Source organism: Carcharhinus amblyrhynchos, chromosome 3, assembly GCF_965287045.1.
Source record: "Carcharhinus amblyrhynchos chromosome 3, sCarAmb.v2.hapA, whole genome shotgun sequence".
In the NCBI taxonomy this organism is placed as follows: Eukaryota; Metazoa; Chordata; class Chondrichthyes; order Carcharhiniformes; family Carcharhinidae; genus Carcharhinus; species Carcharhinus amblyrhynchos.
The window spans coordinates 21,336,246-21,563,223 of NC_137326.1; the positions used below are offsets into that span (position 1 = coordinate 21,336,246).

Genomic DNA, 226,978 nt, shown 5'->3' on the forward strand with positions numbered 1-226,978 from the left:
TAAAATTAACAAAGCATTCTGACAAAAGCTCCAGAAGCAGAGGCGCAGAAGGAAAATCAGCAAGAAATCTTCCAAAGAAAGACTTGGAAGCTGAAGGCAGAAGTTTAAGATTCCTTACTGCAGCAGAATAGTCCCTTAAATCTCCTTTGGAAATTGAGCTTTGAATCCAAGAGTGCAATGACAGCAGTCCAAGGTGGGGTGAGCTCAATCTTTTAAAATTCCTCGCTACAGAATGTCCGGAGAAATCATGAAATAATTCAGAGTCATTAGTGCAGGAAACCCATCACTAAAGTCCAATCTCTGGGTCAATAGGCAAACATCCTATGCTCACTCAGCTCAAAAGAGAGAATTTCAGGAGAAGTGCAACTTCCAAACTTAGTTGTGTATAAGCAAAAGCCATGAGTCAATACATCTGAGACTTAAAGCAATATATTGAGCAATAGAGTTCTACAGGCAGCCAATCAAGGTAGTCATTGTTGAAAAAGTATTCTTCAAGCTAAGCAAGATCATTACTGTAGTGGAGCCTACCAAAACCAGCAAGCGTGGGATCGGCACAGGGAATGATTGATGGTGGGACCCAATATCGGGGGGGGGGGGGGGGGGGGGGGGGGGAGCGGAATCTTGAATACAGTCAATGTTTTGGAATCAACTACTTCCTGTGGTAATGAATTCCATAGGGTCACCACTCTTTGGGTGAAGAAATGTCCCCTCACCTCCGTCCTAAATGATCCACCCTGAATCCTCAGGCTGTGACCCCTGGTTTTGGACTCCCCCGCCATCGGGAATATCCTCTGTGTATCTTCCTTGTCTAGACCTGTTAGAATTTTATAAATCTCTGAGATTCCCCTGCTCATTCATCTGAATTCCAGCGAAAACAACCCTAACCTAGTCAATCTCTCCTCATAGATCAATCACACCACCTTCGGAATCAGTCCCCGAGTTGTCAAACTAACTAGCTTAAATTTCCCCATTTTCTGCCTCTCTTCCTGAATATAGGAGTTATATTAGCTTCTTTTTAGTTTCATGGATCTTTTCCAGAAACTAGCGAATTAACACCAACTATCTGATTACTCACCTTTTTGAAAACCCTAGGGTGAAGTTCACCAGGACTCAGATGTGTCAACCTACAGCTCCATCAGCTTGCTCAGTACCTCTTCCCTAGAGATTGTAATTTCACCAAATTTTTCTCTTCCCTCCACCTCCTGATTTACAACTGTTACTGGAATAATTCTTGTACCCTCTATAGTGAATACAAGATATCTGCACCTTTCATCTGCCTTTATGCCTCAGTGAGATCCGTCCTCATTGTCTGGACTTCAGTGAAAATAATCCTAACTAGTCAATCTCTCCTTCTACATCAGTCCTGCCATCCCCAGAATCAGCCTGGTAAACCTTCACAACACTCCCTCAAGAGCAAGAACATCCTTCTTCAGAAAAGGAGACCAAAACTGCACACAATACTCCAGGTGTGGCTTCGCCAAGACCTGTACAATTGCAAAACACATCTCTGCTCCTGTACTCAAAACTTCCCGCAATGAACCTCTCGCGTAAGCATTGTGCAAAATACCTGGAAGAGGAGAAAGAATTGGTGATGCATCAGAGCAGTTGTTTGAAAGTAGAATTAACAACCAAAATTGATGAACTTCATATGAATGTTGAGAAACGGAATATGGAAGAGGAAATCCAGAGTTTTAAAACAGACGAGAGAAATTCTGCAGAATAGATAAACCATCTAATGTGTGAATTGAAAGAATCCAAGGAGCAATGAGTGACATGGAAGAATGGGCAGGATTCTCCGGCAGCCCCTACCCCAAGACCGGAAATTTCCGCACAAGCTCAACGGACTTTAAAATGGTCCACCAAATTTTCTGTTTCTCCCACTACAACGCCCTCTGGTGGGCAAGATAAGAGAATTTCAGCCATATTTGTAAATAGTTATGAGTCAATAAAGACTTACAGATGACTACAAAGACTTCCTCAGACCTTCTGAACTATAACCAGCACCTTACATTGTTAACAGCATTGTCAATGATGATGGAATGCAATCTCTGATCAGATTTGGTTTTGATGGATGGCCCTACACATGATCAGGCTCACACAATAATAATGGCCATTCAGATAAGTACCATTGGATGCCAGACATATGTGGAACTGCAGCCCGAGTCAAAGAACTAACAGGGCTGATCTTCACAGACGATAATCAAATCAACGTTGACAGGTTTATAACAGTGTAAAAATAGGATAAATAGCTTCAAGGCTAATGATTGGTCCATTGTACTTTTCCCAAGGGCCTATTGCTAGGCAGATGAAGTGCCTGATTGGTGCAAGCTGTGGGTTTCTTACAAATGCAGATGAGGGTCCAAATGATGCGGTTAAAAAGCAATTGTGGGGGCCAATATCTATAATATGATTGATCCAGCCAGTTGATCCACTCAGAAAATGGCTAAAGAAATGTCAACCAATTCTTTGTTCATGAGACCAGGAATCAGAATACCTCCTTTATCCCTGTATGTTGTTGCTGCTCTAGGCTGCCCCATTGTTATCATAGAATCCCTACAGTGCAGAACGAGGCCATTCGGCCCATCCACAATCCCACCCAGGCCCTATTCCCGTAACCCCACACATTTTACCCAGCTAATCCACCTGGCATTAGAGTTAATGTGGCTTGACCAATCAACCTAACCCGCATATCTTTGGAGTATGAGAAGAAACTGGAGCACCCGGAGGAAACCCACGCAGGGAGAGAGTGCAAACCCCAGACAGACAGTGACCCAAGACTGGAATTGGACCTGGGTCCTTGGCACTGTGAGGCAGCGGTGCTAACCATTGTGCCGCCATGCCGCTCATGTTCCATGACATTTCTCCCTTCCCCTGCCATTGAAGTGCATTCTTGCACATTTTTATGCGTGTTTGGTATCTACAGCTTGCCTGACAAGCTCAAATGAGGATGGCGCTTTCAAACTGCAAATACCTCTTTGCCACTGGAGAAGGTCAGTCACCCAAAGGATAAATTCAACCCTCAACATCTTTCCGAGAGGAAATTATCAAAAAAAATTAAAACACCATGATATAATAATCAACGCAATGCAGTAAAATTGCCTTGCTTCACTTGATTTTGCAATGTTCTGCCACAAGAGGGTGCACTCCATTCGCCAAAAGCATCATGCAAACTCCAATACTGCATCTCTCTTTAATTTCCCAACTCTTTTAAAGCTTATTTATTAGTGTTACAAGTAGGCTTATGTTAACACTGCAATGAAGTTACTGTGAAAATCCCCCAGTTGCCACACTCTGGCACCTGTTCAGGTACACGGAGGGAGAATTTAGCACGGCCAATGCACCTAACCAGCACGTCTTTCGCACTAAGGGAGGAAACCAGAACACCTGGAGGAATCCCAAGCAGACACGGGGAGAATGTCTGTCTGTGCGGAGTTTGCACAATGACCCAAGCCGGGAATTGAACCCGGGTCCCTGGCAGTGTGAGACAGCAGTGTTAACCACTGTGCCACTGTGTTTGTGAAATTCAGTGAAAACATAGCCATCCTCGAAACGAGGTGTCTAAAAATCACCACATGGTTAGAGTGTCACTCTTTGACTGCTTTCCCGCTCTTTATTTCTCTTTCTGTGCCTCAGTTGACATTGAATCGTAATCTTCCTTCTCAATCATTGTGCTCCTCACTTCATAATCCTTCAATCTGACTGACTGAGGAGATGCGCAGTTATTTGTGCTGGTCCCAAATGTCCATTTTTCCCTGACTGCAGCAACAACATGCCACCCTGAAAAATGTAAAAGGCGAGACGTGTAAGGGCAGGTCTAACTAACGGCTGATGTTGTTAGATTGCCCTCCCTCTACCAAATATTGGCGCAACAAATATTAATGCAGGCACAAGTTACCATGGAAACAGTTTGAAGCTCAGTCATTAATGTTTGCATTATTCATTAGCAGGCAGTTCTAATTTATTTTTTTATTGCTTACACTGGGTAATCATTCAGATGATTTTCCATGGCAGCCCCCTTACAGATACTGTTCACGGCATCAATTTAAAATCTGATTAACCTTCTTCACTTCAAAATAGGCCTCCAATGTTTCACTGCAAAGGACCTAATGAGATTTCTTCCTCACACGGCATACATGGGCTATCGCTAATATTTCTCTCAAAGATACTGCTCTCTGCATTGGACAATAATTTACTGAAGCAAATTAAGGTTGCAAATATTTTTTCTTCATGGTCATATACGCATCCAGCATGGACTAGATATCAAGTTTAAATTGTGTTTTCAATAATTTGCCTCAATCTTCAGCTACAATACAAAGAGATTTAATGCATATTTATCAGTGTCACAAGTAGGCTTACATTAAGACTGCAATGAAGTTACTGTGAAAATCCCCTAGTCTCCACACTAGGGCGCCTATTCGGGTAACACTCGGGAGAATTTAGCACTTAACCAGCATGTCATTCAAACTGTGGGAGGAAACCAGCAAACCTGGAGTCAACCCACATAGATACGGGGAGAACATACAGGCTGCACACAGACCCAAGCTGGGAATCGAACCCGGGTCCCTGGTGCTATGAGGCAGCAGTGCTGGCCACTGTGCCACAGTTCAATGCCAATTAGGCAGCATTAATAACATGAGTCTGTCCCGGGTCTTTATCCTCCAAACTTAAAATGGGCAAAACAATAAACAAGAAATATATAAAAATAATTAGATTACTTGGATTAATAATCTAAAATAATTAGATTCAAGGGCCATGTTTCTAAGGGCTAGCTTCAGGAAAACCACGTGTATAAATGTCACAAAGCTTCCAGATTCTGTGGCATAAATAGGAATGTGTCTCATCAAATTCCTTTGTCCTTTTAATAGGCATTAGCAAATTCATTACAAATATCATAGAAAACAATTTCAGTTTGGAATTACATGCTAATTATCATCAGAGTACACGTGTGATAGAAAGCAGCTTCAAACAATCGTTGAAGACCTGATCATTTCCTGCCTGGACAACACTACCATCTTAAGTCTTGAGAAAAACATTTAATTCTTAATAAGCCCAATGCTCAGAATGATAAGACAGTGACATTGGTGGGTTCCAACCGCTACTGTGTGATGATACTGTGCCTTTATTGTGTCATGTTTCTGTGCTGAATGTGTTTACCATTCCTTCCATTTTATCAGAGCCATTTAGTCTGGATCCAGCATGGACATTTAGGACCAGACTCCTGGACATGCCTGCCAACTGTAATGTTGCACGCGAGCGCAGTGATGTTAGGATATGCACCCAACATCTTCTGATGCAATTTCACATGCTTGCAAGGTTTGAAGAATCTAAAGTTAATTTGTTATTGTCACAAGTAGGCTTACATTAACACTGCAATGAAGCTATTGTAAAAATCCCCTAGTCTCCACACTCCGGCGCCTGTTCAGGTACACTGGGGGAGAATTTAGCATGGCCAATGTACGTAACCAGTATGCCTTTCAGCCTGTGGGAGGAAAGCAGAAGACTTGGAGGAAACCCATGCAAAAACGGGGAGAATGTGCAAATTCTGCGCAGTGAGCCAAGCTGGGAATTGAACTTGGGTCCCTGGTGTTGTGAGGCAGCCGTGCTAACCACTGTGCCAAATTAATTTAATTAAAAAATATTTAATGGTTATTTGAAGGTAATGCTTTGAAAAATGTTCTTGCTCCAAATAATAAAGAAAGGTAGGTCAGTGAGATAGCTTTTGAAGCTAAATGACAAAGTGCCGACAGTCATTATATCCTCCTCATAAATTTCAGACACATTGGTGCTTGCTGCATGACAAGAGATTACAGGCATATTTCCTACAGGACCTGACAGCCAGGCATAATAATAATAGATGCAATTTGGTGAACTGCTACAACAAATCCATTTGGTTTCATACTATCTGAATCTGGCTTCAGAACAAAAAAATCTCCACAGATACTACATAAACTAGCACTGACTGACACACCTATGCATTGCTCAAACTAATCTTCACATGTGATTGATGAACAAAACAATGTTAACACTATTTCCAATTTTAGCACAGCCTGAAAACCACATCAATGCCACTTATTCACAACCAAGGTGTAAGTGATTAATCAAATTGTTTTTGCTTTTGCGAGTCCTATAATATTGCAGCTCAATGACTATCTGTTATACTAGCCCACTTCAGCTCCGTGAGTATTTATTTTAGTAACCTTTATTAAAGTCACATAACGGTCTATTTTGGTAACTCATTAGATTATATATCTGTTTCAGCGACCCATTATATCTGCATATATACTTGTTTTGGGAATCTCCATTTCAGCTATCTTATTTACCAACGCATTATGCCAAGTGGCTAGCTGACTCACCCCAGGGTTGTCAAAAAAATAGGTGAAGAAATTGTTGATCTTCCAAAATATTCCCAATTCAGGAATTACCCTCTTTGATTGGAATTAGCAATGTCACTGTATTATTTAGGAAATGGTGCATTTGTAAAAATTGGCAAGAGTCGTAGCAGATATGTCGAATTTCCTTAGTCTCCAGGTGAGAATTCAATACAGTCAGACAATGCCATCTTCCTCCAATGTCTCTTCTCCATGCAATCATAGCCATGATTTACTGAACCATTATTGCTTGGAAGCCACTTGAAAAGGTGATTTAATGAACATATCATTGCTTTAAAAATTACAGAAATATGGGTTGCTTTTTTTTTTCATCACTTGAGAACGACCTTTCCAAAATCATGAAATCATTTTGGCATGAGAAACTTTATGTGTGGTTCTTTGAATGATAACAATAAACTAAGTAGCTAAGTTTGATATGATGAATAAACTAGGATAGCAAAAAACATTAACCAAAACACTGAGAAGAATTTGCAATGGAAACAAAAATATTGGTATGAATAAGTTGAGGCCAAGGATACGGTGCTAGTATTCTCCAAAATAATGGTGAGAACCTGCATAATCACCAAACTCATTAAAAGATGGAGAAGTAGTAGCAATAACACAAAGAATAGAAGTATTTCAGATTTGAGAGTATTTATATAATCTTCCCCATCAACTCTTATTCATTGTGATTTCACCATGATTGTGACTTGATTTGATTTATTATTGTTACATGTATTAGTATACAGTGAAAAGTATTGTTTCTTGCACGCAATACAGACAAAGCATACCGTTCATAGAAAAGGAAAGGAGAGGGTGCCGAATATTGTTATTACTAGAACTTAGTGAAAGATCAATTTAATGTAAGGTGGGCCCATTCAGAAGTCTGATGGCAGCAGGGAAGAAGCTGTTCTAGAGTTTTGACTTTTGTATATTTTTCCTGACAGAAGAAGATGGAAGACAATATGTCTGGGGTGCGTGGGATCCTTAATTATGCTGACTGTTTTTCCGAGGCAGCGGGAACTATAGACAGAGTCAACGGGTGGGAGGCTGGTTTGAGTGATGGACTGGGCTTCATTCACGACCCTTTGTAGTTTCTGCACTGTTTTTCAATGTATTATTAAAATCACCACGGTTACAGTATGATATAATACCTCAACAAAGATGCAATGAATATTCAATTAGTCTAATCACAAAAAGATTAATTTACAGTTTAATCCAATGCTGACCTAGTTCAAATTATTTTCTGGTAAATCAATGAAGAAAAATTCATGAAGACAATTGAAATCCTTCATGAAATCAGTTGCAGGAGATTTGATTAGTTCTTATTCTGATCTTAAATAATAAAGTCATCAATTGTCTTTCTCTGCGTAAAGATTTTTAACTTTCAAAAAATATGCAAACTTTATCTAGAATTGAAACAATAGTTTATAGGTCTTTTATTGATTTCAGGACAGTTTACTTTATATCATTACTTTACCATTTCAGGGAAGTAATCAAAGTCCCTTTCTGGTCTCGGAAAACTTGCCTCATTCCAGGTCTGTGAAGCTCCAATGTTGATCCGTGGTTTGGACCACACTGCAGTACTGGTAGCAGCCTCTGCTTTTGGTGGCGCTGCTGGTAATGAGGGGTTGTCAGTCTCTGATTGGCTGGCAGCTCTCAGAGATGGACCGTTCATAGTAAAAAGGTGCTAACAAGCGTTAATGCGGGACTGGGGAAATAGTCCGCCCACATTATGATGTAGACAATAACATGATAATAGACTGGCTACACTGAGAGGGTTGGTTTATGAGGAGAGCCTGAGTAGACTGGGGTTATACTCATTGGAATTCAGAAGAATGAGGGGAGATCTGATAGAAACATATAAGATTATGAAGAAATAGATAAGATAGAAGCAGGGAAGTTGTTTCCACTGGCGGGTGAAATTCGAACTAAAGGGCATAGCCTCAAAATAAGGGGAAGCTGATTTAGGACTGAGTTGAGGAGGAACTTCTTCACTCAAAGGGTTGTGAATCTGTGGAATTCCCTACCCAGTGAAGCAGTTGAGGCTACCTCATTGAATGTTTTTAAGGCAAGGATAGGTAAATTTTTGAACAGTAAAGGAATTAAGGGTTATGGTGAGCGGGTGGGTAAGTGGAACTGAATTTACAAAGATCAGCCGCGATCTTATTGAATGGCGGAGTAGGCTCGAGGGACCAGATGGCCTACTCCTGCTCCTAGTCCTTATGTTCTTTGATGAGGCATTAAAAGCCTTTGATTAGTATTTTAAACTCCCAAGTTGTGGTGATTTCAGATCCTAAAAAAGGTGTAGAACACCCCAATAAAGCACAAAAATGGCATGGAGATCCCAGGGCAAGGGGGACAGTACCCAAGCAAACCATAACATTGGCACAATGAAGTACACAAGTTGAATAATTTATTCAAAGGAAGGAAGAGGCTGAGAAGCAGCTGAAAGGTTTTAAAATAGAGGTTTCTAAAAAATGCCAAGTGCAGACCTTTCCAGACTTGAACCACTTGGTGGCAAAATTCCAACCCAATATCTTTTAAACCAACATGCAAAAATATGGAAACTTAATTTACAGTGGAAATAATTTGCCTTTGAAATTGCTCAATTTTTTGCACCGGTTTTGCAGTCTGGGGTGAATTACATTACTCCCTCTCTGTTATTTGCTATTCCCATTAGGAATGCATCGAGCAGTTTGTGATTCCCTCACTTGCAGAATAAATTCTCAATTCTGCTAAAGTAAGTTGTTGGCAGTGATAATGATGTGGGGACGCTGGTGTTGGACGGGAGTGGGCACAATAAGAAGTCTCACAATGCCAGGTTAAAGTTCCACAGGTTTATTTGGTATCACGAGCTTTCAGAGCTCTGCTCCTTCCTCAGGTGAGTGGGTGAGTGCTGCTCCTTCCTCACTCACCTGAGGAAGGAGCAGCACTCTGAAAGCTTGTGATTCCAAATAAACCTGTTGGACTTTAACCTGATACTGTGAGATTTCTTACTTGGCAGTAACAGTTATGGCAAGGCAGTTTTTTCAAAAAGGCATGGCAGAAATTTAGAAAATATTAGCTATTATCCTTTTCTATGATTTAATTCAAGCAGTTTTTTTTTGTTGAATGAAAGGTGGCCAAATGAAATCAAACCTGGAAGGCCGTTTCCTCACAGCACCAGGGACCTGGGTTTGATTCCCAGCTTTGGTCACTGTCTGTGCAGAATCTGTACATTCTCTCCATGTCTGCATGGATTTCCTCCAACTTCCTCCCACAGTCCAAAAGACATGCATTGGCCACGCTAAATTCTCCCTGTGTCCCCAAACAGGCACTGGAGTGCGGCGACTAGGGAAGTTTCACAGTAACTTCATTGCAGTGTTAATGTAAGCCTACTTGTGACATTAATAAATAAACTTCAACTTTAAAACATTTATGCGTATGAATTTTTATGTGGTGCATAAATAATTCTAAACATCTGAAAATGCAAATTCAGAAACTGTGCTGAACTAAGTGACAAAATTGTGAAGAACTTATATAAAATAGCCTCTTGATAAAGTGGATTAAATAAATTTTTGCTGGATGCTTGGCAGAAAGTCTTAGATCAATCTTTTTAGTTTTGCTCAGTAAAATCAGACTGTGGTTTCTCTGGCTGCTCTAACCTTTTTTTACAATGCAGTGAATTAAATCTCATTCTCACATAAAACTGTAAGTGTAATTGCTTCTTGGCCTTTTGGCTAAGATCTAGTGTAGTTTTTGTTGTCCTGCGCTTGGTTGAAGTTACACTGAGGCTTCTTTTGAAGCAATTTTTTTAAAGCACCATCTTGACCTTTTGGCGAAGATGCAAATGAGATCAAGCCTTGGACAAGGCGCAGTGCCTGCTCCAATCAGCTTGGATCGTGTAAATCAAGCCCAAGACAAGGAGTGGTGAGCCTGTCTTGTCAGATTGAATCTGGAATGTCTCACTTGCTGTGACATTGAATTGAATATAAATGGGGGGAAAAAAATTATTGGACATTGCTTCTCAGCCTTTTGGCTAAGATCAAATGTAGTTTTGTCGTCCTGCACTTGATTGAAATCATGAGGTTACACTGAAGCTTCATCTGAAGCAATTTTTTAAAGCAGCATCTCAACCTTTTGGCTACGATGTAAATGAGAGCAAGCCTTGGACAAGGTGCAGTGCCTGCTCCAATCAGCTTGGATCACGTAGATCAAACCCAAGCCAGGAAGTGGCTTGTCTTGTCAGATTGGATACTTGCTGAGACTTTGAATTGAGCTTTGATTGGATTGAATTGGATATAAGTGAGGAAAAAAATTATAGGACATCACTTCTCAGCCTTTTGGCCAAGATGGGATATAAGGTCTTGTCTTGTCAGCTTGGATCTTGCTTGTCTCGCTTGTGGGGACCTGGAATTTGATTTTGAATTTGGTTTTTGGAGCAAGCCAGGGATGGATGTGGGTTTGCCCAGTCCATTCAGAGCATTGGTTTTGTAATTTTAAGAATGGAGTTAAAACTTTGAAAAAATAATTATTGGGCATATAAAATTACAAAAAATAAATAAAATACATGCATTTTTAAGCAAAATCAAAATTAGCATTGACAATTGACATTGTAAAGTTGTATCATCTGTGATGAACCATTGATACTAGAGTCACATTGTATTGATATGAACCAGAGAACAATGCTGTGGATACACTTGTTCTTGTAAAGCTAGACTGTGGTAGCTAACATAGCAAATGAATTCAAGCATTTAGAAATAATATAACAGAATTCTACCACCTTGTCCACCATGGAATCGGAGCGGGCAAGGGGCAGACAACAGAAGTGTCTGACCTCGGGTGGGAATTTCTAGTCTCACTTGAGTGAGGCTGTAAAATCCCACCCATAATACACCAAAATGAACCTCTCAATGTGTTACCCAAATAATTTCCTTCACTGCTAAAGTTATTTGGTTCTTTATTGTAGAATTCTTACTATCTAAGAAGTGCTATGAGTGATCAATTTGTGATCTGTCACAATTTCAAATTGTAAAGATGTTTGTATATTTAATATTTATTCATTAGATGTGCCTCATTACTTTTGCTCAGTGACTTGGACTCTTTAGATTAAGATACAGTCCAGTGCTGTATCTGTAGAGTTGGATTATGAAGATAAGTGAGGTCCATAGATGATTCAGTTGCACATGTTCACAGTCACACCAGTTAGTGATGATGCATTAACATCATTAACTTGAAAGTCAATGGTGTCACTCTCATCAGAAGGACTTGCTGAAATCCATCAGCATAGTTTCTATGCAGAAATCTTGCTGCTGTTTACAGTGGCGGGAACTTATGGTCTTGCTGTCGGCCCACCCCCACTACAGGATTCCTGGTGGCGAGAGGCCCGTTCAGTGGAAAACCCCATTGATAATGACGGGACCGTAAGATTCTGCTGCCAATAAGCAGCATGCCACCTCCCACCATTGAAACACACCATGGATAGGGAGGAAAATCCCACCCCTAGACTAGCAAAGCTGGGATATTTTCATCTTGACACCTTGGGTGGCTGGTTGGCATCATCTTGCTTCTTCTCTGCCTTTCTTGAGGCCTCCCTCAGTCCATGTCTCAATGTCATCCACTCATCAGATTTTTTTTCTCTCTTCTTCCTCTTTTGTTTCTGCATTCCATACCGCTATCCAGGTGAGGACAGCAGAGCACAGAGCTGTTTGGCTGCTGCAGGTAAGATTTGCATCGGCACAGTCACTGCAACCAGAAGGTGGAAGTCTGGAAGGCACCTTTCATCTAAGTACATGAATAGGATGGGAATGGAGGGATATGGTCCCCAGAAGGGTGGGACAGCTCGGAGAGCCGAAGGACTTGTTCCTGTGCTGTCATGTTCTTTGTTCTCCTTCAATTAATGCCAGGATAAGGCTGTTGTTTCTCCTTTTGCAATGTTTGCAGTTGACTATCTTTTTCTCTCCAACTGTACTTCGCAATCCTTCAGCCACAAGTTACTGGTTCTGAATTATTTATTAGTTCATCTTGTATCTTTGCATTTCAACCAGCGTGAAAGTGGAATAAAGAAATAAAGAGATTGCACAATGGTAAGAAAATAAATCCCACATAAAAGCTTTACAATGGTTAGCACTGATGCTGACAGCACCAGGGACTTGGGTTCAATTCCAGGCTTGGGTCACTGTCTGTGCAGTCTGCACATTCTCACTGTGTCTGCCATGCTTTCCTCTGGGTGCTCTGGTTCCTCTCACAGTCAGAAAGATATTCTGCATTGGCCATACAAAATTCTCCCTCAGTGTGACCCGAACAGGCACCAGAGTGTGGCGACTAGGGGATTTTCACAGTAACTTCGTTGCAGTGTTAATGTAAGCCTATTTGTGGCACTAATAAATACATTTTTAAAACTTTACAGATATTGGTCCAGATATTAAGACAGTTTGTGAAGTGCTACATGCAGCATTTGTATCTGTTATTTTTATTGTTAGGCATTTAATTTTATACATTGGAGAGGTTTTAAACTAACAATTCTATAATCAGGAGAAATGTACTATGCTGGATTTCTGCTGTTACAAATACATTCTAAATTAAGCTGATTTGCAAATTCTAACTGAAATCTTATTGCCTTATATGGGTTTATTCTGTCACAATGAAAAAATAAATCAAAGGTGAAAATACCCAACTGGAAGAGAGACAGTTTCCCTGATTTGATGGATTATAGGAAGCATTGCACAAAAAAAACAGCAAGTAAGCAATGACAAACATTCAAAGCGCAGATAATTTAGCTACACACAAAATATATTCCCATAAGGAGGAAGAATGGGACAACAAGGCTAGAGTTCCATGAACGGCAAAGAAAGCAAAGGTGAAAACAAAATGGAAAATTTTTCATAAGAATACAATACTGATGAGTGCAGTGTGTGCCAGAGGGAATGTTTAAATGATACAAAAAGGACAAAGAGAGAGGCTGAGAAAATATCAGCAGGTAGGATATCAACAACCTACATTTTTTACAAACTTGCAAAAAGTAAAAGGAAGATGGGATCACGTTAAGATAGAAAAGGAAATATGCTTTTGGAGATAAAGGGCATTTTGCAATAGGGGAGGCTGTTGTATAGTGGTATTGTTGCTGGACTTGTAATCCAGAGGCTCAGGGTAATACTCTGGTGACCTGGGTTCAAATCCCACCACAGCAGATGGTGAAATTTAAATGCATTAAAAAGTCAATTGAAATTTGATCCCAGACATTTTGAATTGAATTCAACAAAAAAATCTGGAACTAAATGTCTAATGATGATTATGGAACCATTGTCAATTGTCATACAAATCCATTCGGTTCATGATGTCCTTTAGGGAAGGAAATCTGCCATCCTTAGCCAGTCTGGCCTATATGTGGCTCCAGATCCACAGCAATGTGATTGACTCTTAAATGGGCAAGCCACACAGTTCAAGGGACAATTAGGGATGGCTCAGCCAGCAACACCTATATCCCATGAAAGAAGAAATTGTTAATTTTAATTGTTTGCAGGTTGGGGGAAGTTATTAGGGTTTCATTTGTACAGCTATAAAGAGGTACTCACCAAAACTGGGGTGTAGTTGAGTTAGGAGGTTTGTGCTTATAACATTTCACACAGTAAATAAATGCAAGACTGGGTAAAGATACTGGCTCCAGTATGATCCCTCATCAATTTTTGGCACACTTTAGGAAGGTTGTCATGATCTTGGAGATCATACAGAGGTATTTTATTGCAGCAATATCGGGAGTGAGGAACATCAGTTATATGGAAAAAAAAATATATATATTCATTCGTGGAACATGGGTATCACTGACTGGACAGCATTTATTGCCCAGCCCTAGTAGCCTCAGAGCAGTTGCGAGTCAACCACATTGTTGTGGTTCTGGAGGCCAGACCAGGTAAGGACGGCAGATTTCCTTCCCTAAAGGACATTAGTGAACCAAATGGATTTTTCTGACAATCAACATCAGCTTTATGGTCATCAGTAGATTTTTAATTCTAGATTTCTTTTATTGAATTCAAATTTCACCAGCTGCCATGGCGGGATTCGAACCTGAGTCCGCAGAACATTTAGCTGAGTTTCTGGATTAATAGTCTATTGCTGGATTTGGGATTGTTCTCTTCAGAGCAGGAAAAGTTACAGTGAGGCAAAATAGAAACATTAAAATTGAGGATTTTTGATAGATTCTCATGTTATGAACAATACAAATTTTTTGAGATGGGCCTATATATATTTGTTTTGTTGCAAAGGAGAGAATTGCTTCAGTTCAGTTTAGGCTGTTTGTGAGCTTTGATGCCAAGGAGTCTCATTAGATTCCTAGTTAAAAGTCAGGTCTTTTGAGTTTGGTTGTATGCATACATTTTTTAATGGGGTTTTACAACCCCTGAGGTTAAAGAGATGAGATTCAAAGTTTGGTGATTGCGGAGAGAAAAAGAGAGAAAAAGTTTCCTGTTGCCTAGGTCTAGGGAGACAAACACAAGAAAAAAGAGAAAAGAGAGTTTAATGTTTGTCAAAGAGAGAGGACATGAATTTTAAGCTCTCTGAAAAGTAAATTCTATAAGGCTGTTGCAACAGTAATTAACTGACTGATCAGTTATCAGACTTCATAAATTGAGCAGTGGTGTTTTAGGAAGGAGGTTTTTTTTATATTCAGTTATGGGACATGGGCGTCGCTGGCTGTCCAGCATTTTGCTCATCCCTTGCTGCCCAAGGGCAGTTGAGAGTCAACCACATTGCTGTGGCATTGGAGTCACATCTAGGCCAGGTCAGGTAAGGACGGCAGGTATAATTCCTTAAAGGATATTAGTGAACCAGATGGGTTTTTCCGACAATCAGCAATGGTTTCCTGGTCATCTGTAGATTTTTAATTACAGATTTTTTAAAATTCAGATTTCACCGTCTGTCGTGGCACGATTCAAACCCAGGTCCCCAGAACATTAGCTGAGTTTCTGGGTTAATAGTCCAGTGATAATATCACTGGGCCATTGCCTCCTCTTAGAGAACATAGTTTGCTTGATCTGTAGTTGAAGAAACAATGAGTTTAGGACATAAATTTTGTGGATCTCCTTGCGTTTGGTGAGACCCAAAAGTGAACACTTAGTAACTCACCAGAAGAAAACTACTTGCAATCATTATCCAGTCCAGAGCAAGAAGACTTTGTGTCAAGCTAATGGTAACTTTTCATTGGATTATGTGTCTGTAAAGATATTGCTGAGATAAAGAAATAATGTAAACTTGAAATCTTTTGTATTGAGAACTTTCTAACCTTTCTGTCTGGTGTAATATAGATCATTTTTTATTATTTGATAAATATTTTATTCAATGTATTAAAAGTTCAACAGTGGATTCGTGTAAATTTTTTCAGTATCTTTCCTTTACAAATTCGAAACAAACTTGGACCTATCAAGCCAGGTTTCACTCCAGGATCTGACTTGTTCTGTGGTAACATCAGCTGGGATTGTAACTTTCATTACCTCTGGAAAGTGCATATGTGACCAAAAGGTCACAAATTTAAAAGATGGGGTAAAAGAACTAGAAAGGACACGAGGAAGACTTTCCTCACAAAATTCATTGTTAAAATCTGGAATGCATTCACCAAAAAGGTGATGGATTAGATTCCATGGAGCTTTTAAAAGGCAATTGGATGTGGACTTGCAAAGGACAAGTTACAGAGTACGTGGGAAAAGTGGGGAATGTGATAGATGGTTCTTTGAAAGAACCTACACTGACATGATGGTCTGAATGGCCTCCTTCTGTGCCGAAAGAGTCACTGATGAGAGAGCTTGAGTCAATTCCAGAAAGACGTTGCAGTATTGAAGTTTTCAGATTATAGTCAATTCTACATTACCAGACATGGAATATAAAATCAGCCTCAGTTTATAGGGATTGATGGTTCACTTACAGGACAATATCTTCAGAACTGAAGCTAAAGGATGCAGCTGAGTGACTCTTAATACACAAGAACAGCGTGAAGGAGAAAACTTACAAACAAAAGTGAGAGGAGGGAGAGAAACAAATGAGATTTTTATTAGTTTCCACAAATATAATAACACCTTAAATGCAGGTTTTCAAACAACAAAGTGAATTCTCTTTTGCTGGTGAATGTATTTCATTAATTCAATTGAAATGGGATCTCTCTTGGAAAGCTAGTTCAAATCTATGTTTACCAATTTATTGAATCACTACAGCACAGAAAGAGACCACTCAGCCATCAAGCCTGCACTAAGAATCCCACCTAGGCCCCCATCCTTGCAACCCAATGTATTTGCCCTGCTAATTCCCTTGACACAATGGTCAACTTAGCACGGCCAATCAACTAACCCACATATCTTTTGAAGTGTGGGAGGAAACCCACACAGACACGGGGAGAATGTGCAAACTCCACATAGACCATGACCCCAGACCAGAATTGAACCCGGGTCCCTAGTGCTGTGAGGCAGCAATGCTAACCACTGTGCCACCACGCCACCTCAATGAATTACTGCTCATTTTGGAAATAGATCATTCTGAATAATGTACAAGTTTATGACACATGTTGCTATTCTATAAGAGTTTAATTAAGGTGTGATATTTATAAAGTTGCTGTTGTATTAGCAGATGAAAGTTAGAGGAGGGGAGGGATACACTGTGGTATTTAGATTTTATTCTCTGCTTCTTCATTCTGTAGTCATGGGCATGTATGCTGCATCAGCAAGTAACAAGTGCAGCCCAGGAAAGGTGGGTTTGAAATTGGCTCTCCTATTTTCGGGCATTTAGCTGCCAGCAAACAGGCCTTTGCTTATTGTAATAGACTTGGTCAGCTGTTGATGCCTACTGGGTCTCCAAGGACAGCGCATACATTTCCAACTGTTCACTTTGAGCCACCAGTGGTGTCCCTTAGACAAACCTCTCGATGGCAGGGAAAGGAAAATGGGAGGAATGCAATTGCTGTGTTTTATCCTTTTATGGGATGTAAGGCAGGCATTTTTTGCCTCTCTCCGATTGCCCTCGAAGGTGATGACGTGTCGCCTTGATGAGCCAAGACAATCCATGCACGCACACCAACAGTGAGGAACGGAGTCAGGGATTTAGACCCAGTTACAGCAAAGAAACAGTTCCAAGTCAGCATGGTGGTCCTTAGGAGTATAGTGGCGCCAAGAGGAACTTTCTTGTTTATCCGGCCTCCGTTCATGATTTGTTTAAAAAAAGCAAACGGCCACCAGCAGATGTTAAACTGCACTTCTACAAGGAAGGAATTCTAAAACAGGAATAGAAGTGACCTGATGTTTTGGGGATGCACCAGGGACTCCTGAAAATCATCTGCCCCTATTTGAGGATGGACGTATTTCAAGGGGATTCAGAGCAAGGAAATAAGACCCATAAAACATGTTTACCTTGACCTGAATTCCACCAGGAAATGGATGGAAGAAAATCTGATTTGTATGCTGAAACCTTGAGATTTTCATAGGTTCAGCAACTGACAACATTTACAAAAGGGGAGCCCTGTTCCCCTTTTCCTATTCCATGAGGAAATCCTGCAGTGGTGTCTTGGGGCTGTGATAATTGGCCTCCAAGTATCAAACCCTCTTCCTTAGTGCTGGGTTTGTCTCCAACCAGTAGAGATCTATCCCGCTGATTCCCATTGATTTTAACATTATTAGCTTTCCTTGATACTAGAATCAAGTGCTGTCTTGGTGTAAAGGCCAGTCACTCTAACTCTCCATAATTCTAGCATAGGTTGCTACAGGACTCTACTTTCTATCTTCTGACTCTTCCCACTCAGAAAGGATAGTAGGACTAGGGGGCACAGCCTCAAGATAAAGGGGGGGCGGTTTAGAACGGAGTTGAGGAGGAACTTCTTCACTCAAAGGGTGGTGAATCTCTGGAATTCTCTGCCCGTTGAAGTGGTGGAGGCTACCTCGCTAAATATTTTTAAGACATGGGTTGATGGGTTTTTGATAAGAGAGGGGATTAAGGGTTATGGGAAGAGGGCGGGAATGTGGAACTGAGCCACGACAGATCAGCCATGATCTTATTGAATGGCGGGGCAGGCTCGAAGGGCTAGATGGCCTACTCCTGCTCCTATTTCTTATGTTCTTATATGACAGTCCCTTCTTGTACTATTTCTTTTGTTTAGTTGTAAGCTGTCAGTCTATTCAGCTACCTCATCACTCATTGTACAGGCCCTGATCTACATTATATTCTTATGTGGAACTTTATCAAACTTTTCTGAAACTCCAACTCCATGAGTTAATTGTCCTTGTCTAGTCTTTCTGTTATTTCTTTAAATAATTCAATAAGATTGACTAAACATTATTTCATTTTAGAAATCCAGGCTGACTATTTTTAATTATATTATCCATCAATAGATGTTTTGTTATCTGATTCTTTAGTATGTTTCTAGAGTCCTTCCTGCCACTGTCAGTAAGATAACTGATATGTAGTTCCTTGTACTCATTTGATCTCCCTTTATGAAAAAAAGGAAATAAATATAGATTTCACTGGTCTTACAGAGCAATCCGTAACTTCCAAGTTTCAGAAATAAGCTAGGACTTCACCACGCCTGGGAGGTCCCCAGTTAAGGACTGTTTGCCAATTGCCCGGGTAGTTTAGACTTCCATTGGGCAATTGGCCTGCAATGGGAACCATCCAAAAGTATGATATAAATTACAAATTTTGGATGGTTCCAACTCTCTTACAGTGATAGTTGCCAAGAAAGATTTAGAACAATTAAAAACACTTCTGGGTAACTATAGTACTGACCACCCTACCCTGACCCTCCTTACGGGACTTCTACCACTCCTCCAACCCACCCCACAGGACAATCCCACTCTTGTTTCCACTCACAAAAGTTATGGGCCTATATTTTCCGCTACTAACATTTTTTCTTTGATACCGGTGTCTCTCCTATCTCATCTGAATGTTAAGAGTGTGGTCCATCAGCAGGCGAATTGCTGACCACCTCCAAGATGTTACAACATCATAGAAACCCTTCAGTGCAGAAAGAGGCCATTCTGCCCATCGAGTCTGCACCTACCACAATCCCACCTAGGCCCTACCCCTATATCCCTACATATTTTACCCACTAATCCCTCTAACCCACACATCTCAGGACACTAAGGGGCAATTTTAGCATGGCCAATCAATCTAACCAGCACATCTTTGGACTATGGGAGGAAACCAAAGAACCCAGAGGAAACCCATGCAGACATGAGGAGAATGTGCAAACTCCACACAGACAGTGACCCCAGCTGGGAATTGAACCCAGGTCCCTGGAGCTGTGAAGCAGCAGTGCTAACCACTGTCCTACCATGCCACCCCACGGCATGTTTCTATGAATATAGAAGCAAACCATTAAACCAGTGCGGATATGAAAGACCTTGGGCAATGATCTTATCTGCCATTTGTGCCACAAATGCTGCTGCAGCAAGATCGGAGAAATTGACAACCGACCAAGTCTCCATTCACTACCACTAGGATTAGAAAATCCTGCCGACGTGAACACTAATAAGATTCTGGTCCTTGTTTCTGTTCCAAAAATATTTTGTTTTGACCACAGGCAATGTTGTGTTATGATATATGGAGTATAACATCATGCTCTGGTTTATGGGAACTGTTGGTTTACTTGCTGGACTGGCCTTTGTCTCTGAGAGTGAGAGAAATATTATGAAGCCTAAAATAGTAACGATTGAGTGGAAGGTAAGTATTTTTAAACAAAACCAAAGCAATTAAAATCAGTCGCTGTGATTCTAATTGTTTTCCACCAAGCTAATCCTTCTCCTTCTGGTATCAGGCCATATGAGAGCATTGGCAACCATGGAATTCCATTGGATTCATCCATGGTTATGTTTGGCAAAGTATTGCAATGGTTTTCATAACATAAGAACATAAGAAATAGGAGCAGGAGTAGGCCATCTAGCCCTTCGAGCCTGCCCCGCCATTCAATAAGATCATGGCTGATCTGTCGTGGCTCAGTTCCACATTCCCGCCCTCTCCCCAGAACCCTTAATCCCCTCTCTTATCAAAAACCCATCAACCCGCGTCTTAAAAATATTTAGCGAGGTAGCCTCCACCACTTCAACGGGCAGAGAATTCCAGAGATTCACCACCCTTTGAGTGAAGAAGTTCCTCCTCCATTATCTTCTGCATAATTCATAAAAACCCTACAGTGCAGAAGGAGGCCATTTGGCCCATTGAGTCTGCTCTGACAACAATCTCACCCCATTGGTGCATTGACCTGAACAGGCAGTGGAGTGTGGCAACTAGGAGAATTTTACAGTAACTTCATTGCAGTGTTAATGTAAGCTTTACTTATAACTAATAAATAAACCAGGCCCAGTCCCCACAACCCCACCCTTTGACAAAGGATTATCTGGACTCAAAACATCAGTTCTTTCCCTCCTTACAGATGTTGCTAGACCTGCTCAGATTTTCCAGCATTTTCTCTTTTGGTTTCAGATTCCAGCATCCGCAATAATTTGCTTTTACCCACACATTTATCCTGCTCATCCCTCTAACCTACACATCGCAGGACACTATGGACAATTTAGCATTGTCAATCAACCTAACCTGCACATCTTTGGACACTGACCTGGAAACTCTCCCCATTTTACCACCTGCCTTTAGACATATCAGATTATTAATCTGTATATACGCCTACCATAACAATCCTGAAGTAGCACTTGAAACTGGAGCTTCTGCCTCAGAAGGAGGGTCACCACCCATGACACCACAAGAACTCCACTCCAAGTTAATACAATTCATATTTACTTTGTCTTATTTATTATCACACAGAAATAAGGCATTAGGCCCCATCAGTCCATTGTAAACTGTATTTGGCATGTACAAGGTTATGAATTATGTATTTGGAAGTTTATCAAAATGGCATATAATTGAAAGATTGTTTGGGACTCCATGTGTTATGCTCCCTGGAATGTTCAATATGTTAAGTTTCTTAGCTGCTCAGTGAATATTTCTGGTCGATTTTTTAACATCATTCCTCCACCCCTGTTTATTTTCATTCATCAATGTCAGTAGCTCTCGGTCAAGGTATCTCAAGTATTTCAAGAGTTGCCCTACATGTGGAGGCAGAAGGGAATGGTCACAGTTAATCTACTCTCTAGTCAGAATTCTACTGCCATGGAATCAGAGCAGGCGGTGACAGACAATGGAAATAATTTTTGTAGCAAGGCTGCCTCACAGTGCCAGGGACCTGGGTTCGATTCCCAGCTTGGGTGACTGTGTGGAGTTTGTACGTATCTCCGTGGGTTTCCTCCAGGTGCTTCGGTTTCTTCCCACAATCCAAGAGACGTGCTGGTTAGATGCATTGGCCATCTCCCTCAGTGTACCCAAACATGCACCAGAGTGTGGCGACTTGGGGATTTTCACAGTAACTTCATTGCAGTGTTAATGTAAACCTACTGGTGACACTAATAAATAAACTTTAAAAGTGGACATCAGTGTGCTACCTCCCCACTGGCTGCTTTGAACATCCCCCAGCCTCCCAACACACACACACACACACACACACAGACTTTAGAGATCATAGCCAGAGCAAATTTTAGGAACCCAGTGAAATATTAAAATCCATGCATTGCCGAAGAGGTTAGGACTCGTGTTATCTTCTGCTCACGTAGATTTAGTTAAAATGGGGAGAAAAGAGCGAATGCTGCAGCACATGACAGGTGTTATATCGGGTTTTCATTCGAGAACTTACGGCAAAGAGAAATACGGTACAGACTTGTTTTGCCGCCTGCCCTGAACTGACTGGAGTTGTTTTGAATGGATGGAAGGGATTTCCGCGGCGAAATCTTACAGAAAAGTGATCAGAAATCAGTGCACCTTCAGTTTAATCCGCAGGCCATTTCCGAAGTACTCGACAAACAGGTACATAATTTACAATATTTCCTAGCTATTAACAGTAAAACAAATGTGCTGGAAAGAAAATAGGCAGAATTGCTTGTAATACAGTGAACATCATTGCATGTTAATGGGCAGAACGATCACTTGCGAATCCGGTGTGTAGTGTTAAAACAGAATTTTAAATTCGTTGTGTAAGGTACCGAATTTTAAAAAAAGTTCGGTCGCAAAACAATTTTGACAGAATGAAAAAGATTGGAATGGTTTACAATGTACGAGCTAGCACACACTCCAAACTGTGAATTGTAGACTGTTTAAAACAGATTTGGATGGAGAAAGAAATCCCAAACTCTTCGTTCCGTGGAAAGGGCTGATTAAAAAGAGAATTGAAGTTATTTTTTTAAAAAAGCAGATATTATCCAGGAAATGAGATGAATCGAACGACTGCGAATCTTGAAGATGAAATGTTTTCAGGGTAACATTTAGAAAATGAACTGCAGCCAAATAAGTAATGGATGAAGTTGATGTGTCAAGAAGCAGCGATGTTGTTGGCTAAGGTTTAGGTTCTGAATGTGTCCAAATGTGACAACTCCATTTCTGCAGAGATTTCACATCTCCAACTTCCCTTTGGCATGTCAAATGTCAACTCCTTGGTAGCCAAGAGAGTGGATATCGTTTTTATGTTGTAATATGGCATTCTGTTTATTATTACTTAAAAGCTCGTTAAAATGGATTTTCTTCTACTTTTGGTCATTTTTAAAAACTAAATTGGCAATTTTTGTTTTCCATGCCAACTCACACAAGACTAGATTTCTTTCTCATATAAAGGCAAAACATTGTGGATGCTGGAATCTGAAAATAAAACAGGAAAGCCTGAGCACCTCTGATGGTCTCTGTGGAGACAGAGTAGAACAATAAGAAGTCTCACAACACCCGAGGAAGGAGCAGCACTCTGAAAGCTCGTGATACCAAATAAACCAGTTGGACATTAACCTGATGTTGTGCGACTTATCATGCCCACCCTAGTCCAACGCTGGCGTTTCCACGTCGAGAGAGGATATAGGCAATGGCCGGAATTTTACCACCTTACCAGCCCCAGAATCGGGGCGGGTGAGGCTCACAGAACGTTGGTCTGGGGTGGGATCTTACGAGTCTCGGGTGGGCAAGGCGGTAAAATCCCAGCAAATGTTTCGAGCCTGGATGACCATCAGACCTGGAATTCTTTCTGGCGGGAGTCGAGCTCAAGATGCGGAACTGGCCCAACTCCTCAGAGAAGCCAGTTAAAATTTCCTGGCAACCTTGTTAGAATACACCGAGGTGTCAGACCAGGGCAAGTCCCAAGGAGAAGGACAAGCTCATACGCTGATAGTTTCAATGAGTTCAATGTCAAGTTGTGCGTGGCAGGAACCTGCAATCATAGAATCCCACCGTGCAGAAGGCCATTGAGTCTGCATCAACCACAATCCCACCCAGGCCCCATCCCCACAAACCCTAGCTTTTACCCTAGCTAGTCCCCCTAACACTAAGGGGCAATTTAGCGTGGCCAATCCACCTAACCGCATATCTTTGGACCGTGGGAGGAAACCAGAGCACCCAGAGGAAACCCACACAGACACATGGAGAATGTGCAAACTTCACAGTGACCCCAAGGCTGGAAGTGAACCCCGGTCCCTGGCGCTGTGAGGCAGCAGTGATGACCATTGTGCCACTGTGCTGCTCCTGGGGAAAGCTTTTCCAATTTTTGATGAGATTTTTGCATTCCATAAGAATACATTTGAAGGAACAAAAAAAGAGCAGGTCTTAGTGAGGTTTCACTCAAAAGCACTCAATGTGCAGGAAAGTGCCAGGGAGATGATAAAAAAACAGAAAATTGCTGGGAAAACTCAGCAGGTCTCGCAGTATTGATGAAGAGAGAAGTGGATTTAATTTTTTTGAGTCCAGTATGACTACTTCAGAACTGGATAGGTAGGGACGTGATAGGTTTTATGCTGTTGAAAAAGGGTTTGGGGGAGGGTGTTAGGTGAAGGAAAAGAGGTCAGGGATAGATTAGAGGATGATGCCCTGGAACAAAAGGCAGTATAGGAATGATAGCTGCAGAGGAACAAAGTAATGTTTCAGAGTAGGTGTTAATAGCAGGAAAGGGATCAGAAGCACAGCCTGAAAGAAAAACAAGGACTAGATATAGACTGGCATCAAGGGAAAAAAATAAAATGGAAGAGAAAGTTCATGGTCTGAAGTTGTTATAATCAGTGTTGAATCCAGAAGCTGTAAAGTGCCCGATTGAAGATGAGGCGCTGTTCCTTAAGTTTGGGGTTGGGTGTCTTCAAACTCTGCAGCAGGCTGAGGACAGAGATGTGAGCGTGAGAGCAAGGTGGTGAAATGAAATGGCAAACAACAGGAAGGTCAGGGTCACACTGTGAACTGAATGGAGGTGTTTTGCAAAGTGGCCACCCAGTCTGTGTTTGGTCTCTGCAGTGTGGAGGAGACCGCACTGTGAACAGTAAATGTAATAGAATGAGTTGAGCAAAACTTCCCCTGGAAAGAGTGGCTGGAGCCTTGGGCAGTGAGGAGAGGGGAGGTAAAAGGACAGGGGTTGCACCTCCTATGATTGGTTTAATCGGAAGATGAGGTGCTGTTCCTCCAGAACAGTTGGGCAGGGAGGAGTCAGGCGTGGTGGGTAACGGGACTGGTAGGGTGGATCAAAAACATGATTAGGTGGTGAGTAGTTAGGGGGATGTTATTTGGCAGGGGGCTGCGATGTGGGTCAGTTGTGTAATTACCCACATTTAGATTAGATTTTTTTCTAGCACCTCCTGGGTAAGTGCCACAGAGACTTTGGAGAGATTTCCACAGAAAGTCCAGGGGAGCAAGATAATTGCCCATTGGAAGTTGAAACTTCCTGGGCAGTTCCCATGTAGATTTGCACAGGGACCCAACCTTGGTTATACGCATGGTCTCTGACAATCCAGAGACAGGAGGCTTTGCGCTGGGCTTCACTGGAATGCTGCAGCAGGCCGAGAGCAGAAACGTGCATCGCGAGAGTAAGACGGTGAATTGAAATGGCAAGCAACTGCGAGGTCAGGGTCCTACTTGTGAACTGAACAGAGGTGTTTTGCAAAATGGTCACCCAGTTTGCGTTTGGCCTCTCCAGTATAGAGGAGACTGCATTGTGAGCAACAAAGACCTGGAAGAAATGAATTTGTTTCCTGTTGCTCCCGAAAAATCTGATCATAATTTGAAGAGAAACCTCTGTGTAAATGAAATTACAGAAAGTACAGATACATGGCTCTGTCGCTTGGAGCAGGCCTTTATTATGGGGAAGATGTGTTCTGGTGGAAGGATCGATTAATGATTTTAAAGAATGAAAGAGATTTGAGACTATTGCATCTGTGTGTGTAACTCATGGAGTAAAACAGATGCCAACAACGTGGATACGAAACTGGCTAAATGATAGGAAAAAGTAACGGTTAACACTTGTTTTTGATTGGAGAAAAGGTTACAGTGGAGCACCCCAGGGGTCAGTGTTGGAACTTCCTGCTCTTCCTGATCTATATTAATGACCTAAAACTTAATTACACAATTTCAACATTTGGTGATGATACAAAACTTGGAAGCATTGTGAACTGTGAGGTGGATAGTATGGAAATTCAAAAGGAAAAGATATGTTAGTGGAATGGACAGAAGGGTAGTACAGTGGCACAGTTGTTAGCACCAGAAATCCAGGGTTGATTCCCACTTGAATCACTGTCTGTGTGGAATCTGCACATTGTCCCTATGTCTGCATGGGTTTCCTTCAAGTGCTCCAGTTTCCTCCCACAGTCCGAAAGACATGCTGGTTAGATGTACTGGCCGTGCTAAGTTCTCCCTCATTGTACCCGAACAGGCGCCGGAGTGTGGCGACTAGGGGATTTTCACAGTAACTTCATTGCAGTGTTAATGTAAGCCTACTTGTGATGATAATAAATAAACTTTTTTAAAAAAGATGAAATTTAATGTAGAGGATTGTGAAGTGTTTCATCTTGGTAGAAAGAATGTAGAAAGACATTATAAAATTAAGGATTAAAGCAGATTACTGCCTATGCTGGAACCTGAAACAAAAATGTTGTAAAGTCTCAGCAGGTCTGACAGCATTTGGGAGAGAGAATAAAGCTAATGTTTTGAGTCTAGATAGTCCTTCATCAGAGTTGCTAAAACAAAGGGTACAGTTCTGAAGGGGGTGAAGGGGCAGAGGAACATGGGTTCAAATATGCATAAATCATTGAAGATAGCAGGACAGGTAGAGAGAGCAGTTAATAAAGCAAATGCTATCCTTGGCTTTAACAATAAGGTTATGGAGGTTACAATAAACCTGTATAAAACACTAGTTTGGCCTCAATTGGAAGTATTGCGTACAGTTCTGGACACTATGCTTAAGGAAGGATGTGAAGATATTAGAGAGAGAGTGCACAAAAGATTCATGAGAATGATTGCAGTGATGAGGAATTTCAGTTTCAGAAGCGGCACAGTGATTAGCATTGCTGCCTCACAGTGCCAGGGACCTGGGTTCGGATTCCCGGCTTGGGTCACTGTCTGTGTGGAGTTTACACATTCTCCCTGTGGGCTTCCTCCAGATGCTCCAGTTTCCTCCCACAATTCAGTGATGTGTGCGTTAAGTGAATTGGCCATGCTAAATTGCCCCTTATTGTCTGGAGGACCGGCTAATGCATGGCGTTATGGGGATAGAACGTAGGGTTCGTGGTCAGTGCAGACTTAATGGGCTGAATAGCCTCCTTCTGTATGTAGGATTTTATGATTTATTATTATAGAATAGAAAGATTGGGACTATTCTACTTGGAAAAGAAAAGGCCAAGAGGAGATTTGATAGAGGCATTCAAAATCATGAAGGATTTGGACAGAGTAGATGGGGAGAAGCATTGTAGAAATGATTGAGAACCAGAAGGCACTGATTTAAGGTAGTTGGTAAAATAAACATTGGAGACATGAGGAATAAGTGGTTAGGATTCTGACTACAGAGCCTGAGTGTGTGGTAGAGGTAGGTTCCAATATGGGTTTTACGAGGGAATTGCATTATTACCTGAAAGGAAGATTTTACAGGGCTACAGGAAGAAGGCGAGGGAGTGGCACTTGGTGAATGGCTCTTTCAGCATGGACATCACTGGCCAAATGGCCTCCTTCTGTGCTTTACCCATTCTGCAGTCCTATGAACTCACTTATGCCCAAATTTCCACAAATTTTAGTTTTACGTTTGATTGATGCTGGAACAGCGAATGTCTCTGGGTACAAATATTCAGCAGGTTCCAGGCCGCTATCTCTTTATCACACTGTGAGACGCAGGTATTTTGAATGAAAAATCACCAGACTTACAAATCTTCAATAATGCTAATAGTAAACAATGATTGGATTACTTTCTGCTCATCCTTTATGTATGATGAACCATGTTGAATATGTACCCAGGGGAAATTACGGTACATTGCTGAGCAGCAGCCATGATTATCGGGCTGCCCCTTCACTCAAAGATGCCCCTGACTTTATATTGCTGCTGCACATTTCTTCGGAGACCTTCTAAACCCAGCTTTCACAGAGAATGTGCATTGCAGCATCATTGGGGGAACTCCATCAGAGCAGAGTCAGGAAGAAAGGACACGTTTGCCATATGGTAAATTTAAACATCCAGTTTGAACGTTAGTGAACAGTTGGGGTTAGGGGGCAGTAGTTGTGGTGGGTAATGGGGATGATAGGGTGGATTGAAGACATGATTGGGTGGTGGGTCGTTGGGGGGATGTTATCTGGTGGAGGTGAGTCTGTGGTGTAGGTCAGGTGCAAATGTTAGACTAGATTTTTTTGTTGTAACATCTCCTGGGTGAGTGCCACAGAGAATCTGGAGAGACTTCTAAAGAAAGTCCAGGAGAACAAGATAATTGCCCATTGGAAGTTGAAACTTTCTGGGCAGTTTCCATGTAGATTTGCACATTAGAATACCCACAGACCCAATGCTGGTTAGATGAACAGTCTCCGACAATCCAGAAACTGGAAGTTTTGGGCCCTTTATAGCAGAAAGTATAAATGTTAATTTTATTTCTTTGTTTGTGCAATGTAGGTGAGTTCAATATTTATTGGCCCTGCACACCAGGGTGTGATGAGCCATCTTCTTGGACTGTTGCAGTCCATGTGGTGTAGGTATACCCTCAGTGTTGTTAGGGAGGGACTTCCAGGATTTTGATGCTGCCACAATGAGAGAACAATGATACATTACCAAGTCAAGGTGGGGTGCGACTTGGAGGTTACTTGCGGACTATGACATTTCCCATGTGCTCTGCGCCCTTGTTCTTTGAGGTAGTAGAGGTCATCTTGGATTCCAAATTTTAACTCTGTTTCTGTAGCCACAAATGCTGTCAGACTGCCTGGGTTTTTCCAGAATTTGCTGTTTTTATTTTGGGTATCAAGAAACATGGTAAGCAGATTAGTTTGTCATGCTTTGATGGGTATGTTTGTCATGTCATCCTTTTTAGGATGGCAGAGGTGACAGATGATTGCCCCTTTAGCACTGAGTACCATTGAGGGAAGACTATCATGAGGAGATGGTGGCAGAATGGTATAATCCTTGGATTATAATCCAGAGATCCAGGATAATGCACTGGAGGCCCAGAGTTTGAATCCCACCATATTAGATGGTAAAATTTGAATTAAGTAAAAATCTGAAAGTACAAGTCTAATGTGATGACCATGAAACCATTGCCAAGATTTGTAAAAGCCCATCAGGTTAACTCGGATATGGGTTCAATTCTTGGCTTGGATCACTGTCTGTGCGGAGTCTGCACATTCTCCCCATGTCTGTGTGAGTTTCCTCCAGGTGCTCCTGTTTCCTCCCACAGTCCAAAAGACGTGCTGGTTAGGTGCATTGGCCATGCTAAATCTCCCTCAATGCGCCCGAACAGGCACCGGAGTGTGACAACTAGGGGATTTTCATAGTAACTTCCTTACATTGCTCATGTAAGCCTACTTGTGACAATTATAAACAGATCCACAGCAATGTGGTTGACTCTTAACTGTCATTCAGTTTGAGGGCAATTAGATATGGGTAACAATTGCTGATGACACCCACATCCCATGGAAGAATAAAGAGACGTAGTGTGAGGGGGCTCGGGAATAGGCCAAAGCTTTAATGATAAAATTTAACACTGATCTCCTATACCACCAATGCAATTGACTTAAAACTCTAGGTTGCTCCACAGTGACTCTCAGTGACGTGCATGTTTGACCAGTTTTTATTATTAACACTTAACAGATGACACAGCATATATATTACTACAAAATAACTAAATTATGCCCTAATTAGCATTAAAAAGCTACAATGGTGACACTTACAGATGCAACAGGTGCAGCATTTCAATGCTGCTATTTCCATTATAATAATAATTATTCTACAGCAAGAGAACTTGTTAAAGGAGATCATTGAAGAATGATTAGAGGGATGTAGACTAAGGACAGGATTTTCCAGCCGTTCCCGCTGGCGGGATCAGCTGCTCCTGCTGAAGGCGACCCCCTGTGATGGATTTTCCAGGAGCAGGAAGGTGAACCACTCAAAACATCTGAGGAACTAGAGGATCCCACCGGTTAATCCCTCTACTGCAGGAAAACATGCTGCAAGGACCCAGAAAATCCTACTCTATGAGGGAGAAAGAGAATGATGATGTTAGAGAAAATGGGAGGCTGAAACGAGCTACTGAACAGGAAAGTGCAAAACCATGAAGTGACTCATGAGTAGCAGATCAGCCCTTAGGTAGGTCATCACCGCTACTTCAATAATGCACTTGGCCATATAGTTTGATTCCAAAGACCTCACTGCATTTTCAACTCCAACTTGTGTGGGCCTCAACAAGTTTGATATATAATGGGTAATTATTTCATCCAAATCAACATGTGGATTGGTTACTAAAATGGAATGTGGACCTGAGACGCAAGTGGTTCAGAATCATTGGATGAGGAAATTAATGGGTCAATGGATTTTAGCCAGAAGCAGTTTACTGTCGAATGAGGGGGGATCTCATAGTAACTTATAAAATTCTAACAGGGTAGATGCAGAGGGGGTGTTCCCGATGGTGGGGGTGTCCAGAACCAGGGGTAGAATCTGAGGGTTCAGGGCAGACCATTTGGGACGGAGATGAGAAGACATTTCTTCACCCAAAGAGTGGTGAGCCTGTGGAATTCATTACCACAGGAAGTAGTTGATGCCAAAACATTGAATGTATTCAAGAGGTGGCTAGACACAGTACTCAGGGCGAATGGGATCAAAGGTTATGGGGAGAAAGCAGGATTAGGCTATTGAGTTGGACGATCAGCCATGATTGTGATGAACGGCAGAGTAGGCTTGAAGGGCCAAATGGCCTCCTCCTGTTCCTGACTTCTATGCTTACTATGGCCGAATAAGTGTTTCATTAAATGAGATTTCAGGATTTGTATATTGCTCCGGGTGTCACATTCCACAATTCCAACTGCTTCTTATTAGACCCACTGGTTTGTGGTGGCTATGCTACATTGCACATTAAGTATATTTGAAATGCTTAGTTTCCCAGGATTGTTCCTCATGCTCTGGTAATCATATTCCATAATTATGTCCATTTTATCACCTTGGCGACAGATAAAGCCTCCAAATAAAATGGTTACCATGCTTTTGAAGTAGTTATGTTGCAATTGCATTGAGTATTACAAATCTAAATATTTGCAGTCTTGGTTTTTTTGGTCTAAAGCTGGAAGGAACAACATGGCACAGAATCCTGTATTTATTGAAGCATTGCTGTTTACTGTTGTTTTTATACAATTCAATCTGCCTGACCAAACAGACTTGGGGAAGTGAATGTCCCAATTCTGTTCCTTGTGGCCTACATGACAGAGAAAGGCAGTATTTTTCATTATAGTGATGCCATGTTGTCTGAAACTAGGGTGCAATTGATGGAAACACAAAAAGGGATGCAGTTCAGAGATGAGTAGCAAGGAAAATGTTTTAATATTTCTATCCAGAATATGCAATACTCAGAATAAAACATTGTAGTGTAAGGATCTGGCACATGAATACATCACCACCCATACAGTAATTTAACAGATCACATGATCCACACCTAGGGTCAGTTGCGTGTTGGACAGAGCCGTGTGTGCCAGCCAGCATGGAGCTAGCAAGCTCCTAGCTTGTACCTTTTACTGTATATTTGTAAATAATTCTAAGAGTTATGAAAGACTTATAGTTAACCTGCTTGACTATGAAGCTCTGGTCAGGCTGACCAAACTATAATCAACACCCTAGAACAAAAATCACACACATTCACATGAAAATATTGCAGGAAAATAAGTATTCATCTGGGTACGTGACTTACTACACGCGAGAAAGATGGTCAAACTTGGATCAAAGGGGGAGTTATACACAAATGGAGGAATTTGATGAGAGATGAGTCTCAGATTGTAAAATGAATCACATGCAACTTGTAAATATTTTCTCCTTGTCAATTGCCTATTCCGTCTTCTTCTTAGGCAGTCCCTTGGGGTCGAGAATGATTTGCTTCCCATTCTATTCGATAGGTTCTGAGACAACCAAAAAGTCCACTGCATGACCTGTTGGCTCTGCCAGATGTGGGGCAGGTAGTGCATCAAGGGACTGGTGGATGAATTGTTCAAAGGTTGTGTGCTCGCTCCAAAATCTTGACTTCATCTCTGCATGCTCCCAATGTCAATCTCCATGTTTGCTGTCTTCCTGACCATATTTTCTCAATTTTTTTCAGTCAGAAGCCAGGGATTCGTATAGGTCAGCAAGGATCATTTGAAATACGTTGAATATTTCATAATAGGATCATGGAATCCTACAGTGCAGAAGGAGGCCATTTGGCCTATCGAGTCTGCACTGACCACAATCTCACCTAGGCCCTACCCTAATGGATTTACCCTAGCTAGACCCCCTGAAACTAAGGGACAATTTAGTATGGCCAATCCACCTAACCTGCACATCTTTAGACTGTGGGAGGAAACCAGAGCACCTGGAGGAAATCCACACAGATACAAGGAGAATGTGCAATCTCCATATAGAAGGTGAACCAAGCCAGGAATCGAACCCAGGTCTCTGGCAGTGTGAGTCACAGTGCTAACCACTATGCTACCATGCTGTCTCTTGTTTGATCTCTTCGGAGGTGCTTTGAGGACATCCTAAAGAGTTTCCACTGTCCTCCTGGAATTCTCCTGCCAGGACTTAGTTCTAAGTAGAGCAATCACTTCTGGAGTGTGGAATTGGCCATATGTGTAACACTTCCAGCCCAGCAAAGCTGGTTTTGAGCGATTAATGCCCTGATGCTGGGCATATTGGTTTGGGAGAGGACACTGCTGTTGGAGTGCCTTTCTTGCCACCAGATCTGGAGACTCTTGTGAAGGTACTGCCCTCAGTATATCTCCAGTGCTTTGAGGTGCCGACTGTAAGTTGTTCAACTGTCAACTGATAAAGTATAATCTTAGTGTCAAATTCCCAACACGATCACCTAGTAAGCTAAATGATCCATATGATCCAGCTATTTACCATTTATATAGATGATCTGGAGGAGGGAACCGAGTGCAGGGTGTCGAAATTTGCTGATGACACCAAGATTAGGGGAAAGGCAAATTGTGCGGAGGGTGTGGAGAGTCTGCAGAAGGATCTAGATAGGCTGGGCGAATGGGCCAGGAAATGGCAAATGGAATTTAATGTTGGCAAGTGTGAGGTGGTCCACTTTGGTCGGAAGAATGGTAGGAAAGACTATTACTTACGTGGCGAAAAACTGCAGCAGGCGACGGTGCAGAGGGACCTCAGGGTCCTTGTGCATGAGTCGCAAAAACCCAGCTTGCAGGTGCAGCAGGTGGTCAGGAAGGCGAATGGGATGCTGGCCTTCATAGCGAGGGGGATTGAATATAAAAGTAGGGAGGTCTTGCTGCAGCTGTATAGGGCATTGGTGAGGCCGCAGCTGGAGTACTGTGTGCAGTTTTGGGCGCCGCACCTGTGCAAGGATATTTTGGCCCTGGAGGGAGTGCAGAGGAGGTTTACTAGGCTGATACCGGAGTTGAGGGGATTGAGCTATGAGGAGAGGCTGAATAAACTAGGCTTGTACTCGTTAGAGTTTAGAAGAATGAGGGGAGATCTCATTGAGACGTATAAGATGATGAATGGGATGGATAGGATAGAGGTGGAGAGACTCTTCCCGCTCAAAAAAGACAGTAGGACTAGGGGGCACAGCCTCAAGATAAAGGGGAGGCGGTTTAGAACGGAGTTGAGGAGGAACTTCTTCACTCAAAGGGTGGTGAATCTCTGGAATTCTCTGCCCGTTGAAGTGGTGGAGGCTGCCTCGCTAAATATTTTTAAGAAGCGGGTTGATGGGTTCTTGATAAGAGAGGGGATTAAGGGTTATGGGGAGAGGGCGGGAAAGTGGAACTGAGCCACAACAGATCAGCCATGATCTTATTGAATGGCGGGGCAGGCTCGAAGGGCTGGATGGCCTACTCCTGCTCCTATTTCTTATGTTCTTATGTTCTTATAAGCAGGCTGGCACTGGTGAAGCTCTCTGACTAATAGTTTTGAAAAACTGTGGGCATCGCACCCACTGTTCCCTGATCTAACACCACCATAGTGGGTCAGATCTCAAACAATGATGAGACAGAGTACAGAAATGAGATAGAGAATCTGGTAAACTGATGCAGCAACAATAATCTCTTCTTCAATGTCAACAAAATGAAGGATATTGTCATTGACTTCAGGAAGCATAAAGGAGAACATGCCCCTGTCTACATCAATGGGGACAAAGTAGAAAGGGTTGAGAGTTTCAAGTTTTTTTGGTGTCCAGATCACCAACAACCTGTCCTGGTCCCCCCATGCTGACACTATAGTTAAGAAAGCCCACCAATCCCTCTAATTTCTCAGAAGACTAAGGAAATTTAGCATGTCAGTTACGACTCTCATCAACTTTTACAGATGCACCGTAGAAAGCATTCTTTCTGGTTGTATCACAGCTTGCAATGGCTCCTGCCCTGCCCAAGACCGCAAGGAATTACTAAAGGTCGTGAATATAGCCCAATCCATTATGCAAGCCAGCCTCCCATCCATTGACTTTGTTCACACTTCCCACTGCTCGGCAAAGCAGCCAGCATAATTAAGAACGCCACACACCATGGACGTTCTCTCTTCCACCTTCCTTCTGTCAGGAAAAAAATACAAAAGTCTGAGCTCAGGAACAGCTTGTTCCCTGCTGCTGTCAGATTTTTGAATGGACTTGCCTTGCATGAAGTTGATCTTTCTCTGCACTCTAGCTATGACTGTAACACTACATTCTACATTTCTTGTTTCCTTCTCTATGAACAGTATGCTTTGTGTAACACGCAAGAAACAATACTTTTCACTATATATTAATACATGTGACAATAATAAAGCAAAGCAAATATGCAGTGATAGATCAGATTCCACATATCCAACATTCATCAGAAAATTACCCCATTCTATGGTTTTATGCAAATAGAATGACCATCATTTTTAACCTAACCTTTAAACCTCACTTGTAAAATTTAAAAGTTTATTTATTATTGTCACAATTAGGCTTACATTAACACTGCAATGAAGTTACTGCGAAAATCCCCCAATCATCACACCCGGCACCTGTTGGGTACACTGAGGAAGAATTTAGCGTGGCCAATCCACCCAGCCTGCACATCTCAGAAGTGTGGGAGGAAACCCGAGCACCCGGAGGAAACCCATGCAGACACGGGGAGAATGTGCAAACTCCACACAGGCAGTGACCCAGCAGGGGATTGAACCTGGGTTACTGACGCTGCGAGGCAGCAGTGCTAACCACTGTGTTGCAAAGTATTATTAACTTTGCATGACTAAGCCATTGAATCCTGTTTTCTCTGGTGGGAACTCATAATAAAGTTTGGTCACAACAAATTTAAGTTCATGGGCATGTACTATCCCTTTGATACAGAAACTTTTCTGTAAAACTCTCTTGCAGTCAAACCTCTCCATTTTGCATAATTATATTGAAAAAATACTGCCATGTAAAACATAGGAACATTAGGAAGATATCCATCTCCTAAATTTAATCAAATTAATCATTCAATTAAATCATGGCTAGCCTCCATCATAATTCCATCCATGTGCCTTGGTTCATATCTCATGTGACATAAACTTTGAGATTAAAATTGATGATCATAATTGCGCAGCTTATAGTATCTGAAGATATAAACAATATTGTAAAAGCTCTAAAAGGAACCTCAGAAAGATAAATGCTAAATTGTACTGTTATTTAAAAGAAACACATTTTAAAAACCACAATGCTTTAATGTTTAATTGAGTTCAAAGAATATTTCCATAGAATATTCATATTAACACACAATGAAATCAAGAGTTATATTTTCATCTTCATCGCATAGTTTTGTCTCTGGATGGAGCTGGGAGTAAGGGGAGAGCTCGCAGAAATGAGAACAGACAAGGACAGAATACACCTGACTTTGCCTCCATTTAAATTAATGGAATGGAAATCAAGCAAGTTCTGTAACTAAATGGTAATCTTCCCCTCGCAATTCTCATGCCTCTCTTCTGGCCAGTTTGTTCTTAACTCCAAGGTAATAAAAGCAAAGAAAAATCCAAGTGTTGGTACCACCTTATAACGCAGCCACAACCTAGTCACTGTATAAAGCATTTTGTGAGAGCCATATACCTATCCAACATGTGGCTGATGTTTAAATGCTGAACTTTTAACCTCTAACATTATTCAGTGATAAACCTTAATAACTTGGTGGGAGTAACACTTTCTTAATGTGGTTTTTATGACACAAATTCAATCATGTATTTGAATGTTTTGGTTATTTCAGCTTCCCAAACGAAAACATCTCCATCTATTTAAGACTGACATTTCCTGTTTTTGTTTCCAGCCCTTCAGCATATAACATGGCTGAACGACCTCAGCATGTTTTTCGCGATATATTGCAGAAAAACATTTACTTTAAATCCCATTTGTCACCTACTTTTTTAGATCACAGGGGAACCAAGGTGATCCAAGTTATTACTGTCGCAAATATTTCTGACTATTACGAAGTTCATAGAAAGAGCACCTTTTATTCACCACACCCTAAAACATTTCATAACCCAATGAATTAGTTTAAAGTTTATTTATTAGTGTCACAAGTTGGCTTACACTGTAATTAAGTTACTGTGTAAATCCCCTAGTCGCCACACTCCAGCACCTGTTCGGGTACACAGGGGGAGAATTTAGCATGGCCAATGCACCTAACCAGCATGTCTTTCGAACTGTGAGAGGAAACTTGAGCACCCAGAGGAAACCCATGCAGACACGGAGAGAATGTGCAGACTCCATGTAGACAGTGACTCAAGTCAGGAATCGAACCCAGGTCCCTGGCACTATAAGGCAGCAATGCTAGCCACCTTGCCATTGTGCTGCCCATATTAGAATTACTTTTTTAAAGGTCAGTCAATATAGTTCCTTTGGCAAATACACCACTCATCAGATCATAAGAAATAGGAGCAGTATACCATACAGCTCCTCCAGCCTACTCTGCCACTTAGTAAGATCATGGCTAGTGTGCTACTGCCTTGCCTTGACATGTCTCCCCACTGCAGGTGCAGCAAGCCATTTAAATCTCCATTCATTTGGATGGGGACCATAATATCCCACCGGGCAGAAGGGATTGTAAAATCCTTGCCCATAGCTGATTTTCTGCATTGACTCCACTTCTTTGCCAGCTCCCCAAAATATGATCCCAGGTCAGAATTGTGCCGTCTGTGTTTCTCATTTCATGCACACATCCTGCCAACATAGATTGCACCTCCTTCTCCCGTGATCCTTGTGCACTGTCTGCCCACACCCCCATCTTGTCACAATTTGCATACAGCAAGGTGTCACAAACAAAAACTGAGAGAAGTGGCAGGAATCTTCAATTTGGTGGTGTGGGTGGAGGATAAGCACTGGCAGGACACTGAGGCACTTTGCTATACTTCAAGTAGTGCTTTGGGATCTATTGCATCCAACTTAGTCGGCAAATATTTAATGTGGTAATTCCCTCTAAAAGATGGTTTTCCTCTTCACCTTATTAAAACGCCATAGAATCATAGAATCCTACAGTGCAGAAGGAGGCCATTCAACTGCACCGACCACAATATTCCCAGGCCCTATCCCCATAACCCTATGCATTTACCCTATTTAATCCCCCTGACACTAAGGGGCAATTTAGCATGGCCAATCCACCTACTCCGCACATCTTTGGACTGTGGGAGGAAACTGGAGAACCCAGAGGAAACCCACGTAGACACAGGGAGAACATGCAAAATCCACACAGACAGTGATCAAGCCAGGAATTGAACTCAGATCCCTGTGCCGGCCATTCAAGGTTATGTTTGAAATGGAGCTTTTGGATAATGCACAGCCGCATATTGTGTTCGAGCTGACTATCCATGCTGTGTCCCGAGGTGCGTCTAATTAGAAAAGAAGTTTCCTAGCTGCTTCTTACAGCTTTTAAAGTCAGCTGGGTTGCTGTTGTCATGTTCTGCGAGAAGTAATCATAGAATCCCTATGTGGTGCAGAAGGAGGCCATTCAGCCTATCGAGCCTGCACCGCCGACAATCCCACCCAGGTCCTATACCCTTAACCCCAGTGTATTTACCCTGCTACTCGCCCTGACACTAACGGGCAATTTAACATGGCCAATCAACCTAATCCATAAAATTTTGGACTGCGGGAGGAAACTGGAGCATCCAAAGGAAACCCACACAGACACGGGCAGAATGTGCAAACTCCACACAGACAGTCACCCGAGACTGGAATTGAACCCAGGTCCCTGCATTGTGAGGCAGGAATCAATTTTCACACTTCAAATGGGTGGCTGGTGCAATATTTCATTCAATCCTTTTGTGATTATTTCTTGACTCACAAGTATTCATATTACTATTATATAAAAGTCTGGTTTCAATGCAATGGGTGGGATTTTACAGCCTCGCTTGTCAGGGAGCTGCAAAATCCTGCCATGGTCCACAGACATTCCCATTGTCCGTCTCTCACCCACTTCGATTCCCATGATGGGCGGGCTGGTAAAATTCTGGCGAATAGCTGTCCTGACCTGTTGCATTTGATAGAATTGGACTGCAGTCACGAATCAGTGTGATTTTTAACTGGTTTGTTTAATATATAGCAATTCAAATCTTGTAGCATCAGACACAAAAAAAACAACCGCCCACACACACTGTGCACTCCGCCATAAATTGAACTTTAAAATGTTATTCAACGATGGAGAAACATTGCTCCTTTATAACAACAATCCAAACAAGTTCCAAATATAATTAAACAGTCTTAATTTAACTCTTGCCCTCCAGCATAAGGACGATTTTCACTAATGGTGCTGTGATTGAGACACCTTGCGGCTGTGTGGTAGCATCCCTATCTCTGAGTCAGAAGCACCAAGTTTAAGTCCCACTTCAGGACTTGGTGGCACGGTGCCAAAATGGTTAGCTCTGCTGCCTCACAGCACCAGGGACTCGGATTTGATTCCCAGCTTGGGTCACTGTCTGTGTGGAGTCTGCACGTTCATGTGTCTGCGTGGGTTTCCTCTGGGTGATCTGGTATCCTCCCAGAGCTTAAAAGACTTGCTGGTCAGGTGCTTTGGCCATGCTAAATTCTCCCTCGGTGTACCTGAACAGGCACCGGTGTGTGGCGACCAGGGGATCGTCACAGTAATTTAGTTGCAAAGCTGATGTAAGCCGACTTGTGACAATGATAAATAAACTTTTTTTTGTTCATGAAAGGTGAATTCATAACAGGGCCAAACAGGTTGATTCTTAGTCTGTAAACCCTTCCAATATGCCTGATGCCAGGCTGTAAGAACAAGAGTTTTCTGGTCAGCTGTACTTCAGAAGGTTAATAGCAAACCACTACAGTACATTGCCAAGCACAATTATGGACCAATGCAATGGAAGTCCATGGTTACCAATGCCTTCTTAGGGCATGGTATGAGTAGGAGTGGTTGTAATTAAAATATCAACATGAGTAGATTTAAAACTGAAATGAAGTTTTTCTGAAAATCAATCCAGAGTCAGTCCGAACTGACTATAAAAGTACAAAAACTATATAAGTACAATCCATGATTTGATACGACGTTGACTCTTGCTAATATAAAGTTTATTTACTAGTGTCACAAGTAGACTTACATTAACACTGCAATGAAGTTACTGTGAAAATCCCCTACTTGTCTGCAGCACCTGTTCAGGTACACTGAGGGAGAATTTAGCATGGCCAATCCACCTAACTAGCACATCTTTCAGACTGTGGGAGGAAATCAGAGCACCCAGAGGAAACCCACATTGACACGGGGAGAATATGCAGACGGTGAACCAAACCAGGAATCGAACCTATGTCCCTGGTGCAATGAGACAGCAGTGCTAACCACTGCGCCACCATGCTGCCCTTTGGTGAAATTACTCCAGGGACTTACAGAATGACTTCACCTGTGCTGAACATTAATGATCTGTAGGCAAATGAAGGATAACAAACTAAAGCTTCAAAATGTTTTATGTTGCAGGCATCAGTTATTATCACCAAAGAGATTGCCCCAGAGCAGTTTACTCAAGGTTATTAAATGCAGTTGCAATTTTTACCTGTGAAAACTAAAGAATCCAGCAATAAATGCAGTTCTCCAGGCCTTTACACTCATGGACAAATCTTCAAACCTCATGGTCTTGGTAAGTTAACTGTGCTTTTTCTCTTGGTGTGTTTTAGGATTGAAAAATCAGGGCTAGAAATTTCCCTTTCGGGCCTGTCCCATGGCGTAATGGGGATGGGGAGCGTTTCCTGCTGCAGAAGCCAGTGGGAATTTACATCAAATCGTGTAACGCTAGTCTAATTGATTATACAGTTGGATATATTGCACAGCAGGGTGGGCTGGATGACACATACCCCATAGTCCTTCCTGCCATCACATTTATAAGATGCCTAGACTTTAACTTCTTTGTTGGAAACCTACCATGGAAGCAGGAGATGGGCCCATTGATCCCAGAAAGCACTGGCCCTCAGATTCAACAATATGCTGCCCCATGCAGTGGAGGCCAGAAGCTCTGTCCTCTAACCCTGAGGATGGTTGGAGGAGGTTAAGCCATATGATCACCCCCAAGACCTCCACTCAGGACACCCTTGAAAGTGTTTGGCCTTTTGGAGTCTTCTTTGCTTGTGACTCCTTCAGCTTTGTCCTCTGTGACTGTGAGGGGATCAGCTGCCCCACAGCAGAACAGCCAACCAAAGCTGTCTCCAGAAGATGCCCGTCAAAACCATCCAAGACAAATTGGTCATGAGGTTGCATCTACCCCGTCTGTGGATGCCGGGGGAGCACCTCAATGAAGTGGTAGGGAACAGAAGGTTAAGAAGCATGTGATTGCATGGATGCACTAAATGTTCTTACACTTTTTCAAATGGACTACCTAGAATCATAGAATCCTTACAGTGCAGAAAGAGGCTATTCGGCCCATCAAGTCTGCACCAACAACAATCTCACCCAGGCCCTAACCCCGCAACCCCACATATTTACTCTGTTAATCTCTCTAACACTAAGGGACAATTCATCATGGCAGATCAACCTAACCCGCACATCTTTGGGTTGTGGGAGGAAACCAGATCACCCGGAGGAAATCCACGCAGACACGGGGAAAACATGCAAATTCCATGCAGTCACCCGAGACTGGAATTGAACTCAGGTCCCTGACGTCATGCGATAGCAGTGTAAACCTCTGGGCCACTATGCGCTTGCACTTTAATGAAGTTTGATGTGGTTTCTGTGTGAATCATAGACCTTAAGCCTGTGTGCACCTCTCATCTTCAGGGAGACACCCCAGGTTGAGTCTATGTCCCCAGAATCATGCACGTGCAAGAGGGAGAGAAGGATTGTTGTCAGGGTTCTTGTGGTCCATGTGAAAGAGTCTTCCCACTGAGCCTTTGCCCTTGATACGCTCATCTGTTCCAAAGCATCAGCAAAGAATATTACTTCATTCACAGACATACCATTTGGACAAGCCCGGAAGACATTGCAGCCATGCTGCTGAGCGTAGTGCTCCCATGAAGAAAGTTGAGGATACTGCAACAGAATGAGGCACCTTCCAGATTCAAGCAGTGGCCAGGTATGATCTGGAAATCATCAACCAGCAGAGACATTGAATCTGACAGATAAGCGCCTTACTCAAATCAAGCAAACGATCCAGCAAGTAATGGTGAAAGGATGGCCTGAGAGCTTCATGGACATAGCTGTAGTCACAAGTGCATATTGAGCACACTGAGGTGAATTAATGCCCAAGTTGGCATCTAGTACAATGAACATGAGAGGAGTGACACTGAAGCACCTCCGGGCAAGCCATCATGGCATTGAACTGAGTCTTTGAGAAAGGCAAGAGAATTGCTTGACTGGCCAAACATGAGCAATGAAATTAAAGACCACATTGGTTCGGGCAGTGCTTGTAACAATTACTAAGCTAAACATGCTAGCAAACCAATGACCATACATGACATTCCAGGCAGAACATGGATGAAGCTGGGAGTAGACCTCTTTATTGTAGCAGGAACTGACTAAGTTGTCACAGTTAAGTTGTCACTACTGTTCTGAATATTGGGAGTTAGACCTCAACGACAATAGGAGAAATGGTAGAATGCATGAAAGCACATTTCAGTTGGTACAGCATTCCAGTGTGATGAGTGACAATGGCCCTCAGTTCATGAATGAAGAATTCAGCCACTTCAATAAGGATTGGGAAATTCAACACCATACATCATCTCCGCACTATCCCCTATTGAAAGGAAAGGCTGAGGCGACTGTGAAAATCACCAAAGGAATCATCAAGAAATCAAACAAAATTAACACAGATATACACAAGGCAATCACTGAGTAGAGAAACAACCAACTGAAGGCATGGGAAGTAGTCCAGTCCAAAGACTAAGGTACCACCACACACAAACGATTCTTCCCAAAGCAAAGAGCCACTAAATCCAGAAGGATTGAGTGTATGGAGGGAATATTACCTCCCTGCCCACCATGGGAATCGGAATGGGCGATGGACAGACCGTGGACAGAGCCATTGACCTCAGCAAGATTTTACGGTTTCAGGATGAGTGATGCCATAAATAAATCAAAAAAATCAAGGTGAAACAGCAGAAAGAACATAAGAACATAAGAAATAAGAGCAGGAGAGGGCCATCTAGCCCTTTGAGCCTGCCCCACCATTCAGTAAGATCACGGCTGATCTGAAGTGGATCAGTTCCACTTACCCGCTTTCTCCCCATAACCCTTAATTCCCTTCTCAATCAGAAATCTATCTACCAGTGACTTAAACATATTCAACGAAGTAGCCTCCACCACTTCAATGGGCAGAGAATTCCAGAGATTCACCACCCTCTGAGAGAAGTAGTTCCTCTTCAACTCTGTTGTAAACTGCGCCCCCACCGCCCCCCCCCCCCCCCCTTATTTTGAGGCTATGCCCTCTGTTTCTGGTTTCCTTTCAAAATGAAAGTCAAATTTTATTTTGATAAGACAACCAAACCATTGCCAGAACTGGAGAATCAGTCAGGATACAAACTTTCAATGCTCTCAACTGGGGTCTGGCCACATGGCAACTTTTACATAAGTCGGTGAATTGTCACCTTGATCTTATGCAGCAGAAGCGAACCACAAAATATCCAGCGCAACCAAAGGGATATCAGAGCAACTAGCAAAGCTATTCCTTTGCTTCAGTCAACTGATCATAGAGAAGGGATCCCACCAGCTGGACTGAATAAGGAAGTACCGCCAATCCCAAAAGTCCATGGTTCTCCAACAACAGCAATGGAATAGCAGTTACCACAGCAATGAGTGCCACAGGGATGACACTCTCCAGACAAAAAACATCAACCAGATGAACAGTCAATGCTTACCCCAGATTTGGATTTTGCTTCTGTGTCCCCTCCAATAACCCTCAGCATACCATCATCCATCATCACAGAATCCTCACCCTATCAGCTCTCACCACCCACTTTAACCCTCACCATTCTCCCCATCAACAATTCCTTCAGTATGTCCCCCAGGATTTATCAGTTGGCACCACTGACTCCTCATTCTGAACCACTTTCCTTTCTTCCACCCATGCCCGTTCACACCTGCACACCCCCTCCCTACACTGCTTGCATTCCAACACGTCTCTTCCTACCCCGCCACACCTCACTTATTCCATGATGCCTCCAGTAACTCACTTTTTCCTTAATCTACCCCACCCCTCACTGGGTCTCCCTTCCCATCTCATTTCTTCATTCCTTTCCACCTCTAATCGGCACCCCAGGACAGACTATCGCTGCCTGACAATACCTCATGTAAGAGCCCAGATGCAATGACAGGATACACATCCCGGAACCTCCTGCAGTGAATAGATCCACACACTGGAATCTCCTGCACTGTGACGATTCACATCCTGGAATCTCCTGCAGTGAGGGGATCCACATCCCAGAATCTCCCGCAGTGAATAGATCCACATCCCATAATCTCTTGCAGTGTGAGAATTCACATCCCGGAATCTCCTCAGTGAATAGATCCACATCCCGGAATCTCCTGCAGTGAATAGATCCACATCCCGGAATCTCCTGCGGTGAATAGATCCACATCCCGGAATCTCCTGCAGTGAATAGATCCACATCCCGGAATCTCCTGCAGTGAATAGATCCACATCCCGGAACCTCCTGCAGTGAATAGATCCACATCCTGGAACCTCCTGCTGTGTGAGGATCCACATCCTGGAATCTCCTGCAGTGTGAGGATCCATATCCCGGAATCTCCTGCAGTGTGAGTATCCACATCCTGGAATTTCCTTCAGTGTGATGCTCCACTGCTGCATAAAGTGTTCCGTAGTTCACAGTTGCTGGAAGCTCCATTTTTTTAATCTCCATGAGTTGCTCCAGAATTTCTTCCAGGTGAATCCTGGCATATCCCTGCCAGGAGTGCTCCAGACTGATCTGATACCCTGCTTGTGTGGACAATTGGACACAAGGCAACAATTCCAGTCAGGCCTTCAACTGCATCCCATTAAAAGAATGCAAAATGGCTTCATGCTGGTCCCTGGCAGGAATAGTGTCCTGCCGTGACATGTGGGAGACTACATTCCTGCCTTAACTTAAAGCAGGTGGCAAACCAATTTTTCAGCCCCTGCTGCATTGTACCCTGAACCTGCTATTAACCCTGTTATTGTTGGGACTGGGGAATGCTGACCCAATGCTGTATAAGCTGGACAATGGTAAAGCTTTCCAGTTTGTCTACAGTTTCAAGACTAAAAATTACTGGGTAACATATAGCTTGTGTTAAACATGATGATAAAATGGATCATGCTTTATCAATTCTGGAAAAGTAAGCACGTTTACTTTTAAAACTGCACAGTTTGTATAAGCACTGCTGCCTCACACTGCCAAGGACCCGAGTTTGATTCCGGGCTTGGGTCACTGTCTGTGCGGAGTCTGCACTTTCTCCTCGTGTCTGCGTGGGTTTCCTCCTACAGTCCAAAAGACATGCTGCTTAGGTGCATTGGCTATGCGAAGTTCTCCCTCACCCGAACAAGCACTGTGGTGTGATGACTAAGGGATTTTCACAGTACCTTCATTGCAATGTTAATGTAAGTCTACTTGTGACGCTAATGAATTAATAAACTAACATATAATTTTATAAAGTCGTGACTAGATTTTATGCAGAAATGCAGCTTTCACATGTGTTTGATATTTTATGATGCCAATGTGCTGCTTTTCAAATACATATGACAACCCAGCTCTCTCTCTGCAACATTCAAAAGATGGCATGGTAGCACAGTGGTTAACACTACTGCTTCACAACTCCAGGGACCTAGGTTTGATTCCTGGTTTGGGTCACTGTCTGTGTGGAGTTTACACGTTCTCCTTGTGTCTGCATGGATTTGCTCTGGTTTCCTCCCATGTCCAAAGATGAGCGGGTTAGGTTGATTGGCTATGCTAAAATTGCCCCTTAGTGTCCTGAGATGCGTAAATAAACATATTGTTGTTTTTTTCCCCTTAACTAGCGAACAAGAATTATTACGCAGGAGAACCAGCGTCACATTTTTGATCAGTTAGCACAAGAGGGCAGTGTCAGGAGACAAAATGCTTTGTGGAAGGATGGGAGGGGAAATGCCAGAGAAGTTGTAAAGAGGGAAAGGAAGGGATTTAATATGAACGTGAGAGAACTCTGATGTAGAACCAGGATAGGCATATGCACAAAGAGTCACACTTCTTCACTGTTACAATTTCTTTCCAAAATTTTAAGCTAGAAAACAGCTATTTTCATGCAACAGTTGCTGCAGAAAAAAAATAGATGAATTGACAGATGCATTTTCTGCACCAATTATATGTGTTATTCCTCCAAAATGCTTTTAATGCATGTTTTGAATATGGCCAAATGGGCAGTGTTGACATTGCTGCTAAGTGATTTCAAGTTGATTTAACATGACAGCAGAAGATAAGAAATAAGAGCAAGACTAGGTCACTTGCTTTGCCATTCGGTAACATTTTGGCTGACATTCCAGCTCAGCTGTGATGTAACTATACCTGTACAGTCATCAGTGGAAGTCTTCTGGCACAGTGGGTAACGCCCTGCCTCTGAGCCAGGACTAGTTAGCCAAGGAAGATGGGTTCATAACGTGACCAAATAGGTTGAGTGTCAACCTGCAAATCCTTCTAAACACATCAATGGCTGGCGGTAAGAGCGGCAGACACTCCTAATCAGCGGAGTGGCACCCCTCAAACTAAAATTAGGCCTCTGGCAACAGACTGGCAACTTGTTCCAGTAATAACTAGCTATGGAAACAGACAAAAGTCTGCCTTAGTGCACTACTAGGTGCAGGAATAGAACTGGAATGTGGTTAACATATGTTGTTACTTAAAACCTTCTATTGCTTGGCTCTATAAAATTCCCCACATCACTTTCTCTTGGAATTATGTCACAATTCATCCACTGTCGCTGGGAAAAGTCTTGGAACTTCTTCCCTAAAAACACTCTGGCTGTATCTACACCACACGGACTGCAGAAGTTCACGAAGACCCACTCAGCATCACTTTCTTAAGGGCAATTCAGGCTGAGCATTAAATGCTGGCCATGCATCCCAGGAATCAACTTTAATGGAAAATGCACATTTTATGAATCCACAAGTTTAACTGAAGTAGTATATCAATAGTTTCAATACTTTTAAAAGGAGTGGCCAGAATTTTCCAGTCCTTCATGCTGGTAGGATCTTCCAGTCCCGCTGATGTGAATGGCAACTGCAGAGCTCGCTGACCCCGCCACAGAGCGAGTAGGGGGAGTGGACATAGAATCCCGTCAGTGCAGAGGAAGCCATTCGGCCCATCGAGTCTGCATCGACCACCATCCCACCCAGGCCACACCACCTCAACATCACCAATTTACCCTAGCTAGTCCTCCTGACACAAAGGGGCAATCAACCTAACCCGCTCATCTTTTGAGTGTGGGAGGAAACCAGACCACCCAGAGGAAACACACACAGACACGGGGAGAACATGCAAACTCCACCCAAGGACAGAATTAAACCCAGGTCCCTTGCGTTATGAGGCAACAATGCTATCCACTATACCACCATGTTGCCCCATTGGACGGTGGTGCAGTGAGGTGGCTGGAAAATTCTGGCCAGTGTATTTACTTAGATGACTCTTAAGCTGTTTTAATTTTCACAACAGCAGGTTAAAATCCAACAGGTTTATTTGGTATCATTGTACCTGTAAAGACTTGATTACCTGTTAAGACTCGCATTCCAACCATTATCTTACAATTGAGTCTTCATCTATATATGCTGTGTTTATATTTGCCAACTCTCCACTCACCTGATGAACGGGCAATGCTCTGAAAGTTCATGCTACCAAATAAACCTGTTGGACTTTTACCTGGTGTTGTGAGATTTCTTACTGTGCCCACCCCAGTCCAGTGCCAGCATCACCACATCATGTTTTAATTTTGATTGCTGTTGCATGTGCCAAGTACTGACTCACATACTTTTATTTTTCCAGACACATACTCTAACATGCCAATCAAGGGTATCGACTCCGACAGAGTTACGTGCTCAGGCTGTGTAAACTAGTCTGCCTCATCCATGATGAATATTACTGTGACTTGTCTAATTAATGTTGCAAACTATACAGTGTTCACAACAGAAAACTACACAAAGGAAGATCTCCTCCTGCAGCCTTCTGCCAAGAAAATTTTACTTGGCCTGGCCTTAGCCTTTTTATCTTTACTCACTGTAATCATGAACATTTTGGTGCTATATGCGGTGAAAAGTGAAAGAAAACTTCACACTGTTGCAAACATGTACATCGTTAGTCTATCTGTTGCTGATCTGATAGTTGGTATGACAGTCATGCCCCTTAATATTACATACATACTAGAAAACAAATGGAAACTGGGAAGAGTGATCTGCCAGTTTTGGCTCTCTATGGATTATATGGCCAGCACGGCTTCGATTTTTAGTCTTTTTATCCTGTGTGTGGATAGATATCACTCAGTTCGTCAGCCATTGAGATATTTGAAGTATCGAACCAAAACCAGGGCTGTTGCAATGATTGCGGGAGCCTGGCTTCTTTCACTAACTTGGATCATCCCCATTCTAGGGTGGCACATCTTTGCCAATGGGGGTATCAGGACTGTGGCAAACAATACGTGTGACACTGAATTTCGTTATGTCACTTGGTTCAAGATTCTTACTGCCATGCTGAACTTTTATGTCCCCTCTATACTAATGCTGTGGTATTACACAGAAATTTACAGGGCTGTAAGAAAGCACTGCCAACAACGAGACACTATCAGGGGACATCCATGCTCGGCCACAGACAGAAATTTTTTTCAAGAGAATGTGAAACTAGCAGGGCACAGACATGAAACATGCCAGAACCGACAAGGTGAAAATGTACATCTTGAATGCCCAGATGCAGAAGTCAAAAATGCATGCAAACTTTCACAGTGCACATTTAATTGTTCTGACTTCAAACAAATCAAAAGGCCATATTCTTTCGGAGGTAAGCAGAACATCCCAACTGAAAATAACCAAAACATTGGTGCCTTTTCAATTTCAACATCAGTGCAACAAATTTCAACAGAATTTTACCGTAGGTCATTGTCTCTCAATAGGTCACAAAATCAGCATGTGGAACCAGGCTACAGATCAAATTATATTGCAAACTTGAGGGAAAATATTACCCTGGGTAGTCCTGTTGCAAAACAGAAGTGCTTTCCTATAAGTGTTCGATACAGACAAAGAGGTAGTAACATTCAACAAGCGTACATGACCATAGAAGAACATAAAACGATTGCCGAGAGTTCAGCTGATGAGAAGTGTGAATCATCAGATATATCCAATGAACAAACATTGAATAAGGTGCTGTGTCAACTTGGCTCCATGTCTTGTCCACATCCAGGAGCATCACCTTGGGTTCATGAGTCTGGAGACAGAATAGAGACCGTTAATCAGCTCAAGCAATCATGGCACAAGTTTTACTCACGGTCCGTGCAGTATGCACGACGCTTTCTCATAGTTAAAGAGAGAAAAGCTGTCAAGCAATTGGGTTTCATAATGATGGGATTCTTGGTGTGCTGGATCCCCTACATGGTGACATTCACCGTGATGGCTTTCTGTGATACGTGTGTCGATCACAATTTACATATGTTCACAATTTGGCTGGGTTACATTAATTCAACACTGAACCCATTCATCTATCCTCTCTGTAACAAGAACTTCAAGAAAACTTTTAAGGCCATTCTTCACATTCAAACTTAACATAATTTGTGGATGTGAGGCCAATGTTGCTTTGGAAGAGATCCCCTCTCTGGTTTCATTTTCGAACCATGGAAACCTGAATTGTAGAACGATCATTAAGGGGAGGCAATGGCCTATGGTATTATCATTAGTCCATTAATCCAGAAACTCAGCTAATGTTCTGGGGATCGAATCCCACTACTGCAGATGGTGCAATCTGAATTCAATAAAAAATATCTGGAATTAAGAATCTACTGATGACCATGAAACCATTGTCAATTGTCTGAAAAAACCCATCTGGTTCACTTAGGGAAAGAAATCTGCTGTCCTTACCTGGTCTGGCCTACTTGTGACTCCAGAGCCACAGCAATGTGGTTGACTCTTAACTGCCCTCCAAAATGGTCTAGCAGCCATTCAGTTCACCAGCTTCTTAAGGGCAACAGGGGATGGGCAATAAATGCTGACCAGCCAGCGATACCCATGTCCCATAAATGAATAAAAAATATTGACTTTATAAATTCTTATCAATTGATCTAGCAATTCAGGAAGATCAATAGGTTAGAAGTAAATGAAAAATATTTGTCACCATTTCAACAATCCATTAGTGTAAGATGAAGCAGGTACCTTTTGGAACTATATAGTTTGAAGAATGTCGCAGTGCCATTTAGTTAACCTACAAAATAAATCCAAGTGATGGCTGGAGCCATAAAATATAAACACTGCTGGTGGTGACTTTTCAACATCAATGTGAAAGACTGAGAGATAAATACAAGAAAAAAAAATCAAAAATTCTGTTTATATCTTACCACTGTACTGTGTGCACTTTATCACTTTTGTGAAATGATTGGTCGACATGGTACTATCTTATGTTTAAGTTCCAAAAGAAATGCTGACAAATAAGCTTGTAACTGAAGCAGGGTTATTATAAAAATGATTTTCCTATTTATTAAATGGTGTAGCTTTTAATAAAAAGCAAATAATTTTTCTTGTCAGCTATAATGGAGAGCTTTCTTTGGAATATTTAGAAATTGGTAAAAGCCCTGCGAGGACAATTTTACAAAAATAATTCTAAGTCCAGGACGGGCATGAAAACGGGAGTTTCCAGTCTGCTTTTTGCACGAGTCCAAATCTTACGTGCTTAGACAAGAGAAAACAGAATCTGTTTCTCACCTGTAAGGGGGGAGGAGGGAGGGGCAACAGAGATTAGACCACCCAGGATGCACCCCCCCCCCCCCACCATTGCTGGCTGCTGGCAGCGCTAGGACCCAAGGTCAGCGCTAAGACCCGAGGTTGGATCCTATGGAGTGACATTTTGCCCCTCCTCCACCCCCACCCTGGAACACAACATGGCTGCTTTCGATCCCTCCCTCCCTCACAATGCAGCACGGAGCCTGTAGACAGAGCCCCCTACCTCCTCGCTCACTCTCGGTGCTGCTGCACTGGAAGCAGACTTTTAGAGAGCAGGTGTTTTACTCACAGGTTTCAGCTGCCCCAAATGAGGTTGTTAAGATAAATGAGGTGGGACAGTTATGAGTGTACCGCATTAATTACATTGAAATGCATGCAGAAGCATGCAAATTGATGTCTCACCCATTTTGGGCAAGTGCCACATTGCACCTGTTCTTTTTTGCTACAATGGGAATGGGTGCAAAACTGGGCACTGTTCCTGCTCACCCACTCACTCCTGATTTTCCCACCTCACCAAAAAATGGGCATGGTGAGGTCGTAAAATCACCCCTTTGTTTCAGTAAATCTGCCCATTGGATTAATCTCAGCCCACCTCATTGCATCCCCAATTGAATTTTTTCTCCAAAAAAATACCCAGCTGTCTCTCGGATTCAGTTAGTAATCTGCCTTGTGATTTCTTCTATATTGCTGTGGTTCTCACACAATTCATGATTTGCTTTCAATACTTGATTTATATCACCTAGATTTGAATCCTTTATCAATGAATACAATGCCCGTGGATCAAATAAGCTCAGGTTATGTAACATTTCCCTATCAATTAGATTTCTGAGATTATATTTCAACTTTAGATTTTCAGCACATCGGGAGTTTAATACTGCGTACAGTATTTGGTTAAGATCCATTTTGGATATGGGCATCGCTGGCTGGGCCAGCATTTATTGCCCATCCCTGAGGGAAACCCACAGCGGGGATGCGCTGCAGGTGGGACCAGAGAATCCCACTGGTGTGAATGACTGGAGAATTCAGGCCCTTTCCTTTTTAGCTGTTATTCTCCTAAGTCAACCCGAGCCAACATTTTCAGTGTAATATGCTCCAAGCTTGACTTCATTACATTTATCCAATTTTCCATAGTTAAACATTAATTCTTAAAACTAAAGGTTATATTCTAAAATATAAAGGTATATTCCCCACCAGAAAATATTGTGTGTCACCAATGTGATGTGTTTTCATTAACTATTTAGAATACAGCAATGTGCGTGTCATGTATATTAACAATTATGCTAAGCATGCATTATACACAATTATCATCCCTACCCCACCACTAACAATTTGCCCAATGAAATTCACTAATCCATTACTCCTGTGCTGAATTCCAGGTCCAGATTAAATTATTTTAATGATCTTTGTTTGAAAGTTTTCTTCCTACAATTATACTCCAAAGATTCACCTGCAAAAGAAGATTCCTCATTGTTTTGTTTTATTTATTAGTCACAAGTAGGCTAACGTTAACACTGCAATGAAGTTACTGTGAAAGTTCCCTAGGCGCCAAACTCTGGCACCTGTTTGGGTATACTGAGGGAGAATTTAGCATGGCCAATGCACTTAACCATCATGTCTTTTAGACTGTGGGAGGAAACCCACACAAACACTGGGAGAATGTCTGTGTGGAGTTCATGCAACGATCCCAATCGGGAATCGAACTCAAGTCCTGGTACTGTGAGGCAACAGTGCTAACCACTGTGCCACCTTACCACTGCTGTCTCAGTGCTGAAAGGACTACTTAATTTAGCAATAATTGCCATTAACTCTTTAGGGTCACTCTGAGGTCTTTGTCCTTTCTGTGACAATTTTTTGTGACCTCTGTACTGTCCATTACCAGTTATTCCATCAGTATTTTTCCTTGCATCAGAATGTTACTCAACTGTATTATAGCGTAGCGAAAAGTTTGTACTCATAGGATGCATTCCCAAACTGTGACACACTGTCCCATATTGCGGAAAAACAAGTTCTCCCACTATATCATTCCCCAGTATATAATCTACACTTTGATGGGTGACTTAGAAACAATGCCAATAGCAAGCATTGCTTTTTGTAAGAACACAATTTGAATTCATTCTACACAATGGGACAAGCACATATTTCCCACCAATACGCCTCATTAATACATCTTTATGAAGCAATTTGTTTATGTAGTCTAAGAGGGGGAATTTTCCGGTGTGGTCACCCAAACCCGAAAACGCCACCCAAGGTCATGGTCCATGTCCTACCCACTATAACTCCCATGATGGATGGGATGGGAAAGTTCTGCCTTAAATCTTTGCCAGCAATAAGCTTTAAGCTGAACCAGTATCCAGTAGAATAGCGATCTTCTGAGGTCTGTCCTTGGACAAAAATTAGGTGATTTCCAATTCAAATATAAATCTCCTTAGAATTCTTCACTAGACTATCTACTCTCACCTTAAAAACATTAGGAGCAATTGATTTCTCACAATGATCTCTTTCTAATGCAGGTTACTCTGTGGAAATGTCCTCTCTTTATACTGATGCTACTGATTTAGACTGTAACCTCCAACTACTTGCCTTCAAATGTCCAATTTTATGAGAGTAAGAACATTTTATTGCTTTCACTCACCCTCATCTTCTACACTATCATCTTGACCACTATGGAGAAAATCTGCTCTTTCCATCCTGTTATCCTGTTCTCCATTATTTCACATATGGTTTATTCTCCACTCTCACCAGGTAGCTTAAGATTTTCTTTTTCCTGAGCAAACTGTCTCTCTTGCCTTTCGATTTAAAACTCTCCCATTCTCTTTCGCCCTTTACTAACTTCTCTCCCTGGAATTCTATCTCAAACTTTTTCTCAAGTTCAAGTCCTTGAATCCCTTTTCCTGTCTCAATCTGCTCCTTTAGCAATTAAATTCTAGCTGGCTTTTCTTCTTCAATTCCAAATTAGGTGTTATTACCTCAGTTACATCTGACGATTTAAACAATTAAACAACATTGCCAGATTTCACTTCTTTTTCAAATGAAACAAAGTTTGTTTTTTCCTGAGAACATAAAACAAGAACCATTAACTTAATACACCTTATAACTGTGTTCTCAGTGTAGTCAGAATTACTTCTTACTTCCCTCAATAATTCTCTTTAAGTTACATCAATCTTAAAGTTATTTACTTTTGTAAGAAGTATCCATAAGTAAATCACACTCCCCTGGAAAAGGCACCCCAGCTTCAGCAATTCTCAGAGGCAAAACTTTCATTTACTATCACTTGACTGTCTGCCTTAGTCCTTTTTTTTGGTAACTTTTCCAATACTTCCAAGCTAATTCAGCCACTACTTTATTTTGCAATTAGATACCATGAGGCTCATTGCAGAGTCTCTCATTAATGTCAAACTTGACAATCTTCCAGCCTCTGTTCCTTTATGAGATTCAAATTGAGATTAAGTCTCACCCGCTTTCAGCACAGTTAGTGATGAGGTTAGTGGTTCACTCTGCTTGCAATGCAGGCTAGAATCAGAGAATCAAAGAATCCTACAGTGCAGAAGGTGGCCATTCGGCCTGCACTGACAACAATCCCACAATGGCCCAAGCCCCTTAACCCCATGTACTCACCCTGCTAATCTCCCTGATACTAAGGGGCAATTTAACATAGCCAATCAACCTAACTTGTATATCTTTGGACTGTGGGAAGAAATCGGAGCACCCGGAGGAAATTGCACACAGACACCATACAAACTCCACACAATTACCTGAGACCAGAATTGAACCTGGATCTTTGATGCTGTGAGACAGCAGTGCTAACCACTGTACCGTTATCCAAGTATCATTTGCTTTGGGTAACGTCTCTTAGTGAGTTGCAAACCATCTCAGGCCGAAACGACAACAGGGCTGTGATTCTCCCAAAAGTGCTGAATTGGCAGGAAAACTGTTCTAAATCCTGAATGTTTTGTCAATTCATTTTCTCACTCAAATCTCCACATTCTGTGTGCTGCAGAGGTCCCAGTTGTGAATATCATTAAAAACCCAGGGGGCAGGGCCTATTCACACTGGAGTCTGACAGTTCTGGAACTCTGCGCATGCGCAGTGGCCCCAATCTGTCAGTTTCCCCATTTACCGGCCAGCTCGATCACTGGCTAGCCCAGGACTCCCACAGTGCTACCCCCCATGGCTCGATCGCAGCTCCCACAACAATTCCTGGGCCAGCCCTGAACCTCCCTGCCACCCCCATCCCAGAGCACCCCAATGCATAGCCCACCCCTCCAGCAGTGGCGATCCCTCCAACCCTCTCATCCTGTCAGACCATCCCTGGGAGACAGGCCCCCTCCCACCAGCAGGCCACCCCCCTCCTCCCCAAATCACTGTTCTCCCCTCCATCCCAGACCTATTCTGTCCGCAAAGTAGCAGCAGGTTCCCCCACCCCCACCAAGTCCCTTGGGCATGAGCACTTTGCTCCTTAGGCAGTACGAGGGGGCTCAGGCTGGTACTGCCAGGGTGCCCATGCCCAAAGGCACCACTCCCCAGCTTCCAACCCCCTGGAGTGCCCCGACTGCCCCTCCCTTCACTCTGGCAGGGTCTCCTGCTAGTTTCCCGAACATGGGGAGTTAGTGTAAACCCTGCTGGAAGGAAGTACTCCTGGCAGGGTGGGAGATTCAATCGGGGTCTGAAAGTTCCCAATAATGAACTGCTAAACGTATTTAAAATATCTTTAAAACAGATTCAAATTACTAATCTGTCTTACCACCAGTTTCCAGCGTGGTCTGACCGATGACTGTTCACCAGCTCTGGGAGATGTGCATGTGTTCCTGGCACACGCATAAATCTGGGTAAAAGGCCAGTGATGCACAACTCCCACCATGACCTGCCAGAAAAGTTGCAGGTCGCAATGGGAGAATCAAGCCTAGATGTCTAAGCATATAAATCAAAACCAGACAACCTTGAAGCTCCGGGTTATGATGACCTAGCCTTCTCTGGGTTGACCTCAAACTGACCTTTAGATTAGTTACCCCTCATTTACAATCTTTTCTATGATCTGATGAAGTAAATGGGTTTTATAACCTTTCAGGTTTTACTGAAAGCTTTTAAACTGATTTAGCTCTACCAAACTAGAGCATTCTTCTGGACTACATTAATATTGTAGTTGCATTCCTGAAACATGAAACTTCAGATGAAATGATGTTATGCGTTACAACCAAGATGAAAGCCATAAAGGTGGCTAGCTTTATTTGGACCTTTCTCATCAGAAAAAAAAGCATTGGAATATTTTATCCAGTAGGAAAATACTGCACATTCACAAATTCCTATACTAGTAAATGAAATCACTGTTAAAAGAATGCTTTCTCAATTAAAAGTATGGAATAAATATGCTAACTCTTTCTACTCATATTGCACTTGCTGATCCTCAAGTTCTTGGTGTATTCCTTGGGGGAGCGGGCGGTGGCGGGGGTGAGGGGGGGGGGGGTGGCAGTTATGTCTTCGAAGGCAGAAGTCTCTTCACCTACAAGCTTAACAGCAGTACACAGAGTGCTAGTAGTTAGCGGTCTACCTCTGAGGGTGTCAGAAGTACTGACAGTCCCAGTTAAGTACAAGGCAAAGACTCTTTGATTAGCCCATCAGTTGGATCCTTAATCAGGTGCTTCATACTCCAATAGGCCAACCTCAATGGCCTGACTGAAGTCATTACAGGGGGTGGGCAGCAAGTCGAGTGGGGGGGCGGGGGGGGCGCGGTGCGGTGGTGGTGGGGTCATGTCGAAAGTGGAAAGGTACTCGCAGTTATAAATCTTAAACAGGACTCGATGATTTTTGTATCATGTCTGGTGTTTTGTCGATCTTATGATTAGTGTGAACTGCTTCCTTCTCTGCCGTTTCTCTCTTCTCCACATCCTCCATCCATCATTGCTGTCCCTTCCCCAACACACATTGAGTGCACCTACTGATGGATTAAATAAGATCTTTCTTTCTACTCAATGTGGTGTCATGGCAGACACTCTGACCATCATACATTGTAGATATTGGCTACAACCACAACCATTAGCAGTAGGAATGGTCTTGAAAAGAACCCATTAGCAGCTGGACTCCAACAGGGCATGAGGTGTTGGAATAGAGGCAAATAAGGGGTTACTAGAGGATTTCAACAGTAATTTCATTGCAGTGTTAATGTAATGAATAAATAAGCTTAAAATTACTAATACGTGGCATTGACAAAAGAGAGAAATGGCAATGTAGAGCAAATGGATATAGATAAGAAGAGAATAAAAGGCAATAATAAAGGAAAATTGAAGTCACTGAAGGGGAATGTATCATGTATGTTTTTGACTTGATTCATTATTGTCACATGTATTGGGATGCAGTGAAAAGTATTGTTTCTTGCATGCTATATATGTAAAGGTGGGGTAAAAGGATTTTGGTGAAGCTTTCATGAAAGAGAGAAGAAAATGGATGTCTCAAAAATTTTCTGGCCGTGCTCGTTCCAGCGCTGGAAAATCCCATCTCATATCAACAAACCTTTGCCTGGTCCTCCCTATCCCTCACCCACAACAATTCCCCTGGCGGGCGGGATGGGAAAATTCCACCCAGCAGCTCTGCTGATTTTCCATTACTATATATTTCTTTCCTTCATCTCAATTCAATTTATCTTTAAGCAGAACTTTTCAAACGCCGTGAATTGGAAATAATAGCAGCAAGAAGCACTGCCCCTCAGCTGGCGACGATATGAAGATTATCTCTTTAATTATAATGACAAAAACACTCAAAAACTTACCACAGGACCAAAGTCAAACACTACTAGATTGGCAAACAAATTAATTCCCTGTGCTTGTCCTCACTCTTCACAAATTGAGGTTTAAAGATTCGCATAAGCCTGTTATTGACAAGGGAAATATTAATAATCCAGAATTCGTCTCATCACTACATTCTATTGCATGACATTATTATTATAACAGAAACATTGCATACGTATTTGGAAAATACAACATCATTTTGAGCCACTTATGTTATTTAATGAATGCTTGTATCATGTCTTTATGAGTCATGTCAATATTTCAACCAAAAGAATTGAATTAGGAAGCAGCTGTTTGGCTGGGGACTGGTAAAATTCTACAGGAGAAACCACAGACAGCACCACATCGATGGAAAAATAACGCACAAGCTCTGCATCAAACGGCAGGGTTAACTGGATTATGTCCATTTGAAACCACTGCCTGGAAAGCAGGATATCTCTCACATTTTGCAGACTAATCCAGTTCTTTTTTGTTAATTCATTTGTGGGACCTGGGCGTCGCTGGCTGGCCAGCATTTATTGTCCCTTGATGCCCTTGAAACCGAGTGGCTTGCAAGCCCATTTCAGAGGGCAGCTGAGGGTCAACCCACGTTGCTGTGGCTCTGGAGTCACTTGTCGGTCAGATTAGGTAAGGATGGCAGATTTCCTTTCCTAAAGGACATCATTGAACCAAATGGATTTTTCCAACAATTGATAATGGTTTCATGGTCATCAGTGGATTCTTAATTCCAATTTTTAAAAAATTTTATCTAATTCAAATTCCACCATCTGCGGTGGCAAGATTCGAAATCGGGTCCCCAGAGCATTTCTAGATTAATGACCGCGAAATGACCTCTGCTGATGTTTCCCTGCCCACTGTGCTGCTGGGAAAATCACCCCTGTCATATTTTTGGACCCTCCTCAAAGAAAAGCAGATCATGCAAGATCCTTCTTTTTGGACTATACTATTCATTTGAGAAAAACTGCAACCTGGCTACTTTTCAGTCTCATATATGCAACTTGGTGTCAAATTTCTGAGCTGCAGCCAGATTCATTGCTCTTATGGAAAACTACAAAGGAATAAACAAGGCAGCATGTATAACTCTTAGATACACTGTTTGTGTTTTCAGAATTATCAATCTTGTTTTAGTGACATCAGAACTGATCAAAAGCTCACACAGTGCTTGCAGTCTTCTTGAGAGTTCTACCAAATATTGAGTCCAATAAATTGTACATTGGTCCAAAATTTATTTTTAGGCCCCCCAAACCTGATGGCTAAAGTTTTCATCTTGACAACATGGTTATCTGATAGAATCAAATTACCTGGTCCAATTTCATTGACTGGTAAATACCCACCAATACAGTGAAGATAAAAATTTACCCAGATTAACCCGCTAAAGATTCTGCCATTATCGTTTTGTAATTGCTATGCGCACGAGTACAATTTCATCATTCCTGCCTTCCAATTTAATTTTGAACATCCTCTTTCACTTCTTTTTTTCTCTTCTTGTGTCTCCATAGCCTTCTGCATCTGTATTTGTTTGAAACCTGTTACATAGAATCATAAAGTCCTTACAGTGCAGAAGGAGGCCATTAGGTTGACAATCTGGTCTGACCTCTGCTGGCTCCCAGTGGCAGGAATGGGAGGGTGGGGGGGGACGGGGGGCAGGGGCTGACAAAATAGTGGGCAAACATGTCAGGACTGTTCCCTGATGCAATCTCACCACTGGGGATGTTTTCCAGTGGTGGGGCAAGAGACAGGCCAGGGGTCAGATTGGCTGCCTAGTTGAACCATGGTAATAGGCAGTTGCTTTGCCTAAGGCCCCACAAGATCCTAGTTCAGACCCCCACCGCATTGGGAGGTTATTATCACATTGTTGTTTGTGTGCTGTACACACATTTGTTCCTCTGTTCCCTACATTTCCACAATGATTGCAGTTCACAAATACTTTATTGGTTGTAAACCCTGGCATCTTCTGAGGTTGTGACAGACATAAATCCAATCCAGACATAAATCTGCCTTGTGAGTTCTTTCCTCTTTCCCCCACCCTCTCCTCCTCCCCCACATCCCCTCCTCCCCCCACCCTCTCCTCCTCTCCCACATTCCCTCTTCCCCCACCCTCTCCCTCCCCTCACCTTACCCCTCCATGCCTCCTCACCCTCCCCCTCCACGCCTCGTCCCTCTCCCCCCTCCTCGTTCCCACCTCCCCTTCCCTATTCCCCCCTCCCCGTTCCCCTCCTCCTCCCCCGTTCCCCCTCCTCCTCCCCGTTCCCCCCTCCCCTTCCCCCGTTCCCCCCTCCCTTCCCCCGTTCCCCCTCCTCCTCCCTTCCCCTCCCTGTTCATCCCTCCCCATTCCCCCCTCCTCCCTCCCCCATTCTGCCCTCCCCCTCCCAGTCCTTCCCCATCCCCCCTCTCCCTGCTACCCCCCCTCCCCATTACCCCCCGCCCTGTTCCCCCCTCTCCCCTGTCCCCACTCCTCCCGCACCCCTCCCCCCTGTCTCCCCTCCCCGTTCCCCCCTCTCCACTTTACCCCCTCTCCCCGTTAATCCCCTCCCCCCGTCCCCCCCTCCCGGTCCCCATCCCCCCCTCCCCGCCCCGGTCTCCCTCCCTCCCCTCCCCGTCCTCCTCCCTCCCTCCCTCCCTTGGTCCCCCTCCCTGTCTCCCCCCTCCCCTCCCAGTCCCCGTCCTCTCCCCCCTCCCCTCCCAGTCCCCGTCCCCCTCTCCCCGTCCCACCCCCTCTCCCTGTCCCTCTCCCTGTCCCCCCCTCCCTGCCCCCTCTCCCTGCACCCCCCTCCCCGCCCCCTCTCCCTGCCCCCGTCCCCCTCCCCAATTCCCCCCTCCCCCAGTTCCCCCTCCCCCCAATTTCCCCATCCCCAATCCCCCTATTCCCCACTGCCCCCAATTCCGCCCGCCCCCTCTCCCCAATTCCCCCCTCCCCTATTCCCCCTCTCCCCAGCTCCCCCCTCTCCTCAATTCCCCCTCTCCCCCACTCCCCAATTTCCCCCCACTCCCCAGTCCCCCCCACTCTCCCCGGCTCCCCCCCCCCCCCCCCCCCCAACTCTCCCCGGCTCCCCCCCCCCCCCCCCCCCCCAACTCTCCCCGGCTCCCCCCCCCCCCCCCCCCCAACTCTCCCCGGCTCCCCCCCCCCCCCAACTCTCCCCGGCTCCCCCCCCCCCCCCTCTCCCCGGCTCCCCCCCCCAGTTCCCGCCTCCCCTTGCGACAATGGGGGCGGGTCTTTCTGCCCGGTGACGTCCTCAGTCTGCGCCGGTCTGTCTGACGCAGTATGTGTGCGCCGTGGCGAACCCAATGCGGAAGTGGCTGGGATGGAGAGTCCTGGTCCTGGGCGGCCGCCGCCGGCGCCTCCTTCGCTGCTGCAGTTCGCCCCCTTCAGCAGCGCCCTGGACGCCGGCTTCTGGCATGAGCTCACCCAGAGGAAGCTCAATGATTACCGGCTGGACCAGAGTCCCCGCAACATACGCGGCTATTACTATAACGGTACCATCGCGGCGGGAGGGGAGGGGGGAAGGCAGTGCCCTGATTTCTTTTGCAAATACCTCTCCCTGCCTCTGCATTGTGACTGGCTTTTTACTGAAAACTTATCTTAAAACAGCAAAAATAAACTGTATTTTCTTATTCGAAAGGTGATCCTGCTGGACTGCCAACTCGACTAACTTTGGAGTTCAGTGCATTTGATGTGTGAGTAATTGTACTGTGGGATCATCAGTAAATTATTTTGTCAGCATTCAAAGGGCTGTTTAGATTCTACTCTTCGATCACCGTGGGAGAGCTTCTTAGCTGTCATCAGTTTCAAATTGAATCTTAGTAGATGTCAGTTTTAATTGTTTCTGGTGTTTTCATACCAGTAAACCACTGTGCCAGAGCTTATTTATTAGTGTCACAAGTAGGCTTACATTGACACTGCAGTGAAGTTACTGTGAAAATCCCCTAGTTGCCAGACTCCGGTGCCTGTTCAGATACACTGAGGGAGAATTTAGTATGGCCAGTGCACCTAACCAGCATGTCTTTTGCACCGTGAGAGGAAACCGGAGCACCTGGAGAAAATCCATGCAGACACAGGGAGAATGTGCCAACTCCACTCAGCTACTCAAGGCCAGAATCTGAGACAGTAGCGCTTGCCACTGTGCTGCCCATGAGTTAACCTATTTGTCTATCTGTGCATCTCCTAATGACATCACCAGTCAGTATGCTATTACAGAAGGTCCTTGACCAGACCATTTTCCCCCAAATGCCATTGTGCACATGACTTTGTGAACAGATCTGTATGTGCAGTTGCATCTTTTTTACACCATCCCACAGTGAAAACAAGGAGGTCTTGTGACACAGTGGGTAGTGTCCACTCCTCTTGAGTCAGAAGCTTGGGTTCGAGTTGCACCCCAGGATTTGATGACTAAGGAAGGTGTGTTTATAACATGGCCAAATTGTTTGGGTGACAACTTATAAATCCTTCCAACACAACAGTTGTGGGTGTTAAGAGTGGGAGCAACTCCTGGTCAGCAATGCTCGGTGAGGAGTGATGCCTCTTGAGCTGTGATAAGCTTCTGCTGACAGACTGGTGACATGTCCCAGGAATAATTAGCTATGGAAACAAATAAAGTCTGCCTTAGTGCACAATTACACCCTGGGTAAGCTAAACTACTGGGGGGCCTGCTCTCTTTTTGCTAAAGAAAATATAACTCAGTACTGATCTTAACCCATCCTGTCAGCTTGTCCATTTGCTCTGGCATTGAGTACATGCATTCAAATTTGATATACTTGTTACTCTGGTATGAAATGTACTTGAGACATTTAATGACACCTGTCAATTAGCAACAGATCATTTTCAGGAAAGCAAAATCCACCAGCAGGCCCTCATAAGCTTCATTTTATTGTCAAAAAGCCAGTCATTGGTGTATAGTTAATGATCGTGGGTTTCTGCAAACTTTCCACCAAAAGAGACTTTCGGAAGTACAGTGGGGAGAGAGATAAGAACATAAGAAATAGGAGCAGGAGTAGGCCATCTAGCCCTTCGAGCCTGCCCCGCCATTCAGTAAGATCATGGCTGATCTGAAGTGGCTTGGTTCCACTTTCCCGCTTTCTCTCCATAACCCTTAATTCCCTTGCCTACCAAAAACCTATCTACCCATGTCTTAAATATATTTAGCGAGGTAGCCTCCACCACATCGGGCAGAGAATTCCAGAGATTCACCACCCTTTGAGTGAAGAAGTTCCTCCTCAACTCCGTTCTAAACTGCGCCCCCCTTTATCTTGAGGATGTGCCCTTTAGTCCTGCTGTCCTTTCTAAGCGGGAAGAATCTCTCTACCTCCACCCCATCCATCCCCTTCATTAACTTATACGTCTCTATAAGATCCCCCCCCCATCCTTCTAAACTCCAACGAGTACAAACCCAGTCTATTCAGCCTCTTCATAGTCCAACCCCCTCATCTCCATTATCAGCCTAGTGAACCTCCTCTGCACTCCCTCCAAGGCCAAAATATCCTTGTGCAAGTGCGGCGACCAAAACTGCACACAGTACTCCAGCTGCGGCCTCACCAGTGCCCTGTACAGTTGCAGCAAGACCTCCCTGCTTTTATATTCAATCCCCCTCGCTATGAAGGCCAGCATCCCATTTGCCTTCCTGATCACCTGCTGCACCTGCAGGCTGGGTTTTTGTGACTCATGCACAAGGACCCCCAGGTCCCTCTGCACCGTAGCATGCTGCAGCTTTTTGCCCTTTAAATAGTAATTCCCTCCTACTATTATTCCTGCCAAAGTGGATAACCTCACACTTGCTAACATTGTACTCCATCTGCCAGGTCCTCGCCCACTCGCTTAGCCTATCTAGATCCCTCTGCAGACTTTCCACACCCTCCGCACAATTTGCTTTTCCACCTATCTTCATGTCATCAGCAAATTTCGACACCCTACACTCAGCCCCCTCCTCCAGATCATCTATATAAATGGTAAATAGTTGAGGCCCCAGCACCGATCCCTGGGGCACTCCACTAGTCACCAACCGCCAATCAGAATAGCACCCATTGATACCAACTCTCTGCCTCCTATTTGACAACCAATCCTCTATCCACGCTAACTCCATGTCCCCTAACCTTCTGAAGCAACCTTTTTGTGCGGCAATCCAATTCAGAGTCCCAACAAGTTGGGACATTCCCGATCCAAGCTGACAAGACAGGGCTCTCACCACCTGTCTTGAGTTTGATCTACATGATCCAAGCTGATTGGAGTAGGTGTAGCTCCTCCTCCAAGGCTTCATCTCATTTGCATCTTAGCCAAAAGGCCAAGATGCCACTTGAAAAAATTGCTTCAATTGAAGCTGAAATGTAACCTAATGACTTCAACCAAGTGCAGCATGTCGACACTACACTTGATCTTAGCCAAAAGGCCTGATATTCTTCTTACGTGATCTCTCAAGTCTACCTGAGAGGGTGGTAATGTCACTGGAATAATAATTAGATGTTGAGACTATCCCTCTGACATCATGGGTTTGACACCATGATAACTGGTGCAATTTAACTTCAAGTAATAAATCTGGGATATAAAACTAGTTTTAGTAATGGTGAACATTGATCTATTTTATAAACTAATGTTCTTTGGAAGGAAATCTGTCTTTACCTGGTCTGGTCTGCATGTAACTCCAGAGTCATTGCAGTGTGGTTGATTCTCAACTGCACTCTGAAATGGCCTTGCAAGCCACTCAGTTCAAGGGCAACTAAGGATGGGCAACAAATGAGGGTCTTGCTTGCAGTGCCCACATCCTGTGAAAGAATAAACAAATGTTGAATCCCAGCTAAATATACACCTCGAATTACTAAAGCATGAGTAGTGCTCTCCTTTCTGTTCTACTGCTCAAAGGGATTTATTTTCTTCACTTAGGAATGCTGTGACCCCACCTCGGTGTTGCCCTGCTTTTGGCACTCTGTATAATACCAATACCTTTCAATTGTTTAAGTCCACCGATAAGAAGGCTTTGTTGGAGCAAGTGGGCAAGAAGGTGAGTGGCAAAAAGGAGCACTCTTTGCTCATAGAGGGAATTGGGCATTTGTGGCTTGTACGATGTAGAAAATTAAGTAGCACGTGTCAGTGTTTAAAAAAATGGTCTGTTTACTGCAGTGTTGTTTGGGGAGAGTGTTTAAAATGGAATTTTCAATGCCTTTTTACCCCCTTTACAGTCGCTGGTTTGGATTAGCTGATTCACATGAAACTATTCTCACTTAACTCATGTGGTGAGCAGCCTGATCTGGACCACAAGAAGCGGTGATAGTTTTACCAGCACTTAGATTATATAGAAGGATGTGTTGCACATATTACAATGTGGTCTGATGGTCCAGTATGAACTCAGGATTTGCTGAATTCAGATTCTGAAATTAATTAGGAGCTAAGGTAACTCAACTGCACGTTTTGCAGAATTTCAGCTTCCTACAAATTCAGTTTTCTGATTCCACCTTTGAATCTGATGTGACCAGAGTTAGCACTTGTTTGAGGTGATTCTTTCAAAGTCGCTGTGCATATTGCAACAGAGTAACTGTAGAATTGGAGATAAACCGAGCAGTTCCTCGATTATTGGATGCAGTAAATAAAAAGTGTGCATGAGGTCTGCGTAACTTATTGCAGTGCCTTGTTCTTCTACATGTGTATATTTGAATCTTGGTACAAAAGCTGTGATGTATTTTCACCTATACAAATACAACATAGAAGCAGCCCATTTGGTTCATCAAGTATGTGTCTGCACACTTGGACATTGTAAATTCATCCAATTTGAACTCTATTCTTGGCCACCTTCGATCGATTTAAGAATCGTTTTTGACTGCTGTTTGACCTGCTCCAAGTCAAATGTAATTATCTCTCCTGTAGATTTGGGACACCATAAAATCTGGCAGAGCAATTGAAGATCCTTCTTTGTTGAACACTTTTCTTTTGCTGACTTTTGCAGTAAGTATTTAGCAAAAATACTATTGGAAATGTTATAGTTTCAAAGAGTTCTATATAGTGAGATTATCAGAAAAGTTGAATTAAACAAATTTTCAATTAGAATCATAGAATCCCTGCAGTGCAGAAAGAGAGGCCATTTGGCCCATTGAACCTGCACCAACACAATCCCACCCAGGCCATATCCCTGTAACTCCTATGTATTTACCCTGCTAATCTCCCTGACACTAAGGGACAATTTAGCATAGCCAATTAACCCAACCCAGTCTTTGGACTGAGAGAGGAAACCGGAGCACCCAGAAGAAACCTATATAGACATGGGGAGAATGTGCAAACTCAACACAGACTGTCACCCAAGGCTGGAATTGAACCTGCGTCCCTGGCACTGTGAGGCAGCAATGCTAATCACTGTGCCACCCAAAATTTATTTCAGTTATTAATGATTCATTAATTCCGATCATTCATACTGGAGAGGATCTGTGTCCTTAAAATAATGTTATAAATGCTGTTGTAACCCAGTGGAGTAGCATTTTCTAGTTGCTTCCTCGTTCTCAAACTGATTCAGGTGCACTTTATTGTTTTTGAAATGGAATGACTTTTTTGGCTAAATGTTGAAGGTCACTTTAGTAATGAGGTACGTTATCAGTTAATTTGTTTTCCAAGGTATTGGTTGAAGAAGAAATGTTTACCTGGGCACTGTTAAATATAAATAGCATTTCTGTCAAGCCTGCTTGTTCTCAGGGAATTGCACACTGGGAGCGCTTCACAGCCAGCTAATTACTTTTAACATAGTCACTATTGTCATGGGGGCAAATGCAATGGCTCAGGTCCCATAAATGTTCAATGACAAGTGTGTCTGCTTTGGGAGTTGTTGAGGGAAGAATGCTGGCTTAAACCCTGGAAGAATCCTGCTCTTCAGTTGGTGGCTTGGAATTTCTTATCCGCCTCTATAGGCAGACGAGTTTACACTCGAAAGGGCGCCCATGACAAAAAAAAAGCACCCCCTCGATATTGGGCTGAACTGTAAGCCCAGATTTTTTGCTCAAAGCTTAGGGACTGAGTTTGAACGCATGACCTTTTACCTCATAGGCAAAAGTACTGAGCCAAGCTGGTTCTTGTATGGGGTCTAAAAGCAAAATGTTGAAACATTTGCTATATTTTGCTTCTATCTTACCAGCTCTGATGAAGGGTCATTCAGACTTGAAACATTGGCCTTATTCTCTCCACAAGTGCTGTCAGACCTGCTGAGATTTTCTAGCATTTTCTGTTTTTGTCTCATCTGGTGTCTGATTATCTCAGTGATGGGGCCTGATTTTTTTTAAACTTTATTCCAATCTAATCCAATCAAATTAAATCCAATTCAGAGTCCCAACAAATCGGGACATTCCCGATCCAAGCTGACGTGACAGGGCTCTCACCACCTGTCTTGAGCTTGATCTACATGATCCAAGCTGATTGGAGTAGGTGTAGCTCCTCCTCCAAGGCTTGATCTTATTTGCATCTTAGCCAAAAGGCTGAGATGCCACTTGAAAAAATTGCTTCAAATGAAGCTGAAATGTAACCTAATGACTTCAACCAAGTGCTGTATGTCGACACTACACTTGATCTTAGCCAAAAGACCTGATATTCTTCTTACGTGATCTCTCAAGTCTACCTGAATGATTGGCACAGGGAGGTCCTCTGTTTATCTAATGGGCAGTCTCTCAGAAATGTAACACTCTTAGGGCACCACCCTGCAGTGTTGCCCTTAATTGTGCTCAAACCTGGGAGCGGACTTGATCACCACACTCTAATTGGAGCCACATCTGTGATCAAGTTGAAAACAAGAATATAGGTCTCCCCACCTATACAGTTAAAGGAATTGAATTTATTTGATGTCACACCCATTAGACTTGATTTCAACCCTGCCAGTGGCTAGGTTTGAAAGATTAACAATTTCAGCCATTGTTAGATTTTAATAATGGGCTTAAATAACCATTAACTATGTAGTTAACGGTGTTAATTTTCAGCAAACAGGTAGGAAAACTAACATTACAAATAAGAAGACTTGCACAAAACCAAACAATCAAACTGTTCAAAGCTACCTGATTTGGAGCCAGTAACTAATCAATGGTGTTTTTCCTCCCAGTGTCATGAAACATGTTGTTCATCAGTTATTAACATGGTTCTAACGAACAAAATATAAATAATTTATTTCAAAACATACTTTAACTTATATTTTGTTGCAATGCTATTCATTCAGGTTCTCCCAGGAAGTCCACCTTCGCTCAGAGGCCTGGGGTTTAAGTTTTGCTTCTTTCCTGGACTTTGCCTTGTTTAGCCAGCTTTCCCTTCCATTTTTATTTTTCAGGTCCCTCTGCACAGAGTGCAGAGTAACCTGTCCTTGGTCTCCCATCCTCCTCTTCTGGCACCCTTGAATTATCCCTCAAATATTGCCTTCCACTTTCACAGCTCAGATGTGAAACTGAGCACGAGTTAAATGTCAGGAGCATGTACTTTTTGACATGCAGCTGCTGCTGACAATTTGGGGATTATTTTGATCTTGTACGTAGCTGAGATGGCATTAGGCCCTGAATTACTTAAATCTAGCTGTTTACACGACATGCCAATGATATGTACAAGGGTTAACAAGGGACGAAGACGTAACTAAAGTCGTTTTGAAAAAAATGAGCACTTGTGGAGTGAAATGCCAAGTGTGAGGCTTCTATTCTGCCTCAGAATAATTAATTGTCTTTAGAAGAGATAAATGTCATGTTTCTGTTACAAATATTAGCAAAGGCTAGCAACTTAATGCTTTAGATTAGTCCTAAACAAATAGATGAATAATGCCCTTTCAAAAAATAACAATTTACACAAGGAGCCAACACTCTTGTTGCGCAGCTGAAAACTTTCGTAAATAGAAGGACTCATTTTCAAAACATCCAAGACTTTAACTAAGCTTTTTGACTTGTGATATTCTCCCTTTACCACCCTTAACAATGCACTATCATGGGATTGGTTGCAAATGTGAGTGTGGTATTGGCACCAGTTGTCAACTTCATGATAAACAAGACGCTGAGACTCTGAGAAAATCCCATTTGCTACAATAATAGTCCCTAACTATCCGTTTTCTTTCAAAGGGATTAATATGAGCATTGCTTACAGACTCGAGTTAACTCACTTCGTCCCTTACACCAAACTCCAGTGTTATGTGCTGGGTTATGTGAAGTTTGACTAAATATTTACACAGATGTGCTTTGGAAGCATTATTTCCTTTTGATTTTTTTTGAGGGAGTGAGCTGTGTAAACCAGAAACGTCTGAGGTTTGGCTCCTAACCTGTGCTGTTAGCTGATCTTCACTCAGGTTGTGACAAGGACTCTAAAATAGATTTCAACAACCTCTGTTATCTAGTGATTTTGCTGGAAGCATATGTGTAAGCATGTCTGGTGGTGACAGTACGTGGATCTTTCACGATGACCTTCACAGTTGAATAGTTCACCTTTCACACTCCTCTGTATTCCATGAACAAATGCCAGCTCTACTTAGAATCATAGAATCCCTAGTACAGAAGGGCACCATTTGACCCATCGAGTCTGCGCACTGACAACAATTGCACCCCAGCCCTATCCTCATAATCCCATGTAGTTACCCTGCTAATCCCACTGACACTAAGCGGGGGGTAATTTAACATGGTCAATCCACCTCACCTGCACCTCTTTGGAGGAAACTCACGCAGATACGAGAAGAATGTGCAAACTCCACACAGACAGTCACCTAAGGCTGGAATCGAAGCCGGGTCCCTGTTGCTGTGAGGCCGCAGCGCTTGTCACTGTGCCACCTCTTATAATGATTAAATGTGCAAATGTCACCTGAAATTAGAAAAGATTTCACATTTCTTTTAAATTGGTGTTGATTTCTAAAATTGTTATTCTTGAGAGCTAACTTGTTTCATCAAAATGATGTTTTGCAGGATTTAAAGAAGTATCATTTCTTCTACTGGTTTGCATTTCCAGCAATGTGCTTCAGTGAAGGAATACTCATCGTCCAGCAGCCAATTGGCTTGGCAGAAAAGTTCTCCACACGCCAGGTATTAAAGAATAGAACCCACCCACAATGTGGGTCCTTGGTTTTATAAAACACTTTCAGAGTTTTGGTAATATTTCTGTCCCCCCACCCCCAAACAAATAAAAGATACCAAATGTTAGAATGTAACTAGTGACAACTTTGTATTGGATGTAATGCGACTAATGGGAACAAGATGTAAGGATCAGCTGACCAAATTACAGAGGGATGTAATAGCTGATTCACTATAAATAAGGAACTATGTCGAATTGTGGAGAGCTTGGGATTGGCCCAGGGCGAGGCTCCCAGTTTGGAGTAATGATGTTTCTTTGTTAAACCCTCTCTTTGATTTATAAGTTGGAGTAAGTTTTGTTTTATTTTCATTAACTGCATTTTGAAGAGTTCCTTCTGAAGGAACACCGAAAACAAACAGTGGAGTTATCCCATCCTGCCTGCCACAGGAATTGTAGCGGGCAGCATACGGAAAGGTCGTTTGATCCCAGTGAGTGTGGCTGGAAAATCTCAGCCTTTGAGTCTGCCCATTCCCTTTTAATAACATTCAGCCTCCACAATGTACACCGTTTTTTGTTACCATCGTGAGAAAAGAGTTGCACCTTTTAAAAATATTCAAAACTCAAATTGAAACCAATGTTTCAAGTCCAGATGACCCTCTGATGAAGGGTCATCTAGCTTCAAAACGCTGACTCCGTTCTCTCCACAGATGCTGACAGATCTGTTGAAAATTTCCAGCATTTTCTGTTTTTGTTTCAGATTTGAGAATCTGCAGAATTTTGTGTCTATATTAAGGAAATGGGCAATTCTGGTTGGAATATTTGGAAATGAGTCTGGGCTGGTGTCAGGCCAATCAGGCGAGCGTTTTGGAGATGGTGACAACAGTTCAGTTAGATTTAAGATAATTATGCAAAAGGATAAGAATGGGCTGGGAATAAAAGTTCTTAACCAGGGAAAGGCTAATTTTACTGAGATGAGATACAATTTGGCCCAAGTGGACTGGGAGCAGCAACTCGCAAATAAAACTGTTGGAGCAGTGGCAAGCCTTCAGGGAAGAGATAAAGACGAAGTGTGGGACCAATATCACAGAATTCTGGACCTCAAGGGACATAAAGGTCAGCATTAAGAAAAATAGAGAAGCTTTTGGCAGGGCCCAATATGGCAGAAATCCTAGGGGAGTATAAAAAGTGTAAGGAAATTAGAAAAGCTATGGGAGTGCATGAAAAAGCTTTGGCGGGTAGGATAAAGGAAAACACGAGGTTTTTTTAAATATATGAAGAGAAAGAGAATAAATGGGAAAGAGTAGGGCCAGTTGCGAACCATATAGGTAATTTGTGTGGGGACCTGGAAGACATAGGTATAGCTCTCAATGAACACTTTGTGTTGATTTTGATGGTGGAAAAGGACGACGCAGCTGTGGACACCAGGGTAGAGAGCTGGGCTTTTTTTTATTCGTTCGTGGGTCATGGGCGTCTCTGGCTGGTCAGCGCTTATTGCCCATTTCAAGTTGCCTGAGGGCAGTTGAGAGTCAACCACATTGCTGTGGCTCTGGAGTCATATGTTGGCCAAACCAGGCAAGGGTGGCAGATTTCCTTCTCTAAAGGACATTAGTGTATCAGATGGGTTTTTCCAACAATCAACAATGGCTTCACGGTCATCAGTAGGTTCTTAATTCTAGATTTTTTTTATTGAATTCAAATTCCACCATCTGACATGGCAGGATTCGAACCCAGATCCCCAGAACAATCACTAGTTTCTGGATTGATAATCTAGTGATAATACCACTGGGCCATTTCCTCCCCTTTGAGGAAATTAATGTTAGAGGAAATTAACATAAGAGGGAGAGGAGGTTCTAATGGGTTTAGCAGCCTTAAAAGTGAATAAATCCTCAGGCCCTAATACCACTAGGCCATTGCCTCCTGCTTAGATCATCTCTTGCTGAAAATGGTCATTGCCTCATGCTTGTCTGATACAAATTGGGATTGCATAAGTATCTGGAGAGAGAATATTTGCAGAGCTACAGGGGTAGCAGGGGGATTAGCTGAGTTGATGATACAGAGAGATGGTGTGGACAAGACCAGAGGAATGTAAGCATTCTACAATTCTATGAAATGTTACTTTCCATTAAGCCTGGAAGTTGTCCGGTTCTTGCTGCTTTGGTAGGCACAGACTGTTTCAGTATCTGAGGAGTTGCAAATGGAACTGAACGTTCTGCAGTCATTAACAAACATCCCTACTTCAGCCCACCTGATGGAGGGAAGCTCAGTGATGGAGCAGCTGAGGGTACTGTCCTCAGGAACTCCCGCAATGATGCCATCCAAATTCCACCTGGGTAAACTTTAAAGCAAAACTGCAGGGATTGTTGCTGACCATTTTAAAACTTATTTTAAACAGATCCATACGTTACAAGACGCTTACAATGAACTTTGCCAAAAGGAGGAGGTTACAGCAGTTCCTTATTTTCTGGTCAAGTACACCGAAGATTCTGTTTCGCTGGCGTCTTTGAGAAACTGGAATGAATTTTTCAAAGGTCAGACCAAGGTACAAAATTAAACCCAAGGAATAGATTTATAACAGACAAGTGACTGGGTGAGTGATTGAAGACAATTTGAAATTAAGTTGCTTGAAATTTGATCACCAGCTGGCTCATTCATACTGGGTGTGACCCAGTCTAACTCTGTAGATGGCATTCAGTTTCATCTTGCTGAAGCCAGTGATCTGTCTGCTCTGTTTCTGCTGCTGGACAGAAATGATGCAATCACTTAATCGGAAGTAGAGCTTGGGTAAGTGCAGTTTGTCCAACCAGAAATGAAATCTCACACATTGCGCTTATATATGCCAAAATGTTATTTGTCAATTTATGGAAATCAGGATTTGATTTATTATTGTCACATACATTGGTATATACAGTGAAAAGTATTGTTTCTTGTGTGCTATACCGTTCATAGAGCACATAGGGGAGAAGGAAACGAGAGTGCAAAATGTAGCGTTACAGTCACAGCTAGGGCATAGAGAAAGGTCATCTTAATTAGAGTACAGTTTTAAAAGCATAAATGAGAATAAAAGACAGAATTTGAGAGTGCTTGGATTCAGCTTGCAAGAAGTCGCTACACTCTGGCACCACTTTGCAAAGAAGGTTTGAAGAGAAATGTATGGAAAGAGTTTTAAGGATTGAGTGCAAGTATTTTACTCCTCTTTTTATTCCAAATTTTTGGTCAGTGTTCAATCCTTTGTGAAGTTACCATTGCCATTTTACTCTCCCAAGCAAAGCTCATCAGCTCTATGCCTGGACATATAAAAGTCATCACCTGCCTGCATACTTACTGTCACCAGTCTTTACCAAAAATGTCAGAAGACTTGCCCATAGCAAGGGAGCACAATCAACCAGTAAAGAGTTAAGCTAGTAATCAACTGGTGCCTAAATTAGGGGCAGACATGTTGGCTGCTGCTGAGAATTCATTACTTTGGGAATTCTGTCAAACAATTTGAAGGTAAAATCTCCAATTATCTTCTGCTTGCAGTAGTGTAGTGAAATGTAGACATTTTACAATATGGGCCTGTAATGGAGTAAGTTACAGGTCTCAGTATCTTTTCGTAGAAGCCCTACAGTGCAGAAGGAAACCACTCAGGCCATCGAGTCAGCACTGACCACAATCCCACCCAGGCCTTATTCCTGTAACCCCACATATTTACCCTGCTACTCCTCTGACACTAAGGGGCAATTTAGCACGGCCAATCAACCTAAGCCACACATCTTTGGACTGAGAAGAAATTGGAGCACCTGGAGGAAACCCATGCAGACACAGGGAGAATGTGCAAACTCCACACAGACAGTGACCTGAGGCTGGAATTGAACTCGGGTCTCTGGTGCTGTGAGGCAGCAGTGCTAACCACTGTGCCATCATGCCGCCCCCGGGGCCAACTGCATTTTGGATTTCAGATGCAGATCATTTTTATTTTCGGATATTGCATATGAACTTATACCTGCATATAAACTAAGCCGAGGCTAGTTTTGGTCAAGTCAATAAAATGGCTCTAAAAATAAGTTGTGTCGCTGAATAATAAATGTAGAGTGCCTATAATTTTCTTTTTGATATATTCACCATAAAAATCGCATGATAAACAGTGCAGGCAAACAACTAGACTTAGCCTTGCTAAAGGTTGATGAGATTCAAAAGATGTGTGGATTTTAGATGCGTTCAGTTTTTGGATTTGTGGATGAAGGATAATCAACCTTTATGCTGTTAGCCTTGTGTTTTTGTTTTATGTCAATCCTTTGGCAGCCACTTTCTGTAAAAAAGGCAATTCTCTTCTGCAGTTTACAGTTGGCGTTTATGATCCTTGCACATTATCCCAGTATCCAGGGTGGCCTCTGCGAAACTTCCTGATCCTTATAGCATACAACTGGTAATTGTTTTCTCATTTTTATTGTCCTGATTTAATACATTTTTTGTAATTTTGTTTTAATTCAGAAAAGGGATTGCTTTATTTGTGACCCATAGATTATTTGGAGCAAAATTATGGCACATTCAGAAAGTAATTTGCAAAATAATGAAACAACAAAAGATTTAATTTGCTTTGTGATAGGGACTAATAATACTGCGGCTGCTGTAGCTTGTCTGATATATAACACTCTTTATTGGCCTGACTTTACCCGTTATCTCTGTGGAAAGTAAATCATTTAGTTTGTTTCAATGAACAGTTCTGCCCGCCCTTCTTCCCGCTCCAGACCTTCTATTGTTCTCCTCCAGTTTGTTCAGTGACAAAATGTGATATTATCGCCAGATTGTTAATCTGGAAACTCAACTCAGAGGACCTAGGTTCGAATCCCGCCGTGGCAATTGAATTGCAATTTTTAAAAAACTGACATCCAGAATCTGATGCCATCAAAACAATTGTCAATTGTCGGAAAAACCCATCTGGTTCACTGATTTCCTTTAGAGAAGGAAATCTGCCATCCTTACCTGGTCTGGCCTACATGTGACGTCAGAGCCACAGCAATGTGGTGGACTGTCCTCATGCAATCAGGGATGGGCAATAAATGCTGGCCAGTAAGTGATGCACATGTCCCATGAATGAATAAAAAAAAGCGCTGTCTACCTTGAATCTAGAGAGAAAATGATTTTACTTGGTGCTGATTAATTTTGAAAAAATGAGAGGCAGCATTTTTGGCAGTTGTGCTCATGGTGCTGATAGTAAAAAAATACCTATTTGTTCTTACTTGTCAATGAGTTACTCCCCATGTAGCAAAGAATTAGGATAGTTTGATGTTGTAAGCCTTGGTTGCTTTTTTTAATTCTAAAAAAATGTGATGGCCCTGCATTCTTGTTTAACGTCACTTTCAGTTAAATTGCCACTAATCCTGGCACTTTACATTCCGATAGATCAGCGGTCTCCAAACTCTGATCCGGATGTGGGCCGTAATTTGGAAACCCCTACTATAGATGGTATCATGAAGCTTTCCTTACTGTTTGGAGGGTTAAGTGTCAGCCCTGGCTTAGTGATCGCTCTCACCTCTGAGTCAGGATGTTGTGGGCTTAAGGCCCATCACAGAGACTTTCAAATAAGGTGTTCAACCAAGACTCCAGGTGGGGATAAAATATCCCATGGCATTATTTTGAAGAAAAGCAAAGGACGAAACTTTCCAGTCCTGCTGACCCCATCTCGAGGTCAGTGGGCTTTTTGCTGGTCTGTCTACAGTCATCCCACCCACGCTGATGCCTGCAGTAGGCGGGACTGAAAGATTTAGGCCAAAGAATTTCTCTTGTTGTCTCGGCTAATATACATAATTCATCTTTCCTACTGTGGATACACTTCAAAATTACTACATTGGGTGTAAAGTGCATTGGTACATCCTGAGATGCTATGTAAAGCAAATTCTTGTTTCTTTTTGGAAGCAATTCAGTTATCTCAATGTTTTCTCTTTGGGATGATAGGGGCAGCTTTCTGGACACACTCGAAGTTCTCTGCTTCAGAGACCGAACTATGCAAGGAGTTAGGGACACCCAGCACAGCATCATCTTTGAAATAAAGCTTCCACAGATAGCATCAGTCGCAGGTAATTAAAGAACAGTACTATCAAAGAATTTGTGAAAGGTCTCTTTCTGAACAACAGAAATACTTCTGGAATATTGCTGGGATAATGATGGCGAAACTGTCAACAATCGCCATCGTTACTGTCCTTAAACCGAGAGGAATTGAAGGAGTCTGCAAATGTGCAGAATAACACGGAAATCCAGAAGTTACAAGTCTATCATCCTCCATTGTAATGATGAATTAGTGAGATCTTCATCCTCTGCACTGGTTAAGCCTTGCTATTGAAAAGTGGCACCTTGGTGAATCAGGTGTAACTGGATTTTTAACTCCATACTAACAAGTTATTGCTAAATACATTCGCTGGTCCTGAAAAGCTAATATTTGTGGGACACGGCATATTGTTTACCTTTAATTTAGTATTTGTTTCAATCTAGTAGCAATCATTGATTTGACCATCTGAAAATTTACAGCAAAAGTGACAGATGGTACTCACCATCTGTGGTTAACTAAAAAAACTTAAAGATAATATCAAAATTGAAGAAAAAGCGTATCACTGCAAAGATGGATGGCAGGTTAGAAGATTGGATGGAATGTTAAATGCAAAAATGACTAAAAGATTAATAAAGAGGGGAAAAAATAGACTGAGAGAAAGACAATTAGAAATATAAATACAGATCAGAAAAGTTTCTATAGATATTTTTCAAAAAGTGTTAAAGTGAACGTTATGTTCTGAACCTAACTGATGTTTAATGTAAGGACATACACATCTTGGAAGGGAAACTTGGAGTGTCGGTTCTTAACTATAAATGAGGAGGTGTAACCCAAGTCTTTTTGTAAACTATTCATAAGAACATAAGAAATAGGAGCAGGAGTAAGCCATCTAGCCCTTCGAGCCTGCCCCGCCATTCAATAAGATCATGGCTGATCTGAAGTGGCTCAGTTCCACTTCCCCGCTTTCTCCCCATAACCCTTAATCCCCTTGCCTACCAAAAACCTATCTACCCGTGTCTTAAATATATTTAGCGAGGTAGCCTCCACCACTTCAGCCGGCAGAGAATTCCAGAGATTCACCACCCTTTGAGTGAAGAAGTTCCTCCTCAACTCTGTTCTAAACTGCGCCCCCCCCCCTTATCTTGAGGCTGTGCCCTCTAGTCCTGCTGTCCATTCTGAGCAGGAAGAACCTCCCCACCTCTACCCTATCCATCCCTTTCATCATCTTATACGTCTCAATGAGATCCCCCCTCATCCTTCTAAACTCTAACGAGTACAAGCCCAGTCTATTCTAATAATTCACCAGTCTATTCAAATAAAATGTTTAAACTTAAAAACCCAACATGAAAGCCAAAAGTGAAAATCAATATTTACAACTAACTACAATGATGGTTACCCTGACAATAAGCTTAAATCACCCTCCAATCCAAATCTACCTACTTTCCTAAATTCTGAGAATACACCTTCTTCAAAACAACATCCCATAGGTTTAACACTTTGAGCCAAATCAGGCAAATAATTCCCACACGGGGATCTCTAGTTCCTTTTGGGGACTTTTTTAATCGTTTAGAGTAGAACTCATGGGATTTGACACAGACAGACTTCTGTTGCTTTCATTTCTGCATAACAGCTTGATTCTGTAAGAGAATTCTGCTTTGTAACTGGGTGGGGCTATGATCTACTTCCCTAGACTGTCAGTATCTGCTTTGCTTAAAGTATCTTTTTCCTCCTATTACTAGGCTAATCTGCGTCTCACAAGTCCTCAGTGCAGCTAACAGGAGAAACAGAGTTGATATAGATGTATCTTTTTCTGGTTGATAGAATGGAATGAAAGTGTGCCATAGGATCAGTGCTGGGGCCTCAACTCTTTACATTTACGAAAATGATTTGGATGAAGGGACCAATAGTATGGTTACCAAATTTGCTGATGACACAAAGATAGGAAAGTAAGTTATGAAGAGGACATAAGTATAATGTAGGAAAATTTGAAGTTGTCCATTTTGGCAGGAGAAATTAGAAATAGGCATATTATCTAAATGGTGACAGATTGTAGCAGCACCTGCGTATCTTAGTACATGAATCACAAAAGGTTAGTATGCAGGTGTAGCAAATAACTAGCAAGGCTACTAGAATGTTATTACTTATTTTAAGAAGAATTGAATACAAGCATAAGAAGGTTATGCTTCAGTTATATATAGCTTTGGTGAGGCCACATTTGGAACATTGTGTACAGTATTGGTCTCTTTATTTAAGGGAATATGTCAATGTGTTCGAAGCAGTTCAGAGAAGGTTGACTGAATTATTACCTGGATGGAACAGGCTGGCTATCTTATGAGGAAAGGCTGAATTAGCTAATCTTGTATCCACTGAAGTTTAGAAGTGACTTAATTGAAGCATCAAATATCCTGAGGGGTATTGAGAATATGGAAGTGGAAAGAATGTTTCCCTTGTGGGGAAATCTAGAAAGGGGGGTGACTATTTTAAAAAAAAAGGGGTTGGTTGTCTATTTAAGACACAGACAAGGAAATTTCTTTTCTCTGAGAATTGTGAGACTTTGGAATTCTCTTCCGCATAAGATGTATTAATGTTATCTGCTCTTTGAATATCTTTAAGGCAGAAGTAGATAAATGAGGGGGTGAAATATTATCAGGAATGAGCAGGAGCTGAGGTTAAACTGAGATCAGCTATAACCTTACTGAATGGTGGAGCAGACTCAAAAGGTGACCTATTCATATGTTTGTCTTAATGCTGTTAACTTCCTGGTCAATGTGATTGGCTACCAACTACTTGTTGAAATCACTGCTACTGCACGTCAAGACATTGCCATGTTTAAATTGCCTTCGGGAGAAAGGATAACCGCAAGATTACTCAATCTTTATGGGTGGCTTGCTTCAAGGCAAAATCCAGACCTATTAAGTGAAAAGAATACCACGATATATAGGAGCAGAATTATGCCATTCGGCCCGTTGAGTCTGCTCCACCATTCAATCATGGCTGATCAGATTCTTATTCCCTTTCTCCTGCCTTCTCCCCATAACCCTTGATCCTCTGATTTGATCGAGAAGCTCTGTCTTAAAGACATTCAATGACCTGGTCTCCACGGCAATGAATTCCACAGAAGCACCACCCTCTGGCTGAAGGAATGCCTCCTCTTCTCAGTTTTAAAGGAGCGTCCCTTCACTCTGAGGTTATGCCCTCGAGTTCTAGTTTCTCCCACTAGTGGAAACATCCTCTCCACGTCTGCTCTATCTAGGCCTCTCAGTATTCTGTAGGTTTCAATTAGGTCCTTGCTCATTCTTCTAAATTCCATCAAGCTAGACCCAGACTTCTCAAACGCTTCTCGTATGGCAAACACTTCATTCCTGGGATCATTGTTATGAACCTCCTCTGGGCCCCCTGTAAGGCCAACACATCCTTCCCTAGATATGGGGCTCAAAACCGCTCACAGTATTCCAAATGGGGCCTGACCAGGGCCTTATACAGCCTCGGCAGTACATCCCTGCTCTTATATTCTAGCCCTCTAGAAATAAAGATTCTAGAGGGCTGGAGTAAAGATTCTACCTCTTAATAATAGACGCTTGATGCACTATTTCTGGAAATTACTATTACTGATCAGGCTTTTCTTAAATGCTTGGCACAAAGGAAGTTTCCATAAACAGACACTCCTGTGTTCTGATACCTGCACTGTTGAATATGCTGTGTATGGGATAAAAAGCTTAAGAGTTCCCTCAAATTATTGTATTCCTGGAGATAACATGAGATGTCCATCAAAATAAGAGCCAATTTTCTTGATAGGTTGAATAATACAGTGAGACACAGAAATGCATTTGCAAGTACAATACTTAAAAGACAAAATCACTTTGAGCTCGGAAAGGGTGAAACCACAAGTCTTGGAGCACGTATCCACGTTAAGCACCAGTCCGTTTGCCATTATTAAGGTTGACAGGATTCATTTTTGCCTTTGACCAAGGATATTTAGTGCACTGAAGTATTTCCAGATTCATGTAATCACAGTGAATTGTATGAGGATGAAATATAACAGTTGGAAACCTTTGAGAATCGTTAAGACAGTTGGACTGTTTCTTCACGATCAGTTTAAAAAAATAGTCATTCATTTTTTGAGGAAAAGTGGATCTGTTTTCCCAAGAAAGGAGAATGTTAGCACATTTGACATGAAAGTGGATAATGCCAGATCTGATGAGTTGGCTGAAGACGGAGTTTGCGACTCGGGTGGACCCATTTCTTTGTACTATTTAGATAATGATCCTCTCTCTCTCGCTCTCCTCCCTCCCACCCCCCGCCCCCCGACGTTAAATTTAGCTTCATTCTTACAAAGCTGATTGACTTGCTGTCCAATTTTGCCCTTGCTTTTATTTCCAATGTTTCAAAATGATGCATAGTGGGCGAGAAGCAATCCTAACTTCTTAAAATGAATTTGCAGATTGCCCAAAGTGTGTTGGCTGGGAGAAAAACCAGAAAGGAAGCCTGGGTCCAAGGATGGTCAATCTCAGTGAATGTATGGACCCTAAGAGGTAAATTAGCATCTTCCATCCAGTCTAATCCTTGATATTAGGCATGTTCAGGGCATGGACTTTAATCAGAAACCCTCATGTTAAGTACTCTAAAATGTGAGAACTGATCAGAAGAAGTAAATGCATGAGTGGCTCCTTGATCCTGCTCCCTAGTCAATAAGATCAAGGCTGATCTGATTGTGGCCTTAACTCTACTTTCGCTTCTGCCCCTTCACAATTCTGGACTCCCTTAGACCAAAAATCTGTCTAATTTTGGCTTTTTATATGTTCAATGACCCAGCTTTCACTGGTATTCAGAAAAGAGAATTCCAAAACTTAATGATCCTCTGAGAAAATAAATTTCTCATCTCCACCTGAAATGGGCGGCTCTTACTTTTTAAATCATGCCACGTCATCCAGATTCCGGCACAAGAAGAAACATCATCTCAGCATCTACCTTTGCCAGCTCCCTCAGAATTTGGTGTCCAGCCCTATCTCCATTCACTGCAGGGGGATGGGAAAATCCTGCTGGCACGATGGGTGATAAGATTCTGGCCTATGTGTTTTGTTAAGATCACCTCTCATTCTTCCAAACTCCAATGAGCATGGGCGCAGCCTGCTCAACCTTTCCTCATAAGACAACCCTTTGTCCCAAGAATCAGCCTGGCGAAGTTTTTCTGAACTGCTTCCACTGCAAGTTTATCCTTAAGTAAGTAGACAAAAATTGTATACACTACTCCGGACACAGTCTCATGACTGCCTTGTACGGTTGTAGCCAGACCGCCTTGCTTTTAGATTCCCATCAATCTTGCAATAAAGGCCAACATTTCAATTTGCCTTCCTAATTACTTTATCTGCAGGCTAACAATGACATTCATGTACAGAGACACCCAGATCACTTTGTAGTCTCACCATTTAAGTAATGTTCTGTTTTTCTATTCTTGTCCAAGTGGACAACTTTACAGTTTCCCATATTGGGGCAGTACAGTGGTTAGCACTGCTGCCTCACAATGCCAAGGACCGGGCTGGATTCCCGGCTTGGGTTACTGTCTGCGTGGAATCTGCATGTTCTCCTGGAGACTGCGTGCGTTTCCTCCGGGTGCTCCGGTTTCCTCCTATTGTCTGAAAAACATGGGTGCATTGACCATGCTAAATTGATCTCAATTCCCTATTAATGTAAGTCTACTTGTGACACTAATAAATAAGCTTTAAATTGGACTTCCATCTGCCGATTTTCTTTGCTCGTTCACGTACTCGATCCAAGTCTCTCTGCAGACCCTTTGTATCCTCTTCTCGGCTTGTTTTCCTACCTATCTTTGTATCATCAGCAAATTCAACTACAAAATACTTGGTTCCTTCATCCAAGTCACTAATGCTGATCATTAGTAGTTGCGGCCCCAACATTGATCCTTTTTGCTCTCCACATACATGTTGTGTAACCCCTTTCCAATGCACTCTTGCTAACTTGTACAAATCAGAATTTTTTGTGATTTTATTCAATTTTTGGCCACCGTTTTGCCAATGGGCAAAGTAATGAATGGCAGACTATCCATGATCAAATTAACTTAACATATTTTGACATAATTTAAATTGGAGTAAAATTAGACTTTATTTTCCTAAATGTTGTTGGAAAATTGTACACATTGTATATCTTTGAGTTTCTTACCAAAATAGGAGGTGGCATGGTGGCACAGTGGTTAACACTGTTGCCTCAGAGCCAAGGACCCATGTTCAATTCTGGCCTTGGATCATTGTCTGTGTGGACTTTGCACATTCTCCCCGTCACTGCATAGATTTCTTGCTTGTGCTCCTGTTTCCTCCCACTGTGCAGCTTAAGTGGATTGATCATGCTAAATTGCCCTTTAGTGTCAGGGGGATTAGGAGGGTAAATACATGGGATTACAGTGAATAGGGCCTGGGTGAGATTGCTGTCAGTGCAGGCACAATGGGCCGAATGGCCTCTTTCTGCACTGTGGGGATTCTATGATTCTGCAATATTGTTGGGGAAACTACCTTTGAGTTACATAATCCTGAAAATAAAAAGTTTATTAAAAATATCACATCAATGGACAAGGACAGCAGGGAGATTAATGAGTAATCTTTATCTCAGTGCACATCTGTGGGAATGGTCTTAAATGTGACATTTTGATTAATTTGCATAAGTGTGGTAAATTTAATATTGTAAATTGAGGCTTTTGAAATGGCCACATCTTTATTTTAGCTGACCGTCGCCACTTGGGGGAAAAAATTCTTTATGTGCATGTCAATATTTAAAACAAAAAAATAGGAATTATGCTTTCTGTTAAATATGTATGACTATTCATAAGAAGTAGGTTGCAATGCTTCAGTAAGATTTTTTTTCTGAATTCGGCAGATATATTATTGTTTTTCTCTTCTGTTGAAGACTGGCTGAGTCATCGGTTGATCTCAATCTTAAATTAATGCGTTGGCGTCTGGTACCAACCCTTGGCCTGGAAAATGTTGTGACTACTCGGTGCTTGCTGCTTGGAGCTGGGACACTGGGCTGCAACGTAGCGCGGACCCTAATGGTAAGGGAGTTTTCTTATCCAGTTTGAATTTTTTTAAAAGAGCACATGTTTCAGCACAAACCACATTTATTGCAATTACAAGTTGAAATTTGGGGCTAAAGAGATCAAGGGATATGGGTAGGGGGCAGGATCAGGATATTGAATTATTATTGTTATATTTATTGAGAAGCCTCTGATACGTCCATTGGGGTGTGGGGCAGTTAACCTTTTGTTCTGATGGGGGCCAATAAGTCCCCAGGGTCTGATGCTCTGCATCCCAGAGTAGGCCCCTAGAAATAGTGGATGCAATGGTAACCATTTTCCTTTTGAATGATGCCCCCATCTCCATGGGGTCAGTCTTGCTGGCTCTTTGAGGCTCCGCCTTGCCAGAGTGATAGTGCAGATCACACCCACTCATTATATTTGGACTAAAAGGCTCAAAATCTGGAGAGAAAACTGATCTGTGGAGCTGGGGAGCTTCACACTGGCTTTCTATCCGAGCCTGAAGGAGACATTTTGATAGGGTTCCCCGTGATGTCCTTATAATGGATGGACAGAAAGTAAATACATTTCATCAAAATCCGCAGTAACAATGGAGAAAACTATTTAGCCTAACCAGCTGATTTTTTTTTCCCGATCCTTTTACAAACTGGTTGAGCAGAAATAGATGTGCTCCCTTTTGAATGCTTCAGTGGAATTAGTATTTACCACATTGAATAACAACCTGTTCCAAATGTTCAATAATCTCAACACGTGGTCAACATTGCTGCCTCACAGCACCAGGGACCTGTGTTCGATTCCCAGTTTGGGTCACTATCTGAAGCCTACACGTTCTCTTGTCTGCTGGTTTCCTCCGGGTGCTCCGGTTTCCTCCTGCAGTCCAAAAGACGTGCTGGTTAGGTGCATTGGCTGTGCTAAATTCTTCCTCAGTGTACCTGAAGAGGCACTGGAGTGTGGCAACTAGGGGATTTTCACAGTAACTTCATTGCGTTCATTCATTCAGCTACTTGTGACGAATCAATAAACTTTATCAGCCATTCCTAATTGCGCTTGAGAAGTTGATGTGAACTGGCCCACTGGAGTCATTGTGAAGTTAGTACACTCAATGCTATAGTACCAACAATCGGAAACTCCAGGTGTGTGTAAAAAAAAAAATTCCAGGACTAGATTGAGTTGCTTCTGAAATAACTTGTCCTCGTTCTTCTTGTAGGGTTGGGGAGTAAGGCAGATCACCTTTGTAGACAATGCAAAGGTGTCCTATTCTAACCCCGTGCGTCAGTCATTGTACGAGTTTGAAGATTGCCTGGATGGTGGGAAACCTAAAGCACTAGCCGCTGTGGAGAAACTCCAAAAAATCTTCCCAGGCGTGGTGAGCAGTAGTTTTACATTTTTTACACGTTATTGTTATCTGTGCTGTATCAAGAGCAAGGCTGACTTTAGCTTTGGACTGTTTCAGTGCCAACTCGTCACTGTACTGCCCTGTTAAATCATAGCTGATGGAAATGTTTTTGGTAGTTTTAAATTTAAAAAAAAGTAAATGCGTTATAAAGTAAGATGGCACCGCAGTGAGATTTCAGCAATTAATGCTGTTTGTAAAAATGATTTTATGTAAGTGATTTGACAAGTTTTATTGGATAAGTAAGTATCACATTGTCATGTGACAGATCTATAATGTTATGAGGTCATGCTTGAAGTTGCTTATCCCTCTCTGGCTGCTTTGTAAATCCATCATATGCAAGTGTTTTACGTCTGTATTATTCTCCAAGTAGTCTTCAATTGGAGACTGAAACATCTCTCGCCACATCAGGTAGCAAATTTGTTGATGCAATTGCTTTGCCAGTGAGACAGGAGTATTCGTGCCAGAGGTAGTATAGGGCAGGTACAATTTTGTCTTTTAAAAAATGTTTTGACAGTTATATGGGTAAGATGGGTAGAGGGATATGGGTCAAACGTGGGCAATTGGGACTAGCTTAGTGGTTTAAAAAAAAGGACAGGATGGATAAGTTGGGTCGAAGGGCCTCTTTCCATGCTATAAACCTCCGTGACTCTCTCCACATCCATCTCTGTGTTTCACCAAACTAGTAATAGTTGGAATTAGCAGAATGTGTGTATTTTAATTTTTAAATCCTTGAGATTGCAGTTGTGACAGGAGGGGGGTGGGGGGGGAAACTGTTTTATTGAGTGTTAAAATGCTCTTGCACGCTTTTAGCCTACATGAAAAGATGACTTTTGTTCTAACATTGTTCCTAAAGCTGATGAGAAAAATATTCCATAATGGAATCCACACTTTATTTTCTATATATTTTGAGACACATTAGATTTTTGTTAGTGCAAGGATAAGCTTGGTATTGTTTTGTATCCTTTCTATCTTCTTTGTACATCTGTTCCCAGCACAAAGATATTAGATGGCAAATTCTCCTTTCTAATTTCTCTTCTGGGGTTGAACACATGTCCTATTTAGCTTGATGAGTTGAAGGTGTTGTGTTTTGAATTTCTCTGCCCTGTTTATAAGGCAATCTATTATGCATAGGAACAGGTGTAGGCCATTCAGCTCCTCCAATCTCCATTTGTTAAATCGGATCATAGCTGGTATGTACTTTATCCTTGCAGTTTGTCTCTGTTACTCTAATTTAACAAAAATCTGTGAATAAAAGTAGAATGCTGTGGATGCTGGAAATCTGAAATAAAAAGAGAAAGTGCTGGATAAACTCAGTTTTGCCCATTTAATTAATCCATCAATATCCCTTCCATTTACTGCACTACTTTAACTTAATGGTGCGAAGGGGTATGGGGAGAGCGCTGGAGTATGGTGTTGAAATAGAAGATCAGCCAAGACCATGCTGACCAAGCTCGAAGGGCCAAATGGGCTTCCCGAGTCCAAGCCATTTATAAATGTAATGAAAAGCTTTTGCCCCAGTAAAACTCCCTGGGCTCCACTACTCATTGTCAATTCTCTATTCCAGTCACCGTGGGGATAGCATGGTGGTTAGCACTGCAGCCTCACAGCGCCAGGGACCTGGGTTTGATTCTTGGTTTAGGTGACTGTCTGTGTGGAGTTTGCACATTCTCCTCATGTCTGCGTGGGTTTTCTCCAGGTGCTTCAGTTTCCTCCCACAGTTCAAAGATGTGCGGGTTAGGTTGATTGATGGTTAGGTGCTAAATTGCCCCTGTGAGGGACTAGCTAGGGTAAATATGTGTGGTTATGGGGATAGAGCCTGGGTGGGATTGTGGTTGGTGCAGATCTGAAGGGCTGAATGGCCTCCTTCTGCACTGTAGGGATTTTACGTTGGTTGCAATTCAATGCATCCTTACTTTTGTTAACAACCTCTTAAATGGAACTTTGTTGAATGCCTGCTGAGTCCTTGCTGGAATTGTGCCTACTTAAAGCCAAATATGATACCTCTGACAATGCAGCACTCCCTCACTGCTGCACTAGAATGTTAACCTAAATCTTTGTGTTCAAGTTTTTATTTGAACCAACAGATTGCAATATTCTCCTGTGTCGGTATGGGTTTCCTCTGGGCGCTCCCTTCAAAAGAAGTCCAAAGATGCGTGGGTTAGGTGGATTGGCCTTGGTAAATTACTCCTTAATATCAGGGGGATTGGCAGAGTAAATATGTGGTGTTGCGAGGATATCTCAGGCCTGCAGAGTTGTCGGTGCAGGCTCGATGGGCCAGATGGCCACCACTTGCACAGTAGGAATTCTGTGAGAGTGCAGCTAGCTGAGACAGGGCACTTTGTGGTACATGGCAGGAGGTGAGACTGTTGAAAAGGGAGGAATGAACTCAAAAGACTGACCTGGTCACTTAATTAGAAACAAATCAGTGTTTTCACAAGTTTACAACTAACTACCTAACTGTAAATGTCCAACACAGTCTTTCTGTTGGACCAGGAGTGCATTAAAGCTGCTGGAAAAAAAAATTCACACCTGGAGATTCGGGTATGATCTCATGAGCGTTTGGTTTTCCCCAGCTCCGCATATGTTGCACCCCACCTTCTGTATTTCCATTTCCAACAGTGCGAACAGAATTTGCTCTTTATTAAAAACACAAGTGGCACAGGGGTTAGCACTGCTGCTTCACAGCGCCAGGAACCCGAGTTCAAGTCCCAGCCTGGGGCCACTGTCTGCGTGGAATTTGCACGTTCTCCCCGTATCTGCATGGGTTTGCTCCAGGTGCTCCTGTTTCCTCCCACAGTCCAAAGATGTGCGGGTTAGGTGCATTGGCCATGGTAAAATGCCCCTTAGTAACGGGGTGGGGGGGTGCTAGCTAGGATAGAAGCATGGGGTTATGGGGATAGAGCCTGGGTAGGATTGTGGAGACTTGGTGAGCTAAACAACCTCCTTCTGCACTGTAGGGATTCCATTCCATCTCAAGGAACTTGTTTTAATGCAAGTTTAATTAGAGCACTTAAAATCGTATTAATTTCAACTTTTGAGAGTTTATTATTTTTCAGTGCATTTGGGGGGGAGGGGAGCAGAAAGGTTTCTTTTATCACGATTCACTGATCTTATATTATATATTCGGCATGAGAGCCTTTTTTACAATTGTGTTCACTCACGTTTGATTCATCTTCAAAGCCTTTTAGATTTGAACACTTTCATAGGGCTCTTCAAGATCTGCTAAGCCCTGTTTGTACGTTGCGTTCAACTGATGCTCAGATGTGCAGCGCTGAATGGATTGAGAAGCGGACAGACTGATTTGTTGCTTCTTCTGCTTGAAATTTAACCAAATAATTGTTAAATAAGTTGCTCATTGTTGCTTGCTGTCCTCAGTTAAAACTGAGCCAACCAGTATGAATGAATGGAACACTGGAAATCCCCTCCGAAACCTGGCTTACATATCTGCTTCTTCAGTTTTAAGTTTATTTATTAGTGTCACAAGTAGGCGTACATTAATACTGGGCGTATGGTGGCACAGTGGTTAGCACTGCTGCCTCTCAATGTCAGGGACCTGGGTTCAATTCCCAGCTTGGGTCACTGTCTGTGAGTCTGCACGTCCTCCCCCTGTCTGGGTGGGTTTCCTCCAGGTGCTCCGGTTTCCTCCCACAATTCGAATTATGTGCTGGTTAGGTGCATTGGCCATGGTAAAATGCCCGTTAATGTCGGGGGACCAGCAGAACAAACACGTGGGATTACGGTTTGTAATTAAATTCCCAGCGCTAGGGAGAACCAGAAGATATGAAATTGGTTGTGTTTAGTGATGCTTCACGTGTCAGTCTACCAGATGGACATTCAAGTGGTGCTGGATTCATAATGTTGCTGGTAGGTAGGGAAGGAAAATGTTGCCTCTTGGCCTGGTAAGCAAAGAAAACGAAAAGGGTAGTCAAAAACACTTTGGCAGCTGAAACCCTAGTGTTAGTGGAGGCGTTGGTTATAAGGGTGTATTTGTCTGACACATTAATAGAATTATTTTTTATGGGCACATCGGGTAAGGAAGTACCAATTGAGTGTTATGTGGACAATGTTCACTCAGCAAAATGCGTAGTGGAGAAAAAAAATAAAGAATTGATTTGGCTGGCATTAAGCAAATATTGGAAAACAAGGAAGTTTCCAAACTTAACTGGGTCAGTGCAAATTTACAGGTATCCGACTGCTTTACTAAAAGGGGTGCACGTACTGGAAAGTTATTAAGAATACTGGAGGACAGCTATCTTAAATTATTTTGAATTTTTTTTAAAAAAAGGCCAAAAGGAATGTAACCAGTGATAACTTTGTATTGGATGTAATGTGACCAATAAGAACAAAACGTGAGGATCAGCTGTCCCAGTAAATCATGGAACCAATTACAGAGTGATGGAATAGTCAGCTGACCAACTGATTCACTATAAGTAAAGAACTATGTAGAATTGTGACTAATGAAAATACAACAAAACTTACTCCAATTTATAAATCAAGGAAAGGGCTTAATAAAGACACGTCATTACTCCATCCCCACGGCCTTGTCCTGGGCCAATCCAAGCTCTCCACAATGCTACATAGTTCCTTATTTATAGTGAGTCAGCTGACTATGACATCACTCCAATTGGTTCCGTGGTTTACTGGGTCAACTAATCTTGCATCTTGTTCCCATTGGTCACCTAACATCCAATATAAAGTTGTCACTGGTTACATTCTAACATATGGGGATGGGGGCATGATTGGGATTGTTGTCGGTACAGGCTCGATGGGCTTAAATTCTCCCACCGTGTACCCGAATAGACGCTGAAGTGTGGCGACTAGGGGATTTTCACAGTAACTTCATTGCAGTGTTAATGTAAACCAATTTATGACTAGTAAATAAACTTCAGTCGCCACACTCCAGTGGCTAACCACTGTGCCACCGCTCCACCCTCAGTTCGATGATTCAACCTTCCTATATTTCTCCTTCATAAAAATCCAGTTCTCTTTGGTGCATCGCAAAGAAGTCCATCCCTTTGTGCTGGAAGCAGTAGATTTTGCCATCAGGCAGGCTCCTGTGTTTGATTTTAGAATGGCCTATTTCCTCCCAAAGTATGCTTTCTGTAATCTGAGAAATACAGCTGGATTGTCCCTTCCTGATTATTTGTTAAATGGGACTGTGGAAACTCTGCAGGCGGAGAATTTTATTATGTACTCGACCAGCGCTGTAGAAGCATGCATTAGACTATGGGAAATCTGTGGTTTATTCGTCATGGAAGTACAATAGCTGTGCCATCTTTGAAAAGCTGAGCAATTAGTCTCATTCTCCTGCTCTTTCCTCGTTTTCTGAGAAGTTGTCCTTTCCAAGGATACAGCAAACTTTATTTTAAAGGTTATAAAGGATTACATGAAATGTCCTGCATGGAAACAGACCGTTCAGCCCAGCCATTCTGTCACCTCACTTCAGTTATTCAGCATGCCTTTCTATTTGTTTTTCTGCCACTGTGTGTCTTTGGTGGAGGGCGTTAATGTAGGTGCAGGGGGTACCAATCAGGCAGGCTGTTTTGCCCTGGATGAAGTCTTGAGTGTTGTGGTGTGTTATGTTGACTTTGCTTTTTTTTAAAGAGTACACAGTAGTTAGCATTGATTGTTTGTTTTGTTGACTCTTGTATATCAAACGTTCTTCTACTTGTAAATTTAGTAATCTTGTGGCTTTATTCTCTTTGTAAATACGTGGGATTCAAATTTTGTCTATTTTAAATAAAATATTACTTTTCCCTAACCGGATGGTAACAAGCGTTGTCAGTACAATTTCCCTGTGCTATCTGCAGGTGCCAGTGCCAGGTTGATGATGCATCAATTTAGTTGTTCATGATTTTATCTGTTATGTCAACAATGAAAAATATTTGATTATTCATTGCTCTACTATTGCAGTACTTGGTTTCAGCCAAAAGAGGGTGTTGACATATTGTGACAAACCCTCTTTACAGCTAGTGATCAAAATATGTGGTGCTTGAAGCATTAATTGAGCATGCATTGTCCGCAAGATTTTTAAAATTTTTTTTTGTTCATTCATGGGACATGGGCGTAGCTGGCTGGCCAGTGTTTATTGCCCACCCGTAGTTGCCCTTGAACTCGGTGGCTTGCTGGGCCATTTCAGAGGGCAGTTGAGAGTCAACCACATTGCTGCGGTTCTGGAGTCACATGTACAGCAGACCAGGTAAGGATGACAAATGTCCATCACTGTCAAGGCATTTGTTGCCCATCCATAATTGCCCTATTTGAGTGACTAAGCCATTTCAGAGGGCAGTTGGTGCCAGTGATGCCCACAGTATAAATTATTTAGAATCATAGAATCCTACAGTGCAGAAGGAGGCCATTCAGCCCATTGAATCTGCACTGACCACAATCTCACTCAGGCCCTATCCCCATAACCCCATGCACTTACCCAAACTAGTTTCCCTGATACTAAGGGACAATTTAGCATGGCTGATCCACCTAACCCGCACGTCTTTGGATTGTGGGAGGAAACCGGAGCACCAGAAGAAACCCATGCAGACACAGGGAGAATATGCAAACTCCATACAGACAGTGATCCAAGCTGGGGATCGAACCTGGGTCGCTGGAGCTATGAAGCAGCAGTGCTAACCATTATGCCGCCCCAGTTTAGTTAAAGAAAACCTTATTCAGACACCATCTCCAGTACTGTGTTCAGTTTTGGTCACTGAACTGCAGGAAATATATACACGCCGTGGAAAGGGGTACGATGCAAATTCACAAGAAGAACAAAATTATGATAATGTGCCATCAAGACTGTTAAACCAATAAAGTAATTTGATAGATACGGAAATGGTCTCCTCTGACAGAACTCTCCATTCACCTGACGAAGAGGCAGTCCCCTCGAAAGCTTGTGAGTATATTATCAAATAAATAGGTTGGACTAAAACCTGGTGTTGTCAGACTTTTTACTTTAGAATGGTGGATAACAGAGGACCGTGATCTTAAAATTGAAGCTGGATCTTGTTCAGGAGTGAAGCAGGAAACTTCACGTAAAGGGTGGTGTAAATCTGGGACACTCCCAGAAGGCCACAGATATTGGGCTAATTGTAATTTTCAAGCAGATGGATTTTTGTTAGGTAAAAATATCAAGGGATAGGGATCAAAGGCAAAGAAATGCTTTCCATTGAATTCCATAAGTACAGAAGGGAGGCTATTCAGCCCACTGACTCTCCAAAAGAGCATCTTAACTAATCCCACCCCGTGCACTTCTTATGACTAATCCATCTAACCTACACACCTTTGGACACCAAGGGGCAATTGATCATTTTATGATTCACCTAACCTACACATCTTTGGATTGTGGGAGGAAACCGAGCACTCAGAGGATACCTGTGCAGACAGGGAGTAAGTGCAAACTCCGCATAGACGGCAACCCAAGGCTGTAAATAAACCTAAATCCCCTGGCATTAAGGTTCGCTGGGCTAAATTGCCTATTCTTCCCTTTTCCCATGTTACAGCTGATATTGCACCACACCCATGAGAGAGGCAGTGGCAAAGTGGTGTTGTCACAGGACTATTAATCCAGAGACCTGGGTTCGAATCACGTTGTGATAGATGGTGAAATTTGAATTCGATAAAAATCTGGAATTAAAATCTAATGACCATGAAACCATTGTCAATTGTTTGAAAAAAAAACCCATCTAATTCACTTTAGGGAAGGAAATCTACTGTCCTGACTTGATCTGGCCTACAGGGTATTCCAGACACTCAACAAAGTGGGTGATTCTCAAATACTGTCTGAAATGGAGGGCAGCTAGGGACTAACAATAAATGCTGGCCAGCCAGTGACCCCCACATCCTGTGAATGAATAAAAACACGAGGGGGGCGTCGTACCGTACGTCAGTCGTTGGCTGCAGAATCTAATCGCCCACAGTGCAAATTGCATTTAACGGTTTCCCTTCAGAGTGGCACACGCAGAATTTAAAGATGGGGAAAAGTAAATCTGAGAAACAAGTGTTCCATGTAGCTGGAGATATTTTATATTTTAAATCCATCGGCAGTGGATTATGTTTATATTACAGCCTTGTTAATGGCGTCATTGGCAGTCAGCCACAGCTGGTGTAGGCTGCCAGCTGGAACCATTGGTTGTGGATTGTTCTTGCTGAGTCTTTCTTATTAACTCCTCTTGTTCCCTGGAAGATTCTAATCATGGAGTTAAAATGGAAACTCTTAGTCACAGGGATAAGAAGAGTTAACTTAGAAAGCATCCACAAATGAAAAGAGCTTCAAGTTTCTAGGTGTTCAGGTCACCAACAACCTGTCCTGGTCCCTTCATGCGTTCACTCTAGTTAAGAAAGCCCAATAATGCCTCTGTTTTCTCAGGAGGCTAAAGAAATTTGTTTGTTTATTAGTGTCACAAATAGGCCTACATTCACGTTGCGTTGAAATTACGGTGAAAATTCCCTAGTCGCCACACTCCGGCACCAGTTCGGGGACACTAAGGGAGAATTTAGCATGGCCAATTAACCAGCACGTCTTTTGGACTGTGGGAGGAAACCAGAGCGTCTGGAGGAAACCCACGCAGACATGGGGAGATGCCAGACAAACAGGCACCCAAGGCAGGAGTTGAACCCGGGTCCCTGGTGCTGAGGCAGTAGTACTAACCACTGTGCCATCCACGTCCTTGCCAACTCTCAGCTTTCCGAATGTATCACAGCTTGCTGTGACTCCTGCTCTGACCAAGACCGCCAGAAACGACAGAGTTGTGAACGTAGCCCAGTCCATCGTGCAAACCAATTTCCCAGCTGTTGATTTTACGTACACTTCCCACTGCCAGCGTAACCAAGGACCCCACGTAACCCAGACATGTTACTCTTCCACCTTCTTCCGTCAGGAAAAAGATGCAAAGTTCTGCGATCATGTACCAACCAACTTGACAACAACTTCTTCCCTGCTGCCTTCAGACTTTTGAATGAATTTATTGTATATTAAGCTGACCTTTCTCTGCAGCCTATTTGTAACTGCAACACAATATTCTATACCCTCTCCTTTTCTTCCCTCCTGTGTGCTTTATGAATGGTATGTTTTTGTCTGAACGCATGAAACAATACTTTTCACTGGAACCCAATAAATGTGACAATAATAAATCAAATCAAGAAAAATACTTAGTTTCCTATCTAGCAGTATAAAGTTGTTAAAAGCACAAGTCTTTGCAGAGGTCCCTTTTAAATTGTAAGTACACAGCACACGTCACCTGCATAGAGTAGAAGTGGGTTCAAGGGAAATGAACAAACAATCAACTGTTGTACCAGCCAGTTAAGATCCACATTTTAAAGTAATGATTGACCCAGGAATTAGTTCTTTTGTTTTTGAACTTTTTTTATTGTGTGCATAGTACCAGTTGTGCTTTACGTAATTCCTTTTCATCTCCACCCCCATAATCATGTTACTTCCTCATCAACTAAAAGGAAAATCCATTGTTCATTTTTGCATAAAAGGCCTTGTGAATTCTCACAAATGGGGACGACTCGGTGGCACAGTGATTAGCACTGCTGCTGCTTCACAGATCCAGGGGCCCGGGTTTGGTTCTGGCCTTGGGTGGCTGTCTGTGTGGAATTTGCACATTCTCTCCACGTCTGTGTGGGTTTCCTCTGGGTGCTCAGATTTCCTCCCGTAGTCCAAAATGTGTGGAATAGGCTGACTGGCTATGCTAAATTGTCCCTTAGTGGCCCAAGGTGTGTAAGTTAGATGGATGAGCCATGGTAAATGTGTGCGGTAATAGGGTGGGGGAAAGAGGTGCAGACTTGATGGGCCAAATAGCCTCTTCTGCATTGTAGTGATTTTATGAAATGATACATTTACATCAAGGAGTAATGCTGTAAAAATCCCAGTCTGTTGGCATTATGAGATGGCACCACTCCATTGAATTCAGTAGGTCACATTATAATGATAGCATCTCTTGATCTTATTTTCCTTGGAGGCTGCAGCTTAAAGAACATCTGTTTTTCTTATTTTATCCAGTGCTGATGCAGAAACATCTCAGCCTCTTGCAGCGATCACAACTGATATAGGCCATGTACACTGAATATTAGTGAGCAAGGCCACTGGAGATTCCCATGATTATCATTAAACCTCAGATGCAGGTATTAAGGCTCCGTGAGACTTGTCACATTTGAGGATTTTCTACGTTGCAGAGAGGGGTTACAGTGTGGCTACTTTTCAAACTTGTCCAGAAAGTTTCTTTTGGGATTAATTTCCTCCGGATGACAGGAACCATAAATGCACATACAGATTTTCTTTCAAAGTCTTGGTGAATATTTGTGCAAATTATGAGGGATGCTGACACACGGGTAGGGGCAAGTTTACATTTTTAATACTCAGATTTAGTACCAAGGGCTCCAGCTTGAGGACAGAATTGGGGTAAAATGTCCACTGTTCAATCATAATATGCTTTGATCCCAACTTCAGAAAAGTGCTTGGCTGTATCAGTGTGATTTCCTCATCCTGTTTTCAGACCAGAACCTCGGGTTCATGTCCCACTACCTGTAACCCCCACAATTTGCCTGGACTCTCACAATCTCATCAACTGTCCTGGCTTGAGACAATTCACACCTTAACCTGTGCTTAACCTTCTCCCCACTCATGTTTTCTGTACCTGTAAAGACTTGATTACCTGTTAAGACTTGCATTCCAACCATTGTCTTGCAGTTGAGTCTGTGTCTATATATGCCCTGTATATGAACCCAAATATTCACTCACCTGATGGAGGAACGCTCCGAAAGCTCGTGCTACCAAAATAAACCTGTTGAATTTTAACCTGGTGTTGTGAGACGACTTACTGTGCCCACCCAAGTTCAGTGCTGGCATCTCCACATACTATTTTCATACCAGTTCTATGGGCGTTATTGAGAGTTTTCAAATGTAGCTCCAAATTCAGCATAGCCTGTAATGCGAACCTAGGGTCAAAAGTAACAGAATTGAATAATGTGGATTTTCAATTAATACATTATCATAGGTGGAAGGGAGCAGGAAAGTAAATGGAGCTGAGGCCAGAGATCAGCTGTGATCTCATTGAATGGCAGAGCGGGCTGGATAAGCCATATGATTTACTCCTCTTTCTTGTGTTCTTCGTACATAACCTTGAATGTTGGGGAATTTTCATTAGAAATTTACTGGTGATAATATTGCATCTGTTGTAATGTATCCAATGATAACAAGTTACAAGGGTCAGCTGGCCCCATAAACGATGTAGCCAGTGACAGAATGATATGATGGTCAGCTGACTCAGTATAAATAAGAACCTGTTGGGAATTGGAAGGTTATTTGGAAAGGCCCAGCGTGAGGCCTTGAGTTTGGAGTAATAAAGTTTCTTTATTAAATCTTTCCTTTGATTTATAAGTTGGAGTAAGTTTTGATTTTTTTTATTGCCTACACTGGAAGAGTTCCTTCTGGATCAACAATTTTCACATGAACTTCTTTGCAGTGCTAATGTAAGGGTTCTTGTGACACTAATAAATTAATTAAACTGTGTTTCATTAATGCATTGGAATACACACGACAATGTTGAACCTTTCCATTGACAAGCTATTAAATGAAGTTTATATTTCTAACTATATCTATTTCTGCGTGGTTATATTCCATCACGACTATTCTCACCCGACACATCCTTAACAATCAATTCTACGAAATTTAAAATGTCTGGTTTTGGGGAGAAGAGGGGCAAGGTTTCTTTTTGCCTGTCATCAAGATGGATAAAAATAGATCTTCCTCCCTTCTGAGAGATGTAATTGTGTTTAAGCAATTAGTCGTTGTGCAGATAAAATAGGAAGCCTATCACAAATTGCGGCACAGTGGTTAGCACTGCTGCCTCACAGCACCAGGGACCCTGGTTCATTTGCTGGTTTGGGTTGCTGTGCAGACTCTGCACGTCCTCCCGGTGTCTGCATGGGTTTCCTCCGAATGCTCCGGTTTTCTCCCACAATCCAAAAGACGTGCTGATTAAGTGCATTGGCCATGTTAAATTCTCCCTTGGTGTGACCCGAACAGGTGCCGGAGTGTGCGACCAGAGGATTTTCACAGTAACTTCATTGCAGTGTTAATGTAAGCCTACTTGTGATAAAGTAAATAAATAAAATTGTGTGATTATATTGTCAGTCAGATTTTCACATCCAACTTTATTGCTCACTAAGTTGATAACTAATTGGGTAACAGGTTAGTCATTGGAAAGTGACAGAGTATGTTGAACAACTTTGAGGCCTGGGAACAGATCTTATGTTGTTTTGGTTGATTGTTGTGGCATGAGAAAGGCAAGGGCTTTAAAGGAAATAAACAAAATTTTACCATTTTAAAAACATTGAGTTCAGCAGGGCGGGAGGCACTTTAACATTTGATCATTCACTAACTAGTACATAATGTTTTTATTGTGCTACTTTTAACATTTGTGATATTTGAAAGTGAGCAGAGTTAATTCTATTTAAATAAATAAAACTGGTTTACACAGTGAGATATAATAGATTTTAATCTTGGAAATAAATGCAAGCCAGCTGGCTAGACTGCATTCATTTTTAGTGGCAGCGTTTCATAATTATTTATACATACACTGAAAAATGATTGACTTTGATAAACTGCGCTTGATTTTCAATGTAGCAGATGCAGTTTACTTGTTGCAATCCTGTTTATCCTTGCTTGGATTCTGTACCTTTTTGTTTTCAATGACTTTGAAAACAGTTTCTACAAAAAAAATTGGTCACAATGAATCCTAGCTAGTGTACTGCCAAATCCTGTTTAACTTCAGTCTCACAACTATAAATTCAGCCAAGGAACAGCAGTAGGTTTGCCTTGTGGCCACATAATAATATTTAGTTTTGCTTTCTATAAGATCCTTTAGTGTCACATTGTCCAAGACTGCTGATTTTAATTTTTCCTCCATTTTAACCAACCAATCATGAATTGGAGCAATGTGGATGTTCCGCTATGTTGTTATTTTAGTTAGTCTGTGGTGCGACCTATATACATAAAAATCAGGTTGATAAATATTATTACTTTTCTTATTTCTTTGATATTTCTTGAGAAACCTCAAAGCTTTTGAGAAACTGTGGCTGAAAGTTTTGATTTGATTTATTATTGTCACATATTGGTACACAGTGAAAAGCATTGTTTCTTGTGCACTATATGGACAAAGCATACCGTTCATAGAGAAGGAAAGGAGAGGGTGCAGAATGTAATGTTACAGTCGTAGCTAGGGTGTAGAGAAAGATCAACTTAATGCGAGTAGGTCCATTCAAAAGTCTGTTGGTGGCAGGGAAGAAGCTGTTCTTGTTGGTTGGTACGTGACCTCAGACTTTTGTATCTTTTTCCCAATGGAAGAAGGTGGAAGAGAGAACGTCCGGGGCGCATGGGGTCCTTAATTATGCTGGCTGCTTTTCCGAGGCAGCAGGAAGTGTAGACAGAGTCAATGATTGGGAGGCTGGATTGTGTAATGGACTGGGCTTTTCATGACTACTTGTAGTTCTTTGTGGTCATGGACAGAGCAGCAGCCATACCAAGCTGGTGGTACAACCAGAAAGAATGCTTTCTACGATGCATCTGTGAGAGTCGTAGTGGACTCATCAAATTTAACTGAATTACCAAAGTTAACTGAGGAAAAACTCATTTACATTTCCACGCAGATTCCATTACCACAATTAAAGTATTAAGTAGTAACTTTTTATGATTATTTGGGTGCTCACATATATCTCTCAAAATGTAAGTTATATTACATAGTAAAATATCTCAAGGCACCAATCTTAGTTACAATCTTTAAATACTGGCTCTTGGCCTTTTCTCTAGGGCCTGAGGTTCTAGTCTATTTCCAGAGCTTGCACTGTTTTCCTGGACTCTTCGACTGATGTTTCCCAGACACACAGTATGCTGGAACTGTTTCCAGTCTGGTCCTTTTCAATCTGTGACAATTAACAGACTGCCATTTGACGCCTGGCAAAATTTTACAATGATGTTTTTGCTGGTGGAAAATCAGGCGATTGCACAGCTTGGTTTTTATTCTGGAAATTCCCACTGCCAAAAAAACGTTGAACCCGCACAAACTACTGGAGTATTCCTGCTTGTAGAATAACGCAAATGTGGAGGTGTTGTGGACAGGGGGACAGGGAAGTTGGGGAAGTAGGACACAAAGTCACAATATAGGCAGACCCCTCTCACCTTCTGGCTCCTGTTAGATTCCAGTCACCCTGCCCAATCCTGAACAGAGCTCTCAATTTAAACAAATTTTCAACCTCGTTGATGCTACTCGATTCAACATCACTCGCCGCTGCCCCCCATCCAGTTCTTGCAGGTGTAAGAACCCAGCTCTGGAATCCATCCTATCCCTACAGTGCAGAAGGAAGCCATTTGGCCCATCGAGTCTGCACCTACTCTCCACCAGCGTATCGTAACCCAACCCAACCAGGTCCTATCCCTGTAACCCTATGCATTTACCTCCCTAATCCACCTAACCCTGGAACATTAAGGGGCCATTTAGCGTGGCTAATCTGCACACCTTTGGACTGTGGGAGAAAACTGGAGCACACGGGGAGAATATGCAAACCCCACACAGTCACCCAAGAATTCAACCTGGGTTGCTGGAGCTTTGAGGCAGCAGTGCTAATCACTGTGCCACTGTGCCCTCCCCTCACTAAATCACAGTTAAGCTCTTCTTGAATGGAGCTGGCCTCTTCCCCATCGTAGTCATGATGTGGATATGCCGGCGTTGGACTGGCGTAAACACAGTAAAAAGTCTGACAACACCAGGTTTTAGTCCAACCTATTTATTTGATGATATACTCACAAGCTTTCGAGGGGACTGCCTCTTCGTCAGGTGAATGGAGAGTTCTGGCCTCAGACAGAGCATATAAAGCACAGACAGTTTAGAGATTACTGATTAAAATGCGAATCCTTACACCTAACCTGCTGTTCAAGACCTGAAGTGGCTGATAATGTGAGTGGAAGGAGAACTGATCACAGTTTAAAGAGATGTGTATTGTCTCCTGACAGTACAGTAAGTGAGGTTTTGCAAACCCAGGCAAGTCACGGGGGTTACAGATAGTGCGACATGAACCCAAGATCCCTGTTGAGACCGTCCTCATGTGTGCGGAACTTGGCTATCAGTCTCTGTTCAGCGACTCTGCGCTGTCGTGTGTCGTGAAGGCCGCCTTGGAGAATGCTTACCCGAAGGTCAGAGGCTGAATGCCCGTGACCACTGAAGTGTTCGCCAGCAGGAAGGGAACAGTCTTGCCTGGTGACTGTCGAGCGATGTTCATTCATCCGTTGTCATAGCGTCTGCATGGTCTCCCCAATGTACCATGCTTCGGGACATCCTTTCTTGCAACGTATCAGGTAGACAATGTTGGCCGAGTTGCAAGAGTATTTACCATGTACCTGGTGGATGGTATTCTCACGTGTGATGATGGTATCCGTGTCGATGATCCGGCATGTCTTGCAGAGGTTGCTGTGACAGGGTTGTGTGGTATTGTGGTCACTGTTCTCCTGAAGGCTGGGTAGTTTGCTGCGAACAATGGTCTGTTTGAGGTTGTGTGGTTGTCTGAAAGCAAGAAGTGGGGGTGTGGGGATAGCCCTGGCGAGATGTTCGTCTTCATCAATGATATGTTGAAGACTCCGGAGAAGATGTCGTAGCTTCTCCGCTCCGGGGAAGTACTGGACGACGAAGGGTACTCTGTCCACTGTGTCCTGTGTTTGCCTTCTGAGGAGATCGGTGCGGTTTTTCGTTGTGGCGCATCGGAACTGCCGATCTATGAGTCGAGCACCATATCCTGTTCTTACGAGGGCATCTTTCAGGGTCTGGAGGTGTCTGTCACGATCCTCCTCATCTGAGCAAATCCTGTGTATACGGAGGGCTTGTCCATAGGGAATAGCTTCTTTAACATGTTTAGGGTGGAAACTGGAGAAGTGGAGCATTGTGAGATTGTCTGTGGGCTTGCGGTACAGTGAGGTGCTGAGGTGACCGTCCTTAATGGAGATGCGTGTGTCCAAGAATGCAACTGATTCTGGGGAATAGTCCATGGTGAGTCTGATGGTGGGGTGGAATTTGTTGATATCATCATATAGTTGTTTCAGTGATTGTTCACCATGAGGCCAAAGGAAGAAAATGTCATCGATGTATCTAGTGTACAGCATCGGTTGAAGATTCTGTGCAGTGAAGAAGTCTTGTTCAAACCTGTGCATGAAGATGTTGGCATATTGAGGTGCAAATTTGGTCCCCATGGCTGTTCCATGTGTCTGGATGAAAAACTGGTTGTTGAAGGTGAAGACATTGTGGTCCAGGATAAAGCGGATGAGTTGTAAAATTGCATCTGGAAACTGGCAGTTGTCAGCATTGAGCACTGAGGCAGTCGCAGCAATGCCATCGTCGTGGGGGATGTTGGTGTAGAGCGCTGAGACATCCATTGTGACGAGGAGTGTCCCTGGTTCAACTGCTCCGTGTGTGCTGAGTTTCAGTAGGAAGTCCGTAGTGTCGCGACAAAAGCTGGGGGTTCTTTGTACAATGGGTTTCAGGATGCCCTCGACGTAGCCGGAGAGGTTCTCACACAGAGTTCCATTGCCCGATACGATGGGACGGCCAGGTGTGTTTGCCTTGTGTATCTTTGGGAGGCAGTAGAGATCTCCAATGCGGGGAGTACGTGGAATGAGAGCACGGAGGGTGCTCTGAAGGTCTTGATCAGATTGTTGAGTTGACGAGTGTGTTCTTTGGTCGGATCTGTGGGTAATTGTCTGTAGTGTTCCTCATTGTTTAGTTGTCGGTACACTTCTTTACAGTAATCCGTTCTGTTCAGTATGACGATGGCCCCTCCTTTGCTGGTTTGATGACAATGTTGCGGTTTGTCTTGAGAGCGTGGATGGCGTTGCGTTGTGCTTGGGTGATGTTCGGGGCTGTCTTGTGAGTGCGGCTGATGAATCTGGTGTTAACGCACCTCCTGATGGTTTGGGCATACAAGTCCAGTCGAGGGCAGCGGCCTTCCGGAGGAGTCCAATTGGATTCCTTCCTCTTAGGCTGTTGCACTGCGGATCTCTCTGTCGGCTGTTCTGGTTCATCGACTGTCTCATTGTGTTCGTTGCTGGCCTCTTGGGGTTTGTGGAAAAACTCCCGCAGCCTCATTCGCCTGATGAATTCCTCTGTGTCCGCTGCGAGACTGCAGACCATGCAGACGCTACAACAACGGATGAATGAACATCGCTCGACAGTCACCAGGCAAGACTGTTCCCTTCCTGTTGGCGAACACTTCAGTGGTCACGGGCATTCAGCCTCTGACCTTCGGGTAAGCATTCTCCAAGGCGGCCTTCACGACACACGACAGTGCAGAGTCGCTGAACAGAGACTGATAGCCAAGTTCCGCACACATGAGGACGGTCTCAACAGGGATCTTGGGTTCATGTCGCACTATCTGTAACCCCCGTGACTTGCCTGGGTTTGCAAAACCTCACTTACTGTACTGTCTGGAGACAATACACATCTCTTTAAACTGTGATCAGTGCTCCTTCCACTCACATTATCAGCCACTTCAGGTCTTGAACAGCAGGTTAGGTGTAAGGGTTCGCATTTTAATCAGTAATCTCTAAACTGTCTGTGCTTTATATGCTCTGTCTGAGGCCAGAACTCTCCATTCACCTGACGAAGAGGCAGTCCCCTCGAAAGCTTGTGAGTATATTATCAAATAAATAGGTTGGACTAAAACCTGGTGTTGTCAGACTTTTTACTCTTCCCCATCACCAGCTCTAGTGCTTTAAATGCCACCAATCCCTTCCCCCTCTCCAACTACCTCAAGAGCTGTCAGTCCCTAGTTCACCAGTTTTTCTCTTGCCTTTCCTTGCCCTCACTCGATTTTGGTACCCACTTTCAGCCATTCAGAGGGTAGCTGCTATTCTGCTGAACATCCTTTGTTTTAAGAGTTTGTGTGTTAAATACCAGTAAGAAGTCTCACAACACCTCACAACACTGCTTAAAGATAATCTGTACCTTTGAGACTTGATTAGCTGTAAAGACTCGCATTCCAATCATTCTGTAAATTGAGTTTGTGTCTTTATATGCCCTGTTTGTGAATAGAACTCCCACACCTGACGAAGGAGCAGCACTCTGAAAGCTTGTGGCTTGTGCTACCAAATAAACCTGTTGGATTTTAACCTGGTATTGAGAGACTTCTTACTGTGTTTACCCCAGTCCAACGCCGGCATCTCCACATCTTAAATACCATAGAATCCCAGGGAGATATACAATAGAGCAGAATGAGAAGGAAATTGTTGCAAAAAGAGTGCGAGAGAGAATGAGAAAATGAATTGGACACACGTGGAAAGTTGCTTGCATCAGATTGAAAATTGACAATCTTACAGAGGAAAAGAATGTGATTGGGTGGGAAAGAAGCAGAGACAAGAATTAAAACAATATTTGCATGGTTTAACTCTCCTGCTTATATAAGACCATTATTATTATTATTATGCGTTCTTGGATATGGTAATCTCTATTTCTACCTGCATTGCTGATCCTCAGTTGCCATTGGGTGGCCCACTACACTGGAATGTTGCTGATAATTTAAATTGTTTCCCTAAATACTTGGGAAAACATTCCCTCAGCCACTCTAATTTAAAATCTTATTCTCATGGACTTTGTGAGCTCACCTATTATTGTCTATGTATTGAAAGCAAAAGGTACGAGATAAACTTCACAGATCTGAAGAGAAAAACAGACGTTTTGAGCCCTCCTAAGCTTTCAGAGCTAAAGAGAGGGAGAAATGTGATGGATTTTATACCAGAAGAGGGAGGTGGAGCAAAAGAGATGATCAGGATAGGTGTGAACTAGGAGAGAGAGCACAAAGATGCATAGGGCATAAGACAAAGAAAGTGTTAAGGACTATATAAGGTGCTGATAGTGGCATTAGGATAAGATAACTTTGTTAACAGGAGAACAGCCAGTGCCCAGTGAAAGCAAAACTTTTGAACAAATGACAGATGCCCTGTGGATAAGGGAAGGATTACACTGGGCACAAAATGTATAAAGATGGGTTGAGATGGAGGAGAAAGTTGTTAGGCTCAATGTTGAGTCCAAAAGGCTCTAAAATGCCTAATTTGAAGATGAGGTTTTATTCCTCCCCTCGATGTAACTTCCACCAGGCACTCAAGAGAACAAGGGGCCAGCTAATTGAGTGAGTACTTATTACTGTCCACAATTCTCAGCAACAAACATGTCATGGGCAGGGTATCGCCGCAAAAATATTAACCATACAGAGAATCATAGAATTTCGCAGCACGGAAGGAGGCCATTTGGCCCATCAGGTCTGCAGCAGGTCCAGAAAGAGCTACCCAGCTAGTCTATTCGCCAGACTATCTCCATAGTTCTCTAAAGTCAGCACTTTCAAATATGTATCCAGCTTCCTTTTGAAATTCCCGATGGAATCTGCGTCCACCACAAGCAACACATTCCGAATCTCAACAAACCTGTGTAAAGAAATTACTCTTCATCTCACTCCTAGCTCTCTTGCTGACCATCCTGAAATTGTGACCGCGAGTCACTGACATACCAACTAGTGGAAATAGAGTATTCTTTACCCTGTCAGCATTGTTCATAACTTTACACTACTCAATAAGGTTGCCTCTTAATAACGTGCTGTTAATAATCCGCAAATTGGTTAGTAAACATGGAGGATTAAGAGATTCGCAATGAGTTGCACATGTGCAGAATTTACTGGTTAGTTTGTCACTCCACTATTTTCTTCATGCTTAAGGTGCCCCTCTATCTTTTAAGAACTTGTGGAATTTACCCCATAAATTGACTATTAGCCTTGCCTCAAAGTTTGGGCTGGAATTTATTAGCATTAGTGCCATATTAATGATGTGATGGCTGTTAATGTAATGGCAGTCAACTTCTCTAACCCCAAAAGGAAACTATTTAAATTCTTCAATCGTATTTCACTGTACCAGAATGGTTGCTGAAAAGTTTAAAAATATGATCTTTCAAAAATGGATTTTCTTCTATGCCTTCTTTGTTCTTTCTTTGCCAGTTTTGCCTTTCTTTCCATCTCTTTATTTCTCTTTCAATCCCTAAGTTGACTTTAACTCACCCGCCGTCTGCAACCCATCCAACTGACGTAACCACCCCCAACCCCACCGCTGATCTGACCTGATGGCTTCCCCCACCCTTGGCCGCTCTGCCCCACCCCACACCACCCTGCCAGTGTAGCTTGTCTCCCGCTCTAGCTCACCCTAGTGTCTAGTTTAGGAAGTTTTAGTGGAACATGAGTATTTGCAGACAGCAAGTTCATAATCCAGACACAGGGCTGTCAGGCCAAAGACTGGCAATGAGCAAGCCCAGTAAGAAGATCTCCCCACTCATCTGACGAAGGGACAGAGCCCCAAAAGCTAAGTGGCATTTGCTGTCAGCTAAACTTGTTGGACTTTAACCTGGCGTTGTGAGACTTCTGACTGTGTTTACCCCAGTCCAACACCTGCATCTCCACATAATGAGCAAGCCACCAAAGTATTTGCTTCCACTGAAGCAAAAGCTTAATTCCAAAGTCTCTTTCTGACACTGATTATTTCACCAATGATGAGAGTGGTTAGCACTGCTGTCTCACAGTGCCAGGGACTTGGTTTCGATTCCTGGCTTGGGTCACTGTCTGTGTGGAGTCTGCACATTCTCCCGTGTTTGTGTGGGTTTCCTCTCTGTCTGAAAGACGTGTGGGTTAGGTGCATTGGCCATGCCAAATTCTCCCTCAGTGTACCAGAACAGGCGCCACAGTGTGGCAACTTGAGGATTCTCACAGTAATTTGAGCCTACTTGTGACACTAATAAACTTTAAAGGACACTACACATAGGGTAGGAATGAGGTTGGTCGCTCTTAACATTAGTTACATAAATGGCTGTTTCCCAACAGTAAAAACAAATCGATAAAAATTTTTGAGGACAGCTAGTTTAGGATTTGTTTAAGCAATTTCTCACCCAGCTGAATAGCACCCTGTGCAGATGACCCCTTGAAGATTGGTTTCTCGTATGAGGTATTAGAGCACTGCTAGTTCCAGTGGAACTATACCAGTGTGAGTCACTGTCTTTAATTCACTCGGTTTAGGACATTTTAAACAAAAAAAAGAAAATGCTACACTGACCAAAAAAAAATGTTGGTTATTCCTGTATTCTGAAATTGGATTGTTACTAATGATCAGGATGTTTAAGATTGCAAAAGCAATCCTTATTTCATTTCATCATCTCAAGCCTGGAGCTAACAAATGAAGAGGAATAATGACTTGCGCTGATAGCTGTGTAGCTGGAGTCTGTACTGGGAGCCTTTTGTTAATAAGCATCAAGGAAGTGTATTTCACAGACTGGAATTATTAATGATAGATGAATACCAAAATACCACAGTTTCCCTTCCTTTCTCACTTAAAGCGTTGTTTTTAGCCTGCCCCCTTCATTACTTTGTCAGTTTGAAAAATCTATTGCTTCTGGCATTAAAGAACAGTGGACCGAGTCCTTTGAACACTGTCCCCGAGTGTTACATTGATAGATTGGCAATGTATAATGGCAGATTTTGAGCATACCTGAAACGTAATTCATTCTATTTCTGTCTGAATGCTGCCTGTGTTCTGCTGATTGCGATGATTACTCGCAAAACAAAAACCTAAATAATTCCACCCCCCCCCCCCCCATGTTTAATAGCACAAAGGCAGCTAGAAGTGTAAACGAATTGTGAAATGGATGGATGATTTATTCATTAGTAGCTTGCTCGGTTACCATTTGTGCTTGTAAGCGTCTGTTCCCGGTGAGGAGGAGCTTCTGCCTTGTGTATCTGTCTGGAATTTTATACACAGACCTGCAATCCTCAGCGCTGGCTGAGAGCTCTGCTTTCTCTAGAACGCATTAGCAATTTGGGAAAGTGACCAGAATGATGTTTATCCCCTGAAGGGAATTTTTAAAAAAAATGTTTTGTAATTTCTTTTAAAAGAAATTCTTGGGTGCTGCATTGAATATTGTTGCATGCTAAAACTCTCGCCCAAGCACTTGGGATTGCATGTTTTCTACCTATTTTTCATTTTGTAAATGCGTAACGTAGAGATGGAATGTAAAGGGACACTCATACTGCAGGTAGAATGGCTGAGACTGCACCAGCATATTAAGTTACTGATCTGTTGCAGGCTCCTTGTAAATGTTACGATATGAAGAAAACTGTCAGGTAATTAATGAAGTGATGAATTGACCATAAAGAATTCTTCTTCAAACTGATGCTGTATTTGAAGGGCTAAGTTTAGTTGGATATGAGAGAGCATGTCAATTATTAGAAGAAACTGCTGTTAGCAAACTGGTTTAGAATGGGGGAGGGATTGAGGATGGGATTGGCCCCGGCTCCTGTTCATTGGCAGTCAAACAAAGTAGAGGCTAAGACACAGCCTGCATTTAGGTAACAACGTTTGCATTGTCAGGATGTCCCAACGTGCTACACTGCCAATGTCAAATGCAACAGCAGTGAGATAACTACTTCTGATGTGTTGGCATGTTCTATCAGGGCTAGAAACATAGAAACATTGACACAGAAAATAGGAGTAGGCCATTTGGCTCTTTGAACCTGCTCCACCGTTCATTTTGATCATGGCTGATCATCAGATTCAATATCCTGATCTTGCCCTCCCATCCCAATATATCTCCATCCCTTTAACCCCTAGGAACACCTGTAGGAACACCTGTAGGAACACCTGTAGGAACACCTCTTTCATTTTCTTCAGATACTGCAGTACCATGGAATGTTTTGTATGTACCTGAACAGGGAATAGTGAACAGTTGCGGTTTACTGTCCCATCTGAAAGATAGCACTTATCTCAGTACTACACTGAAGCATCAATCCTTCTGTAGATCTTGAACCCTCTCTTTACGACTCCGATGCAAGGGAGTGCTACCAATGGACCAAGCTGACACCTCCGTAGTCTGCTGTTCTTAGCACCCAGTCTCACATGTTAACAATAGTCTGTTGCTTTGGAATATTGAACGGTTTCATAGAATCCTACGGGTCAGACGGAGGCCACAATCCCACCCAGGCCCCCTCCCCTGTAACCCCATGCATTTACCCTAGCTAGTCCCCCTGACACTAAGGGGCAATTTAGCATGGCCAAACCACCTAATCCGCACATCTTTGCACTGTGGGAGGAAACCGGAGCACCCAGAGTAAACCCACGCAGACATGGGGAGAATGTGCAGACTCTACACAGACAGTGACCCAAGCTGGGGATCGAACCTGGGTCCTTGGCGCTGTGTGGCAGCAGTGCTAATCATTGTGTCACCATGTCGCCTGTTTGACCAGCACTGCATCTCACCAGGTACAAGATCTTGTGATGCTATTGAAGCATGGACAAATGATTTCTCTTGATCTAAAATTATCCAACAATCAATATTTACATAAATAGATTAACTGGCCATGTATGTGATTGCTTGTTGTAAGCCCTAGATGAGTGTTAACTGGCTGCCAAGTTTGCCTGCAAAATGCTTCAAAAAGAATTAACTGATTTATCGGCTATGTTGTAATATCCTGAGGCTGTGAAAGGTGCTACATAAATGCAGGATGGTTCTTATTAAAAATCTTCCATAAACACAGACTTCAGGTTCACAAACCATCCTTCCTGATGTCATATTTTCCTTTAAACATTGTTGTATCAAGATTTAATTTTTCTATTCAATGCCTCTGTGTCAGGTGGTGATGGTTGTAGATTCCAGAGAGAAAGTAGCTTTGTGGAGTTGGTTTCTGCAGCCTTCTTCCCAACCGTCTCAACATGTTAAAAGCTGACGTTCAGCTCTTTCCCTAAGCAATACCAAGGGCACTTTGCAAATATACATTGAAATTCTGTTCAGCTCTTCTGCAAGCTGTACACCTTTTGTAAAGATGACTCACGACTGACTTTTTTTTTTCTCTCTTTACAGAAAGTGGAAGGATTTAACCTCAGCATACCGATGCCAGGTCACCCGGTGGATTTTTCCTCAGTGACTATGCAGCAGGCTCAGAAGGATGTGGAACAGCTGGAGGCGCTCATCTGCTCGCATGATGTAATCTTCCTGCTGATGGACACTCGGGAGAGTCGCTGGTTACCCACAGTCATCGCAGCCAGTCAGCGGAAGGTAACGCCTCCTGGGTACAATATTGTTTGCACCTCAATTCCTTGTCTACCAGCAATGGCTCGGAGGCAGGTTCTGCTGATGGGGGAAAAGACCAGTAATGATTGATCGGAGTTAAAACTTTTGATGTTGGGCAGATTGTTCTTTTAACTGACCAGTTTTCTGCTTTCATTTGTAAGTTTAAAAAGTAGAAAATACACAAAACTGTCACAAATATACTCCACACTTAGAACCATATTTCTCCTGTTAAATCTATCCTGAAGTTGTTGACTGATGTGGGGGCATAGTGCCCACGGTTTTGTGCTACCTCACTCAGGAGTCCATTTGTCACGCTTGAGTCAAATTAGTTAGCATTGTCAGGCTGGCTCACTGTGGGAATGAGATGAAGGCCATGCTTTTTTTTCCTCTCCTCGCAAATTTTAAACATATACTTTGGAGCAGGAGTCTCTAATATGGTGCACAACTTGGAAAAGAACTTTGAGCTATATCGGTGTTCCCATGACGTTGTTGCCCTTCTGCTTCCTGGTGGTAGAAGTCACAGAGAGGGCAGTTGCTGTTGAAGTAACCCTGATGAGTTGCTGTTGTGCGTTTTGTAGACTGTGTACGTTATTGCTGCAACAGTGGAGCGGCAAGATAATGACTCCAGCGACAGAGGTACTGACCAAGTGAACTGTTCAGTGTGTGTCAAACATCACGAGTGTTGTTGCTGCCTCCATCCAGGCATTTGCAACAATCATCAGTCAGAAGTACCCAGTGGGTGACCGTTATGGCCTCCTCAGGAGGTTCCCAGCATCTCAGATGTCTGTCTTCAGCCAATCCAACTCACTCAACGTGATATCAAGAAATGGCTGAAAGGCACTGGGAGATGTGTAAAGGCCACAGTCCTGAAGACCTGTACTCCAAAACTTGCTGAACCCCTAGACAAGCTGTTCTAATTCAACTACAACAATGGCATCTACCCAGCAATGTGGGCGATTGCCTAGATATTTCCTGTATGCTAAAAACAAGACAAATCCACCTACCAATTAACACCCCATCAATCTACTCCCAATCATCAGTAAAATGATGGAAGGGCATTTGCTTAGTAATGTATTGCTCACTGGTGCTCATTTTGGGTTGCACCAGGACTACTCAGCTCCTGACATCATTACAACCTTGGTTTGAACATGGGCAAAAGAGCTGAACACTGGAGGTGAGGAGCAAATGTAATCAGAACTTTGCTCATGTTCATCAACTTTGGCCCAGAAAGTCTATTTCTGTGTTCTCTGCGCTTCTTTGCACATTAAGTAAAAATACTGGGGCCTATCTTATACATCAGCCCTGCTGCTGCAGAAGTTCAAGTGATATATGTGTAGACTGGATGTTGGGAATAAAGAGTCAATGCACCCACCAGAATCCGCTAAAATTAAAATGTACCTCGTAAAGCATTCAAAAGTTTAGTGTTCCTGTTTTAGTGAGAATGCACACTGGACAAAGGAGTGCAAAAAAGGGGTTGAAATACTTGGGAGGAAAAGCCTTAAACATGAACATAAATGGTATTTTTCTTTGCTTGTAGTTGGTTATTAACGCTGCTTTGGGCTTTGATACCTTTGTCGTGATGAGACATGGCCTGAAAAGGCCGAAACAGGAGGCTGGAGAACCGGCTGCTGCCACCATCAATTCTACCCCGGCAGGGTCTTCGCTCTTCTCAAACATTCCTGGCCACAAACTCGGCTGCTACTTCTGTAATGATGTCGTCGCACCAGGAGATGTAAGTTGTGTTGAAAAATTATTGCAGCTATAGTAGGGCCCAAGAAGGAAGAGTGCGATTTGAAAATTGAAACTGCAACTGTTCTACTCTGAGCTCCTTGCATCTTAAAATCCTTATTTGTTCATCATCCATTATAGTTTTTTGTCACACAGTATTGATTGTTTTAGCTTTGCAATTCAATGTGTAACATTTTAATTGACACTACAGTGTTTGCATAACTTGTAATAAGATCTTGTTCTTTGAGAGCAAGTCATTGAAGGTAGATCTCCTTCACTTCGAAACTGGAACTAGTTTATGATACAGATTCTCATTTGTGCTGAGAAGAAAGTTTATGTCATGCAAAAATGCATAAGCCAAACTATGTAATGTTGAGAGGTGCCACACTGCTGCCTCATAGTGCCAGGGACCCGGGTTCAATTCCAGCCTTGGATCACTGTCAGCGTGGAGATTGCACATTCTTCCCATGTCTGAGTGGGTTTCCTCCAGTCACTCCGGTTTCCTCCCACAGTCCAAAGATACGCAACTGAGGTTGATTGGCTATGCTAAATTGACCCTCATGTCAGAGGGATTAGCAGGGTAAATACTTGGGGTTATGGGAATAGAGGCTGGGTGGGATTCTGCTGGGTGCAGTCTCGATGGGTTGAATGGCCTCCTTCTGCACTGTACTAATTCTATGATTGAGGTAACTGATGAATATGAGGATTGGAACCTTGTGCATTTTCATGGAATCACTGAATCCCTGCAGGAGGAGATCATTTGGCCTATCGGGTCTGCCTGACTCTCCAACAGCGCACCCTACCCAGGTCCAATCCCCATAACCCCACATATTTACCCCACTAATCCTCCTAAATTACACTTTCCCATGACACCAAGGGGCAATATAACATGACCAGTCAACCTAAGCTGCATATCTTTGGACTGTGGGCGTATGTGTATGTGGGTGTCCCGAGCTGCACATAGTACTCCATGCAGGTGTGTACTAACCAGGGGGTTGAATAGTTGCAGCATAACTTTTACCCTTTTTATACTAGTTCCCTAAACACAAAATGGCAATATTTCATTTTGGAACATTGTGATGAATTCTCACTGTGTATGTGCACCCGTGTGTGTATAAACACTGACAGAAACCTCCTCCCGAACGTTATGGTGTTGCTCTGGATCAAATCCTACCCCCTGCCCTGCCGCCAACCCAATCAATTCTCACCTCTAACCCACCACCAATATAATGACCCTGTTGGCTTGAGGATCAGACCCTTCCCCATTCAGATTCACATTAACAGCGACAGGCCTGTCACTTGGAGCTGCAGTCTCCTGAGAGGAAAGTAAGTCTGTCACTTCGGCTGACTTTGAGGCATGGATCCTGGCGTGCTTCATGTGGAATCAGAACACCGCAGATTGTGAGGTTTCTTGACCAAAACATTTCACTCCATTCCCCGCTCTCTCTCTTCACACACACACACACACCCCCCCCCCCTGCTTTTTACATAACAATCCTGATCTTGACAAGATTGGTTATATCCATTAAATATGAATGAACCTAAATGGTGTAGACAGCCTATGCAACAACGTGGAGTAAAATGGAGTGGTTTAATCATGGTCTGTCTTGACCTCTGCCCACTCAGTTCACAGTTTAACCAGCTGAACCACACTACCTATCGCATTTAAAGGCATCAGGTAGGAAACTACAAGCTCAGTTTCAAGAGAAATTATTCCATGACCTGTTGACCGGGTCAGGTCTTTGAAAATAAGTCGGCATTAATGGTACAGCATATTGGGAATCTGGTGTACATACCGCTGGAAAGTACTATGTTGCTTTGTGCCTATGGCCACGCAAGCAGTTTCCCATCTCGGACAGATTGCTGGAGGGAAGGCCCAGAAGGCACCAACAAACAAAAGGAGTTAGTGGTGATGCTCAGTCTCTCTGTGACACTTTCCCAGAGTCAGCAGGAGAGAAACTGGTGAACATTCTACCCCCTCGAGAACACAGGGGAGACGATGGCCTAGTGGTATTATCGCCAGACTATTAATTCAGAAACTCTCAGTTAATGTTCTAGGGACTCGGGTTTGAATCCTGCCATGGTAGATAGTGGAATTTGAATTCAATTTTTAAAGAAATTTGGAATTAAGAATCTATTGATGACCATGAAACCATTGTCAATTGTCAGAAAAACTGGTTCACTAGATTTCCTTTTAGAGAAGGAAATCTGCCGTCCTTACCGGCCTGGCCCACGTGTGACTCCAGAGCCACAGCAGTGTGGTTAACTTTCAACTCTCCTCCAAGAGAACTGGGGATGGACCAGCCAGAGACACCCACGTCCTATGAAATAATTAAAAAAAAGGACTGGAGCAAAGGGGAGTTAGTATAAAATCTTGGTGCTCTTGAGGTAAAATTGGTTATTCATAAGCAAACATTGAATTTTGACGGAGAGGAATGATTTACTATATTTTCTGTTAGTCAACCAGAGACCGTACCCTGGACCAGCAGTGCACTGTGAGTCGTCCTGGCTTGGCCATGATAGCTGGAGCGCTTGCTGTTGAGTTGATGGTTTCTATTCTGCAACATGCTGAGGGGTAAGCTGGGATATTGGCGTGTAATTCCATTGTTAACAAAGTGTGTTATAATTGATAAGCTAGGACTAACGACATGGAAGTGTGTGATTTCACGTGTTTGCTTGCAAAGAAATCTGAGAATTCCGCCACGTTACATCTGATGTTATCTGTTTCTTCTAGTATTGCTTGTTGAGCTGAGATGCAGACGATTCAGTTAAAATGTGTGACTACAGCTTCTTGCACTGGTTGAGGGGTAGCCATAGATGTTACTGAAGGCTCCACATAGTTTTCTAGTCAACTTTGTGGGTTATTTTGGTCAGTTTTTATCAATGTTGTTGCACAAACAAATGTTGCCTGCAAACTAAATCTAATGTATTTCTGCACGAGGTACCTAGCCTCACTTTTATGTGCTCTCTACAGTCTTAATTTCTCTTTTAAAACTATCCAAAAACTGCTTCAGGTGCATCTTCTGGGAAAGAACCGTTATTTTTAAATCTCTCCTTCCAATCTCCTGATTGTTATCCTAACTTTGTTCTTTTTCTCACCGATCAATGGAAACAGTCCATCACCATTTACCTTGTTATAACCCTTCATAATCTCGGAGGTCAACGCTAGGTCACTGCTCAACTCCATTCCAATGAAAACAGCTCAGCTATTCAAGTCTGTCTCCATAGTTGTAATCCCAAGTTCCTGTTAATTCCCTGAAGGATCATTGACCTCCTTCTGCATTGAAGATTCTTTCGGATAATTGGGTCTGCACCAACCACACTTCCACCCAGACCCTATCCCCAAATCCCATGCATTTACCCTAGCAAGTCCCCCTGACACTAAGGGGCAATTTAGCATGGCCAATGCACCTAACCCACACATGGATTGTGGGAGGAAATCGAAGCGCCCAGTGGAAACTCACACAGACAAGGGGAGGATGTGCAACCTCCACACAGACCGTGACCCAAGCTGGGAATCGAACCTGGGTCCCTGGCACTGAGGCAGCAGTGCTAACCCTGTGCCACCTCAGCCAGTATGTATATGCTGTGGCTTTGCCATTGCATTTATATCCTCTTGTAATGGAAGTCTCAAAACTACACAATGCTGTGACACAACAAAGAACTTTTACTGGTTCAACATTACTTCCTCTCTTTTGCATTCACTGTCTCAAGATTCCAAACTAAGAAACCTGGTTTTTTTTATGATTGTACCCACTGTTGCTGCTACATTTATGTACCTGTATATCTGGGTCTGTCTCCTACCTAGCCTTAAGGACACTTTCCTGATCCTTACTCTTGCATCATAAATTTGTTTGATTTGAATTTAATTTGATTTTATTATTGTCTCATGTATTAGTGTGCAGTGAAAAGTATTGTTTCTTGCACGCTATACCATTCATAGAGAAGGAAAGAGAGTACAGAATGTAGTGTTATAGCTAGGGTGTAGAGAAAGGTCAACCTAGTGCGAGGTAATTCCATTCAAATAGCTGATGGCAGCAGGGAAGAAGCTATTCTTGAGTTGGTTGGTATGTGACCTCAGACTTTTGTATCTTTTTCCTGGTGGAAGAGAGTATGTCGGTGCACTGGGTCCTTAATTATGCTGGCTGCTTTTCTGAGGCAGCAGGAAGTATAGACAGAATCAATGAATGGGGGTGCTGGTTTGCGTGATGGATTGGGCTACATTCACACCCTTTTGTAGTTTCTTGCGGCCTTGAGCAGAAGAGGAACCATACCAAGCTGTGATACAACCAGAAAGAATACTTTCTATGGTGAACCTGTAAAAGTTGGTGAAAGTCGTAACTAACATGCTGTCTTTTGAGAAAATAGAGGCATTGGTGGGCTTTCTTAACTATAGTGTTGGCATGGAGGGGACCAGGACAGGTTGTTGCTGATCTGGACACCTAAAATCTTGAAGCTCTGGATCATTTCTATTGCATCTCTATTGATGTGGGCAGGGGCATGTTCTCCACTACGCTTCCTAAAGTCGATGACAATCTCCTTTGTTTTGTTGACATTGAGAGAGAGATTATTGTCGTTGCACCAGTTCAGCAGATTCTCTATCTCATACCCTCTTTTTGTTCCCTTGGTTACTGTATTAATTTCCATTAGCTTCCTCCAAAATTTCCAGAGCCATGCAGTTAGATTAAATCCACAATTTTCATATTTGTTGCTTATTTTTTCCGACATGAGAGAACTTATGGTGAATAATCTTACCAGTACCATTTATTGACTTTGCAGTGGGTATGCAGTGGCCAGCAGCAGTGATGACCGGCTGAATGAACCTCCAACATCTCTTGGACTTGTCCCTCATCAGGTGAGTAATCTTGCAATCTACCGTTTTAACGCGCTCTGTTAGGGACAGGTGTCTTGTTCTATCTTTTTCAATAAAAGGGTTTTGTGGGAACTTCCAGTAGATTTTTTTTTAAAGCAGTTTCCTTTTTCGGAGCATATCTTGATGATGCAAAAGAGTTGTCAGGTGTAGCATCCGTTTTAAGTCCAATTGCTGAACCAGTGCCAACTTAAGATGGCCGTCGATGCCTGTCTGCCCACGCACACTTGTGCACACATATGGTGGAAAGCATTGATGGATTTTCCTGTTCCCACCTTGGCTTGTGTTGGGGATATTTTTATGCTATAAAAATGCCATTATAAACTGATGTGGCATGATCATCAAAATGAATGGAGAGCTGTAGTTGTATAGATAAGGAATCAGAATACAAACGGATCCCACAGGGACTAGCTGTGGTGTAGACTAATGCTATTCCAGTCTGTAAAACATCCCACAATATTGTACACCTTATGCTGTGAATTTGTCATTAGTCCAATTGCTTGAAGAAGGCATTTCAACAATGAAACAAGAAAAAGAGCAATATACAGAAAGAATAAACCATGAATGGAACAATGTTGGACAGAATGAGCAGACCCTTCTGCATTTGTGTGGAAGCCTGGGTTAACAGGTCAGAGTACTGAACCTTGTCTAGAACAGAAAGCTAAAGCCTAAATTCCTGATCGAAGAGACCATTGGAGTTAGTTTTCCTTCATTTCTGTCCTGGCTTCTACCTACTCTGTCGCCACTAATGGTATAACAGAGTAAAGAATACACTGTGTTAGCTTGCTGGATCAATCTGGATTTAGTTGAGCAAAAGAACAAAGAAAAGTACAACACAGGAACAGGCCCTTCGACCTCCAAGCCTGCGCCGATTATAATGCCTGCCTAAGCTAAAACCGTATGCACTTACAGCCTGTATCCTTCCGTTGCCATCCTTTCATGTATTCGTCTAGATACCCCTTAAATGCCGCTATTGTACCTGCTTCCACCACCTCCCTAAGCAGCACGTTCCAGACGTTTACCACCCTCTGTTTTAAAAAAAACTTGCCTTGCACATCTCCTCTAAACTTTCCTCCATGCACCTTAAAACTATGTCCCTTAGTACGTGACTTTTCTACCCTAGGAAAGAGCATCTGACAATCCACTCTGTCCATGCCACTCATAATCTTGTAAACCTCTGTCAGGGCGCCCCTCAACCTCTGTCGTTCCAGTGAGAACAAACCGAGTTTAGCTAATACCCTCAGGCCAGGCAACATCCTGGTTAATTAACAGGTTGAGGAGAGGACAATTCAGTCCCTTAAACATGTTCCATTGTTCAGTTTGGTCAGGGCTGATTTGCACCTGAACTCCATTTGTCCACTTTTGATCTATACCCCTTAATACCCTTTCTGAATAAAACTCTCAGTCTTGTAAATGTTGGCGCAAGGCTTTTCAGAGGACCAGTTCCAGATTTTCCATGAGCCTTTGTGCTTGTGAAAAAATGTGCTCCCTGATATTATTCCTGAACACCCTAGCTCTAATTGTAAGATTACACCCTCTTGTTCTCGATCCCCCCCCATCAGAGGAAATAATTTATTTAAACAGTTTTCATAATTTAACTCTTAAGCGCTGATGAGCGCACGCCGAGGCTGGACAAAGCACTCTGGATAGAGTATAACCAACGTTCTTTGCAACTGAAGCATCATTTCCTCCTGCAAGGAAGGCCTAGTAGGGTAAATACATTGGGTTATGGAGATAGGGCTGGGGGAGGTATTGTGTTCAGTGCAGAATCGATGGGCCGAATGGCCTCCTTCTGCAGTGTAGGAATCTGTGGTTCTACTCTGTGAAGCAGTTCTCAGACTTGGGGCACAGTTGGTTCTTAAAAAAACACGTTGTAAGCCAAAACCGATTTTCCCAGGGGAACAATGATGCGAACGGGAGATTGGTTTCTGAATCAAGACCAGGCGGTGTTAATGTTCTCATCTCTTTCTCTAGCAAGTCGCTGAGATGACTGTTGATGTCTTCATCTCTTGGCACAAGTTCCTTGGTTAGTGTGGAGGGGTAGAACAATATTCATCCAAGCTTTTCATACAAAGAAACTAGAAGCAAGAGTAGGCTATTTGGCCCTTCAAGCCTGCCCCGCCATTTATTTTGATTACGGCTGATCATCGAATGCAATGTCCAGATTCCCCGCCCCACCCCCATGCCCAAATCCCTTGATCCAATTAGCCCCAAGAGCTATATCTAATTTCTTCTTGAAATCGCACAATGTTTTGGCCTCAATTTCATTCAGGGTTAGTGAATTCCACACACTCATCATTCTCTAGGTGAAGAAATTTCTCCTCATCTCAGTTCGAAAAGGTTTACCCCTCATCGTCAAACTATGACCCCTGGTTTTGGACTCCCCCACCATTAGGAGCATTCTTTCTGAATCTACTCTGTCTCACCCTGTTAGAATTTTCTAAGTTTCTGTGAAATCCACTCTCTCTCTTCTAAACTTCAGTGAATATAATCCTAACCGACTTAGTCTCTCCTCATACGAACAGACCTGAGGAGACATTATAACATCAGTATTTTGCAGCCTGAGGGGCTTTACTGAGATTGGGGGGGCCCAAAATGTATAATCTGGCCTATATTCCTGGCATGGCTGCTTGACAGTCAATAATATATACTTGGAAGAATCATATGTTTAGCAGATTAAATATAGTTAAAAGCGATGGAGGTTCTGACACAAGGTCGGGGGGGGGGCGGGTTGGACGATTTCTAGGTCTCGTACAGGTTTCATACAGGTTTTATAATAGTGGGACATCACCATTAAAAAAAAGACGTCTTTTTTACAGCCTGCTTTGTGAATGATCTATTCACGCACTGAACCATGGTGGCCCAGGAACATGGATGGATGGGCAGGCTTCTGTCTATATAGCCCTGCCACCGCAAAATGCACCCTAGTGTTCAGAGGCGATTCGTCCTTTCAACCTTCTCTCGTCTGGGAAGCAGTTGTCTGCCGCTGTGTCTCTATGGCAACCTGGTTGAAATTGGAAACTCGCCATGTGTACAATTGTGGGCACGTGCCCAGCTCTCTCTGCTCTGTGGCACAGTGTGTTAGCAACAGTACTTGCTATGCCGGATAGAGGCATATCTATCTGGTCACACCTGGCGTGAAGATGTGACCAGAACTGAAAGTCAAGGAGGAAAGTAATCCCCGGATAAATCCAGCATTGTCGATGCTCTTACTATGAGGCTGCCTGACTCCCTCCCTTTGTTGTCAATTTACAACCAGATGGAAATGATCCTTGGCAGTAATAAATGTTATTTTGCCACGACGCATTTAAATTTGTTAGATCAGTATGACGCTCTTGTGTGTTTAGACAGCATTGAAGATTGTTGGGGTGGGGGGGGGGGTTGGCGGAAACGTGTGGGAAGTAGGATTGGGTCTGGTGCCTGGGATGGCAGTAATGGCTCGTGACTCTAGGTGGTGCCGTAATCAAAGAGATCTGTTTGGCGCAGACAGAATTAAAAACCAATCGGTCCCCTGAGGAACTAAAAATGCTTTCATTCAGTGCATGTATCACAATTTCTGCAAGTTTAAAAATTGATTTTTGGGCTTGAATTATTCACCATCATCATTACTGAGGTGAGTGCAAAATTAGAACTAGACTGTGGGGATATAAATCTCACGCTGCCCACCAGACTCTGAACAAACTTACTTGCAGACATCTGCACCAGCTATTCCCATATGAGCAGATAGGTGGCAGACTCGGTACAGTGTACAAAAAAAGTGCTACATTATGTTTTGGAAATAGGTACAGGGTAGGTGAAGGCACCTGAAATAGTCAGATATGAATTGGAATAGAGACCAGCAGCCTTTTGGTGCACACAGCAGTGATTAGCACTGCTGTCTCACAGCGCCAGGGACCCAGGTTCGATTCCCAGCTTGGGTCACTGTCTGAGCAGAGTCTGCACGTTCTCCCCGTGTCTGCATGGGTCGTCTTCGGGTGCTCTTGTTTCCTCCCACATTCTGAAAGACATCTGGTTAGGTGCATTGGTCTTGCTAAATTCTCCCTCGGTGTACCGGAGTGTGGTGCCTAGGGGCTTTTCACAGTAACTTCATTACAGTGCTAATGTAAGCCTACTTGCAACACTAATGAATAAACTTTAAACTTAAACACATTTCATAAAAACATTGCAGATGCCGTAATTATCGTTTTCCAAAATTGTTTCAGTTCATGAACCATTCCTTTAGATTGGAAAATTTCACAGGCTTCTCCTCCACTACTTAATGTGGGAGAACAAAACTAGAGAATTATAGTCCAGTTGACCTAAGGTAAATTTTATTTATTAGTGTCACAAGCAGGCTTAGGGGAGGAAACATACGGAGACATGGAGAGAATGTGTAATGCCCACACAGATGGTGACCCAAGCCAGGAATTGAGCCCATGTCCTTGGCGCTGTGGGGCAGCAGTGCTAACCACCGTGCGACCTGAAACAATTGGAGTCTACAATTAACGATGGGGCAACTGAAAGCCTTGAAAAGTTTCAGCTGATTGGAGACAGTCAGTATGGATTTGTAAAAGATAGTTCATGTCTGGCGCAATGATTACACTTTTTTAAAAGGGGTGACTGAAATAATGGGCACGGGAATATAAAAGTTGTCATTTATGTAGACTCCCAAAGGCCCTTGATGGAGTCCCTTGTAAGAGACTCTTAGCTTAAGTTTATAGCTCATTGAATTGAAGGCAAATTATTGACCTGGTTAGAAAATTTGTTCAGCAGCGGGAGACAGAGGAGTGACAAAGGGCAGGCAGTCTTAATTGTCAGGAAGTGACTGGAGATGGTCCACATGGATCCATGTTGGGGCCTCAACTATTAAGGATGATTGTTACTAATTGAAATGATGGAATAGATAGCTCCAAATCCAAATTTTTGCCAATGACACCAGGATAGGTGGGAATGAAGCAGTGCCAATGGGTGCATAAAATGACAGAGATATAGATAGATGAAGTGAATAGATCATTAAAATGTCATGAACAGGACAGAAATAATCAAATGCTGACCTGTATATTTAGAGAACTTGAATACAGCATGCAGAAGTCATGCTCCAGCTATTCAAAACATGGAGTACATAGAAACATAACATTTAGGAGCAGGAATAGACCATTGGTCTTTGGAACATGCTTCACCAAGGCACGGTGGTTAGCACTGTTGCCTCACAGGTTCGATTCCTGACTTGGATCACTGTGTGCGCGGAGTCTGCACATTCTCCCTGTGTCTGCATGGGTTTCCTCCGGGTTCTCCGCTCTCCTCCTCCACTCTGAAAGACATGCTGGTTAAGTACATTGGCTATGCTAAATTCTCCCTCAGTGTACCCAAACAGATGCCGGAGAGTGGTGACTGGGGGGTTTTCACAGTAACTTCATTGCAGTGTTAATGTCAGCCTACTTGTGACACTAATAAATAAACTTGAAACTAAAATTTCAAAGGGATATAGATAAATGAAGTGAATAGATCAATAAAATGTCATGAACAAGGGTAGGAAATAATCAAAATGTCTACTGGAATGCTGACCTATATATCAGCAGCAAGCTGAAATCATGCTCCACCTATTCAAGGCATGGAGTACATAGAAACATAACACTTACAACAGGAGTCAGCCAGTGGTCCTTAGAGTATGCTTAGACATTTGATAAGCTCATTGCTGATCTAGTTGTAGTCTCAACTCCATTTTCCTGTCTGTCCCTCATAATCCTTAACCCCGCAGTTCCCATAGCTGTCCTTTCGCAGCCCCTTCAGAATTCTATGTTTCAATAACATCACCTCTGTTCTTAAAGTTTATTTACTTGTTATCACAAGTAAGGCTTACTGTGAAACCCACAGTTACTGTGAAATTTGTTAGTGCCTTCTAAACGCCAATGGGTATATACCAACCTGTTCAACCTTTCTTCATAAGGCAACCCCTTCATCCCATGAGTAAGTTGAGTGATTTTCCTCTGAACTGCTTCCAAAACAATTATATCCTTTTTCAAATAAACTGTACACAGCACTCTCAGGTGTGGTCTCCTCAAGGCCCTGTACAGCTGCAGTAAAACTTCCCTCTTTTGTATTCCATTCCTTTTGCAATAAACACTAATGCTCAATTTGCCTTCCAGATCATTTGCTGTTCTTGCACATTAACTTTTTGTGATTTATTTACCAGGACACCCTGAGCCCTCTACTGTCATATTCTGCAGTCTCTCTCTGGTTAAATACAATGCTGCTTTTCTATCCTTTTTGCCAAATTGGACAAGTTCACATTTTCCCACAGCTGCTATATTATTTGTCTATTCATTTAACTTAGACACCCCTTTCTAGGTTCTCTACCCTCTCTTGATAACTTAAACCTATACCTATCTAGGTATAATTGACAAATTTAGCTATCATACAATGAAGTGCCTTCATTCTAGTTTAAGTTGATTTGTTAGTATCATGAATAGGCTTACATTAACATTGCAGTGAAGTTACTCTGCACCTGTTCAGGTACACTGAGGGAGAATTTAGCTTGGCTAATGCATCTAACCATCACGTCTTTTGGACTGTGGGAGGAAACTGGAGCACCCGGAGGAAACCCACACAGACATGGGGAGAATGTGCAGATTCTGGACAGTGATTCAAGCCAGGAATCGAACCCAGGTCCCTGGCACTGTGAGGCAACAATGCTAACCACCGTGCCACTGTGTTGTCTCATCCAAGTCACTGATGTGGATTGTAAGTAGTTGATGCCCCAGCACTAACTCCTGTGGTACTCCACTAGTAACAACATGCCAACCTGAAAAATAAGAAGTACTGTGAGCAGTTCATATTGAAGGATATGTTGAACTTGGGGCTGTAGTGTAGGCTTACCAGAATGATCTCTGGACTCTGATTATAAAGCCACAAGGAGAAAATACACAAACTATGATTGTAGTCACTGAAATTTAGATAGTTTGAAAATGTTCAGGGTAATACATAGGGTCAAGAGAGAGAAACTGTTTAATTAGTTGGGAAAACAGGGGGACTGGTCTTTTTTTTAGACTTTCAGGAGAACATGGAACATAGAACACTGTGGTACAGGAATAGGGCCTTCCGCCATGATATTGTGCCAAACATGATGTCAAATTAAACTAATTCCTTCTGCCTGTCCTTGGTCCATATCCCTCTATTCCTTGCATATTCATGTGCTTAGCTAAAAGCCCCTATCGCTCCTGTCTGCTCCCCCATCCCAGGCAGCATGTTCCAGACACCTACCACTCTCTGGGCCCGATTTTACCATCGCATTGCACCCATTTTCGGGTGTGTAAATTTGATAAAGTCGGGCATGAGGTGAGAAGCAAAATCTGTGCCTGCCTCAGTGCCGGTTCCCCCTTTACCAAGGCCTCAGAATGACCGCGATCAAGACTGCACCCGAAACGGATGCGATGGCCATTTAAATGCATTTAGCTTGATGTATTTAGCTTGCCTCATGCCCAACTTTACTGGCACCTCCCCCTTTACCACTGCGTTCACCCATCCGGAATTGGCACAAAACAGACATGCTCTGTACAGGTCCAATTCGGGTGCTCTGTCAGTGAGAGTTAATGAGGAGTTAATAAGTGCCAAGCATCCAGTGATGTTCTGCTTGAAATTGGTGGGGATGGGAGGAGATCGTGGGGGGTGGTGGAGGGCAAAAGAAGGGTCTGCTGCTTCTCTGCCTGCAGTCAGTGGGGGTGAGGGGGCTACGATCGGTCTAGTTGGCAGGGGGGTGGAGGGATAAGGGGGTCAGTAATGTTGTGAGGGTGGGGTAATGTCTGTGGGAGCTAGGGGGAGGTATTATCTGGCCCGGGAGGGATGTGGCAGAGGAGCAGCATTCTAGTAATTTTCTTCCTGCGTGTGCGCAGTTGGAGGCACCAATCGGAGCTGCAGGCTTTCAGGTATGCTTAGTCCCGCCCACGGCCGTAATTCAGAATCGCTGATGTTTTGGTAGGTAGAGTGCGTACTGCGGGGGGTGCCTCAGAATTGGTCTAAAAGTCAGATCTGAAACACTCCCAGTTTCAAGTCCACCCAGCACTTAGGCCCCATTTTACCATTTTAAATCTGTGTAAAAAAAAAATCTTGCCCTTCACATTTCCTTTAAACTTTCCCCCTTCCACCTCTCGTGCATGTCCCCTGGTGTTAGACATTTTAACTCTGGGGGAAAGATTCTGATTTCAGCCCTATCTCTGCCTCTCATTTTATAGACTTCTATCAGATCTCCCCCTCAGCCTCCACCACACCGGAGTAGAATTCAAACACTTCTGCACACGGTTTGGTAAAGTTTGAAACACCTGTCTGCAAATTGCAGTTGCTGTTGCATTAACTGTTAATTTTAAAACTGTGATGAACAAAGGTCTAAAATCTAAGTTATGAAGGAGCATGGGCCAAATATAGATGTACAGAGATACGTTGAGGATCAGCTATGATCTCACTGAATTGCAGAATAGGCTGGGGAGACTAAATGGTCTAAACTTGTTCTGATGTCCGTATGTGCAAAGATCATTACCACCATTCTTACATTTATTTTTTGAAGAAAAAGGATACAAAACCATAGAACTGATGTTGAGCTTGTTCAGCTGTGTAACTGGGGCTGTTGTTAGTTTATTGTGTGTAGTTTTGGATACTTTACGACAGGAAAATTAGAAATCGCATGGTTGTAAATTCACTAGGTTGTGTGGGAGGCATACAGTTCTGAAGAGGGAATTGAGCGTTACAATTTTTTTAAACATAAAATTGACATAATGATGAGGTCAGTGGGATCGTGGAATGGTCACAGCACAGAAGGAGGCCGTTCAGCTTGTTGTGCTTATGCTGGCCCTCTAGGTGTTGCTTAGCCAGTCCCACTCCCTTGCCTTTTTCCCCCTGCAATTCTTTTTTGGTAACTATCCAATCCCCTTCAGCAAGCTCAAATTGAGTCTCCGTCTGCCATAGTCCCGGGCAGTGCAATCCAGATCCCAACCACGCACTGCGAAAGAAAAGACACCCCTCCCCCACTGTGTCGCTTCTGACTTGAGTATCTAAAGTATTTTTTTGGCAGCCAATTGTTCCCATTTTCAATTGTCAGTAAGATAATAATGAGCAGTAACAATTTTTATATTTAAAAAAAAAACTCTTTAAAAGCACAGTAAGAAGTCTCACAGCACCAGGTTTATTTGGAATCACGAGCTTTCGGGGTGCTGCTGCTTCATCTGGTGACTGGACTTTAACTTGCCGTCGTGTGACTTCTCACTGTGCCCACCTCAGTCCGACGCCGGCATCTCCACATCATCTCTAAAAGCAGGAATGTTGGGGTATGTGGGGAGCAAGGAGAAAGGTGGGATTAAATTAGCTGGCTCATGGAGGAACCATCCCAGCACTGATCACGTTGATCTCTAATGTTTAGATCATTACCTGTGGCTAAGGACCCCACAGTTAGCTACCCGTTACAGAACTGCAATCAATTTTACATTTCCCATTCTTTTTAGATCCGTGGCTTCTTGTCGAGGTTTGACAATGTCCTTCCAGCAAGCTTGGCATTTGACAAGTGCACAGCATGCTCACCAGTGGTAAGTTTCTTCAGAGTTAGACTTGTGGGGAACAGTTTCAAAGCTGTGTTTATTTCTGCAAAGCCCCTCATGATCATCTTGAAAATAAGTGCAGCTAATTTTGAAGCCAGCTCACGTGTTTTGAAGTTCTCCTTTGATAGTGTCATTGTCATATCTTTGTTCTGGGTTGCAGGCGGACAGGATTTCACTGTTATCAAATCATAGCACCCTTCCATTAACTTAGCTCAAATATGATGCGTTGGAAGGGCCTAAGAAGCAGAGAAGAAAAATAAACAACAGGAAAGAACAATACTTCACAAAATGGTCCGCATGGTGGCTATTCTGACGCTGAGCCAACATAAGGAGGCCACTCGGCCCATTAAGCCTGCACTGACAACAATCACACCCAGACCTTATCCCTGTAACCACATACATTCACCCTGCTAATCCCCCTGACACTAATGGGCAATTTATCATGGTCAATCCACCTAACTCGCACATGTTTGGACTGTGGGAGGAAACCGGAGCACCCGGAGGAAATCCATGCAGACATGGGGAGAATGTGCAAACTCCACACATAGTGATCCAAGCTGGGAATCGAACCCGAGCCCCTGGCACTGAGAGTCAGCAGTGTTAACCATTGTGGCCACCCATTTTGTGAAAAGTATTGTTCCTTCGTGTTGTTTATTTTTGTTCTCTAATTCTCAGGCCCTCCCAAGGCATCATGTTTGAGTTGAGTGAATGCGAGGTCTTCTCCCAGGTCACTATAACCAGTCACCAAAGAACTGTGCTGCTGTAGCACTTGTATCAAGCTGTTACTTAACACCACATTATAACATGAGTCGTGTTTTATTTTTGTAGGCGACAGTCCAGAGAATAAATATTGTGCTTTAATCCAGTCTTGAGCATGGGACCCAGTTGTAAATTGGCCATTTGCACCACGTCAGCCTATTTGAGTGATTAATGCTTTGAATAATTGTAAACATTTATATTTGCTGCAGATATTTTAAAATAGATCATGTTATTGGAGAAATGGACCGCACGCTACTTATATGTTTCAGTAAAACAGTTGTTTTTATTTTGTAAGTTCAGCTTTACTAAGTTGATTATATTTTTCAGAAATCCCCTTTATCAGCAGAATGCTCCAATAAATCCCGGGGTTCCAGTTTTCTTTCTCACCACTGCCGTTCTTTGACAGATCTGGGTGGGCAGAGGTGAAAAGCTCCTCGACATTTCACTGCAATCCTACCTCTGTAGCAGTAGCAACAAACTGCCCCCGTGCCTTCAGTTATCATGCCCAGTAAATGTCCTGCTGGACCCTGATCATCTCCCCTTGAACATGAGTAGCCCTTGAATGAGTTTATTCCTCTTCCCCCTAAGCCATCAACACCAGCTTCTGCTAATCTAGAGAGGCACTGGCATAGTGGTATTGTTACTGGACTAGTAATCCAGAGACCAAAATCTTGGGGCATCGGTTCGAATCCCACCATGGTAGATGGTGATATTTGAATTCAGTAAGAATCTGGAATTGAAAGTTAAACAATGACCATTGTCAGTTGTGGTAAAAACCCATCTGGTTCACTAATATCCCTTTGGGAAGGAAATCTGCCATCCTTCCCCGGTCTGGCATATGCATGATTCCAGAGTCACAGCAATGTGGTTGACACTCGCTGTCCTCTGAAATGGAGGGCAGTTAGGGATTGAAAGCAACGCTCAGGTCCCGTAAAATGAATTTTTACAGAAGTTTTCCAAGACTTGCTACTACTCAAAGTTGCCATCTGCAGTGTTTAATGGACACTACAGAGATGATGCTTGGTACCGTAAGAATGAACCATCACGTCTTCCTCTGGGCTTTCTGTGTGGAGCTCCATTCTGAATCACTTCACAGACCTGGAGAGAGACAAGTGGGACAAGGGCTAAAATATCTTTCTGGCAGCAGTGGCATGTTGGGTCCAGTTCCCTCAAGTTGGCACCCACTTCTGTGGTCATAGGGATTAAAGCAGAAAGTGAAGGAGTGGGTTGTGAAAATCCAAGTTAGGAAAAGTTATCCTCGTACTCTCAGCTTGGGTCAGGCCCCCAGCTTTCCCACCTTCTGTTTCCTCTGTATTGTGCCTGTTGTGGATGGCTTGGGCTATCTCTCTGAAAAGGACGGAAGCATACATAGAAGGGAGGTGATGGCCTAGTGGCCATTATTATCACTAGGCTAATAATCCAGAAACTCAGTTAAAGTTCTAGTTTGAATCCTGCCACGGCAGATAGTGGAATTTGAATTCAGTAACAAGAAAAGTCTTGAATTAAGTATCTACTGATGACCATGAAACCATTGTCAATTGTTGGGAAAACCCCCTGGTTCACTAATGTCCTTTTGGGGCAGGAAATCTGCTGTCTTTAGCTGGTCTGGCCTACATGTGACTCCAGATCCACAGCAATATGGTTGACTCTCAACTGCCCTCCAGGGGCAAGTAGGGATGGGCTATAAATGCTGGCCAGCCAGTGATGCCTATGTCCCATGAATGAACAAAGGAAAAATACAGGTTTTTTTATCCTTTCAAGCATTGTGCTCCTGCTGGAAGACTAGCAAGGGTAAATAATGGACAGTGACAAATTGTGTCAGGATACTAAAGCATTCTGTTAGCTCCTCAACAGCTTGAGAGATGTGTTGAGGAGGCTCCTGAGAGAGATTTTCTCCCCATGACCTGAAAAAAAGAACTGCAGGCCTTTGAGACCTGTAGTGTTAATTGTTTATTTTTAATGGATGAGCTCCCAATCCCAGGCATTACACACACCTGCAGTTCATCATTCATGGGACATGGCGTCGCTGGCTGGCCAGTATTTATTGCCCATCCCTAGTTGCCCTTGAACTGAGTGGCTTGCTGGGCCATTTCAGAGGGTCAACCACGTTGTTGTGGCACTGGAGTCACATGTAGGCCAGAACAGGTAAGGACAGCAGATTTCCTTCCCTAGAGGGCAAAACCAGATGGGTTTTTCCGACAATGGTTCCACGGTCGTCAGTAGATTCTTAATTCCGGATTTTTTTTTATTGGATTCAAATTCCACAATCTGCTGTACTGGGATTCGAACCCGAGTCCCCAGAACATGAGCTGTGTTTCTGGATTAATAATCTAGCGATAATACCACCAGGCCTTCACTTCTCCTGAAGCTGAACCCGGAAATTCATCCTCGGCTCTCTGCTTGTTGCTTGTGCACGTTACTATTCGTGTTGCATCCGCCTGCTCCCAGTTCAGAGACAATGTACAAAAGTCACCACAACAGGCGTCCACGCTGTCTTAAACAGAGCATTCAGCAGCTGAACCAACACGGTATTTCAATTAAGTTTATTCAAATGTGGACTTTAGCAAGTGTGATTAGATTGATATTTTTCAGCTGAGACGCACAACTATCTGGTAATAATTATAATTAACATTGGCGTGCCGGATAGGTTGTAAAAGTTCCAGAAACTTGAGACCAAATAAGCTTTTGGGGGGAGTGTTAGGTTAAGTGTCAGACTGAGTCGCAGTGCTTGTGCCTCAGAATTACTAAATCCACATAATCTGTGTCAGATGCAATTTCCAGTAGGTGGGTTTGTCCGAGGTATAAGTTCAATTCCCCTGATATTGGATTGCAGGCTGTTCCCTGTCTGGGTGACTGCAGCAGAAACTCACTTCTTCAAGGTTAACAAGGCTCTGTGAAAATGAATCTTTTTTTATAAAAATCCATTGCTGAACTTATTTGCCATCTGAATGTTATGGGCTAATAAAATGTCCACATCTCTCTCTCAAATTCTACACATTAATTTTGGGCTCTTGAGCTCCCTGATTTTAATCGCACCCTCCCTTTCCTGAGCCCCAAGTTCTAGAATTCCCTCCCTTGACCTCTTTTTGCTTCTTTACCTCACTTTCTTCCTTTAACACCCTCCTTAAAATTCACCTCTTTGACCAGGTGTTTTGTTATCTAACCTTCTATCTCTTTATGTGGCTTGGTGTTTTATTCTGTCTTATAATCGCTCTGTGAAATGCCTTATGATATTTTATGGTGTTGCCACAAGTATAAGTTGTGGGGCCGCATGGTGACACAGTGGTTAGCACCGCTGCCTCACAGCGCACAGGGATCTGGTTTAATTACGGTCTTGGGAAACTGCCTTGTGGAGTTTGCACCTTCTCCCCATGTCTGCGTGGGTTTCCTCCCATACTCCAAGGGTGTGCGGGTTAGGTTGATTAGCCATGCTAAATTGACCCTAGTGTCACAGGGATTAGCAGGGTAAATGTGTGAAGTTATGGGAATTGGGCCTGGGTATGATGTGGTCAGTACAGACTTGATGGGCCAAATGGCCTCCTTCTGTAGGGTAGGGATTCTATAATGAATGAACATTTGTTACTGTAAATTTATTTATATAAAATCTGCCAACTTGCATCACTTGCTCTTCAGTAACCTGTTGTTTTTTAGTTATATTGTTGTAGTTTATAACATTAATACAGAAGATTACACAGTTTAAAAAAACTTGTTGGGCTTTTAATTGTGGGAAGCTGCAGCCTGTGTTGTGGCTGTTGACTGCAGCTGACATGCACTGACTGGATTCACTTAAACAATGGCATGTTGAATGTTTTGCTGGATTGTGCCTTTGGAACGATAACTAAACATGATTCACCACCCTCCTGACACACCATGGGGGAAAAAATGGATCAAGGGAATGGGCCCTCCTTAACCAGACTTTGCAGACTTTTCTGTTGCACATTCAGCATTTCATGTACATCGCTTTACTGGGATCACTGTTGGGTGGTGTGTAATTTGAGCAAATTGACTAATGGTTCTTGGTCGTTAGTTTTTTAAGTGTGGGATTTCATCCTCGTTCTATTATGGTCATCCTATTATAGAAAGGATATTATTAAACTAGTAAGAGTACAGAAAAGATTTACTAGGATGCTACTGGTTTGAGTTTATAAGGAGAGGCTGGGATAGACTGGGACTTTTTTCCCTGGAGCACAGGAGGCCTAACGGTCATCTTATAATGGTCTATAAAATAATGAGAGGCATAGATAAGGTAGAGTGTCAACATCTTTTCCCAAAAGTAGGGGAGTCTAAAACTAGAGGGCATAGGTATAAGGTGAGAGGGGAAAGATACAAACGAATCGAGGGGGCAATTTTTTCACAGAGGATCATGAGTGCCTGGAACGAGCTGCTAGTGTTAGTAGTAGAGGCGGGTACAATTTTGTCTTTTAAAAAAGATAGTTACATAGGTAAGATGGGTATAGAGGGATATGGGCTAAATGCGGGCAGTTGGGACTAGCTTCATGGTGAAAACTGGGCAGTACGGACAAGTTGGGCCGAAGGGCCTACTCCCATGCTGGAAGCCCGTATGATCCTTTCGTCGGGGTGTCAATAGTACCATTCCAGTCAGAGGTTAACACTCTACAACCAACTCCAATGACATCACCACATAATTGCAGCTGGCACTCTGAGCACTGAGCGAAGGTTGCACCGCACTGGTAACATTTATAACATTTCTGTGAATATTTAATTCAGGCAGGTTTTCATGTTGTGGGTTTCAGGCAGGTGCAGGCCAAGGTGGCGTCTTGAGTGCAAATCCCTCGCTGACCTAAAGTTGCAGCTGGGATATTTGAACGTAAAGGCTTCAGCTGTGTGCTGCTACTCACTGTCTTCCCATTGTGGCTGAACAAAGAGCCTGGTTGTTGGGTGGGAGAGAAAGTTTTGGATAACTGGAAATTGTTGGCCAGCACTAGGGAAGGTGTGTGTGGCTGTCTCTTTTGGAGTAAGGGTGACCATGACCTTTCTTGTGGGGCACAGAGGAACATTCATTCTGACTGTCTCTGCCTCACAAAGGAATGTTTTGAAGGAGGATCTCTTCTGTCTGTAGACTTAGTTCAGCACGGTTGGAGAGCCAAAGCAGCTTCCCCAGTCAGGTACCAGTTAAAAATGTGATTGGGGTGTCTTTGACATAATAGGACTTTGGTTTATATAAACTCATAGGAAGCCACCTCATGTTTTACGAATGTTCTTCGTCTGTCTGCACGAATCCAACAGGTTAAACTAAGAAATGACACAAAAGGGTTGAGCTTTTAGTGGCCAAGTTACCTGCCTGTTTTTAACGACTCACCAGCCTGATTTTTGCAGTGCAGCTAGTATTTAACCCTACTGGAAAAGTTAATTAAACGTATTGGCTAGACATCTAAGAATAGGAAATGGGAAAATAGACTTTTTTAAAAAATTCTTTCATGAATTGTGGGCATGTTAGCAAGGTCAGCATTTGTTACCCATTCCTTATTGCCCTTGAATGGAGTGGTTTGTTAGGCTATTTCAGAGGGCAGTTAAGAGTCAACCACATTACTGTAGGTCTGGAGTCACATGTAGGCCAGATCAGGGCAGGGTGGCAGATTTCCTTCCCCAAAGGACATTAGTGAACCAGATGTGTTTTTAACAACACTTGACAATGGTTCCATGGTCATCCTTTGGCATTTAATTCCAGATTTTTATTGAAGCCAAATCTGCTGTGGTGAGATTTGAACCCAGATCCCAGAATATTATTTTGAGTCTCCGCACTATTGTCCAGTGACAATAACATGATGCCTCATTGGGATTTTAGCCAATCAGGTCTATAAATTGTGATCAAGATGATGTAGGGAAAATAGTTTTCTCAAAATCAATGCATTGTGTAAATACCTAATTCATCTTAAAACTGTGGAACTCATTACTCTGGCTCAGCCTTTTTTTACCTAAATTCCTCAAGCATTAAAACATTACTTTGGGATCACTCAATTGCTACTTAAATCACTTTTTCTATATTCACCTAGCTGATGTTGCTACATTTTACCACCCATCTATTTGAAAATGTAATCTATTGCTGAGCAGAGCACAAGCTAATGGATGGAACTGGGACTTGTACAAATGTGTAATAAGTCCAGTGGGAACTGTTACATACATGAGATTTCTTTAAAATTTGAATGACAGAACTGGCTTTAGCTGTCAAAATAATCATAGAAATCATAGAATCCCGACAGTGCAAAAGGAGGCTGTTTGGTCCGTCAAGCCTGCACCGACAGCAATCCCACCCAGGTCCAGTCGTGTAACCCCACGTATTTACACTGCTAATCCCCCTGACACCAAGGGCAACTTATCATGGCCAATCAATCTAACCCACGCATCTTTGGACTGTGGGAGGAAACTGGAGTACCTGGAGGAAACCCATGCAGACACAGGGAATGTGCAAACTCCACGCAGTTACCCAAGGCTGGAATTGAACCACGGTGTCTGGTGTTGTGAGGCAGCAGTACTAACCATATGTGCCACCATGCCGCACATACTGGGAGGCACGGTGGCACAGTGGTTAGCACTCCTGCCTCACAGTGCCAGGGACCCAGGTTCAGTTTGGGCCTCGGGTAACTGTCTGTGTGGAGTTTGCACATTCCCTGTGTCTATGTGGGTTTCCTCTGAGTGCTCCGATTTCCTCTCTCAGACCAAAGATGTGTGGGTTAGATTGATTGGCCATGATAAATTGCCCCATAGTGTCAAGGGGCTAGCGGTAAATACATGGGGTTAAGGGGATAGGGCCTGGTGGGTTTGTGGTCAGTGTAAACTCGATGGGCTAAAGGCGGCCTCCTGCACTGTAGGGATTCTATGATTCATATGATACCACCAGATCCAACCTTCACTAAATTGTTATATTCTTTTACAATAAAACGAGACCTGATTTTTATCCAAATAAATATGTAAATGTATAAATCTGTCTTTAAAATAGTGATGTGCTTGTAGTTCAGTTTGAAGAGTTATGTTATCATTTTGAAATGGCGGATGTTATTCAGACATTTGGGTATCTAAAACAATCAAAGACCATTGTTTCCCTTGTAGATTACACCTTTGCTCACTATGCCACTCTACTGCGTATCATTCATCTTTGTCAAGTCGGTGAATTCTATAAAAGAAACATTTTTGTAAATCCACATTCCTGATATGTTAGGAATCTGGTCCTGTAGGTAGATGCCATTAATAGCCGAATGAATCACTACCAGCTTTGACACTTACATTTAGTTTATACCTCATGGATGTTGACAGAACATGCATCCAATTCAGAACAGATGGCAATTTCTTCAACCTGACGTGCTTGAAATCCTCAACTAAGATGTTGGACATGATTTGCTGCTTGCTGTAGACAGTGTTCTCATAGAATAAAATCCCTACAGTGCAGAAGGAGGCCATCTGACCCATCGAGTCTGCACCAACCACAATCCCACCCAGGCCCTATTCCTGTAACCCCACATATTTACCCTACTAATCCCCCTAACACTAGGGTCGATTTAGCATGGCCAATACACCTAACCCACACATGTTTGGACTGTGGGGGAAGGAGATGGAGCGCCCGGAAGAAACCCATGCAGACGTGGGGAGAATGTGCAAACTGCGCACAGACGAGTCCAGAATTGAACTGAGTTCCTGGCACTGAGAGGCAACAGCGCTAACCACTGTGCTATCATGCCACTCTCATGTCACACTGTGAGCATGGCCTTCTGAGGATACAGAATACAATTAGAGATCAGGGTCCATGTCTCTTTGACACTCTTAACTATGAATTTTGGGAGCCAAGTTAGAGAAATGGTTGACATTTTGGATAATCCAGCCCAAAATAAATGTTTCCCACTGCAGTGTTTCACCTGGATAACAAAAGAGTAGTTGTGTATTTGATAGTCAAACCTTGGACATTTAATATATTTGTATTGTCGAGGCTCTGTGTGTTTGAGGGAACATCGTGCGTGAGGTTTCAGAAGATTGTTAGCTGATACTTTGCAGGGAAAACAAAGAAGCAGATGGCTCGAGGTGCTGGATTGGAGAGTTTTGGAGCATTCTGCTCTCTTCTGTTGCTATAGTTTTGCTGGTTCTCCTCGACAAAGGTTTTTAATATTTATATTCCCACATTGTGCATTCTCCTATTCTGCTAATTTTCTTTTGTAACCTTTGTATTTTTGCAGGTCCTTGATCACTATGAAAAGGATGGTTTTCAATTCTTAGCTAATGTATTCAACTCCTCTCATTCTTTCCTGGAAGATCTTACAGGGCTGACTCTTCTGCATCAAGAGACGCAGGCTGCTGAGGTAATTGCTTTCACCATCATGTTCTTGATGTGCTCCTTTCTTTATGTGGAGAACCATAATTTTTCATTTTGGTATATTGCATAATTTAGAATGTGCAGCAGAAAGGTTTCAATTTGCTTTGCTGCTGTCAAGTGGCTTTTCGCTGATAGGTTTTTTGATTTTTTTTTTTCCCTTTTTTTTTCCCAATGTTGCACACTGCTCAAGAATACCTTAACTTTCAGCCAGAACAATCTATCTTTGTAGCATATTCCAAAATGACAATACCCTTAGCGTTTATGTTTAGAAAACGATGATTTGACATTTGTAAAACAGAAGTTGAACAGCAGGTCATCTTGACATCCCTTACACAAGCTGAAACTTGGCTTACTATTGCATAAATCATGGAAATCATAGAAACCCTACAGTGCAGAAAAAGGCCATTTGGCCCATCGAGTCTGCACTGACCACAATTCTACCCAAGCCCCTAACCCCATATCCCTACGTATTTCCCTGCTAATCCCACTAACCTACGCATCTCAGGACACTAAGGGGCAATTTTAACACAGCCATCAACCTAACCCGCATATCTTTGGACTGTGGGAGGAAACCGAAGCACCCAGAGGAAACCCACGCAGACACGAGGAGTATTTGCAAACTCTGCACAGACTTTATGCATATTCTTGCATAAAGACTGAGCAGGCTAGACTTTGCTCTGCCAATTAAAATGTTAATCCCAAACAAATCACTCAAAACATCTGATATTGCAATATGTCATATTAGTAAGTGTCAAGTCACAGCTCATTTACAAAATGAGTTGTCTGTAACGAACGTGTCAATCTCTGGATCTGTTTGATTTATTACTGTCACATGCTCCAGACATACATGAGATACAGTGAAGAGTATTGTTTCTTGTGGGCTATACAGACAAAACACACCATTGATAGAGTACATAGAGGGGAGGAAAGGAGAGGGTGAAGAATATAGTGTTACAGTCATAGCTAGGGTATAGAGAAGGAGCAGCTTAAGATAAGGCAGGTCCATTCAAAAGTGGATGCCAGCAGGGAAGAAGCTGTTCTTGAGTCAGTACATGATTGCAGACTTGTGAACCTTTTTCCCAACGGAAGAAGGTGGAAGAAAGTATTTTTGGGGCATGTGTGGGTCCTTGATTATGCTGACTGCTTTTCCAAGGCAGTGGGAAGTGTAGATCGAACCAATGGATGGGAGGCTGGTTTGTGCGATGGACTGGGCTACATTCACAATCCTTTGTAGTTTCTTGCATTCTTGGATACCCAGAACAGTCCTGTTAAAATAGGAAAATATTTTGATGTATCGGCAACCTGCTTTATGTCTGGTTGAGAGAGTATCTGCAACTCTGATACTGCAATACATCATATTAGTAAGTGTGCCAAGAGTGTGGGAAGGGCACAGAAATAGTCTGTTTAGATCTATCTATCTGTCTCAGTGTATTAGATGTGGTGAGGAATGTGTCTGGGGAGGGAAAGCGGAGAAATGTGAATAGAGAATGATAAACTGCAGATAGATAACCAAAACTGAGGCAAAGCATGCAACAAACATGAATTAGTAGGGGGAACAGGGTGAAGAAAGTCTTCCAAGGTTGGAGAACAAGTTGGGAATCATAGACTAGAGCAGTGGTGGGTAACCTGTGGCCAGGGGCTACATGCAACCCATCTGGGTTCTGAGTGAGGACCACGAGATATCTTGACTCATGCGCAGGGTTGCCACGTTCCACTGCTTTCCATCTGCGTAACTTTTTCCACCCGGTGTGACACAAGCGTGCAAAGCAAGGGCAAGTGAAGTGAGGATCATGCTACTGCGCACACAATTGGCTGAGAGCCGTGCGTTCCCTCTGCATCCAAATATTTCCTTTGGTTTCACCATCTTAATATACAAATGATTCAGCATTTTCTATACCTTGTCATGAAATATTTGGTGTGTATTAAGTGTACTTGATCTAATTCACTGGATCATGGTTCGTGAATAAGCCCAATTTCCATCTTGAAACAACTGAGATGAAGGTGGGCCACTCATGCAACCCACTCACTGCACGTCACTGGGCTAGAGAGACTGAGTACGGGCGGAAAGAATTAGGGGCAATGACAAAGAGTCTAATGATACAGTGGCACAGTGCAGACCACAGGTTAGATGTATTTAGAGTCAGCTTGTGTCCTATGTTACTGTTTGGCTTCATGTAATAAGTAACATCATCTTCTTTAAAAAGATTTTTTTTGCTCAAGTTATTTTGCTCACTAAGCTGGACTGACTTTACACTCTGAGCCACATCTGGTTTTAATTGACTCCGAGAGGAACAACTTATGCATTTTAGACAAATGTTAAAGGCTGGTTTACAGCTTCATCAAGTTTCAGTCGACTGATTTAACTTGATCTGTGTCATACATCACTGGGGCCAGTATAAGACTTTTGGGAAACAGCTCCTTCTATAACACAATGTCATAATAGCAATTGTACAATCCAATCCGCAAAGAAGTTGCTAAATACTTACTAATACTTTAGTAGTCATCTGTTCGTCATGCATTTCCATATACACACACAGATGCACACACCCTGCATTTCCATATCCATATGTATACACAGATGCACACACCCTGCATTTACATATCCATTTGTCTTCACAAATGTGAACACCTGCATTTCCATATCCATATGTGTACACAGACCCACACACCCTGCATTTCCATATCCATATGTGTACACAGACCCACGCACCCTGCATTTCCATATCCATATGTGTACACAGACCCACGCACCCTGCATTTCCATTCCCAAGTGTACACCCAGACCCACGCACCCTGCATTTCCATGCATGTACGTACTTGATGTGGATGCATGTAAACACAATGCCAGAAAAAGTTTCGACTTTTGTGTGCTTTTCCAACCCCGGTTTACAGCTTCAAGCAGGTGGAATCAGCAGAAACTCTAGTTTTATGGGTGGGAACAGCTTCAGGTGAAGGGACTGTAGAATAAACATTAAAAGGAGCGGGTATTTGAATGCAAAGTAGTCATGGGCATAACTCACCAGTCCTTGAAATTTAATGATTTTGTGAGCCTTTTGATTTGATTCTGCTCAGTTGAACTGATATTTTGACAGAAACAATGTGGAAATCCCAGGTCTTTCCTCAGTGCTCAGTGTGAACATTGCTATGCATCAGTTGCTTTGACTGCTGGAAACAATGGACTACATTTTGCAGGGCAGCAAACAGTTAGACTTGCCCTTTCCCCTTTAATAATAATACTTTGTGCTTTGGCTGCTGAAAGTACAAGCAAAAAATGTCACAATGAAGGGCATCTAAGGCTTGCGTTAACAGGCAGCTATTTAACTCCTCAAACAAACGTACTGAGAGATTGTAAAATTAATAGTATGAAGGCTGCAAAGGATGTGACATCAATGCCGTATAGGGTACAGAAGGAGTTTTAGAGGAACTGAAATATTGGATTAAGAGAGAGAAAAAAGTAGTCAAAGGAGGTAGTGGAAGCAGCTACGATAGTTTTAAGGGGCATCTTGACAAATACTTGAATAGGATGGGATTTGAAGGGTAAGGTCCCCGGAAGGGCAGGGGACTTTAGTTCAGTCCGGCAGCTTGGTTGGTGCAGGCTTGGAGGGCCGAAGGGCCTGTTCCTGCGCTATAATTTTCTTCTTTGAAAAACTTTTTAAAAAATGAACATTTGTGAAATCTCTGGCAACAATTAAAACCTGAGGAAATGAGAATCCACACTTGGAATAGTCAACTTACAAAACCAGAAAAGTTATTTTGCAGTAATTAAGGCACATCATATCATCGAAAGGGCAGGACAGAAGCTTCCTGCAGTAAGTTCAGTTCAGCTCAACTGTAGGAAATGCCCACCGTTCAATGTCTTCTGGACAACAAGATGCACTTTTACAACATCACCTGCAGAACAGTGCAAATCTGATTGAAACCTTTGGAATGCTGCGTTCAACAGCACATCTGCTTTCATCTGAACTTTCTTGCAGCATTGGCACTTAAGGGCAATGAGCACAGTTCCCTAGTTTTTGGTTGCATGTGGTGGTCTAATATGTTTTTTCTTTGTATCCACTTCCAGGTCAAATAGGAGCCCAAGGCTTCTGTAGTTTTACATTGATACAACTTAATTATTGATCCCAAAGAATCCACTTCTTGCAGAGTATGACTCAATTGTTGAGTGTAATTAGGAATAAGTTTGAGTTATTCCTTTGTTTGTTCTGAATTCTGGAGCAGTTGAGATTTACCTACAGATTTTAGTTTCTGCTTAAGGCATCTTACAGAGCTACCTTGTACTTTTTATTACATTGCACAATATGCATGTTTGGACATCATTTGGCAAGCTGTATTCCATTGCTCAAAGGGGTTTCATTTTAATAATGGAGACATGAAACAGTACAATACGTGCTTGATTAATAATGAGTATTTGTAGTGTAAATGGGGCCCTGTAGGTTTTCTGTTGTCTAGAAACAAGTTGTTCATTGCTGTTAAATTATATCCAGATGTAAGTTTCCAGTAAGTTTAGCAATTTGTCTTTTTTCGTACTTAAGGTGCCATTTGTATATTTAAGGTAATTGTAACACACTCAAATGGCTGATCATATGATTCATGGAAACTATTAGAGTGACCCTTTCATATTATGGATGTAATTTCCCGACCAATGGATGCGTAGATGATTGAAACTGTGCACACCCAACGAAAGCTCTGATGTCAAGCAGAGTCATAGAATCCCTACAGTGCAGAAAGAGGCCATTTGGCCCATCGAGCCTGTACCGACAACGATCCCACCCCAGGCTCTATCCCTGTAACCCCATATATTTACCCTGCTAATCTCCATGAGACTAACGCTCAATGTAGCATGGCCAATCAACCTTATGTACGCATCTTTGGGCTGTGGGATGCAACCGGAGGAAACCCATGGAGATAGAAGGAGAATGTGCAAACTCCACAGTGACCCAAGGCCGGAATTGAACCCGGATGCCTGGCGCTGTGAGGTAGCAGTGCCACCGTGCTGCCCAATTTATAAGTACTTTGGTTCTTTATTCTCTTTCACTGGTTTCACTCTTCAAAATGTATAATGAAAAAAACCTAGTACTACTTTTAGTTTAATGTACCAAAGACTACATTGAATTTTAGTTGTTTGAATAAGCATTTAACACTTATATTGGCACATAATAATATTTGGAGAAAATTAATTTAATGCATATTAATTAGTTAGAAATTTACTTTATAGAAATTATGAATTGTAGTCTATTTGTTATCTTTTTGCTGCTTTGTTGGAAACCTAGTTAAACTTCTTTGTAAAATGTTGTCATGGTGGAAGATGTGCATCGTTAGGTTGAGTATTCCAGAACGGTTCCATAGTGACATCTTGGTTGCTATGACAACATTTTCACTGTATTAAGATTTCTATTATGACTGAGCCAAAGTTGTGTTTTCTAACTGAAAAAGCCTTGTTCAGCCAGAATTAATTAAAATCTGAATAGTCTTTTAAGTACAGTAAGAAAAAAGTTTCCAATTTTAGCAGAGAATTGACATGCAAAATTATGTTCAGGATTTTCATTCGGCTGCTTACACTGTTCAGATTTACAGTCTTTCTCTGTTTGACTTGAATTGAGATATATAATTGCTGACCTCCCGGAGCACAGCCATTGTTTTCTTTTTCATCCCCTAAGCTTGGTAAAATAATTCCTCCGTGAGCTGGTTTGATTAAGAGAATGTGCTGTATTTGGTATTCAAATATGCGAGTGTGACATGAAAGTAGCTGTTTTACTTCACAAAAGAAATGCAGGTTTGATGTGTTCCTGCAGCTCGGAGTTGGCCAATGCGCAAACTACGTAAGTCCTGTTGATCCGCGTTGTGTTCCATTTCTCCGATGGCTTGAGTGTCCCTAGAGAGATCAGTCAATCTAAGAGTGCAATCATTTTTACTTTCAGTAACTCATCGAAGTGGCTTTTCACCATAACTGGGAGTGGATATGAAATGTTAGTCAATCATTCAACCATTTGCATCTCATAAAATCCCTACAGTGCAGAAGGAGGCCATTCAGCCCATCAAGTCTGCACCAACTACAATCCCAACCAGGTCCTATTCCCATAACCCTACATATTTACATTGCTGATGCCCTGACACTAAGATCAATTTGGCATGGCCAATCCACTTAACCTGCATGTCTTTGGACTGTGGGAGAAAACCAGAACACCCAAAGGAAACCCACACAGACACAGAGAGAATGTGCAAACTCTACACTGGTAGTGACCTGAGGCTGGAATTGAAACTGCGTCCCTGGCGCTGTGAGGCAGCAGTGCTGATCACTGCCACTGTGTCGCCCCCATCTGAGCCTGTTCTCAGTTCACGTTTGCATTCTGCTAAAGCAGAGGTCACTGGACAACATTAATGAGTGCATTTTCCAGTTGTCTTAGCTGAAGGCAAATGTTGTTTCTCTTTAACTGCAGTGACCAGCTTTCCCATTGTAGACCAGCAATTTCACCAACACAATTTTTATTGTGCCATATTTCACAAGAGTGGTTTAATATTCTACTCTAAACCCAACTGCCCAAAACATTTTGCAGCAGTGCACTTGAAATTCAGTGTTATGACCTTGGATTGCACACCATGTTCACAGTCTCACTTTCTTCCTGGTGCTGTCCTGTCCTCTGAAGCCAATTAACAGATAAAGCTTACTGAGCCTTGAGGTTTTGCTCCAATGTAATTGGTATTTTGTAGTGCAATGCAACTTGCCAAACTGAGATTAGGTCAGCAATTTATGTTTAACGTGTCAAGAGAGTTCTACAGACACAAGAATTTATGATGAATTGCATGCAGGAATATATATTTGATGTAATACTTGTAACAAACACTGCATTATTTTTGTTTCTGTGGAACTGGAATTTTCTTTTAAATTAAAGTTTATTTGTTAGTCACAAGTAAGGCTTACATTAAAACTGCAATGAAGTTGTACGAAATTCCCCGATTCACCACACTCTGGCGCCTGTTTGCATCAATGCACCCAACCAGCACGTTTTTCAGATTGTAGGAGGAAACCGGAGGAAACCCACGCAGGCATGGGGAGAATGTGCAAACTCCACACAGACAGTGACCCAAGCGGGAATCAAACCCGGGTTCCAGGTGCTGTGAGGCACTGTCTCTACTTTTGGAAGTGCCCTAGATCTGCTTACATGGCAATGTAACTTAGGATGTCAGAGTAATACTTTATTGTGACCTGAACTGGATAATTGTGCCTTTGCATTTGTAGATCAAACATACATTTTGTGAGAGACAGCCAGTATGGTTCATTAAGCTTCAGTAAACCGAGCAAACAGAACAGTGATCAAGACCAAATGCACTTGTGCAACTAATCTTCATTGAATACTACGAGAAATTAAAAATGTACCACAGGTCAAGCACTGGTAGGGAAGTTTGTTTATAAAGTTTAGAAGTTCTTTAAAGTTTATTTATTAGTGTCACAAGTAGGCTTACACTAACACAGCAATGAAGTTACTGTGAAAATCCCCTAGTTGCCACACTCCGGCACCTGTTTGGGTACTGAGGGAGAATTTTAACATGGCCAATGCACCTAACCAGCACATCTTTCGGACTGTGAGAGGAAATCTAAGCACCCGGAGGAAACCCACACAGACACGGGGAGAATGTGCAGCCTCCGCACAGACAGATATCCACTGCGCCAGCGTGCCACCCAGAAATTTCTTGCTAATTACCACCTAATGTACTGCCTGAACTGATGAAACAGTTCTCATCCATGCTGGACATCACTTGAACAAAGCACTGAGGGTAGCAAGTGCACAGAATATGCTCTGGATTAGGGATTTCAGTGTGCCTTGCTGGGAATGACTTGGTAGCACTACAGTTAGCTGAGTCCTGAAAGAATCTGCTGCAAACCATCAACAGAAACTTTTCTCCCTTCTCCTGTCCAACCTCACTTCCAACAACAAGCGCGAGGAGCTCATGGAGTTCTTTATCACTAAGATCGCGATCATCGATTCACTGCCTCTGCTGCATTCCTTCCTTCCACTGGCTCAGAATCACCCTCTGCCTTAGCCCCGAGCACGCACTTTAATTTTTCTCACACCTTGACTCATACCCTCTTCAAATTGATCTTGTCCACAAGGCACATCTGGTCCTTCGACCCTATTCCCATTAAATGGCTAATTACCCAATTTCTATTTGGTCCCCTTTTTAGCCAATGTTGTTAATGGTTCTCTCTCTTTAGGTGCTGTCCCTTGTTCCTTGTAAATCTGCTGTCATCACCCCTCTCCTGAAAAAAAACAACCCTTGGCCTTACCATGCTTCCAAAATACCGCCCCCATCTCCCTTTCTAACTCTTTGAATGTGTTATCCCCTAAATCCATTCCCGCATTTTGGGGAATCATGTTTGAATCCCTCGAGTTAGGTTTCTCGCCTTGCCACAGTTCGGACACGCATCCTATGTGACTATGACAATGATAATCCTTCCTCATCCTCCTCGATCTGTCTGCAGCTTTTAACGTGATTGACCATACCACACTCCTCCAATGCCTTTCCATGTTCATCCAGCTGGGTGGGACTCCTTTCATCTTGTTCCATTTTTAATGACCTGGTCATACATTGTCAAAGTTTTTCATATTGGATTATTCAGGACAATTTGCAAGAACACCAAATGGCAAGTGAACAAAATTTATACTTCATAAGAAGAGTATTGATTTGGTTGGCAAGTGGACTCTGGTAGAGGTGTTGCCATGGACAATGCACCAGTTTACTGATGACTGACAGTTAACTGTCAAACTTTGTTAAATTCAAATCAGGCAGGTTCACTCTGGTCAAGGTGCGCCCTTGGGAATGAACCAGAGAATGACTGTTGGCTATCTTGATTAGATGAAACAGATGTGTGTACACGCTCTATCTGTCTGCAAAGAATAGGACCCTGTGTATTAATATATGTAGCTCCTAGCACATATAAGTGCGCCCCACAGCGAGCCCAACTGATCATCTTAACTTGGTTGTTAGCATAATTCTTAGCACACTCAGAATTGTTTACCAAATGTTGTCCAATTGCAGAATCACACCTAATGTTGGACACTGTTTTAAGTTTTGTAAGTGTGGGCTGGTTGGGTACGGATAGTACTGTGCCTATTGCGAACACCCGAAAGGAACATGGTGTTTGAAACAATCTGGTAGTCTTTGGGCCACCAAACCAAGCACTGAAGTTCACGTACCACATCCCTCATTTGTGCAATCGACAGAGGGTCTTTTGGGATTGACGATAGTATCTTGTTCGCGGCGAACACTGCTGGTGTTGTTACCACACAATCATAAAAGTGCAGAAGGAGGCCATTCAGCCCATGAGTTTGCACTGACTCTCCAACAGAGCATTCCCTGTGACCCCATGCATTTACCCTGCTAATCTCCCATAACCAGCACCTCCTTTGCTTAAGGAGGCAATTTAACATGGCCAGTGCACCTAACTTGCACATCTTTGGAGTGTGGGCGGAAACCGGAGCACCTGGAAGAAACCTACACAGACACTGGAAAGAATGTGCAAACTCCACTCCAAGGCTGGAATCAAACCTGAATCCCTGGCACTGTAAGGCAGCAGTGCTAACCACTGTGCTATCGTGCCAGCCCTAAGCACCATAAATCAGCCCAAGAAGCCTGAGTAAATGAAAACGCTTCTCCATGACTGGGTTTTCTTGATTTAACGTCAACGAAATGGCTTCTAACTGACTTCCAGGATTTCTAACCTCTTGGGCTCTGTGCAAACTCCTGCAACTGCATCTTTAACAAACAGTCTTACAACTTCTGTGCCAAAATTTCGAGTCTGGATGAGCTTCTGTCTCCACAGATGCTGTCAGACCTGCTGAGATTTTCCAGCATTTTCTGTTTTTGTTTCAGATTCCAGCATCCACAGTATTTTGCTATTAGCCTTTGCAGCTTTCCTGTTTAAGAAAGATCTCCATACCTGTATGGTATCATTTGCTGAACACAACGCAAACGTGTGCCGCATCTGAACAGCTCAGAGTGGCACCTTGCCAGCATAATGGGTATGTAGAGTTAATCAGTGACCAAGACTAAATAACAAACTGTTTATTGTTGACATGATGTGGAGCTGCTGGCATTGGACGGGGGTGGGCACATTAAGAAGTCTCACAACACATATTTGGAATCACGAGCTTTCAGAGCACTGCTCCTTCATCAGGTGAGTATTATTTACAGTCCATGGTGAACTAACATCAAATTAGTTTGTTAGTAACTTGAATGTTTATTGTCTCTGACCCCTTTTTTCCCTTAATTTGCTCTGATGCAAAACATTTAAAGCAACTGGAGGCTGGCACAGTGGTTAGCACTGTTGCCCCTCAACGTCAGCTTCAATTCCTGGTATGGGTCCCTGTGCAGAGTCTGCACGTTCTCCCCATGTCTGCATGGGTTCCCTCGGTGCTCCAGTTTCCTTCCACAGTCCAAAAGATGTGAAGGTTAGGTGAATCGGCCATGCTAAATTCTCCCTTAGTGTACCTGAACAGGTGGCAGAGTGTGGCGACTAGGGCATTTTCACAGTAACTTCATTGCAGTGTTAACGTAAGCCTACTTGTGGCACTAATAAATAAACTCTCATCTCTCATCCTTTGTGGCGAAATGGTCAAAATATCCTGGAACATGATAGTTGCAATCTGTTAATTTTGTTTAGAAAATGAACTAATGTAATTAATTAAAATATGTTTCTTTCGTTGCTCAGTTACATTGTCATTATATATACAGTATTTTTGTCTCTCGGCTGTTGTTGCCTTTTTTTCTTAGTACATCCAAGATGAATCTGATCCCAGTTCTTAGTTTGGACGTGTGCTTTATGCTATAATACAGTGCAGTGACTTCACTTCTTTGAATAGCACTGAATTGGTGATGCTCACGTCTATCAGGTCATCTATTAATACATGATTTAACAGGGGTATTCCGGGTAACATTTGCTTGATAGTTATAAATGTCTACTAAGTATAGATGTTGTCATTCTGTGGATTAAATTTGTGCGCACAATATAAATATTTAGGAGTGATAGACTAGTGAACTTTAGTTGTGTTGCGTATAAGCTTAATTTACTATTACCATGAAATCTGCTTAATTACAGTTCAGTTTAGGAACACAATTACTTTATGCTTTTGCATCTAGCAGCTGGACAGAGAGACTACCACGGTCATTTAAAATTAGAAAGGAAATGCTTTGTAATCACCGTGTCTGGTGGCAGGGCCATAGTAGTAGGGTACTCTCACATTTCTCTCAAATATAGCATACTGAATAATGCATGAAGTATGTACACTATGAGCCTCTCATTCCTCCATGCATACACTGTTACAGCCAGCAGGCAGTGCTGGCTTAGCTGACCTCATGGTTGCTGCAGACTTTTGAACTGTGATGCGATTCATTCATGAATTAATGAAATATTTGTGCTGACATTCCACAGTTTTCAACTCGCGATGCGCATGCTTTTCTGCCTCGAAGCGTTTTGAGACTGGGGTGCCCTAAAATCATTATTTTTTTTTAATTACAAGGTACTGTGTGGGCATTTGTTAGGTTAGGTTATTTTGTAATGGGGAGGTATCAAGTTACAGAGCGAAACAAGGTATAGTACAAAGAGTGCAGGGGACAGGTGTGAGTTATTGAGTAACCCAAAACTTTGGCGTTTCCATTTTAACATGAAATGGCACTGAGCTTACATTTTGAACTATATGGATACAAACATTGTTGGGCTGCATTTGAAAAGTATTTGCACCCATTGCTACAGGAATACTAAAGCATCTATAATTAATTAATTGGTACTTTGCTGTGAATAGGGCGGCACGGTAGCACAGTGGTTAGCACTGCTGCTTCACAGCTCCAGGGACCTGGGTTCGCCTCCTGGCTTGGGTCACTGTCTGTGTGGAGTTTGCACATTTTCCTCATGTCTGCGTGCATTTTCTCCAGGTGCTCCGGTTTCCTCCCACAGTCCAGAGATGTGCGGGTTAGGTTGACTGGCCATGCTAAAATTGTCCTTTAGTGTCTGAGATGCGTAGGTTAGAGGAGAGGGACTAGTGGGTAAAATATGTAGGGATATGGGGGTAGGGCCTGGGTGGGATTGTGGTTGGTGCAGACTCGATGGGCCAAATGGCCTCTTTCTGTACTGTCGGGTTTCTATGATTGCCGGAGAACAGCAAAATGTTCTGACTGGCGATGCTATGAATTCAATCCTTTTCATTACTGAACAATCTCCCACAGCGTGCACTGTTTGGGGCATGGACTGGGAGCAGAATGGCTAAAGGAGTGCAGGGAGCTGAAAGTTGGGTACAGAATGGGTCCAAGCAGTAAAATAATTTGATGACCTGTGTCCAAAAAGGTGAACCTCCAAAATTGACATACAGCAGAGCCAATTTCTTCTTGTTGAGCAACGGAAAGTAGCAGAATCTATAGATGTTAGAGGTGCACACATCCCAAAGGATGAGGATAGTGAAAGGAGCAGAGTCCATCTCTCATTCTATGTTAATTGAATATAGAAAGGTTGTGAATGTAGCCCAATCCATCTCACAAACCAGCCTCCCACCCACTGATTCTGTCTACACTTCTCACTGCCTCAGCAAAGCAGCCAGCATAATTGAGGACCCCACGCACTCCAGACATTCTCTCTTCCACCTTCTTCCATCACGTACCAACCCACTCGAGAACAGCTTCTTCCTTGCTGCTGTCAGATGACTGTAACACTACATCCTGCACTCTCTCGTTTCCTTGTCTATGAGCAGTATGTTTTGGCTGTATAGGCGCAAGAACCAATACTTTTCACTATATTAATACATGTGACAATAATAAATCAAAGGTAGAAAATATAAAATGGGACAGAAAAGGCTGAAAATACTGTTCTCTTTATGTGCGAGCTTCGAAAAGAGAGTATTGACATTCTGTTTGAATATGGAGGCCGTTATGCCTCTATTGGTGGATTTGCAGATAGCGATGAGGGCCATCAGAGGATACAGCAGGATATAGATCAGTTGGGGACTTGGGCGGAGAGATGGCAGATGGAGTTTAACCTGGGCGAATGTGAGGTAATGCATTTTGGAAGGTCTAATACAGATAGACCTTGAGTATTGATGGGCAGAGGGATCTGGGTGTACAGGTACACAGGTCACTGAAAGTGGCAATGCAGGTGGAGAAGGTAGTCAAGAAGGTATACGGCATGCTTGCCTTCAACGGTTGGGGTATTGAATGTAAGAATTGGCAACTTATGTTGCAGCTTTATAGAACTTTAGGCTGCACTTGGAATATAGTGTTCAGTTCTGGTTGCCACACTACCAGAAGGATGTGGAGACTTTGGAGAGGGTACAGAAAAGATTTACCAGAATGTTGCCTGATATGGAGGGCATTAGCTATGAGAGGTTGGAGAAACTTGGTTTGTTCTCACTGGAATGACGGAGGTTGAGGGGAGACCTGATAGAAGTCTACAAGATTATGAGAGGCATAGATAGTCAGAAGCTTTTTCCCAGGATGGAAGAGTCAAATACACAGGGGGCATAGGTTTAAGGTGTAAGGGGCAAGGTTTAAAAGAGATGTATGAGGCAGATTTTTTACACAGAGTAGTGGGTGCCTGCAACTGATTGCCAGGGGAGGTAGTGGAAGCGGATACGGTAGTAACTGTTTAGGGGTGTCTTGACAAATACATGAATAGAATGGGAATAGTGGGATATGGTCCCCGAAAGGGTAGGGGGTTTTAGTTAAGTTGGGCAGTATGGTCGGTGCAGGCTTGTAGGGCTGAAGGGCCTGTTCCTGTGCTGCAATTTTCTTTGTTCATTTATTCAACTTGAGTTGCACTCTGTTAACTTCCAACAGATGGTAAAAGCAAATTACTGCGGATGCTGAGAGAGAGAGAGAGAGAGTGTGCTTTGAATAAATTATGGAGAGTAACAGCGTGGCTGGAGTGTTGTTAGGGTATGGAAATGGTCTATTTGGATCTATCTCTGTCTCAGTGCGTACAGTGCAGGGAGGAATGTGTCTGGAGCCATGTATGGCCCATCTGGGTTCTGAGTGAAACCCACGAGACTACTTAGATGAAGGCAAAATACTGCAGATGCTGGAATCTGAAACACAAACAGAAAATGCTGGAGAAACTCAGCAGGTCCAACAGCATCTGTGGAGAGAGAATAGAGCCAACATTTTGTCTGGATGACTCGAGCATCTCTCCAACTTGGTTCAAGATAACCTGAGCCCTTTGTGGTCAGTTACTGACTGGATTCATTTGCTGAGTCAATAGAATGCTCAGAATCACTCTGATGGTGTGTCTTTTATTTTACTATTTGTATTTCAATGGTCTCCCCTTACCCAGTTTCTCTACCATGGGATCAGAAAGTCAAAATTCTCCCGAACCTCCAGGAATTATTGTAGAATAGCCATCAGGAAATGCACAAGGACAGCCAAAAATGTCCCACTCCTGTTCAAGGGAGGCCCGTGACCTCTTCCATGCTGGCCTGACTGAAAGGAACTGCAGTATAGACCTCCTATTACACCAATTTGTGTCACGTTAAACATAGCACAGACTATATACTAATTGGCAGAAAACATCAATGGGTGCTATTCGGATTGGCGGTTGGTGACTAGTGGGGTGCCCCAGGGGTCGGTGCTGGGGCCTCAGCTATTTACCATTTATATAGATGATCTGGAGGAGGGAACCGAGTGCAGGGTGTCGAAATTTGCTGATGACACCAAGATTGGGGGAAAGGCAAATTGTGCGGAGGGTGTGGAGAGTCTGCAGAAGGATCTAGATAGGCTGGGCGAATGGGCCAGGAAATGGCAAATGGAATTTAATGTTGGCAAGTGTGAGGTGGTCCACTTTGGTAGGAAGAATGGTAGGAAGGACTATTACTTACGTGGCGAAAAACTGCAGCAGGCGACAGTGCAGAGGGACCTCGGGGTCCTTGTGCATGAGTCGCAAAAACCCAGCTTGCAGGTGCAGCAGGTGGTCAGGAAGGCGAATGGGATGCTGGCCTTCATAGCGAGGGGGATTGAATATAAAAGTAGGGAGGTCTTGCTGCAGCTGTATAGGGCATTGGTGAGGCCGCAGCTGGAGTACTGTGTGCAGTTTTGGGCGCCGCACCTGCGCAAGGATATTTTGGCCCTGGAGGGAGTGCAGAGGAGGTTTACTAGGCTGATACCGGAGTTGAGGGGATTGAGCTATGAGGAGAGGCTGAATAAACTAGGCTTGTACTCGTTAGAGTTTAGAAGAATGAGGGGAGATCTCATTGAGACGTATAAGATGATGAATGGGATGGATAGGATAGAGGTGGAGAGACTCTTCCCGCTCAAAAAAGACAGTAGGACTAGGGGGCACAGCCTCAAGATAAAGGGGAGGCGGTTTAGAACGGAGTTGAGGAGGAACTTCTTCACTCAAAGGGTGGTGAATCTCTGGAATTCTCTGCCCGTTGAAGTGGTGGAGGCTGCCTCGCTAAATATTTTTAAGAAGCAGGTTGATGGGTTCTTGATAAGAGAGGGGATTAAGGGTTATGGGGAGAGGGCGGGAAAGTGGAACTGAGCCACAACAGATCAGCCATGATCTTATTGAATGGCGGGGCAGGCTCGAAGGGCTAGATGGCCTACTCCTGCTCCTATTTCTTATGTTCTTATGTCAATTAGTGGGCACAAGTGTCACTCTAATTAGCTGATTAGTAAACATGGAGAGCAGTGTTGGTATTTTTAAACTAACTGAAGGTTTGCTTTGGTACAACAAGTATATGTAAGATTAATCCAAAAAAAATCACGAACAAATTTTGTTTTGTTATAATTATGCTTGAATGCTTGTACAGCATGAGCATGCAATCTAAACAGTGTTTTTTTAAAAAGGGTATCTCCGTTTTATATTTCCTTTCAAAATAGCTTAAATGCAGCACTATAAATGAATATGAAGTGAATTATAGCTTTATAAAGTCAACCAAATGTAAATGTGTTTACAAGCCTATTATGTGAATCTTATTGATGTCTGGCGTTCTACTGGGCAGTCCAATTTTTTTTTTAAAGCAGTCTAGACTTGTTTTCCCTGCCTCTGAATTTCATGTTTTGACCCCGAGAGCAAATAATCAGAAGCATTTGTAACTTATTGACTTCTAAACTTGAGAGGTAATCTTAGATGCGGGACAGAGTAATAAAAGATTAAAGCATCTTGGCCACCTATGAACGTCCCGTTGGCCAAAGGGAGCCGGCCTGATTTGACGTCCAAATATTGCAAACCGCAAACTGTCCAGAAACTGCATCTGTATCGCTCGCAGCTGCTGCCTTCACATAGTAATTTAACAGATGGTGCTGTTGAGCGTTTGCTACGGGAGTCCCATTTGCTGCTTTATTTTCGCTGCAGAGACTCTGGGAATTTCTCTGTTAGCCACTCTGACCCAGTTTGTAATTGGGGAGTGTTGGGGGGGGTGCGGACGGGGTATTCATTGTTTGAGCTATAGCGAACAAGTAGTCAGCTGCTGCTGCAAAAAAAACCCCCACATGTAACCTCACAGTTTTGTAATGTTAAAGGGGCATTGTCAAAATGACAAAGAATTTTTGAAGGGAATATGCCCCGCTCTGTGGAGGGATACAGAGGAGCACAGTAAATGATGCGGAGATTTTGTGTTGGGCATTTGCCATTATTGGCCGCAGTATAAACAAATATTCAAATGTGAAAGCTGCGCTCAATACGTTTATACTGCGACACAAGCATTGTTTGTTGCATCATAAACTTTTCCTGCTGACTAATGTCATTGTATTTGAACAAACAAAGAACAAAGAAAATTACAGCACAGGAACAGGCCCTTCGGCCCTCCAAGCCTGAGCTGAACTTTCAGAGATTGTTTGTTTATAGAACTACTTCTGCCGTGAGTTCCCCTCTCAAATTAGTTTCAAAACTAAAAATCCACATTTGACTAGAATAGCTCAACTATAGTCAGTGTATCACTGACTGAAAGAATATTAACTGTACTGGATTTCTCCATGAATCTTCCTTTGCTGCAGATGTGTGTGGGTGGGTGTGTGGTTTGTGTATATATCCTCGTGCTTAACTATGCTATCTTCCATTGAGTTGACAACCAGTCTAATAGTTTCCCTGGAAAAAGATTGAGGGGAATTGAGCTTTAGGTCAGAAGCATTTCTTCATAAAGTGATTCTCCCGAAGTCTGGAATTGGTCACATCCCTTTGAGGAACCTCTGATGTAAGATGCACAAAACTACTGTGGTGAACTTCAGCTACAGTTTTGAAGCTGCTGTTCGATTTGGGTATTGTGAAGGCCTTCTAATTGTTCAACATTGAAAGCATAAGCATTATTCTACATAATTGCTTTGAAGTAAAAATAAAGAATCATCTGTGTAAACTGGTGCGGATTTTGTAATCAACATCGAAGCAACGATGCTCGTTGCTGGTATGGAAGAAAGTTGCCCACAAAAATCTAGTGATCTCCATGGTTTGGCTTTTCTTTTACCTAAAGCAGCTTAACATCTGGCATCAAATCATGCAACAGCATTGACGTCCACAAGCATATTGGGGCGGCACAGTGGTTAGCACTGCTGCCTCACAATGCCAGAGACCTGGGTTCAATTCTGGCTTCGGATGACTGTGCAGAGTTTGCACATTCTCCCCGTGTCTGCGTGGGTTTGCTCTGGGCACTCCGGTTTCCTCCCTCACTCCAAGGACACGCAGGTTAGGTGGATTAACTATGCTAAATTACCCCAGGAGAATTAGCAGGGTAAGTATATGGGATTACAGGATAAGGCCTGGATGCGATTGTTGTCAGCGCAGCCTTGATGGGCCGAATGGCCTCTTTCTGCAGTGCAGGGATTCTATAATAGTGAAGTATTCGTGGATAGCAAACCTAGAAGTTAAAAGCAGTTAGTGTGGCTCACTTTTAATTTGAAATTTTAGGTGAAGCAAATTATGTTTGAATAAATATAGAAGTTCAAATGAAGGGAAACAGATGTTAACAAAAAGATGCGCACTGTTTTATCATTAATTGAGAAATTTGATATTCCACAAGATAAAAATAGCTCCTCAGCCTTTAATGGTGTTCAGCAGTGGTTATGAAGTTAGGAAGCTAATTAAAAACCCAGTTGCACCTCATATGTTTTCAAGAGCTTTTACAGTGAAACGGGTGTAAATTGACTTTCATTCGATTGATTTCCATGATTGCAGTTTAGTGCGCCAATTATATTGGGGTGGCACAGTGGTCCTGGGACCTGGGTTCAATCCCAGCCTCGGGTGGTGGTCATTGTGGAGGTTGTATGTTCTCCCTGTGTCTGTGTAGGTTTCCTTCACGTGTTTTGGCTCGAGCCCGCCACAGCGATTGATGGAATTTGAATTCAATTTTTAAAAAATCTGGAATTAAGAATCTGCTGATGACCATGAAAGCATTGTTGCTTGCTGGAAAACCCCATCTGGCTCATTAATGCCCTTTAGAGAAAGAAATCTGCCATTCTTACCTAGTCTGGCTTACATGTGATCCAGCGCCACAGCAATATGGTTGACTCTCAACTGCCCTGGGCAACTCGGGATAGGCAATAAATGATGGCCAGCCAGCAATTCCCATGCCCCACGAATGACGGCACGGTGGCACAATGGTTAGCGCTGCTGCTTCACAATGCCAGGGACCTGGGTTCAATTCTGGCCACCAGTGACTATGGAGTTTGCATGTTCTCCCCATGTGTGCTTGGGTTTCCTCCAGGTGCTCCAGTGTCCTCCCACACCCCAGAGAAGTTTGGATTAGATGGATTGGCTGAGCTAAATTGACCATTAATGTCGGGGGATTAGCAGGGTAAATATGTGGGGTTACAGGATATGGCCTGGATGGGATTGTTGGCGGTGCAGACTCAATGGCCAAATGATCTCCTTTTGCACTGTAGGGACAAAGTCTTGGACATAATTTGAGGCACCCAGAAAAATAGCCATGAAAAACATCCATCTAGTATTTTGACAGAGGGAACATTTATTTACACTGTCACAAAATCCGATATTGTTGCTTCCAAGCAGGATCGTTCTTTTTGTGGCATGTGGTGTGTTAGGGAAATCATTCTCCCAGACAGATTGCTTTCCTATTGACAGTTCAGTGGGTCGATGCTTGTTTTAGCCAACTGAAAAGTAATGCAAACATAAAGTGGTGAAATGCTGTTTCTTTCTTTTCCCTAATTTACTTTCGCGCTGAAACCCGTGATAGTAAAATTTGATCCCCAGTGTTGCACAGATTCTTGCATCCAAATTGATTTTGTTTTGATGCATTTTGCTTGATTACCCAGCAATATTATTAACTAATTGCAGAGCCAGTTATTGGGCTGTTTTTTGCGTAAATGTTTACTCATAGTTGAGTCACCATTGAAAAAACAAAAGCGGATGGCTCAGATGTTCTGTATTAAAACTTAAATTGTGCACAGATCCCAAAAAGGACTTGAGCTAAATTTGAACTTAATGCTAACACTTTGTTGTCAACCAACCAAATTATTCATTGAGCACTGAGCTTTGTCCTCTCTCAAATACATTCTGTTATCTTACCTTAATGCCACTCTTCCATAGTCCTTCACACTGCCATTAACTCTTCCTTTGTCTTGTGCCCTACACATCTCAGTTGAAATCTCCCCTGGCTCCCACCTATCACTGATCTTCTACTTTGCACCCATTCCACCCCTCTCATTCAGTAGGTACTCCATCACATTTCTCCTTCTCTTTGAGGAAGAGTCATATATGAACTCGATGTTAACTCTGTTTCTCTTTCCACAAATGTTGGCAGACCCTGCTGAGTTTTTTTTCCCCAGCATTTTGACTTTATTTCAAATTATTCATTTTCTTATCCAAATATTCCAGGAAATAACTTAAGTTGTTCGCGTGGAAATGATGACTCCTGTAACCACAGTTGATATATATTAAATTATGGCGTGCATAGTTTGACAATTGTATTCATTACTACATTATGACATGATTCATTCAGATATTCATAGATAATGCTTTTCAAGTAATTCTCTGCAATTCAATCATTCCATTTCCCCTTTTTCACACAAGTGAAACAAAAAGTATTTTACAGATATTTTATTCTGCAAGAGTTGACTATGTAACATCTCATTTTTCACATTTGGCCCCGGTTTCTCGCAACTCTTTTTTTTAATAAAGTGCTGCTCTGTGGTATCTTGTAGCTGGTGCTTAGTACATTCTGGTTTTTCTTGATCCTATAAATATTTTGTAGCTGGTGCTATTTAACAAATACTTTATTTTTTTCTGAGGCGACTTCATTGTAAGCCTAATCATTAGGAGTTACAAAAATTGTATTATTCTTGGTCAGTGCCTGCTCATTAGCTTTCTGAAAAAAAGAACACTTAACTAAACAATCCTATTTATAAGCTCTTCCTTGCAGTACTGGTACTACAAAGCAGTAGAATTAATTTAACTGATGAAGGACAGAGGCTGTATTATGTGGTGGTGGTCTCTGCCCAGCCCCTATTCATCAGATTATAGGAAATAGGAGCAGGAGTAGGTCATTCAGCCTACTGAGCCTACTCCACCGTTCAGTAAGATCAGGGTTGATCTGATTGTGGTTCCACTTTTCTGCCTGCTCCCCATAACCCTTGCCTCCCTTGTTGATCAAAAATGTGTCCAATGAAGCCTTGACTATATCCAATGACACAGCCTCCACTCTTTGTGAAAGGGAACTCCAAAGACTAAGGATCCTCTGAGGTTAGAAACTCCAACCTCTACTCCATCTTAAACGTGAGACCCCTTATTTTTAAACAGTTCTAGATCTCATGAGAGGAAACATCCTCTCATCATCTACCATGTCAAGCCCTTCAGAATCTGATGTGCTTTACTAAGATCACTTCTCATTCTTTTAAATGCCAATGAGTATAGGGCCAACCTGCTCAATCCTTCCTCATAAGACAACCCTTTCATCCCAGGAATCAACCAATCAAACCTTCTCTGAACTGCTTGCAATGCAAGTCTTTCCCTCCTGATGTAAAAAGACCAAAACTGTGCGCAATACTTTAGGTGTGGTCTCACCAGTCTAATGTACAACTTGAGCAAGATTTCCCTGCTTTTATACTCCACATCTCCCTTGTATTAAATGCTTTTATTCCACTTGCCTCCCTAATTACTTGCATGCTACCTTTTTGTGCTTCATGTACAATGACACCCAGATCCTTCTATACTGCACCCTTCTGCAATGTCTATTTAAGTGATCTGCTTTTCTCCTTTTCCTATCAAAGTGGACAATCACACATTTTCCCACATTATGCTTCATCTGCCAGCTTTTTGCCCATTAATTTAATTTACTTGTATCCCTTTGCAAACTCTTTGAATCATAGAATCCCTACAATGCAGAAGGAGGCCATTCGGCCCATCAAGTCTGCACCGACTTTCTGATAGTGCATGTCACCCAGGTCCTCTCCCTGCCCTGTGCCCGTAACCCTATACATTTACCATGGCTGATCCATCTAATCTACACATCTTGGGACACTTAGTGCAATGTACCATGGCCAGTCTGCCACCACTTGCACATCTTTGGAGTGTGGGAGGAAACAGGAGCACCAGGAGGAAACCAATGCAGACATGGGGAGAAGCATTAACTCTGTTTCTGTCTCAATAAATGCTGCCAGACTTGCTGAGTTTATCCAGTGTTTTCTGTTTATATTTCAATAGGTGATCTGTCTGTACTGCAATGTGACTCAAAGACGATTTGTGATCCACCTCTGTGGCTTCATCCAAGACATTCAGCAGAACTTTTGCTCTGTCTGTCTACTCTCAAATTATCAGTTGCTGTCAGCTAGATATTGCTAATCGCTGGGTATCATATGCACTTTTGCTGGACTAATGGATAGGAAGCTCTACTTTGTAAACTTCAAACTTAAGTAACCTGAACTTTGATAAAGAAAAACAAATTCCAAAAGTACCTCAGAAACCTTAATAGCTTTTTTAGCTTTTAGTTTTAAAGTTTATTTATTAGTGTCAGAAGTAGGCTTACATTAACGCAGCAATGATGTTACTGTGAAATTCCCCTGGTCACCGCACTCCAGCGCTTATTCCGGTACGCTGAGGGAGAATTTAGCATAGCCAATGCATCTAACCAGCACGTCTTTCTGACTGTAGGAGGAAACCCACGCAGACACGGAGAATGTGCAAACTCTATACAGACAGTGACCCAAGCTGGGATTTGAACCCGGGTCCCTGAAGCTGTGAGGCAGCAGTGCTAACCACTGTGCCACCAAGCTGCCACTTTAATGCTTTATCAGCAGAGTTTCTGGTTTCCATCTTTTTTGCATCACTCAACAATTATTCAAATCTGGATCTTTATAGTCTTGAGTAACATTTTTTTTGGAACCAAAATGTTTTTCTGAAGAAAGTAATTGATAATAACAGAGTTTAAAATTCCATGAGTTTGCAGTCTCTGTATGTGTTTTTTGTCTAAAATGTTAAAAGAGTACGAACTTTGCCAATTTTACAGAACCACTGAGAAATGTTCAGTTGCGCCATTTTCATGGGCATAGAATCCGTCAGTGCAGAAGAAGGCCATTTGAGCCATTGACACTGACAATAGCAAGCCCTATTGCCATAATCCCATGTATTTACCCTGCTACTCCCGCTGACACTATCTCTATGCTAAATTGCCCCAATCAGCCTAACCCGCACATTGTTGGAATGTGGGAGGAAACCAGAACATCTGGAGAAAACCCAGGCAGACACGGGGGGAACATGCAGATTCCACGCCGTCTCCTGATGCCCGAATTGAACCCCGGTCCCCGGCGCTGTGAAGCAGCAGTGCTAACCACTGTGCCGCCCCACGATAGAAGATTTCAACCTCGCTTTGCTTACTAATTCACTATAAACATTCAAATATGTAGGAAGATGAATTTTTTAAAGCAGTACCCCATTCACTTTGAAAACCTAATTTGTTTTTGGTCTACAGAAGAAATATTTTCTTCTTAGTTGTTGCTCAACATCAGAATTCCCACTTATTTGTCAAGAAATGAAAAGAATGTTGGTTTATCAAAGTATTATGGCAAGGAATGACAACCCGAGTAAATGTAAGGTTTATAGCCATCACCAGCTGTGTAGAATTGCAGAGGGCCAAAGATGCTCTGGTCTGCAGACATCTCTCTAACCATCAGTAGTATGGCTTGGTGATAAAGTGACAGAATTCCAATGAGGGCAGGAGATCCATTGATTTGTATTTGTCTCATTAGTGCACAATGTCGCACTGACTGAGACCTGTTTAACTCCCAGGACTGCGAACTTCACTTCAGCAAGAATATCATATTACTGAGTCTGCTGCTTTTCTAGTTTAATATCAGATGCTCATTAGGGCAGCACAGTGGTTAGCACTGCTGCCTCACAGTGCCAGGGACCTGAGTTTGATTCCTGAATTGGATCCACTGTCTGTGTGGAGTCTGCACATTCTCCCCATGTCTGTGTGGGATTCCTCCGGGTGCTCTGGTTTCCTTCTAGAATCCAAAAAATGTGCTGGTTAGGTGAATTGGTCATGCTAAATTCTCCCTCACTGTACCCAAACAGGTGCTGGAATGTGGTGATTAGGGGATTTTCACAGTAACTTAATTGCAGTGTTAATATAAACTTACTTGTGATATTAATGAATAAATTTTTTCGTAGGATTTCAAAAAGTATGCAGTGAGGAGGGTTGGGCCATTCAAATATATCAAACTATGTCAAATGTAATTGTTGTAATAGACTTTACACTTTCTCTGATACAGAAGTTGCATGGAAGATTTCAATCTCATTAATAAGGGCACAGTGACTTCAGTGCTATAATTGTTTAGGCTTCCAGGTTACTTCCCATATTTAAATAGGTTACGTGCACATTAGGTATGACTTCTCTTTACAGTGTATTCAAATTTGGCATCACTTCAAAGTCAAAATGTTAAACTTGGGGTGTAATGAACCAAGCTAGAAACTGAGTGATGTGCAGTGAGATTGCCTCCCACAGGCAATTTAACTCCGCCTTGCTCCATTGTCAAGTTTGGTTCTGACAGCAGAGTCGGGCTGCGCTCACTTTACAATGAAACTGCAGTGACAATGTGAAATTACTGTGTACTAAAATGACGGCTGGAGTGTAAATGCACTTTGATTAACCAAGACACATTGTATATGGATAGACTTTTTGTGTATTGTACAACTCTTGAGTTGGACTGGATTTTGCCTCACTAACGATAAGATATAAGAGCAGAAATTAGGCCATTCTGCCCATTGAGTCCACTCTGCCATCCCCATTTTCCTGCCTTATCCTCATCTGTATTACCAATTAAAAATCTGTCTAACACCTCAAATTTACTCACTACTCCAGCATCCACTACACCTTGGGGCAGTGAATTCCACAGATACACAACTCTTTGAGAATAGTAGTTTCACCTCAACTCTGTTTTAAATTTGCTACCTTTTATCCTAAGACTGTGACCTCTCGTCCTAGAATGCCCCACAAGAGGAAGCACCTGCACCGGGTCTACTTTATCCATATCTTTTATCATCATGTATACCTCAATTGGGTCTCCCCTCATCTAAATTCCAGAGAGGCCTAAACTGTTCAGTCTCTCTTGGTGATGATGGTGGATCTGTTAACGCTCCCTCCCGTTGCTTTGGTGAGTTCCCCGGCAACTTAACGTACATTAGTGCAAGAACCTCAAAGTTGAGGTAGCCCATTCTGCCCTCCTCCATGGCTCTTGTTTTGATCTCACCGACATGTGGATTAAAATGAAAGAAATAGGTATAAGTGAGCATTTGACTCAGTTTCTCAGACATAAGTGTGCAGCGAGGAGGATTGGGCCATTAGCCCAATTGGGTCATTAGCTCAACACAAATGTTGTCAGCCTGATTATTCCCCAACAGATTTTGATTCATTAATTTTGTGATATATTCAGGACATTATTCTTCATCTTCTTTTGAAGAAATGTCTCACGTCTGGTTATTTAGGCCATCTAATGAAATCCAAATCACAGCTGACATTTTGCAGTATATTTAAGAAAGTCTTTTGGGAAATGTGTGCACCCGCCCTTTCATGGAAACTCTGAAATCTATTCATTTCTTCACAGTGAAATCAATTGTAGTTGAGATTGGTTTCCAGAATTGCTCAGTTGTCTCACAGTCATACAGTACAGAAGAGGCCCTCCGGCACATTGAGTCTGCACTGACCAAACGACACTAAATCTATACACATCCCACTTTCCAGCACTTGGGTCTCAACCTTGAATGTTGTGACACTTCAAGTGCTCTTTTATGTACATTTTAAAGGTTTCCTGCCTCAACTACCCTCCCAGGCAATGCATTCTACACTCATAACACTCTCTAGGTGAAAAAACTTTCTCAGATCCCCTCTAAACCTCCTGCTCTTCCCCTTAAATTTATGCCCCCTTGTTATTAACCCATTAACTAAGGTGCTTCCTATTCACCCTGTCCATACCCCTTATAATTCTACACCTCTCGATCAGGACACCTTCTCCACTCCATATCACGTCACACCACCTCCCAACCTCGGACTTCACAGCTCTTAAGAAAAACAACCCAAACCTCTCCAGCCTTTCTTCATGTCTCAAAAACTCCATCCCAGTCAACATCCTGGTGAATCTCTTCTGCACCCTCTCCAGTGCAATCGCTTGAAGTTTTTATTTTATTAGTCTCAAATAATCTTACATCGACACTGCAAATGAAGTTACTGTGGAAATCCCCCTAGTCAACACACTCCAGTGCTTGTTCGTGTACAATGAGGGAGATTTTGGCATGGCCATTTCACCTAACCTGCACATCTTTGGATTGCGGGAGGAAACCCAGCCAGACACGGGGAGAATGTGTAAACTCCACATCGACGGTGATCCAAGCTGGGAATCAAACCCGGGTCCCTGGCGCTGTGAGGCAGCAGTGCTAACCACTGTGCCACCCTGCTGCCCACCAGAACTGCACTCAGTACACCAGTTGTGGCCTAACCAAAGTTTTGTACAGCTCCAACATAACTTCTCTGCTCTTATAATCTATGTCACGACTGATAAAGGTAAGTGTCACATATGCCACCTTAACAATCCTATTAATCTGTCTTGCTGCCTTCAGGGATCTGTGGACAAGCACCCCAAGATCCTTCTTTCTCTCTGTGCTTCCTAGTGTCCTGCCATTTGCCGTGCACTTCCTTGTCTTGTTACTCTTTCTAAAGTGCATCATTACCTCACTTTTCAAGGTTAGATCCCATCTGCCACTGATCTGCCTATCTGTCCAGCCCATCTATATCTTCCTGCAACCTAAGAGCTTCTTCCTTACGATTAACTGCCCTGCCAATCTTTGTGTCATCTATGAATTTACTTACCATTCCCCCCTCCACCTCCTTGACGTTCTCATAGGTGCAACCTGCCTCTGACAAAGCCTTGCTGACTATCCTTGATCAAACCTTGCCTCTCCAAGTGGAAGGTAATTTCCTCCTTCAAACTTCTCTCCAATAGTTTCCCCATTGCTGCATGTTTTGATTTGATTTGATTTATTATTGTCACATGTATTAACATACAGTGAAAAGTATTGTTTCTTGCACGCTATTCCAACAAAGAATACTGTTTATAGAGAAGGAAAGGATAGAGTACAGAATGTAGTGTTACCAGTCATAGCTAGAGTGTAGAGAAAGATCAACTTAATGCAACGTAAGTTGCATTCAAAGGTCTGACAGCAGCAGGGAAGAAGCTATACTTGGGTTGGTTGGTATGTGACCTCAGACTTTTGCATCTTTTTCCTGATGGCAGAAGGTAGAAGAAAGAATGTCCGAGGTGCATGGGGTCCGTAATTATGCTGGCTGCTTTTCCGAGGCAGCGGGAAGTGTAGCCAGAGTCAATAGATGGGAGGCTTTTTTGCGTGATGGATTGGGCTATGTTCACGACCTTTTGTAGTTCCTTGTGGTCTTGGGCAGAGCAGGAGCCATACCAAGCTGTGATACAACCAGAAAGAATGCTTTCTATGGTGCTCATTAGGTATGGTTTCTCTTATTTTGCAGTGTATTCAAATTTGGCATCACTTCAAAGCCAAAATGTTAAACTTGGGGTGTAATGAACCAATCTAGAAACTGAGTGCTTTCTATGGTGCATCTGTAAAGGTTGGAAAGAGTTGTAATTGTCCAAATTTCCATAGTCTTCTGAGAAAGTAGAAGCGTTATAAGATCATGCGTGTGTTGCCATTTATGCAGGATACTAGAGGTACCTGACCCAGTGGATTTGTATCCCATCCCCCTCCTCCTGCCCAACTTCATGAGTGCTGCAGTGAAACTGGGGGAGGAAAATACAATTCAACCTAGTATGATTGAAAGCTGGAACCTGTTAAAAGTACTTCAGAAGATTCACAAAAGGTTTATTTATTACCATACAAAAGATTCATAATGAAAGTAACCCGACCTTGACTTCTCAGTCTTTAATTACTCCGCCAATGTCGCTGTTATTAAAATGCTGATGGAAAACAAGGATGTTGTTTGAACTTGCAAAATATAAAAGCTGCTGATCTTTTCAAGTGTTCAACCACAAGCCCGCGAGCCGTGTCCTGTTAGTATTGGAGGATTCCCCCTCATTAAAGATATAAAGGTCTCCCTATTGCTTTGATTTTATCACTCGGAGCACAATAAGAGAATATTGTAGAGTTTGATCCAGTCACCATGAAAAAAAGCATTGAGTGAATGCTCACCTGAGAGATTATGTTAATTACAAGTTGCAGCACACTTTAAGACACATCTCGGATCACAGGGGTCTCATTGAAAGCTTTTGTGTTTAACTATACACACACACACACACACACACACAATGTTTATAATCAGTATTTGTGTATAAATAGTTCCGCTTTATACACCCTTTTTAAAACGTGCTATAGATACAAATTAATGTTGTTTCACCTGATGTTTGTTTGGAATCTACTGAGCTCACTCCAGTTCCAAATGGACCCATTCAGATTCAGAATTTGATCACCAAACTGGCATTTTGAGTGCGCTTCTCAGTTCTGGTTAGAGTCATAGAGGTTTACAGCATGGCAACGGGCCCTTCGGTCCAACTTGTCCATGCTGCCCTTTTTGTTTTAATGACTAAGCTAGTCCTAATTGCCTGCATTGGCCCATATCCCTTGACAGCCATCTTACTCTTATAACTGTCTAAGGTTGTCTGATAACCAGCTAAAAAAAAATTGAGTTTACAAAGGAGATGAATAACTCCATATAGACAGGGCAGAATTTTGCGACTTCTTTCCACCGGCAGGATTTTCCAGTCCCGCTGGAGTCAGGGAGGCATTATCTGTCCCTGTAGGGATGTGGCAGGGAAGCTGCATTATGTCTTTTTTTTCCTGTGTATGCGCAGTTGGAGGCGTCGATCGGAGCTGCCGGGTTTTGGGCTGGTTAAGCCCTGTCCACAGGCTTGTGCAGCATGATTCAGAATCGCTGATGTTTTTGCAGGCAGAGTACATATGAGGGCGTCTGAGAATGGGTCTAAAAGTCAGATCCAAAATACTCCCAGTTTCAAGTCCGCCCAGCATGTAGAATCAAAATGGCAAAATAGGGCCCAGAATTCCATTTAGATGATTCTTTTCACAATCAATGATTTAATTGTGTAGATGTGGTTTACCTGGATATCCAAAAATCATTTGATAAGATGCCATACGAAAGGTTAACACGCATGAAGAGGGGATTGGAAACAGCGAGGGCATAAATGGAGCTTTTTCAGATTGACAGGCTGTGAATAGTGGAGTGCTGGGACCTCCGCTATTAACGGTCCATATTAATGACTTTGACAAAGAGGCAGAGTTGTGTATCTAAGTTTGCTGATGACAACAAACTCGGTGGAAAGGTAAGCTGTGGTGAGTGCACAGAGGCTGCAAAGAGATATAACCAGGTTAGGTGAGTGGGCAACAAGGTGGCTGATGGAGTATAACACAAGAACATAAGAAATAGGAGCAGGAGGAGGCCATCTAGCCCTTTGAGCCTGCCCCGCCATTCAATAAGATCATGGCTGATCTGTCGTGGCTCAGTTCCACATTCCCGCCCTCTCCCCATAACCCTTAATCCCCTTGCCTATCAAAAACCTATCAACCCGCGTCTTAAAAATATTTAGCGAGGCAGCCTCCACCACTTCAACGGGCAGAGAATTCCAGAGATTCACCACCCTTTGGGTGAAGAAGTTCCTCCTCAACTCCGTTCTAAACCGCCCCCCCTTTATCTTGAGGTTGCGCCCCCTAGTCCTACTGTCCATTCTGAGTGGGAAGAGCCTTTCCACCTCTATCCTATCCATCCCATTCATCATCTTATATGTCTCAATGAGATCTCCCCTCATTCTTCTAAACTCTAACGAGTACAAGCCTAGTTTATTCAGCCTCTCCTCATAGTTCAACCCCCTCAACTCCGGCATCAGCCTAGTAAACTTCCTCTGCACTCCCTCCAAGGCCAAAATATCCTTGCGTAAGTGCGGCGACCAAAACTGCACACAGTACTCCAGCTGCAGCCTCACCAGTGCCCTATACAGCTGCAGCAAGACCTCCCTACTTTTATATTCAATCCCCCTCGCTATGAAGGCCAGCATCCCATTCGCCTTCCTGACCACTTGCTGCACCTGCAGGCTGGGTTTTTGCGACTCATGCACAAGGACCCCGAGGTCCCTCTGCACCGTCGCCTGCTGCAGTTTTTTGCCACGTAAGTAATAGTCCTTCCTACCATTATTCCTACCAAAGTGGACAACCTCACATTTGCCAACATTAAATTCCATTTGCCAGTTCCTGGCCTATTCGCCCAGTCTATCTAGATCCTTCTGCAGACTCTCCACACCCTCCGCGCAATTTGCCATTCCACCAATCTTGGTGTCATCAGCAAATTTCGATACCATACACTCAGTTCCCTCCTCCAGATCATCTATATAAATGGTAAATAGCTGAGGCCCCAGCACTGACCCCTGGGGCACTCCACTAGTCACCAACCGCCAATCCGAATAGCACCCATTGACCCCCACTCTCTGCCTCCTATTTGACTGCCAATCCTCTATCCATGCTAACACCCTACCCCCAACTCCATGCCCCCTGACCTTCTGTAATAACCTCTTGTGAGGCACCTTGTCAAACACCTTCTGAAAATAAAGAAACACCACATCCACCGGCTCTCCTCTATCCACCGCCCTAGACACATCCTCATAGAACTCCAATAAATTCGTCAGACACGACTTCCCCTTAACGAAACCGTGCTGCGTCTGCTCTATCAAACAATTCTCCTCAAGATGCCTCGCTATTTTCTCCTTGATCATGGATTCTAACATTTTACCTACAACAGACGTTAAACTAACCGGCCTATAATTCCCTGCCTTTTGCCTGCCACCCTTCTTAAACAACGGCGTAACATTAGCCGTTTTCCAATCTTCTGGCACTTCCCCGGAATCCAGCGACGTTTGGAAAATAATCACCAAGGCATCCACTATCACCTCCGCCATTTCTTTCAGAACCCTTGGATGCATTCCATCCGGTCCTGGGGACTTGTCCACAATCAGTCCCTCCAGTTTGTCGAGCACCGCCTCTCTAGTAACAATAATGTCATTCAGGCCCTCCACTCCTACCATCTTTCCATCGCTAACACCCGGCAAATTATCCACGTCCTCCTCCGTGAAGACCGAAACAAAAAAGTTATTCAAGGCCTCAGCCATTTCCCCATCCCCTACCACTAAGTCCCCCCTCTCATCCTCTAAGGGTCCAACGTTCACCCTAGCCAGCCTCTTTTTATATATTTATAAAAACTCTTGCTATCCTTTTTTATATTAAGCGCTAGCCCAGCTTCATAGTTTATCCTATCCTTCTTTATCAACTTCTTTGTCATTCTTTGTTGACATTTAAACCTCTCCCAATCCTCTTCTCGCCCACTACTCTTAGCTACTCTAAACGCATCCGCTTTTAATTTAACACTTTCCTTTACCTCCTTCGTTATCCATGGCTGATTACCTCTCCTCCTACGGTCCTTTTTAACCATCGGAATAAATTTCTGCTGAGCGCCAAGAAAGATCTCCTTAAAGATCCTCCACTGTTCCTCAGCAGACCTACCTTCCAGCGCGCTCCCCCAATCAACATTTGCCAATTCCTCTCTCATCCTACCGTACTCCCCTCTGTTCAAACAAAGGACACATGTCCGGGAACCCACTTTCTCCTCCTCCATCTGCATCAGAAACTTCTCCATACAATGATCACTCTTCCCAAGAGGATCCTTCACCACAAGGTCCCTAATTCTACCCGCCTCATTACACAACACCAGATCCAAGATAGCTCGCTCCCTCGTCGGTTCCAATACGCACTGTTCAAGGAAACTATCCCGGCAGCATTCCAAGAACTCCTCCTCAAGCCCACCGCGTCCAACATGGGTTGACCAATCAATATGTAGATTGAAATCCCCCAGGGAAGTGTAAATTTATTCACATTGGTCGTAAGATTAAAAAGCAGAGTATTTTTAAAGTGTGAACGTTGTGCATGTTGTTGATCGAAGTGACGGGGGTGTGCTCTCACAAGGCATGCAGAAAGTTGGCATGCAGGTGCAGCAAGCAATTAGGAAAGCAAATAGCATGTTGGCCTTGATTACAAGCGGATTAGAGTACAAGAGTTAAGAATCTTGCTACAACTGAGCACTGTTTTGTTGAGATTGTATCCAGCACACTGAGTGCAGTTTTGGTCTCCACATTTAAAAAAGGATATTGGAGACGGTAACAGCAAAGGTTCACTAAGTTAGTCTCTGGGGTAAGGGAGTTATTCTATAATAAGGTGCAGAGTAAATTAGCCTTATATTCTCTGCAGTTTAAGAGAATGAGAGACAATCTCATTGCAACTTACAGAATTCTGAAAGGGCTAGATAGGATGGATACTGAGAGATTGTTTCCCTTATTTAAGAAATCTAAAACAGGGGCACAGTCTCAAGACAAAGGGCAAATCGTGTAGAACTGAGATGAGGAGAAATTTCTTCCCTCGAGGAGTTGTGAATCTTTGGAATTTTATAGGGCAGCATGGTGGCACAGTGGTTAGCATTGCTGCCTCTCAGATCTAGGGACCCGGGTTCAGTTTCCGCCTTGGGTGACTGTGGAGTTTGCACATTCTCCCAATGTCTGCGTGGGTTTTCTCCCACAATCCAAGGATGTGTAGATTAGGTTGATTGGCCATGTTGAATAGCCCGTTGGTGTCTCAGGATTCATAGGTAAGGGGGATTAGTGGATAATATTACAGGGATAGGCCCTGGGTGAGATGCTCTGTTGCAGAGTCAGTGAGACCCTGATATGCCAAATGGCTACCTCTTCCTGCAGTATAAGGCATCTATGATTGTGCAGGTAAACCAACAATTAGCAGCCAGATTCAGAGTACCTGAACTATAGTGTTGATATTCTTACCTGAAGCGGATGGATAAATATTTTGATGATGTTACAGGACCATAGAGATAGAACAGGGTAGTGGGATTGACTTTGCATTGCTTTGCCATAGAATCCCCACAGACACAGTGGGCCAAGTCTTTGCCTTCAGGACTATAAATATCTATGGCACTATAAATGACCACAGGAACCTGCTTATGTCTGCCATTGGATTCAGTAGCTTTTTACAGGATTGCATTCCTGAAGTTGCCTGCCTTACTTGTATCTGATCTTGATTTGGACTGCTATATTTTGTGGAACTTTTGAGACCTTGACTTTTCAGCAAGTGCAGCATTCTTTGTCCTGTCAATAGCGCCAACCTTTTAAAGAAGGCTAATAATAGACCCAACATGGTCAAAAGTCCTGGGAGCCTCTTTAATTATCTTGAATCTGTATCTCGGGAACTGAGGGCAGGAGTTTAATGATGACTGTGTGAAAATGAGATTTGTTTGGCAGTGTTCCACATGGGCGGCACAGTGGTTAGCACTGCTGCCTCACAGCGCCAGGGACCCAGGTTTGATTCTGATCTCGGGTGACTGACTGCGTGGAGCTTGCACATTCTCCTTGTGTGGGATTCTTCCGGGTGCTCCAGTTTCCTCCCACCGTCCAAAGGTGTGCAAATTAGATGGATTGGCCCATACTGAATTGTCCTTTAGTGTCCCAAGATGTGAAGCTGAGATGGATTAAACATAGTAAATATGTGGGGGGGGGGGCGGTTACAGGGATAGGGCGGGGAGAGGGTAAGATGGCCTGTCAGAGAGTCAGTGCAGACTTGATGGGCCGAGGGGCCTCCTTCTGCACTATAGGGATTCTATAATATTGACATGTAAACTGGAACATTCTAGATATGGGACAAGGATGCCTACATCTCAGCAAGCAAGCAGTTTGATTTTAAAAACAAGGTTTGGTTCATCTTATAATTTCCGCCTGTTTAAGTTTTATCTGTGGATTCATTTGATCTGGAGTAGGCAGATGTAAACGGTCAAACTGAATCGTTAGCTGCACCTTGAGGGAAGCCACAGTTGTGTATATGAAACTGGGCTGGTAATCTAATATCCCTCAGTGCACAAATTGAATGAGGACAGATGTGAGTACAAATGTTCCAAGCTTGTGTTTGATTTGGATCTGTTTACATGTGAATTACTTGTTGTTTGTGGCAGCAATAAATGGTGAGCACCAGTAAGCCAGCGAATTGCATGCAGCACAATTTACACACGACGGGTGATTAAAGGATACGGCCACTGTAAACTTTTCCCAAAGGGAGAGATTTTTGCAATCTTGATTCTAGTATTTCACTGATCTACACAGTCAGAAGGTGGATAGTTATGGGGAAGGTCATTTGGCTCATCTGAGTTCATCCACGCGAGCAAGAGACGTGCATTTCCCCTGTCATATTATGTAGTTGTTTCTTCAATAAGCCCAGGAACTTCGCAAAGGAAGTCATCAATTCAGCACCTTGAAGTTGTCCCACCGTTTGGTTAGATCCTGGCCAATCTGTACCTCGAGCTCCATTAACCTGCATTTGTTCAACATCCCTTGACACTCATAAGCAACTAAGCTCTATGAATCTCCAGTCTTGAAAGTTTAATTTGCCGGAATTATTTACTAACACAACTGCGATGTACAGATGTACTGAGGAAAATCCAATTAAAAAGCACACTCCTACATTGTTAGTTGTACAATTAGATGTGTCCTGACTATTTAATACATGTTCTTTTTGAAAGAGAATGTTTTCCTTTAAAATCCTCTGGCTGAGATCATTACCAATACTTCTTAAACACCAGCTTGATTTGAAGATGGTTCCGTGTAATGGCCATGGTGCATATAAATGGTAAGATTACGTTATTTTTTTCTAAATGCTCCCGGTTAGTAAGCATATCACCTTTTTGGGAGGGGAAATGCACTTGAACTTGAGTAAACCATTTTCCAAAGAGTACGTCACTTGAAATACTACTAGTAGATTTTGGAAGTTAGAAACTCTCAGTAGCCAACATTTTTTTAATTTATTCATCCATGGGATGTGGGCATCATTGGCTGAGCCAGCATTTATTGCCCAGCCCTGAGGGCATTTAAGAGTGGCCGTAGGTTTAAGGTGAGAGGAGAGAGACACAAAAAGGTTCAGGGGGCAATTTTTTTTACACAGAGGGTAGTAAATGTCTGGAACGAGCTGCCAGAGGTAGTAGCAAAGGCAGGTACAATTTTGACTTTTAAAAAGCATTTAGACAGTTACATTAGTAAGATGGGCCAAACGCAGGCAACTGGGACTAGCTCAGTGGTAAAAACTGGGCGGCATGGACAAGTTGGGCCAAAGGGCCTGTTTCCGTGCTGTAATCCTCTGACTCTAAGAGTCAACCGCATTACTATGGTCTGGAGTCACATGTAGGCCAGACCAGGTAAGGATGGCAAGTTTCCTTCCCTAAAGGACATTACTCTAGACAATGAGTGATCCATTATATAGATTATAAGCTCACCAGTTGGATGTTCAAGCTGTGGTGTGTTAGTTGACTTTAGTTGAGGCAGTGGGGGGGGGCGGGGGGGCAGTAGAATTGCTGTCAGTATTCCCAGTAATGGAGGAAAAATAGCCAGATATTCCTACTTCTGACCGCCATCCAGCTGCTTCTAAAAATAAAAGAACAAAGAACAATACAGCACAGGAAACAGGCCCTTCGGCCCTCCAAGCCTGCACCGCTCATTGGTCCAACTAGACCATTCGTTTGTATCCCTCCATTCCCAGTCTGCTCATGTGACTATCCAGGTAAGTCTTAAATGATCCCAGCATGTCCGCCTCCACCACCTTGCTTGGCAGTGCATTCCAGGCCCCCACCACCCTCTGTGTAAAAAAAAAATCCCTCTGATACCTTGAGTTAAACCTCGCCCCTCTCACCTTGAACCTGTGACCCCTCGTGATCGTCACCTCCGACCTGGGAAAAAGCTTCCCAGGGTGACTTTGGAGGTTGGGTAGAGATACAATCAGACTTGTGATCATAGAATCCCTACAGCACAGGAATACATTCAGCCCATCGAGTCTATACCGACCACAATCCCAAGCAGATCTTTATTCCTGTAACCCCACACATTTACCCTGACACTAGGGTCAACTTAGCATGGAATCATAGAATCAAATGTGATGCCATCTTTGCCGGAATAAATTGCCAGCACCAGGGCTGACCAAATGGGTTACTTGGGTGAACAGCCAGAGGGTGGCTTTCTGTGAATTTATTTGTGTTTCAGCAAGGAGTCAACATATTCGCGAGAGGAGATTCCATCTCTCTCATTCGCTCACATTTAAAGACTGTTAGCCATACAGAGTCTTGTATTCAGTTTTTGGTCTGTGCTCTATCAGCTGACAAAAATAATTCTACAATTGGCTTCTGCAATGCTTGACCTTTTGAAGGGGAAAACCAAGCCGGGCTTCTTGCTCATGATCAACATCAAGTGATCTTTTCTGGAAAGTACATGCAAATGGCGGGTATCAAGTGTTAGATTTTAACTTTCAGAACTATTCACGCAGAGGTTGGGGATGATGGTTGCTGACAGAAGATCAGGAACCCTAGACACTTCAGCAGCATGTTTGTCAGTGGCTTTTTTAACCCAGCCACAGCATTTGTGTTTGACTTTGGGATTTTTGAACTACATGAGCAAGCGTGATGATGACCTCCACTCATCTCTTTCAGCTCCACAATTTAAAGAGATTTTGCAAGGGCGACAGATACCTATGATGGGCATTAGAATAGTTTTGAGAGAAAGAGAAGTTGCACCAACAGAGGCTTAATGTGGAAAGGCCCCACCCCCCCACACTTCTCAAAGTGCCTCTGATATGAATGCTTTGGGCTTTAATGTTTGCAGGGGGATTCTAATCCTCAGGGTGGGGAGAAAGAAGGTGAGAATTCGATAATGAAACATTTCCTATTTTTGAGGCGGCACAGTGGTTAGCACTGCTGCCCCTCCAACGCCAGGCTTCGGGGTTCAATTCCAACCTGAGGGGTGACTGTGTGGAGTTTACACTTTCTTCCTGTACCTGCGTGGGTTTCCTCTCACACTCCAAAGATGCGTGGGTTAGAAGGATTGGTCATGCTAAATTGCCCTTTAGTGTCAGTGGGATTAGTGGGGTAAGTGCATGGGGTTATGGGGAAAGGGTCTGGATGGGATTGTTGTCAATATAGGTTTGATGGGCCAAATGGCCTCTTTCTGAAGTGTAGGGATTCTATGATGCTATCTCTACTGTCAGCATTAAGAGTCATAGTCATAGAGAGGCTTACTGCACAGAAACGGGCCCTTTAGCCCAGCTTGTCGATGCCGCTCAGTTTTTACCATTAAGCTAGTCCCAATTGCCCACATTTGGCCCATATCCCTCAATACCCATCTTACCCATATAATTATCCAAATGCTTTTTAAAAGACAAAATTGTACTTGTCTCAACTACTATCTCTGGCAGCTTGTTGCAGACACTCACCACCCTCTATGTGAAAAAATTAGTCTCCCAGTTAATGCACAGCAAAATAATAAAAACACTTTTATTTCCCACACCAGTCATCCTACAGCCAGTTGATTTAATACTAATTTGTGCCCAATTATTGATGTCTGTGTGCTTTGTCCATACTCACTGAGAATAAAGTCACACTATCCTAATCACTCTCTACTTGCATGCCTTTTATATCACGGGGGAGAGATCAACATTGGTCCTTCTACCCCAGGGTAGATTTGAACCCAATGTGCCACCCAGAATCGTGAGCTAGTGAACTTTTGCTCAGCAAAATATACATGACCAGCTGAAAGGATTTCTCTTTAACAATTCAGTCCTTTCAGTGGTGGGATTTGCTTAACCCCAGAGAAATGACAGTAAAACCAAGCAAGTTAAACCTAGTTGTTTTTTAAAGACATTATGAGCCGAACATTATTGCATTTCTCACTCCTGTATTTGGTTTGTTTGTTGAAGGAACATCCTTTCATATTGTGCTTTGTAAAAGAAGCGTGAAAATCTCATGTTTCCACATCCCTCAATTCTCCACACTCCCATTGATTCAATGTAGGATCTGGATCTCAAATTTCATAAGATGTATGTCTCCTGTTTGAACCTCTGGCATCACATGCATTAATAGTTCTCACATGGAGAACAGCTGGTGTAATGGCTTTAGTTCCAGCATATTAAGTTCATCAGCTACGGACTTTCTTGACCCTCATGCCATGCAGTGTGAGACAGAGTTGTCCATGGACCAGGTTCCAATTTCCTTCCAAAGAAACCATCTCTTGTGTTTGGACTTGAGGGGAAAGCATTGCTAAGCGAGGATTAATAATTGCATGCTTAACTCTGATATACCGGGGAGAGCAATTTAACTAATCCTAATTATCTATCTACTGGAATAAGACTGAGCCTCTTCAGCAATTTGATTTAATAAGTAACTCATTTAAATTTGTTTATTTTTGTTTCACAGTAATGTTTCCAAGAAGCGTTTTTTAATGCTTGTTTAAGTGATGGACTGAAACCTTTCAAAATTTTTGTCAGCAATGAAACTGATGCTATTAAAATGGAGAAACTTGAATTTGATGAAATTGTTGAATCTTGCTAAATCAACAGCGAGTTTGTAATCCAGACAGTTCTTAACTCTCTTGCATAGGGAAACATACATTAACCCGAAAGTGTGATAAGTAGCTTTCTGCAATTAGCATCAGAGGAAGCAAAATCTGGTTCTATTACTGTAGATTGCCCCATGAGGGCCAGTGACAGTGGTTAGCACTGCTACCCCACAGTGCCAGGGATCCAGGTCCAATTCCAGTCTTGGGTGGCTGTCTGCATGGTGTTTGCCTGTGTGGAGTTTGCACATTCTCCCCATGTCTGCCTGGGTTTCCTCCGGGTGCTCCGGTTTCCTCCCACAGTCTAAAGATGTGCTGGTTAGGTTGATTGGCCATGCTAAATTGTCCCCTAGTGTCCTGGGATGTATATATTGGGGGGGGTGAATGGGGTAAATATGTGGGATTGCGGGAAGAGGGACTGGATGGAATGCCCTGTTGGAAAATCGGTGCAGACACAATGGATAGAATGGCCTCCTCCTGCACTGTAAGGATTCTATAAAAGTAAAGATTTTAATCTGATGTACGTTGTTGTGCAATTTGTTCTCCTTTTGAAGAAAAGGTGGAAACTTTGCTCCTTATATTCAGTTGCCTTTGTTTCACTTTTACTGTATCTATTATTTTTGTGTTCCATTTCATTATGAATTTGGTTTATAAATATAGTTGGAAAATTGAATTTTGTATTTGAAAATTGAATTTTAAATTGACTAATTACTTGATGAAAATACTGAAGAAGCTGAACTCAGTCCATCAAATTCTGGCAAGGGGCATAAAACCACCTGAAAAGGGGGGAGCTTGGCACTCATCACTGGGTCTGCCAAATCAAACATTCCGGAGATCCAACCTGGCTTGTTAAACTTCCATGATGTGGGTATGCCGGCGTTGGACTGGCGTAAACACAGTAAAAAGTCTGACAACACCAGGTTTTAGTCCAACCTATTTATTTGATAATATACTCACTAGCTTTCGGGGTTACCCCCTTCGTCAGGTGAACGAAGGGGGTAACCCCGAAAGCTAGTGAGTATATTATCAAATAAATAGGTTGGACTAAAACCTGGTGTTGTTAAACTTCCATCAGAGCTTAATCTTTAACTTTGTAGCCATCAGCAAATTCTCAATTCTGCCAGTGTTTCATAGAGAAAAAAGACTGAGATACTATTTGTGTGCTGGTGAGCAGGGTACTGTGTGTGCATGCCCAAAAGCACGTACCAAGGTCTGTGTGCCTGACCGAAAAGCAATTTAAAACTGACAGTGTAAGTCAGCGTTTTTATTCAGGGGGCACCACCTCCAATTGAGAGACACACCGCAGCAGTAACTGGCCAAACATCAGTTCTGTCGCTGACGCTCCTGGTCTCTGTGGTGATTTTGAGGTTTTCGTTTCAGAAATGGAAGGCATTTACAAATCTTTTAACTCTTTTGACTCAATAAGTAACTTGTTTTCATTTGTTTATTTTTGTAATATTTCCAAGAAGGGTTTTTGAGCGGTTCTTTTTTAAGGTTCGTTTTAAGTGATGGGACTGAAACTTATCAAAATTTTTGTCAGCTATATAAATGATAACTATTAAAATGGAGAAATTTGAATTGATTGGATCTTGCTTAAAAAAAAGGGCAAGTTTGTAATCCAGGTAGTTCTTAACTGTCCGTGCATAGGAAAATATACATTAACCCAAAATGCGATAAGTAGCTTTTTGCAATTAGCATCAGAGGCAGTAAAATCTGATTTTATTACTGCGGATTAATGGAATGTGAACCAAGGTAAAGATTTCAATCTGATGTACAATGAAATGGATGAATTGACCGTGGCATGTTTAGTAATAGCCTGTTTGATTGAAGAGTTACTCATACATGGGGTGAAAGAACTCATCCCCGTGTTCTGCCATCTTTGTTGTAGACTGTTCCTCCCTCCTTTATAAATTTGTGCAGTAATTGTTTTTTTTGTGACCCGTGATGCCAAATAAAATCAGTGTGGACCCAGGCTGCCCGTTTCTCTTAAGTCTAATGTGGAGATGCCGGCGTTGGACTGGGGTGGGCATAGTAGGAAGTCTCACAATACCAAGTTAAAGTCCGACCAGGTTTATTTGGTGTCACAAGCTTTTGGAGTGCTGCTCCTTCATCAGGTAAGGGGGAAGGATGAGGGAGCAGCACTCTAAAAGTTTGTGATACCAAATAAACCTGTTGTACTTTAACTTGGTGTTGTGAGACTTCTTACTGCCTTTAAGTATGCACAACTTGCCTTCACTGGGTTAAGTATTGGAGTTGAAAATGGTTGACTTTCCAAAATGGATAATCTTTTTGATGGGTGATTTTAACTCTGCCCCACTCATGATTAAGCAACCGTTTAACCATGCAGAGTAGCAGCTAATGTTGGCTCAAAAAGCATTTGATTATTGTATGCTAAACTGCAAGTTTTACAAATGTCTCCTGGTGCTGATGTATACCACACAGGAGGATATATTTAGTGGATGTAAAATCTTGAAGAGTCGAAACTTTGCCAGTTCCAAACAGGAACTGTCTTAGCACAAATAAACACACAAATCTGTTTGCGACTTAGTAGCTCTTTCATAACACTGTGCAAATAGAGGCTCCAAGTAGGGGAACAGTGGATTACAGTATTCCCTATGCATAATAAGTTATTGACTTATGATGTTCTGTCTCATCTTGAAAATGATTGTATAATCCATATTGGTCAATAGGTTCTGTCAATCAGCTTCACAAATGAAGTTGGCTGTAGCATCATGCTAAAATCTTTAAATTTAAAATGTTTTCTGTATTTCATGCACACATTACCAAATTTACCAAATATTTATAGGCGTTTGGTCCAGCAGATCAATGTTAACCTCCTCCCACCTTCCTTCATCTATCCAATATCAACATATCCTCTAATTCTTTTCCTCTTTTCTACTAATCTAGCTTCCCTTTAAATGCATCCGTGTTTAATTCCTGGCTTGAGTCACTCTCTGTACGGAGTCTGCACGTTCTCCCTGTGTCTGCATGAGTTTCTTCTGGGTGCTCTGGTTTCCTCCCACAGTCAGAAAGGTGCTCTGGTTAGGTGCACCGGACATGCTAAACTCTCCTTCAGTGTACGAACAGGCGCTGGAGTGTGACGACAAGGGGATTTTCACAGTAACTTTATTGCAGTGTCAATGTCAGCCTACTTGTGACACTAATAAATGAACTTTAAACTTTACCGTATTCACCTTAACTATACTTCGAGGGTAATGAGTTATAACCGGTGTCTGGTTTAACAGGTTTTTATTTTCTGATTTTCCTATTGGACTATCTGATACTTATACCCATCGTGCTGATTTTAAACACCCCCCTGCCCCGCAAGCGGAAACAACTTTTCGACGTCAGCTTTGACTAACATGTTCATGATCATGATTTCAGTCGTCCCGCAGCCTTCTCTTTTCCAGAATAATAAGCCTCTATTTTATCAATCTTTAATGATAGCCGCAGCCTCTCAGTTATGGTATTGTTTCATCGATTTAGTTTGCTTTATCTCCCAATGCCTTTATGTCCTTTTTATAACGTGGAAACTAGTGGCGGAATTTTACCACCTTGCCCACCTGAGGCTCGTAAGATTCCGCCCAAGGCCAACCATTCTGCGAGACCGGTAAAATTTCAGCCTAGATCTCCAAATGTGGTCTTAAGCAAGGTTCTAAACCAGTTTAGCATAACTTCTCTGCTTTTCGATTCTATCCCCGTAGAAGTTGATCTGAATCCTTTCTTGCTTTTTTCCCTTGTGACTTTATTAATATGGGTCACTCTGTTTAATGATCCATGTATTTGTACCCCAGGATTCCTCTTTTACCCTACCCCATTGGAATATTTATTTTCCAAGGAGCATGTGCTTGCCTCATTGTTTTATGCTAACTAATGGTGGTTCTGCCTGCAGGCTATACTGAAAATGTCACCCAGTGCATTCTCTGAGTGCTGCCAGTGCGATGCTAAACAACTGACTCAATCAATTGAGAACAAGCTGTACATTTATAATAACTCCCCTCCATGTTCTAATGAGCCACTTATTATTAAATGAAACTGTGCAAATATTGTCCCAACTTTCTAATGTAACCAAACCCAGAATTTGAAATAACAGAGGCACCACACCACAGTAGTCAATGAAGTTAGCAGCATTCTACGAGGCATATAAATGCCCACGTTCGTGAACTCGGTGAGTGTGGACTGCAGAGTAGTGAGTAACCACACAAGCTTGTTTTTATTTAATTATCAGTGGGTTGGTTGGGCTGTATCTTTGCACCTCTGGACCTGGGCTCAAATCCACCGCAAAATGATGATGGTGAAAGTCCCTCAGCCTTTGAAGACTGCATAGACGTCCTTTGTGAGATGATTCTGGGCAGCCTCAAGCCAGTTCCTGGCAAGCACAAATCCACCACACAAACTGTGTGTGAGTTGGCACGAAGCTGATCTGTCATTCAATCCGTGAAGATAACTGCTGCTGAAAGCAAATGTCAGACATTGTCTGTGTGGTGTTTGCACGTTCTCTCTGTGTCTGCATAGGTTTCTTCTGGGTGCTCTGGTTTCCTTTCATGTACGTGTAAGTTAGGTGGATTGGCCATGCTAAATTGCCCCTTGATGTCGGGGGACTTGCTTGGATAAATGCATGGGGTTTTGGGGATAGGGCCTGAGTGGGATTGTGGTTGGTGCAGACTCGATGGGCTGAATGACCTCCTTTTGCATGGTAGGATTCCGTGATTCTATGATCTTAAACTACAGATTAAGGGTCTGCACTGCGTTTGTAAAAATGATGCACGTGTGCGGAAGAATGAAACCAAACTAGGTGAGATCACAGGGAATGTGGACCTTCATTGATTGTATGGTGTTGGTGGCTAGAGAACAGTAAGCAAGAACTTTTAAAAATGATGCCTCAGTTAATAATTAACTAGCAGCCTTGCTAAGAAACCAGTTCTGGCCATTAGTCAGAAACTGTTTATTTAAATGAAGTAGTACAATGCCAACTAAAATAAAGCTCAATTTCTCATAAATGATTTTTTTATAGTGTTAGTGCCATATTTGTCCATGTTGCTCTAAAAATATACTTTACACTGGGCAAAAGATTAGATTGATGCAAGTTCTTGGCACTGGTATCTTTAGTTATTGATGCTTTGCATGAGTGTAAGTCATTTCTTCGAATTCAGCAATTGTTGTCACAAGGCACTGTCTCCAAGTAGATCGTAAGAAACTAAGTGGTACAGCTCTATTCAATAAGACCACGTCCTTGGATCTCAATTGCAGTTTCCTGTTCAATTTCTCAATATCTCCAGAATCCCCAGAGCAATCAGAAATTAGATTATCACCTGGAGTGCATATTCTCCAACTTTAGTGCTCAATTCAAATTTAAAATAAAAATGTATTGCAACAATATATTGCCCAGATCGCAGTGAATAGCATCCCTGCCTCTGAGCCCCAGAACCTCCATGTTCGAGTCCCACTCCAGGACTTGATGGTCAGGGAAGATGCGGCATGGTGACAGAATGGTTAGCATTGCTGCGGCTGAGCGCCAGGGACCCAGGTTCAATTCCCGGCTTGGGTCACTGCCTGTGTGGAGTCTGCACGTTCTCCCTATGCCAGCATTGGTTTCTTCCCACAGTCCAAACGACACACTGGTTAGGTGCAATAGTCATGTTAAATTCTCCCTCAGTGTGTACCCTAGTGGCAACTGAGGGGTTTTCACAATAACTTCAATGCAGTGTTAATGTAAGCCTGCTTGTGACACCAATAAACTTTAAAACTTTAAATGTGTTCATTACTGATTAAGTATCTCAGCCTGCAAATTCTTTCAAACATGCCAGTAGTTAGCAGTAAGAGTGGGAGAGACTCTTAGTCAGCCACACTTGATGTGGAGTGCCACCTCTCAGGCTATAACCCTCTGGTGGCACATTAGTGACTTGTTCCAGGAATTACTAGCTATGGAAGTAGACACAAGCCTGCCTTAATGGACCTCGAGCTGCAGGAAGAGAATTACAATTAGAAAGTTGCCTCGCTAATTATTTTGCTCAGTGATGGAGATCAGTGGGTAAATGAAGCTTGGAAATGGAATTGTCTTGAACTTTCCTGAGCATATTACTTTGCACCTCATTTCATTAAGTCTTTCCCCGATCCATAAAGAAATGTCTTTTTTCAACCAGTGCTCTAACCTTTCTGGTTTGTCAGAGTGTGAACGTAGAAAATTAAACATTAGCAACAGGAGTAATGCATTCAGCCCTTTCCAGCCTGCAGTACAACTGAAGAATACAATGGAAGTTCTTCTACTTGAGTTGCACCATTCTCTACCATAAATGTCTTGATTTTCTTTGTATCTAAAGTCTGTTGATTGCCTCTTTGATGCACTCAATGGCTGCGCATCCACGGCTCGATAGGTAGAAAATTACAAAGTTTCATAACCCTTTAATTGAAGAAATTCCTCCTCATCTCAGATGTAAGTAGCTAACCCTTTGTTCTGAGACAGTGACACTTTGAGTTTCAAACTTGCACAGCATAAAATCCCTACAGTGCAGGAGACATTCAACCGATCTATCTACCCCAACCCTTCAAAAGAACACTTTACCTATGCCCACTCCCTTGCTCTATCCTCATATCCTCATGCACTGATCATGGTTAATCCACCTAACCTGTACATCTTTGGAGTGTGGGAGGAAACCAGAGTGCAGGAGGAAACCCATGCAGACAGTGGGAGAACATGCAAACTCCACACAGTCTGCTTGTTTAGATTATGATTTTCCAGATGTGCTGCTGTTACATCCTTAATAATTGATTCCATCATTTTTCCAACAATAGGTATTAGGCTAATCGGCATATAGTCATCTGCTTTTTGAATAGGGGTGTCTCATCAGCAGTTTTCCAATCCTCCGATACTTCTCCAGAATCCAAGGATTTTTGGAAAATTACCACCAATGCATCCACTATCTCTGTAGCTCCTTCTTTGAGTATCCTAGGATGCAGAACCACGGGACTTAAACTGCCTTGAGCCCTATTAGTTTGTCTAATACTACTTCTCTAGTGATGGTACTTAATTCCTCCCCATATTATTCACTATTCATGAGATGTTCTAAGTATCTTCCACCATAAAGACTGATGCGAGATATCTGTTTAACTCCTCTGCTGTTTCCTTGTTCCCATAACTATCTCCCCAGATTCATTTTCTAAGGGGCCTATGTTCATTTTGACCTCTCTCTTCCTTTTTATATATTTAATGAAGATCTCACTGAGTCCTCATGTTCTTTGCCAGTTTGCCCTGGTGGGTTTTTCTCTCTTTATTATCTTTTTACTTCTCCGCTGCTGAATTCTAAAGTTAACGTAGAACATTACAGCGCAGTACAGGCCCTTCGGCCCTCAGTGTTGCGCCAACCAACTGAACCAATCTAATGATCCTCTAATCTAAACTATTCCAATGTTATCCATATGCCTATCCACTGACCATATGAATGCCCTTAAAAGTTGGCGAGTCCACAACTGCTGCAGGCAGGGCATTCTACGCCCTTACTACCCTCTGAGTAAAGAACCTACCTCTGACATCCGTCCTTAAACTACCACCCCTTAATTTAAAGCTATGTCCCCTCGTGTTAGCCATCACCATCCGAGAAAAAAGGCTCTCACTGTCCACCCTATCTAACCCTCTGATCATCTTGTATGCCTCAATTAGGTCACCTCGTAACCTTCTTCTCTCTAATGAAAGTAACCTCAAGTCCCTCAGCCTTTCCTCATAAGACCTTCCCACCATACCAGGCAACATCCTGGTAAACCTCCTCTGCACCCTTTCCAATGCCTCCACATCTTTCTTATAATGCAGCGACCAGAACTGTACGCAATACTCCAAGTGTGGCCGCACCAGAGTTTTGTAAAGTTATCCCAGTCTTTGGGGATATTGTGACTTTTGCTTCCTTATATGCTTTTTTATTCAACTTAATACTCTCCTTAATTTGCTTCATTGGCCGTGGTTGGTTTACCTCTCTCTCAGAATCTTTCCCTCTTACCGGTATATATTTTTGCACAGTCATGAATTACCTTCTTAACTGTCTGCCACTGCTTACTTCCTGTATTTGCTGTTAATTTATCTGCCCAGCCCACTTTAGCTAACTCTATCCTCATTTTATTGTAATTCCCTTTATTTAATTTAAAGACAGTTGTTTCTGAACCAAGTTTCTCACTCTCAAACTCAATATTAATTCCTATCTTGTAATAATTACTACTTCCCAGGGGATCTTTTATTCTGAGGTCATTTATTAAACCTGCCTCATTATCAGATCTAAGAGGCCTGTTCCCTGGCTGGCTCTGACATATTGCTGTAGGAAACTATCCCTAATGGACTCTATGGATTTGTTGTAGTAGCTACCCTTTCCAACTTGATTAACCCAATCAACACGAAGATTAAAGTCACCCATTATTATTGCTGTATTATTTTTACATGTTCCTATTATTTGCTGATTTATACCTTCCCTACAGTGACTGTTTGGGTGTCTATACACCACTCATACAAATTACTACTTTCCCTTGCTGTTTTTTCTTTCCAGCCAAATGGACTCTACATCATCACAGCTGACCTCATTTCATCTCTTATTAACAATGCTACTCCACCACCTTTTTTCCTGTAACACTTCTCATCAGAAATCCTTTGAAATCACTCTGATCACTTTCTGGATGACTGAATAATTCCTCTCAGTCATCTCATTATATATCTGGATCTTTCCTGTCTTCGTCATTCTACAAGTTATTGTCCTTGTATTGTCGAGCACATTCAGCATTACACATTTTAACAATTTTTTTTGGTTGTATTGGGATTGAATTCCATTTGATGGGTCTCTGACCCATTGACACAATGTTGCAAGTGACAGTGCTCATGTATCTCCGCCTTTAGCGAATTTTTTATGTCTTCCATCATGGTTAGCACTGCTGCCTCACAGCACTGCCCCATGATGCACATTCATAAGAACATAAGAAATAGGAGCAGGAGTAGGCCATCTAGCCCTTCGAGCCTGCCCCACCATTCAATAAGATCATGGCTGATCTGTCGTGGCTCAGTTCCGCATTCCCGTGGGTTTCCTCAAAGATGTGCAGGTTGGGTGGATTGGCCGTGCTAAATTGACCCTAGTGTTAGTGGATTAGCAGGGTGATGGGAATGGGATCTGGGTGGGATTGTAGTCCGTGCAGACTCAATGGGCCAAATGGCCTCCTTGTGCACTAAGGATTCTATGCAAACTTTCCACATCTTTCGGATACTATCCTTGAGAAGTTTCTTGGCAGTCACATCCGAGGGTTGAACAGCATCTCAGCAATCCCGGGAACATTGATCTTACAACGCTGACTACCTTGTTGATGAGGTGGGATTTGAGCAAACCTTTTTCTTTATACATTGCTCCTGGTATAAAATGCCACGCTCCTTCAAATTATTTCTTGTAACCAGCTTCATCCTTCCAGCCTTCACGTGATGACAACTGCCTTTCGGAAGTGTCTCTTTGGGGAAGAGATTTTCACTTGAATGTCACTATCAGGCCCTATCCCCATAACCCCATGTATTTACCCTAACTAGTCCCCCTGACACGAAGGGACAATTTAGCATGGCCAATCAACCTAACCTGAACATCTTTGGACTGTGGAAGGAAACCGGAGTACCCAGACGAAACCCATGCAGACGTGGAGAACGCGCAAACTCTACACAGTTACCCGAGGCTGGAATTGAACCTGGGTCCCTATGATACAGTAGTGTTAACCACTGTGCCACAGTGCTGTCCCTAATGGGTCTACCTGTGAGAATATTGCCGACATATGTTAGCCCATTCTGCCTTTTTTTCTCCGTTAGATTGAGTTGTACACGTATTATCCTTTTTCAAAGGTATCAGGATAGATAATGCAGTAAGAAGTCTCACAACACCAGGTTAAAGTCCAACAGGTTTATTTGGTATCACAAGCTTTCGGAGTGTTGCTCCTTCATCAGGTGGTGATGATCAGTGGTACCAGGATGATTCACCTGATGAAGGAGCAGCGCTCTGAAAGCTTGTGATACCAAAAAAACTGTTGGACTTTAGCTTGGTGTTGTGAGATTCCTTACAGTGCCCACCCCAGTCCAACGCTGGCATCACCACATGATAGATAATGCGGTACGCATTAATCATCTTGGGATTGATCTGAGATCACTGATGGAATCGGCAGAGGGAGAATCTGATGGTTCCTATGGTTGTCTTGAAATGGATAATTTCTGTGGGAGCTTGCTATGTGCAAATTGACTCCTGCATTTCCACAAGAGATTATACTTCTAACTTAGTCGATTTGAAAGTGTTGTGGTGTCTTGAGATTGTGAAGGGTGCTACATAAATGCAGCTTTTTATAATTTTATGGTGTCCTAAATGGCACAAATTCAAAATGTCTGGTCTAAGTAGCGAAATTGGAATGCTCCTCGTTGCATTAATTTAATTAAAAAAATCTCTCTAACAAATAAAAATGCAACCCATCTGACTCACTACAGTGGCTTACCACAAGTATGTTGTGTTATAGAATGGTTTAATGTGAGCATTTTCAAACCAACCACTCTTTATTCTGGTGGGGGTGCAATGAAGTGCTGCAGCCAGGCACCGCCTTATATACAAATATACATGTGAATTAAGAGCACGAGTAGGCCATTCAGCCTTTCTAGCCTGCTCCATCATTCAAAAGATCGTGGTTGATCTGATTGAGGTCTCAATTCCATACTCTGCCTACTCCCAATGAGCTTTGATCTAACCCCAATAACTTCCCAGATAGGACAGAATGTCGGACTTCTCTGCAAACCAATGAAATTGTCAGAAGAATTGTGTTCTTTTAATTCACTTGCGGGATGTGTGTGTCTCTGGCTAAGCCATCATTTATTGCCTGTACCTAATTGCCCTTGAGAAGGTGCTGGTGAGCTGCCTTCTTGAATCGCTGCAGTCCTTGAGGTGTAGGTACACCTACAGTACTGTTAGGGCAGGAATTCCAGGATTTTGACCCACTGACAGTGAGGAAATGATGATTTATTTCCAAATCAGGATTTAGATGGCAGCTGCCAGGTGGTGATGTTTGCAGGCATGGGATGTTCTTGTCCCTCTAGATGGCAGTGGTTGTGGGTTTGAAAAGTGCTGCCTACGGAACCTTGCTGAGTTCTTACGGTGCATACCACTATCAGCAGTCGTACACACTGCTGCTGCTGTTTGTCGGTGGTGGAGAAATTGAATGTTTGTGGAAGAAATGGCAGTCAAGTGGGCTGCTCCTCGATGGTGTTGAACTTCTTGAGTCTTGTTGGAGTTACACTCATCCAAGCAATTGGAACGTATTCTATCCACATCCCTGATGGACAAGCTTCTGGGAGTCAGGAGTTGAATTACTTACCATAGGTTTCCTAGCCTTTGACGTGTTCTGCTAGCCACATCATTAATATGGCTAGTTCAGTTTCAGGTCAATGGTAACTTCCAGGATGATGGGGAATTCAGTGATGGTAATGCCATTGAATGTCATGGGTGACTGGCGTACGTTTACGTTTAAAACACGCCATAGACCAAGCTATGGCTTTGTTTCTGCTTGATATCCGGAAATTCCTTTTAAAATAGGAGTGGGATAAGGACTATTCGAAACATTCAATTATACAAACATTTTTATACACAATATTTACCTTTTAGGTGTTGCAACCAATTAGCAATTTTCATACTGTCAACAGGTTTGCTTACACAAAGACAATCTTGCCAGGTTGATCAGTGAGAGGTAAAGATTGTACTACCCATATAAAAGTCAAGTACAGTTTTAGTTTATTTATTTATCAGTGTCACAAATAGGTTTACATTCACACTGCAGTGAAGTTATTGTGAAAATTCCTGAATCAACGTACTCCAGTGCCTGTTCGGGTACACTGAGGGAGAATTTAGCACAGCCAGTGCACCTAACCAGCACATCTTTTCGACTGTGGGAGGAAACTGGAGGAAACGCATGCCGGCACTGGGAGAATGTGCAGACAGTGAGCCAAGCTGGGAATTGAACCCGGGTCCCTGGCGCTGTGAGGCAGCAGTGCCAACCAGTGTGCCACCATGCCAGCCCATCACCAGTGCAGCACTGAGGCAATTTCTAAAGCCCATGTTACCATGTGCATTTCATTTGTATTTCCTTTCTCCTGCTATCATAGCAAAACAATGTTACAGATATTTGATTGTTCTTTTAACATTCCACGGCAAAACTATTTGGCTCGCTATACTACATGCTGGCAGACCTGCTGTATATTCAAAACACTTTCACAGAGCGCTCAAGTTGCAATATTTGCAGATCCATTCTGCTTAATTGTTGTTAAAGTTTATTACATCTGTTTACCAGTAGGAACAATGCAATCTTTCAGTTTGTAGAGACAGGTGAAGAATTTATTTCCTCTTGGCTTGGGTCCATAGGGACTTGTTTTATTGAAATCCTTGCAGTCAGTTCCCATGCAGTGTTTAACAAAGGTTTGTGCCTTTTAGGAAACCATCCAGCAGATGATAATGACCACAAAGGGCAAATGTAAGAGTCAAAAGTTGCTATGGCCTAAACATTTTTGAAGCTGGGCCTATGGTAGCTCTTATTTTAGTCAGTGTGCGTTTTTGTGAATTATGATGTTGGTACCTGCTGTGCCCCATGGAGTGGGGTAAGGGGGGGGTGCACAGTATACCAGCGCAATTATTACTGCATTTCAAAGGAAACAGCGCTACTGGGTGCAATTTAAAAGTGGGCTGATGATGTTTGCTCTTTACATGTCAATCCAAAGCAACCTATGTAAAGAGATGTGTCAGCTTCCATTGCCATCCTCTTGAAATAACTTATTTTTAATCGATCTATTGATCTCAAGTTTTAGAATATTACATCTGTCCTGTGCCTGAGACGGTTGCTCTGAGCTGGAGCAGTAGTGCAGAGCATAACAATTGACTTTAGTGCCCTGGGGCTAGCAGCGAGGAAAATAACCATGTTTTCTGCATCTGTCACTAGCCAACTGCAGGGAAAGTGAACAAGTGCAGATATTCAACTGAGGACCATTTTAGACTTCTAATATCCAGGGACATAGAATCCCTGTACAGAAGACCATTCTTAAGTTAAACAAAGCATCTAACCCAGGCTGTATCCTCATAACCCCACATACTTACCCCACTAATCCGCTACACAAACTGAAATTCTAAGGAGAAATTTAGCACGGACAGTCAACCTAACCTGCACATCTTTGGAGTGTGGGAGGAAATGGGAGCGCCCAGAGGAAACCCGTGCAGACACAGGGAGAACATGCAAACTCCACACAAACAGGTTTGAATTGAACCCAGGTCCCTGGTGCTGAGAGGCAGCAGTGCTAACCACCATGCCACCCTAGTGTCGAGTGAAGCATGGTTGTCTCAGCTAGCCACAGGGGCTTAATCTGAAATGATAATGCACCAAGAATCAGTTTGCTAAGAAGAGGAAGGAAAAATTTGTAAAACAGAAGCTTTGCTACAGAAGAAATGGATGGTTGTAAAGCAAGCCTGAACTCTGTGTTTAAAGTAACTCATATGTCATGTTACTGTGGTCTTTGGAATGGTGAAAACTTCTTCATTATGTTGTGTGCTGTCTTATTATAAACCAGTCAGATGATGCTGTGCTCCAACTAAAACAGAATGGCATATAATTCATATTAAGAATGTGGTTGCCTGCATCATCTTGAGCAATGTAATTGTTTTCCAAGAAGAAATGTTTTGGCTCCAGTCATCATGGTCAGTTAATGCTGCATGAAATACTTGCGGGGTGGGTAAAAATTAACTACATTCCGTTTTTCAACCTGGCACAGGTTTAATAGTTGTGGGAAGGTTTGCTTACTCTATTCGTGGAGGATTGTGATACATTAACTGAACTTTCACCATTCCTTAGTTAAACTATTAGGACTGGACTGATCTGCATTGGGTGAGACTCAACAGAAAAGTATTGATTCCGAAATGCTCAAATGTTGCAGTGACCTTTTAATCTGTGAATTCCCAGAACAGGATTGCCAAGATACAGTAGACACTTCTTAATGTATTGTCATCCGTGTTGGGGTTTAGTTTAGAGCGCTTTATTTTGAAAGGAGAGCCACTGTCTTCTCTTCCTACTGCTAGTAGAAGTGTTTATCCCTATTTTAATGAATGTGCTCATTTCATTTAAGATAACTGAACATATAGTTGATCTGAATGGTACCGAAGAACATGAGTGAAAAAACAACTGAATTCCCCTCAGCAAGAATTGAAACAGAGTGGTTGGTAACACAACATGCTCATAAAAATAAGATTGCGTGGCTTGTAGTCATGCTTGGCTTCGGTAGGCCTGGGTCTGCAGACCGGAAAGTTTACAAGTGTGCGCACTCGTGACCTGTAACCCTATTTAAAGAACATGTGAGTGGACGTTGAACCAATCCTGGAGAAGGTGATGCATTTTCACCCAATATGCTTGTTTAGCAAAGTAACAAAAGGGGTTCTGGCATTGACTGAATGATGTATAACCAATTGCATACTCAAAGAAATGGTCCTTGCTTCTGATTTCTTTCAAACCCCAGTATAACAACAAGACGCTCTTTGTTCTGGATTGCATGCCTCAGAATGAATTGACTGAAGACCAGTGTGATGATACTGGTCTGGATTTAGTAGCCAGGGGGTGGGACAAAGCTGCTGACGAGGGCTGATAAGCTACCTATGCTGCTCTAGATAACGGGGTGACACAGTGGTTAGCACTGCAGCCTCACCTGGGTTCGATTTCCAGCTTGGGTCACTGTCTGTGTGGAGTTTGCACATTGTCCTGTGTCTGCGTGGGTTTCCTCTGGATGCTCGGGTTTCCTCCCACATTCCAAAGATGTGCGGATTAGGTGGATGGGCTGTGCTAAATTGGCCCTTAGCGTCAGGGGGACTAGCTAGGGTAAATGCATGAGGTTCTGGAGATAAGATCTGGGTGGGATTGTGGTCAGTGCAGACTTGATGGGCCAAGTAGCCTCCTCCTGCACTGTAGGATTCTATGATTTTATAACCCTGCAAATCAAAGACTCGGAGAGTGGGTGATCGTAGTTGGACAAGCAACAGGAAACTTACTGATATTCTGTTAAACTGCATGGCTTCATCCAGTTAAACCACAACGCCCTCCCTCTGCACACTGTGTGTCCCAAAACTTTGGCTATATCAATGTATGCCTGAATTTCCTCATCTTGAGATAAGTAGAACCGACCCCTGCAGGAAGAGTGTCACTCTATAACAGACAAATACATTTTTCAAATGCCTACCTTTGAGACTTCAGAAGGAGGTGGGTTTTTCTCCTTTTCAGGCATTCGGCTCAGACACAAAAATTCTGGTTCTCTTTGACATTGAAGTTTAATGCAAGTAGTTCCTGTCGAAGTATATTCCCCTCCCCTCCCCATGTTCAATTGGGTAGCAGTGGTTGTAGATAATTAGCTTTGCTCTGTGGTTAGATAGTCTAACCAAGCTCCAGCCCTGAAAAACTAACAACCCACAAGTAAACACTCGCGTTTATATAGCACTCTGTGTACAAAAAGAAAACTGAGAGAATATTATATGGCGTTGGCTAATATAGGAATGCCAAGCCAGAGAAAGGAAGGGAAAGAGAGTCAGCAATCAGAAAAGTATGGTCGAGAAGTAAGGTTATTTAGAACCTATTGAAGGGTAAGGAGGTGAGATTGAACTTGTCAGTTCTCAAGGGACAGGTTCTATAGCGCTTATAGGAGCAGCCTATAATGAAGGGTGTGAGGCATGAATAATTAGATGTGTCGTAGGGAGAGGAGAATAGGTACAAAGACAACACAGGAAGAAATCGTGGAAGCGAGGGGGAAAGTGAAAAGGAGCAATGAAACTGTGGAGAAATTTGAAGTTTGAATCCATAGAACAATAGGCTACAGCACAAAAAGAGGCTATGCAGCCCATCTTGTCCATGTCAGCCCGAGGATACCCAGGTCCCCCTTCTAATCCCACCCTCCTACACGTCACCCATAGCCTTGTAATTTACAGCACTTAAGGTCAGATCCAAGTACTTTTAAAAAGTGTTTAGGGTCTCTATCTGAGTTGTTGGTGGTGGAGGCAGCGAATTCCAGACACTCACTATCCTCCACATAAAAAATACTCTTTTTCCTGTCCCCTCCACAGCTGCTGCCACTTATCTCTAATCTATATGTCCCCAGGTTCTAGAATTCTCTGCCATGGTGAACTTTTTTTTAAATCTTGTCCACTCTATCTCTTCCCCTCATAAGTTTGTACACCCCTATTGAGAGATCCCTCAGCTTTCTTTATTCCAAGGAAAATAATCCCAATCCATCCAACCTCTCCTCATAGCTACACTTCTCTAGCCCTAGCAGCATTCTTGGAAGCCTCCTCTGCACACTCTCTCCCAAAAGCAGTTGTGTGCTTCCTAGAATATGGTGGCCAGAACTGCACACACTACTCCAGTTGTGGCTCACCAGTGTTTTATACAATTCCAACATTATATTCTTTCTTTTATGTTCTATACTTCGGCCAATAAAGGAAAGCATTCCATATGCCTTCTTTACAACCTTATTTACAACCGAGGCAGATTGGTTTGAGTAATGGACTGGGCTGCATTCACCACCCTTGTAGTTCCTTGCGGTCTTGGACAGAGCAGGAGCCATATCAAGCTGTGATACTACCAGAAACAATATTTTCTATGGTGCCTCTGTGAAAGTTGAGAGAGTCATAACTGATGTGCCAAATCTACATGGATAAGGTGGGTATAGAGGGATATGGGCCAAATGCAGGCAATTGGGACTAGCTTAGGGGTTTCAAAAAAAAGGGTGGCATGGACAAGTTGGGCTGAAGGGCCTGTTTCGATGCCGTAAACCTCTGACTCTAACCTTGTCTACTTGAACTGCTGCCTTTGGGGACCTGTGTACTTGTACACCAAGATCTTTCACTTCGTCTACCCTTTCTATTATATTCCCATGTATTGTGTATTTCTGCTATAATGGCTGACAATATTTTAGAGATGCCACTCGGATTATAGAACTCGTCACCTTGTATCTTCCTTGATACCTACCTCCCTTCTCGGTGCTAATTCACCATTTGATTTTTGGAGAACATTTGCATACAGAGAGACTAATCATCACCGCTATAATACCAAGATTCTTAGTTGTGAAGTAGAAACCGTAGCAAATTTACAGCTCAAACAGGCCTTTTGGCCCTTCTTGTCTGTGCCGAACCATTTTTTGCCTAGTCCCACTGACCTACACTTGGACCATATCCCTCCACACCCCTTTCATCCGTGTACCTGTCCAAGTTTTTCTTAAATGTTAAAAGTGACTCCGCATTTACCACTTTATCTGGCAGTTCATTCCACACTCCCACCACTCTCTGCGTGAAGAAGATTCCCTTTAAACTTTTCTCCTTTCACCCTTAACCCATGCCCTCTGGTTTTTTCTCTCCCCTAGCCTCAGTGGAAAGTAGGATGAACATATGTTAAATGTTAAACACACAAATAAAAATTAAAGAAAGTGTTTCTTTATGGCTTAGTGAACAAAGGTACCACCTATTTTATTGCTAAACCATATGTACCAGGAACCCAGATTTGAGGCCCCATTTAGCACAGTGTTTGGTGAATTGACTTCAGCTGACAGAAGTTTCAGGAGCTGCTGTCAATTTTATTGCCCTTGAACAGAGAGGGGGAGTTTAACCAGGATTGTTGCAATCTCGTGACCTAGACGCACGGACACAATGGCAGTTGAACCAAGACAATGGGATGTGTAGCCAAGTGTAGTTAGTGCCCTCATTAGAGGGCAAACCTAATGTAAAAATAGCAAAACTAAGTCTGTGGGCAGCTGAAGGTTTTGAGACAGCAGTTGAGACCTTAACTGGGGAATTTCAACCTTATTGGTGGGAGGCAGTAGTGAATCGGCGATACATTTCAGACTGCATGCAACGTTTCTGCTGATAAAGACAAAATACTGCGGATGCTGGAAGGTGAAACAAAAACAGAAAATATTGGAGAAACCCAGCAGGTCTGACAGTGTCTGTGGAGAGAGAATAGAGGTGGTGATTTTAGTCTGCCAGATTCAAAATGTTGGCTCTATTCTCTCTCCACGGATACTGTCAGACCTGCTGAGTTTCTCTGGTATTTTCTGTTTTTGTTACGTTTCTGCTGAAGTGAGGACCTGGTTGGCCATTTTGTGCTACCTTCCCAGATCCAACTTCACTCCCACAATCCGCGTTCTTAGCATCAAAGGGTGTCAATTTCTATTGTTAGACTTAAATACTTCAGTGCAACTGAGATGCAGTAACACACATCTTTCCTCGTACTTAAATATCACATCATTCCAAAACATTAAAGTGCTCTATAATCAGACAGCCACATTACATTATTATTTATTTTCAGAAGGTCTGCATAATGGCTGCATTGAAGATCATCCAACTCAGATTTATAAACACTGTCATTCTACTGAGGCAAGTCCAAACAGCTTTCAGTAATCCCAACTTTTAGACCTTGTACAGAAAATACTGCTCATAGAACACATTTATCTCAGGATTCTCTAATTATAGGACAGAGAAATAGAAACATGCAGCCAATAATAATAGAAGTATCTGTACCATCTTCCAAATAGTGAGATTGATTCCTCTCTAATGTAGGGGTGTTGTAATTTTATCACCTACAATTATTTGCACAATTGTACTGAATATTTACATTTTTATCCTTGCTGCAAAGTCCTTTGCTGTGCCAAACTGCACTAGTAGGGAGGGAGAAAATCAGGGAATCTCATTCCAGCCATAAAATATGCTATTAATTTTAATTGAACAGGAAAGAGAAATGGTGGATGAGAGAAAAAAAAGCCTTTTAAAACAAAATAAAGAGTGAGTTGGTTGACCCTGTACTTTATAGGTTGACGGGATTCCATGTTTCCTGTTCTCTACAGGGTGATTTCTGCAGTACTTTGCAGCTGGAGTGGGTCTCTGAGTTTGGTGTTGATTGAGGGTTGGTACAGTGGTTAGCACTGCTGCCTTGCAGCACCAGAAACTTGGGTTCAATTCCGGCCTTGGGTGACTGTGCGGAGTCTGCACATTCTCCCCATCTGGGTTTCTTCCAGGTGCTCCAGTTTCATCACACAGTCCAAAGATGTGAAGGTTAGGGTTGATTGGCCTTGCCAAATTGTCCGTTGGGGTATAGATTGGGGGAATTAGCGGGGTAAATATGTGGAGTTACGGGGATGGGACCTATATAGGATACTCTGCCAGAGAGTTGGTGCAGACTAGCTGCGCCAAATGGCCGCCTCCTGCACTGTAGAGATTCCATGTCTCCTATTCTATGAGTCATTTCTATCTGAAGAGGCTGAGTGGGCAAGATGCTCCAGATTAGCGTTGCAGCCATTATGCATCTGACCCCAGTCCCAAATATGATAGGGAAATGTGAAGAATCGGGCTGTAACTTATTTAAGTAGATGGCTATGCATTGATTGTTTTGGGTATTTTGAATGTGGATGAAAAAACAGGTTTCAAAATGATTTGAATAGCCTCTGCAACTCGGACCTTAGATTGGTGCCAAAATTAAATTTTCATCTATTTTCATGAAATGCTGTTCCACATGGCAGCTTTAATCTATTGCTATTCTCTATCCTACACAACCATTGGTGGCACACTGGCACAGCGGTTAGCAGTGCTGTCTCACAGCGCCAGGGACCTGGGTTCAATTTCCGACTTGGGTCACTGTCTGTGCGGAGTCTGCACGTTCTCCCCGTGCTGGAAAACCTCAACAGATCTGGCAGCATCTGTAAAGAGAGAAAAGAGCTAATGTTTCAAGTCTAAATGATCCTTTGTTAAAGCCTTACAGATGCTGCCAGATCTGCTGAGATTTTCCAGCATTTTCTCTTTTGATTTCAGTTTCCAGCACCTGCAGTAATTTGCTTTTCTCCCCGTGTCAGCTTGGATTCCTTCCGGGTGCTCCGGTTTCCTTCCACAGTCCAAAAGACCTGCTGGTTAGGTGGATTAGCTGTGCTAAATTCTCCCTCAGTGTACCTGAATAAGCGCCAGAGTGTGGCAACTCAGGGATTTTCACAGTAACTTCATTGCAGTGTTAATGTAAGCCTACTTGCGATACTAATAAATAAACTTAAACTTAATAAATTTAAAATCAGATTTCATTGGCAAGTACTCCAGCCATGGTATCTGTTGATCTTCCTACACATCATGTTGTCTTTGTTTTTATTGCCCTTTGGTTGGGAAGTAGATGGAATTATCATAAATATGTTGAGAAGCATATGGTCTGGAGTGGTCAGTCATGAGGTAGTGTATTTGGGATACATATAATACATCCTGTTTTTCACCAGTTTACAGGATGATCACAGATGAGGAAGGTCATTCAGGCCAGCTTAATTTAGCTATTAATTACCTCATAATTCCAAGGCTTCAATCTTCACTATTTTACCTGGAAATATATTAGACACTGGTGAAGAAATCTCAGACATCAGCCATAAAAGTACCTTTACTAAATTGAATGGGTGTCTTTTTGTTCTACCTGCAAATTAATTAAAAGTAATATCCTGGCTTTATTTTGAAATGCCCTGAGGGACATTTGATCAGGTGCCTCCTTACTAGGCTGAAACTTGCCAAACTTCTTGAGTTTTTGCTCTTAATCCAATCTACCTGATATTAGAGATCAGCCTCTTGGTTCCTCTTTGCATTGACTCCAAGAGCTTGAATATCTCTCCTGATTGTTGGCAGTCAAAACTGGATGCAGTATTTGAGGTACAATTTGACCAGAACACCACAATGTATTTGTTACCTCCTCTGATATATTCATCAGTTTTAACCATCAACCTCCATTAGTTTTGTTGATTGCTGCTCTGCATTGATTGGATCGATGATCAATATTGAGAGTTTCTTTTCACTTTACCCTTCATGGCGTTTTGTGTCTTGTCTATAGTTTCTTCGTATGTTCAGTACTTTGCAATTTTATTAAAATTCCATCTGCCATTGTTCTATGCGCTTATTTAATTTCCCATCTCATTTTGTAATTTCTGAACTTCCTCTTTTGTTTCACTTAATCTCCCAATTTGCTATCATTTACAAATTTAACCACTTTGCCTTGAGTTTCTGAATTTTTCAATCCGAATCATTTATGCGATTTAGACACAATAGTTACAATGACCCCGATGTTTCCCACTCAATAGCCACCCCATAATTTCTGCCAACTCCGATTTAACTCCGTGATTCCTACCCTTCAGCCAATTTCTTGCCTATTCTAAAGTTTATCCAAAATGAGCATATTTAGTAATCAACATTTTCATTGGCAATTTTGTTCCGATCAAATGGTAACCCTCCAATATCTATTGAGTCCTAAAACTGATTGTCAGTGCCTCTCTTACCCAGTACGTACAGTGCTTTGGACCACTTTACATTTTGACTTTTGTCTCCAACAGAGAGACCATAGATTCATCATCTTATTTGCTGTTTAACCTTGCCCCATTAAAACAAGCCACACCTTATCCTAACATGGAACCCTTGCCTTATTCCAAATTTTCCCTCCATCCCCTCTCTGTCTCTCAAACTTAACATAAGAACATAAGAAATAGGAGCAGGAGTAGGCCATCTAGCCCCTCGAGCCTGCCCCGCCATTCAATAAGATCATGGCTGATCTGTCGTGGCTCAGTTCCACATTCCCGCCCTCTCCCCATAACCCTTAATCCCCTCTCTTATCAAAAACCCATCAACCCCCATCTTAAAAATATTTAGCGAGGTAGCCTCCACCACTTCAACGGGCAGAGAATTCCAGAGATTCACCACCCTTTGAGTGAAGAAGTTCCTCCTCAACTCCGTTCTAAAACTTCTCATCATGACGTGTATCTCTTGCCACTTTGACCCGATGTTCATTAACCTTCCAGCCACCCAATTTTACTGACCTCAATTTTAGCTAGTATTGTAAATGACTTCTCCCTGGAACTGCCTCTCTGCCTTCCAGACCACTATCCTCAAATCAACCCACCCTTGGCTCCACTGTTTCCACTAATGACAGCATCATCTCCAACGTCCCTTTCCTCCATGATCCTTGGATGTGTAGCTTTCCAGACCCATATCCATCTCTCTCATGTTTTCCTGTTTAAATAATACCAATCAAACTTTTGCTTCTCACATGGCACTAAAATAGTCCTAGCCAAAGTCATTAACGGCATACTTCTCTGTAACTGTGATCTTGCTGCATATTCCTCCTCTTCATCTTTGACTGTTCAACACATCAATGGCACCATCCATGTCACTGATCCAGTTTCAGCTCCATGTGACAATCCTTGTTTGCTTTCGTATTTACTTGGGCATAGCCAGTGAGTTTTGAATACTGGCATCTCTTCTCACACTCAAATGCTTAACTCCAAAATAACTTCCTCCACTCTTGACTTCAATTCTCTTCCTTCTTTACATCCAATCTTTGGCAATATTTTCATGGGGTCAGCTTTCACACGTATGCTGACGACTCCGAAATTTACTTGTCCACCCTTTTCATTGCCTTCTGTGCTGTTGGACTGTTTGTCTAACATCCAGTTTTATGAATAATAATTTCCTTGAACTGAATACTGAGAAGACAGAAGCCATTGCCTTCAATCCTCACCACCAACTCTATTCACCTTTCCATAAGATATAGGAGCAGAATTAGGCCACTCGGCCCATCGAGTCTGCTCTGCCATTCAACTGTGGCTGATATGATTCTCATACCATTCTCCTGCTTTCTCCCATAATCCTTGATCCCCTTATTGATCAAGAACCTATCTATCTCTGTCTTAAAGACACTCAACTTCTAGTCTCTCCCACTACTGAAAACATCCTCTGCATGTCCACTCTATCTAGGCCTCCCAGTATTCTGTAAATTTCAATTAGATCCCCCCCTCACTTTTTAAATTCCATCGAGTATAGACCAAGGCTCTCAACTGCTCCTCATCTGACAAACCCGCCATTCCTAGGATCATTCTTATGAACCTCTTGAAAGTAGTTTATTTATTAGTCACAAGTAAGGCTTATGTTAACACTGCAATTAAGTTACTGTGAAATTCCCCTAGTCACCACACTCCGGCACCTGTTTGAATCAGTGCACCTAACCAGCATGTCTTTCAGACTGTGGGAGGTAATCAGAGCACCCGGAGGAAATCCATGCAAACATGGAGAGAATGTGCAAACTCCACACAGACAGTGATCCAAGCCAGGAATTGAACCTGGGTCCCTGGTGTGAGGCAGCAGTGCTAACCACTGTGCCATCATGGCACCCAATGACACCCTCCAGGTATGGGGCCAGCACATCCCTATCAGGCATGGGGTCCAAAACAGCTCACAATATTCCAAATGGTTTCTGATCAGACCTTTATACAGCCTCAGCAGTACATCCCTGCTTTTGTATTCTAGTCCTCTAGAAATGAATGCTAACGTTGAACTTGCCTTCCTAAATGCCAAATGAACCTGCATGTTGACCTTAAGAGAGTCTTGAACCAGGATTCCCAAGTCCCTTTGTGCTTCAGATATCCAGAGCCTTTCCCTATTTATAAAACTGTTCATTGACATCAGATCTTCTGCTTTCCACATGTCAGTCGATGTTGTTGCGCCGACTTCTCCCAGAATGCTCCAGTGAAGTCTTTTGCCACCTCTACTTTTCCAGCAGTAGTCTGAGTGATGTAGATTGTTCACAACCTCAACACCGTATATCACCCTGAGTTCATTTTCTAACCCCCAAATCCTTGCTATTTTTTAACATTCATTCATGAGACATGGTGTAGATGATTGGCCAGCATTTATTGCCCATCCTGGTTGCCCTCGGAGGGCAATTGAAATTCAGCCACATTGCTGTGGCTCTGGAGTCACATGAAGACCAGACCAGGTAAGGATGGCAGATTTCCTTCCCTAAAGGGCATCAGTGACATTAGTGAATTAGTTGATGCAAAAGTCACCTCGGTGACCATCACACTCTCTGTCTCTACTTGGATTGTCCCTTTTAATTCCTTTGCCCTCAGTTCAGTGGCTACTTTATTGCACCTAAATGGCCTAACCTGCACATCTTCGGACACTAAGAGGCAATTTAGCATGGCCATTCCACCTATCCTACACATCTTTGGACTGCCAGTGTTTTTTTTCTCTGTGATCACTCAATATTTAACCTGAAATAACAACATATCCAAACAAAGTCTTAGTATCTTCAAAGCTAGTGACAGCTGTGTGCTACTATTCTGAGTTGTGCGTATGGGTCATGTCTTCATTATCGGTAGCAATGTTCCTGCATTTACAAATCTCATTGAACTCCCGCCTGTCATTACCTGCAGCAAAACAAAGTGTGTGTCCCCAGGTGCGTTCTTGAACAAAAGAGTTAATTCTCTTCCTTAAGTCTAAGCTGCTTTGATGCCACCTGCGTCTGTTGAGCCTTAGTCTATCCTTCATCCAACAACCGTTTATCTTCTAAAGAGCTTGCTGTCAGGCTCATCTTCATAACATTTGCAGGTTTTAAAAATGTAAAATAACCACAGATTGTTGATGTTGCTTGAAAGGTTTGTCTGGAACAACCACAGAATGTTCCACGCCTTTGGTGATAACTGCTTTTTGCTCAGTGCCAAATATAAGGCCACCATTTTATTAGAAATTTGTCACAGTTCATTTCCCTTTCAGTCCCAGTGTCTGATTGGGTTTCCTCCATGTGCTCCAGTTTCCTCCCTCAGTCCGAAAGTCGTGCTGGTTAGGTGCTAAATTCTCCCTCAGAGTATCCGAACAGACGCCACAGTGTGGTGACTAGGGGATTTTCACAGTAACTTCATTGCAATGTTAATGTACGCCTACTTCTGACATTAACAAATGAACTGAAACAAAAAACTGAAGACTGGAAAAATGTTGTTGAGTAGATTCTCGGTAACTTCAGATTTTAAAGGTTTTTGTTATCTTGCTAGTCACTTTGGTCTCAGTAAGAACTCAGAATATTTCCAGTAATCTGTTACTGACAGCCGTTGTATTAGTGCGCAGCCTGCACCCATACACAGCACACAAGCTACATTTAATTAAGTCTGCTTGTGATTTTAAATTCCAAAATCTCCATCCTCCACTACCAATACTTTGTTTGGATATGTTGTTATTTCAGGTTAAATATTGAGTGATCACGAGAGAAAAAAAACACTGGCAGTCCAAAGATATGTAGGTTAGATGGAATGGCCATGCTAAATTGCCTCTTAGTGTCCAAAGATGTGCAGGTTAGGCCATTTAGCCATAGTACAATGTGCGAGGTTACAGGAATAGCATAGAGGGGAGAGCCTGGATGGGATGTTCTTTCAGACTCGATGGACTAAATGGCCTCTGTGCAGGGTAGTGATTCTTTTGGTTTCTGAAAAACAGATGGATTGATTTTATTTGAAAAGCACAAACTGCTGCTGTTTTTGTTAACCCCACCAGTGCAAACTAACGCGAAGAACTATGTCACCTTTGAATTTAATGATTCAGACTTTCGCCTAACACTCACATCCTGTTTCTAAGCAAAAAAGACAGTTCTCGTAAACAGACCAACTCTCCTATGAACGTATCCTGGATTTCGCTGGCAACGCCACCATTTGTTGCCCACCCTTATTTGCCTTTGAACTGAGTGGCTTGTGAGGCCATTTCAGAGAGCAGATAAGAGTCAACCACATTGCTGTGGCCCTGGAGTCACATGGAGGCCAGACCAGGTAAGGACGGCAGAGTTCCGTTCCTAAAAGGCATTAGTGAACCAGATGGATTTTTACAACAATCGATAGTTTTGTGGTTACCTTACTGAGAGTAGCTTTGTATTCCAGATTTATTAATTGAATTCAAAATCCTCCATGTGTTGTGGGAATTGAACTTCTGACCCGCATTAGCGTGGGGCCTCTGGATTATATCCAGCCACATTATCACCATCTCTCATATTTTTAAAAATACTTTCTTGGGGCATGATTTTAGTCATAGATTTATTATTGTCACATGTATTAGTATACAGTGAAAAGTATTGTTTCTTGCTCGCAATACAAACAAGGCATACCATCCTTGAGAAGGAAAGGAGAGAGTGCAGAATGTAGTGGTACAGTCATAGCTAAGGTGTAGAGAAAGATCAACTTAGTGCGAGGTAGACCCATTCAAAAGTCTGATGGCAGCAGCGAAGAAGCTGTTCTTGAGTCAGTTGATCTGTGACCTCAAACTTTTGTATCTTTTTCTCGACGAAAGAAGGTGGAAGAGAGAATGTCTGGGGTGCATGGGGTCCTTTATTATGCTGGCTGCTTTTCTGAGGCAGCGGGAGGTGTAGACAGAGTCAATGGATGGAAGGTTAGTTTGCGTGATGGACTGGGCTTCATTCATGATCCTTTGGAGTTTCTTGCAGTCTTGGACAGAGCAGGAGCCGTGCTAAGCTGTGATACAACCAGAAATAATTCTTTTGTATGGTGCATCTGTGAAAGTTGGTGAGAGTTATAGCTGACATGTCAAATTTCCTTGATCTTCTGAGAGGCATTGGTGGCTTTCTTAAGTATAGTGTTGGCATGGAGGGACCAAGATAGGCTGTTGGTGATCTGGACACCTAAAAACTTGAAGTTCTTGACCATTTCTACTCCATCCCCATTGATGTAGACAGGGGCATGTTCTCCACTACGCCTCCTGAAGTCGATGACAATCTCTTTCGTTTTGTTGATGTTGAGGGAGAGATTATTGTTGTCACACCGTTTCACCAGATTCTCTATCTAATTCCTGAACTCTGTCTTGTCATTGTTTGAGGTCCAACCCACTACAGTGGCATCATCAGCAAACTTGGAAATCGAGTTGAAGGGGAATTTGGCCACACAAAGGTCTTTAAAATGTATGAGTGTCACTAGCCAGGCCTTTTTTTTGCTCATCTTTAATTGCCCTCAGAAGTGGTTGTGAGCCGCTGCAGTCCATGTAGTGTAGGTACACGCTGCAAAATTAACAGTCACATTGACAAATGTAAATTAGTCAAGAAAAGTCAGCATGGATTCCGAAAGGGAAAATCGTATTTTAACTAACTTGCTGGAGTTTTTGGAAGAGTAATAAACTCAGGAGAATAACATGGAACGTCAAAAGGGCATAGGTTGATGTGGAGTGGATTATAACTTGAGCCCCACATATAGACTGTCTTACAGTGGGAGCATTCTCTCAACAAACACCCTCACCTGAGTTCAAGACAGTAACTTTGCACAGACACTTATTTTGGGTCTGAGAAAGCAAACCACATCTCCCCCAAGCAAAGCGACTGTTAAGAGATCTTACCTTTTTCCAGATAGTCGATGAAATAGTTTGTTGGTCCAGTTATAGCTACCTAGATATTATAAGGGTCTTTGGGCCCGTCTTCAAAAATTGTATATTCCTACTTCTGGAAAATACCAGAGAGGTGGGTTCTTATACAGTGTGCCGAAGATTACAGGAGACATTATACTTCACCAATTTGTTTACAAGTCTATTACAGAGCTATTTAGCATGCAGTACACTTTAAAAAGGATAAGTACATTGCAACAGTAATGACTATAAAGTGATTTTAAAAAATAGTTCTAATACTGAATCCAATAAAACTTTAAGAATACAATGTCAGAGTTAATATCAATTGAAGAATGCCTGTCAATATTCAAAGTAACACTTCAACTAAATCCCGAGAGAATCAGTTGTTGGGGTAGTTGATCTGAAAAGCTATCCACTTTGCAATATACAACTCCTCAACAACTACGGCAACAGTGAAGGGGTTCTCCCAGCACCCTTTATACTGTCTCTGCTGTTCCGAAAGGAAACTAGATCAGTTGTACCTTTCTAATCCAGATTATATCATTCTTTAGCAGCAATGTGTTTTACCCCTTTAATTAACTCTTCCCCTTAGATGCATCCTCATTATTCACTATTATTTAGTTGCTAAAATTGGCTGAGAGTCTGTATATGGTCACCATGTTCTATAATATGCCCCATTCCAATTGTCTCTTTGAAGGGATTTTATAGAATAGATTTTTAAAAACCTGTTTGTCTAATTTGCTGCGGTAAGACTTAAGAATGACTCTTGTGTAAATAAGGACAGATAATACCACCATAAAAGCTTTGAGTTCCTTTGAAAATGGTTTTAAAGCTTTTGTTTATCTTTGCTTAGTATGAAGAGAACTAGAAAGTGTGCATGGCACAGATGAGGTTTGTTTAACACCTGTTAAAACCAAAGCTGTCAGCAAGTGCAGGCCATGTATAAACTTGAGGCCTTCTGGGTGAAACTGGCAATACTTAAATATGTCTTCACTTTCTCAATTCTAAAGTATAATTTCCTAAGTGTATGTGAATTCTACCCATTTATTCATATATTTCCTTCAGAGGTGGAATAGGCAGTTAGGTGCTAAATGAAATTTAATACAGATGAGTGGGCAGCACGGTGGCACAGTGGTTAGCATTGCTGCCTCTCAGCGCCAGGAACCCAGGTTCAATTCTGGCCACGGGACACACTGGAGTTTGCACATTCTCCCAGTGTCTGCGTGGGTTTCCTCCCACAGTCCAAAGATGTGCGGGTTAGGTGCATTGGCCTTGCTAAATTGACACTAGTGTTAGGGGGATTAACAACTTAAGTGTGTGGGATTATGGGAATAGGGCCTGGGTGGGATGTGGTCGGTACAGACTCAATATGCTGAATGGCCTCCTTCTGTACCATAGGGATTCTATGAATTGATTCATTTTGGTAGGAAGAATGCTCAGGGCTAATATAAAATGTAGAGCACAACTCTAAAGTGGATGAAGGAGAAGAGGAACATGGGGTCATTGAAGGTGACAGGATACGTTGAGTGCATTTAATAAAGCACACAGTATCAAAGGCTTTATCAAAAGGAGCATAGATTGCAAGGAGGTTATGTTGAACTTGTACAAGATACTAGTTTGGTCTCAGCCAGAGTATTGCATCAGGTTTTAGGTGCCGCACTTTAGGAAGGATGCAAAGACACTGGGGAAAGTACACAAAAGATTCACGAGAACGGTTCCAGGGATGAAGTACTTCAGTTATGAAGACAGATTGGAAAGATTGGCAGTGTTTTCCTTGGAAAGAAGAGGGCCAAGGGGAGACTTGACAGAAGTCTTCAAACCCTCATGAGAACCCTAGACAGAGTAGATAGGAAGAAACTTCCCATTCCTGAAAGGATCAAGAATAGGAGGGCACAAATTTAATGTATTTCTTTTCACTTCAGGGGATGTGACTGTCACTGGCATTTATTGCCGTCAAATTAAGCGGCTTGCTAGGCCATTTCAGAGAGCATTTAAAAGTCAACCACGTTGCTTTGGCTCTACAGTCACATGTAGGCCAGACCAGAAAGGGTGGCAGATTTCCTTCCCTAAAGAACCAGATGGGTTCAGCAAATGTTTCACGATTGTCATTCAGCTTTCGATTGCAGATTTTTTGAACCTAGGTCAGAGCATTGGATCTCTGGATTACTAGTCCAGCAACAATATCGCTGTCATCACCTCAAGGGGACTGTTAGCAAAAGAAGCAGAAACGACATGAGAAAAACTTTCATATAGCGAGTGATTAAGGCCTGAGAGGCAGGTTCACTCAAAGCATTTAACACGGAATTATATTGTTACCTGAATGGAAGAATGTGCTGGGTTATGGGGAGAAGGCAGGACAATGGCACCAAATGAATTGTTCATTTGGAGAGTTCGTTCAAGTAGAATGGGCCGAATGGCCTTCCTCTATGCTCTAACGGTTCAGTGAACATTCACATAATGTTATGCAATGACAACAGCTTACCATGAGGATGCATCACATTTGAACATCCTGTCCCCATCAGGGGCAGAAAACACCTTTCATTAATCCCTTATTTGAATTTTTCTTCCCTGTTTGAGATGGAATGATGCTTGTTGTATATTCCTCTATTTGAAAACGGCTGTAGATTACTCACTATTTTTGATTTTTGACAGGAAAGCAGACTGTGAATGATTTGTTTGTCTTGAATTATTTGCAAGCTAATTTATTTCCTGTTTTGAACGTTATTTGACTGATCTCACGGTTGTCAATTAAGTCTGATTCCAGTCTTTCAGACCTTTGTGTCCTGTTGTTTGTGTTCACTTGATATTTTTGCAAAAAAAATGTTGGTTTTGTGCCAATAATAAGTGCTGTAAAATTCTCTCTCTTAATCCATTTACCAAACAAGAGAAAATAGTGTCTCATTTGGTATTAAGTGCTAGAGAACTTGAAACTGTTACATTCGCAAGTAGGACTAAACAGAGGGAGCAGGTTCGTGAATGTCAAAGAATGACAGAAGGGCCTGGACAAACTTGTAAGTGGCACAGTGGTTAGCTCCATTTTCTCACAGCACCAGGGACCCGGGTTTGATTCCAGCCTGTCCATGTGGAGTTTACATATTCTCCCTGTGCAGGTTTCCTCTGGTGATCCAGTTTCCTCCACAGTCCAAAGATGTGTGGATTAGGTGGATTGGCTGTGCTATCTTGCCCCTTAGTTTTTTTTGGGGGGGTGGGGTATTAACAGTGTAAATACATGGAGTACAGAGATAGGGCCTGGGTGGGATTGTTGTTGGTGCAGGCTGGATGGGCTGAATGGCCTTCTGTGCTGTAGGGATTCTATGAAATTCGGTGCAGAGAAATGTAAATTATTGCGCGTTGGAAGAACTGCAACACAAGTGACTGGTCATTACTGGTTTGCAGTCAAAAAGAAATGGAATAGTGGGCTGCATTGCTAAAGTTGTAGTTAAGTTCAGAGGCAGTTATTGCTGAAGTTAAATAATGCTCTGATCAATTTGCATCCTGTATCCTTTTTAGTTCTGGTCACTGGCCACAAGAGGCCTTGAAGTGACGCAGAAAAGGTTGAAAAGCTGATGCTCATGTCAAAGGATTGGGGTGTGGGAAAAGATTACAAAAAAATGCTAAGTCTTCACTCATGAAGAGAAATGAGGTATGCAGGGTAGTAATTGGACTGGAGAAGGTAAATCTGAAGAGATAGTTCAAGGTAAACTTTGACTGCAGGACAAGCTAGTAAAATACAAATTCCTAATAGATATTATTCAAGAGAGATGCTGGAACAGGGGTACTATGTGTTAATGGAAGGATGTGCTGGAGGGGCCTCATTCAATTGTCTCAGGCTTTGGATCTCAATGCAAAGGCTCAATGGTTATATTTTTCCATTAACATTCAAAGTAAAAATTCCTTTTCTATTTTCAGATCTGGGATATGAGTGATGATGAAAGCTTCTGAAAAGCAGCTGTGTAACCTAAAAAGATGATGTTCGATGCTCGTTGGCAAATTGAAGAACTAATGCAAGAGCTCTTTCTAGCACTTTTTATAATCCTGAGGTTGAATAACAGCCAGCCTGATGGAGGTCAAGGATTCTGTAATTTGCATTATGGTGTTCAGCTTAATTAAGAAACATTTTGCTGTTTAATAAATAAATATCTCCGAATACCTTTCTGAAGTCGAAAATGTGCAAATGTCTTGGCCCTCTCATCCAGAGCACAACTCTGGAGATTATCATCAAAATATTAGCGATAATAGCAATAATCCTAAACCAAATGCTGTTATTATATATTTGAGTTCTGTTTGTTTATTTACAGACAGTATGGGTGTGAATCATTCATTTAACCCACACAGCTCAAACATGAACTCTCCTGTTGCTTCAAGTTCTTTGAAAAGAATAGATATTCCACTGTCTCCAATCAATTTTGACTGTTGTTCCAAAGAAAAAGTGTTTTGTTTTAATCTGGTTCTGTGCAAGCCAGGAGTTTACATGGTCAAGAATTTTAATTAAATATGGGGTTTATCATTTGAACTACTAACTTCACTTCCATTTAAATGCTCTTTTGTATTGAGTAGAAGTCTGTTTCCTGTCCTGCAATTCTTTATGCCTGACACGTCTTCATTGTGTACATACTGGTGTAAGCTGCATGCAACACTTGCTGTCTTTTACACAATTAAAAATGACGTAATAGTCTTCACACTATTAGACTTGTTTCAACATTTAATTCTGCAAGAATAAAAAGTGAATTTGTATTACATGGACCAATAACTGTTGTTTCGCTTTCCTCTGTGTAAAATGAAAGCCAGAATACCTTTTTTATTCACTTGTGGGACATGGGCGTCACTGGTTGGTCAGTATTTATTTAGTTGCCCTTGGAGAGCAGTTGAGTCTCAATTGCATTGCGGTGCCTTACCTATTAATCAGACCACCCACGTTTTCCTCAGATCATTTATATATATTACAAACAACAGAGGTCCCAGCACTGATCCCTGTGGAACACCACTGGCTACAGATCTCCATTCTGAAAGACACCCTTCTGCTGCTACTCTCTGTCTCTATAACCAAGACAGTTCTCTATCCATCTAGTCAGCCCACCCCAAATCCCGTGTTTTACTTTTGTACCAGTCTGCCATGTGGGAACTTGTCAAATGCCTTACCAAAGTCAATATAAACTACATCCACAACACTGAGGGAGAATTTAGCATATCCAAAGCTTCTAACCAGCATGTCTTTCAGACTGTAGGAGGAAACCGGAGGAAACATGCAGACTCCACACCAACAATGGTCCAAACCAGGAATCAAACCCAATTCCCTGGCACTGTGAGGCAGCAGCACTAACCACTGTGCGGCCCACTGCTATTGATTCATAATGCGCATGTTGCTACCAGGCCCAATAACTGTGTCCAGCCACGGTTTTATTTATTACTGTAATCAATCATTACTGACAGTTTGAAATTACTTGATTTTGTTTTACTCTACACAGATGGTAGAATCCTGTGTAGAAGGGACAGCATGGTGGCCCAGTGGTTAGCACTGATGCCTCACAGCACCAGGGACCTGGGTTCAATTCCCAACTTGGCTCACTATGTGTGGAATTTGCAAGTTTTTCCCTTTGTCTGCGTGGGTTTCTTCTGAGTGCTCCGGTTTCCTCCCACAGTCCAAAGATGTGCAGGTTAAGTGGATTGGCCTTGCTAAATTGCCCCTTAGTGTATCCGAAGATGTGTGGGTTAGAGCAATTAACGAGGTAAATGTGCGGGGTCATGGGGATAGGGCAGGGGATGAGCCTGAGTAAGATGATCTGTCAGAGAGTCCAAGTAGATGTAATGGGATGAATGGCCTCCTGCACTGTAGGGATTCCATGATTACGCACTTTGCATTGAGTTCAGATCCTAACCATTGCTCCCATTTCTTTTGGATGATGTGTTGGTAATGATTCTGCTGTCGCTATCTTTGTGTTTTTTGACCCGTGACCTTGAGCTATCATCACTTTGATCATTTAATCTCTTCTGCGTTCCATCTTATCGCAGACTTTCCCTTTAGTTCTTGTATCCCCTCCCTCCTTTCCCTGCCAATGTCTTTTACATTGCTTAAAAGGTGTTACATCTCTAACTCTTTCCAATTCTGAGAAAAGATCATTGCCCTGAAATGTTAGTTCTTTCTCTCTTACTTGTTGGACCAAATATTTTCTGTTTTTAGTAGCCATTGACCTCCTTGATATGCTGGCTGAAAATTCTGTCCACTCAACCTGGACATTTGTTGACCCTAATGGGTGTTGTCAAAGTTTATTATTAGTGTCACAAGTAGGCTTACATTACACCGCAATGAAGTTACTATGAAAGTCTCCTAGTCACCATAGTCCAGAGCCTGTTCAGGTACACTGAGGAAGAATTTAGCATACCCAATGCACCTAACCAGCACGACTTTCAGACTGTGGGAGGAAACTGGAGCAGCCAAAAGAAACCCATGCAGACACGGGGAGAACAAGCAGACCACATCAGCAGTGACCCAAGCTGGGAACCAAACCAGTGTCCCTGATGAGGCAGCAGTGCTAACCACTGTGCCACCATGCCACATGTTGGTCAAGTTAACTCAATTTTGATACACTATTCCCAAATGGAATCCTCTAGGGCTCAAGTGTGTGCAGTAACTTAAAGGACCAGGCAGCAGTTATGGGAAAGGAGTCAAGAAGTAAGTCCGTATGGTTGCTTTTGGCTCAGATGGTAGCAGATTTACCAGTAAGGAAATGAAACAAAAGAAACAAGCCAGTTTGATGCCCAGGACTGGAAACTGTTAAGCCAAGTGCTTGCAACACAGTGGTGGAAAGCTGCCATTTCTGTAGCTTTGCCACCCTCCTGTTCCAGTCCCTTGACGGCATTTCAGTGCTGGAAGAAATATAGGAACCTTATAAAACTTATCATGTTAAAAGTAAGTACCCACATTCACCACTGCTTACAAAAATACGCTGCTCAGCTGTGTCTTGTTTTTTGCTTCTCACTCGCACTGTGCACCCTGGTGTCAGTACAGCACCACAGTGTGTCCAAGTGTCCACAAACCTGTTTATATTACTGCCTTCAAATGGACCTCCCTCATAACCTCACCTGCATCCTCACATGAAAGGCACATCTGGAATGTTTTTGTTTACAAATTCTGTCATCACCCATTTGTTGTCTGCTCATAATGATATATGCTACCTACCATCAAAATCTCCTACTGCCTGCATTTCTTTCCAAGCATATCACCAACAGTATGAAGAGACAGGCTTCTTAGGGCCCTTCTGCATGAAACTGAAACAGTGATAAGTTGGAAATCATAGTTGTTTCTTTTCATGTTTAAATGTTGTTCAACGGGTGGTAGCTGCTTCATTTGTTACAGCGTTTCAAACAGAATATGTTTCAGATAGAGTCAGCATGGATTTATGAAAGGGAAATCATGCCTGACAAATCTTCTGGAATTCCTTGAGGATGTAATTAGAATTGATGAGGGGGAGCCAGTTGATGTGGTTTATTTGGATTTTCATAAGGCTTTCAACAAAGAAGCACATAGGAGATTAGCATGTAAAATTATAGCACATGGGACTGGGGGTAATGTATTGAAATGGATAGAAAACTAGTTGGCAGACAGGAAACAATAAGTAGGAATAAATGGGTCTTTTTCTAAATGTAGGCAGTGAGTTGTGGGGTACTGCAAGGATCAGTGCTAGGACTCCAGCTATACATTATATGATTTAGATGAAGGAACTAAATGTAATATTTCCACATTTGCAGATGAGGTGGGAGGAGGATGCAGAAATCCTTCAGTATGATTTGGACAAGGTAAGTGAGTGTCCTAATGAATGGCAGATGCAATATAATTTGGATAAACGTGACATTATCCACTTTGGAAGCAAAAATGGGAAGGCAGATTACTATCTGAATGGCCGTAAATTAAGAGAGGGGAATGTGCAAACAAGATCTGAGTGTCCTCGTACACCAGTCACTGAAGGTAAGCATGCAGGTATAACAAGCAGTTAAAAAAAGGCAAATGGCATGTTGGCCTTCATAGTGAGAGGATTCTAGTGCAGGAGCGGGGATGTCTTGATGCAATTATACAGGGCATTGATTAGTTCAAAGTTTATTTATCAGTGTTACAAGTAGGCGTACATTAACACTGCAATGAAGTTACTGTGAAAGCCACACCTGGAATATGTGCACAGTTTTAGTCTCCTTATCTGAGGAGGGATGTTCTTACTCTACAGAGAGTACAGAGGTGGTTTTCCTGGGATGGCAGGACTGATGATGTGCAGAGATTGAGTTGTTATCATGGTAGTCACTGGATTTCAGAAGAATGAGGGAGGATCTCATAGAAAACTATAAAATTTCAACTGAACTGGGTAGATGCAAGAAGGATGTTCCCAATGGTGGGGGTGTCCAGAACCAGGGGTCACAGTCTGAGGATACAGGGTAGACCATTTATGACAGAGATAAGGAGAAATTTCTTCACCCAGACTATGGAATTCAATACCACAGAAAGAAGTTGAGGCCAAAGTATTGTATATTTTCAAGAAGCCGTTCGATGTAGCACTTGGGCAAAGTGGATGAAAGGATATGGGGAAAAGGTGGGATCTGGCTATTGAGTTGGATGATCAGCCATCATCATAATGAATGGTAGAGCAGGGTCAAAGGACTGAATGGCCTCCTTCTGATACTAGTTTCTATGTTAGAGTTATAGTTAAGCTGTGTTATTAAACAGAGTTTGTTTTGCTATAACAGATCCCTAATTTGTCAGCAGATTCACTCCTGGAGTGAAGCATCCTATCCCCATATTTATGCCAAAATAGAAAAACCTTTGGGAGTCTAGTCTGGCTTCATAATGTAAAGTGGAATTCTGGTCTAGGGCCCTAACATTTTAGAGGGGGGTGTTGTCCTTTAAAAATTCAATTGATTTGTGTGAAGATATAGCACAACCTGATTCACAAGTTCAGACAAAAGTTCAGCCTTATAATTTTCCTTAATGTAAAGAAAAAAATGTCTGAAGGGAACTGAATATAAGCCATGGAGGAGGATTCATTACCACAAAGTAGTTGAAGCCAAAATTATGTATGTTTTCAATAAGAAGTTAGATATAACACTTGGGAACTCGCTGCCCCATAGCATGGTGGAGTCTGAATCATTAAGTGGTTTCAAGAAGGCAATAAATATATTTCCGATTCAAAAAAAAAGTTGAAGGGATGTGAGGAACAAGTGGGGAGGTGGTTTTGAGACCAGGAAGAGATCAGCCATGATCTGATTGAATAGCAGAGCAGGAGTTGGGTGTATCATAACTTGTACAGTTTGTATAATGCCTGGACATTAACAGGCTTAAAATATTAACCCAGCATGCTGGTCAGGATACAAGGGAAGCCGATAGATCTGGAAGAGGTTATGGAATAAGTGAAGTTTTGATACCAGTGCGGTATACCATTACAACAGAGAATGACGAACTAACGTACACTCAGTTCCTTTACAAGAGCTGCAAATCAATGCATATGTACTAGAAGTGGCAAATGTTGACAATGACTTTTGTTTTATGTATTTACACTAACTAATGGACAGGCAGTTAGTTCCTGTGCCCACCATCACTTCTGAACTGGCAAGCTAAGGAATGGTGGAGGGAAAATGGACACCATCACCCCATGCGTGGATAACAGTCACCGTCTATTGAGGGCAATTTGATTTAAATCCAGAAAAGTGATAAGTTACTGAAGTAGCCAGCTGCTTCTCTAATAACATTATAGCAATCCTTACCCAGCCATTTTCACCAAACGAACTACATTCTAAACAGAACTATGTAGATGAACTGGTTGTGACAATGACGGTGTGGCAGGAAGGATCTGATGACACTGGAGACGGTGCAGACGAGATTTACCAGGACACTGCCTGGGCTGGAGTATCTGAGCTATGAGGAGAGATTGGATAGACTGGGGTATTTTCCTTGGAGCAGTAAAGGTTGAGACGGAACTTGATAGAGGTGTATAAGATTATGAGGGCCATAGATAGGGTGGATAGGAAGACACTGTTTCCATTAGTAGAAGCATCAGTAACCAGAGGGATTTAAGGTATGAAGTCAAAGGCTAAGAGGGGAATTGAGCGGAAACATTTAGGTGTCATAGTTTGAAGATAAGGGGTGAACCCTGAGGTGAGGAGAAATTTCTTTACCCAGAGAGATAAATCTGTGGAATTCACTACCACAGAAAGTAGTTGAGGCCAAAAGTTTGTGTGATTTCAAGAAGAAATTAGATATAGTTCTTGGGGATAAAGGGATCAAGGGATATGAGGGGAAGGTGGGATCAGGACATTGAATTTGATGATCAGCCATGATCATAATAAATGCCAGAGCAGACTGGAAAGATTAAATGGCCTATTCGTGCTTCTAGTTTCTGTGTTTCTATGTATGTTTTCACCCAGAGGGTGGTGGGAATCTGGAACTCGCTGTCTGAAAGGGTGGATGAGTCAGAAACTGTCATAACATTGAAGAAGTATTTAGATATTCACTTATGCTGCCATAACCTCCAGGGCTATGGGCAAAGCACTATAAAATGGGAATAGTGTAGTCAGAACTTCACTAACCAGCATGGACTTGATGGGCCAAATGGACTCCTTCTGTGCTGTAAACATTGATGAATCGATGAAAGTCTCCACATTAGCCTGGATTTTCTGATGAGTCGCAATTAGAAACAGGACAGAGCTTGAATGACTTCCACAGAGTTCATGAGCCCTAACACCATTGGCTTTTCTGGGGTTAACCTACATACAGCATCTCCAGAAAGCTTCAAATGTCAGAAGTGGCTCTGATTGGGGGTCGTTCATGTTTCAGTGGCAGGAACTAGCATCGTGCTGCAGGATTTAAAGAGCTACTGCAGCTTAAAAGGAAAGTAACTTCAGAATTAAGCTTGGTGCAGAGTGGAAAAAGTGTTGATCAAGTCAGCAGCAGACTTGGGCTCTTCTGGCACAACTGGCAAATACCAAACTAGCCTGAGGAAGGTGGCCAGCACACTGAGCATGAACTCAACTGTTCTACACATCAACCTTCAGTGTAAGAAAAGGTTTAATGGCTTTACCACCTCAGAGAAAATAAGAGGAAACCAACTCCAATTTCCAAGAATGCACCATATGAAGCAAGAACAGGAAAATAGGAAGGAGGGCGCAGAGTCAATGGAAAAATACTGTTGGATGAACAGAAAATGGACTCCGGTTCAAATAGGTAATTGATGGAAAGTGATTGTAAATAATTAAAGCCACAAAAAGGCCAAAACAGTATTTTGAGTTTCATAACAGATGTATTTGTACAAAACACTGATCAGAACTGTGGACAAAACAGTATTGGGAGCCCCATTGTAAAAGGGAACTAAAGCTATTGAGAACATACAGTGCTGAGTTATGAGAATGATGCATGGCTAGAAAATTATAGCTATTAGAGATACCAGAACTAATTCCACTCTGCGTTTTTATAGCTTGCATAGAGGAAGATTATTTGCTTTATTTGGAGAAGATGTCAATTAAAAACTATTACCGAGAACGAACGGAGGTTAGGAGAAATTTTGCTATTCTCTAGAAAGTTGTTTTTAAGTTATAAGTTCATTTATTAGTGTCACAAGTAGGCTTATATTAACACCGTAATGAAGTTACTGTGAAAATCCCAGAATCGCCACACTCCAGCACCTATTCGGATACACTGGGAGAGAAGTTAGCATGGCCAATGCACGTAACCAGCACATTTTTCGGACCGTGGGAGGAAACCGGGCACTTGGGGGAAACCCACGCAGATGCAGGGAGTATGTGCAGACTCCACACAGACAGTGATCCAAGCCGTGAATTGAACCTGAGTCCCTGGTCCTGTGAGGTAGCAGTGCTAGCCACTATACCACGTGAATGCAGCCATTACATTACAGTCAATGCTGTAAAAGGTATTCTAATTGAGATTTGTGCCTATAATGTAAACACCAAGTCTAAACTTGTACAGGTAATTAAGTAGTGACTAAGCCAATAACCCATTTAAACAGAAACGTCACTGGTAGAACGTCCAACCGATTGAAGTGATAGGGATCTAGATATTCATGGAGAAAGATCAAATGCAGGACTTGAAAGTAAATTCTTTTGCTGACTAGAATAACATATATACTTCACTCAGTTTAGGTGTGACAAAGAAACATTCAGAAGTGATGAAAAAGACTGAATTCTGGAAATCATGAGAAACGAGCAAAGTACTGGTGATTGTTTGTTAATGTTAACCCAATAAGTCACAAGTAATAACTTCATGCATGAATTAGATCTTTCTCATTAGCTGGCAAACTGTGTACAGTTCTTACTAATGGAGTATTCTGTGCAGATAATGGAAGGGCGATCCTGTGTCTGTGAAATTTAGGAGAAAATTAAGTCTATCTCAATCGGCCCACACTTTCATGCCTGTCCTAGTTTGTCTTTAACAGATCTCTATAGCTGTGCAGCTCACTGCAGGCATCAAAGCTTCAGGAAACTCTATTTGTTATTCATTTTGGTGAGCTAGCGCCATGTTAGGTGTTTTGTACTCAAAGACAACAGCAGTTATCAGTCCTTTCTTATTTTAGCTACCTTCATTTCACAGAGGAATATGGACAAAGATTCTTGATGGAATTTTATTGCCTTGTCCACCCGAGGCGGGTAAGATCGTGCCCAAAGCCAACAGAGAATGCCATTCTGTGAGCCTTCCCCACCCCAATTCTGGGGCTGGTGTGCCAGTAAATTTCCGGCCTCTTTTTTTGTTTTAAATTTCTAGCGTCCACAGTATTTTGCTTTTGGATGGATATTGGTTGAGTTCTGGAATTACTGTGTTATGAAGCAGATGACTCACACTTGAAAGAAATAGAAAAGATGATGAAATATTCTATCTGATTTGTGAAAATGGTGACTCTACACTTCACTCCATTTGGTTATAAATCACTGGGAGTTTTAAAGTTTATTTATTCATGTCACAAGTAGGTGCACATTAACACTGCAAGAAGTTACTGTGAAAATCCCCTAGTTGCTACACTCCAGCACCTGTTAGGGTTATACTGAGGGAGAATTTAGCACCTAACCAGCACACCTTTCAGACTGTGGGAGGAAATCAGAGCACCCAGAGGAAATCCACACCAACACGGGGTGAATGTGCAAGCTCCACACAGACCAAGATCCAAGCCGGGAATCAAACCTGGGTCCCTGGCACTGTGCGGTAGCAGTGCTATCACTGTGCCACCGTGCCATCTGTGAGTCTGGTGATTACTGTTATGCTTAAGTACTGAAGTACTCTTTTCAACCGTGCGTTATACATATGCTTTAGGCAAAGATCTTTGGCATGCCGTTGGGCTCAATAGCACCTATTTTGGGGCCAGGAGGCTCTTTAAGATTCCAGAGTGGCAGGGATGCAAGCAGGAATTCTGTCATCCAAAGTCAGGGCAACAGGTCTGTGCTCCATGCGGAGTGGCAGCTCAGCAATCCTTGTTGAAGATCCTGAAATTCCTAATCCTTGCTGATCTCCATAGCCACAATGACCACACGTCTGAGCTTCCTTTCCAGCACTCAGATGTTGAGTGGCTTCTGTTGGTGAGACATTGGAGGCGGCAACATCGTTGGTTCCAGAAGTGTGTTGATGAGGTTGCCCACTAGTTCTATTCTGGTAAAGGTGGTCTCCATACTCCACACAAACTCTGTGCCAATTTGTTATCGGATCCTTTGTGCTCTATGACATTGAAGGCAAATTGTAACAGACTTCCCAATGCGCCAGTCATGTGAGTATGTTCATCCATCAGCCTCTATCCATCAGACCATCCAAAGCCTCACCTGAAGCCTCTGTAGCAGAACCAGTGTCTGATCTCACCCTCCAACAAGCTGGCACTTAGCTGCTCTAGCCCTACCTGCCAGCCTACCTGAAAGGCACTTACTGGCAATATCTCACCATGTGCAGATCCAACCTGTTTGCTGTCCTCTAAATTATGCTCAGTATCTGAGGTGGCGGCTGACAAGGTGGAGTGACACTGTTTCTTCACCTTCACAGTCTTCCCACACTTCCACAAATGCCTGGTTACATTGACGCTTTGTGTGTCTGATATGTAAAATGTAAAGGGTTAAGTTATGATGAGGAGAGAGGAGAAAACATGAAATGCATATTTATACAATCTGCAGGTTTTAGATCAGAAAAGAGTCAGGGAAAAGAGGAGAGGTGGGATGTGAGAAGAAGAATATGAGGACACTGCTCTCTTTACTGGATTCAGCACTTCCAATGGCCACAGCCCGAGCAGTAGACCTTCCTACAATGGTCCACGCCATTCTCCATGCAGTTTAGTGCATGCAAGTCTATCTTGCCCTCTGGTTAGCTTTTACTGCTTCTGGTTGTATGTTCCCTTGTCCTGGAAGAGAGAGGTAAATGTGTGAGTGAATGACGTTACTGTTTGTGATGCAGCTGTCCTGGTTGAATAGCTGATAGTGTGCGCAAGTCTTAAGATGTGGGTCTGTTGATCAAGATGGTACTGGAGCATGATGACTTCTTGTGAGCTGTGCCCAGCATACCTTCTATCTTTTACACTCATTCTATGCTTTTGACACGCTACTTTAACTCATATATTCTCTAATAATGCTCTCTACACCTTACCTTTGACTGTAACACTACATTCTGCACCCTCTCCTTTCCTTCTCTATGTACGGTATGCTTTATCTGTATAGCATGCAAGAAACAATACTTTTCACTGTATACTAATACATGTGACAATAATAAATCAAATCAAATCAGATTTAGTTGTACAATGACTCCCAGCACCTATTCCAGTCACAGTGCACCTCCCCTTTAAGAGGTGCCGCTAGCTTTAAGTAGTCCGAGGACATTGGACCTTATGCTAATGTATGCAGCCAATGAAAAGCTCTGGCAGCAGGCAGCAATCATTGTGATTAGCAGGCAGTTGGTGTGCTGTCTGCTTTCCAAATGAAAGGGGCAAATAGGTGGGCAGGCAGGCGAGGGGGTGGTTAATCATGGATTGTGTTCCTGAGCCATTTTCAGGGGTGGGGGGCAGGCAATTCATAACCCCATACCTTCAGCCCGTAAGTAATTGAGTTTGCAGCTGAAAGCAGTCCAAAATATTTTGCTGCTTCTAAAACTGCAGTGCTAAAAGTTCACTGCATGGAAAACTAAAATCTGGAGACAATTCCCAAAATGTGATGTTGGCAACAATTTTTCTTTTCGCCTTATTTTCAACCAAACAAAATAGCTGCTATTTCCAGTTCGCACGGTTATTTTGATCTGTACCTAGCAACTTTCAAGCTAATATTTTGAATATGTATTAGCAGCTGACAGCCATAGGCTAAATGGCGTGGGAACAAAGAAATTGAAATAAGCCATGATTAAGTCTCCTCTACAACCACCTTGGCTGACTTCCCACAAAAGTATTCCTCAATAATTAAAATATAATGCATGCCTTAAAGTTTTACAAAGAAGTTTCACTGTTTCCTAATTCAGAATATTTCTTGGTCCATTTGTTTGCATAGTCTACTATTCTAGATCGCTGAACCCTGGGTTGCAACGTCACCTGGACTATGACAGGACTGACATATGGAGACAGACTGGATCGACTGGGCTTGTACTCACTGGAGTTCAGGAGAATGAGAGGGGACCTCACAGAAACATTAAAATCCTGATGGGAGTGGACAGGGTGGATGCAGGAAGAATATTCCTAATGTTGGAGAAGTCTAGAACTAGGGGGGGTCACAGTCTAAGAATAAGGGGTAAGGCATTCAGGACTGAGATGAGGAAGCACTTCTTCACCCAGAGAGTTGTGAACCTGTGGAATTTGCTACCACAGAAAGCTACTGGGGTCAGTTCGTTAGATATGTTCGAGAGGGAGCTGGACATGGCCCCTGCGGCTAAAGAGGTTAAGGGGTATGGAGCGAAAGCAGGAGTGTGATATCAAAAGTGCATGATCAGCCATGATCATATTGAATGGTGGTGCAGGCTCAGAGGGCTGAATGGCCTACTCCTGCACCTATTTTCTATGTTTCTTCCAAGGTAATATTCTAAATATTTGTGGGATGCGCTGGCTTAGAAACAACTCGATTTTGAAGAAAGGTCAGTTGAGCTAAATAATGGTGGAACCACACTCCAGATGCTTTATGGCGCAGATATTTGAGCGGAAAGAGTGATATCAGATTGGCAAAGATTTTCAAGCACTTTCATAAAAAGAATCAATGCCAAAAGAAAGAGCACAAAAATATGATTGGACTGAAATAAGGATGGTGTTAGGGCCAACATCCATGGCCACATTTTTTTGTCATTCATTCATAGGAGCTGAGCATTGCTGACTAGGCTGGCATTTACTGTCCATCCCTAATTGCACTTGAGGTGAAACCCAATGCCCACTGCCCCTGTGTGGTCAGTCTGTTATTAAGAACATAAAGAACATAAGAACTAGGAGCAGGAGTGGGCCATCCGGTCCCTCGAGCCTGCTCCACCACTCAGTAAGATCATGACTGATCTTTTTGTGGACTCAGCTCCATTTACCCGCCCACTCACCATAACCCTTAATTCCTTTACCATTCAAAAATTTATCTATCCTTGCCTTAAAATCATTCAATGAGGTAGCCTCAACTGTTTCACTGGGTAGGGAATTCCACAGATTCACAACCCTTTGTGTGAAGAAGTTCCTCCTCAACTCAGTCCTAAATCAGCTTCCCCTTATTTTGAGGCTATGCCCCCTAGTTCTAGTCCCACCCACCAGTGGAAACAACTTCCCTGCTTTTATCTTAGTGATCCAAGCCAGGAATCGAACCCAGGACCCTGAACCTATGAAGCAGCAGTACTAACCACTATGCTACCGTGCCACCCATGGGAATGGGCCTGGGTGGGATGTGGTCAGTACAGATTCCTGACTCTCCCTCTCCCCACCTTGGGTGATTAACCCTGTGCAGGGAACGACATCTTGAAGATATTATTGGGAATCCTGCTCCTCTATCCCAACTTCAGAGGTTATGCAAATGCAGCTCCTGGTCACAGCTCCACATGAAGTGGAGTATCAGAGCTACTGAAACTTAGTGTCATAGAATAGAATTGTAGAATCCCTACATGCAGGAGGAGGCCATTTGGCCCATCAAACCTGCACTGACAACAATCCCACCCAGGCCCTATTCCCATAACCCCATGTACTTACCTCGCTAAACTCCCTGACACTAAGGGGCAATTTTGCATGGTCAATCTAACCCACACACCAGCCTCCATCCATTGACTCCGTCTACACTCGCACCCCCCCCCCCCCCCCCCCACCTCAGCAAAGCAGCCAGCACAATTAAGGGCCCCATGCTCCCCGAACACTCTTCCACCTTCTTCCATCGTGAAAAAGATACAAAAGTCTGAGATCGTGTACCAACAGACTCAAAGAACAGCTTCTTCTCTGTTGCTGTCAGACTTTTGAATGGACCTTGATCTTTCTCTACAGCATCGCTCTGAATATAACACTGCATTCTGCACTCTTCTTTTCTTCTCTATGAATGGTATGCTTTGTCTGTATAACATGCAAGAGAAAATACTTTTCATTATATACCAATACATGTGACAATAATAAATCAAATCAAATCTTTGGCATGTGGGAGGAAACCGGAGAACTGGAGGAAACCCACACAGACATGAGGAGAATGTGCAAACTCCACACAGTCACCTGGAACTGAACCCAGGTCCCTGGTGCTATGAGGCAGCAGTGCTAACCGGTGTGCACTTCGCAGCGTATAAATATATAATTCAATAAGTTTTGCCATGAAGTTCTAAGTCTTTGTAAGTGTGTCTATAAAAAATGAAGAATGAAGCAACGTGATCTGTTAATGCAGAATAGCTGAACATGTGCTTAATTAGTACACAATGCAATTATTTGGCAAAGACCAATATCAGTGTCATTGCACACACATTAACTGCAATACATGAAACACCCTTAATTAAAATGATGGGTTTTCTCTAATATTTGTTCTTCATTTAGATAACTCAGAATCAAAGAAATAAAGGAAATTTACAAACAATGAGCAGGTCTTTAAGAGTAGAATTTACTGCCCCCCCACATGGTGAGTCTGGTAGTAGGGGTGGCATTAAATTGGGCAGGGGAGTAATGGATGTGGAGTAATGGAGAGTAATGGATGTGGACCCAGCTGCCTTCCTGTCTCCACACCAATTAAATCTGTGATGAGATGATTTGTGGATGGCCTTCCCTCGCCATCACCAACTGAGGCCCTTAAGTAGGCAATTAATACCCACTTAACAGCCCCCCCCCGCTCACTGCTATGCTGGTTTGCTTGTGTTCTCCATTGAGTGCCTGATCAAGGGACCCAGCAATGGCAAAGGGAGGGGGTATCCACTGGGAACCACCTCCCTGCCAACACCTCCCCCCCAACCTCGCACCCGTTCCCTGCGAGGACCTTCCCCCGACTGCCACCAACTTCCCACCGCCCCATCATCACAGTTATGTATGTGGAAGTATGCCCCTTTAAGAGAACGGGTGATGTGACCCAGGATTGAAGTTCCACCCTTGGTGGAGCTTGCCTAACTAGCTTATGCTGACTGCGCTCAGATAAGGATGTGTTAATAAGCTGTTCCAGTTAATTTACTACCATTTACCTCGTGGTCTCTTATTAATCTCAATATCAGACCTCAAAAAATAATAATAATCACTCACCTCTGGCCTGAGATCCAGCAATGATCCTTGGCCTTGGGTAGGTGTTTAATCGGCAGCAGAGCCTGCCCTCCTCCTCAGCAGCACCAGGACTCCTTCAGTCCCTGGGAGAGCCTGCCACTGCCCAGTTACATACCTGAGTGGCACGTTATTCAGCGGACATTTCTTAAAAGAAATGGCACTGAGTTCTTGACGGCTGTCCTGCCATAGGCAAGATCACCCGTCGACTCCATTAAAAATCGTGCTAAACATGTTCAAGATCAGGGAGGCAGATTAAGTGAATCACGATTTAGTTTGGTACAAGTACTGCATGTTGGGGGAAGAGGTAACAGAGAATGGAAATGTGTATGCACTGCCAGACACTGAAATGTGCAGATGAATAGACACCTAGCAATTCAAATGCAGATACATTATTCTGCAAGGCATGAGTACACAGAAGCAGGGAAACATAGAAGATAGGAGCATGAGGAGGCCATTCACCCTGCTCCTATGAATGGGTTTATGACTGATGATAGGTGAATAACACACTCAAGAACCAGAATGTAGAATATTCAGAGGGGAAGTAAAAAAGCAAAAAGGAGAAGCAAAGAGAGAGAATGAAAAGAGACTGGCAGCTAACATAAAAGGGAATCCAAAAGGCTTCTGTAAACAAATAAAATAGTAAAAAGATGGCAAAAGGAGGACTGGGGCTGATCAGGGACCAAAATTGGATTTTACACCTGAGACAGAGGCATAACTGAGGTATCAGATGAACATTTTGCATCTGTCTTTACCAAGGAAGAAGATACTGCTCAGGTCACAGTGTAAAAGGGGTACTTGAGACACTTTGCACTGTTTAAAATTGATGAAGTGATATTGGATAGGCTGTTTGTACTTAAAGTTGATAAGGACCAGGACCGGATGAGATGCATCTAAGGATATTGAGGGAAGTGAGAGTGGGAATTATAGAGGCACTGGCCATAACTTTTAAGACTGCCTTAGACTCATGGGTGGAATAAATGATTGCAGAGTTGCAAATGTTATATCCCTTTTTCAAAAACAGTGTAAAGATAAGCCCAGCAATTATAGGCTGTAGTGGAGAAGCTTCTAGAAATTGTAATTCAGAACGAAATTAATGGTCACTTGGGTGAATGCAGGTTAATTAAAGAAAGCCAGCATGGATTTGTTAAGGGGGAATCATGTTTAACTAACTTGCTGGAATTTTTTGAAGAGGGAACAGAGAGGTTTGATGAGGGTGATGCTATATGTGTTGTACATGGACTTCCAAAAGGCATTTGATAAATTCAGAATCCATGGACTCAGTGGAGTGCAGAAGGTGGCCATCGGGTCTGCAGCAACCCTCTGAAAGAGTACTCTACCTAGGCTCAACCCTCTTCCCTATCCCAGTAACTCTGTACATTTACCATGTCAAATCCACATCACCTACACGACCTTGGACTGTGGGAGGCAATTGGAGCACCGGAGGAAACCCACGCCAATACGGGAAGAATGTGGAAACTCCGTAGAGACAGTCGCCTAAGGCAGGAGTCAAAGCAAGGGCCCTGCTACTGTGAGGCAGCAGTGCTAATCACTATGGCACACAACAAACTTGTGAGAAAGTTATAACTCACAAAATAAAAGGGACAGTAGGAACAAGGATATTAAATTGGCTGAGTGACAGCATAGGGTAGTACTTAATGGATATTTTTCAGAAGAAGGTTTGTAGTAGAGTTCCCCAAGGGTCAATGTTAGTATCCTTGTGCTTCCAGATATATATTAGTGACCTAGACATTGACGTACAGGGCACTGTTTCAACATTTGTAGATGATAGAAAACTCGGAAGCATGGTTAACTGTGGGAAGGATAGTTTAGAACTTCAAAAGGATACAGACAGGCTGGTGGAAGAGGTGGACAAGTGGGAAATGAGATTTAATGCAAAAAAGTGCGAAGTGAGTCATATTGATGGAAAAAATGCAGACAGACAATATAAAATAAAGAGTAAAATTCTAAAGGGTGTACAATCACAGAGGGACCTGGGTGGATATGTGGATAAATCACTGAAGGTGGTAGGACTGGTTGAGAGCATAGTTAATAAAACATATGGCATCCTGGGCTTTATTAATATGGCCTCAGGTTACAAAAGCAACAAGATTATGTTAAACACTCATTTAACATCAACTGGAGTATTGTGTTCATTCTTTTTTGTAATTTATGTATGGAACATGATTGCCACTTGCTCAGCATTTAATGCCCATGCATAATTGCCTTTGAAGTGAGCGGTTTGTCCGGCTATTTCAGAGGGCTTTGTAAAATTCAACCACGTTGCTGTGGGTCTGGAGTCACATGTAGGCCAGACCAGATGAGAATGGCAGATTTCCTTCCCTAAAGGACATCAGTAAACCAGATGGCTTTTCTGACAAACAACAATGGTTCCATGGTCTTCATTAGACTTTAATTCCAGATTTTTATTGAATTCACATTTCTCTATCTGCCGTGGTGGGATTCAAACCCAGGTTCCAGAGCATTATCCTGGATCTCTGGATTACTAGTCCAGTGACATTACCACCACAGCACTGCCTCTCCTCTTGGTACCATAATCCAGGGAACTGTTAGACACACCACAAAAAAGATCTATGAAAATGCATCCAGGGTTGAGGAACTTCAGTTATGTAGATATATTGAAGAGGTCAGGACTGCTTTGTCTTGGAGAAGAGAAGGTTGAGAAGAGTTTTGATGAGGTATTCAAAATCATAAGAGATCTGGACAGGGTAGACAGGAGAAGGCTGTTCACATTGTGGAAGGATTGAGAATAAGAGCAAAAAGAAGAAATGGAGACATGAGGTAAAACATTTTCATGCAGCGAGCGGTTAAGATCTGCTTGTGCGTGTGGTGGAGCCAGGCTCAAATGAGGCATTTAAATGGAAATTGGATTATTATCTGAAAAGAATGTGCAGAGTCACAGGGAGGAGGCAGGGAGTGGCACTAGGTAAATAGTTCCTTTGGAGAGCCAATGATGACACAATGTGCCGAATGACCCTCTTCTGTGCTGTAACAATACTGTGAAAATTGATTAAATATTCAAAATTCTGAAAAGCACGAAGCTATAGGTACGGAGGAGGGTAGCGGGCTTAACTTCTTATTATTTCAGGCACCAAAGATGGGTTAGTTGATAACTTTCAGTGCTGTAAGCTGAAACTGATCTGTGTTAAACAACATTTACATATTGCTGGCAGGATCAATACCAGTGACAGGCAAAGACCCACAGAACAAATGGCACAAAGTTCATACACCAACCGCTGCAACATGAATTGATGAAACATGTCTTCCTGCCTGCAATTCCCTACGCTGGTTTTTGGTCCCAATAGGGCTTTCAATGAAAACATGGAACAAAAACAGACACTTTCTCACTGGAACAGAGGGAAAGTTGGCAGCCGAGACTCTCTTGGGCATCTCTTTGCATTCAGTTACGGAGCAGCATTGATAGTGGCCAAGTTGTCTGGATGCTTGTTTTGAAGATAGGGAATAGTGGCCAACGTGAGGACCCCTAACTATAAAAGGAGAGAATAAAACAATAATAGAATGTTTTCTGGACCACTGTCATTTATCATTCTGATAGCAAAATCAATGATCAGTTGGTGACAGTACAGTTTCAACAAAAATGGCAAATTATAATTTCATTCTGTTTTTACACATACAAATTCCTTCTTTAAGAAGTTGAAATAATTACATTTTAAAAAAACTTTCTTAATTTGGCCAAAAAATATTTGTGACATTTTGAATAAATGGTACAAAACTCCCATCACTGTGCACAAATCACCTCTCACCTCTGTAAGCTCCTCAACCCCTACACTCCTCCAGGTTCTCTGTGTCCCACCAATTCTGTCATGTTGTGCATCCTCAACTTCTTCCATCCCACCACTGGTGGCTGTGCCTTCAGCTCTGTAGATCCTGAACTCTGAAATTCCTTTCTAAACCTCCCTCCAGTCAAACCTTTGGCCATCTGTCCTCAAATCTCCTTATGTGGCGAATTCTGTCTGATAACACATCTGCGAGATAACTCGGGATGCTTTACTATAATAAAGGCAAAATACAAGTCGTTTCATAAGAACTAGACGAGTAGGCCATCGGGCCCTTCGAGCCTGCAGCGCCATTCAATAAGATCATGGCTGATCTTTTGTGGACTCAGTTCCACTTACCTGTCTGCTCACCATAACCCTTCATTCCTTTACTGTTCAAAAATTTGTCAATCCTTGCCTTAAAAACATTCAATGAGGTAGCCTCAACTGCTTCACTGGGCAGTTTCAAAAATAGAATTTAAAAAATCTCATTGTCCATTCCCTTGGAAGCTGGGGATGCTACATTTTAAACCTATTCTTTGTACTAACCTTGAAGACAGATGACAAGAGGAGGAGTAGTACCAGGGTTACTTTATAGCTAGCTGTGGTTTATGACCACTACACATTAGTTATGGTCAGAAGCAGAACCTTTGTGCAATAAACCTAATGCCACATCACACAAACCACCCTCCCACCTATTGATTCTATCTACACTTCCCGTTACCTCAGAAAAGGAGCCAGCATAATCAAGGACCCCATGTACCCCAGGCATACTCTCTTCCACCTTCTGTCAGGAAAAAGATACGAAGTATGAGATCATGCACTAACTGACTGAAGAATAGCTTCTTCAGAGTTTTAAATGGGCCTTACATTAAGTTGATCTTTCTCTATACCCTAGCCATGACTGAAACACTACATTCTGCACCCTCTCCTTCTCCCCTATGGACTTTATGAACGGTATGTTTTATCTCTATATCGTGCTCAAAACAATATTTTTCATTGTATCCTAATATGTGACAACAATAAATCAAATCAAATCAAATAATTATCAAATGTACTAAAGACATCTTGAAGCTTTTTCATGTGGTGTAGACAACATTGACAAGGCCAGTGTTGTTGCCTATCCCTATTCCTGTCCTTATGGCCAGGCCAGGTAAAAGTGTTAGATTTCCTTCCTGGAAGGACATTAGTGAAGCAGGTAGGTACTTTAAAACAATTGATTATAGGTTTTTAAAAAATTATTTAACATGATGCAGGCTCACTGGCTAGGCCAGCATTTTTATTACCCACCCCTAACTGACCTTGTTGAGCTGCCTTCTTGAACCGCTGCAATCTATGTGCTATTAGGGAGAGAGTTCCAGGATTTTCACCCAGCCACAGTGAAGGAATGGCAATTCATTTCCAAGTCAGAATGGTAAGCAAGTTGCAGGTAGTGACTTCCCTATGCATTTGCTGCCATTGTCCTTCTAGATGGTAGGGAAGGTTTGGAAGGGTTGCCTTCTGGTCACCATTACTGAGATTAACTATGTTCCAGATTTATTAATTGAATTTGAAATTCTACCAGCAGCCACAATGGGATTTGAACCCAAGGCCCCAAAATAGTAGCCTGGATAACTGTTCCGGTGACATTGCCACAAAACTACCATTCCCACCAATGGAGAAGATTACAGAGATAGGATTAATTGCATGTTCAGGTCATAGACTCAAAACAGCAAAATCATATGTAATCCAGCCACAACAATTGCTCCCAGAAACATTAACTCACAGTTAAAGCCCAAATAGCAAACGAACAAATCCTCATATAGAAACCCCAGCAATTCTTAAACCTGTTTATTGTTTAGTCATAATGGAGACTTGTTTCATTTATCAGAAAATGTAGGGGTAATTTCTGTACAAAAGGGTTAACTGTGGTGGGAGGACCTTACTACTGCTTACTGCTTACTAAATTAACTTACATATGTGCTTTCACACTATTTTCAAAACACACCCCATTTACCTGAGCAGTTCCACCATCCCCTCTACCCATTGTCCTTGCTAAAATACTATTTCTCAGTTAAATGATTGCCAAAGGAATGGCAGACCAGTTACAGACCAAAATAGAGATCTAATGGTGGAGGCAGAAGATGTGGCTGAGGTAGTGAATGAGTATTTTGCATCAGTGTTACCAAGGCAGAGCACTTTGTCAAAGCCAGCAAGTTGCTGGAATACAAGATGCGGTAAGAATAAAGGAGGTATGGATACGTCACACAATCTGAATGGGTTGCATCTGAGGTTGCTGAGGTAAGTAAGGATAGAAATTGTAGAGGTGCTGGCCACAATCTTCCTTAGATATGGAGGTGTGGCTGAAGGACTAGAGAATTGTAAACTTTACAGCCTTATTCAAAAACAGGAATAAGACTGAACCCAGCAATGATAAACCAATGAGTTTTTGGTAATTATTCCTTTAAGGGCAACATAGCAGAGTAAGGGTCACATGGCCTGTTTGACCAATTGGAACTCATGAATGTGGAGTCACCCCACGGGAAAAAAGACTCCTAGGCAGAGACATTTTGGGAGTCAGTTACAGCTAAGAGAATTTTTGTGTTCACTAATGAACTCCGTGAAAGTGCATCCTTATACCTGGTGATGAGGATACATTATTCTGTCCATTTACCTGAGCAGTCTCAGCTTTGACAAAGCGTCATCTGGACTCAAAACAGCAGCTCTTTTCTCTCCTCATAGATGCTGCCAGGCCTGCTGAGATATTCCAGCATTTTCTCTTTTGGTTTCAGATTCCAGCATCTGCAGTAATTTGATTTTATTTATTAAATTATTCTGCCACTGTTTTTGGCACGACACCTGTGAGTATCAAAGTCTGAAAAGTAAGTCCTCTCTTTTGGATGAATGCATCCATTTGACTCCTCCATGGAAGGCTGGACATAATACATTGAGCACCTTGTTCTTCCAAGCAAAAAAAAAATCAATGATGGGGATGCTTTTAGAAACAACAGGAAAAAAATAGCCACATCCTGAACAGGCATGAACTGATATTAACCAAGAGCCAGCAGAGATTTAGAACAAATTGTGTTCGATTGCCGTTGACATTGTGTATGTGGATTTTGAAAAGATGTTTGATAAAGGACACATATTAAGCTTGTTAGCAAAATAGAAGCCCATGGAATAAAAGAGGTAGCAGCAGCAGCAGCAGCATCGGCACAACATTGTTTACTATCCCGTAGCCAGAGTTGTGGTGAATGACTGATGCTTTTCAGACTGGAGGCCTTCTCGTATGGAAATGACTATGATTTCCAATAAGTTAAACAAATCCCAATGATGACTGAGCAATAAACAGATTTAAGACTTCCTGGAATTAACAAATGAGGCATTGGCAATTTTCTATTTAGCTATGAGTTAGTAATATTTTCTGGGAGAAGTTGCTCTTGCTGACTTGCATTTGATTTTGCTGTTTTGAGTCTGTGAGCTATAATCTGAACATACAATTAATCCTATCTCTGGAATCTCCTCCAATTTGGTGAAAGCAGTGGCGTTGTGACAATGTCAAAGACTAGTAATCCAGGTACAACACTGGTTGGCTATGGGATAGTAAACAGGAAGTTGAGGTCAGTGACTTATGTTTTTTAGACAGTAGGGAGGTATACAGTGAAGCTCCCAAGGTTCGGTATCAGAACAACTGCTGTTTCACATACTGACTTGGATTTGGTGGCATCACACACCAAAAGCCTTTTCCTGTGCTGTAATTTTCTTTGTTCTTCAGACACCATTTCAAGATACGCAGATGCCAGAAAAGTTGAAAGTGTGGTAAACATGGAGAAAGATAGCAAAATACTTCAAGAGGATGTACATAGTTGGACTGGTATGACACATTTCAGATAAATTCCAACACAGAAAAATGAGACAATACATCCTAAATGGTACAATTTAAGAGGGACCACAAGAGACAGAGACACTGAGACACCTGGCAGTGTTTATGCACAAATCTTTGAAGGTGACAATGTAGATTAACAAAACAATTAATAAAGCATATGGGATCCTGGGTTTTATAAATGGAGGCATAGAGTACAAAGCCATGAGGCTATACTAAACCTCACTTTGACCCCAGTTGGAGTTTAGTGTTCAGTTCTGAGCACTGTACCTCAGGAAAGATGGAAATATTTTGGCAAGGTTACAGGAGATTCAATAGATTGGAATGAAAGTTTAAAATTTATTTATTAGTCGCAAGTAGACTTGCATTAACACTGCAATTGTTACTGTGAAAATCCCCTAGTCAGCACACTCTGCTGCCTGTTCGGGTACAGAGAGAGAATTTAGCATGGCTAATACACCTAACTAGCATGTCTTTCAAACTGTGGAAGGAAACCCGCAGAAACAGTATGCAGACTCTGCAGACAGTGACCCAGGGATTAGAATCGCATGGATATACCAAAGAAGCTGAGGTTTTACTTAATGCAGAGACATTTGAGAGGACATTTGATAGACGTATTTAAAATTATGAAGGGTTTAGATGGAGCAAATAAAAAGGAGCTGAAGTGGCTGAAGGAATGCTAACTAGAGGTCACAGATTTAAGTTAATTGGAAAATCAACCAAGGTGACATGAAAAGAGGAAAGAGTTTGCATCCTACCTTTCTCCCTGTCTAAGCCATCTTGATGGGACCAGTAAGATTCTGCCCTTTGTCTCCAAACCCATTTATATTGTAGTTTAGCACAGCAGATGTGTACAATGCAATTTTCTATCTTAGAGTGAGCTAATGATTATTCCAAATCTCCAGTGCTCCATTGTTTCTGGTCACTTATCCATTTACTGTTTAACAAGCCTATTTAGTAGCTTATAGTTGATGCCACAGTCTAATGAAACCTTTTACTCAACTGTCTTCTGAAATCAAGGCTGATCACATGAGCACATGTGACATAACCATTGTGCTCAAAATCCAGAGATTTTTTGTATTCAATCTCTGGGCTTGCAATAAGGTATTTACATTGCGTTTGGCAGGGTAAGGAATACCGTTGCAAATTTCAGTCTGCTTTTGCTAACCAATTGGAGTGGAGTGCGGGTTTTAACCGAATTTGAGACATGACCCTCACTACTTAGGTCTGAAACAGACTGGGAGCAGAGTGGCATTTGTATAATTGAGTTTAGGTTCACTCATAAACCAAAAAGCAACTGATTCAATGGAAGGGAAAATAAACAGATGAAATTTGAAAGCACCTGAAGGCAAAGCTTTGGTATAAGGATGATGAACTGACATGTCAAGAGAGGATGTTTCACTATTTTGAAATTCAGGACTAAAAGTCAAGCTTTCTGGGGCAGCAACATTCAAAGCATCAAAATTTGCCTCTATCATCTTAGTCGCTTCCTTCTGGTGAAATCTACAAAGTCCTGTTTTGGGGAATGGAAGAATAAAGTACAATGATCTCACTGATGAAGTCACAATAACACATTTAGATCGATCACTAGGATGTGCTGCTTTCATGCAGCAGTGGTAGTTCGGATGTACCAGGAGTTGGTCACAGTGCAATATTAGTGAGGCGTAAGCTTTTCACTTTTGACACAATCTTAACATACAAAGAAAAAGATAGGTCATTGAGAATTGTGTTTATTCTTGTGGGTATTGACAGCATGGCCAGCATTTATTATCCACCCCTGGATGAAGTCATATATAGATCAGGCTAGGTAACGAATGTTTCCTTCCCTAAAAGCTTAGGAAATCAATTTTTTTGACAATCCATCACTTCCAGTAATACCAGCTCTTCTAAGGTGTCCAGATTCTTTTAAAAAAAAATCAATCTTAAAATTCCCACAGTGGGGTTTGAACTCTCATTCTCTGGAATATTAATGCAGAAGTATAGCCATGACTTGCTGTATTTTGCTACTGGGAACTCAAAAGGCCAACTGCTTTCTTCCTTCCAGTACTGCAGAGCAAAGACAGAGATATTCTCTGCCGGCTGAGAACACTGATGATGGTCTGGTAGAAACTCTGTGCTTTCTTTGCTGTGCAATGTTGCACAAAAGCTTCGAGGCCCTCATCTGCAAACCGGGAAATGGAGATGATGCAAATATTACCTGCTCCAGCCAGGAAGGAGCCTGATGCATTAAAGGTTGTGTCCAAGCTCACCTTCACAGCCACTGGCAATGCCACCATCACGCTGCTCTGAGACACCTCCTCTGTGAAGCAAAGACATCTGAAGCACCATTCTTTGCTGAATGTGATGTAGGAAAATTTCTCTCTAAACACTAGGCAGATATGTGGCCATCTGCTGAGAATTGTTTCTTCCCCTCTGCCTCCTTTGAGCTTGTGTTGCCGGCACTCAATATCCTTGTCATGTTGCGGGTCGGGGGAATACAACCCACTGCACCCATCTCTGCGAACAAGTGGTCTGAGCAGAACCCTTGAATCATGATCAAGACCATCAGCAAACGCCACACTGTTCACTGTAGTCTTCAGCAGCTGTATATAGCAACACACACCACTAGACACTTCTACTAACCAGTCAACTGACCTGAAAGTAGTTGTTGATCCCTTTACATAGGACTAATGCATTATCCTTGGTGTTCGTGCTTATGCTCTTACCAAAGTGGCATTGCTGTAACCAACAAAACGTTTGTGCATG

General features: G+C 42.6%; 2 protein-coding genes and 1 pseudogene across 2 annotated transcripts; all 3 read left to right on the plus strand.

Annotated features, from left to right (window-relative positions):
• The first annotated feature begins 10,070 nt into the window (after positions 1–10,070).
• Positions 10,071–10,187, plus strand: LOC145341611 (U2 spliceosomal RNA; annotated as a pseudogene).
• Positions 10,188–47,355: 37,168 nt separating this feature from the next.
• On the plus strand, positions 47,356–49,035 carry hrh1 (histamine receptor H1). The gene has a single exon (XM_080186286.1). It carries the CDS (start codon positions 47,356–47,358, stop codon positions 49,033–49,035), a length of 1,680 nt encoding a protein of 559 aa, XP_080042412.1.
• An 11,227-nt stretch (positions 49,036–60,262) lies between these two features.
• atg7 (ATG7 autophagy related 7 homolog (S. cerevisiae)) lies at positions 60,263–202,659 on the plus strand. The gene is made up of 18 exons (XM_080181948.1): positions 60,263–60,455; positions 60,602–60,656; positions 63,850–63,967; positions 64,828–64,905; positions 68,853–68,969; positions 71,351–71,497; positions 73,275–73,363; positions 74,893–75,014; positions 79,425–79,515; positions 81,899–82,043; positions 83,233–83,391; positions 107,340–107,534; positions 109,087–109,281; positions 111,737–111,852; positions 114,057–114,132; positions 123,615–123,695; positions 132,650–132,772; positions 201,819–202,659. The coding sequence occupies exons 1-18, from the start codon at positions 60,284–60,286 to the stop codon at positions 201,849–201,851; spliced, it is 2,112 nt and encodes a 703-aa protein (XP_080038074.1). The 5' UTR covers positions 60,263–60,283; the 3' UTR covers positions 201,852–202,659.
• Positions 202,660–226,978: the final 24,319 nt, after the last annotated feature.

Coding starts and splice junctions, on each gene's coding strand:
- atg7 (XM_080181948.1), top strand. CDS start 60,284: ATGGAGAGTCCTGGTCCTGGGCGGCCGCCGCCGGCGCCTCCTTCGCTG. Junction 63,968..64,827: donor TGGAGCAAGTGGGCAAGAAG/GTGAGTGGCAAA, acceptor TCTCTCCTGTAG/ATTTGGGACACCATAAAATC. Junction 75,015..79,424: donor ACAGATAGCATCAGTCGCAG/GTAATTAAAGAA, acceptor ATGAATTTGCAG/ATTGCCCAAAGTGTGTTGGC.
- hrh1 (XM_080186286.1), top strand. CDS start 47,356: ATGATGAATATTACTGTGACTTGTCTAATTAATGTTGCAAACTATACA.